This window comes from Cricetulus griseus, chromosome 2, assembly GCF_003668045.3.
Source record: "Cricetulus griseus strain 17A/GY chromosome 2, alternate assembly CriGri-PICRH-1.0, whole genome shotgun sequence".
In the NCBI taxonomy this organism is placed as follows: domain Eukaryota; kingdom Metazoa; phylum Chordata; class Mammalia; order Rodentia; family Cricetidae; genus Cricetulus; species Cricetulus griseus.
In genome coordinates, this window is record NC_048595.1 from 445,461,480 (window position 1) to 445,749,837 (window position 288,358).

The window sequence follows — 288,358 nt, forward strand, 5'->3', positions numbered from 1 at the left end:
AACAAGGAGGACTCTAAGAGAGACATACATGGTCTCCAGTGGAAGGGGAAAGGGACAAGATCTCCTGAGAAAATTGGGAGCACGGGGCGAAGGAGCTAGGAGAATGATGAGAGAAGAGGAGGGTTGAGGAGGACATAACAGGAAGTTTGTGTAGGGGGAAGAATAGAGGAGAGCAAAATAGGAGATAGCATTAGAGAGGAGCCAGTATAGGTTTAAAGAGAAATCAGGCACTAGAGAAATGTCCAGAGATCTACAAGGATGACACCAACTAACCATATAAGTGACAGTGGAGAGGCTACCTGAAATGCCTTCCCCAATAATGAGATTGATGAGTAACTTATATGCCATCCTAGAGCCTTCATCCAGCAGCTGGTGGAAGCAGAAGCAGACACTCACAGCTAAACCTTGAACTGAACTGAAATCCAGTTGCAGAGGAGGAGGAGTGATGAGCAGAGTGGCCAAGACCAGGCTGGAGAAACCCACAGAAACAGCTGACCTGAACAAGGGGGAACTCTTGGCCCCCAGACTGATCACTGGGAAACCAGCATGGGAGACCTCATGGATGTGGATGTCAGTGAGGAGGCCTCGGAAATATATGGGGACTCTTGTAGTAGATCAGTACTTATCCCTAGCATAGGAATGACTTTGGGAGCCCATCCCACATAGAGGGATACTCCCTCAGCCTAGACACATGGGGAGGGCCTAAGCACTATCCCATGTATGACAGACTCTGAAGACCCCCGTGGAAGTCCTCACTCTCCCTGGGGTGCTGAATTGATATGGCATAGGTAGGGTGTTAATGAGGGGCAGGGGAGGAGGGGAAGGAACTGGGATTGACATGTAAAACAATCTTATTTCTAATATAAATAGTGGAGAAAAAAGTAAGATATGGCTCTAACAAGCATGAGTGGAGAATCACTGGGGTGTTGTGATGATTCTTTCTCTTCCTACAATAATTTGCTAAGCTATAGAAGGTTCACAGAAACCAGTTTAGTAAGATGATTGTACTATACAAACACTGTCAGCATAGTCCTGAACAAATTAGAGTTCTAGTGGGATCTTTGAATTGAGAACTTAATAGTTGCAGAATCCAGGTGAGCATATATATATAGTGTTGCTATGCTTTTGTCTCCTGCTAGAAGGCCAGTGATTTGCAGTGATTTGGGGAATAGCAGGCTTACCTGTGTGAGTCAGGCACAGTTTGCATGGGTCTTGCTACAGCACCTCTCGTGAATAAGTTAATTACGCCTAGGAAATCACCCTAATAAAAACATTGATATTTTACAGCAGGGGTCATCACAGTGTTTCATAAAAGGTGTGATAGTTACTGTTCTGGTTTCTCTGTGGTAGAAGTCAAAGATTATGTGGATGATCTTACACCATTTACAAAGGAACCACTTAAACACATGAACACTTTTCTTAGCTGTCTATCAAAATAGGCTGCAAACATAATTGAGTTTGCAGTTCACACTTGCTCATCCCCTTCAGGGTACAAGTACTGTGTTCTACATTTCCATTGGTTTTTAATAATTTAGGCTAGGGTTCAAATATTTGTTTGGTTAGATAGATAAGCATACCACTATCAGAGCACTGAAGGTTTGAATTTTATAAAAGAGTTCAAGCTGATTTAACAGCTTACAATTTTGGTTCATCTGTTTTTCCTGCACTAATAAAGACAAATTTACATCTGGCAAACATAAAGGCAGGCCCTCAACAGTCTAGTGGCATTTACTCATACTGATACAAAAATGTCAAAACTCCCACCAGAGACAAAGAACCATACCAGCACGCAGTTCTCTAAGTTGTAACTATGCCTGGGAGATAACTGAGTTAGTTTAATAAGCAAAATAAATCAGTTAGGAAGACATAAATAATATTTATCAGGATGGAAAACTATAAATCCACTATTCAATGATACATTTGTCTCACAAGTGCAGAGGCTTTTTAATGGTTCTTCAGTCAGTATCTCGCCTTTGAGAATTTGTTCTCTCTGATATTTGGAGGAAAACTTCCAGCATATGGGCTAAAGGCTTTGCCTAGCAATTGAGAAAGTTATTAGCCTAAAGAGAATCTGGGTCACCCAATCAGGGAAGTTCATTCTCTTGAGGCTTGGCACAATTGTGCCTCTGGATGGCAGATACTCATCAGGCCATATGGGGCTTTTAGTGTTTGGCTGACCGCCAGGAAGACTCCAGTAAGTTTGGTCAGCTACATCTAGTCTAAATCTTCCACTGTTTATATGCTTTACAACTTCTAACAAATACCATTGTTATTTGGAAATAAGGCTTAGAGTCACCAGGGCAATCCATTTATATAACAGGAAAGATAAGGATTTATTTAATGACAAGTGATGAAAAATTTAGCAAGCGCTTCATCCACAACAGCAATCTGGGTGCTCTGTCTGGAGCATGGCATACAATTCTAGTGACTTTGTGAATATTATGAAAAAGCCTACTCTGATTATCATTAAATCGTAATTACCAATTGCTCAGAAAATGTTTCAATTGTGGTAATTTGATTGAACTCTGTATTTTAGTTAGTACTTAATAAGTTGTCTTAGTATAATGTTACGATAAATCTTTCCACCAAAAACCGCCTGAGCCCCACCACCGCGTGTGAGCTTTACGCCAGCCGCCTGCCCGAGTTAGGCCCAAATGAATACACAGAAACTTGTATTAGGTTCAAATGCTGCTTGGCCAATGACTAGGATTCTCATCTGTTAGCTCAATTATCATACATCTATATATTTTATAAGACTTATCTTATCGGACACCTTGTTGGCATCCCTCCTGGCTGGTGGATCACATCGTGCCTCTGGAGCAGGAGCGGAGGGGAAAAGAGGGCCCTTCCTGTTTCTCCTTTGCTTAAATATGAGTCTCCTTGCTATGGCACTTCCTGCCTGGATCAGCACTTCTCTACTACATTTCCCAGAATCCTCTTTGACTCCTAGTCCTGCCTAACTTGCCATTTCATTGGCCAAACAGTATTTTATTTAACAATAAGATAAACATACACAGAAGTACTTCTAACCCTTTCCCCATTGTTGTCACTTAGGACAGTGTACATACCTAGGTAGGAATAGCTTCTTATTGTTTATGGTTGGGATTGGAAGGAGGTGTTCAGGCTTGGACACCTCTTTCAGATGACTTTAGGGTTTAGTTAAAATAGATAGTTATACTTTACACTGTTAAGTTTTAATCCTCTTTTAGACTAAAAGGGGAATTGTAGGGGAAGCTGTAGCCACGCCTACTTAGGGGCTGGCTACAGGTGTGCCTGACCACGCTTTCGAGGGCGTGGTCAGGGTGACATAGGGTGACTGGTTTTCTCTTTCGGTTTCACTTTTGGGCTTTCGTACAGACCACTGCCACGCCGGCTGGCTAGGTTGCTCTGTAAGTAAGGCTTTTCCCTATTAAATACCCTTATATTTCTACCTGACTCTGTATTGGTAATTTCCCTCTATATCATAACTCTTAGATACCAACATAAGATGGACTTTGGGAGCCCATCCCACATGGTGGGATACTCCCTGAGCCTAGACACAAGGGGGTTGGCCTAGGCCCTATCCCAAAGAATATGACAGACTTTGAAGACCCCCTGTGGAAGGCCTCACCCCACCCCCTGGGGGGCAGAAAGGGTGTGGGATAGGTAGGGTGTTAGTTGGGAGAGCAGGGGATGGAGAGGGAACTAGGATTGACATGTAAAACATGAATAGGTCCATGGCCTATTCAGTCTCAGGCTCTTGACCTCCTGAGCAGTGTCAAGCATGGATCCATCTCATGGAGTATGCCTTAAAATCCAGTCAGATAGTTGATTACTGTATTAGTAAGTATTCTCTAGAGAAATAGAACTTTTTTTTTGAGACAGAGTTTCTCTGTATTGCTTTGGAGCCTGTCCTGGAACTCGATATGTAGACCAGGCTGACTTTGAATTTATAGAGATTCACCTGGGATTAAAGGTGTGCGCCACCAATGCCCGGTGAGGAATAGAACTTACAGAATGAATCTATCTACCTACCTACCTATCTATCTATCTACCTACCTATCTATCTATCTATCTATCTATCTATCTATCTATCTATCTATCTACCTACCTACCTTTCTATCTAATCTATCTATAGAAAGGGGGTTTATTAGAATGACTTACATGTTGTGGTCCAACTAGTCTAACAATGTCTTTCTACCAATGGAAGAATCCAGTTTGTTCAGTCCATGAGTCTAAACATCTCAGCTGGGCTTCAGTATACACTGGAATCTGAAGAAGTAGGCTCTAATGCCAGGGAAGGAATGGACTTACCAGTGAGGGTGAGAGCAAGCAGGCAAAGAGAGCAAGCTTCCTTCTTCCATGTCCTTTATATAGACTGCCAGCTGGAGGGGAGGCCCAGCTTAAAGGTGGGTCTTTCCCACTTCAGGTCATTTAATTGAGAAAAAGTCCCTCACAGGTATGCCCACTCAGCCTTAACATGTGTCTTAGTTAGGGTTTCTGTTGCAGTGAAAAGATACCATGACCATGGCAACTTTTTTTTTGCTTTATTCATAATAGCTAGAAATTGGAAACAAACTAAATGACTTGTAAATGAAGAATGGTTAAAGAAAGTGTTACAATTACACATGGAGTAATAACTGGCTGTCAAAAATGACATCAGGAAATTTATAGGCAAGTGGATGCAACTAGGAAAAAAAAACACCCTGAGTGAGGTAACACAGATCCAGATAGACAAATATGGTATGTGTTCCCTTATAAGTGGATATTAGCTGTTAGCTAGATGATGATAAAGCTATAATCCATAGATCTAGAGGGATTAGATATAAAGATGAAGAGTATGGGGGAACCTAGATCTCCCTGGGAATCTATTGGAATCTATTCTGTGGGTGGATGGGGGTGAGAGGGCACAGGAATGGGAGGGAGAAGGTGGGGGTGGGATTCAGGGAGAGACATCTGGAAATAGGGGGTATTTTGGAGCTAGTGTGGCAGCCTAGTGCAGCAGGAACTTCCTAGAACTTGTGAAGATGACCCTAGTGAGGACTCCTAGCAACGGAGGATACTGAGTATGAACTAGCCAGTTTTGCAGACAGGCAAAATTCAGTGGTGTGATTTGGTTACATATGGCTGAGGTTTTGGCTGAGGAGTTCCCATGGATATTGCTAAACTACCCAATGTGATGCTAGGATGAAAGTTTCTCTCTAAAAATGAACAGCAGGGCCCCATTGCAAACGTCATCACAGGTAGAGAGGTAGAGCAGGTGCAGCTTTGGAGCCTTTACCCCTGTGTTCCAGTCTCTTTGGCATGAGAAGGTCTTCTACAAACTACAGAAAGAAATGTGGACACCAGCACACTTAGAAAACCCTCCATCTACAATCTGTCCTGCCTGCAAGTTATGATGGGGCATAGTGGCAAAGAAGTTATAGGAGTGGCCAAGCAATGTTTGGCTTAACTTGAGGCCCAGGCATTGAGGTGTGGGGGGGACCCATGACTTGCATTGCCTGAATGGCCAGGAATGCTGTAAAGGCAAAATGGCTAGCTCTGTTCCTGTGTGAGTCTGTACTATGACCTCCCTTGTGACCACGGCCACTCTTACAAAGGAAAACATTTAACTGGGGCTAGCTCACAGTTCAGAAATTTAGTCCAGGATCATCATGGTGGGTGGCATGAAGGCAGACATGGTGCTGGAGAAGGGGCTGAGAGTTCTACATTTTGACCCACAGGCAACAGGAAGTAAACTGTCTCACTGGGCATGGCTTGAGCATATGTGAGACTTCAAAGCCCACTGCACAGTGATGATGTATTTTCTCCAACAAGGCCATAACTTCTAGTAGAGCCACTTCTTATGGGGGCTGGTTTCTTTCAAACCACCACAATATACTACTTTGTTTATCAAATTTATTTCCTCTTTTGGGTGTTTGTATGAATATGGCTATGTGTATGCATGGAGGTCAGAGTTCTCTCCTTCTACCTTTGGGTTGTCGGGCTTGGCGACAAGAACTTTATTCTGAGTAATATTTTTATTCTTTCTTTTAATTCTTTTTTTATTCTGAGGAATTTTAATGGCCCTGTTTCATGATATTATTTTGGGCTTTTCTAAAATTCCAAAGTACTTATGGAAAACTGGCTTCTTATGGTGTTAACCTCCATTCACTGCAGAAAGAAGCTTTTCTGATGAGGGCTGAGAGATGTACTAATCTACAAGCATAATGACAAGTCATAAGAAGTCAGTTTAATACTGTGTTCTTTGGTTAGATTGACAGCAGTAGGGTCTTCCTTAAAGCCCATGACCTGAATAGCCATAGGTTCTTGGCCCAATAATGATACCAGGAAGAGGTTTTATACTGTGGAGCAAATCTCAAGTCCAGGCATAAAAGTGGTTGGTTATTTTTTGACATTCATGTCATGATTACACCAGTGTGCATGTCTTATGAGACTTGACCTTACTGTAGCTCTCAGGGTTCATAGCTTGGAAAGAGTGCTGACAACTTCTCTCCTCTGGTAGTAGTGTGCATTGCATTTTTTAACACCATGAAAGGCAGCCAGTGGGGATGAAGCTTCCAGGTCAGTATCATCTTCATTTCTGTATGTTCTATGATTCAAGCAGATGGTGTCTCTTGACATAGTGTCTTACTGTCAACTTTTGGAGGGCAACTGAGAACATTGATACGAGCCTATAACGTCTGGGTGTTTAGGAGACATTTCTTGGAAACAACTAAAAAAAGTGACCATTTTTAGCACTGGACTTTTTGTTAGCCTGTAGTGTCTAGTAGGGGCATTTTCTCCTGTCTTAGGGCATCTCAATTTTAGACCTCTTTATGTTGTATGCATATATTTTAAGATTGCTTCTTCAGGACTAGGTGTCCAAGCGACTTTCTAGAAAACATTTGAGAGTCATTTACCTCTAACAACCTAATCAAACCCGTGGAAGCGGTTAACAGTGTCCTTATGGGATTTAGCCTTTTGCTCACTGACATTCTCCCCCCCCCTTTGATTGACAATAGGCTTTTCTTTTGTATGACACACCTGATTGTGGTTTCCTCCTCGCTTCACTCCTCCCAGTTCCATCCCACCCTTTCCCCACCCAGATCCACTCCCTCTCCATCTCTCACCAGGAAACAAACGGCTTTCAAGGGATAACAAAACAAAATAAAACACAACACAACAAGACAAGACAAAACAAAAACAAACACATCAGAACTGGACAAACAGAAGGAAAAGATCCCGAGAGAAGGCACAAGAAACAGCGACACCATTCTTTTGTACACTCAGGAGTTGCATAAAAACACTAACCTGGAAGCCATAACATATACTCGAAGGACCTGTAGTATAAAAAGAAAGAAAATAATAATAATAATAAATTAAAAATAGAAGGAAAATTCCTGACAAGGGACCTCTGAAGATGCCCTTGACTTTGTTTCCTGTTGGCCATTTAATGCTGGGCATGTTGCCTGCCTTTAAGAGTAGTTTGTTTTCCCAATGAGACTCCTTAGGAGGAAACTAAATTATCACTTGCAAGTGGTTATCAGTTTGAGATTGCTTCTGGGCTAGGGGTGGGGCCGTGAAGGCTTGTATCCACTTACTTCAGCTCTAGGCTCCAATCTAGTGCAACTCCCTGTAAGCCCTGTGCTCTCTGCCCCAGTCTCTGTGAGTTCATGTGTGCTTGCATCATGTTGACTTACAGGGCCTTGTTTTCCTGGCATCCTCCGTCCCCTCTGGCTTTTCCATTCTTTCTACCTCCTCTTCAGTGGGGTTTCCTGAGCTGTGCGGGGAGGGGTTTGATGACGACACCCTGTTTGGTGCTGAGTATTCAAAGACCTGTCCCTCTCTGCATAATGTCTGGCCGAGGGTCTCTGTATTTGTTTCCATCTGCCGCAGGAGGCTGGAGTCTGAGCAAGGTACTGATTTGCTTCCCAGGCTGGAGTGCCTCACTAACGTTCTTAATAGACGTTCTATTCTGGTTGATGGGGATCAATAAAGGTGAGACCCTATCAAGTTATTTTGATTCTTGTGTTGCCTTTGTCCTTGCTGTGTCAGCTTGATTGATTTGGTAGACACCATCCCAGGAAAATGTGTGTTATAAAGGTCTGTGATAATTACATGTCAGGGTTATATCTTTGAGCATGAAAAGCACATTATGTTACTTGTATTTAATTAGCACTCCCGGATTGACATTGATGTAGGATGTCTTTGAATCCAATGGTTCCTTTCCCCCTGTCAAGTTGCTAGCATTTGAATAAAATAATTTCCCTTTAATTACTGTGGATGACAAAGACATTTTTTTCATGGCTCTCTTCTGTTCATCAAAATTTCTCCCACTAAGTTTCAAGGAAGAGAAAAGCACACTCCAATGAATTTAGCAAAATTAGGGATTTATTGGCTGCATGAAATAGAGCGTGGATTCAGAAGTACAATTCATGCTGTAAGGATTCTTCTTGCCTCTGGCCCTGGGGCCAGGCTACTTGGGCCCTGCTATTTTGTTTCTCAGTGTAGATTGACATTATTGTCCCGGTGTTAGGTCTCAAATCTGCAATAAGTGGCTATAAATGGGAGGCGCCTATTTAACATCAAGGCTGACCTTGCTACCAGGTTCTCCCAGCATCCCTCAGTCCCTACCTGTTACTGGGTATGGCTGGGATACCCTGCCCCCTACCCTAATCTTCTTCAGCGCAGGGACTGGGTTACCCTACTCCCAGCTGCCCTTCCTTATATAATCAAGCCAGTTTGGCTGCACTGGTCCTTTTTCAGTCTTGCCTTCTTGGTCTCCTGGCTCTCTCCTCTTCTCACTCCCCTTTCCTAATGCGGCTTGGCTCAGAGTCATGTTCACTCTGGACTCTCCGAGATGTCTCTGCTCTAGCTGGACTCTCTCACATCTACAATAAATCTCCTCCACCATAGCTAGAAGCAGTCAGGTCTTCCCTTTTTATTTTAGTTTTTCATTCACTCGGGAGATTGTTTAGCATTTGTATTAGACACAAATGTCTGACTTTTAATTATAGGGTCATTCTGTCTGAATGGTCTTATATAGTCTCACAGTGTGGTGGAGCTAGCTTAAGCAATGCTAGTCTTAAATTATTAGCTTGCACTAGTGTAGACCTCAAGACAGACTCTTCCTGTTATGAGGGTCATGAGCTTTCCTGAATCGATTTTCTTGGTTAGATGAGTGAAATATACCCACAAGGAGATCTCTGTTCCTGCTGAGGGTGGAGAGGGATGGGCAAGATTGAGATATAGGAAAAAGTGACTCTTAAAGTTGAATTTCTCTCTTTGTAAAAGTTACTTCTTTTATTTTTTGAGATTATAACATAATGACACCATTCCGCCCTTCCCCCTTTCCCTCCAACCTTCTCATCTACCTTTCTTTTTTTTTTCCTGTAACATCTGAGGCCTCTTTTTTCATTAATATTTGTTACATGCATATGTGCATATTCTGAAATGCCTAAATAGATCTGAAAAAGTCCTCTCCAGAGGACTTTCGGGATATAGATGGGGTAAGCGAAAGCATTGTTATTCCTTGGAAAATAAGTGGTTTTCTCTTTTGGATAGGAAGTACCAAAGACATTCTTTTGTTTTTCTTTTTTCTTTTCAGTTTTGCAGTTTTTCATAATACCTGACTCCCCTAGTTTCCAGAGGCTGTGTGTTTCCTGTGTTCTTTCTGGTACTGCATTGTTGTACTATTCCTCCTTCTTTTTCCTCAGTTCTCGGCACTTTTAAGTTGTTCACATGTTGGAACTGGTTCACAGTGATCAGACTGTGAAGGAACTGGTTTGTCAGTCAGAACTCAGCTTATTTATACAGGGGACGCCATCTCGTGTCATCTGTGATTAGCACAGCTGTCTTCCTGCACAATACTGCCTCACATCAATATATGTGGGAAGCTCCATTTGTTAGCGCTAGATGGCCTTGGCAAGTAGACAGTCAGCCAGATCAAAGAGAATTAGGTGGATTTAAGTGGCATCTCCTTTAAGTTTCAGGATAGCCTGAGAGAATTATGTTTCCCTCAGTAGGTAGAGACCTGAGCAGCAATCAGTGCCTGCCATTCATGCGTGGCATCTGTGTTCTGCAGGTTAGCTCCTGTAGGCAGTGGTAGAGTTCCTGTTCTTTCTCTTCCCAAAACTCTTGTTGGCATTAATGGATCTCATTTTTTTCATCTTTTTCCTTCTCGTACTGGTCTTAGGCAAAAACTAGGACATAGATCCAATTTTCTCAGTGTGTATTACGTATTTTTTTTGTAGTTCAATTATTTAAATTTTTTCAAGACAAACATACAATGGAAACTGTTCATAAATGTAAATCTCATTGATTTTTTAATAAACAATGTATTTGCACATAGCAAATTCTAGAAAAAGCAGTTCCCTTTCACGTCACTATTATATAGTTCCTTCATTCCTACTTTTTAAATTTTAGAACAAGTCCATAAAACAATATTAGTGCTCGGTTCAGGCTGGTAAATTGCTGGAATTGTAATGTCATGCTTGTTGTAGAGAATAAAAAAGGGCAGATTTGTCCACATTTTCCTTTGCATAAACTATGGGAGCTATGCAGGACATAAAGTGTAACAAGACTGGAGAAAACTTCACATGAAGGTGGAGACAGAATTTTTGCTTAAGACTGTAATCCTCTCATTTGAAATCAAGAATAGGAAGAGAGTGAGTGAAGAAGGGGGGCTAACACAAGATGCATAGTACGGAATATAAAGGACTATAAAGGGGAATGGCACCATAGGTTATAATGATAGTTTGGGGAGAGCTGCAATCAGGTTTGGGATGTGGGTCATTGTAGCATGATAAATAAAAGACTGAGACTGATATTGGGTTTCAAGCTTCAAGCTGAAGATCAGAGAAGCAAAGCAGCTAAGCCACCAGATCTTACCTCTACTCAGATGAAATGGCAATCCTGTCCCCAGGAATCCTCAGAGGCAAAAGGCTCTGAATTCCTGTCTCCTCCTCCTTATATTCCTTCCTTCGCCCAGACATATCCTCCTGTCTCCACCTCCCTAGGGCTGGGACTAAAGGCCTGTGATCCCAGGTGGTGAGATCACCTTAGTGTGGGCTGTTTCTTTTAGGACTAGATTAAATTCGTGTAGTCAATGTGGCCTTGAACTAATAGAGATCCATCTGCCTTTTGATCCTGAGTCCTGGTATTGAAGGTGTGTGCTGGCTTCTATGATTAACTAGTATGACTGCTTTGCTATTTTGATCTCCAGTGACTTTAATAAATCATAAGCCATATATCACCACAGGCCATATTATAGTAAGAAGTAAGGTTTCAAAGTACAGAGTCCCATGAAAGGAAGATAGTGAACAAATCAGGGAGCCAGGATGGTGTCCCCACTTTTAATGAGAATCACAGTGACACCTGCTTGACAATTGTGTGTTGAAGGTTGTTGAGAGAAAAGGCTGGCCATTGTGATAAATAATTTATCCAAAGCATGAATTGATTTTCATTTGAAATACAGGAATGGAGGAAAAAATACAATATAGATTCTGTGAAACTTAGAAAACGCCTTCTGTCCTGCTCAATTCCAAGAAATGCTGAGTTGTGATACTGACATTTGAGGGTTCAAAACTCAGTGAGAAGCTACCAAGCAGCAGTGTCTACAGTTAAACCAGTTGATTGCTTTACATGAAAGAGCCAAGATCAAGCCTATAATGAAGTTTGAAAGGACTTCCCTTAAAACTAATGAACAAAAAGGATATGGACAAAAACACAAGTGTAAGCCAACAACATGAATTGGTTTTTCCTTCTTTCCTTCCTCCCACACTAGTGATGCTAATACTTTATTTTGCCATAGGTTTTGGAAATGTTGAAAGTTTATTTGGTGAGAAATGTTACAACTTTGCTAGACTATAACGTAGTGCTGTTGGGATGAACGGCTTCTGTGCTTCCTTCTTTCACATCTTTCCTGGACAGATACCTGTAGACATTTCTATACCCACACATGTTTGCATCAGAATCTCTGTATCCTTAATATGACTAATAAAAAGACCCATCCTGCTTTATATTAAGCTATGACACTCTATTTGGGTTCCTATATTTTCTTCTCTGAGACTGAAGGCATCCCACATCTCATGCTTCCTGCTACATGCTTAGAATTCTTGGCTATAATCCCTCTGATTTATCTTCATAATGACCAATATTTTTTAATAGGAAGGTGGCAGAAGGCAAATGCTCACATCAGAAGTCCTAAGCAGGTCTTCCAAGTTGACTCAGCCCGAGCCCACTGATCTCTAGCTGATCTCCTGTTTCTGAAACACATCCCACTTAATTACAGCTGGAGACAGGCACTCAGCAGCTCACAGTCAACGATGGATAACTTGATTAGGTTTTATAATTTTCTTGACTTGACAAGTGTTGGCAAAGGCAATACATTAGTCTCCCAGGCCAGGGCATCAAATGTCATAGTGATAATGGGGTTTGGGATGGTGCTGCTTCCTTTGGTGACAGGCTGCCACATGCTGTTCTGTGCCTTTAGAGAGCTTGGAAGAGTTAAGAGAAAGTTTCGAGGAGGTGAGAAGTGTATGAATCAGTCCCTGGGTGTCCCGAGGCTCTGAAGATAATGACTTGAAACAATTCCAGCTCTCAGTTTGTCCCTTCAATCAATTCCCAGCTGGGGTGTGACAGAAGGTAGATAATAGGAAAGAGAAAGGGAGCAATACAGTGCAGCGTAAAAAAAAAGATTCCAGAGGGAAGGGAGTGGAAGAGGAGAGTGGGAGCAGTGCTTTCTGGGAGTGGGGAGATTACAGCAAAAACTTTAGCTGTTCTAAACATCTGCTGGGGAAGCTGTCAAGGAGCTGGGACAGGTAAAACACAGGCTGGTGGAAAAGGGCTCTACTACAAGCCACATATTTGTGCTAGATTTTCTGTCATTTTTTTTATTTGTTAATTAAAATTTGCTCTGGTGAGTTGAGTTGAAAATGAAGATATAGGAACTGATGGATAGGTGTGTGTGTGTGTGTGTGTGTGTGTGTGTGTGTGTATGTGTGTGTGTATGTGAACTTGTCGAAGTAAAGTCACCTGGGAAGAGGAAACCACAATTGAGAGGGTGTCCCTATCAAATTGGCCTGTAAGCAAGTCTATGGAGATTTAAACTGTTTTATTTGTGCTTAATGATTGATGGGAGAGAGGCCAGCTCATTGTAGGCAACACTACCCCTGGGAAATAGACCTTGGGCTGCATAAAACTGGCAGCTGAGTAAGCTGGGTGGAGCAAGCCAGTAAGCAGCCCTCCTCCCAATCTCTGCTTCAGTTCCTGCCTTGAGTTCCTGCCGTGATTTCCCCATGATGGGTTGTGACATGGAAGGTAAGCCAGACAAATCCTTTCTTCCTCAAATTGCTGTTGGCCACACTGTTTTAGCATAGAAATAGAAAGCAATGTAGGACCCAAGCCACACGAAGACACAACTAAGAAAGAGAACTACAGACCAATATCCCTCATGAACATTGATGCAAAAATTCTCAATAAAATACTGGCAAATCGAATCCAAGAACACATCAGAGAAATCATCCACCCCCATCAAGTAGGCTTCATCCCAGGGATGCAAGGATGGTTCAACATACTAAAATCCATCAATGTAATTCACCATATAAACAGACCGAGGAAAAAAAACATATGATCACCTTTGACAAAATCCACCACCCCTTCATAATAAAGGTCTTGGAGAAATCAGGGATAACAGGAACATACGTCAACACAATAAAAGCAATATACAGAAAGCCGACAGCCAACATCAAATTAAATGGAGAGAAGCTCAATGCAATTCCTCTAAAATCAGGAACAAGACAAAGCTGTCCACTCTCTCTTTAACTCTTCAGTATTGTCCTTGAAGTTCTAGCTAGAGCAATAAGACAACAAAAGGAGACCAAGGGGATACAAATCGGAAAGGAAGAAGTCAAACTCTTACTATTTTTAGATGGTCTGCATAAGTGACCTGAAAAACTCTACCAGGGAATTCCTACAGCTGATAAACACCTTCAGCAAGGTAGCAGGATACAAGATTAAGTCAAAAAAATCTGTAGCCCTACTATATACAGATGACACATTGGTAGAGAAAGAAATCAGAGAAACATCACCCTTTACAATTGCCACAAACGACATAAAATACCTTGGGGTAACACTAACCAAAAAACGTGAAAGACCTATACCATAAGAATTTTGACTCTCTAAAAAAAATTAAAGAATGGATACCAGGAATGGAAAGATCTCCCATGCTCTTGGATAGGTAGGATCAACATTGTAAAAATGGCAATCTTGCCAAAAGCAATCTACAGATTCAATGCAATCCTCGTCAAAATCCCAACAAAATTCTTCACAGACTTTGAAAGAACAATTCTCAACTTTATATGGAGAAACAAAAGACCAAGGATAGCCAAAACAACCATGTACAATAGAAGAACTTCTGGAGGCATCACCATCCTTGACTTCAAGCTCTATTACAGAGCTATAGTCCTGAAAACAGCTTGGTATTGGCACAAAAATATACAGGTAGACCAATGGAATAGAGTTGAAAACCCTGATATTAATCCACACACCTACGAACATCTGTTTTTTGACAAACAATCCAAATTTATATGCTGGAACAAAGAGAACATCTTCAACAAATGGTGCTGGCATAACTGGATGTGGCATGTAGAAGACTACAGATAGACCCAAGCCTATTGCCATGCACAAAACTTAAGTCAAAATGGATCAAAGAACTTAACATAAACCCAGCCACACTAACCCTATTAGAAGACAAAGTGGGAAATACCCTTGAATTAATTGGTACAGAAGACTGCTTCCTGAACATTACACCAGTAGCACAGACACTGAGATCAACAATTGATAAATGGGACTTCTTGAAACTGAGAAGCGTCTGTAAGGCAAAGGAGACAGTAAGCAAGACAAAATGGCAGCCCACAGACTGGGAAAAGATATTCACCAACCCCACATCTGACAGAGGTGATCTCCAAAATATACAAGAACTTAAGAAGCTAGTCTCCAAAACACCAAAGAATCCAATTAAAAAGTGGGGTACAGAACTAAATAGACAGTTCTCAATAGAGGAATCTAAAATGGCTGAAAGACACATGAGAAAGTGTTCAACATCCTTAGCCATCAGGGAAATGCAAATCAAAACAACTCTGAGATACCATCTTACTCTTGTCAGAATGGCTAAAATCAAAAACACCAATGATGGTTTATGCTGGAGAGGATGTGGAGAAAGGGGAACACTCTTCCACTGCTGGTGGGAGTGCCAACTTGTACAGCCACTTTGGAAATCAATATGGTGACTCCTTAAGAAAATGGGAATGAGTCTACCACAAGATCCAGCAATTCCACTCCTAGGCATATACCCAAAAGAAGCACATTCATACAACAAGGACATATGTTCAACTATGTTCATAGAAGCATTATTTGTAATAGCCAGAAACTGGAAGCAGCCTAGATTCCCCTCAACTGAAGAATGGATAGAGAAAACGTGGTACATTTACACAATGGAGTACTACTCAGCAGAAAAAAACCAATGGAATGTTGAAATATGCAGGAAAATGGATAGAACTAGAAGAAACCATTCTGAGTGAGGTAACCCAATCACAAAAAGACAAACATGATATGTACTCACTCATATGTGGATTTTAGACATAAAGGATTACCAGCCTACAATCCACACTGCCAGAGAAACTAGTAAACAAGGAGGACCCTAAGAGAGTCATACATGGTCCCCTGGAGAAGGGGAAAGGATCAGGATCCCCTGAGCAAATTGAGGACACAGGAGAGTGGGGAGGGAGCTACGAGAATGAGAAGGGAAGAAGAGAAGGATGCAGAGGTCATGAGGGAATAGAAAGGTTGAGTCAGGGGAAGAATAGAATAAAGGATATGTGATAGGTAGGGTTTTGGTTGGGGGGGTGGTAGGGGAGGAAGGGAGGGAGAAGGGAACTGGGATTGTCATGTAAAACAATCTTGTTTCTGATTCAAATAAAAAACCTGGATAAAAAGAAAGCAATGTAGGGCAGAAATGAACTTGATGCGCATATTAGAAAAACTGGTGTGGTTTCCACATAAAGCAAACCAGAAAGTAGTCTAGACACCACCAGACATTCCTCAGTCTTTGTTACAATTTAGTAGCACAGGTTAGTTTAATTTAATTCCTAGCATAATTGTAATTTTTGGATTATATCCTCACAGATATAGGGTATCTTGCCCAAAGTAGCTTCTGTGATTTGAAGGGAGAAGGCTTTGCTGGACGCAGTTGAAACTGATAAAGTACATTTGAAACAAGGCCGAAGTGTAGACGTTCAGGAAATTGTGAGAGCACAGACAAGTCATTTGAATTTTGGTCATTTTCTTTGGCTTATAAACAAAAGCAGGTTGAGCAGATACGAGGTTCCCCCCCATAGAATATTGGAAATATAGATTCTGTATTAAAGCTTAAATAAATATACAAGCAGCAGCAGCAACAGCAACAACATCTAATTAAAAGAAACCTAACAGGAGTTATAGAAATATTTGGAGGATATCTTTGCAGTGGGCTATTCAGGGAAGTAGGAATGCTTAATTTGTAAAGGAAATGTTTTTTTTTTTAACAGCTTGATTTAGGTTTTAAAAATTCCATTGGTGTCTGTCTATTGTACAAGGTACTGGGTTGCATAATGATCTTTTTATTCTTTTGATAGTTTCATACATGTATATAAAGTATTATGACTATCATCTGGGTGGACATTTTTTTCTGAACAGAATACTGATAGTTTAAGCACTAAGATTAACAGCTCATAAATGGGACCTCATGAAACTTAAAACCTTCTGTAAAGCAAAGGATGCCATCAATAGGACAAAGTGGCAACCTACAGAATGGGAAAAGATTTTTTTTACCAACTCCACATCCAATAAAAGACTAATATCCAAAATATAAAAATAACTCAAGAAAGAAGATAATCAAAAACTAAACAATCCAATTATAAAATGGGGTATAGACCTAAATACAGAATTATCAATAGAGTAAACTCAAATGGCCCAAAGAAACAAAGAAATGTTCAGCATCTTTAGCCATCAGGGACATGCAAATCAAAGCTACTTTGAGATTCCATCTTACAACTGTCAGAATGACTAAGATCAAATACACGTGACGGATGGTGAGGATGTGGAGCGAGGGTAACATTTCTTGCTGATGGGAGTGTAAACTTGTACAGCCACTGTGGAAATCAGTGTGGTAGTACTTCAGAAAGATGAAAATTGATCTGCCTCAAGATCCAGCTGTATCACTCTTGGGCATAAACCTAAAGGATGCCCTTGCTCAACTATGTTCATTGTGGCTCTACTTACAATTGTTTCCAGAAACTGGAAACAATCTAGATGTCCCACAACAGAAGAATGGATAAAAAAAATAAGGCACATTTACACAATAGAGTATTAGCTTTTAAAAACAATGACATCATGAAATTTGCAAGCAAATGGATGGAGCTAGAAAAAATAATTCTGAGATACTCCAGACCCAGAAAGAGAAATGATATGTATTCAATTTTAAGTGGATATTAGCCATTAAGTAAATGATAACCAAGCTACAAATTGTAGACCCAAAGAAATGAGGTAAAGAGGAGGGATCTAGAAGGGATGCATGGGTCTTCCTGGGTCTTCCTGGGAGGTAGTGGGGGAGGTGAGGGGGAAGGAAGGAGTGCGGTGAGAGATGGCTGGAATTGGGGGTCTCTGGGGCACCTCTGCACTAGGGGAACCTTCTCAGAATCTATGAAGTGATCCTAATGAGGACTTCTGGTATGGGGTAATATGGAGTCTAAACTGTCTATCTCTTGTTGCCAGGAGTCTAAACTGTCTATCTCTTGTCGCCAGGAGTCTAAACTGTCTATCTCTTGTTGCCAGGAGTCTTCCAGTGGTGAAACTGGGTTGCATTAAATTGAGTTGTTGCCAAGAGGTTCCACTGGAAATCCCCAAACAACCCAGGCTGTTGCTAAGACAAAGGGCTGCTCTCTGCAAAATGATAGTGGGGCCCCATTGCTGAGGACATAACTCACTGAACACGGAGTAGTGGAGCTGGTGCCTACATGGAGCCTTCACTCCTGTGTTCTAGTGTCTTTGGTGCTGGAAGGTACTTCGTAGGCTACCAGAAGAGAATCAGGGACACCGACCCAGGCACAAAGCCTTTACCCTATAATCTGTCCTGCCTGCAAAGTATATAGGGCAATGGTGGCACAGAACTTGTGGGAGTAGACAATCAATGTCTGATTTGACCTAAGGCCCGCTCCATGAGAAGGAGCCAATACATGACGCTGCTATGGTAACTAAGAACCAGAGGCTGGATAGCCCAGAGACCTATGGTAAAGCTGAACAAGACCGGTCTAAAAAAGAAGTATCAATAAAATGACTCCTAATGACATTCTGCTATACTCATATATCAGTTGATCTATCAACAGAGAAGATCCCTCCTGCAGCAGACCGGAACAGATTCAGAGACCCACGGCCAGACATTACCCGTAGAGAATTTAAATAGGAGGTCTTTATTAAATCCCTCCCCATCAGAGTCCACGGAACCTGGAGGATATTGTTAAGAGCCTGAAGGGATGGCGGATACCAAGAGAGCATGGCACTCCGTCTAAATGGAAAAGAGCTCATCGAGACGGATACAGTGGGCATAGGGCTACACAGGTCTGCACCAGGCCCTCTGTGTATACGTTACAGATTTTACCTTTGTGTTTTTAATGGGACTCCCGACTGTGAGAATGAGTAGGTCTCTGATTGTGTGTCTTCTCTTGAAACTCTTTTCCTTCCATGGGCTGCCATGCCCAACTTTGATATGCCAGGTTTTGTTTCATCTTATTGTATTTTATTTTGCCATGTTTGGCTATTTCCTCTTAAAAGCCTGTTATTTTCTAACGAGAGACAGAAAGAGAGTGGATCTGGAGGGGATGGGAGGAACTGGGAGAAGTAGAGGGAGGGTAAACTATAATTATGATATATTGCATGAGAGAGAAGAATCCATTTTAAATAAAAGGAAAAAAAGAATAAAAATCAAATGAGGGGAAACGTGGACTATCTGTATTTCTGTGACTGACTTAATTTGTGCAATACTATATTCTATTGTCTACATTTTCCTGAAATGACATTTTATCATTCTTTATGGCAGAGAAATATTATACTGTGTCTATGTAGCACATTTTCTTTTCTCTGTTGATAATCACAGGCGAATCCTGTAATTTAGTTATTGTGAATAGTGCTGCAATAAACATTGATGTACAAGTATCTCTGATATATCTTTTTTGGAGTCTTTTAGGTAAATACCAGGAGTGGCATAGCTGGGTCCTAAGTAGGTATATTTTTAGTTTCCTGAGAAACCTCAATGCTGATTTTCACAGTGGCTGGATTCCCATCAGCAGTATCTAAATGTTCGCTCATGTCTACATCTGTGCCAGCATTTCTTTTTTCTTTTTTTTTCTTACATAGGAGATTTATTTTAGTTTTTCCGTTCTAAAACCGTTACTTAAAAGATTTAGAATAATTTTAAAGTAATTTTTGGAAGGGGTACTCAATATGTTTCCAAGATGGGTGTTTTATGCCACTCCTCTATTTAATTCAAGTTTTTCAGTCCATCTTCCCAACTGTGCCTTGTAATTGCTTCCCTCTTGTGGCTCAGAGTGACAATTGTATCTGTGCCAGCATTTCTCGTTACCTGTTTCCGAATGACTGCCCTTCTGACTAGAGTGAGATGACATCTCTAGGTAATTCTAATTTACATTTTAAAAACTATCTATTGTGTACAGTAGAGGAACAGTTCTGGTCAATGGGTAAAGGAAATACTCATTTATTTTAGCAACAGAATACTATTCAGCCATAGAAGAAAATCCTATCAGCTACAACATAGGTAGAACTGGAGGTCAGCACTTGAAGTGAAGCGAGGAAGACACGGAAACAAAACTAAAACTTGAAAAAAATAATCTCTGTAAGCCCCTGAGATAATATTGCAGAGAAGTGGAGTGGGATGTGGGATGGATACCAGTGAGGCCACGGAGAGGGCGGAACTCAAGCAAGTGCCGCGAGGGGCATCAGAGCACAGTGTGGGGGAAGCGTTTCTGGATCGTCGTCAACACAGCAGGGTAACTGTTGGTTAGAACAGCTAGTGCTGCATTTACAAACGACAAGGCCTTGAAACTCCCAACACAAAAGTGACAATGCCTGAAGAGAAGGAAACACTTGTCACCCTGGCTGGATGACTACATTGTGTATGTATAACCAAACTATCACAATGCACCTAAAAAGATGTAAGTTTTGAATGACTATTAAATGTGCTTCAAGGATGAAAAAAGTTCATCTTCTTAAAGGTTAAGGTGGTTCTCAGTGTGTATTCTAAATCAGAAGGACAAAGGCATTTATGATATTTTTCAGTCTAGTTTTACAATTCCGGAGAATTGGAAATAGAAGTAATTGGAAAAGTTAAATTGTGTTTTGAAAGCTAACATATTTTTTTTTCCTACTGAAGATTTTAACTTACACCAGGAAATTATTATGGTATTAAGAAAAAAATTGAAATGAAACATTGTCCCTGTTGATTTTCATCTCTTTCTTGATTTTATCTTCCCATGCCTTTCATTTTTTATTAACCTGCAGAAAGATTTTCTAGTGGGTTAGACTTAAGATCTGCAAATATGATAGAGAGGTAGAGTTAATAAATGCAAATCCCATATGACCCAATGATGATAGATAAATGTCACTTTGTGTGAAGATATAAAATGTTCTTAGTAAGACCAATGCCGGCGAGTTTCTTTTCACAGGGTTGAATCCAATTTTGTACATTAATTTTCTATATAATAGTATATTGAAATGTGTTTGTGAACAAAACAGGGCTTAAAAGCATTTCTTGGCTCCACATAGAACTTTTTTTTAACCTTGAATCCTCTTATCTTTTTTGGAAACCCCATTTACTTATTCCATTACACAGATAGTTCTCTTGTGTGTTTTTTTTAAGCTGAGATTGAATTATGACCCTATAAAATATCCCAGTAAATGGCTATAAGAGAACAAAGCACAGAAAAGTTTCACAACTAAATGACATGATGGAGCAGACTGGCTTATAGCATATACCTCGATGCACTTTTGGGAAGAAATAAATTGCAGTACTCATAATATTTGAGTACCGCAAACCATGACGAGCCACTGGGGTGGAGAAGATGCCGTGGTCTATTATGCATGGATCAATACTCTTACACTGTGTCAGGAGGACGTACTTCACAGCAGGGGACTGGTGGGAAGGCAATTTTATAGTTTTTTTTGTGACTTTAGAGTAAATCAGATGCCAAATGTGCTGTTCTCCTAGAGAAATTCCCCTAATTCTCCTAACACAGCACTTGAGGCCTGGCTCTTTTAAACCAATGGACAGGAGAGTTTTCCTAGAACTGTTATGGCCTCTCAAGAAAAAGTCAGGTTTATTCTCAGGTCTCTGGAGGCAGCTTTCAGCCATGATGACAAGGTTCACTGGGAATAATTTTCTGTTACGTCTATTTAGAAAAACCAACTGGTGCTGGGTGTTGGTGGCACACACCTTTAAACCCAGCACTCGGGAAGCAGAGGCAGGCAGATCTCTGTGAGTTCGAGGCCAGCCTGGTCTCCAGAGCAAGTGCCAGGATAGGCTCCAAAGCTACACAGAGAAACCCTGTCTTGAAAAACCAAAAACCAACCAAACAAAAAACCCCACAACTGGCTATAATGGTTTACTATAAGTAGAAACTGTCTTCTTTGAAAACCCAGTGGATTTTCTCAGATTGAACTATTTCTCCAAGCCCTATCTGCACAGCTTCCTTACCAGTTTGCTTGGTAGTAGGGGTCCCTATGGCAGGCTTAAATGCAGCATCTGCCTGCCTTTTCTACCAGAGTCTTACTCACAGGAATCTTCAGTTTCTTACAATACTTAGAATGACTTGCCTTGCACAAGGGGTACATATTCTGGATAGCATGCCACACTACTTTGCACAAATCACTGTTAACTTTAGAAATAGTCCAAGTAACCAAACAAAAGATACTCAATAAATATGTAAAGATTGAAATAGAAAAAAATAACGTAGGAAACTTGAAAGAATTGTTGAAGCCAACGGAGGAAGTATATCCTATTATCCTGATTTTGTCATCATGAATCAGCTCCATATGGATGTGGCATGAAAACCTGAGACAGAATTTAAACCCATTACTTACCCAGAAAATAACATTTTTACCAAAAGACCTTTGAATCGGCGAAAGTCTGTGCAGTACATTGTTGTGGATCTCTATACACAGGCTGCCAGTAGATTTGATCAGGGCTGTAAGTGCCAGCAACCAAAACCATGGTCTCACTGTGGATCCTCGTTTAGTAAATGTGATAAATATTTCTCATATAACCTTCTGATGTTCCCAACACTCTTACCGGCTTGTTTGTTTAACTTACTTTCATTTTTGGTTTATTCAGATATTTGAAGAACCACAGTAATTAAGCCATTAAAACAGCTCACCAAGTCGTTCCAAGCTGCTTGTAGTGAGATAGTATGGTGAGTCCTCTGTCATTCCCTCAGGCAATCCATCAAATAATTAGCTTAGCCTGTCAAGGTGCAAAGCCTGAAATAATTAGGACTGAGGTCAGCTTTGATTGGAAGGACATGTTTAAGGCCGCTCTTCATTTCCTCAGAGAATGGAGCAAGAGGTTGAGATTGTGGCCTCAGCACTGAGATATGAAGGAGAACATTTTAGATCCACAGGTATGGCTAAGACAGTAGGGGAATTTCTTCCTTGAGGCTTAGAGAAGAGTGGAGGGTGATGGTTATCCTGCACTACTGTGATGCTCTAATTCTCCAGGTTACTGTTTTTGGCACACCCAGTTGGCTTCTTCCATGTGCTCTGTTTTACTTGGAAGGATGTACAAGTTTTGCCAGAAATAATGGCACATGCCATGCCAGTAGTCCCTGCATGAGAAACACTAATGGGTGAGGATTATGTATTTTAGGGCAGCCTTGGTCACCTAAAGATAAGTAAGTATAAAAGAAACAATACCAGACAACACAGTCAGAATTTTGTAAAAACAGCAGTGATTGATCACTTATGTTGTTAGTACTCTGTTAACAAAAAAATTGTAAAAGAAAACAGTTTGTGAGGATACTGAGAAAAGGGAAACTTTGTATACCACAGGTCAAATGTAAATTAGTATAGCCACCTTAGGAAAAAAAAAGCCATGGAATTTAGTCAGAGAATTAAAAGTCTAATTTCTCTATGACCTAGCCACCCCACTTCTGGCTACATGTATAGGTACAGATCCAAGGAAAAGGAAATACATTCGCTGAAGATCTATTTGCGTTACCATGTTTGTTGTAATGTTGCTTATAGTTTGCAAAAATAGGAAATTGCCCTAAATGTCTAAAGATTGAAAACTAGACGAAAATGTTATATGTATGCATATATGTGGCATGTACACATTGTTATATATACTTAAATCTCAAATGGGATACCATTCCACAATGATAATGAAATCTTGTCATTTTGACAACATAAATGGATAAGTCTCTAGAAAATTATGCTAAATCAAATAAGCCAGGCACAGAATACTAATACTATATATTCAATATGAGGAATCTAAAACATTTAACATGATAAAAATAGAGTTGAATGGTGTTGCCAAGTACCAGGGTGTGTGAAGTGCTGGGGGGACTTTGATCAAAAGGTACCCAATTCCTGTTAGGAAAGATAGGCTCTATGTATTAATTCTGAAATATAGTGGATGGTCTTTCATTTCTGTTGCTATGGTAAACTGGATCTGGGAGGAGTTGGGAGAGGGAAAATCTTGAGCACAATATATTATATAAGTTTTTTTTTCAATAAAGAAGGCAAAAAAATCTTAGGGAGGAGGTTTATTCCATTATATAATTCCAGGTTACAGTTTGTTATTGTGTGACAGTCAAGGCAGAAATCACAAACAGCCAGTCACATCTTTCCACAGTCAGGAGTGGAAAGGAACAAATGCGTACACACCCACTTGATTGCTGTGTTCAGCTCGGTTTCTCTACTATTATGTAGTTGAAACTCTCGCCTAGGGAATGGTCCCTCTCACAGTGGTGGGTTTTCCTACATCAATAAACTTAAGATAACACACCACACACATGTCTACCACAACCTGTACAACTTGGTTCTTGAATCCTAACTAGGGGCAGTGAGGGAGTAAAGAAAAGACAGTGACACTAAAGAAATGACAGCCACATGGACACAAAAGAGCTTGGATCACAGGTGGGCTGTGTGCACTCTGATGGAGCCACACCTACTGTCTTTCAGCCTAGAACCTCAGGCTCTTTGTTGTTCACAGCATAGGGGAAGAGATTAGCTAGTCCTGGCGGGAGTTCTCTGTAGACCACCTTCTCGAGCTGTGTGCATTCTTCACATCGATAGAAACTTAACTAAGACACTGTTCCTATCTCCAAATCTTCAGATGCTCATATATAACCTGGAGAAACTGAGGAGATCAGGATAATAAGAAGGGAGCATGGGAAATGGGGAGTAATAGAGAGGGGAATAGCGGGGGGAATAGCTACAAGTTATCTAAAAGAGCAAAACATGGCTGAGGTTTAATTAGAGAGGGAGGAGGGAGGTAAAGGAAGAAGGAAGAAGGGTGAAACTATTAGCTATCTAAATTCTCTCTCTCTCTCTGTATACATATATAGTTTAAATCCAATTTCCCATCTTGGCTGACAGTACTATAAGGGCCATAGATTATATAACAAAAGTCCCAATGATTTTTGGGTTTTTGATCAGAATTATGCAAGAGTTTCCCCAAACATAGGCTATTGCTGTTGCCCTTGGTTGCCCCCTAGACAGTGAGGGTAAGTCCCTATTGCTGAAGGACACCATGTGCTTCAGACTTAGGACCTGGAAGATCTCGGCCTTCTTCTGACATGAAATTGTCTTCCTTGAGGACTAACTCTCATGGTACCACGAGGTAGCATGCAAGCTTCCAAGGGAGGTGAACTAAAACAATGCCCAGTGTGGTACCATAGTGTCATGCATACTTTGGTAGTAAGCAGAAGCTCTCTCATTGGGTTTAAGGCCTCCTCCACAAGAGTGATACCAAAGCTGCCTGGTACTAGAACCCTTGGCAGCTTCCCAGAGCTAGTGAAGCCATGACTCTGAGGAGAACCCACAACTGCCACTTTACTAAAGCAGTATAGTTCCTAGTTTAGTGTTTTTAAAATCATGTGGGTTTGTTCACAGACATACAAGGGGGCCCTCACCTCTGTAATTTATATTGGTTTTTAGGGATGGGAATTAAAGTTTTCAGATGAGGCTCATTCAGCTGGTCCGAAACACTGCTGTGAGACAGGATATTGTCACTTGGTTTGTGTTAGTTCTAACGAACTCACATTGCAAATGGCAGAAGTGGTGCTGTGGATCAGAGGCAGTGATTGTACTGACTTTGGGACTTCAGGAAAGTTGTTTAATCATTTGGAGAATCAATTTTCTTATCTCTGAAATGGGAATGAAAGGAGATAGGAAGGATAAAAATCAGATAATGCAGGTAACAAAGCTGACTCAGGGCCCTGATACAGAGTAGGTTCTCTATACATACACAGTATCTACTGATGCTTTTCTCTTTGGATTTCATTGCATTTGAAGCTACTGGACACGGTCATCTGTCTTTGATTTCCTTTTCCTATAGTCTTCAGCTATAGTCACTGAATCATAACGTATGTCCCAGCCTTAAGACTGTTGGAGGACTTGCATATGCATTCCGTATTTGTCTTGTTGGTAGCCTGGGCACGAGAACAGCCTTATTCTGTCTTAGTTCTCTTCATTAACCTTTCTGTCAAATCTGCAATGATTGGTCCCACAGTCTGCTCATAGTTCCTACTCTCTTCTTGGTAAATTTTATATACCATCTTCTATAATAACGGTGTTTTTTGCACAGTATTGTATTGCTGAACTTACTCCATTGCTTTTAATTAGTTGCTTAATTTATTTATCGTTTTCCTTAGAATGTGTTTCTCATTTTATTTTTAAAATAGCACAGTCACACCTTAATTATTTTTATACACTGCATGGAATACATTGCATATCAAGGGATTGGCAGGGACAGAAAGAGCCTATAGAGTATTGTAACATTTTTGTTTGGGATTCTCTCGCAGTAACTCAAGGGCAGGGTAAGTCCCAGGTAGAGACTGCAATGAATTTATGTAAATGCATTTGTGTGCCTTTCCAGTGAGCTAGGTCACTGTCTTCAAAGAATTCTGTAGATGAATGTGGTTTTGAACATCATAACCAAAGCATACATAATAGCTGACAGAAAATCATTGAGACATCAAACTTAAAATTTATTAATCAGCCCATACAAAGACTCTCTAAAAGAGCAATGTGTGGAGTTATTTTTGAGATGCTTATTGTAAATTCGTAATGACTCACACACTTCTATATTGATTTTTTTCAACAGGTGACATATCCCTGACCCGTAGATAAGATGAGGCTACAGAGATTTCAGAAATTTTGATGACATTTTCAGTGTTGAAATGGAATGCATAATGTTAACAGACTCCCTGAACTCCCAAATCTCCGGACTTAAAAGATGATGTAAATTCGGGAAACATATGCTTAGAAATGGCAGAGTAAGCACTTTCCACACTGCACGAGTTATGGTGGCTATAAAATGCCTGGACAGAAACAGCAGCAGAATGGCATTGCACATTTTAGTAGTGGTCTGTCAGATTCAAGGCCAATTAAAAGACATTATTTTAAAAAAGTTGATGAAATTGCCCAGAATTCTTGACTTGAAAGGGAGTAAGTAAAAGAATTGCCTCAGGAAGAAGTAATTCTCCTTTTATTATTTGTGAACTTGGTAAGCTTCATATTTCTATAAGTACCTATGTAACTGATAAAAACCCTGATGATCTTTTAAGAAATACATTGGAATTTCAGATTACTATTTCTTCATAGGTGTGTAGAGGAAAACAACCGTACGTGGAATATGGATATAGATGGGTAATTTATTAAGGGGAAATCACTTACATGAGGAACTGATGACCCAGGTTAGTCTCAGTAGCTCTCCAAGACCTGACTGGAACCCAGTGAGAGAGTGAAGTGCCCCTTTCCTCCAATCTTTATCACATAGGCCCCTTAGGCACCTGTGGCCACGCCCAAGTAGGCATGGTCAGTGCCACAGGAGTGTAGAGGTCTCTCCCTACATAGGTATTTCTTTAGAAAGACTATGTACCAGCAAACTATAAACAATATTGTTTTCGTACTGATTTTTCTCTTATGAAGTTATGATTTAGTCTATATTCTTGCTTGCTTGACGTTTTGCATTTGTTTTTGAAGAGCTACAAAGGAAGGCCTATGCTGATTCTTCTTTAAATATGGAATTTGAAATAAGTCTTAGGGGAAAAAGTTCTCCAGTGAGATGAAGTGAAAGCTCTTCACAGGGAGGCCATAAATTGAGACACAAACATATCAATTAATGAGTATATTAGTCTTTTTAGCACTTGCATACATTTTGAAGTAATTTCCTTCCTTGTTCAGCACTTAAACTCTTCAAGAAAAAAAAATCTGTTTTGAAGTGTTTGAAAGAAACTGTTTCTTTTGCTTGAATTATGCAGAGGAAATTCCATACTGTGTGTCATGAATGCCCACCAGTGTTAGACACTAAGGTACAGTTTATTGCATCAAGAAACTATACATTTCTGTCTGTCTACTGCTGAACACCAGAGTGACATAGTAGTTCTAAGGAATCAACACTTTTCTTTTTATTCTATAAAATGTTTTTAAATTTAGCCCAGACTAGAAATAGATACAAATCCCAAAAGCTGGTGCAATTACTGACACTTTGTAACTACAGTTGTAGCAACATTTAGTGCTTAGAGTTAAAAACAAGGGTCATTTTCTTGAAGAATGTGTTGCAGTGGCGGGTCTTATGGGTGCATGTACATTAGTACATTCTTTTCATCCTTTTTTTTTTTTTTTTTAACAGCCTTTGCACTTTCTAGATCACTGCCTGTGACCTTAGCAAACTACTTTGGAAATGACATTTCCACCTTTTGCCCTGCCCAAATTGATGGTATTGCATTTTAAATTAGGGATCACAGCACCTCTTGCCAGAGAAGTGGTGCCCGGTATGAATGCTTAAGGAGAAAGAATTTTCCTTCGGAATGAATGGTTTTCATATGGTAATCAGTCCAGTTCTAAACAATCAAAAAGCAGTGGTTATACTTGTAATTACCTGATTTCATGAATATTTATGCCGAGCCATTATACTCATTTACTACTTTGTTCTTTAGGTAATATAGAATAACATTTACCATGTCCCTCTGGTAAAAGAAATACTTTGTTAATCAAGGACAACTTGATATTCAGGATAGAAAGTCATCCAGCAATATCCCCTTCCTGTTTTTCAAGCTTCCTGTAATTCTTTCTTCAAAATGAAGATTGCATGGACTTGCTGTGCAATCAGCACCCAGCCTTGCTTCCCTTTCTTTTCCCTTGAAAAAAAAATACTCCTCATTACAATCTCATAGAAGTCCGACATCTTTTAACCTAATTCTCCCCCTTTCTTCTAGCGAGCGACAGATGGAAAATGCAATTAAACAAGAGTGAGGCGCTGGGTAACCAATCATCTCCCTGCGCTCCCCTTTCATCTCTTCCTAAGATGTCCCTTTAAGCTTCCTGGGGGAGATACTGAACATTATGAACACAAATTAAAGGTGGTTTTCTTCTAATCTCTTTCTCAAGACAAAAAAAAAAGAAAAATATTTTTGAAGTTGTAGAAGCAAAAGACTCAAACATTAAGCTCATGAATGACAGATGTTGATAAAGTATGCCTTAGTCATGTAACTTTAATTCAGTTTCAAAGTAAAGACAAATGGGTTCATAACATTGGCAGTCTAAAAATTATTGTGAATGGCAAAAGATCAAGTAAAAGATTTATCACAAGTAAATGTCAGATATTATATGCATATGTGTCCCACAGTACTTAGGTACACATAACAAATATTCAATTTTTTTTTTGCATGTGAATGTGATGCTTTTCCTTCTAGACCAGTCATTTGTAGGCATTTTATATTTTTGGTTGTGAGCCTAGCCTTTAATGGCTGAGCCATGCTTCCAACCTAGTTTTTAGGCATTTTAAGCTAACAAAATTTTAACAATGTTGTAAACTGTTTCTAAACTCATTTTGTAGTAGTGGTACTGCCATAGTTAGTTTTTTATTAAATTTTTTTTAGTTTTTTCATTTTACATATCAACCCCAGGTCCCCCCCTCTCCCCTTTTTCTGCTCCCCCTACTTCCCCATTCCATCCCCCATCCCATCCCCCATCCACTCCACTCCTCAGAGTGTAAGGAAGGTAAGGGAGGGTAAGGCCTCCCTTGGGGAGTTAACAAAGTCTGCCATAACAAGTTGAGGCAGGAACAAGCCTTCCCCCCTGTATCAAAGCCGAGCAAGATATCCCGCCAAAGTGAGTGGGTTCCAAAAAGCCAGTTCATGCACCCGGGATGTATTTACACGTCAACTTGACACAGCCTAGAGTCAACTACAAGGAAAGCCACAAATGAAGAATTGCCTAGGGCTGGAGAAATAGCTCAGCAGTTAAGAGCACTGGCTGCTCTTCCAGTGGTCCTGAGTTCAATTCCCAGCAACCACATGGTGGCTCACACCCATCTGCAGTGTGATCTGGTGCCCTCTTCTGGCCTGCAGATATACATACAGATGGAACACTGTCTACATAATAAATAAATAATTAAAAAAAAAGAATTGCCTAGATCAGATTGGCTTGTGGATGCTTTTTTTTTCTATTTTGCTTGTGGATGCTTTTTTTAATGGGGATTATCTTGATTATTAATTGATGTGGGAGGGCCCATTTCATAGCAGGTGACACCATCCCCAGTAAGGTGCTCCTGGACAAGGTAAGCATGTGACTGTGAGCTAGTCAGCAAGCGGCCTTCCTCCATGAACCTTTCATGATCTTGCTTGAGTTCTTACCCTGACTTCCTTCAATGAAGGGCTGTGACCTGGAAGCTCAAGTCCAAGTAAACCCTCCCTCCCCTAGATTTCTTTTTGTCAGAGTATTTTATCATAACAGCAGAAGTCAAACTAGAACAGACATTTTTAATATCCATGAGCTAAAGGACAGCATGCAAATATGAAAAATTATGTCATTTATATGATGTCAACTAAATAGCCAGTCTATATAACATTTGGATAGTCTCAATCTCCATAATGGTTAGCTCAATTTTAGTATTATAGTCATTTTTTTAAATATGGTCATAATGAGGTATAGACGGATTTGTCATTTTCTCCAAGCCATACAAAAAGGACTGGAGTTGGAATCCAAACCCCAGTTATTTAAAATTTACCTCCACATCACACTATACCATAATGATTTTAGTAGTGCTTTTAAAAATGAATTTGTTTTATTCATTATACCATATATGTTTTTAAATTTTAAATTTATTTATTTGTGTGTGTGTATGTTGGTGTATAATGTGAGAATTACCAATATGGAGTCAGGTAAAAATATAAGGGTATTTATTAGGGAGAAGCCTTACTTACAGAGTGACCTAGCCAGCCGGCAAGGCAGGAGTAACTACAGCAAGCCGAAGATGAAAAGGAAGAAGGGAGAAGGTCCATGTGTGCACCCCTCACTCTTAAACCTTCCCTGGTCACCCTGACCTCGAAGGCATGGTCCGGCATCCCTGTAACCAGCCCCTAGCAGGTGTGGTTATGGTGTCCCCTACAGTAACTCCAGGTAAACCTTTGTATGAATATGTTTGTATACATACATATTTATAAAGTTTATTATACAATTTGTTCTGCCCAATTTGACCTCCTAGGGACCACACACGTAAATAAAACCTATTCTCCCTCTCCTAGCAGCTACAGATTGCCAATAGCTCCACTGCTAGCAATGGGGCTTTATGGGACTTCCCTGCCACACAGGGATTTTCTCTGGCTTGTATTTGTGTGGGACTTATGCATGCTGTCACAGCCCTAGTCAGCTCATATGTATGACTTCCCTGCTGTGTCCTGAAAACACGACATCCTTGTCATACTCCAGTGCCTCTGGATCTTACTATACCCCCACCCCTCTTCCACAGTGATCCCTGAGCCCTGCAGGAGGGGTACACAGTTATTTTCCCATTGCAGTTATAAAACACCATGCCCAAGGCAACTTCTAGAATGAAAGGTTTATTTGGGGTCTACTGTCCCCGAGGGGTTAGAGTCCACTCAACAACTGCTGGGGAATTTGGGCATCAAGCACAGGGCATGCAGCAGGACTAGCTCAGAATTTACAACTTGAACAGCATGCAGGGAACACACACGCAAATGTGCACACACGCGTGCACAGATGCACACACAGACGCACACAGACACACACACACAAACACAAATATCCCTCCACATGCTCACGTGCACAGACACACACACACACACACACACACACAGACAGACACACACACACACAGACAGACACACACACAGACACACACAAACACACACACACACACACAGACACACACATACACACACAAACACACAACACACCCCACATACACACAAACACATAGAACTTGAAATGGTGCAAGACTTTAAACTCTTAGTGGCATACTTTTTCCAGAAAGGCCACACTTCCTAAGTCTCCCCCCCCCAAATAAGGCCACTAACTGAGGACCAAACATTAAAATGCCAGAGATGATGGGAGACATTTACTTTTCAAAATACTACAACAGGTAAGGCTGCTTTCAGCTCCGCCCATGCTGCCACAATATTATATGAAAATGAAATCACGATGCATCTGCCTTTCTCAGTTCAATTCCAATTCCTTCAATCTTTGTTGGTTCCTTATTTTGTGGCTCAACCCCAGTAGGACCTCAATGTAGTGATTCTGACTGTTCCCTTTTGTCTGAGAGACTCCTGCCCTGAAAGGGATTGCAAAGTCCGAGAGCAACGCACCCTTCAGAGGAAGGAATCCCCTTGTAGCACATCCCTTTTATCTGGTTTTCCTTGTTTGCTATCCTTATACTAAATCCTTCAAAGAAGAACTCTCAATCCAAAGTACCAGATAGCTTTTTGAAAATTAATTCAATAAATGATGTGTAGTGATGCTATGCAATAAACTTATATAAAAGCAAATTCTACCAGTACTCAGAAGCCAGAGGCAGGCAGATCTCTGTGAGTTTGAGGCCAGCCTGGTCTCCAGAGCAAGTTCCAGAACAGGTTCCAAAGCAATACAGAGAAACCCTGTCTCAAAAAACCAATCAACCAACCAACCAACCAACCAACCAACCAACCAAAAAAAAAAAAAAAAAAACCCAGAAAACAAATTCTAATTTTTCTTTTAGAAAGATGTAAAGTACATTCTCTATAGTATTTGTGACAAGGAGGAAGATAGCTAATGAATGACAGTGGCCTTGTCTAAAGCTTGATTTTAGATGCATGGAGTCAGACCATTTTCAGAAATACCTAAATTTTTGGGTCTTAAAATACTGTTGGCTTTAAAAATGACTTTGATTAGCATGCAGTTATTGTTTTCATGCTATACATGAAGTAAATTTCACCCAAATTAGGGTTTAACATAGTTCTTTGAAATCAAACCAGTAACAATGAAGTTCCTTTTGGTAATGTTTATTAGAAAGTACTTCCAAGAACCCCTAGAAATGTGTTTCTTGGATCCTTACCAGTTCAGCTCTACAGACAGAGGACAGCCAGACAGAAGGTCTCCAGTGGATTAACCTGTAAAATGCTCCTGGAAGTTAACAGTGACAGGGTGTTGGCCAAGAACATGGCTGGGGCCATAATGGGATTTTCGGGTACCATGAAGGCCTGAGGTACAGAATGAGTCACATCAAACTGACATGAGTGGCAAGATCAGGTCTGATTGCATTTTGTTCCTTATTTCTCATGAACTGAGAAGCGGGGATGGTTCTGAACCTGCAGTCAAGACAAGGTTGTCCCCTTTGCTATGTGCCCACAGGCTTCCTTTTTGCTTAAAGTAGGGGAAGATATAAGCAAAACTTTCTTCTATGCTCTGTCCTGGCCTTGTGCTATAAATCACATTCCACTTAGTTGCTTCTGTTTGTAGGAAGAATTATGGAAATTTGGGGTTGTTGTTAGATTTGGGATTTATTCACCTTGAAAGCTAATAGAATTTATATGCATAATTTTACCTGCGCTGTAGTTCTAGTTGAGGGGTTATAATAAGAAATTCATGGCAGGTCCTGGGAATTAATTGTTATACATATCTCCATCCAGGGACCTGTCTAAGGAATGATGTGGACAGAAGTTTCTGTCCTGCTTGGTCCTTTAGCCATTTAGTCCCAAATAAACACACAGAGGCTGATATTAATTATAAACTGTTTGGCGACAGCTCAGGCTTCTTATTGGCTACCTCTCTATCAATTATTATCCCATTTCTATTAATCTGTGCATCTCCATGCAGTCTTGGCTTACTGGTGATGCCTAGGCTCTTGCTTCTTTGGCAGATACATGGCATCTCTCCCACAACTCACTCTCTGCCTTCTTCTTCTCAGAATTCTTCTACTCTGATAGCCCTGCCTATACTTCCTGCCTGGCTACATCCTGCCTGTCCATTGGCCGAAACAGCTTTATTCATCAACCAATAAGAGAAACATATATTCACAGCATTCAGAAGGGCACCCCCATCCCATGATGGTTGTTATAGAGCCTTGTGTACTAGAGACTTGAGAAATAGGAAGAAAGGAGAGATCTTTGTGTCTACAGGGGAGTGCACACTTCTCTAGTGGCAACCTGTTAACTGGATCCTGGCACTGTTACTGAGTCTTTGTTCTTGGACAATTATGTTTCAATTGTGCATTTATGAAAAGGACAGACATGTTACTGTCCACTTCATATATGAGTAAAACCTGTAACTAGGAGAATAAAGCCATGCTCAGGTGTGAAGTAATGCGAATTAACTCTTTGCTGACATTCTAATGTTGCAGTAGATTTGGGAAGAACACAGGAAAAGACAGACAGAGACAGAGAGACAGAGAGAATGAATTTGAGCAACATGGCTCAAAATTTATCATGAATTAATTGGTTAAAAGTGAAATATGTGCTAGTTTTAGTTTCTATGTCATTAAAGACAACTTTGTTTCAGGGACTCTGAAACATATGATCCATAAATATTTTGTAGTTTAGAAAGTTTTCTTTTCCTTATTCTTTTAGCTCATGATTTTTTTTATTGAAACCATTCCATATTCATACATTCTCCAGAACTATTTCTTCTGTTCTGTAAGGCCCCACATGCATAAGGAGTAATTGTGAGGAGCTGACAGTGAGGAAGGGTGTCTGTCCCTCACAGAGCATGAGGGCCATCTGTCTCTTTGAGTCTTAATTCCTTTCTCCACAGTGATTGTTATTGTCTGGAACTATTGCTTTAAACAGATAAGAACTAGTTATATGTGGTGTTTGCACCCACACAATATGTTTTAGTGGTAAAAAGAAGCCCATGTTGCTGGACACTCCACACCACAACCCATCAGCCTCAGCTATGGTTCTTAGGCATCTACACAGCCATTGTCAACAAACTGCAAAATAGCTCTTACTGAAGCCATTTGATTTGTACTCTGCTAGAGCTCATTAGTCCTGGATTCCAGCACTTCATTCTCTGTAAGGTTCCAAGAGACAACTTATTCTTTTCTCTGACTTCTTAGTTTGAGGGAAGAGAAACATCTTTAAGGACGCTTACCTTTTCTTGTTGTAACAGTGAAACAACCCAATTATTTTTAGAATATATTTCTTGTTTTTCTTTACTGTTATAACTTGCTTTAGGGAAGAAATTAAAAAAAAAACATTTTACACATGTGTGTGTGTGTGTGTGTGTGTGTGCGCACGCGCATGTGTGTGTATGTGTGTATACACACCTCTTATGGTCAGGTGCCTGCAGAGGCCACAAGAGGGTGTTAAATTTCTTTGGAACTGGAGCTACAGTTGTGTGCTGGACCTGGACTCTTAAGTATTGAGCCATCTCTCTAGCTTCTTAGGGAAATATTTTAATATCCTCTGGGTTAGAAAACTGCTTTTACATTCTATATGTCCCTTATTCTGTGATCAATATTTATAGTTCACCCTTTAGACCAGGGGTTGGGCAAACAACATTTTGTGGGTAAATCTGACCCATTCCTTTGTTTTGTAAGGTTTTACTGGAACATAGCCATATTCATTCATTTGTGCTTATTAATTGTTAATGGCTCTTTTTGAGCTATAGTGATGAGTTATAGATTGTACTCATGTTGTAGAATCTCTTAAAATATTCAGTAGTCGGCACATAACACAGTTTGCTGCCTCTATTCAAGACCTCCAGGTTGTGATATCATCTTTCAGTATAAGATACTTTGAAGATGATAACAAATATATTCATATCTTAAGTGCTTTAATCTTGCAAATTTAAAAAACAACTTGTTTTTAGCCTAGTATACTATTGCATGATTTAAAGACTCTTTTGTTGCGTTCTTTGTCTTAGACCATTTAGGTTTCCCTTTAAGGCAAATGGATTTGCCACAAATTTAATGGATGTACAACAATAGACTGTGAAGAATACTTGTTTTTCATTGTAAGATCAAAGAATTGAATCTTAAAGTAGTGTTTTATCCTTACTTATTTTGTCACAGTTATCAACCATTCATAAAAAATTCAGTACTAAGCTGCCTAGAGTACAAATAAAAATATTGAATATATTTTTCCTTGTATTAAGGGATAAGGAATAGTAGAACCCAGGGACTATGAAAATAGACAAGGGTCAGAGGTGTCAGATAAGTTCCTGTTGCTGAGGGCACCAAATACTTCAGAAACAGGGCCTAAAGGTCCCTGAACTGGAAGTGACCTGAATGCTCCCTCCATGAGCACTGGCTTTCATTGTACCACAAGGTGCTATACAAGCTTCCAAAGAAGGAAAGCAACCAACAGTCCAACCCAGCTACAATGCCTATGAACCACATTAATGACTGGCATGGTACAATAATCCTATTGGTGCAGTAGTGACATGTATACCTTGGTGACAAACAACCACTTGCTAATTGGACTTAAGACCCACTCAGCAAGACGGATACATTTGCTTAGTATCAGAATTGGTAAATCTAGCTAACTACTAAGTGCTACTGAGATGATGGCTTACGAAGGATAATCTACAACCACTAATTACTAAACCAGCATAATCCCTAACAAAAATCTATAAATGACTGCCCTTATACCCATAGATAAATGTACTCTTCACCCCTCATCAAGGAAACCTTTCTTTGCAACAGAGATCATTATAGAAAACCACAACCAATCAATATGCAGAGTTGTAGAACCCAATCTCAATGGATACATCTTTGCTGTGAATTTGTGTCTCCTAGTAACATTGGAAGCTATACCTGTAAAGTCTCGCCATCATGACTGCCTAAATGAAAACAAGGAGAACACCAAAGAATATGTCAAACTGCATAGGCAAAAGCCTACAAGGCCCCAGTGCTACACAAAGAACTACAGGCAACTGAATAAAGCTGAGGACTGGGAGAGGTGGTTCTCTCCAGAATAAAGCACACCAATTGTTGGTCCAGTGCCAAATGGTCAGCCCTGAAAACATACATACAAACTCTAGATGGAAGTTTCTGTTTGCCTGGTCACACAGTCAATTAGCCCCAAATAAACACACAAATACTTATATTAATTTATAAACTGTTGGCTGATGGCTAGGGCTTATTACTAGATAGCTCTCTCTTAATTATTAACCTATAACTACTAATCTATGAATTTCTACATGGCCTTATCTTACCAGAGAACGTCTGGCATGTCCTACATGGTATCTCTCCTGTGGATTCCCTCTCTCTCCTTGGTCCTTCCTCTTGCAGCCCCATGTCTCGATAAATCTTTCTGCCAAAAGCTATCTGAGCCCCACCGCCACATGTGTGTTTTACGCCAGCCACCTGCCCGAGTTAGGCCCAAATGAATACACAGAAACTTGTATTAGGTTTAATGTTGCTTGGCCAATGACTAGGATTCCTCATCTGTTAGCTCAGTCTTAATTATCATAAATCTATATTTTTTATAAGACTTATCTTATCGGATGCCTTGTTGGCATCCTTCCTGGCTGGTGGATCACATCGTGCTGCTGGAGCAGGAGCAGAGGGGAAAAGAGGGCCCTTCCTGTTTCTCCTTAGCTCAAATATGAGTCTCCTTGCTATGTCACTTCCTGCCTGGATAATCACTTCTCTACTACATTTCCCAGAATCCTCTTTGACTCATAGTCCCGTCTACTTGCTGTCTCATTGGCCAAACAATATTTTAGCCTGGCTACTAGCCAACCAATGTTTTATTCATCAACCAATAAGAGAAACACACACACACACACACACACACACACACACACACACACACACACACACACACACATATATATGTCCCCAATCAACAAACAGCATTTTAAGGACTCAACAGGTCACATTTGGGAGTATGTATGCATATAGAAACATCACTACGCATGCACTAACAATTGATAAAAAATGGGGCCCCAAATTTTGAGGAGAGTGGGTAGGAGTATATAGAAGTATTTGGAGGAAAGGGAAGGGGGAAATGTATTAGAAATACAATTTCCAAAACAAACAAACAAACAAACAAGAAATAGAGGGGAATATTGGGTGTGGAAAGGTTTAAACAGGAAGGAGGTAGAGGAATAGGAGAGACCAGTGGGAAGGAAAGGAGGTTATTAGCAACAACAAAGTAAAAAAAATTCCTAATGAATATGGGCAGGATTTAAATATATATATTAATTGTATAAGTTGTTTGGTGTTCTTCCAGTTTTCATGGAGATAACTGAGGTCTTCTGTATTGGCACACATTCAAGCAATGTATTGGCACATATTCAAGGTATGAAACTATATACTCTAAAGCTAATAATGTTATTAATGTTTTATAAAATTACAAGTCATTTGAAAAGATAGTACAGCCTAATGCTATGCTTGATGAACATTGATAGAAAAATCCTTAAAGAGTTCTACAAAGTTGAATTCGGCAGCACATTAAAATACTGCACACTGTGCTCACATGGGACTTAATACAAGGGTGGTTCAGCCTATGTTAATCCATGTGATACACCACATTAACCGAATGAAGGATAAAAACCAGTCATTTCAATAGATGCAGAAAAACATTTGACAAAATTCAACATCCTTTCATGTGTAAGAAAAATCCATTTAACTATGTATAGATGGAATTTGCAAGTAGGTTATAAATATCATGTGTGAAAAGTCCACAGTTAAAACACATATTTAATGTGGCAAAACGGAAAGCAATTCTTACAATCAGCAATGGGGTGTGAATGTTTACTTTCCCATTTATTCCAGAGAGTACTAGAGTTCCCAGCTGGAACACAAAGAAACAGTATCCAGGTAGAAAAAGAAGTCTTGAAAGAAAATGTAGACACTATGAATTCATATGTGGGAAATCCTAATGACTCCATTTCCCCACTTTCTGGTACAAATTCAGCAAACACATAAGTCACTTGATTTTTCTACACACTAGTAGTAAACTCCCAGAAAATGAATTTAAGTAAACATTCCCATTTCCAATAGCATCAAAAATAGCAACAAAATCTCCATACTGATTTCCATAGTAGCAATGGTAGTTTACATTCCCACCCTTGGTGTATAACTGTTCCTTTTGTCCACTGTTTGCCCACATTTGTTTTCTTTCTTTTTAAAAAATTATTTTTTATTTTTAAAACCATCTTATTTTACACACCGATCCCAGTTCCCTCTCCCTCCTGGCCTCCGGCTACCCCAACTTCTCCTCTCCCAACCCCTCATCCACTAGTCAGAGACGGTGAGGCCTCCCATGTTTTCTTGATGATTTCTATTCTGACTGGGGTGAGATAGAGTCTCAGTGTGGTTTGTATTTTCATTTCTCCAATGGCGTGAGAAGTTGAACTTAATTTTTTAATGTGCTCATTGGCCATCTATGTTCTATCTTTTGAGAACCTTCTGTTTATTTCATTAGTCTGCTTGTTGCCTGAGTTGGTTGGTTTCTTGCTGTTGACATTTTTGACTTCTTTGTATATTCTGGATATTAATCCTCTGCCAAATTTATAGCTGGCAAGACATTCTCCACTCTTTAGTTAGGCTGTCTCTTCAAGGAAGATCTTTTAAAAATAAAAATAGGATAACTCAATTATAAACTTTCATATATGTATATGCGTGTGTTTTAGGTAGACTCTACAGTTGTGGGTTTCCCTATGGCAGTTTACAATGTCTTTAGGGCTAATCATCCCTCTTCAAATTCCCTCTACCCAACCTCACATTTCTCATGTTTATCTTTTCATATTCCATTATTCCTCCTTTCCTCTTCATCCTACTTGTTTTTTATGTTATTTTTTATTAGAAACAATCTTATTTTACTTATGAATCCCAGTTCCTTCTCCTTCCCATACTCCCATGCCCACAGCCCACCCCTCAACCCATTCCCTTTCTTACTACTTGTGTTTTATTCTCCTCCCCTTGAAACACACTCCCACGGCACCTGACTAGTTTCCTGTTTCTATAGGCACTCCAGTTTAAACACACATATGTAAAGATTTTAGTATAACACTCATATCAGAGAGAGAACATGTGGTGCTTTTCTTTCTGGGTGTAGGTTATATCCCTCTAAATGATTATTTCCAGCTCACCCATTTACATGGAAATGTCATTATTTTAGTCTTATTAGCAGTTGAATAATATTCCGTTGTGCATGTGAAATGGCTATTGTCATTTCTTGGCTCTCGAAAACAGAGCAGTGACAAAAACATATGGGTAAGTAGCCCTGGAGTAGGATATTGACTCCTTTGGCAATATGCCCAGAAGTGGTATAGCTGTGAATACTTCTACTTTTTCAGGAACCTCCACACTGATTTCCATGGTGACGACACCACCCGAACTTGCACCAACAGTAAGTTTTCCCTACCTCCATGCCATCATTAGCTGTTGTTTAAATTTTTTCTTTCAGTTTTTGATATTATAGCAAAAATAGATATTTCTCCTTTCCCTATCTTCCTCCCAACCCTCCTGGCTCCTTTTCAAACTAATGGTCTTGTTTTTCATGAATTGTTACATGAAAAACCAGATATAACCTGCTCTGTCTGTATAATGTTACTTATGTATATTTTCAGGGTGACCATTTGGTATTGAATAACCAGTTAGTGTGATTTTCCCAGGGAAGGAATATTTCTCTCACTCTCACCAAGCTTAAAACACCCTAGAAGCTTCATCTCTACTGGCTAGCTTTTATAGTACTGGAAGATGTTATGCACATTACAAGGAGAGAAAAATAGTCATTAGTTTCATCCAACTATTAATCTAGTGACTTACAATATTGACAGGCCTGGCAAGATATGCTCACTAGAGTAATAGTTTCACTAATATTATGTTAGTAACCATCCAACCAACCAACCAACCAACCGACCAACCACCTTTTCATTGGGTTTTAAAACATGCTCCACAAGACAGAACTCATGCCTGGTTTTATTAATTGGGACAAAAACCCATGTCTGGCAAGGCCATAGGCCCTAGTGGAGACTCTAGTACTGTTACTATTCTGCTAAATGGACATAGTAATAAATTGCATCGTAAGTTCTTATCTTTATACCTGTATATCAATGCATCTCTCAGCTCTTATCATAAAGTCTTTTTGTAGTATATGGTGACTAAAATAGAGACCCACAATTGGGCAACATACAGAGAATAAGAGGCTGTAGAGTATTCAGCTTTACATGGACCGTCTATACACACCTCCCTCAAGGCTCAGGGATTATCATGGAAGAGGGTGCAGTAAGATTGTAAGAGCCAGAGGGAGTAGATGATTTCAGTAAAATAGTATTTGTTGGACATGGCAATAGAACGGCACAGTTGAAGTCATAGCAGCAGACACTGCTTAAGACATGTACAAGATCAAGCCAGCAGAAATCTCCGCATGGGTGGTGGTGAGGGCAATAAAATCCCATCCCTATATAAAGGGCTATTAAGTACTGGCAGCTACTTGAGTGATAATGACTTTTCTTCAAGGATGTGGGCCATGAGCGGCTCCTCACCCTTCAGTAGATGGTTCCAGTATCATTTTACTAAATGAATCCAATGTGCTGAAGTGAAAAAGCACATGAAGTTGGGAGGGAAAGTAGGGGTGGGGAAGGAGCTGGAGGGGAGGGAATGGGGTGTGAGATTTGAAAAAAATGCATTATACACATGTTTAGAATTCCAACAATAAAAATATGATGTAATCTAGGTATATTAGTCTTGGGTACATGTCCAAAGAAATTAATTTAAATCAGGATCTTATAGTCCAGCATTCTTTTTTTTTGACTGCTTTTTAAAAATAAATTTTATTTAAATTAGAAACTATCTTATTTTACATATCAATCCCAGTTCCCTCTCCCTCCCATCCTCCCGTGCCCCCCCACCAGCCCACTATCCCATCCCTTTTCTGCTCCCCAGGGAGGGTGAGACCTTCCATGAGGGATCATCAAAAATTTGTTAAGTCATCTGGGGCAGGGCGTAGGCCCTTCCCTGTGTATCTAGGCTAAGGGAGTAACCCTTCATGACATGGGCTCCTGAAGTCTTTTTGTGCACTAGGGATACATCCTGGTTCCACTGCCAGAGGCCCATAGACTGCCCAGTGCTCCTAGCTGACACCCACATTCAGGGGTCCTGGTTTGGTCCTATGCTGGTTTACCAGCTGTCAGACTGGGGTCCATGAGTGCCCCCGTGTTCAGGTCAGCTGTTTCTGTGCATTTTCCCAGCCTGATCTTGACCCCTTTGCCCATCCCTCCTCCATGTCTGAAACTGAATTCCAGGAGCTCGGCTCAGTGCTTACCTGTGGGTGTCTGCTTCTGCTTCCATCAGCTACTGGGTGAAGGCTCTAGGATGGCATTTAAGGTAGTCATCATTCTCATTATAGGGGAAGGGCATTTAAGGAAGCCTCTCCACTATTGCTTACATTCTTAGTTGGGGTCATCCTTGTGGATGTCTGTACAATTCCCTAGTGGCAGATTTCTCTTTAAATCTATAGTGGCTCCCTCTATTGGATACTAGCATTCTTGTCTATTATAAACAATATTTAAATAAAGATAATACATAATCTAGATGTTCACTGGTGGATAAATACAGAAAGAAAATGTGATGGGGTTGGAGAGATATCTCAGCAGTTTAAGAGCATTGTCTCCTCTTTTTATAGGCTCTCAGTTTGAAATTCCCAGGGGGTGGCTCACAAATGTTTTTCTGTAACTACAGTTCCAGAGAACTGTTTAGAGATCCACAGATGCCAGATACACTCATGGCACAAAGACACATGCAGGCAAAACACTTCTACACGTGAAATAAAAATAAATAAATCTTAAAATATACATACGGTTTTACATTCTGTCTTCTGATGAGTGAATATCAGGCATTTTGTTAAGTCAAGTAAATTAGTCATAAGGGATCAAAGATATGTCACTGCATTATTCCGCTTACATGGGATATAAAAATGCTCATAAAACTTATGGAAATGGATAGTAGAGTTGTGTCTGCAGGGGACTGGGAAAGGAGTAGATATTCAGCTGAGTTTAAGCTCTAGAAATCTGCTGGACAACACTATTCTTGCAGCTACCAACACTGTGCTGCCGTCAAACACACTTTATTTCATGTTAAATGTTTTCGAGAGGTTTGAAAAGAATGTGTCCTGGGAGGGAAGGGGAGAAAGGGGCCTGTTTAAATGTGGAGGAAGAGAGGCACAGTGGTCAACTGCAAGTGGGCGTGTCTGCAGAGGGAAGCTCTGGAGTCCCAGGGGACCTGAAAGCAAGCCATCTGTGGCAGTGCTTTCCAAAAGTGACATCGTGGTAAGGGACTTAGCTGTGTGGTTCTTCATGACAGAAAAATGCAGATATCAGTCTCCCAAACTTAACAGATGACTGAACTTCCTGCAGCCAAGGAGAGAAAGCTTAGAGCTCCCTACGTCATTCGAGTGGCAGAAGCTTGAGAAATGAAAGGAGAAATGTGCATAACGACAATTAAAGACCCTTCCCCTCTTGTTTTTCTAGCACTGCATATGCTTCCAGGAGTTTGCTGTCAACCTAGGGGGTGCAAGGAGAGGTCAACCATGCTGTATTTCTTGCTACTCTAGCTGCACGGGGGCTAAGATTCAAATTTAGTTTTGTTGACTAAGAGGGAATAATGATTAATTTTAAAACACCTGACCTATGGTCCAAGATTTATACTCAGTTAAAAAATAATTCAATTCCCCTATTAATAATCCTGTTAGTCAATACCTGCCATGGATCTCACACTTCATAAAATGTGGTTGGTTTAGATCAAGAGGTTAGGGATATAGCTAGTGCCTCATAGTAAATAAATGAGGGTCGACTGTAAATCCAGTCTGGGTATTTGCAGAGGTCGGGTGTTTGCTCACATGACCTCCTGAAGCCTTATGGTCCTGGGTCTGAGTAGGCAAGTGGAGGGACGTTTTACTGGGGAGAATAACCAAATTGCAGCAACTACTGCCCCTAGAGATTGCACCCTGAAGTAGATGTTGATTGCTCCTCCCTGGAATGTCCCAGTCCTTTCTTCTATCTTCAAATACATGTACTGTTGAGTTTCTTAGTATCAGCTGTGGAAGAAGACAATGAGAGAAGACACTAAGAGTAGAATGTTATCTCCTCAGGATATTTGAAGAGTTGGAGTTCTGACCTCCAGATTTGTGGGTAAACCGATTATAGAAAGCAATAACCTGTGACTTCACTGCTGTCTGAATGACATGGCTGTGGGGAAGGGTTCTAATTAGATTCAGTAAATCATGTCTAAGTTTGTACAGCTCTGGGCCATGTTAACAAATAGTTTCATGGATTCTGCTGTAAGTTATGATTATGAATGCATACAGTGGAAGAGTGCTTCCAAATGGCTGCAGCCTAGCATTACCAGCTGAGCCAGTGACATTTTGCCTGAGGACAGGTATTGCCAAGAGCACTGGGGGGGCATTTTGGCAGTCTATTACTTTTTTTTAAAATGAGTGTTTCCTTAGGGAAAAAGTCTACCAAGTTTATGTACATCAACATACAATGCAGCAACTCTTCATTTACTTTTATGGTTGAGACAGTTTATGGGGGTTTGAGAGAATGACCCCTATAGGCTTATATATTTGAATGCTTAGTCACCAGGGAGTGGCAGTTCTTGATAGGATTAGAAGGATTAACAAGTGTGGCCTTGTTGGAGGAAGTGTGTCATGGGAGGTGGGCTTTGAGGCTTCAAAAGCCAATGCTGGGCCCAGTCTCTCTTTCCTCTTGAGGATCAGAAAGTAGCTCTCAGTTATTGTTCCAACATCTGCCTGCTTGCCACTATGCTTGCTGCTATGATGATAGTGGACTAAACCCCTGGAGCTGTAAGCAAGCTCCCAATGAAATGCTTTGTCTTATAATAGTTGCCTTGGTCATGGTGTCTCTTCACAGCAACAGAACAGTGACTAAGACAACACTTGATTTTGTAAGTTTATAAAAGGTTGATCCAGATATACCAAGTAAAGGTGCTCTCTAGCAAACGAAAGCCCTGCTTTTGAGACTACATCTTTTTTTGGATGACTAAGTTTTAAGGTATTTTATATAATGGACTTATCATGGAGATAGAGTCATTTCTTCATCTGTTCACACGTGTCTGCACTAACGATAGGATAAAGTAGATGAGCATTCAATATGAAAAGTGAAGGCAGAAATGGAATGAGGAGGACAGAATCCTATGGAAGCGCTGGGTATAATACATCATCCATGCTGATGGCTTGCTAATGTTTCTTAAATGCAAATAGATTCTAGAGACTTAATACATTGTGCCTTGGGATGAAATACAATTGGGGGCTGAGAGAGTCCACAGGGAGGAGGAGGGCTGGATCCTCTCCAAGGTTTGGTGGGGTCCCCAGAGAATGGAGGCAGGGTGGGAGGACAGGTCCCTGCAGTTGGCCTGCTACAGGGATAGGGACAGGACTAGGGAAATTGCAGTGGAGGACAGGAAGAAGAGTAAAGATGGCCTACCAGGCCAGTGTGGCCAATGGGTTCCCAGGTGGAGAATATTCCAGGCATTAGAGACTGATACAAAGAGATGGTGTGTGTGTGTGTGTGTGTGTGTGTGAGAGAGAGAGAGAGAGAGAGAGAGAGAGAGAGAGAGAGAGAGAGAGAGAGAGAGAGAGAGAGAGAGAGAGAGAGAGAGAGAGAGAGAGAGAGAGAGAGAGAGAGAGAGAGAAAATTGGGTCTGCAGCAAGAGAAATTCTTCTGCATGCCAGAGAATGGAGGCAGACAGGGAGAACCAGCCCTGAAAGCAATCTGCTACAGGCCTGGGATCAGCTATTGTCTTGAAAGAAGTGGAAAGTTTGATGAAAAATGAATTTGGTTATGAGACTATATTCAGATCTGCATAAATTAATACATTGTAAAGGCAGCGATTACTCTCACATTACTAAAATTCTTATTCCCATAGGATAAAAAATATGTTGATATAAGCATTTTGCTATTCATTGATATCATGGTATTCTATTTGTGGGGTGAATGCTAACCAGATGGTTCTTGGCAACCCAGCAGGAAGGCAGCTGGCCTTTACTTTGTGTGTGTGTGTGTGTGTGTGTGTGTGTGTGTGTGTGTGTGTGTGTGTGTTTATGCCAGGTAAAAGGCATTTATTTTCTTTGTACTTTGAAACATGTCACAAAAATTAATCTAATGTGTAACTCACACATTGTAAGTGAACACTGAGCTGAGAAATTAATTATATAAACAGTACCAAACATATTTATCTGTTTGCTCATGTTGTGTTTTAGCTACATTACATTCACAATAACTGAAATTAGAAACCCCCTTGGTGATGCTTAATGCAGTTCAGTTTAAAAATATTTCACAAACTGAATTATTGCTTTTCATAAGAAAACTTTTAGGACTTCACTTAAGGCATGCTTCTATATGTTAACATGTTTACTCCATGTATTATCGGTTATTAGCGATCACACAATAGTTAAGAAACTAAATGTAGTCAAGAAATGCTACTTTAGATAGTGGACTCCTCAACTGCAGTGCATGAATAATTTTTTTTTTACAAATAATTCATTATTTATATTAAGGTCTTCATTACCTTTTATATTTCATGAAAACAGTTTAAGACTAACATCAATTTTTTTTCTGTAGATTCCTAGAGTTGGTTTTTTCTTTTTTTAGACAAGGGAATAGAATTGAACACTGGATGTTCAGAAAAAAAGTTTTATTCTTTAAGTTAAATTGAACTTGAATCAAAATCATCCCATTTTACTCAAGCAAATGTCTTTCTGATGCTAAGGATTCTCAGTCTTGATGTCCAGTACTCTGGAATGAACATGGTTCCATTGTTCAAGAGGTCTCATTGCTTCTCTTCTCAGGGCTGTGCTGTGGAGTGGAAGATGCTTTTGTCTGTCCCATGAGTCCCACTGACCACCGTCTTGCTTATAACCATGGAAACTTCTGTCCATATGTGCTACCCTTAAGCACAACTTTCTCTTTCCTATTTTCTTTTGAAATAGTAAGCCTTTCATACAAATAAACTTTTATTTTTGCCATATTTATATACAATTGAGTCCAAAGGTGAAGCAAGGCATTCTTATTATCCATGATAACTCTTAGACACTATTAAAATTATTTTAATCTAGAGTGTCAGTTGTTGTCTTTAAATGAATGGAATTTTGATAAGAAATTGATTTGGGGATGTAATGCATTCAGACTTGCATATGTTGATATTTTTTAAAAGGATGAATTAGGTCCAATTTCCACAGATGGAAAATTTACCTGATTTTTGCCCTGTAAGGACAGGAAAAAAAGTAAAAAAATACATATAAAATAGAGACTACTAAAAACACTAACACAAGTGAGTGAATTATCTTATCAAATATACTTAAAGGATCTTGGAATGATTTGAGATGAAAAGAGTATTCCTGGAGTAAGAAGGTATGGGATCAAGAATTCTGGTTGAGAGGATAATTGTATGAGAGAAAAAAAAAAAAACCACTGCATTTGAGAGATGGGGAGAAGATGAGAAGCTAAATAGTGGCAAAGAGAGAAACTGATAATTCATGTTTGATCGTCCCACCTATATTTGTTGAAGAATTTAGGTATGTGGTGGTTGAAAGATTTGTTTTGAAAGTTTGAAAGATGTGTCTGAGGTTCCTAGAAAGCCATTTCACCAGTTAGTGTGTTCTTGAACTCCCAATGCAGGTGGTTACACTGGAAATTATGGTTCAAATAACCAAGTCTCTTAGCTGTCTGTCAGAACTAGTAAGGCCATGCTCTGGAAGATACCACACATCCTGGTTGTAAGAAGCAAACTAGAAGTGGGGTTGGAACCTTCATCCTTCTGCTAGCATTCGCACCATGGAAGTGTTAAGCAGGCAGCAGGGGGAAAAGGAATTGTGCATCTTTCCCAGCTACGGACCTTTTGAAACAGGTCAATATGTTAGGCCAGATTAGAAAACTAATCAAAATTTTGAGAAGGAAGTAAAGGCTGGAAATGTAGGACAAGTCATGATGAGTGTCATGGGCCATGTTTACTATGGTTCTATTCTAGGCTCCTTTGTCATTCAGGAAGGGCAGCTTTGGGGACTGAGTCCTTGGCAAGCAACAGGATGCCATTAACTTATGCTTTTGAGTCTCTGTGTCTTAGAGACAAAGAAAAACCCCCAATACATATAGGCCTTGATATAGCTTTCTATAAATATATATTCATATATAATTATATAAATCATCTATATGTATACATATATACATATATTTCCTAGACACACACATATACATATGACTAAGAAAATATGCCTTTTAGTTACCTCTAGTTTTCAATATTATTCCTTCACATTTATTTTACATGTCTCAAGATTAAGATTTAAGGACATTTGGTCATAGATCAGAAAATTGCAGAGAAAAAGTACAGTTCGCACAGGAAAACTGTAGTGACATCTCTAGAGATTTCGCATTATGTAGGTGCTGTAGTAATTTTAGAGAGTTGTTGCAAATATTGCACCCTTTCATATTTTATTAGAATTATCACTTTATAATTGCTTTTATACAGTGAATATTTATTTGCTTATCTGCATTTTATGTTCTTTTGCTACCAAGACTTACTAAAATCTAGTTTGAGGAGTAACAATTATTCTAACTTGCCCACTGACACTTATTTTTTTAAATTTTTTGTCCTATTAATAAAAACAGATTTATCACCATTGTATAGTTAACCTAGGAATGAAGTAGTTTCTGTAAATGTTATGGCAAATGCAGAGCTTGAGACTTAATGATAGGAAGTGACCTATGCAAGGACACACACCTGGTCACACAGTCAGGATCCAGAAGTATTTTTTTTAGATATAGTTGCAATAAATATATTTCGGAGTTGAATCCAAGGACTAAAGTAGGGTAAAGGTCAAGAGCTTCAGCAGGCTCAGTTTCAGGATACAGTTTCATCTTTTCACAATGACAGCTGATGCCTCCACTGCAGAGTCTGTGTCTCAGAACAAAAGAACTCATGTTTGATTAGTGAAAACAAGACAGTTGAAAGAATTAGATATAAGAATGAAACATGTCTTACAAACCTTATGCAGTAACAATTACATTAAGATGCACTGGTAAAGTATGTTTTTGTTGTTATTCTTCTAGTAAGAATACACAAGGCATCTAGAAGGAAAAAGATCTAGTAATCTAGTGCTATGAGACCATTATTAACTACACAAACAAGTGCATAGTAAAAAACCCAATGATTTTAAGTGAGTCCTTTGAGAACATGTAATGTTATATGAGCTGGAAATCACATGTGGCTTTTTGCTTGGGAACTTCTCTCTCCATTTGTGTCTCTGTCTTTCATTTTTCTTTGTTGGGACAGGAAGTTACAAGCCTGAAGGAGAAACCTTGTTTCTTTTCTATCAAAGGAATGGCTTTGACCGCTGTCTTCCCATTTCTCCTTTGATCTTTTGCAGAATTTGGGAAAGCTGTCTAAATCATTCCTGGCTTTACTGCTAATTGGTATCTTTTTGGTTGCCTTAGTGTCAAGGGAAAAGATTAAATGGCTGTGGGCACCACACTTTGTTACTTGATTTTGTCCTGAGCATGGCTCTTTAGGTTTAGATTGGATTGACTGGATATTGTGGAGACACCTCAAATTTACAAACTCTGTCAACAAAATCCTAACAGTATCACATAGCCATACAGTGATGTGGCCAATGGTGAACAAAAATAAAAATTCTGATCATGGAATTTTTGCAAATGTGCTCTGGGAAATTCTCAAGAGTGATTTTGATTTACATATGTGAAAGAGGAGGGTTCCTTGATTAAGTCAAGACAGGTTGATGGTCATTCAAGGGAAAAATGCTTTCAGTGTTTGGTTTGTTTTTTGGAGTCTAGAGGATAAAAGTCACTCAGTGAACCTTCAAAAGTAGCCATAAGGCTTCAAGGAAAAGTCATAAAGACAAGCTTAACTAGGTGAAGATGAGATACTGGGGCACAGGTTATTTCTTCTGGACTAAAATGTTCTCATTGGGGCTAGAGAAAAGGTTCAGTGGTTAAAAGTGCAAGCTTCTCTTTTCGAGGACCCTGCTTGCACTCCCAGCAACCATGACAGGTGGCTTATAATCACCAGTGACTCCAATTCCCAAGTGACCTGGTAAAGTGAAATATCAATACGGATTCAGGTATAAAGATATTTATTTAGGAGAATCCTACTTACTCAGAACAGCCTAGCCAGCCGGCAGGGAGCAAGGTAAGTAGAAGGGGCTCCACGTGATGCGTGTCCCTCACTCTTGAACCTTCCTCATCACCCTGGCCACGCCCATCTGTAACCAGCCCCAAGCAGGCATGGTAAGGGTGTCTCCTACAATCTGGCTTGGGCAGCTGTACTCATGTGCTTCCTCTGACACAGAGGAATTATATACACATAATTATATACACATAATTAAAAATAAATCTTAAAAATCCCTCTTAGATACCTTGCTCATCCTAGATATAGAGGGGAGGGCCTAGGTCCTGCCTCCAAGTGATGTGCCAGACTTGGTTGACTCCCCCATGGGAAACCTTACCCTCTCTGAGGAGTGGATGGGGAGTGGGAATGTGGGGGAAGCAGGAGGAGAGGAGGGAGTGGGAACTGGGATTGGTATGTGTAATGAGAAAAGATTGTTTTAAAATAAAAACGTCTAAAAAATCCCTCTAGAGGGGGGATCATGGATCCAGGAAGAGCATGAAGATGTTAATACTCAGAAAACAGGAAATTGTAAGACTCACAAAGCTCCTTCCCAAGGTTACAGAAGTGTGGACAATTGCTAAGGGAGAGGTGACTCCAGTTTAGCAGCCTGCAAGTTAGGCAAAGAACCCCAGGGATAATGCTTCCAAAAGTTATGGCTCATTCTGGAATGATCTTTCCAGTTACACAGTTCGACATCGGGTCACTATGCTCCTTTTAGTAACACCTGACCTACATTCCTGTAGTAACCTCAACAAAATCACTCATTCTTCAAGATATATTTGGTTAGAATAGTTTCTTTGGCCTGCTGTCAGTGCCCTATCTAGGGTGAGTAGACGGCTGTTGGTGTCTCGTCGGAAGAGGCTCCACAGTACAATTGGCACATAAATAGGAAATGACAGAACCAAAGATGAATTGGGTAGTTCCGGTAATGGTGAGATGATATGGAACTGAGCCTGAGGCAATCTTGATTTGTCTCCCTGTCCCTTTATGGTTTGGGACAGTGTGCTTCTGTGCTGTAGTGGAAGGGGAATACTCTCTGTTATGGTGATAAGGCTTGGAACCCAAAGTTGTTGCAGGACGTTCGATCACAGTGTGTGAAGATATGTCTCTGTTCTTCCTTGCCTGCCCAAGGCATCTTCCAATTGGTTTAATAAAAAAAGCTCAACAGCCAATAGCTAGGCAGGAAGAGTTTAGGTGGGACTTCCAAGCAGAGGTAGGAACTCTGGGGAGAATTTGAGGTTTGGGGGATTCTCCAGCCACAATACGGTACTGAGGAGAGGTAATGAACCACAATGCAAAATATATTTTAGTATAAATGGGTTCATTTAAGGTTTAAGAGCTATCTGGGAACAAGCCTAAGTTAAGACCAAGCTTTCATACTTAATAAGAAGTCTCTCTGTCATGTGGGAGCTGGTGGTCCAAAGAAACAAGGTGAGTCAATTGATGATGGAGAGTCTTTGAGGGAAGCCCCAGGATGACTCTCTTCCTGTGTGTGAGTGTGATGGATGATCTTGATTGTCACCTTGACACAATTTGGTATCCTATGGAAATAAATCTCTAGTTTGTGAGGAAGTTTCTAATTATGTTAATTGAGACAGGCAGACTGACCTTTAATGTGAGTGGCACTATATAATGTGGGCTTGTGTACCAGATTGAATATACAAGAAAAAGGGAGCCAAGCATTACAGTCATCTCGCTCTTCTTCCTGACTACATGTATAGTGTGACCACCCATTTAAGCTCCTACCATCATGACTTGCCCACCATGGTGAATGGTACTCTCCAACTGTAAGGCAGAGCAAACCTTTACCTCATTAAGCTACGTTTGTCAGGTATTTGGTCCCAGAGTATAAAGTAACTAAAAAATGTGGGATGGGATAGTATCTTAGTTAAGGTTTCATTTTGCTGCAATAAAACCCCTGACCACAGGGGTCCTTAGAAGGAGAGTATTTATTTCATCTTACAGTTTGTGATCTCTCATTCAGCAAAGTCATGGCAGGAAGGTGGAGGCAGGAAGTGAAACAGAAGCTGCCGAGGGGTGCTGCTTACCGGCTTGCTCCTCCTGGCTTTCTCAGCCTGCTTTCTTAGAGCGCTCAGGACCATCAACTCAAGCTAGCACCCACCTGCAGTGTGATTTGCTCCCCACATTAATAATCAACTAAGAAAACCATAGAGTTGCCCACAAGCCCATTTGTTAAGGACATTTTCTCAGTCGAGGTTTCTCCCTCCCAAATGACTCTAGCTTGTGTCAAGTTGACATAAAACTAGCCAGCACAGGCATGTACCTCCTTGATAAGTAGAGTCTACCATGTGAGTTCTGGGATTCCTTTCAAATGGGTAATGGAGTGGAGAACACATTTCTGTCCCACAAAGTAGTACAGCTGCTATAGAACTATTATCAGGCTGTAGATACCTGTTGTTGTAACTAAGACCCAGTTACCTGTTCAGAGAAGATGAGTGGATATCCAAATGGTGCCATTGCATCTTTGAGAGGCCTTAAAGCCAGAACAAAAAGCCACTTAAGGGTAAAAATGGAATGGAGAACAGGGGAGTGCAGTCCCCACTATACTCACTGCTATAGAAGAAGAAAATCCAACTAGCAACCAACCATGTTGCTTCTTGGACATGATAACTGAAGCTGCCTGTGAATGGAGAACATTCATGTGATCAGAGGCTCCATAGGAATCATAGGTTTATTGTTGCCTTCTAATGTGCAAAACACTGGGGCTTCTGTGTATTCTACGGCTGAATGGGCCTTGCTTCACTGTAATTCCCCTAGATACTGGGGCCAATGGGCAGCAGAAAATGGATATGGTGACATGAAAATCTGGGGTCTATGTGTAGAAGAAAAAAGTTTATTCTAAGTTAAGTCAATCATCTCCCTACCACCCTTCCCAGTTGCGCTGTCCACATTTGTGCCCTGAAAGAGAGCATTCTGGCGGTACAGGTACGGCTGGGGCATACCCTGAAAACCACCGGTGGAAAGTTTTGCCTGAAATTGTGAACTATAAAGTAAATAATATGTGGTTGGGTGAGAGGGGAGGCTATAAAGTTGTGTACCCTGAGTAGAGCTGTCAACATCAACAGCATTGATTGTCTGGGGGCTATTACAAAATTACAGAAAACTAAAAGATCGGAAATATTACTTATGCAGGCCAAAGCCCTTTCCATGATCTGGCATGGCTTATGAGGAAGCCAGATGACTTCTGGGCCGTTAGGAATAGAGAGATGAAGAAAGCATGTTCTATCACTGTCTCTGCACCTAACAATGGTGTTTTGAAAAATCAACTGTTCAAGCGATAGGCCCTTCTCATGCTGTATTTTACACCATTAGCATCTTTTCTTTATGCTTTTAGCTGTGCTATCCCAGACCAATTTTAGGTCACCTGGAACTGTCAGCAGCAGACCTATGGAATTTTCAAAGTTACCTTCATTCCTTGTGCTATTTGTCATGGGATGATGGCTTGGACTTTGCTTTGTTACCCTGCCCATCCTCTGTTAAAAGTTTTGATTGCAAAGATGATATAATGCTAACCTCTAAGCATTTTACAGATTTAGAAAAAAATCTAAAAAGATTTAGACAAACAAGTCTACTTAAAGGACTAAGGATGAAAAATCAACCCTGACAAGGTGCAAGGGCTAGGCAGGACTATAAATTTTCTGGAAATATATGGTTGCATAGGATGAATACAATATCTGAAAAGTTGATTGAGGAAATCTTACAACAGCCTATGCTTGGAAGTGTAAAAAAAGGTAGATTTTCCTTTCAGTTTCTGGAGCATGAGAATTTTCATACCCATTTTGCCAAATCCATTGTCCTTTGTATCAGTTGGCAAATGGGTGCCATGTGGAGCTGATGATTGGAACGGAATGTGTCAAGAGGATTTTGATCAGGCTAAATCCTTATAGGATAGCTGTGTGTTTTAGCACCCCAGTGTCCCTTCTTATTAGAAGTGACTACATATAGGCTTACAGGGCCACAGTTGGGGACTGTGATGAAAATTATCAGGGTAAACAGTTCCAATATGGTTTTCTTCCCAGCCATGGATATGGGATGAAGCTTGACATTCAGTGTTAGAACAGCAATGGCTTACACAACATTGTAACATGGCATCCAACATCATTAATGGGGAAAACAGCTTATCTGCTAAAGGACTGGATTAAGTGCCCTTGGCTTAGGCTTTTTCTGGGGTAGTACCTAATCAACTCTGCAAGGGTGATATGCCTATTCACAGAAATGTGGTGTGGAGCCTGCAGCCTTCTCACCAATGTCACGAGGTTGTACTGCCTTTTAAGCCATAAAATCTCATCCATCAACTGAACCATCATCACTCTCTGGCTTTAAGAATTGGCAAAATAGGACTGTGTCTGAGCTGGAGTTTCTTCTGTGATGGCTGACTTTTATTATGCAAGAAGGTGCTCTGAAGGTTGTTAGAGAAGAATTTTTGTGAACAGTCCTGGTTGCTTAGACCCTTTGTACTACATTACCAACCTGCCAGGCAAGGTGTGCCCACTGGTATAGCAGTGGCTCAATTATTATGGAACTAGTTTCTGATAGGATTTAGGACCCAGTCCACAGGAAAGGATTAATTTGTGATCTTGAAATCCAGACAAAAGTTTGGGAGGTCATAGGCCTTTACATTATCTGTTTATTTTTGTTAAACAGATATAGTGTGACAATCCCATTACTTTCTAGACATTTATGCCTATGCCCAAATATTACTATTTTTTCCCCAGCCTTGGCTAGGGAAGAAATATTGTTTGCAGTGGGCAGTGTTTACAGTAGAGACTTATAAATAGCCAAGCTGTGGAGACTAAATGTTGATTGCTGTAGTTATTTCCTGTTGAAAAGGGGAGTGGCTTATAAGCCTCAGGAAGCTAGAAAACATGCAAAGTTCAGGAAGTTCACAAATTTACAAGACTCAGGAAGCTTATAAAGTTACAAGGCCCCTCTTCAAGGTTATCTAGGTATCGAACAATTGCTGGGGAAAGGAGTCCTTTCAGTATAGCAGCCTTCAAGCTGGGTAGGGAGCCCCAGGGGTGTAGCGCTGGGGGGCTGTTACCCAGGCTGGGTGGGCTTTTCAGTGATGTTCCTACCTCTGAAAGACCATGTTCCTACACTATGAATAATTCCACACTCATACTCCTGTACTTACATAATCCCAATAAATTTACTGATTCATCAAACTAGACTTGATTGGAATAATTTCTTTGGTCATATTTAGTGCTCAACCAGAGGAAAATAGACATCTGTTCATATCTCTGGCAGAAAAGCTATACAATAGGTATAAAGAGGCTTAAAATATATGGTTGATAGCAGGATATGATGTAGGCACACATATTTTAGGAAACATTTGTGTAGGTGCTCTGAAGTCGAATGGGGAAATAAAATATCAGAAACAGAGCTTTACTAAGGTAGGTGGTGATGCTAATGTACCATGAGCTGAGAAATATGACAACCAAATGCTTAGCACCATGTTTCATAGAAGAGGAGAGGTGTGGAGATGGGAGAGGGAGAGGGAGAGAGAGAGGGAGAGAGAGGTAATGTTGCAATATGAAATGTTGTGAGCATGGCTGGGAATTGCAATACTTGTGTTATCAGATTCAGGCAAAACATTTAACTGTCCTGTAGCTTACTCACAGTCCACAGTGCTTACCATGGCATGATGGAACCAACATTTTCTTGATTTCAAGGTATATAACTAATTTAGTTTCAAGGTGTATAACTAGTATTTCAATGGGTATAACTTGTTATATATATTTATAGTTTTTATATTTGTTTTGCATTTATTTATCAAAATTGATTATATAGTCAATGCATTTGTTTTTAAATTTTAACAGACAGTATCAAATTGCCTATTGTCATCAGCTTCTTTTAAAAAAAATTTTTGTTTTTAAAATTTCATATATGAGTACTGTATTAACTTCATCTGTTCTTCATCACTCTCCAACTCTTTCCATGTCCTTATCTACTACTTTTTCTCAAATTCATGACCTCTTCCCCCTTAATTAGTGTGTGTGTGTGTGTGTGTGTGTGTGTGTGTGTGTGTGTGTGTGTATGCAAACTGATGATTCATTTAGTATTGCTTGTATTCATTTGATTTTAGGGCTGACCATTTGGTATTAGACAGCAAAATATCAGGTTAGACTGATTCTCCTTCCTTCAGTAGTTATTAATTTCTGCTTTTTATGTAAGAGTAGGATCTTGTAAAATTTACCCTGTACACATTGGCATGTATGCCATGTTTACTCAATAAAATGGGTGATATTTCACAGGGACAGTTTCACTGTCATGTCTAGAAGACACTGTCTCACAGCAGGTGTCCTAAACCTCTGGCCCTTACAGTTTTCTGCTCCCTCCCTGACTATGTTCCCTGGTCCTTATGTGTAGGGTTGTATTATAGATGAAGCTTTTGGGGGTGTGTACCCCACAATTATCTATTCTCTGTATTTTGACGGGTTGTAGATATCCGAAACAGCCTCCATCTGTACAAAAGGAAAGTTCCTTGATGAGGAATGAGAGCTATACTTATCTGTAAGAATAAGAGTAAGTATTTAAAACACACGTAGAAATTATATTAGAAAATGGCAGTAATAGATTCTTCTGTATGATTTATGATCTATCCAGTCATGGGTAGGTTTACAGTACCAGGCATGAATTCCCTCTTGTTGAGCAAGCCTTACATCTGATTAGACAGCTGTTCGTTACCCCCAAGCAAAAAAAGCCACTATTGCACCATTTGGGGTATCCTCCTTGTAGTTACGGCTGGGTGGAACTAGTGTTGTTTTTCTATTTTGGTGGCTTGCATAGAATCGTCCTTAAATGTTGGAATGATTTTTAGAGTTTTAGAAGAGTTGTAAACAAAATTTAGAGTATTCTCCTGAACCCTACTTCCAGTTTCCCCCAGTATTACCATATTCTACCACTATTGTTATGATAAATCTTTCCGCCAAAAGCTGCCTGAGCCCTACCGCCACATGGGCGGTCTTCGCCAGCCGCCCGAGTTCTGCCCGCCCAGTGGATGGACAAAATAATACACAGACTTCTATTAGGAACAAATGCTGCTTGGCCAATGACTAGGATTCTCATCTGTTAGCTCAGTCTTAATTATCATAAATCTATATATTTTATAAGACTTATAGAGTATGCCTTCCACTGGCACCCTCTCTTGCCAGTGGATCACATTGCGCCACTGGAGGATGGGAAGGGGAAAAGGGGGGTACTTCCTGGTGTCCTTCCTTAAATATGAGTCTCCCTGCTATGTCACTTCCTCCCTGGATCACCACTTCTTTACTACATTTCCCAGAATCCTCTTTGATTCCTAGTCCTGCCTAACTTGTTGCCTCATTGGCCAAACAGTACTTTATTTATCATCCAGTAAGATAAATACATACACAGAAGCACTTCTCCCTCACACTATGGCAGGAGAATAATACTGATGTAAATTATCATCTAATCTTCAGATATCCCACCTTTCCCCATTGCCTACTAACACACGTTTCTCTGTTCAGAAGTCGCATCCAGATCACCATATTGTATGTGTATGTCCATTTATTTTGGTCTGTACCAATTTCCTGGTCTATATTTCTTTTCCATGACCCCAAGTCTGTTGATGGTTAGGTCTAGCGTTAGTTTGTCTATGTGTTTAGTTCATGATTACATTGGGATTATAGATTTGGGGAAACATGATAAAAGAGTTTGTTTTTCGTTCACATCATATTAAAGCTGGTATAGACAGCATGATATGGCAGGTTACCAGTGACAGTTGTCGTGGTAAATTTTTAGATGGTAATATTTTTTAATTTTGCACAGAGTCATGGAAGCCATGATGACTTCCAGCTCGATGTATAGCTAAGAATGACTTCCTGACTTTACTATTTCCACTTCTCGAGTGCTGAGATTACAGGTATGAACTACGGTGCCTGGTTTATGTGCTACTGGGGATTTGAACCCATGTCCTTATGTATGGTAGGCAATAACTCTAATAACTGGGCTACATGCCTAGCTCAAACAAAGGCAATTTAAAAAAAGATTTCTCTTTTTCAAGTTTAAGATTTTTGTACTATTTTGATGAATCTTTTCCTGCAAGGATATTTTAGGTATAAAAGGAGTAAGATGAATATGACTGGGCTACTCAATAGCTGACATGTCAATCCTAGTATTAGAAAAAGCATTTCTTAAATTTACATACCTAAATTATTGTGTTAATAACTGAATTTGAGTAATTCATGCAATTTGTTATTCTTATAGCTGTGAGAAAGAATCTCTTTATGTTTTCGTTTAAGGGTTAGCTGGAGTCAGAAGGGCATTATGCAGGGACTCAGCAAAAAGGATTGGTAAAGTTGCACTTTACCAATCCTGGAGAGCAACAGGACAAAAAGGACCAGAAGATCAGAGAGTGTACTGTTACCTCTCTGTGACAAAAAACACCCAGCAGAAGCAACTTAAAGGAGGAGAGATGTTTTACAGTTTCAGTGGTACAGTCCACGATGGTATAGAAGGTAGGGTGGTTGTAGAGAGCAAGCCCAAGCTGGCGATTTTCTCATGGTGCCAACCAGGAAGCTGAGAACTTGGGCCAGAACTGGAAGAAGTTATTGCCATTAGCGCCCATCCATAGCAGCCTACTTCTAGGTAGGCCACATGTGTCAAAGGTTCTGCTGCCAGTCCATCAACGCTACCAGCTCCAGACCATGTGTCACAATCCATGAGCCTGTGGGAGACATTTCAGATCCAAACTAGAAGGCAACAATCTTATCCTGGTTTTAGCTGGTGAATTTTCAGTATGTTGTTGTCATAGTGACTGGAAATCACACTGAAGTTATGTGCGATTCAATCTTTCCAGTGATACCAAACTTCTTCCGTTTATCTAGGGAAAAGTGTTTTGCAACAGGAAGCAAACAGACTCTTCTTGTAGCGTTGGGTCTTGAGGATGCGGACGGGAGATCCTTCCTTGGCATCTGACACCTGTGCCCCCAAGGATCTCAGAAAAATGAAATATTATTCTTAGATATTACCACAGCTTACTAATTCAAGAAATAAGAGTTCTGCTTTTGTTTCAAGGTCCTATATGCTATTTCCTCCCTCCCTCTCTATAATTTAATATTTTACTTACCTTAAAGAAAATAGAATTCAGTAATTAAATGCTAGCCATTGATCTGATAATGTATTATAATAATTGCTAATAAAACTATTTGAAATAAGCAAAGACAATGAATTTAAGTAAAGCTTTTATAATGGGAAGTTCTACATGCGCACAGCAAGCCACCTTGAGTCTTTTATCCTTCTTACATTCGTTTTGTCTTCTAGAAAGAGGGGAATAAAATGACCTCCCAGATTCGGTATAACTTTGAAGACCATTAATTTACATGATAGTCACTGCTCAGAGGAAAAGAAGCATAGGGGAAATTATAATATAAATACCTCTTTGCTCCATTGAAGTCTGTGGCACTGAGAAGACACTGACAGAAGCCTGGGAAGCTATTCAGTGATCCAAATATCCTCTCTACTCTATATAGGGTTTTCACACTTGATCTAACAAATTTATTCTGAGTCTTTCTCACTATCCACTATAGAATTGTTGGTTGAAGGAAGCACACTCGACATCTCAGGGCTTTAGCATGAGATGATGCCACTCAGGGTTGTGGTTATGATCTTATTGACAAAGGCTGTGAAAGCAAATGTCACAGCTATAAGGGAACTGAGGTGCTCACAGTTATTATTAAATGATGCTGTCATCCATATTTCCCTTTGATTCTTTATACATGATAACAGAATTCTCAAATCTAACTAGAATGACAACAATGCAGCATGGTCAGTCTACAGTTGTCCAAATTTCTCCGTATATAATATCTAATTTGACATAACACAAATTGCTGTAATATAAATTGAACAGCGGCAAATATCCTACAAACTACCATTTCCTTCCACACTGAGGAACATAAGTGGTTTTAGTGAACATTGAAGAAAGTGATATTGCAGCAATCAAGGGCTATAAAAATCAAGTATTAACGGATGCCTAAGGCTCTGTATGGTTTAACAAAGGAAATGCAGTCAGAAGGCTGAAGATTTATGACTGATTAAAATTTTTCAGAGCATCTGTAAATTGTCGGCCACACTGATAGTGTTTTCTGGTGAGGATTTGTTACTAAACTTAGAGATAAAGACTTATGGAGAGTGACTATTAAGATGAAGAACAATACACAATTGATATGACATATTTAGGATTTACTTGGGTACAGGTATATATGAAGGAGACAACTTATAAAATCTTAGATGACTACTAGTGTTCACATACAATACTTGATCAATTTGTCAGTATAGAATTAGGTTAAAATGAAATCTGACACTGCTAATGGTTTACGTCCAATGTATTATTATGTGTAGAAGGTCACAAGCTCATTTATCTGATTTTAATGCTGTATATAACCAACTTCACACTTTTTCTGTCACCTTACAGGTTTAAGGTCATATTCTAGACAACTTCATATGTATAGTCAAAGGCTTAACACAAAGATCCTTTGTCATTGTCAGTAACATGATAAATACACAAAAGTGAAGGGGCCATGGTGGTGCATATCTGTAATCCCAGTATTCAGACTGCTGAGGCAGGAGGATTCACGTATTCAAAGTCAACTTGGACTATATAGCAAGACTCTGTCTCACTCCATAATGAAAGGTCATCAGCAATATCATCCTGCAGCCTACAACAGTGACCTGTCTGCAAGATATACTGGAGCAAAAGGCTGACTTCTGGACATGAAATTTTGGTTACATGCATTAGTTTCAGCAGCTGTTGTTACCTGCCCAAAACCCATACATGATTAAACCAGTTAAAATTCCAGCATCAATGGAGCACACCCTTGTTTGGGCTGCTATTGACAATTGATGGCTACAGACAAAAGGAGAATCACACTCTTTGGGAATGTGATCACTGGTAAGTTGTTCATGCACTGATGGATGGCTACACACACGTGTATATTAGCAGAAATAATTGGATTTAGAGGATTATTAATAACAAAAAATTTAAAAGATAGGCATGAAGCTAAGGAGGCAGAGGCAATAGAGCTGGAGGAAGATAGTGGTGCGTAGGTATGATCAACATATATTGTCTAAGTGTATGGAACATCTGGAGATGTTATAAAACCATGAGGTGGAGATAAGGGAGGCTAGGGAAATACATGGTATGTGAAAGGAGAAGGGAGCTCTGTCTTTCTGTTGACAGAAAGGGATCAGCAAGAGGGGGCAGTTTTGGAAAGAGCAGTTGGAGAGGGAGATGAATAGTGACCTACAGTAGCATATATGTATGAATATGCCACAAAGAAACCTGTACATATTAATGTACACATTTATAAAAGTGCTTAGAGAATATGAAAAAACACAAGTATGGGAAATTAAAGAACCATGTCAACCCTGTCATTCAGATACAATTACTATAAATATTTGCAGACAGTAAACTCTGATTCTTTCAACACATAAATTTGCATGCATTTGTATATGTATACATGCACACACATAACTACATGTTTATAAAATTAAGATTATATATATGACACTACTCTAGTTTCCTGCTATTGCATCATAAACATTTCTGCCCTATGATTATTTTAAGCAATGCTTTTGTGGTGGCATATTCTATTACACTGATGTTCTGTAGTCTAATGAAGCTGCCATTTTAGCAGATAAGTTGTTTTCAATTTGTGATCTTCACAAATAATTCTGCCACTAACATGGGAATAGGTAAACATTCATGTACATTTAAGTAAATGTGATCCTAACATTCTGTAAAGTACCAGCTGAATGTGTGCAGAAAGTCCACTGATCACCAGGGTATATCAGTGTATAGGTATAAATCCCACCAGCTACTTTGTAATATACTTGGCCCTCATAGATAAAGAATATTGATTGTTCTTTGGCTATGGATTTAGCAATATTTTTCTGGCACTGGTAATTTCCAAATACAGCTTCTTAATGGACCAACCTTGGGTGTTTGTAGATTTATTCTAGTTAAATTTGGACTATTTCCATGAAAACAATAGAAAGAAACAAAGGAGAAGTTGTGTGACTTCTAACGTTAGAGCATAAGAAGCTGCGTGGTTTATTTTGTATTCTTGCACACGCACCCTTGAGAAGTCAATAAAAACATTGAAAAATCCAACTAAATTGAGACTGTCTCATTGCATGATCTCATTGCAACTGGAAACCAATGGATACAGAGAGCATAAACAAACCTGCTTTGGATACTGCTTTGTTTTCTCCTATTTTTGGAATGAGAGAGATGCCTGGTCATCCTTGAGCATCTGTAGCAACTGTAGCAGCCCCACACACCGAAGCTGAAATGTCGGATCAGTGAATGAAGCTCTCCTGCACAATAGTTTGATGGACTCTGCAGATGGTTCCAAGAATGGCTAAAATCAAAAACACCAATGATAGTTTATGCTGGAGAGGATGTGGAGAAAGGGGAACATTGCTGGTGGGAGTGCAAACTACTAAGACCACTTTGGAAATCAGTATGGTGGTTTCTCAGGAAAATGGGAATCAGTCTACCTCAAGATCCAGCAATCCCTCTCTTGGGCATATAACCAAAAGAAGCACATTCATACAACAAGGACATTTGTTCAACGATGTTCATAGCAGTACCATTTGTAATAGCCAGAAACTGGAAGCAGCCTAGATGCCCCTCAACTGAAGAATAGATAGAGAAAATGTGGTACATTTACACAATGGAGTACTACTCAGCAGAAAAAAACAATGGAATCTTGAAATTTGCAGGAAAATGGAACTAGAAGAAACCATTCTGAGTGAGGTAACCCAATCACAAAAAGACAAACATGATATGTACTCACTCATATGTGGATTTTAGACATAGAGTAAGGATTACCAGCCTACAATCCACACTGCCAGAGAAGCTAGGAAACAAGGAGGACCCTAAGAGAGACATACTTGGACCCCTGGAGAAGGAAAAAGGGACAAGATCTCCTGAGAAAATTTGGGAGCAAGGGAGGAGGGGCGAGGGAGCTAGGAGAATGAGAAGGGGAGAAGAGAGGTGAGGAGGACATGAGGGAGCAGAAAGGTTGAGTTGGGGGGAAGAATAGAAGAAAATAAGAAAGGAGATACCATACTAGAGGGAGACATTTTAGGTTTACAGAAAAATCAGACACTAGGGAAAGGTCTGGAGATCTACAAAGATGACACCAACTAACAATCTAAACAACAGAGGAGAGGCTACCTTAAATGCCCTCCCCTGGTAATGAGGTTGATGACTGACTTATATGCCATCCTATAGTCTTCATCCAGCAGCTGGTGGAAGTAGAAGCAGACACCCACAACTAATCACTGAACTGAACTGGAATCCAGTTGCAGAGAAGAACGAGTGATGAGCAAAGGGGTCCAAACCAGGCTGGAAACCCACAGAAATAGCTGACCTGAACAAGGGGGAGTTCTTGGTCCCCAGACTGATAGCTGGGAAACCAGCATGGGACTGATCCAGACCCTATGAACATGGGTGTCAGTGAGGATGCCTTGGAAATCTATGGGGCCTCTTGTAGTAGATCAGTATTTATCCCTAGCATAGGAATGGACTTTGGGAGCCCATTCCACATAGAGGGAAGACACACGGGGGGGGCAGGCCCTATCCCAAAGGATATGATAGACTCTGTGACCCCCTATGGAAGGCCTCACCCTCCCTGGGGAGCAGAAAGGATATGTGATAGGTAGGGTTTTAGTTGGGGGCGGGTGGTGGGGAGGGGGGAGGGAGAGGGAACTGGGATTGACCTGTAAAACAATCTTGTTTATAATTAAAAACAAAACAAAACATGAGAGAATCTAAGACTAGACCATCCAGCCAGGCCCAGTAAGACTTCTGAATTACAGGATAGTAAATTTTGTTTTCCTTCCCTAAATTTTACGAATATTTATTATGCATTATTTGATGAAAAACAAAACAATAGGCATGTATCTGATAAGCAAGTTTGAAATAGTTTTATATACTCACCTAGTTAGCATTCTTCTGTTTGTATTGGTTGCAGAGCAGATGGAAACAACATTGAAATTCATGAAAAAGATGTTCTTGAGAACAGCTCATAGGAATGGCTGGCAATGGCAGTATTAACACTTACAGAAATCATTGATGGGCTAGAGTAATGGCTCAGTGGTTAAGAGCACTGACTACTTCCGGAGGACCAGGGTTCAATCCTCAGCAACCACCTGGCAGCTGATACCTGCCTGTAACTCTAAGATCTGACACCCCCACACAGATATAGACATGCAGGCAAAAACAGCAATGCACATAAACTGAAGATCAATAACTTATTTTTTATATAAGTTTTATTTAAATTAGAAACAATCTTTTGCATATCAATCCCAGTTCCCTCTCCCATCCTCCCATGCCCCCTCAACGACACCCTCCATCCCATCCCCCATCCACTCCTCAGGGAGGGTGAGACCTTCCATGAGGGACCATCAAAATCTGTCAAGTCATTTGGGGCAGGGCCTAGACCCTCCCCTGTGTATCTGGGCTAAGAGAGGATTGCTCCATGTGGGCTCCCGAAGTCCATTTGTGCAATAGGGATACATCCTGGTTCCACTGCTAAAGGCCCATAGACTGCTCAGTGCACGTAGGTGACACCCACGTTCAAGGGGCCTGGTTTGGTCCTATGTTGGTTCCCCAGCTGTCAGATTGGTGTCCATGAGTTTCCACTTGTTCAGGTCAGCTGTTTCTGTGCATTTTCCCAGCCTGATCTTGACCCCTTTGCTCATTACTCCTCCCTTCTTTGAAACTGGATTCCAGGAGTTTGGCTCAGTGCTTAGCTATGGATCTCTGCTTCTGCTCCTATCAGCTACTGGATGAAGGCTCTAGGATGGCATTTAAGGTAGTCATCATTCTCATTATAGGGGAAGGGCATTTAAGGTAGCCTCTCTACTATTCCTTAGGTTCCTAGTTGGTGTCATCCTTGTGGATGTCTGTACAATTCCCTAGTGGCAGATTTCTCTTTAAACCTATAGTGGCTCCCTCTGTTGAGGAACCAGGAAGATTGAGTGGGGAGAGGAATAGAGGAGAGCAAGAAAAGAGACACATCAATAGAGGGAGTTAATAAATTATTTTTTAAAAAGTCTTTGAAATCCTGATAAACTTTTTTTGAGTGGAAGATGCCTTTAAATTTTTTAAAGCAAGCTTTTTTATTCATACACACAGGCTGTCCCCCCCAAAAAAAGAGGGTTTGGGAGGTCAGCATTGGATGTAAGGAAGACAAGGCTTTTATTGCTCAAGGGAAGGGGGTTTCTCAATGAGGGATTTAGAAGGCAAACTAGGAGGGATTACAGGAGCAGAGAAAAACAAGTTACTCATCATGACCTTTCTGAAACATAGATGTGATTGCAAGGTGGTCACAACAACAGGCATTGATAGCAAGGTAGCCATAACAACTCTTGTGAAGTAAAGGTAAGGTTTCAAGATGGCTAGTAACTTTTTTTGTTAAATTTATTTATTTTATTTTATTAGTTCAAATTAGTTCAAGCTTGCTTCAGATGTCAATCCCTTCTCCCTCTCCCTCCCCTTCCTCCAACATCCCACCTGCCCCTAGCCATCCCCTCTCTACTCCACAGGCAGGAAAAGGCCCTCAAAAGGGGCTCCCCAAAGTCTACCACATCATCCTGGGCCAGGCCTAGGCCCTACCCCATGTGTCCAGGTCAAGAGAGCATCCCTTCACAAGGCATGGGCTATCAAAACCCCTTATTTTTTTAAGACCTTACATATTTATTACAGTGTGTTACCTCTGTACAAATGGAAAAAAATTAAGTTCAACATTTCTAGACCAATATGGCTGTTAAATTTGTACAATGCCAACTCAACACAGTAATCTGGAATACTTTTTTCCAAAGTTGACAGCACAGTTCAAGTTTCCAAAAATTCAAATTTTATATATATATATATATATATATATTATATATATATATACCATTAATGGCAGTATGTTATGCATCAATAGCAGCAACAGCTTTTCCAGGTTCTGCAGTCATTTGAACAAAATTGTAGAGACATCCAGCACTCTCCATTTTTAAAAAATAAAGTAAAAAACAAAATCCCAGAAAAACAGCACAGTTCTGTTACTCTTGTGGTACCTGGCACCATTTTTTTTTTTAAAATAGCTTCTCAATCATCATCTGGACGGAAACCATTCTGAGCAACATCATTAAAAACAGCTCTGACAAAGCATGGTCACTACTATGTATCATAAAGCAGGTCCACATATGAGTGAGTAGATATCATGTTTGTCTTTTTGTGATTGGGTTACCTCACTCAGAATGGTTTCTTCGAGTTCCATCCAGTTTCCTGCAAATTTCAAGATTCCATTTTTTTTTTCCCGCTGAGTAGTACTCCATTGTGTAAATGTACCACATTTTCTGTATCCATTCTTCAGTTGAGGGGCATCTAGGCTGCTTCCAGTTTCTGGCTATTACAAATAATGCTGCTATGAACATGGTTGAACATATGTCCTTGTTGTATGAATGTGCTTCTTTTGGATATATGCCTAGGAGTGGAATTGCTGGATCTTGTGGTAGACTCATTCCCATTTTCTTGAGGAATCACCATACTGATTTCCAAAGTGGCTGTACAAGTTGGCACTCCCACCAGCAGTGGAGGAGTGTTCCTCTTTCTCCACATCCTCTCCAGCATAAACTATCATTGGTATTTTTGATTTTAGCCATTCTGACAGGAGTAAGATGGTATCTCAGAGTTGTTTTGATTTGCATTTCCCTGATGGCTAAGGATGTTGAACACTTTCTTATGTGTCTTTCAGCTATTTTAGATTCCTCTATTGAGAATTGTCTATCGAATTGTCTATTTCTGTTCCCCATTTTATAATTGGATTGTTTGGTGTTTTCAAGAATAGCTTCCTGAGTTCTTTGTATATTTTGGAGATCAGCCCTCTGTCAGATGTGGGGTTGGTGAATATCTTTTCCCAGTCTGTGGGCTGTCGTTTTGTCTTGCTGACTATGTCCTTTGCCTTACAGAAGCTTCTCAGTTTCAGGAGGTCCCATTTATTAATTGTTGATCTCAGTGTCTGTGCTACTGGTGTTATGTTCAGGAATCAGTCTCCTGTACCGATTAATTCAAGGGTATTTCCCACTTTATCTTCTAGTAGGTTCAGTGTGGCTGGGTTTATGTTGAGGTCTTTGATCCATTTTGACTTAAGTTTTGTACAGGGCGAAAGGCTTGGGTCTATCTGTAGTCTTCTACATGTTTGCATCCAGTTATGCCAGCACCATTTGTTGAAAATGCTCTCTTTGTTCCAGCGTATATATTTGGATTGTTTGTCATAAATCAGTTGTTTGTAGGTGTGTGGGTTAATATCAGGGTTTTCAACTCCATTGGTCTACCTGTCTATTTTTGTGCCAATACCAAGCTGTTTTCAGGACTATAGCTCTGTAGTAGAGCTTAAAGTTAGGGATGGTGATGCCTCCAGAAGTTTCTCTATTTTACAGCGTTGTTTTGGCTATCCTGAGTCTTTTGTTTTTCCATATAAAGTTGAGAATTCTTCTTTCAAGGTCAGTGAAGAAATGTGTTGGGATTTTGATGGGGATTGCATTGAATCTGTAGATTGCTTTTGGCAAGATTGCCATTTTTACTATGTTGATCCTGCCTATCCAAGAGCATGGGAGATCTTTCCATTTTCGGGTATCTTCTTTAATTTCTTTCTTTAGAGACTCAAAATTCCTACAGTACAGGTCTTTCACTTTTTTGGTTAGTGTTACTCCAAGGTATTTTATGTTGTTTGTGGCAATTGTAAAGGGTGATGCTTCTTTGATTTCTTTCTCCACCAATGTGTCATCCATATATAGTAGAGCTACAGATTTTTTTTGAGTTAATCTTGTATCTTGCCACTTTGCTGAAGGTGTTTATCAGCTTTAGGAGTTCCCTAGTTGAGTTTTTTGGGTCACTTATGTAGACCTATCATATCATCTGCAAATAGAGTTTGACTTCTTCCTTTCTGATTTGTATTCCCTTAATCTCCTTTTGCTGTCTTATTGCTCTAGCTAGAACTTCAAGGACAATATTGAAGAGGTATGGAGAGAGTGGACAGCCTTGTCTTGTACCTGATATTAGAGGAATTGCATTGAGTTTCTCTCCATTTAATTTGATGTTGGCTGTTGGCTTGCTGTATATTGCTTTTATTATGTTGAGGTATGTTCCTGTTATCCCTGATTTCTCCAGGACGTTTATCATGAAGGGATGTTAGATTTTGTCAAAGGCTTTTTCGGCATCTAGTGAGATGATCATGTGATTTTTTTCCCTCAGTCTGTTTATATGGTGGATTACATTGATGGAGTTTAGTATGTTGAATCATCCTTGCATCCCTGGGATGAAGCCTACTTGATCAGGATGGATGATTTCTCTGATGTGTTCTTGGATTCGATTTGCCAATATTTTATTGAGAATTTTTGCATCAATGTTCATTAGGGATATTGGTCTGTAGTTCTCTTTCTTAGTTGTGACTTTGTGTGGCTTGGGTATCAGGGTCATTGTGGCCTCATAAAAAGAGTTTGGTAATGACCCTTCTGCTTCTATTGTGTGGAATACTTTGGGGAGAATTGGTATTAGCTGTACTTTGAATTTCTGGTAGAATTCTGCACTGAAGCCATCTGGCCCTGGGATTTTTTTGGTTGGGAGCCTTGTAACGACTGCTTCAATTTCATTAGAGGTTATAGGTCTATTTAAGTTGCTTATGTGTTCTTGATTTAATTTTGGAAAGTGAAATCTGTCCAGAAAATTGTCCATTTCCTTTAGATTTTCAAATTTTGAGGAATATAGGTTTTCAAAGTAGGACCTGATGATTCTCTGGATTTCCTCTGTATCTGTTGTTATGACCCCCTTTTCATTCCTGATTTTATTAATTTGCATGTTCACTCTTTTTTGTTTGGTAAATTTGGATAAAGGTTTGTCTATCTTGTTGATTTTCTCGAAGAACCAACTTTTTGTTATATTGATTCTTTGTATTGTTCTCCTAGTTTCCATTTTACTGATTTCAGCCCTCAATTTGATTATTTCCAGGCATCTACTCCTCCGGGATGTATTGGCTTCTTTGTTTTCTAAAGCTTTGTGCTGTTAATTCTCTAGTGTGATTATTCTCCTGTTTTTTCATGTGGGCATTTAGCGCTATGAACTTTCCTCTTAGCACTGCTTTCAGAGTATCCCATAGGTTTGGCTATGTTGTGTCCTCATTCTCATTGAATTCTAGGAAATCTTTAATTTCTTTTTTTATTTCTTCCTGGACCCATGAATTGTGCAATTGGGTGTTACGTAATTTCCATGAGTTTGTAGTTTTTCTGTAGTTCTTGTTGTTGAATTCTAACTTTAAAGCATGGTGGTCTGATAAGACACGGGGGGGGTTTCAATTTTTTTGTACTTGTTGAGGTTTGCTATGTTGCCAAGAATGTGGTCGATTTTAGAGAAGGTTCCATGTGGTGCTGAGAAGAAGGTAAATTGTTTTGTATTTGGGAGGAATGTTCTATAGATATCTGTTAAGTCCAATTGCACCATAACTTCTATTAGTTCTTTAATGCATGGTGATCTGATAAGATACAGGGGGTTATTTCAATTCTTTTGTAACTATGGAGGTTTGCTTTGTTCCTACTGTGTGGTCAATTTTAGAGAAGGTGCCATGTGGTGCTGTGAAGAAGGTATATTCTTTTGAGTTTGGATGGAATGCTCTATAGATATCCGTTAACCCCAGTTGGGTCATAACTTCTTTCAGGTCCTTTATTTCTTTGTTAAGTTTCTGTCTGGTGGTCCTGTCTAGTGGCATACGGGGGGTGTTGAGGTCTCCTACTATAAGTGTGTGTGGTTTTATGTGTGGTTTGAGCTTTAGTAATGTTTCTTTCACAAATGTGGGTGCCTTTGTATTTGGAGCATAGATGTTCAGGATTGAGATTTCATCTTGATGGACTTTTCCTGTGATGAGTATGAAATGCCCTTCTTCATCTCTTTTGATTGATTTTAGTTTAAAGTCCAATTTGTTAGATATTAGGATTGCTACACCGGCTTGTTTCTTGAGGCCATTTGATTGGAAAATCTTTTCCCATCCTTTTACTCTGAGGTATCGCCTGTCTTTGAAGTTGAGGTGTGTTTCTTGTAAACAGCAGAAGGATGGATTCTGTCTTCGTATCCATTCTGTTAGCCTATATCTTTTTATGGGTAAGTTAAGACCATTGACATTTAGGGATATTAATGTCCATTGTTCATTGGTTCTTGTTTGTTTTGGATTTATTGTTGGTGGTGTCATTGTGTGTGGATTTTGCCCTCCTGTTTCTTTTTGTGTTTGGCAAAATTAGATTATCTATTGCCTGTGTTTTTGTGCATGTAGTTATGTTCCTTGGGTTGGAGTTTTCCTTCCAGAACCTTCTGTAGTGCTGGATTTGTGGATATGTATTGTTTAAATCTGTTTTTGTCATGGAATATCTTGTTTTCTCCATCTATAATGATTGAAAGTTTTGCTGGGTACAGTAGTCTGGGTTGACATCCATGCTCCCTTAGTGCTTGTAGGGTATCTATCCAAGACCTTCTGGCTTTCAGAGTTTCCATTGAGAAGTCGGGTGTGATTCTAATTGGTTTGCCTTTATATGTTACTTGGCCTTTTTCCTTTGCAGCTCTTAATATTTTCTCTTTATTCTGTAGATTTGGAGTTTTGATTATTATGTGTCGGGGGGACTTCTTTTTGTGGTCCAGTCTGTTTGGTGTCCTATAAGCTTCTTGTACTTTCATAGGCATATCTTTCTGTAGGTTGGGGAAGTTTTCTTCTATGATTTTGTTGAATATGTTTTCTGTACCTTTGAGCAGTGTTTCTTCACCTTCTTCTACACCTATTATTCTTAGGTTTGGTCTTTTCACGGTGTCCCATATTTCCTGGATATTTTGTGTTAGGGATTTGTTGGACTTGAGGTTTTCTTTGGTAGATGAATGTATATCCTCTAGCGAGTCTTCAATAGCTGAGATTCTCTCTTCTGTCTCTTGGATTCTATTAGTTATACTCACGTCTTTAGATCCTGATCGTTTATCCAGTCTTTCCATTTCCAGCATTGCCTCATTCTGTGTTTTCTTTATTGTGTCTAATTCAGCTTTCATGCTTTGAACTGTTTCAAGAGCTTCCTTCACTTGTTTGGTTGTTTTATCTTGGGTTTCTTTAGATTCTTTAAGAGATTTGTTTATTTCTTGAATTTTTTGGTTTGTCTTTTCCTCTATTTCATGTAATTTTTTGCTTGCTTTTTCTTCTATTTCTTTAAGGGATCTTCTTGTTTCCTCTTTGAAGGTCTCTATCATCTTTCTGAGATAGTTTTTGAGGTCCATCTCTTCTTCATGCACTATGTTGGGCTTTTCAGGTCTTGCTGGAGTGGAGTCCCTAGATTCTGGTGGTGTCATATTGGTCTTTCTGTTGTTGAACGAGTTCTTATTCTGTCTTCTTCCCATATCTTTTTCCAGTGAGTACAGGTAGAATCTCTCTATCTCCTCTTGTTACACTGTAGTGTGTGTGGGCCAGGAATTCAATGTCGGAAGCTCTGGATGGTCTTGCCTCTCCTTGTAGTCTCCTCACTCTGAAGGAGTTAGGCCTCCATAGGGATCGGGTGTGTGGGGGTGGGACAGGAAGTAAGAGTGGGGTGTTTCCAGGCTCTGGGGGTTCCTCACTGCCTGGGAAGGTCTACCCCAAGCAGGAGCAGGCCCAGGGAGATCAGGATGGATGGGGCTTTGATAGGGAGTTGGGTAAGAGCAGTGGATCACTCACCTCCGGGCGGATCGGTCGCCGGGAACGGAAGGAAGAGTGGCCTGTACCCAGATTCAGGGAACTCCTCCCTGCCTGGGCGTGTCTGTTTCAAGCAGGGACAAGCCTGGAGTGATCTGGGTGAATGGTGCTTAGGACAGGAGTTGGGTAAAAGCAGGGGGTCACTCACCTGGTCTGTGATGAGTCGGTGGAAAGGGAAGGAAGAGTGGCCTGTACCCAGATTCAGGGAGCTCCTCCCTGCCTGGGCGTGTCTGTTTCAAGCAGGGACAAGCCTGGGGGATCTGTGTGAATGGAGCTTTGGACAGGAGTTGGGTAAAAGCAGGGGGTTTCTTACCTGGTCTGTGATGAGTCGGCGGAAAGGGAAGGAAGAGTGGCCTGTACCCAGATTCAGGGAGCTCCTCCCTGCCTGGGTGTGTCTGTTTCAAGCAGGGACAAGCCTGGAGGGATCTGGGTGAATGGCGTGTAGGACAGGAGTTGGGTTAAAGCAGGGGGTTGCTCACCTGGTCTGTGATAAGTTGGCGGAAAGGGCTTTCTTCAATTTCTTTATGGGATTTTCTCATGTCCTCTTTGAGGTCCTCTTTGAGGTACTCTATCATTTTCCTGAAGATGTTTTTAAGGTCATTCTCTTCTGGTTCATCTGCATCATGATGTTCAGGTCTTACTGGTGTATGGTTCCTAGTCTCCGGTGGTGTCATATTGGGTTTTCTGTTGTTGGATGTGCTTTTACCTTGTCCTCTTCTCATCCTTTCTTCTGGTGGGTGTAGCAAGTGTTTCTTGTTCTCCTGGTGGGTGTGGGACTCTGGTTCCCTTCTGGTAGATGCAGACAGATCCTATACTCTGATGTTGGTCCTTTTCTCGTGGATGGAGGTGTTACGATAAATCTTTCTGCCAAAAGCTGCCTGAGCCCTACTGCCACATGTGAGTTTTACGCCAGCTGCCCACCCGAGTTAGGCCCAAATGAATACACAGAAACTTGTATTAGGTACAATGTTGCTTGCCCAATGACTAGGATTCCTCGTCTGCTAGCTTAGTCTTAATTATTATAAACCTATATATATATATTTTATAAGACTCATCTTATCAGACACCTTGTTGGCATCCTCCTTAAGTGATTCTTAATTACATACTGCAGGTTAAAATAGGCTGGCTTTTGAAGCAATTTGGAATGTCTTCTCAAAATACAAACATTCTATCTTGTTGTCCTATTTTTGTGATAAATCATAGACTAAAGCAGTATAAAAGAGAAAAGGGCTTTTTCTGGGCCCTTTTAATCTTTGTGCTTCCTTATATGTTTGAACAAACAACTGGACTTTGTAACTTTCACCTTTTGACTTATGGTGGATTAAACAAGCCAGATGGACACATACATTTTGTCAGTGGTAGATACTCTGTGGGCTATGTATTTAATCCAAAATTGTTATAAATGAACAATTGTTTTATAGCAAAAGGAAAATATATGAACCCAAATATTTATTAGGCTTATCAGAATAATTGTCAAACATTTACTTAAATGATTGGCCAAGTCTGTACTCTAGGTATATGTTAGTACCAGTGGGTACATTAATTATACAATGTCTGAAAGTAGCTGTCTTTTCAATTGTCACATTGAATATCTTCAGTTTTTCTTTATATGATGAATCATCATGATGCTGAGGTTGTGACCTTGGGAGTCTCTGTTTCAGGCACCACAGGAGCATCCTGTAAGGAGGAAACATCATTATTGTCCATGTGTAGATGAACACATGTAAGAAAGTACCAAGTAATTCTTTTTTTAACAAGGATTACACTTTTCGAGTTCTAAGAAATGGTGAAGATTGCCTTCAGTATCATACTAGGCAAAAGTGGAAATCACTCTTTCAGGAGATAACAACAAATGTGTATAACAAATGGGTAACTTCCAGATATGCCTGATGAGGAACTCCAGGACAAAATGGAAGGAGAAAGAACACTTTGATTGGTTTAGAAGTTAGCAGACTGACTTAGATGATGGAGAGTTGTTGGGGTTGAATAAATGATAAAGATGTTGATCCCACAAAAGCCTGCCAACAGCTTTTCAGCTGCAAGAAAAATAGTTATGCTACTTGCAGGAAAATGGGTGTAACTGGGGATAATCTTATTATGTGAGCTGACCCAGTTGGGAAGATGAAGTTTGTATGCTTTCTCTCATATGTGATTTCCAGATTTTATATAAATTTGTAAAATTATGTATGTATGACATAAAAATAGAACAGAACATTCTGGAGGAAGAAAGGTAAGGAGAGGAGCAGGAGGAGGGGTGAGGAGGGAAATGGGCCCAGAGGGGATTTTTTTCAACACTCATTAATGCTTAAATGAAAATGTCTTAAATATAACACATTAACATGTTCAATGAACAATTAAAATTCTAAAGTACATTTCATAGTGTAATCTAAGGGATCAGACTTTTGATGGATGAAGGAGAGGATGGGGGAGGGACTGGAGGAGAGGAGGAAAGAGAAACTGATCAGTCTGGGAAAAATTTAATAAAAAATATCAGAGCAAAAATATGAAACCGAATTCTTTTTCTTTCTCTCTGCCTACAAAGGGAGCATGCTGTGTATCTGTAACTGTTGTTCTGGGTTACTATCTATTGGCTCTTCTATTTTTCTTTATAAACCTGTTTTCATGAAATTGCCCCACCCCATGAATAATCATGATAAAACAACAATTTTCAATAACACATTTTTGCTGTCTCCTGAAAAATCTGGATTTGAAGAACTAGGCTAATGGGTTATGCAAATCAAAGTCATACTAAGGCAATTTTTTTGCAATTCTAATAAAATTCGTTAGTGCCAGATGCGGAGTACAGCTTCTTAAAGCAGAAAAAAAAAACCTGAAGAAAATGATAGGGTACAAGAACCCCTGAAGAATGTCACTGTGACTGACTGGGACACACCTGCTGGCATTCAAGTCTGCTGACATGATGGGTATTTCTAGTGCATTACTACTTTTAGTTATGTCTCTTGGTTGTAAGTGTACATGAATAGAAGTCTTGGCTACATGTCTCTTACAAGCTGCTTTGATTCATGATACAGACTTAAAGGCATTGTCATATCCATGACTGAATGTGATGGACTATTGGGTATATGGATGCATTTTATATGACATGTCATGTTAATTTAAAATAGAAAAACTTTCTTAAAACTTGTTAGTTACTTTGGATGACCTAAGTTGACCTGTTGTCTAATTGGTAGAACTTTGACTTATTGAATATGTGACTATTTTCTTACATGTAAGGCATGGTCAGCTAAATCTTTAGATATCACCTTGCAACCTTAAAGTGAAACTTAAATCACAACTAAAAAAAAAATCAGTACATTTTGTTAAAGCTCTTATCAAGTTGTTTGTAATTGTTTTTAATACTGAACACAGAGACAGGTGGATCTCTGGAGAGTTCAAGGCCAGCCTGGTCTAGAGAGCAAGAAACCATATCTAAAAAAAACAAAAACAATTTCTTACAATAATAAAAATATGTCTTACAAGTAATTCTTTTCTGAAATCTTTTAAACAAACCTCGGGCTTCTAACATATGTCAGATGAGGCAACATCTTTCTATAGAACTCAACATATGTAGCTTTAGATATGTCTCAAGGATATTTAACTTCTTAAGAATCATGGCACTCAAATTCATTGATCCCAAAGAATAACATCAAGGAATTCTTTCTTTGTGTACATGCCATTTGAAAATTAGGTATTTCAACAGTCTTGTTAAAACTCCATTCCTCCATAGCACACATGGCTTCCTCATATACTCCACAACCAACCCCAGCATTCAGTATCTTACACTTCTCTATTTTCTAGCTAAGGGGCCATATAATTCTCATAATTATTTGCCCTATCCATTGATAAACACTTGCTACTTAGAACTTCCCTGGTATATAGTAAGTACTCCATGGACAGCTGCAAGATAAATAGAACTGGTGTGTCACTTGTGTAGGTAACTGCATAATTTGAGAAGTGAAACAGTTAATGTCCAAGAATTTTAAGTTTTATATTTATAATTGCAGTAGTGCCTGCATATACAAAGGTGCATTCATTTTTATTACACAGGCATTTTTTATTCCTCCCATGTCTCTGTCCTCAGTAAAATGATTCTTGCTGTCTAGGAGTTTGCAAATTACTAAGAAGGTATAATAGTTTGGTAAGTACTATAATACTTTACACTTAAGATGTTAGACTACATGTTTATGGATCTAAGATAGAGCCCAAGTGTAGGTTCTCTGATAGGCTTTGTTTTAGTTTTTTATTCTTGTTTACTTTGAAGAATGTTACATGACATTCTGTGCACATGTATACACACACACACACACACACACACACACACACACACACACACACACCCTAATTTGTTTCCATAGATGTTAGAAGAAAGTTAGGAAAAAAGAGACAATAGTGAATATATTATTATTTTGATGAACAATCTGGAATTACGTTTTACTAGAAAATCATTAAAGTAGCATCTACAGTTAATTTTTTGTCTCTGTTTCTTGTTCATGTGACTGTATATGGTACTTGAAAATGCAAGTAATTAGGAGATGGTGATAGATGATGAATCAATAAGCATTTGCCATAACTCACAAATTTATATAATTAGTAGGTGCGATTAGAAATGACCTTTAATTCTTTTTAATATAGCCTCTTCACTAGAAAGTTTGCTTAATCTAAAATATGGAATTCAGAGCTGGGAGAAATCTATAAAAGTATCAGATGAGGTCACTGAAGTCTAGAGAAGAGCGAACTTGGCAAAATGTCTTAGAGTAAGTGTTGGCAAAGGAGGAAACTATGTTGATTTACATTCTAAAATTTCTAGGATACCTTCTTATGACTGATTCATTTTGCTAATCTACTTATTATGCCCTTGGTACCCCAAAAGGTGTTTCTGTGTTGAGGTGTTTTGTGTTAATGGGATCTGACAACTCAGGGTGAGTACTGTTTGAACACAGTATAATTCTGTTGAGCAAAATTTTCTACAAAACATTTCATAGAGGAATTCATTGTTTATGTTATGTTCTAAATCAGGTAGTAAATTTACCTCCACAATTACATACTCCTGTGTAAGTTTTACATTTATTAAAATAATAAAAGAGCTGAAACGTGTGAAAAGTACTGATTTGGTCACAAAGCCACTTAATATAATTTTCTAAGGAAATAAAACATTATAGTCACTAGTTAGTCTTTATACGTTTTTAATATATTTCTTGTTTACAGACAACAAGAAAGGGTACAAGGAATACTTGCTGGATTCAGAAGCTCTTGGGAGGGCTGCAAGCACGGTGAAAATACTTTTCACTGGGTGCAGTCAACATTACATACAGTCTTGTGGTGAAGCAGAAGGACCCCAGTTCCTTCTTCTGTCGGGTGGTTATGATAGTGATGAATACCACGTCTGTTAGCTTTTGAAAAGGTGTTTGATCATATCTTAAAACAGTGGGAAGGAAGAAAAATATTCCTATTACATGGTGTTTCAAATTGGTAAATGTAGCAGAAACACGACCTGACCCTGAGGTTAGCTTGGGAGGCACCTGACACCTTCCCCTCACATGTTAGGTGTCTGTGAGTGCAAGGCACTGTGCTGCAACTATTCATTTGTTGCCAGTGGTGTATTTTTTCACATAAGCGTGGACGGATCCCTGACACCACATATTCCTGTTTGTTTCTTTTCCTGTCAAGTGTCTGACAATCGCTTGCCTGAACATTGTTAGCCTTATGCTTTTCCTTCTGGAAGAAATAAAGGTCAAATATCCCACTAGACTAGTGAAGTATTTTCAAATCAAGAAAGCAAAATTTGAATAGCTTAGAAAAAAGGTTCAGTGTTTCATCTGCCAAATAACCCAGTTCACCATCACTGTGGGTACACACAAGCACACAAGTTTATTTGCCTTTTGTTGATTTTTAAAAAAATGAAATGGGGGAACGAATAGTACAGCAATGGATATAGTCAGACCTGACAAAGTGGTGTACTGATTGTAGATGGTGATCCTGTAAAAATCATGATGTTGAAGTTTTCTAATACCATTTAAGAAAGCAAGATTCAATGCAACAACAAAATAACATTGCTTTTTTTTTCCCTTTAGAAGTTGGCTGTTGAAATGTTTACTCATTCTTTAGTTGGGCTGTACTTGCTTTTGGTCGCTGTCGAAATTTAAAGTTCTTGATGTACTCTTCATTACTACCTTAGCACACAGATAATTTGCAGGTAGTTTCCTTATTCTGGAATTTGCCTTTTTACTTTGCTGCACATGCCCTTTGTTATACAAAATGTTTTAATTTAGATTAAATCCAATTTATCATATTTTGTTTCCTACAGTTGTGTTATCATATCTAAGAAGTCATTGCCCAAGCCAGCACAATGGAGCATTTAAAAAGTTTTAGATGTATTTTATTTTATCCTATGTGTGTGTGTCTTGCATACATGTGTGTGTGTAGACCATGTTAGTACCTGGTGCCAACACAGGTCAGATCTCTTGGAATTTGAGTCCAGAAGCAGAGGGTGTTGGGTGTGTCTCCTCAGCAAAGTTTCTCCTGTCATTTCAGTCTAGGTTCCCAGTGCATGGGATGGTGCTGCTCACAGTTAAGGTGCACCCTCCCACCTTATTTTACCCAATCTAGACAATCACTCACCAGCATTCCCAGAGCTTGTATCCTAGGAGAGTCTGTTGTCAGACACGTTACCATTGGCGGAGGAGGTCACTGTATCCTGGGAGAGTCTAAATCCTGTCAATCAGAACCAAACCATCATAGCTTAAAAATTTAGATTTCATTCATCTTGCATTAATTTTTACATACAATAGAAGGCAAGGCAGTAGCGTTTTATTAATAGCAAAACAGACCCTGAGACTTGAAATAATGCACCCTAAATTTATAAAATGTCTCATCATGTAACACATCAATATAAAGATGTTTTTTTTTTTTTTTAAAAACTCTCCTTCCTCTCTCTTTCTTCTTATGTATTCCTAAGTATAAAAATACATTTTACTCAGTCCTTATAATGTCATTTGTGTGTGTGTTTTCCGGGCCGTTTAGTGTTGGGTGATCATTTGGTGTACTCTTCCCTGTGGAAGACTATGCATCCCATCTCAGCCTTCCTTAGCTGCCTGTAGTTCTTTCTTTAGGGTTGAGACATGCTGGGCTTTCCCCCTTTCACGTGAGTATTATCTATTGGTGCCATCTTTCTTCAGGTCCTCTTTAGGCAGACAGGTTGGTGAGATTTCATGGGTGGAGCTTCTGTGACATTTCTAAGAGACACAACCTTACAGAACACTTCAACCTTTCTAGCCTCTATTGCCAACAATCCCTGAGTTTAGGGACAGGAGCCTCGTGACACAGATACGAGTCGGGACTATGTGCTGCAACTCTGCATGCATCTCAGACACAGAGGTCAGAGTGTCCGTGCTGGGCCTCATGTCAAAGCCTCCCCCTACCCTGAGGACTAGCTTTTGTGGTACCAGGACATACCAGGCAAGCTTCCATAGAAGGGGGTGGGGGGACCAACAACCCTACCAGCTATGATGCCTATGCACTACGGGAGCAAGCAGCCCGGCACGATGACCCTAAGGGTGCAGTAGTGGCACATATTCCTTGGCAGTAACCGAGCTCTCCAATTGTACATAAGGCCTGCTCAACAAGAAGGAACTCATGCTTGGTATCAGAAACTTTCCCAGCTCCCAGGCCAAGTAAAAGCATGGATCTTATAGGAGAGAACCTACTACCATCGCGTTACCAAACCAGCACGATCCCTAAACTGCCTTCTAAATATTTATCCCTATTCCCACAGTTGAGTGTAGTCCTCACCCCCCATCAAGCAATCTTCTCTTTGCAACAATAGAATCTTCTCTATTACAACCGATCAAAAGAAAAAAAAATGCAGGGCTGCTTTTGAAATGCGGTTCCATCTGGGAACTTGATCTGAGATTCACATGTTCAGATCATACGAACACCCTCCCAGCAGAGTATTGGCTGTTTGCAAGATGAGCAGTGCTCTGTGAGTGATGAGTGGGCGGGGCAATGCGTAAGGCAGCTAGAGCTGTAATGTTGGCTCTGCCATCTGCTACCTTTACGACCTTGGAGAGGTGTGTTACCTAACGGCTTTGGTTATATGAAAAATGTACACCTTGCAGCCTTATTAGGAGTAATAAGGTAAGTTCTGAGATGTCCTAGCTGTAGAGTGAATGATCACTATGTGTCAAAAAGGTTTGTAGTAATATAACTACAGTCTCGATTCCTTCCTAAGTTGAAAATTTTCTGCTGTTTTCCCTTTGTCTTTAAGGGAGGAAAAAATCATTTCTGTTTTTCTCTTCCCCACTTAAAATGTAAACAGTTCTGTCCCCTAGAGTTCATCTACTTTGTGGCTTGCCTTGACATTTAATCCAAATGGTTAAAACAGCTATTTTTTGATACCTCTGAGTTTTGTTACTGTGTATGTGGATATTGGCTAGAGAGAGGTCTTAGTGAGTTTGGCTGCTCAAATGCAGTGGAGCAATCTGTTCAGCTCAGCGTCCGAGCCTTGACGTTAGGGAGTATGCCTTGTATGAACATTCTCATTTGCTTTTCTAGAAAGACACACGACAGCTAATTTGTCATTTTTTTCCTCCTTGGAGGAGTAAATGTTCCTGGTTTGTAATGAATTGATCCATGCGAGGGCCAGAAGTGGATGCCTTCAGTTTAGAGATTTGCTGTTTGAAGTTTCATGAGAAAAGGATCGACAGTACAGTAATTCTTTTTTTCCTAAATCATAAAAATACAGTTTTTCATTTTCTTTTTCTGAGAAATGAAGAGAACGGTTGCCAGGAGACAAAAATGAATTTTAGGTACTAGATAAAAGCAAAATACCCATTGTCTACTAACAGAATACCTGCAGAAAGTAAGTATTTACAGTAGGATTCCCCATGGCTGGAGCGTCTCACTTGCTCAGATACACCGTAAAGCTTGATATTTCTTGCCTGTAAATACTTGGGGAGTAAGATACATTGAGACCTCATTCAATACCATTTTAAACTCACAAAAACCCTTCACATTATTGCAGTTGCCAACTTCCCTACCTTGATTTTTTTTCAGCCTCCGGGAAGGTTTTTGTTACCCTCCCTGCCTGTGTTTATGTCTCTTTATTTGCACCTTTTCATTTGTTTTTAATGCTGGTAATCTCAGTCTCAGGACCCAGGGCTGATTTCATGACAGCTGTCCACAGCCAGCACCCACCATTTTCCTGTGCAGAATAATTCCAGTTATTCTTTGTTTCTGTTGACCTGCAGCCTGTTCATACAGTGAGGGAAATGCTGTTTTAACCATCCTGGGTTCTACTTTTACCAGAGCTCATTAACTTCTGATAGATGCTTCTGGACTTTCATAACATATGAAAAATCCAGTCCTTTTAAAAATACATATTGATTTTCCATGAACTGTGTGGCAGAGGGGACTAATATGTACTGAATAATTTGAGGGGGGTCTGGCTCAGAGGCCTTCATGGACCAGGCAAGAAACAGATATTCGAGGTGGAAAGGCAAAGATACAGGAGAAGATAAAGAATCGTGGGGTTTGAGTAACAGTTATGCTGATTTCCATAAATATAAGCAGGTTATTGCTGCTTTTCTTTTCTGTTCTATTGGGACAGGGTTTTGATTAGTTAGCTCAGGCTGACCTTGAACTCTGGAACTCTGGATCATCCTTTGTTTCCCCCCAAGTATGGAGAGTATATTACTGGGCCCAGCAGTTTCTTTTATAAAACACTGTTTCTAGCTGGTTGATTATAAAACACTGTTTCTCACTGGTTGATCATTCTGTGTCAATCTGATCAACTTATTGGTGACATTTAATGTTTCATTTCCTTCCCTCCCTTCCATCCATCCTTCTTTCCATTTTATGTTTAAAGAAGGAAGGTTTTTGTTATTGTAACTTGAGGACATGTCTTATGGAGGAGGCTGCAATACCAAACCTGGCAACTAAGTAATTCCTGGAAAATCTTAACATTTTAACAACTATAATACTCCACTTTATTTAAGACACTTATGATCGATTCACAAAAATCACTTCATAATACTTTCTATTAAATCTGATTCTCTACCAGCATAAAAGACTGGACATTTATAATCCTTACAGGTTTGACCATGAATTTTAAGAACCCCAGTTATATTAATTGCAACATAAATCTGCTAAACTGCAACAAGCACAGTTATTCCCTGCTTGTAACTTTCCTTTAGTTTTTTTTCTTAAAATTTAAAATTTTAAGTTCTTTCAAACGATGCACAGAGACAAATATCGAATGTTTCCTAGGATATGATGTGATGCTTTTGTATACCTACCCACTGTACGTTTACATCAGGGTAAACACACCTGCATCTTCCAACGTGTCTCAGTCTTCTACAGTGAAAGCATTCAACCTTTTCAGTGCATTGCCATCTCAGTCACCCTACTGTGCAACAGCACACCGGAACACCTTACTAATTCTCATGGTATCTGACTGGGGAAACATTTGATTTTTCTCATTTTACAGATGAGAACACTTAAGCTCTGGAAATGTAGAATCAGAGACTTTAAAAGCATATCCTCTGGAGACAAATTTGAAGTTATCCCTCTTTTTGAGCTGATCCCACGGATTCGAAAGCAGTTAGAAACAACTCATTCTTTTATGGTTTTTTTTTTTCCAAGAAATTACTATTTTTGTTAGTTCAAATTAGAAACAAGCCTGCTTCACATGTCAATCCCTTCTCCATCTCCTCCCCTTCTCCACCCCCCTCACCAACCCCCTACCCTATCCCCCTCTGTTCCCCAGGGAGGGTAAGACCCTCCATGGGGGATCCCCAAAGTCTGTCATATCATCCTGGACAGGGCCTAGACTCTCCCCCATGTGTCCAGGCTGAGAGAGCATCCCTCCACATGGAATGGGCTCCCAATGTCCTTTCTTGCACCAGGGCTAAATACTGATTCACTACCAGAAGCCCCATAGAGTGCCAAGGCCGCTTCACTGACATCAGGTTCAGGGATCTGGATCAGTCCCGTGCTGGCCTCCTCGACATCAGTCTGGGGTCCATGTGCTCCCCCTTGTTCAGCTCATCTGTTTCTGTGGGTTTCACCAGCCAGGTCTTGACCTCTTTTCTCAGCACCCCCCTCTCTGCAACTGGATTCCAGCAGTTCAGTTCAGTGTTTGTCTGTGGGTGTCTGCTTCTGCTTCCACCTGCCACTGGATGAAGGCTCTAGGATGGCATATAAGGTAGTCATCAGTCTCATTACAGGGGAAGGGCACGTAGGGTAGCCTCTCCACTATTGCTTAGATTGCCAGATGGTGTCATCCTTGTCGATCTCTGGAAATCTCTCTAGTGCTAGATCTCTCCTCGGACCTACAATGGCTCCCTCTGACATGGTATCTCTCATCCTGCTCTCCTCTATTCTTCCCCCAACTCAACATTTCTGCTCCTCCATTTCCTCTTCTTCCCTCCTCTTCTCCTCCTCTCATTCTGCCAGCTCCCTCTCCCCTACCCTCATGCTCCTAATTAGCACAGGAGATCCTGGCCCTTCCCATTCTCTGGGGTCCATGCATTTTTCTCTAAGAGTCCTTCTTGTTTCCTTGTTTCTTTGGTGAAGAGGATTGTAAGCTGGTAATCCTTTGCTCTATGTCTAAAATTCATATATGAGTGAGTACATACCATGTTTGTCTTTTTGTGTCTGGGTTACCTCACTCAGGATGGTTTCTTCTAGTTCCATCCATTTGCCTGTGAAATTCAAGATCCCATTGCCTTTTTTTCCTGCTGAGTAGTACTCCATTGTGTAAATATACCACATTTTCGCTCTACATTTTTCAGTTGAGGGGCATCTAGGTTGCTTCCAGGTTCTGGCTATTACAAACAATGCTACTATGAACATAGTTGAACATATGTCCTTGTTGTCTGAACATGCATTATTTGGTTATATGCCCAAGAGAGGGATTGCTGGATCTTGAGGTAGACTGATTCTCATTTTCCTGATAAACCGCCATACTGATTTCCAAAGTGGTCTTAACAGTTTGCACTCCCACCAGCAATGGAGGAGTGTTCCTCTTTCTCTACATCCTCTCCAGCATATATTGTCATTGGTGTTATTTATTTTAGCTATTCTGGCAGGTGTAAGATGGTATCTCAGAGTTGTTTTATTTGCATTTCCCTGATGGCTAAGGATATTGAACACTTTAAATATCTTTCAGCCATTTTTGATTCCTCTGTTGAGAATTTTATATTTAGTTCTGAATCCCACTTTTTAATTTCATGGTTTGGTGTTTTGGTGGCTAGCTTCTTGAGTTCATTGTATATTTTGGATATCAGCCCTCTGTCAGATGTGGGGTTGGTGAATATCTTTTTCCATTCTGTGGGCTTTTGTTTTTTTCTTGCCAACTGTGCCCTTTGCCTTACAGAAGCTTGTCAGTTTCAGGAGGTCCCATTTATTAATTGTAGATCTCAATGTCTGTGCTACTGGTGTTATGTTCATGAAGCAGTATCCTATACCAGTTCGTTCAAGGGTACCTCACGCTTTGTCTTCTAGGAGGTTCAGTGTGGCTGAATTTATGTTGATCCATTTAGACTTAAGTTTTGTGCATGACGATAGATATGGATCTATCTGCAATCTTCTACATGTCTGAATCCAGTTATGCCAGCACCATTTGTTGAAGATGCTTTCTTTTTTGCATTGTATAAATTTGGCTTCTTTGTCAAAAATCAGGTGTTCATAGCTGTGTGGGTTAATATCAGGGCTTTCAATTTGATTCCATTGGTCTATATGTCTACTTTTGTTCCAGTACCAAGCTGTTTTCAGGACTATGGCTCTATAATAGAGCTTGAAGTCAGGGAGAAACAATCATTCTTATGGAAGTTATTTTCATGTCCTAGGGAGTATTCTTCTTTATTCTCTCTCTCTTTTTTTTTTAGAAAAAGATTTTATTTTGTATACAGTTATCTGCATGCATGCTTTTACACCAGAAGAGGGCGCCAGATGTCATTACAATGGTTGTGAGCCACCATGTGGTTGCTGGGAATTGAACTCAGGACCTCTGGAAGAACAGTCTGTGCTCTTAACCTCTGAGCCATCTCTCCAGCCCTGACAAAGTAGAGACTAGCCCAGACAAAGCTACTTTTATTCTGGTCAATTCTCCACTTTCACATTGGTGCTAGATCATTTATTTCATGGATTTCAAGGCCCAGGTTCCTAGGTTCTTGGACTTACTGTAACTAAAGGCTCCCTGAGTTTATGTGAATAAATTGTTTGGTTGTGTCCATTTCCATGTTTCTTCAGAGCTGGATGTGAATAGAAGGTTCATAAGATTTTTGAGTATCACCAGTCCCAAAGTCCTAAGAAAATGAAGTCCAAGAATACCTGGTCTAATTAGCTTTCTTCTCCTCTGTGTGATGGCAGAGAAGATGCTGCTGATAAACTACTTAAGAAGACTTCAATTATGAACTGCAAACTCAAAGAATTTTGGCATTTAGAAATTCTTCAAAATATATGCTATGATAAATTTGATTAGTTTTTGAAGAACTTTGTACAATGAGCTTTGATAATATCCACTCCCTCCCACAACTGCTGCCCGATCTGCCCTCTTCCCCTAACCACCTAACTTGTGTTCTCTGTTGTCACCCATCAAGTTCACTTTGTGCTACCCATTATTCATGGATTTGTGGCCTTCCACTGGAGTGTGGTCAAAAGGTAAGATTCTTCTTATCATTTGCCCTGTTTTGGCTCTTTTTAATTTTTTTAAACATAGAGTTATACTCTATCCTCAGCAACTAAACTGACACAGTAGGTTATCTGTGTCTGATAAAGTTGCTGTCTGACTCTTCTCAGTTGAGTCATGTCCTGCCCTTCTTTTGTTTGACCTGTTATTTTTCTCTTACAACCTGCAGAATTCCTAGTAAATGGTTTTAATTTCTTGTGCTTTACTGTATCTTAGCTTACACAGATGGATTCAGCTCATAACTCTAAAATGCTACTTGCATCATGGCCATAACCTATCCTAAGCTCATTTTTGTCCAGGAGTAAAAATGAAGCAAAATTTCAATCACTCATTTTTGCTAATTGTCAGATTCCCAGTTATGTTAGAGGCAGGATGAATATATTGTGTAACACAAGGCTTGGGAATTATCCACAGATTTCTATTTCTATTCATTCCGTACCTTTCATTCCTGGGAAAAATTTCTCATTGGCAATAGTAGTTCTCATGACTCATTTGAAAATAAAAGATTCAATAGCAGTAGAATGAAATTAAATTATTTCTCTCTATCAAATGATACATTTTTGTTATATTTAAATTTAGCTTAACCTCAAAAAGGTTTCTTGAAGGAATTTGTAGAAATTCTACTACAGTTAAAGGGATTGGGGACAGTGAGCTAGACCTCTCTAGGCAAGTAAGAAAAGCCATTTAAAAATTAGCAACAAGGTATATGGATAAAATTAAAAACCATAAACAAACCATTTATTAGTATTTTAGAAGGCTCAACAAATTGATCACTGATAATGAAAGCATCATGCTAAGTCATTATTGCTGGGCATTTGTAACTAGCTCTCGGTATCAGGAGCAAAGATTTAGAACCTAACCAAATGGGTTCCTTTTCCTTAGAACTGTAAGATAGAACTGGAGCAGTACACGGCTTCATAGAGTGTTTTATTTCTCACTGGGTCTGGTAGTTAAAGATATGGTTAAATCTATTTTATTCCCCAGGACATGAGCTTAAGGAAGTGCCTATTTGAGAAGTCAGTGTTGGGGCTTGGCACATAGGCAGTCACCTGTTGAAACTCATGATTGCATAAAGTTTCAGTACAAGGACTTTAAATGATGTTTTTTCCTGAGAAACTGTAACTTTCGTACAGACAGATCTTTGAAACAAACTTGTATGCAACTTACCTTTTGCTTTGATACGTAGGCTTTTACTTAAGTAGTGGAGAAAATGTCTTCCTCTGAAGTTTGGAAGAATTTCCTATGTAAAAACTCTTTACATGTTTGTTTGTTGCTGTGCCTAAGGATGAGCTCTATGGGTCCACAGAACCGCCCCCGTCCCACTGTGCTCCAGTAGGTCACAGATGGCATGGATGTTTGGGTAGTCAACACATAACCCTGGTTCTAGCATGCCACAGTGCAGTAATAGAATGTCCAGCAAGAGTTCCAGTAAGAGTCCAGCATCGACGGTGTACCACATACCAGGGACCACAAACCAGTGATTTTTTGCCATGAACGTTTGCATGTAAAAAGGATTGGATAAAGGAGTTTACTGTGTGACTCACTGTGCCACACTGCAGCTTCCACAGTGAGATTTTCCCTTTCTCCTTTCCCCTTTTTTTTTTCTTAAATTTTATTTTGTTTTATTCTGGGCAATGGTGGAGGGAGATGGGTGGGATTGGGAGGCATGATGTGAAACACAAAAAGTTAAAAAACAAAAAGAAATGTTTACTAGATCAGCAGAAGACTGATTCACTTTCCTTCCTTTTGGTTATGGCAATGCATATGTATATTTCAACATTTTTTGGATAATACTCTTTTTTTGAAGGAAGAAAACAGCTTTCTTAAATTTATTACTTTATTATTTTAAAAACTGATATCTCATATTCTTGTGAAAGACAGTGTTGCTTATCTTTTTGACAAATGCAGCCACATGGTGTTAGAATAGATATTCAGGCTGATGGAAGATAAGAAAATGGAAAGAGTGAAGAATGACTTAATTGGGTATTCCTGGGTGCCTGAAAATTCCCAGTGCAGGACTCTGGCTAACAGTGTCTGGAGACAGCAGTGAAGCTGCATTTTGTCCTTGATTTCACCAGTCTTTCTCTGCTAGATTTCCCCAGGAATGAAGTCTTTAGACTTTCATCTGTTTCTTTTCAAATGAGAGCAGTAGGTGTGCAACATTTGAGCATACAGTGCATTAATTTCTGCTTAGAGGGTGAGAGGAGACGTGGTTTTCTGTTAAACTCTGGTGGTGAGTTGCACAGTAACACAAAGAACTATCATTAAATTATTACTCATAGTGGGATGAGGAAAATTCCTTCCCACTGTAGGAGAGGCACATTCTGATGATATTGATGAGACTGTCACAAAAGCAAAGGTCATGGAGGCTGTGAATTTCCATTGTGTCCAAGCCTGTACACAGCAGGAGCTCTTATAACATTTTTTTCAGAATGAAGAATAAATGAAATGATATCGATGATATAACAATTGTATTTTAATATATTAAACTGATTTTTTCCTTATAAAAGTCACATTTCAAAAAGAGTTAAGCCTTTTTAAGTAAACAAAATATCAAATTGTAGTTAAGCTTATTTTTTTAATCAGATTTGCAGATCTAATCTTTAGGCAGTCAGAAATCAGAACAATTAAATTCATACAGATGAAGGACATTATTTCTTAGATTCTCAGATGTGCAGAGATACATATACTTTCTTTAGGTAGTACGTTATCCTAAAAGCAGCCTTATATAAAGTCACTATCCAATTCAATCAGAGACAATATGCTGACTAGCTCTATCCATGCAATCATGCCATTCTTGTTTTCCCTACAGTGACTAATCTCTATTAGTTATGAACAAAATGGTTTTGATTATCATGAAGAATACTAAAACAAATTAAGAGCATTATGGAATCACTGTGTGTGCCAGAGCTTTCATTCTGCTCACCCAGGTTTGGTTCACCTTTCAGGGAATCAGTGATGAAGGAATTTGACTGAAGTTGACTCTGCCTTAGACATTCCATAGAGTATTTGGATAGGTTATTCAGTACTTTCCCAGCACTAGGAAGCCATGTCGGCTTACTTTGATTGATTTGTATTCACCTAAGCACACAAAGGGCACTGACTTTGGCTTCTGATTCAAGACAGACTCAATTCTGTTGTTTGGGATGGATTACTTCCCTCTTAGCTTTTGTTCTGTGATATGTACATCTATAATGATTCAAGCATTAGAATACAAACTCAAAGTAAACTTGATAATAGACAAAGTAATACATGTGACTGATGGCAAGCTGGGGATAGTCTTCCTTTTCCTTTAATTGCCTTTTACTTCAAACATTCATATACATATTTTTATTATAAACACTTTCAAAAAGCAATATCAGATCTATTTGGTAGAGTTATAATTTCTTGAGCTAAAATGTTTTTTTGGTAAACTTTCTAGATATATACAAGTGTAATAATTCATTTGTGCTATGTTCCTTTTCAGATATTGTACAAACCAAATAAAGAACTCTGTGTTTAGTGGCAATATATTTCAGGACCTACACTTTGAGAGTCAGAGGACACAACAAACTCCTCAGGGGTCCAGTTTTCTTCTTTAGGAAAAAATAGTAAGGGTTAAAAGCTTCTCCCTATGTAATATAAATAATATTGAAGACTGAAAGTACATGTGAAATTTAACATTAACCCTAAGTCACAAAGTTATAATAATTAAGTGACAATAAGATATGCTATCAGCTTCCTCAAAATCAAAACTGTAATATTATGCACCATTTCCAAGAAATCCTTTTTTAAAATAAAAATAATCTTTAGGTGTAATGAACAACTCCCCCACACCATTCCCCCATAGTCCTTTGTTTACTCTTCTCATTCCCATTAACTTCTTTTGTTCTAGAAAATTTCAATTCCTTTTTCACCTAGTTTATCCATATAGAATATTATGTGACTATATAAACTTTAGGAGACACATGAGAGAAAACATTTATCTTATTCAGACTGGCCTTAGTGACTTAACATAACGGTCTCACTTGCATCAATTTTCTCCCAAATGATGCAGATTCATTCTTTATGGCTTAATGAATTCTATTTTATGTGTAAATCATATTTTATTAATTTCTCAGTTGTTGGAGACCTATATTGGCTTTATAACTTAGTTATTATGAAGAGTGTTGCAATAGTCATGATCTCTATCATGTGTTGACTTGGTGTTCTTTGAGTAAATACTCAGGAGTGGTGTAGATATTTCATAGTTTATGTTTTGTTCCTTTTCAAATACTGTGTAAATCAAATAAAGAGCTCTGGATTTGGAGGTAGTACATTTTAGGACCTATGTGTTGAGAGACAAAGGACACATCTGCATACTGAGATGGGGAAATAGTTTTCTAATAAGTTTTGGTGATATTGATGAGGTAATCACAAGACTTGAATATGTAACTTAACAAAGAAAAAGAATCAGTAAAGAAAACCCAAACTGAAATAAAATAAATGAAAAACTCAGATGTCAAACAGAAACTCAGGGCTAAGCCTAAACATACTAAAGGACATGGAAGACAGAACTTCAGGTTTGATGACAAGGTAGGAAAATAGATCAGTAAAAGAAAATGTTAGATCTAAAAAAATAAAGGCACAAAACATTCTGAAAACTTGGGATATTATAAAAAGTTTAAACTTATGAGTAATAGGGGTAGAGGAAGTAGAAGATACTTAGGTCAAATGCACAAATTTTTTTTTCTGACAAAGTCATAGAAGAAAATTTTCCATATATAATATATATATATATATATATATATATATGTGTGAGAGAGAGAGAGAGAGAGAGAGAGAGAGAGAGAGAGAGAGAGAGAAGCCTATCTAGATATAAGCGGCACAGAGAATATGAAGCAGAAGGAGTAGCAGATAAATTCTCCATGTCACAAAATCAAAACATTGAATGTACAGAATAGAGAAAGGGAAAAAGACCAAAGTCACATAAAATGGCCCATTAGAATAATACCTTACTTTTCAATGTGGACTGTAATAGCCAGAAGGGCCTGGACAGATGTTCTACAGGTTCTGAGAGATCACAAACATGACCATACTATTATACCCTGAAAAATATCAATCACAATTAATGAGTAAGGAAAAACATTTCACAATAAAAACAAATGTAGGCAATTTGTGTCCACTAATTCAGCTCTACAGAAGGCAGTAGAAGAAACACTTTAGACTCCAGAGGAGGCTAACTACATTCAAGAAGAATAAAAAATATCAAAGAATATAATCCACATCAAAATTCCAACATGGCTCTTCACATAAATTGAAAAACCATCTGTAATTTCTAACAGAAATGTAAAAGCCCAGGATAGTTAAAACAATTCTGAATAATACAAGAACTTCTAGAGGTACCACCATCTAAGATTTCAAATTGTATTGCAGGACTGTGGTAATAAATACGACACATGATAAATAGAATGGAATTGAAGACCTAGACATAATTCCATACACCTTCAGACACCTAATTTTTTCCAACTTTTTTATTTGAATTAGAAACAGGATTGTTTTACATGACAATTCCAGTTCCCTTCTCCCACCCATCCTTCCTACCCCCCCCCCAACTAAAACCTTATCTGTCACATATCTTTTCTGCTCCCCCTGGATGGTGAGGCCTTCCATAGGGTGTCATCAGTGTCTATTGTATCCTTTGGGATAGGGCCTAGGCCCACCCCCGTGTGTCTTGGCTCAGGGAGTATTCCTCTTTATGGAATGGGCTCCCAAAGTCCACACCTATGCTAGGGATAAATACTGGGCTTCTACAGGAGTTCCCATAGATTTCTGAGGTTTCCTCACAGAAACCCATGTTCTTGGGGTCTGGATCAGTCCCATGCTGGTATTCCAGCTATCAGACTGGGGAGCAAGTGTTCCTGGATGTTCAGGTCAGCTGTTTCTGTGGGTTTCACCAGCCTGGTCTGGACCTCTGTACTCTTCACTGGTCCTTCTCTGCATCTGGGTTCCAGTTCAGTTCGGTGATTAGTTATGGGTGTCTGCTTCTACTTCCACCAGCTGCTGGATGAAGGCTATAGGATGGCATATAAGTCAGTCATCAATCTCATAATCAGGGGAGGGCATTTAAGGTAGCCTCTCCTCCGTTGCTGAGATAGTTAGCTGGCAGACACCTGACTTTTGACAACGAATTCATAAGGTGTCTAGTTAAGGCACTGTCCTCTGCCCCCTTATATGGTGACTCAATAGTTCACACTGTATACATTTGAGGAAGCTTCTGCAGTAGTAGGTTTCCATAGGGCTTCCCCAAAGGCCTTTAAGGTTAGTTATCACTTCCCATACCTTAACCCCACTTTCTCATTATCCCCCCACTTTACCTTCAACTATAGCTTCCACTCTTTTATTTATAGCACTATACTCTATTTTCCCTTCCTTGGAAGTTTCCTTCCTCCCTCAGGTAACCTGGCCTCTGTGGATATGAAACAAACATATCTAAAGCTTAAAAGCTAGCGTCCTCATTTAAGAGAAAACAGGCAATGCTTGTATTTTTGGGTCTGGGTTACCTCATTCGGGATGATTGTTTCTAGCTCGTTCTATTTACTTGTATATTTTATAATTTCATGTCTATTAACAACTGAATAATGTGTAAATTCACCATATTTTCACTATTCATTTATCAGTCAATGGACGTCTAGGCTCTTCTCAATATATGGCTATTATATATAGACAAGAATTGAACATGCATGGACAAGTATCTCTAAAGAAAGGTATGGAGTCCTTTGGTTATGTGTTCAAACTTGACCTTAAGGTAGATTTATTCCAGCTTCCTGAGGAGCATAGTGACTGTACAAGTTTGCACTCCCACCCAGGAAGGCTGCTGAGTTTTGCATCCCACTGCTTTTTTGATAGTGTTTATTGGCTGCAGCAGTCTCCTGCTAGAGACTTTCACGTCTTTTATCTATCAAATCATACCACCTACAAATATGGATGGTTTGAATTCTTCCTTTCTTATTTTTATGCCCCTCATCTCCTCAGTGTGTTATCGCTCTAGGTAAGACTTCAAGAACCATTTTGGATATATTACATAGGTAGGTAGAATGGACATATTTGTTTCAGATTTTAGTGAAAATGCTTTGAATGTCTGTTCATTTATGATGATATTGGCTGTGGGCTTGCCTTTATTATGTTGAGGTATGTCCCTTTCCTCCTAGTCTTCCCTGGCTTTTCATCATGATGGAATGGTGGATTTTGCCAAAGGCTTTTTTTGCATCTAATGAGTTGATCATGTGGTTTTTGTCTTTTAGTCTGCTTATGTGATTGATTGCAGTTATTGATTTATGTATCTCAGTTATCCTTGAATCTCCAGGATAAAGCTAACTTGATCATGGTGGATGATCTTTTTGATGTATTCTTAATTTTGATTTGCAAGTATTTTATTTAGACTTTTGTAGAAAAGTATTGGTTTTTATAATTTTCTCCCTCCTCCCTCCCTCCCTCCCCCTCCCTCCATCCCTCTCTCCCTCCTTCTCTCCCTCCCTCCTTCCCTGCTTACCTGCTTTCTGTCTACACCCCTTATTGATAAATCTCACTGTGTATCCCTGGTTTCCCTGGAACTAGCTATGTAGACCAAGCTGGTCTCAAACTCATAGATAGCCACCTGCCTCTGCCTCATGAGTTCTGTGATTAAAGGCTGAAAAGGAACACAACTGTACACAGAGATATGGTTATTGATGGCACATTATAAATGATAACAATGAGAACAACTCACACATGTAGCTGATAACCAGATTGGCCCTCCGAGAAGCTCAGCCTCAGATGCGTCTGAGACCTGGCCTGAACCCCAAGAGAGGAGGAGTGCCTCCTCTCCTCCCTCTTTATCCTACCCCTCTGTGTACCTGTGTCCATGCCCAAACCGGTATGGTTAGTGGTACAGGTATCCAGGGTCTCTCCCTACAGGCTTGCATCATGATGCCTGGTTATACTTACCTCTTCAAAGATGCCACTTGCATCGATGTGCCATGTGCTTTAATATACACCCCAAACATGTGTCTCCCCGTACCAACCAATAAGCTTCACACTGTGTATCTTAACTTAAATTCCAGAGACACCTTAAATTCCAGAGACACCTGCAATTATGTCAAACACCAAAACGATTTATTTTATACATAACGTCATATTATCAGGTGACTCCTTCTAAGGGTCACCTTTAAGGGTGTCTGTTCTTTGTCCTTCTCATGTACTTCAAATTTCAAAAGAAGTCGGATTTGTGCACATTTCCTGATGGAAATCTGGCACTATGGCTTTCCTTTTGGACTGCTGTGGTGACCTTCAGCTGGTCTCTCTGGGTTCCACTCTACTGTGCAACAATTGGTGTGATCTCTTGAGAGCTGAACCAGATGCTGCACCTCTGTGAGGAAAAGAAGTTAACACAAATGTGAATGTCTCAATGTCTGTATGTGTTTCCTGTGTTTCTTCTTTGGTTCTTTTTTCCCCTATTTGTTTGGCTCTTGTTTTTATTATCAATTTTTTTTTTAGACAGCTACTTGTTTTCTAACAAGAGAGAGAAAGGAAGGGTGTGGGTTTGGGTAGGCAGGAAAGTGGGGGGGAGTTCTTGCAGGACTGGGGGAGGGAAACTAATCAGATACATTGTCTGAAGCAAAATTCACTTTCAATAAAACCAAACAAACACTAATGGAAGCCAGCAATCCCGTTTCCTCATCTAGTAGTATTAAAATAGTATTTTTTCCCGCCAGGTAAACTAGTTGTATGTGATTTGTTCTTTGGTTATCTTCTAAGTCATCCTGTTTTCCATCCTGCCTATTGCCCAACTACTCATTTGCAGCTCTGCAATGGCTCCTTATATGCCTAGACTGGGTTTTGTACCATGATGGGGTGTGTAGCTGTGGGTAGTACCTGGATGCATCTTGGTTTTCTTTTCAATATTGTAGAAATAATAATGGCATATTTCCAGCACTTTGAACAGTGCTGGTGAACATAAATAGTCAGCAACTGGTCTTGGGTGTCAATGTTCACCCTGACATACAGATGCAAAGGTAGATCTACATTAGCCGACTTATTATAAAATGTTGGTGTACATGGTTGTGAGGCTGGGCTGACAAATGTGAAACCTGAGACATAGCTGTCAGAAAAGACAAGTGAGAACTTACATATGTCTATAGCTGCCGTGTACAGAAGGAAGTTCTTTGGGAAAAACATCAGTTAGACTCTTAAGACCTTTCAAGGGATGGGATCACTTTCTTCATTTTCCAGCAAATTATGTGGATATTGTTTATTACATCCACTTGAATGATTATTATCATTAATCATATCTATAAATAGTTGTTTAGCAATGCCTAAATTAGTGTTTGACTGAAATAACTTGGGATTCCACTTTACCAAGATCTACAAAGAAAAACAATTGCAGGGGGTGAGCACTTGCTGGTTCCTGTCTCTGGGAATGACCCATGTACCAGAACTTCCAAAGATAATTTCTCTCTACCCTTGAATTCTCAGTTTGATGTAGATTACCAAGCTTCCCCAAGAATATACAAATGTATCAATAATTCTGCCTTTCAACCTTTGGACATTCTATTCATAAAACTTCTGCTATTCTGCTTTGTTTCTTCTATTACTAGAAAGGGTTAAGAAGCCAGATACTATAATATTCCTTAATTTATGTACCCAACATGAGAACTAAGATATTGTACTTCCTGAATATATATATATATATATATATATATATATACACATATATATATGTATATATATTAAATGAGTTATAGAAACATGTGAAAATAAGAGTTATTATGGTTGTGTATAAGCACAGCTTAGGAGACACATGGAAATGCACACTTAAATGTGAGGCAGGAGAGATGGTGGCTCAACCCTTAAGAAAGTGTGCAGTCTTTGCAGGGCTTCCTTAGCACCCACAATGACATGTAAATCTAATTCCAGGGACTCTGGTGCCCTCTTCTTGTCTCTGAGGGCACACTCATGCAATATTTTTAAGAATAAACCTTAAAAATATTGGAGTGTTTTGTAGATGTAGTCCATTGGGACTGGGCTCCAAAACCCTGCATTCTGATTGGTTGTGTGTGTGTGTGTGTGTTTGTAGTGGTCTCTGTCTTTTGCAGGAGAAGTTTCCTTGATGAGGCATGAGGGCTACACTTCTGTTGGTATAAGGGTGAATAAGGATTGTTTTTAGGCATAGACTGGTTTAGTAAATTAGTGGTTGTACATTTTCCATGTAGATAACCATATCATTAACATGTAGTAGTTAGGGAGGGTTCGAGTACCAGGCATGATTTCCCTTTTGAGTGTGTCTTAAATCCAATTAGAGAGCTGTTGGTCACCACAAAGATATGTGTGCCACTATGTTCCCATTAGTTGTTTCCTTCCTTTGGAAGCTTGTAATAGTGCCTTTTAATACCACAAAAGCTGCTCCTTAGGGAGGGGGCACTGAGGTAAGTTCCAGGGTTCTCAAGGCCTTGTGTCTGCAATGCATGGTGTCTTCAGTTCTAAGAACTTACCTCCCATTTCTGGGTGGTGGGTAACCAAGGGCAGCATCAATAGGCTGTATGGTTTGCAAAGTCTCTTAGATATTCCTGAACAACTTAAAGGAGAGCTTTTCATGTCTAGTATAGGGGTTAGGTGGTCTTTGGATCAGAAGAGATGAGAAAAATTCATTAAAAATATATGTGTATTTATACAATGAACTACATGCATTATGAGTTATTTTAGTAAATTATAGTATGGTTCCTTGTGGCTTTTTCAGATGTCCATATTGTTATTTTACCCCCCTCACTCATTCTCCTGTATTCTTCTTGGAGTAGGTGAGATGGTTCTCCCAAGGGAAGAGAAAATCAATTGGTTGTCCAAAGCAGTCAGCCCTGAAACATACGAATAAGTAATGTTATAGGGACTCAACAGGTTATATTTAGAAATACACATGTATATACATATCCCACATATGTATATAAAAGAAAATGGGGAGAGGTTTATGGGAGATATTGGAGGAAGGAAAGGGAAGGAAGAAAATAATTAAATTATAATCTTAAAAGTACAAACAAAATTAGCTTTGGAATGAAACAAAAATAATGCAAATCAAACCAACCAAACAAACAAGAGTATGGGTTTCATCTTGTTTTTCATTGATTTGAATTTTATGTTTTCTACAATGGCTATAGAATTTTTTAGAAATATAATACTGTAAAAGTACTGACAGTAGCAAGCACTATTCAGGAGAGACCATTCCTCTTTATTTATGCTATAGCCATTAAATGATTCAAGGGAGATTTTGGTTATGAATTTCATTAACTGCAAGCTTTTATGGATAAAGAAACACAAAGAAAAATGAGTGGATGATTATGATATTTAGAGCCATTTATATGTAACATTTAGCAGGTGGCAGTGCGTTATTTTTTTCAAGGTAAAATTTGCAATGGAGAATTTCTTTTAAGATTATAATACAGTTATATAACTTTCTTTTTCCCTTTCTTCACTCCAAACTCTCTCATATATCCCTTTTTGTTTTCTGTCAAATTCATGGTCTCTTTTTAATTAATTGTTGTTGCACAAATGTCTGTATGTGTACACATATATAATTGTTTGGTCTCCATCTGTTACAGAGATGGTTCCTTGATAAAGGGTAAGACCTATACTTATTTTGGGTACAAGGCAGATATCTTGACTGTAGTTAGGGATTATGTTGGATTAGCAAAGTGGTTGCTATGTGTTCCCCTCCAAGATCCATGACTACAATAGGCCCAATTATTGACTTGGCTTCCCATACCAAGCATGATTTCTCTTGAATCCAATTAGAGAGCTGTTGGTTACTAGCAAGGCATGAAACCTCAAGGTTCAGGGACGTTCTTGTCAAGAGTCCACTTAGGGATTTGGATGCAGTTCAGTAGTAGAATGCTTGCTTATGCATAGGCGTGGGTTTGACTCCCAGGAACTGCTAGAAAATAATTTGTAAAAACAGTAGTGTGAAAACTTGCTTTACATGACAATCCCAGTTCCCTTCTCCCTTCTGTTGTCCCCTACCACCCCATTCTGTTTCTAATTCAAATAAAAAAATAAAAAAAGATGATGAAGTTAATAAACCATTACATTATAGTCTGAGAAGTCTGCTATATGAATGAATACCATGCAGAGAAAATGAAACACCTACAGTCTACATTAACCAATAAGAAAGCCCATTTCTTCTCCATGACAAACCCAAGTATACATAGAACTAACGGTAAGGCCACTGTTGAACAAATTACTAAATTTTACATCATCTGCTATACCACCAGACCTCTTACCAGCTGACTCCCACTTATTCAAACAGGCTGGACCTGATAACATTTTTTAAAGGAAAATGCTTCCATAACACACACACACACACACACACACACACACACACACACACACACACCACAGAGAGAGAGAGAGAGAGAGAGAGAGAGAGAGAGAGAGAGAGAGAGAGAGAGAGAGAGAGAATGGATTTTTATGCTACAGAAATGAACAAGCTTATATCTCATTGGCAAAAAAAAAAATGTGTTGGTTCCAATGGTTCCTGTTTTGGTTAATAAAGACGCGTTTGAGCCTAAAAGAAAAGTTGCCAAAGAAGAGCAGTGTGTTTCAATGCCATCCAGCTGTCAGTTGAGCTCTTCCAGGCTTTAGTCAGACATAAGAGTAATATAAGGTATTCTACTGAAAGACAAATACAGTGAATACCAGTAATCAACATGGTAAAGTAACAATAGGGAAAGAAGACTAAACAGAAAATGAGGAGAAAGAAAGGACAAAGAACAGAATAGTCAGATGCATAGGATGAAAACTAAATGAAAATTCTTTTCTGTGAATAAGATTGCCCAAGTCTGTCCCCTAGCAACACTGTGATGTACAATTTTTGAAACTATAATTTCAACACACAACACATATTTGCACACACACACACACACACACACACACACACACACACACACACACACACTTGTTCATGCATGAGTATGTTCAATTTGTTCTGAGCAAGAATTAACATTCTCTATCAGCCCAAGTTGCTGTGTTTCTTCTCCTCTAGATGGCTTGAGTTCTGAGTGTGGTAACACAAATAACTGCACTGGGGAGCTCCTTCCCGGAGCCCCTTCCCTCCTTGTAAAGACAGACAGACATCTTAGGCAACTTCTTTGCTCCCTTAGCCTGGACCCTGGGATCACTGTGTGATCTCATGGCTTTGTGGTAGGCCGGGTCTCCTGCCTATGTGCTCTATCTACCCACTGGGTCCATGAAGTCTGACCATTTTTATGGAACCCAGAAGATCTCCAGCTACTCTATCCTTTCTTTCACAGGAAGTTTGTTTTGGAGTTGTTGCTCCATCAGTGTTTGAGGAGGGAAAGAATCAAAATCTTCCAACTCTACCTGGTTACCGGGTTCAGTCTTGGTCTAGTTTTGTTCAAAGAGGCTTCTGTAAATAAATCCATTTACTTCATTTTTGTTTATTTTTTATGCAGTGAATATTTTCTTTTAATGATTAAGTATGAAAGTTAACTAGGGCCTTTTATTTTACCCCGTGAGATGTTTGAAATTAGGCAAAGCAATTCAGGTGATAGTTGACTATGTTAGTAAGTACATCGACTTGACAAATAAATACAGACAACTTATGTAATTCTGTGAGAAATACAGCAGTGTGAGTTAATGCAAAGTATAGATAAATAACACAAATAATCTTATCAACACATATCCTGATGATTTGTAGTATACAGTCAAAATCATATAAAATATTTATTCTATTGAATCTATTCTTTTAATGAGGTAGTTGTCCTTGAAAATACACAAGTAACAAGGTCCATATTTTAATCACACTCTTTAGCTTTTCTGTACAAATCTCATCCATATGTGCCTGCACTCTCTACTCCCAAATGAATGTTGAATAATTATAGGCCAATGCCACACTTGTACTACAAACAACTCTACAAGTGGCAGAATCTGTGTCTAATTTCCAAGCACTGACAATTCTGCAAGTCACAACCAAATGTTGTTGTCTGCCTCCATTCTTTCTGGTTTAATATTTGTTGACTCCTTGGACACTGTGCTAACAACTTCCCATGGTGTATTTAAGAAAACTAGCGTTGGAGATTATACTTGTTTTGCATGTTCCTATTCACACAGCTGGCAGCCACAAGAAGACAAATTTTAGGGAACATTCCTTCTTTATTTAATTCCTTCTGCAGGTGTCATTTCTGTGTTTTAGCCATCTGGTGCTCTGCAGAGTAGAATTTCAATAACAACTATTTAGTCAGTCATACATGCTAAGTAAAAATCCCCTCCAGATAACGGTATTAAAATGCTCAACAAGACAAGTACATTTTATATTTATTTGTTTTTACCTTGAGAGAGAGGTGTGATTTGAAAGCACTATGCCTGTTTAGTAGGCCTTGTTGGAAAGGATACATAAGAAATAGTACTAATATTTAGCTTTCTTCCCCATAACATAACCTCAGTGAAAAACTGCCTGTTCTATAGGAGTAGCAGACTTCAGATTCAATATATTGCTACTTCCTCTGCCCTTTTCTTGAAAAGGCTTAGTGGGTGGAAACAACATATATAAAAAAGAATTTTTAATCTTTTCCTATCATAAGATCCTAGAGTATGACTTGAGGTGAGAAGATAGATAGCTTTTTCCCTCTTTAGTGAGACAGGGCCTTAGTATGTATTCTACACTAGTCACAAACTCATGACACTTACTATCCAGCCTTCAAAGATAGGCTCTTTTTTTCTTTAAAGAGTTTATTTTGGCTTTATGCTCTCAGAGGGTTAGAGTCCACAATGGTAGAGTAGAGGTAATAGGTGTCAGGTAGTCAGATAAGTATCTGAGAGCTCATATCTTGGACTATAAATGGGAAGTAGAGAACTAACACAAAATGACATGAGTCTTTTGAAACTTCCAACCCTACCATGTGAAATACCTCCTCCAGCAACAGCACACCTCCTACTCCTCCCCAGACAACTACCAATTGGGGTCCAAGTATTCAAATGTCCAAGACTTATAGGGGACATTTTACTCAAACAGACACACTTTCTGAATTTAAAATTTTGAATTTAAACCTATAATGTAAAATAGGTCCATTTCAAAACATAATAAGGGAGGTATCAAAGCTTCTATCTGATCTTCTTTTTTTGTAAAAAAAAGGGATTTCTTTACATATGGTTAATAGATGGGAACATCTGGGTTCAGATATTGGGTTCACCCCACTGCTCTTTCTTCTACACAATTGTGCAAGATATTAGCTCCAGAAAAATCTGGAGGAAGAAGTATGAACTTGTTATTATAAAAATTCAATATGGCAAATATGAACATGCAGTTGGAGTTACTTTAACCTACTTCTGTCCGTGTTTCACCATCTGCACACAGCCCATCAGCTAATATAACATCTGATAAGCTATGACATGGAAAGTACTTTTTTCTGATCCTCTTTGAGTGTATTTTAACATTATTTGTAACATTCACTGAAATAATTCTCTGTGAAAAATTTAAAGATGTTAATTTTTACATGTCTGTGTGTCTGTATACAAATGTTCACATGGTTGCCTGTGGAGACCAGAAGGTGTCAGAGTCCCTGCTCTGTCCTGATTCATGTGAAGTATAACAGAGGTCGTTGTTATACAACCCCTAAAGGAGGTTGCAGCCTTTAACTTCATTAGTGAACACTTGGTACATCAAGTATGTCTTTCCTGTGGTTCCTCAGAAGTCCCAGTTAGAATTGCAGAAATAAGTAGTGGTAAGTGAGGACTTCCAGTAGGATGTGCAGGCCCTCAGATTGTAGCATTGCTGTTCCCAGCAGGAAGTATAAGTGAGGACTATCTGTAGAGTAAAAAGGCACAGGTGTTCGGGCCCCAGAGATGGTGGGTGGTGTTAGGGCCCCAGAGATGGTGGGTGGTGTTAGGGCCCCAGAGATGGTGGGCGTATGTGTGAGCAAGCAAGGGACTTCCCACAGGCTCTCAGATGGCAGTTTTCTTCTTAGGAATTCTGAGAGGCGGAAAGATATTATTTCTGGTATTGAAAAATTACAGTTGTCCTCTGTATTTAGAGGCTCTACAATTTGCTTAAAAAGTCTTTTAACTTAAAAATTTGTTGAGAATTTCAAACATACATACTGGTTTACTTCTTTTATCTAATCTTGGATGTTTTATTCACACCTTTCCCATAAATATAAAAGTAATTTGTAGCTTAGCCTAGTCTACAATGAAGGGGGTCATGTGCCTTCATGGGCTTTTAGAGATCTTCCTCGTAGAAACAATATGAGGTTTAAAAAACCTTCTATTCAACATACTACAGGCAGTAAGCAATTAGAAAATGATGCCCAAACAACTCTTCTTTCGGGAGACCAGAAGTGAATTTGCTGTATGAAAGTACTTAGAAGGGTCAAGAATTCTTGGGACCAATTCCTACTCTTACATTTAATTAGTTATTTGGGTATTCTCATTGGTAATTTGAAAAATAGTCTTAACAAATTCCATGTTCTGTACTGGATTCTCCTTTTCTAGGTTTCACTCTGTGACTTGCTTTAGGTGATAGGTTATCAAATGTTCAAGCTGAGTCCCATGAAGTATAACTCATTGGGACGTTTATTCTTGATCTTCTTGAGAACTTGTAGCCATCACAATTAGTAAAGTTTGGGTTATGCTGCCTGTGGTGGTTTGAAAGACCACCCGCCCCCGGAGGCTCATAGGGAGCCATTGGGAGTGGCACTGTTAAGAGATGTGGTCTTCAAAGGACAATCCAGGCAATGGTGGAGAGGATAACCTAAACACCCTTCCCCTAAAATGAGATTGATGACTACTTTTTATGCCATCCTAGAGCCCTCATCCAGTGGCTGATGGAAGCAGAGGCAGACACCCACAGATATACACTGATCTGAACTCTGGAACTTAGTTGCAGAGAGGGAGGAATGAAGAGTGAAGGGGTCGGTACTAGGCTGGTGAAACCCACAGAAACAGCTGGCCTGAACAAGGCTGAGCACATCGACCCCAGATGCTGTCTGGGGCCAGTACAGGACTGATCCAGGCCCCTGAACATGTATGTCAATGAGGAGGTCTCTGCACTCTAGGGGGCCCCTGGTAGTGGATTAGTATTTTTCCCTGGTGTAAGAAGGGACTTTGAGAGCCCATCCCACTCTTGCCCTGGACACATGGGGAAGGGCCTAGGCCCAGTCCAGGAAGATGTGGTGGACTGTGCAGAGCCCCTGTTGAGGGCCCTACCCTGCCTGGGGAGAGGAGGGTGGATGGGGTGGGGAGTAGGTTGGGGGTGGGGGAGGAGGGCTGAGGGTGAGGAGAGGGAGAGGGAGAGGCAGAAGGGATTGACATGTGAAACAAGCTTGTTCCTAATTTGAACTAATAAAAAAAGAAAAAAGAAGAAAATTATTTTAACCAAAAAAAAAAAAAAAAAGATGTGGCCTTATTGGAGTAGGTGTACCACTAGGAATGGCTTTAAGGTTTTAAATGCTCAAGCCAGGCCCAGGGCCTTTCTCTTCTTGCTGCCTGCAGATCTGGCTGTAGAACCTACAAGCTCCTTCTCCAGCACCATGTCTGCCTGCATGCTACCATGCTTCCTGCCATCATGACTAAATGGACTAAACCTCTTACCTGTAAGTCAGCCCCAATGAAATGTTTTCCTTTATGAGTTGCCATGGTCATGGTGCCTCTTCACAGCAATGAAACCTTAACTAAGACAAATTTCCCGAGTCATCCAGTCAGCACCAGGTAATACTTAGAGGTAAGTTACACACTTACCAGTGAGGCCATGTGCTGTATTTTCTGGTCTCAGCCAAGACAATCTAGAAGAACCACCCAACTGATCACAATACCATAAAAAATCACTTTTCTGTTCTAAAACCCTTAGTTTGAGAGTGCTTCTTTTGCAGCAAATACTAGGTGCTACTACAAAATTTATTTATTTTTGGTGAGTCTCAAAATCTTAAGCATATTGATCTTAATTTTTTTCTGCAGTGGATGAGATATTTCTCTAAGTTTAAGTTCTCCTGAAACCTCAGAATGGGAACTTTATTTGTACATAAGGCTTTTGAAGGTGCAATTACAGCAAGGGCCAACCTGACATTGTACTGCGTTTGAATGAGTCTTAAACATATTGACAGTTTTTGTTCAGAGACAGAAAAGGACACAGAATATACAGGACGGAAGAGAAGGTAGGAAGCAGGAAAGGGAGGAATGTTGGAGCTTGCTGACTGTCAGTGTGGGTCTAGGTGCAGCAAATAAACCCTATTTCCAGGGTATAGCGAGAAACCCTATTTTCAGGGAATAATGTGAAGTGTGATAGAGCAGAACACCCAAGATCCTCTTCTGGCTTATCTACATGTGTATGCATTGGTACACCTGCACATACATCACACACACACACACACACACACACACACACACACACACACACACCTAGATTGGTGATACCTTTAATCCCAGCATTGGGGAAGCAGAGATAGGAAGATCCCTGGAGTCTGCTGGTCATACAGTCTAGAAGAATCAGGAATCTCAGGGTTCAGTGTCTCAAAAAGTAAGATGGAGACCTGTGATGGTTAGTGTTGACTGTCAGTCTAATAGGATTGGGAAGGACTTCAGAGGCAAATGTCCAAGTACAACCTGGATGGATTTCCTTGGTTATGTTATCCTCTGGAATGTGTGTCAGGCATCATCTTGATTAAAATATGAAGACTCACTCTAAAGGCTGGAGCATCATTCCCTGGCTTGTGCACTGGGCTGCAAAAAAAGGAGAAAGCTAGTCAAACACAGACATTCATCTCTCTCCACTTCTGGACTGGGGGCATAATGTGAATTGCTGCCTCACACTTCCACAACCAAAACTTCCTTCCACAATTGACTGTTTCTGGAACTATGAGACCAAACAAGCCCTTCTTTCCTTGATTTGCTATTGTCAGATTTTGTTACAGTATGGAGAAAAGTAACTAAGACAGGAGTCATTAAAGAAGAAGTCCATGCTAATGGTTGGCCTCCATGTACCCCTCCCTGGGCAATTGCACACACATTAGAAAATATTATATGATGTTTTAAGTATTTATAGAACAAAAAGAGCATAGCTGCTCTGGCACTAGAAGCCCCTTCCAGAGCCCTTTGCACCAACTCACTGGTGATGCCCCTCTACTTTTCTGCATTCTTGATTTCTGTCAAGGGCAGCTCAGGGCAAGGCAGAAGGAGAGCAATGGAGAAAAAGTAGAAAAGTGAACACAGGCTGCAACAACTAAGAACACTACTTTTCAAACCGGCTCCCTTTGACCTTTAGAACAGAGCAATTCAGAGTTGTGTACATAGATGCCTCTACAACTTTCCAAGGTTCACTCTGTCTGTTCCCAGGAGTTCTGCCTTTTTGAGCAGCTTCTCTGAAGACACACATTGCACTTGCATGTGAAATCACATCTTGGTAAGTAACTGAACACACAGAATAAGGCATCTTGTTTCTTTCTTTTTTCTCCATTTTTTTATTTAAATTAGAAACAAGATTGTTTTACATGTCAATCCCCATTCCCTCTCTCTCCCCACCTCCCCTGCCCCCCCCCACTAACACTCTACCTATTCCATACCCTTTCTGCTCCCCAGGGAATGTGAGGTCTTCCATGGGGAATCTTCATAGTCTGTCATATACTTTGGGATAGGGCCTAGACCGTCCCCTGTGTGTCTAGGCTGAGGAAATATCCTTCTGTGTGGAATGGGCTCCCAAAGTCCATTCCTATGCTAGGGATAAGTACTGATCAACTACAAGAGGCACCATAGATTTCAGAGGCCTTCTCACTGACTCCCACGTTCATGGTGTCTGGATCAGTCCCATGCTGGTGTCTCCCCCCCCCCCCCGCCCCCCGTTGCTCAGATCAGCTGTTTCTGTGGGTTTTGCCAGAATGGTTTGGACCTCTTTGCTCAGTTCAGTTCAGTTCACTTCAGTGTTTAGTTGTGGTGTCTGCTTCTACTTATTCACCAAGGCATCTCGTTTTTACACGCAGGAAAACAAGTGTCCCCAAGATACAGTGATAGAGATTTCACAATTGCTTCGTGATAGCTTATGGAAATTCATGGTTATTTTAGGCACTGGTCAAAAGTGTCAAATAGGATGTGGGTAATTCACTAGAGAACACTGTATTTTATCCTATTGTCTTCCTCAAACTTTGTAACCAGGTATATTTTTATTTTCAGCACCTTTATGTCTATAGCATTACTAACACTGTGAGAAGATGGAAGGATATATTTGGATTAGCATGTATATAATATTTTTCTTTTTATGGATCACTTTAGAAAAGTTTATATTTGTTTTATTTTTCCTGGTCATGTATAATAGCTTGTATTCTGATATTTGTATTTTGTAACTACATTACTGAAATGCAGGTAGTGACCAAATAACTGGTGTATAATTAGTAGAAAATTAGTAGAGAAGCTGTGATTAATCTTATGTGTATTTTAGGATTACTGTACTGAGCATGGGATCTTGTTCAAGTCTACCAGACTGAATAATCAGTAATAATAACAAGTATTGTAATAATTATAATCAGATAGGCTGGTTACATTTCTGGCCAGTTTAGAAGTGAATTTTTATATCAGCAGTCAGCAAGGCTAAGATTAACAAGCCTTGACCACATTTCAGAATGGTCAGGTCAGATATACTCTGAGTGACAATATACACCCAGTATATAGTGTAGAATATTATAATACCTTTTTTTTTCCTGGGCTTCAGACTTACTATTCGATGGTCTAATATATTGTGCATCTGATAGATTTCCTAAAAATCAACCTGTTCACACTGTCACTTAGATGGGTGGTGGTGGCACACAGCTTTAATCTTGGTGCTCAGGAGGCAGAGACAGGTGGATCTCTGTGAGAACCAAAAAAATTCACTCTACTTGTGAACTTCATCTTTCTTCTATATTCCTTGTATATATGAGCTGCTTTGAAATATTTTGAATTGTACTAGATGCTGTACCTCCCACCAGTTCCTTCTTTCTCTTAATTGTAAAAGATACTTGGTGATCAGGAATGGATAGTTCTCTCTCATTAATTATGCTTACTCCCCTCTTACTAACTTTACTTGTGCTTGTTTAATTTAATTTGTTTCTGTACCTTTCTAGCATTCTTCTAACTAAACCTGCCTCCAGGTTCAAGAATTCACTCTTCACAGTGCTGCATAATTTTATTAAAATTATATTGTTACTGCTTTATTTAACCACTTCAAAGAACACCCTAAAGAGGAGGCATACACATGCTGCTTAGCATGTTACAAATGAGCTACTTCAACTTCAATGACCTTTCTCAACTTCCCAGGGCACCATATTCTGCGATTCTATGTGCCCGGGAACCTGGTGCTCTCCTCATTTTGTCTATGTAGTTATATATTTAAAACTGAACACAAGGTATACTTCATCTGGGAAAATATGAACTTCCAATAAGGATTGATGTTTATCTCTTCCTAGGATGCTTCCTGCATATAAGTCATATAAGTCTATAGTAGCATCAGAAACACACACACACACACACACACACACACACACACACACACACACACACACACACCATCATTATCATCATCATCATCCTTCTCTTTGTACTAGATATAGAGTTTAGCAAAGGTAGAAACTGCATGTTTTTAATTTCTGTATTTCTAGGATGCAGTATAGATATTAGTTTGAGTTCTCAGCCTCCATAATGTTACCTGAATAAATAGAACTAGTACTAACAAATAAAATATAATCCCAAAACTATACTGGAAGTTCTAGAAATTAATCTTGCACCTAATCTCAAGAGATAAGTAGGTTTAAAATTAAAAAATACATAAAGAAATTTGGAAACTTCTTTCTACCTCTTCGTAGGTAAACACCAGGTTATGTAAACTTTATGAGCCTTTTTATATTCAGTATAAAATAATAATGACTATTTTATAGGAATGCTATACAAAAGGGCAGATGTTAAATAATGAACATAAAATATACACACACAGAATAAGGTGCCTAGAGAATTATGTAGCTTGAGTTTTCTTTTGGGAGAATGAGTGTTACTTAAGAAACCTCATCTTTGTCTTGAACCAGCCAGCTTCAAAGAGGTAGGTGATGCTCCTTATTGCCTTTTGTTCTTCCAAAAGCACTATTCACTCAATGTTCTCCTTACAAGGGTGTGGCCAGCTAACTGATACCTCCAAAGAGAATGGAGATAAATGGCTTCATAACAATGATTCTCTTGAGCTTCTCTTGCTCAATATGAACTTATTAACCTTAGCAAAAAGATCTTCCAAAAATTGTTTGCATGGAATCCAGGCTTGGTGGCTCGGATTACTAGGATTTGTGGCTAACTTGGGCTACCTAGTAAATTCTAGGCTTGTCTGAATCATGTTGTGACTCTGTCTGAAAAGAAGTTACAAAGAAAACATTTACTTGTAGGTTGTCATTTCTCTATCAGTAAATATAGAAAAACTTTATATAATTAAATGTAAGAAGTGCATTGGTTTGTCGCACTCGCATCAGCACCCACGTAATCTGCTAGATCCCCTATCTCTCTGGGTTTAATTTCACTATTCTTATGTCCAATAAAGGACATAAGGACTGAGTATTTTTTTCAAGTAAAATTCCAGTTGAACAAATGGAATTAAAAATCAAATATCTGGGTAACCACTGACTAGAGGTGAATATAAAAAATCCTTTGCCGTAGGAGCAGCCCTGTTCTACCAAAGGTTCTCAGGTCATCAGAATGCAAGTGCTAAGCACAGTTACTTAGTTCTTTGTTTGATGGTGAAATAATTTATTTTCTTTCAGAAACATTTTTTTTTCTTATGAAAGAGAAAACATGTCACATATTTGCATCTCTCAAAATTAAAGAAATAGTTTTAGGAGACTCATTATCTTAAAGAAATAGGAAATGACATACTACTGTAGATATGCCTCCATCTGTTGGCTGATTTTCATCTTTAGGGAAAATGGCTGCCACATTGTGTTGATCTGGCATGCACATCTTTTCTGGCTTCCTAGTATCATCACTGTGAAGCTCATGTGGCAAAGGACCAATGGAGGCATCTATCCAGTAGATGGCAAGTGTCCAAATCCTGCCAGTGAACCCTTGAGTGAACTTGGGGGAAGACCATCTCCTCATGGGTCTTCAATAATTACAAGTTGGCCAGCACCCTGATTGCAAATTTCAACTTAGATCCAGGATGAGAAGATTAGCTACATTTGGATTCTAAATCCCAGCTTCTGTGAGATAATGAATTTTTGTTTTAGACAGAGTATTGTGTCATTTGTTATGACTAATAGATATTTAATTCAACAGTGTTACATCAACATTCCTATACAGACACTTGGCTTTCCTTTGTGTGTGTTGGTTTGGAATCTATCACTTAGCTGAAATCTCATACTGAATTCTAATTATTCATCTGTAAATTATCTTGTTTTATAAAAATAGGCAATCATATACAAAAATGTTAACATTTCCAAATGCCCATGCATTCAATTTTTTTATTTGTTTTTTTAGGTTATCTTTTGTAATGTTGAATAAAAATAAGTGCTTGCTACTCCTTAAAATTAAATGCTAATGATATTTCTCATGTAAGGGGGAGTTTACTGTAAGATTTTGGGACTTTGATTTTTTAAGTTTACTACTACTATTATGAAAGAGAGAGAGAGGGGAGAGAGTAAGTGTGTATGACTTGAATGTGAAGATTAGAGAACAACTCTCATGAGCCAGAGCTCTCCTTTCACTGTGGGTTCCTCAGACTGAAGTCAAGGTGTCAGATATGTGTAGCAAATGACTTTTGCCCACGGAGCTATTTTGCCAGCATAGGATGTACATCTTAATGGATTAGGGAATTAGATTCTGTTGTCTGTCTTCTATGATAATAAACTGGATCACATTAATTTGATCATACATCTTTTTTTTTGTATTAGTTCAAATTAGGAACAAGCTTGTTTCACATGTCAATCCCTTCTCCCTCTCCCTCCCCTCACCCCATCCCTCCTCTCCAACCCACGACCTACCCCCCACCCCATCCACCCTCCACTCCCCAGGCAGGGTAGGGCCCTTAACGGGGGCTCCACAAAGTCCACAACATCATCATTGGCTGGGCCTGCACCCTTCCCCATGTGTCCAGGGCAAGAGTGCATCCCTTCACGTGGGATGGGCTCTCAAAGTCCCTTCTTACACCAGGGAAAAATACTAATCCACTACCAGGGGCCCCCTGGAGTGCAGAGGCCTCCTCATTGACATCCATGTTCAGGGGTCTGGATCAGTCTTGTACTGGCCTCCCAGACAGCATCTGGGGTCGATGTGATCCCCCTTGTTCAGGCCAGCTGTTTCTGTGGGTTTCTCCAACCTGGTACTGACCCCTTCGCTCTTCATTCGTCCCTCTTGTCAACTAAGTTCCAGAGTTCAGTTCAGAGTATATCTGTGGATATCTGTCTCTGCTTCCATCAGCCACTGGATGAGGGCTCTAGGATGGCATAAAAAGTAGTCATCAATCTCATTTTAGGGGAAGGGTGTTTAGGTTATCCTCCCCACCATTGCCTGGATTGTAAGTTCGTGTCATCCTTGTAGGTCTCTGGAAATCTCCCTAGTGCCAGATCTCTCCTCAGACCTATAATGGCTCCCTCTAATACGGTATCTCTCATCCTGTTCTTTCTCCTCTATTCATCCCCCAACTCAATATTTCTGTTCCTCTATTTCCTCTCCTCTACTCCTCTTCTCCTGCTCTCATTCTGGCAGCTCCTTCTCCCCCACCCTCATGCTCCCAATTAGCTCAGGAGTTCCTGCCTCTTCCCATTCCTTTATCCCTTAGAGTCCTTCATGTTTGCTAGTTTCTTTGGTGAAGAGGATTATAGGCTGGTAATCCTTTGCTCTATGTCTAAAATTCATATATGAGTGAGTATATGTCTTTGTATTTGTCTTTTTGTAACTGGGTTACCTCACTCGGATGGTTTCTTCTAGTTCTATCCATTTGTCTGCGAATTTCAAGATCCTATTGCTTTTTTCTGCTGAGTAGTACTCCATTGTATAAATGTACCACATTTTCTCAATCCATTCTTCAGTTGAGGGGCATCTAGGTTGCTTCCATGTTCTAGCTGTTACAAACAATGCTGCTATGAACATGGTTGAACATATGTCCTTGTTGTATGAACATACATTATTTGGGTATATACCCAAGAGAGGAATGGCTGGATCTTGAGGTAGACTGATTCCCATTTTTCTGAGCAACCGCCATACTGATTTCCAGAGTGGTCTTACAAGTTTGCACTCCCACCAGCAATGGAGGAGTGTTCCTTTTTCTCCACATCCTCTCCAGCATAGATTGTCATTGGTATTTTTGATTTTAGCCATTCTGACAGGTATGAGGTGGTATCTCAGAGTTGTTTTGAGTTGCATTTCTCTGATGGCCAAGGATTTTGAGCACTTTTTAAGTGTCTTTCAGCCATTTCAGATTCCTCTGTTGAGAATTCTCTATTTAGTTCTGCACCCCACTTTTTAATTTCATTGTTTGGTGTTTTGGTGGCTAGCTTCTTGAGCTCCTTGTATATTTTGGAAATCAGCCCTCTGTCAGATGTGGGGTCGGGGTATAGTGGGAAATTACCAATACGAGTCAGGTAGAAATATAAGGGTATTTAATAGGGAAAAGCCTTACTTACAGAGCGACCTAGACAGCCGGTGTGGCAGCAGTCTGTCCAGCAAGTACAAAAGAGAAACCAAAAGCGAAAACACAGTCACCCTATGTCCCCTGACCACGCCCTCGCAAGCTTTCCAGGGCATGGGCAGGCACACCTGTAGCCAATCCCTAAGTAGGCCTGGCTACAGCTTCCCCTACATCGGGGATGATCTTTTCCCATTCTGTGGGCAGTCGTTTTGTCTTACTGACTGGGTCCTTTGCCTTGCAGAAGCTTCTCAGTTTCAGGAGGTCCCATTTATTAATTGCAGACCTCAGTGTCTGTGCCACTGGTGTAATGTTCAGGAAACATTCTCCTGTGCCAATTTATTCAAGGGTATCTCCCACTTTCTCTTCTAGAAGATTTAGTGTGGCTGTATTTATGTTGAGATCTTTGATCCATTTGCACTTAAATTTTGTGCATGGTGACAGGTATGGATCTATCTGGAATCTTCTGCATGTCTGAATCCAGCTGTGCCAGCACCATTTGTTGAAGATGCTATCTTTTTTTCCATTGTATAGCATCTTTGTCAAAAATAAGGTGTTCGTAGGTGTGTGGGTTAATATCAGGGTTTTCAATTCGATTCCATTTGTCTATCTGTCTATTTTTGTGCCACTCCCAAGCTGTTTTCAGAACTATGGCTCTATAATAGAGCTTGAAGTCAGGGATGGTGATGCCTCCAGAAGATCCTTTATTGTGCAGAGTTGTTTTGGCTATCCTGGGTTTTTGTTTTTCCATATAAAGTTGAGTATTGTTCTTTCAAGGTCTGTGAAGAACTGAGTTGGGACTTTGATGGGGATTGCGTTGAATCTGTAGATTAATTTTGGTAAGATTGCCATTTTTGCTATGTTGATTCTATCTATCCAAGAGCATGGGAGATCTTTCCATTTTCTGGTATCTTCTTTAAAGTCTCAAAGTTCTTATTGTACAGGTCTTTCAATTTTGGTTAGTGTTACCCCAAGATATTTTATGTTGTTTGTGGATATTGTGAAGGCTGATGTTTCCCTGATTTCTTTCTCATTGGATTTATCATCTGTATATATTAGGGCTACTGATTTTTTTGAGTTAATTTTGTATCCTGCTACCTTGCTGAAGGTGTTTATCAGCTGTAGGAGTTCCCTGGCGGAGATTTTTGGGTCACTAATATAGACTATCATATCGCCTGCAAATAGTGAAAGTTTGACTTCTTCCTTTCCAATTTGTATCCCTTTGATCCCCCTTTCTTGTCTTATTGCTTTAGCTAGATTTTCAAGTACAATATTGAAGAGATATGGAGAGAGTGTACAGCCTTGTCTTGTTCCTGATTTTAGAGGAAATGCTTTGAGTTTCTCTCTATTTAGTTTGATGTTGGCTATTGGTTTGGTGTATATTGCATTTATCGTGTTTAGATATGTTCCTGTTATTCCTGTTCTCTCCAAGATCTTTATTATGAAGGGGTATTGGATTTTGTCAAAGGCATTTTCAACATCTAGTGAGATGACCATGTGGTTTTTCTTTTTCAGTTTGTTTATATGGTGGATTACATTGATGGATTTTCATATGTTGAACCATCCTTGCATCCCTGGGATGAAACCTACTTGATCATGGTGGATGATTTTTCTGATGTGTTCTTGGATTTGATTTGCCAATATTTTATTGAGTATTTTTGCATCGATGTTCATGAGGGATATTGGTTTGTAGTGGTCTTTTTTAGTTGTATCTTTGTGTGGCTTGGGTATCAAAGTGATTGTAGCTTCATAAAAAGAAATATGAGACACTGTGAAAAGACCAAACCTAAGAATAATAGGTATAGAAGAAGGTGAAGAAACAATGATCAAAGGTACAGAAAACATATTCAACAAAATCATAGAAGAAAACTTCCCCAACCTACAGAAAGATATGCCTATGAAAGTACAAGAAGCTTATAGGACACCAAACAGACTGGACCACAAAAAGAAGTCCCCCCGACACATAATAATCAAAACTCCAAATCTACAGAATAAAGAGAAAATATTAAGAGCTGCAAAGGAAAAAGGCCAAGTAACATATAAAGGCAAACCAATTAGAATCACACCTGACTTCTCAATGGAAACTCTGAAAGCCAGAAGGTCTTGGATAGATACCCTACAAGCACTAAGGGAGCATGGATGTCAACCCAGACTACTGTGGCCAGCAAAACTTTCAATCATTATAGATGGAGAAAACAAGACATTCAATGACAAAAACAGATTTAAACAATACATATCCACAAATCCACTACTACAGAAGGTTCTGGAAGGAAAACTCCAACCCAAGGAACATAACTACATGCACAAGAACACAGGCAATAGATAATCTAATTTTGCCAAACACAAAAAGAAGCAGGAGGGCAAAATCCACACACAATGACACCACCAACAATAAATCCAAAACAAACAAGAACCAACGAACAATGGACATTAATATCCCTAAATGTCAATGGTCTTAACTTACCCATAAAAAGATATAGGCTAACAGAATGGATACGAAGACAGAATCCATCCTTCTGCTGTTTACAAGAAACACACCTCAACTTCAAAGACAGGTGATACCTCAGAGTAAAAGGATGGGAAAAGATTTTCCAATCAAATGGCCTCAAGAAACAAGCCAGTGTAGCAATCCTAATATCTAACAAATTGGACTTTAAACTAAAATCAATCAAAAGAGATGAAGAAGGGCATTTCTTACTCATCACAGGAAAAGTCCATCAAGATGAAATCTCAATCCTGAACATCTATGCTCCAAATACGAAGGCACCCACATTTGTGAAAGAAACATTACATGAGTGTAGGGGAGTGGGTGCTGCCACAATAAGAGCACAAGAAGAAGAGGAGAGGAGAAGAAATGGAGGAGCAGATATATTGAGTTGGGGGAAGAATAGAGGAGAGAGAGCAGGATGAAAGATACCATATCAGAGGGAGCCACTATAGGTCCGAGAAGAGATCTGGAACTAGAAAGATCTCCAGAGACCTACAAGGATGACACGATCTGACAGTCCGGGCAGTGGAGGAGAGGATGGCCTAGAAGCCCCTCCCCTAGAATGAGAGTGATGACTACTCTCTATGCTATCCTAGAGTCCTCATCCAGTGGCTGATGGAAGCAGAGACAGACATCCACAGAAATACACTGAGCTGAATTCCGGAACCTAGTTGAAGAGAGGGATGAATGAAGAACGAAGGGGTCTTTACCAGGTTGGAGAAACCCACATAAACAGTTGGCCTGAAAAAGGGCAAGCATATCGACCCCAGACGCTCTTTGGGAGGCCAGTACGGGACTAATCCAGCCCCCTGATCATGGATGCCATCGGGGAGGCCCCTGCACTCCTGGGAGCCCCCGGAGGTGGACTGGCTTTTTGCCCTGGTGTATGTGGGGGACTTCGAGAGCCCATCCCACTTGAAGGGATGCACTCTGTCTCTGAACACATGGGGAGGGACCCAGGCCCAGCACAGGAAGATTTGGTGGACTTGGTGGAGCCCCGGTTGGGGGCCCTACCCTGCCTGGGGAGTGGTGGGTGGATGGGGTGGGGGGTAGGTTGGAGGTGGGGGAGAAGGAATGGGGGTAAGGGGAGGGAGAGGGAGAGGGAGAGGGAGAGGGGAAGAACATGTGAAACAAGCCTGTTCCCTAACTTGAATTAATAATAATAAAAAGAGAGAAAAAAATTAAAAAAAAAGACCATTGACATTGAGGGATATTAATGACCATTGATTGTTGGTTCTTGTTTGTTTTGGATTTATTGTTGTTGGTGTCATTGTGTGTGGATTTCGTTCTCCTATTTCTTTTTGTGTTTGGTAAAATTGGATTATGTATTGCCTATGTTTTTGTGAGTGTAGTTATGTTCGTTGGGTTAGAGTTTTCCTTCCAGAATCTTCTGTAGTAGTGGATTTGTGGATATGTATTGTTTAAATATGTTTTTGTCATGGAATATCTTGTTTTCTCCATCTATAGTGATTGAAAGTTTTGCTGGGTACAGTAGTCTGAGTTCGCATCCATGCTCTCTTAGTGCTTGTAGGGTATCTATCCAAGACCTTCTGGCTTTCAAAGTTTTCATTGAGAAGTTGGGTGTGATTCTGATTGGTTTGCCTTTATATGTTACTTGGCCTTTTTCCTTTGCTGCTCTTAATATTTTCTCTTTATTCTGTAGATTTGGTGTTTTGATTATTATGTGTCGAGGGGGGGGACTTCTTTTTGTGGTCCAGTCTGTTTGGTGTTGTGTAAGCTTCTTGTACTTTCATAGGCATATCCTTCTGTATGTTCAGGAAGTTTTCTTCTATGATTTTGTTGAATATGTTTTCTGTACCTTTGAGCATTGTTTCTTCACCTTCTTCTATACCTATTATTCTTAGGTTTGGTCTTTTCACGGTGTCCCATATTTCCTGGATATTTTGTGTTAGGGATTTGTTGGACTTGAGATTATCTTTGGTTGATGAATGTATATACTCTAGCGAGTCTTCAATAACTGAGATTCTCTCTTCCATCTCTTGAATTCTATTAGTTATACTCACATCTTTAGTTCCTGATGGTTCATCCAGCCTTTCCATTTCCAGCATCGCCTCATTCTGTGTTTTCTTTATTGTGTCTATTTCAGCTTTCATGCCTTGAACTGTTTCATGTGCTTCCTTCACTTGTTTGGTTGTTTTATCTTGGGTTTCTTTAGCTTCTTTAAGAGATTTGTTTATTTCTTGAATTTTTTGGTTTATCTTTTCCTCCATTTCATGTAATTTTTTGCTTGCTTTTTCTTCTATTTCTTTAAGGCATTTTCTTGTTTCCTCTTTAAAGGTCTCTATCATCTTGCTGAGATAATTTTTGAGGTCCATCTCTTCTCATCCTTGGTTTCAAGCTTTTCAGATCTTGCTGGTGTGGAGTCCCTAGATTCTGGTGGTATCATATTGGTCTTTCTGTTGTTGAGTGAGTTCTTATTCTGTCTTCTTCCCATATCTTCTTCTAGTGGGTGCAGGTAGGGTCTCTCTATGTCCTCTTGTGACCTGGTGCTGTGTGTGGGCCAGAACTTCAATGTCTGCAACTCTGGATGGACTTGCCTCTCCTGGTAGTCTCCTCACTCTGAAGGGGTTATGCCTTGGTAGGGGTCAGGTCAGTGGAGCAGGAAGGAAGAGTGAGGTGTTCCCAGACTCAGAGACCTCCTCCCTGGCCAGTCGTGTCTCCTCCAAGCTGGAGCAGGCCCAGAGATATTGGGGTGAATGGGGCTTTGGGCAGGAGTTGGGCAAGGGCAGAGGGTCACTCACCTCATTATGGGACAGGTCTGTGGAGCGGGAAGGAAGAGTGAGGTATTTCCAGACTCAGGGAGCTCCTCCCTGGCCGGGTGTGTCTACTCCAAGCAGGAGCAGGCCCAGAGAGATCAGGGTGAATGGGGCTTTGGACAGGAGTTGGGCAAGAACAGAGGGTCACTCACCTTGGTATGGGGCTCATAGTGTGATGGGATGAATAAATGTCTTCATCCTCATTAGAATTTTTTTTTACAAAAACCTTATCACTGCTACAGATAAAACCTGACCTAGGCCATGTTATACTTTCATTTGTTAACACTTGCTTGCTTTAGATGAGGGAAATGAATGCAGCCAAAGGCACTAATTCAGTTAATCCACTTAATAAAAGACAGTTCTTCAAGTTTGTAATAAGCTTAGAGTCAACTTTTTAATTTCATTAGCAGAAAACACTACCATTTCATAGCACGTATTATTAAAAAGTTGAATCTAAGCTCCAGGATTTTTCTAAATAGTTGACTTAACACCTTTGGCAATAGTAATCTGCAACTTACAATGCTGGTCCATGAGCTTTGAGTTTCCCCTTTGATTTTGCATCTTTCTGATTCTTTAACCATTTTGTACAATGTTGATTTTCTACTGTAAACTTATATCAAGGTGCATATGGCAATAACCATAAAGGTTTATTCTTGTATTATAAAGTTGAATATTTCCCAGTGAAATTTTAGCAAATAAATATTATAACATAGAAAAGCAATTATAGAATAAAATTATTTGTAAACTTCCTTGGCTTTTTATAAAGTCTCTAAAGTGCATAGAAGGTCGAAATGAACTTATGGTTATTTGATAACCAATTTTAATTAAATCAATTAAATAAAGCTTTGGGAAGGCTAAAAATGTTTGTTCTTCTTATTAGCGTGATTAAATCCCACAGTTTCATATAGCAAAACATGAATCTCACTTTTTATTAGGAAAGAAGTCAATTTCATGCCCTTCATTCAGAGTATTGTTAACTACTCATGTTCCTTTATTTTCAAATAGATTCATACAACTATTAAATTGAACAAATATGTACCAATGTATGACTTTTTGTATGCAGTCATATGCTAGTAATTTTTATACCCCTAGGAGTTGTCTCAAATAATTGTGAATTTGTGAATATAAGCAGTCTTAAGTAGCTGACTGATTGTTAAATATATTGACTATACACATAGTTATTGTGTTCTATATGTAAATATATATTGTATATCCATATCTTGAGGTATATTTCTTTCCCTGTGAGGGCTTAAAAGAAAATAGAGGATACTAATCTACTTGCTTTTTTGCTGTTAAGTTCAGGAAATCATTTTAAAGTACAGATTTAATCTTCAGTGTCTTATGCATCCCCTTTGCCGTCTATACTATATTCTTTAAATGTTCTACACAATCCACAATTCCTTATGAGAATTCATCCAGGTCATAGTTACATGACAAATGTGCCCTTCCTCTTATTCTCTTTCTTCCCTTTATCTGTTTATGAGAGGGAATCTGACTATAGCTCAAACTGGCCTTCAGTGTGTCATCTGCTTCCTGGGAAGGATGGGCCATTAAGTCTGGTGAGTGTTATATCTTTTAATTTTTTTCTTTCATTTTTTGAGATGATAATATTATTACATGATTTCTACCTTTCCTTTCATCCCTCAAAACCTTCCCATATACACTACCTTGCTCTCTTTCAAATCTATAGCATCTTTTTTTCATTAATTGTTCTCTCTCTCTCTTTCTCTCTCTCTCTCTCTTCTCTCTCTCTCTCTCTCTCTCTCTCTCTCTCTCTCTCTCGCACACACACACACACACACACACACACACACACACACACACACACACACACTTCTAAATACATAAACGAGGCCTGTATAATGTTAGTTGGTATGGTTCCACTGCTGACATTTGGAACTGGGTAACCAACTGGTGTGCTTTTCCCTGGGAAGACTATTGCTTCTACTCTTAGCATTTCTGAGTTGCCTGTAATTCTTTGTGCAAGCGTGAAGCCTCATGGAATTCCTCTGTCCATGTTACTAAGTCTGTTATTGTCTTTGTTCAGCTCGTGGTAATCATGTTGGTGAGAATTTATGGCTGTTGCTTCTGACATGACTGGGAAATGCATATCACAGCAAACACCCTGACCCTCTAGCTTTCACAGTCTTTCTGCTTCCTCTTCTGCATTGCTCCCTGAGCAGTAGTGACAAACTAGCCTGCCTCCCTCATTCTTGTTTATGATAGAATCTTTTGTTTCTCCAAGATTGGGCTGTGCCCCACCTGTAACTTTAACTACAGATGGTTCTGTACTGCCTATTCTAGAAATGACAACCTGCCTTTGTTTCAAAAGGTGTTACGACTACTTTGATATGACTACCTTGTTATGACCAACCTATTATATTCTGTTTCAATAATCCTACCTATTTACCTGTCAAATCCCACATTTGGAACCCCCCTCAGGACAATATAGTTTTCATTACTGCTCATTCTTCAGCTCTCTTTTATCTTATTTATATTCTGAAAGCATGAGATTACTGCTATTTTAGTAACTTATTTTTCACTTGCATTGGTTAATACGCAATAGAATTTGCTTTATGATATGTTGCACTTTAAAATGTAAGACACTTAATGTTGCTTGTCAACACAGTTGGAAATGCAAACCCTCATGTTTGAGGATAATATTTTAAGGTAGTCAGTGCATTGGGTGCCAAAATCCACCCTGAGAAAAATTACATAGTACTTTTGTACTGATAGAATTTGGTATCCCAGGGTGAGAAAAATTGAAAATATTTTAAACTCTTAAGCGAGATGAACTAGTGCATATATAAAGTTCCTACAGCTCTCTCAGCCCTTTCACCCTGGTTTAATTAAGTTGAATCATCAGAAGCAATGCATGTTAATTTTGCAAAGTTTACTTACAAACTTTTATAATCATATTACAGTTCAGCTCTCCCAGTCCCACAATGTGTGAAGGTGCTATTGACAGTATATGCTTATTAAAGGATAGGGAATAATTTTTTGGCAACTGGTAGTGTCTTATGCTCTAGTGGATGGCCACCTACCCATACATATGTAGGCGGCAGTAACTAGATTTAGTGAAGTTATATATGAGAAGAGGGCCAGGCAGTGGTGGCACACACCTTAAATCCCAGCACTTGGGAGGCAGAAACAGGTGGATCTCTGTGAGTTTGAGGTCAGTCTGGTCTATGGAGAGAGCTCCAGAATAGCCAAGGCTACACAGAGAAACCTTGTCTCAAAAAAAAAAAGCATATATAAAAAAGGGAAAAATTGAGTTGGGAGGGAGTCTTGATGGAGGAATATGTAGGAGCTAGAGAGATAAACGGGACAATAGCTATGGTATTATTTCATTATATCCATGTATAAAATTCTGAAAAATAAAGAAACATAGTCAAATTTCTGTCACATTTACAATTAGGAGAGGGTAGTTTTTACTTAGGAGAACTGGTGAGAATGATGATAGGTGCTACAGGAACTGAACTCCCATGTGGATGACATGTCTGCTGTGCTTTTGCCTACTCAGTATACAGAAGATGCTTTTCAGGAGGGAATGGATCTATTTAAGCAGTGATTTAGGAAGCCTATCCTCTCCATCTCACATCTGCATGGAGTCCCATGGCTGCTGTCTCTTCTGTGTCTCAAGGAGGGCTATCATTGCAAACAGAGAGAGTCCTTTTGTCTCCAAAGAAATCAGAATGACTGCTTGTTATAAGTTCCAACAGGAATACATCGTAGTACTATGTATGTTTCATGTTTGATTAATCTGGAGATCATTCATTAATTCCCTAGTTATTTTTCTTTAGCAAGATTGTTGCATATTTTCATACCTCTAACAAAATGTAGTTAAAACCCCAAAGTTCAGTGTCATGTTGAAGCCACATAAACATCTGACTTGAGGCTGAATTCTTATCAAATGACCCACGGGATGTAATGGAGTTTCAGATTGCTCCTTTTGTTAAAGTTAATTGGCAGGAGTATTAAAAAATGACTAGCTTGTTGAAAGGTTTCAGTTGAAATTGAAATCGTCTAAACTTCTGGTTTGGAAGTGTGTGCTCCTTTATGTTTACTAGGCCTTGAAGAAATTTAAGACAGCATTTGAAATACATTAGGCCCAGACATCTTTAACTGAAAGGAAAATGCCCACAAGTGGAGAAGCATACTTTGCAATAAAGTGAAATAAAGATATTTCCTCATAGTATTATGACTAAATAATTTGTTTTTGCCATAATTGTGGAAAAATAAAAAAATATATCCTGACAGTGAGGAAATGTGTTTATAGTACTAGAGAGGCCTCAGAGACACATGGAAGGAATAAGACATGTATAAATAATTTTAAGGCATACTTTTCTATTGTCCATTAGCAGGGAATATATTAAAATTTAAAATTGTTAATAAATAGTATACTTATGTTGCATATTTATTAAAAATAATTTCTAATTAAAGATAATTCTTTTGTTTTTGTATAATATTGTGTTAATTGCCTTGGGACCATATCACATACCTAAATTGTGTTTGCTTAATCCTTGTCAACTTGGTAGAATTCACTCTTTCTTTACTCTTCCACATGAAGATTCTTAACTTTATGTTTTATTTTATATGCCAGGAAGAAAATGTTTACTATAAGGGTTGGACTTAATGCAATTTGATTGATCATGGGATAGTGAATTTATAGCCTGATGGATTAGTTTGGAAATACTCTCCCAAATAGTTAGTGAACATTCTAAGATTTCTGACATCAGTAAAAAGAACTTCAGTATATGAATTATGCAGTGTTTCTTCTGTCTTCAAATAAGATGCTCCATCTGGTAATAGACCTCATTCCTCAATATTATATTTAAGAAAATGGTTTTTATCAGAAAATTTTCATATTTTGATTTATGGTAAATTGAAGAGTTGAACTGCTGCCATATGGTATCTTAAACAAATTCTCACCCTTTCTGCCGACCGACCCAGGAACGAGGTGAGTGAGCCTCTGCACTTACCTAACCCCCCGTCCAAACCATCATTCACTCTGACCTCCCGGGGCCTGCACTTGCCTGCTTGGGGTAGACACAGAGAGACAAGGAGGAGCTCCCTGAATCTGGAAACTCCCTACTCTTCCATCTCTTTCCGACAACCGATCCACAACGAGTGAGGAGACTACCAGGAGAGGCAAGACCATCCAGAGTTGTGGACATTGAATTCCTGGCCCCAACACACCACTGGGTCACAAGAGGAGATAGAGAGACCCGTCCTGCACCCACTAAAAGAAGATATGGGAAGAAGACAGAATAAGATTTCACTGATTCAGACCCCTGAACATGGATGTCAATTAGGAGGCCTCTGCACTCCAGGGAGCCTCTGGTGGTGGATTAATATTTTTCCCTGGTGCCAGAAGGGACTTTGAGAGCCCATCCCACGTGAAGGGTTACACTCTGGCCCTGGACACATGGGGAAGGGCCCAGGACCAGCACAGGAAGATTTGGTGGACTTTGCAGAGCCCCCATTGAGGGCCCTACCCTGCCTGGGGAGTGGTGGGTGGATGGGGTGGGGTAGGTTGGGGGTGGGGGAGGAGAGATGGGGGTGAGGGAGGGAGAGGGAGAAGGGACTTACATGTGAAACAAGCTTGTTCCCTAACTAGAACTAATAAATAAATTAAAAAATTCTCTTCATTATTTTGCTTGCTTTTCTTTAAAATGAACATAGATTATGACGAATATCTAATGTTACATCTTTCAATCTGTTGTATGGAATAAAAATCATAATGTCAGTCACCAATTTTGTCCAAGACATTTTCTAGATGCTATGAAAACACTGATTAGAGACAAGACAGAGAGTGCTATTTCACCATCTTCTTTTATGCTATGCATGACTAGTCCAGTAAGGCTAGATCTCTATTCGATTACAGTAGACATGTGAGCAGCTTGCCTCTCAGCGTTAAACACAAAGCTTTCATAATATTTCACATATGAACATAACCAACACTCACTACAATCTGTTACTCTCTTTTTATAAATGATTATAATATCAACACACCTTTATGTATCAACTATCATGTTGAGCAGAGAAAGCTGAATTCTGGGCTTGCAAAACTATGCTTTATCATTTTGCTCCTATAAATATGGTCATTTATTTTATAACTAGGTTATTTCTAGTTAATGTTTCTTTCATAGAAAACTGTCTCAAACAGAAAGGATACATTTTAAAATGTCAACAAGTAACTTTGCCCTTAGAATAAAAGAAAAGACACTTGGTAGATGTTAGGGAAATACTGCAACCATGAATAGAAAATTTTTATATCTTTAGTCCAAATGATTGCTCTGTGTCATGAAAAGCAAGGAGTTTCGTCACATGCTAGGAAGGTCTGAGGTCAGCTGCATTGTAGAAATGGTTTGAGTATCAATCACAATAGGTGAATGGATAGGAGGTGCATATTTCAGAACTTTTTTCCAGACACAAAGAAAAACAAAACTATTATTTGCAGACAAGTGGATGAAACAGGATCGGCATATTAGATAAGAGAATCCAGGAGGCAAACATGGCAAACTTTCTCTTATATATTGAATCCAGTTTAAAGGATATGACGGTGGATACAGGACATATGAGATAAAAGCACACTGCACACATGTTCGTGTGCAATTTAGTCATACTGCAAACCTGGTGAAGACTTTTTACATCTCCTGGAACAGTGAACTAAGAAAAGTTTTAAAATGACATGCCCTGTGGGACTTTAGAATTTGTTATAGAATGTAAACTAAATTGATAATTTTGAGGCCATAATTATTGACAAATCACTGACAAAAAGAGAACATTTTGAGGTTTAGCACTTTTCAAATCATATTTCAACACATTATATAGACAATGTTAATATGTTATGTGTATCTGAGATAATGGTCTCTTTTTAGGGATAGGTTTAAATATCGGGCCACACATTCTACATTTCGTTAGATGATCTTTCGAGAATGATTGCAACAACTCTAGCAAGAACATTTATGAAATAAATTTTTCTACAAAGGCTGATCTATGCTGGTCATTATCAGTTTTGTTCATGTGACCATATTTTGGAATGTTTCAAGCATGTTTGTTTCTGTATGAATATTTTCCTATATATTGTTGCTCAAATTTCTATGTTTTTTCATATCTTTATTCCCTAAATTACTTCTAATAAGTATTTTTCATTACTATAGTTGTCCCAACCTGTAGGACAGCAACCTAGAGCAAGAAGTCCAGGGAGGGAAGGGAGACAAGACTCGAGAGAGTGACCACAAGACAGGATTCTGATCAAGTGGCAAATTTTATTTTTTCCAGGCAAGCTTATATAGTAAGTAGTATGGAGTAAACGGGAGGGGGAGAAGAGGCCAAGAGCCAGGTGTTAGTTCAAGCAGGATATTAGAAAACCATAGAAGGAGGATGTTGGCAGGGTAAAAAGTTCATGGGTGGTGGGGAGAGGAGGGAGGGTTACCTAGGTAAGTGATGGGACTCAGGAGGGTTGCGTAGGTAAGTGATGGGACTCAGGAGGGTTGTGTAGGTAAGTGGGCCTGTGGTTGGAACAAAGGATTGATGTCTGGGTCATGTTGTTCCTTTTGGGTGCTCATGCTTCTAGAAGTCATTTATAATCAAAAGACAGTTCTATAATCATGTGGCTTGCCAAGTTTGGCCTAAAGGTTCATGCCAAGCTGTATGGCTCCCAACACATATATTTTGTTTCATTCTTTCAAATATTGTTCCAGTTTCATAGTTTCTGAAATCTATTCCCAGTATACAAAATAACAAACAGGGATTTCACAATCCTCAGAAAGACAGCTCATATTAAAATGATGATAAAAGACAGGTTCTGGGAGAGTGCAGAGAAAATGGAATGCTTGCCCACTATTGGTAAATCTTAAGTTATTTTAGCTGTTGGAAATGTAAATATCACAAAAACAAAAGTACGTGGTTATAGAGTCCAGTAACCTACCTCCGGAGCACTTCCTCCTAAGATTTGAAGTCAGTTTGTAGAAGAGATGCCTTTACTTCTATGCTCACTGCAGCACAATTCACAATAGTAAAAGTAGGACTCAAACTTCATCCATGAATAGGCGAATGGGTAAAGAAAATGTGTGTGTATAGTATACGTGTATATGTACATATATGTGTGTGATTATATTTATATGTTTGTGTGTTTATATCTGCTTAAAGTGAAAAGAAGAACCTTCGCTTATTTCTAAAACTGTTGAGAAACATATTGCTAATTTATGCTAATTGACAAAAGCTAGGTTAAGGAAGACTCCAGAGACTCCAGGGTGTGGCCTCTCTTGTGTGTGGAGTTTGAAGCCTTCATGCACCTAGACACAGGACAGGATGGTGTTTTTCAGAGGCAGGAGAGTGGGAAGGATTATGAGATGATGGGATAAGGTACAAATATCAGATTGGAAGAATGCTGTTTCTTTTCAGAGTTATTGCCCAGCATGGTGAATATATTTTAGTAACAGTGTATTATATCTTTCAAAATTGCTAAGAGAGTTAATTTCAAGTGTTCTCATCACAAAATGATGTTTTGTGGTACATTAATCAGCTCAATTTATTCCTTCCATATGTACTCAGAAATCAGAGTGTTGGCTTGTACCCTACAAACATAATGTGATTATTAGTTGTCAATCAACAATAAGATATAACAGAAAAGAATTAACTGTGCCCACTTCTTTATACAACGCAGTAATTCTATCATCGCAACATTGAAAAAAGAAACAAGCCTGTGTGTCTTCCACTAAGCTTAATTAGCTTGAATGATGTGTAACCCATTATCCTTGTAAATATTTTACATTTCAAAGTGTTAAGATCCACTTCATTCTGCAAACACAGAAACTGGCCAATTTATCTTAGTAAGACAGATACTTTATTTCAACCACAAATATTTTTATGTAGTCTTCTAAAAGTGTTGAGTGATTCTTAAACTTCTTCTTCTTCTTTTTTTTTTTCAGTGAAATGTGAAAGTGATACCAACCATGACAAAGGCTGGCACGATCACAGGTTGATTAGATAAAATGTCTGCTATTCTCAACTTACCAAAACTGTTATTTTGATTTTTTGACTTTTTTAAAAATTAGAAACAAGCTTCTTTTACATGTCAATCCCAATTCCCTCTGCCCCCCTTTTCCCCTTTCCCCTCCAATCCCAACCCTTTTCTGTTCCCCAGGGAGGGCGAGGCCTTCCATGGGGGATCATCAAAGTCTGTCATTTGGAACAGGGCCTAGAGCATCCCCCATGAGTCTAGGCTGAGAGAGTATCCCCCTATGTGGAGAGGGCTCCCAAAGTTCCTTTGTGTACTCGGGATAAATACTGATTCACTACCAGTGGCCCCATAGATTATCCAGACCTCCAAACTGACTTCCTCCTTCAGGGGGTCTGGAACAGTCCTCTACTCGTTTCCCACCTATGAGTCTGGGGTCCATGAGCAACCCCTTGTTCAGGTCAGCTGTCCTAGTGGATTTCTCCAGTCTTGTTCTTACCCCTTTGCTCATCACTCCTCCCTCTCTGTGACTGGATTCCAGAGTTAAGCTTAGTGTTTAGCTGTGGGTGTCTGCCTCTGCTTCCATCAGCTACTGGATGAAGGCACTAGGATGGCCTATAAGGTAATCATCAATCTCATTATTGGAGAAGGGCATTTAAGGTAGCATCTCAACCACTGATTAGATTGTTAGTTGGGGTCAAACTTGTAGATCTCTGGACATTTCCCTAGTGCCAGAATTCTCTTTAAAACTGTAATGGCTCCCTCTATTGTGGTATCTCTTTTCTTGTTCTCAATTCTTCCACTGACTAAATCTTCCTGCTTTCTCATGTCTTCCTCTCCCCTCCTCTGAAGAGATCACTCCGCAGTCTGTAAGGCTAAGATTTCTTTATTTAGATGAACACCAGCCAAGTGCAAGCCAGAGCGTGCCAGGGGCAGTAAGGCAGCCAGGCCAGAGAGAGAAGGGAGAAGGGACTCTCCACGTGTGCACAGGTCCCTTAAGAACCGTTCCTGAGTCACCTTAGACTTCCCCTCACACCTGTCTGGGCTACTAGGAGGCGGGGCTACAGTGTCTCCCTACAATTCCCCTTTTAATCTAAAAGAGGATTAAAACTTAATAGTGTAAAACATCCAAAATTAACAATCATAAAGGTGAAATATAAGAAGATACAATAATCTGTAGTTGCACATCCTAACTATGTCTATTCCGGCTAAGCCCTCAAGACATGTGGAAAGGGTGTCTAACTTGAACACCTCCTTCCAATCCCAACTCTAAACAATAAGAAAGTTATTCCTAACTAGCCTTACACTACTCTAATAAACAACAATGGGGAACGGGGGCATAGCATCTTCTAAGTTACTTCCTGTTGAAATGGGACGATGGTAGCCTTGTGGGGTCCTGTGGAAAAAATGTTAGCACAGGGAAAGTCTCTATTGGGTTATCTCCAGTCCATGTTAGATGGGATTTGCTTGATTGAAGATCTAGGTTGAAATCCTCAACTTGATTGAAGTCAGTACTCAAGGTGCTGGCGGGGTGTCAGTTGAAATGGAGTGAGTTGAATCCAGTATATTCAGAGAGGTATGGTCCAATTCTTTTTCTGGAGCATGCAGGGATTGTCGTCAGGCAGGTCTTCATTGGCTGTATGGGACTCAAACATAAGTGTCGGCAGAGAAATGTTTGCTTGCACATGTATGTGTACTGGGAAAGGCAACCATTGAAAAACGACAATTATGAGAGGGCGTAGGCCGTGAAAGAAAGAGCCAAGAAAAGACAAAGATAGTCCTCCAATTCTTCATTTATTCTGTGTTACATCAATTGGCTTCTTGATATAACACAGAAACTTTAAAATTTTGTTAAATAACATGCTTGGATTTTAGGGGAGGAAAGCCAAATCCAACTTTAAATCCAGCATTGATTTAATTGAATAGGGACTAGGAAATGAAGAGAAATAGTTATTTGAGAGACAGCTGTAAAGTTTACCGTATGGCACGTTCCTTTTGTTCGATGGTTATAGCTACATTCTTTCCTTAAGTATCTACACATGTAGTGTCCTTTGACTTCCGGAGGTGGGTTTTCCTGTGAGGATAAAAACAAAGCACTTCCCATTCCTTTGGGAAGCTTTTATTTAGGTCATGAGATATACCTCAGTAAATACCTGTCAGTTGTCCTTGTTGAGGGGGTTGTCTTTTCAACTCGAATCTTGATCGATTTTGATGGTATCCAAAGATTTTCTTCTCCTGTGGAAACAAATGCAAAACCCCCACCCCAACGTATCACATGTCCGGGTTTCCATACCGAGGTCAGTACATCTTTGAAGTACACTGGTTGATTCAGTTCAGCAGTTGTACAGGGTTCTTTTGGCTATCCTGGGTCTTTTGTTTTTCCATATAAAGTTGAGAATTGTTATTTTGATTTTTATGTGCTCCTTAAAATCATTTTGTTTAGTACATAGTTGATTTGAGATGCACCAGCTATTTTGCCAATATTTTGTTTCAGACAGGTAGACTGTGATCTGTGTTTTAAAGAAGATAAAAGTAAGGCTTAAAACAGCTAGATAATTTGCCTCATTCTAAGAGCTGCTTACATTGAGCTTTGTGCTGTGAGCTAGTGTTTTATGGAGAAGCCTCATCACTCCGTCCAATGATGAAGTCAGTTGTCCACAGAGGCAAAGGACTCTTACCTAAATATACCATTGTTTCTCTTTCTGTTTTATTAATGGAACAATTTTTAGTATTTATTTTGTTGTTAGGGATGAATTTTGACTGTGATTGGACATTCTGTGAATCAGTGGTTGTAGGAGGTGGAGCTGTTTACAACTCATAGTGAAAACTTGCCAGCTGTTTTTCAGATGGGAGACAGACTCAAAAACCCATCCTTTATCCATGTCTGGATGTTTTAGTTCACTGGCTTCTGTGAAGGCTGATCCTCACAAGAAAACCTTTGTCTCATAGGTAACACATGATAGAGCATGTAGCTGATGGAGTTAATTTAACCTTCAAACATGAAAGCACTTTAATTATATCAAGAGAGAGAGAGAGAGAGAGAGAGAGAGAGAGAGAGAGAGAGAGAGAGAGAGAGAGAGGATCAAAGTAACACAATTTCTTTCTTTTTTTGTCAGGTATGTGCCAGTTTTGGAGAAGCCAGAGGCAATACACATGTACCAAAAAGACTGAATTTTCTGCACAAAACTGTTATTACTAGTCTTTACTTGTCCTGTCCATAGGAAGTTCATGTCATGGTAAAGGTGCTATAATTAATAAAATCTAGTTTACATTAAGGAAAAATAATAGCAAAAGGGAGGTTGACAATCAGCCTATCAGCTCCTTAGCTTCATGGTGGAAATGCACCAAATCAGGGTGGAATTTGAGCTTTGTATCATGGTAAAGGATGATGTATGCCATGACAGGCAAGGGTGTGAATAGTGGGGAAGGTGAACTTGCTTTCTCTGGAGCCTGGGGACTTGTTGCTACTCTTGACTTGGGCCATACCAATGTAAGCCACAGTTTCATCTTAAGATCAGCTAATCATCAATATCTCTGGTGTGCCAATATCAATATTGGCACACTGGTCACCTCCACTGCCTAGAGAGAAACCCAGGTCTCCATGGACTAGAAAAGGCTGATTTTTCCATACCTGTGTAAATACTGAAGACAATGCCACTGCCTGCTGTTTTATTATCCCAGAAGATGACCCATGATGTGTAAGACACCTCTTTAGTGGCTTCTGTCTTTCATCAATCACAGACTGTACCCTTTGCATTATATTTGTTGTGCAATTTGTATCACAAGAAGGTCAAATTGGACAGTCCTTTTAGGGGACCAGAACAGTGATCAAATATGTGATAAAATTAGGAAGTAAATTAAATTTCCACTAAGGGACTTAGATGATAAATGATGTGGCCCCACTCAGGGTCACTACATGGCTTCTATTACACCTAAGTTTCCATTGGCATGCTTGTCCTTCAGTCTTGTCCCTTGGTTGGACAGGAAGTAGATGCATTGCAGTTTTTTTTTTTTTTATTGTGAGTATGGCTGCCAGCCACAGTATCCTTGTGCTCATAGCAGGCAGCACTTTTCAGAGGACATTAATTTCTCTCATTGTAGAACAAGATGGTCTAAAAATAGGCATTTTATTTATAAAGCAAATTGCAATTCTTTGATACTGCAGAGTAAAAGGCAAGCCTGTAAAAATTGTAGCTGATTAGAGTCTGTGTGTCTTTTGACCTGCACACTCTTGCAAAGTCCAACACTGAACAAATAAGTGCTTAATTTTAGTTCCCCTCTAATTCGTGAAATCATGGTGCTTTGTGGGAAGGGTGCCCATCTCCTGTTGCTCTTTTAATTGTTAGGTAAAAGAAATGGCTCCTTACTCATCTCTGTTTTTGCAACAATCTTATTTCCCTTTGCAAACAGCAGGATGCTTTTTTTTTTTTTTGTTCATGCTGGTAATCAAAGTATAAAAACTCTGTTTTGATGCAGAGGGAGAGAGAAACAAGGAGAGACAGAGACAAAGATTGAATGTGTCAGCCAAATGAATAAGATATGCCTCACTGGGTGGTAAGTTGAAATAGAAGCAAATAAATTCAGGTGCACCTAGCGAGAGACTCCATTTTCTGCTGCCTTGTACACTTGTAGTAATTGCAGAAGTCCACAGAAGATGGAAAAGATAAAAGTCAATGTCTGCCAGAAAGTTTAGGTCCTTTGTATTGAGGATGAAAAATGGCCTTTGGGGAGTACATAGAGTTCTTCAAAGGCTGCGACGTCCTGAATACCAAGCAGCCTCACTGGACAGATTCCCTTCAGAAATGCTGAGCAGAGGAATTGATGGCAGCTGCCAACATAGATGGCTAGGAAGGTGCTCACTGATGAATGATTCATCTTAGCTAATGCCATGCAGAATACACTCTTTCCTTTAGCTAGGATTAGGGAAGGTAAAGATGCCACAGTTCAACACACACATTTCACAGTTTTAGTTTTGCCTGGCTGTGTTGCAACCCACGGTGTTCAGAGCCTTTGCCTGGTTTTTATCTTTATTGACCAGCTCTTTGGCCTTTTACTTTACTATGAAATGCTCCAGGGACAGCATGGCATCACAGGTTTTGTCACTGCCAACCTAGAGAATGGATGGGGTTTCCTAGGTCATAGGAACTAAAGCCACTAGGGATGGAAAATAATAGCTATTAGCACTTATTTCTCCCCCATGCTATATTTTCTTACTTGTCATATTATGTCTTTATATTTTACTACAAGTATACATTTGTAATGATGCTATGCCCTATGAGGGTGGTTCTGAGGACATACACTAGTTACTATTTAACCATATTTTTGGACTAATATTATTTGAATATTATTAGCGATATTAGTATTTTAATATTATCTTAATTCTCTAGGTTGTGAAAGAGACAGATCAACTAAACTGTTTAATAGATTCATGCGAAATGAATGCAATTGGGTTATTTCTAGCTTCTGTTTTTTTTTTTTTTTTTTTTGAGACAGGGTTTCTCTGTGGCTTTGGAGGCTATCCTGGAACTAGCTGTTGTAGACCAAGCAGGTCTCAAACTCACAGAGATCTGCCTGCCTCTGCCTCAGCTTCTGTTTTTTTAATGTTATACCTAAAACTTTATCTAAAATAATGATCAGTAACATAGTCTCTCTTTTAATGACTGTTTTGAGAATTGGAAATGTTTTTGGTGTTTTAATTGTAAATTTTGTGAACAAAAATAAGTACCTGCATAAAATCCCACAGTATCCAGAATCACTAAGTGCGGATAGACTTGGGCAGAAATGTTTTTCAGGACTGCAAAAAGAAAAGATAACATCACATTTATTACAGAGGTATGAGGCTTTAAAAATATAGGAGGGTTAGCAATATTTAATTGAATCACTGAGAAAATGTGTTTCATGATATTGTGACCTTGTTCAGTCACTAAACTCTTCCTGGAGGAAGATTCCAATTTTCTCTTCCACATGTAGACTATAAAATACCGGGAACTTTTCTAAACACTGGTCTTAAACCTTGAGAATCACCCCAAAGATATAATAAATACGAGTGCTTCTTTAAATGAACTGTTAAAGAAACAGTTATCACTGAGTGATTTTATGAAATGTTAAGAGAAGTAGTACTTGCTTATCTAGAACTCTGCACACATACTACAAAATGGGAGCATTTAGAAATAATCCCAAAATAAAATGGAATATTCTTTGGCTAACTATGTGTTCTGAGCTGCCAGAAGATATCCTTCTAGGAAGAAAAATGTCCAAAAGAATTTGCCTGTGTAGTAGAGGTATGCTTCTCAAAGACTCTTACTGTCTCTGGAAATATTTAAAGAATGTTGAATAAATATGCCAGTTTCAGAAGGGAAGATAGTTCAATTATTTCTGATTTTGCAGTAATTATTGAAGACCTTAAATTATTTGAAAACTAAATATGTGTTACTCTTTTATATCAGATAACACATTAAGTAGGTTGCCATTGAATAATGTATTTCATAGCATTTATGTGTTGGTATTGTTTTGTTTGTTAATGTGTTGTTATAGTATTGTGGTAATGCTATCACTGTGATTGATAAACATATCAAAAAGAATCATTGAAGCACAAATAAACAGATGGCTATAGCGGCCTAAATGCAATCCTGAATGACCTCCGTAGTATGAATAATGAACAGATCTCATTGCCAAAACTCCAGAGATGAATTTGTTAGGAGAATCAGACAAAGGAGAATATGGACACTTGATTTTTGACAAAGAAACCAAAATTATACAATGGAAAAAAGAAAGCATTTTCAACAAATGGTGCTGGCATAACTGGATGTCAGCATGTAGAAAGATGCAGATAGATCCATATCTATCACTCTGCACAAAACTCAAGCCCAAGTGAATAAAAGACTTCAACACAAATCCAGATACACTGAACTTGATAGAAGTGAAAGTGAGAAATAGCCTTGAATGCATTGTCACAGAAGACAACTTCCTGAACAGGAAGGACACCAATAATGGAGACACTAAAATCAACAATAAATGGGACCCCACAAAACCAAAAAGCTTCTGTAAGGCAAAGGACACTGCTAATAGGACAAAATGTCAGCCTAAAGAGTGGGAAAAGATCTTTGCCAATTCCACGACTGACAGAGGGCTGATTCCCAAACTATATAAAGAACTCAAGAAACTAGACATCAATAACCAAACAACCCAATTAAAAAATGGGGTACAGATCTAAACAGAGAATTCTCAACAGAAGAATCTCAAAAGGCCTAGAAACAAAGAGATGTTAAACATGCTTAGTCATCTGGGAAATGAAAATCAAAATGACTCTTGAGATTCTGTCTTATGCCTGTCAGAATGACTAAGAGTAAAGCACAAATGACAGCTCATGCTGGGGACATTGGATTTTTGTTTTTTAAATTGATAATCTATTTGACTCATATCTGTTTGTAAATTCAGTTAACTTGTATTTTAAGTTTCATTCCACATAAAATGCACTCACATGCAGTGCTATATTCAAAAAGCTTATATATATATACACTTAGTAATAAGTAAAATGACAAATATTTTACTCTAAGAAAACGCAGCATGAATAATTTTCCAATTAATAAGAAAACAGGTATGTTTTCTCATCTTTTAACTTCATAACTTGGTTGCAAAAATAATCAGTTATACAGAATATAATTTAATCCTTGCCACATAAAGGAAAGGAGTTTATGACCAGAGAGTGTTCCTTTTATGTTTCAGGAAAAGAGAATACTAAATTGTAATTTAAGACTTTAAAGATTGCTATTGGGCTTCTTATTGAGCAATCACTACAAATTGAGGAGGGAAAGCCTTCCTGCAAGAAGCTGATGATTACCCTTTTCTGGTTTCTTGTTTTTAGGTGATATGTATAAACATAAAAATTGTATATGTTGATAGAATATCACATGTTTTTCAATCCATGTATAAATTTCATGTTTGGGTTCAAAATCTGTGTCTCTTCATGCATTTATCATATTCAAAATTATCTTCTCTAGCATCTTAAGATATACAGTAATGTACTACAACCTACCTTTTGAGGAATATTCCAGATATCAATGGACAAATGGACAAGGTCCTAGAATTAAAACACCAGGAACATGAAAAGACAATACAACCTATCTCTCCCTCAAACTTCCAATCTCATGGTAATGGCCTCTAATGAAAATAGCCAGTACAAAATTCTAGGAATACAAAAGAATGATAATAAATGTGGTCAAATAACTCAAAGAAGTCATGAATATATTCCATACTACAAACAGCTGTATGGAATAAAGAAACCAAATCAAGATAAGAAAATTGAATGTAATAAAGAGATAGAAATACTCAAGAAAAAAAAAACCAAATGATGGAGGTAAGGTGATGGCTTATAAAAGGAAAGAGGTAGTAGATTACAGATAAAGTGAAAGGAGAGAGTTGGCAGACTAGGGGTAGAAAGACTTAAATAGGGAGGGACTAAGGACTGTGGAGGAAATAGGAAAGGAAGGCAACGCAAACAAAAGGTATGGAGGCCTACTTATCTCACAAATCAATTAAAGTATAATTAGAGAATAGGATAAATGAAATAAGAAGGAAAACGGGGAAAATCCTGGAGGCTAAAAGAGTAAGTGGAGATGGTGGTTGAGAGATGTCGGAGAGGAAAGAAGTGTGGGTGGTATAACCAAAGCAAAGAATATGTGAAAATGCCTTGTCCAGATTCACTAGTTAGTAAGCTAGTTAGTTCAAAACACATCAACACAACAAAAGCAACAATGAAAGTTTTTGAATGAAATTACCCCATTTCCTTGCAAATCAAAACAACTCTGAGATACTATCTTACTCCTGTCAGAATAGCTAAAATAAAAAACACTAATGACAGTTTATGCTGGAGAGGATGTGGAGAAAGGGGAACACTCCTCCACTGCTGGTGGGAGTGCCAACTTGTACAGCCACTTTGGAAATCAGTATGGCGACTCCTCAAGAAAATGGGAATGAGTCTACCACAAGATCCAGCAATTCCACTCTTAGGCATATACCCAAAAGAAGCACATTCATACAACAAAGACATCTGTTCAACCATGTTCATAGCAGCACTATTTGTAATAGCCAGAAACTGGAAGCAGCCTAGATGCCCCTCAACTGAAGAATGGATAGAGAAATTGTGGTACATTTACACAATGGAATACTACTCAGCAGAGAAAAAACAATGGAACTTGAAATTTGCAGGAAAATGGATGGGACTCGAAGAAACCATTCTGAGCAAGGTAACCCAATCACAGAAAGACAAACTTGATATGTACTCACTCATATGTGGATTTTAGACATAGAGTAAGGGATTACCAGCCTACAATCCACACTGCCAGAGAAACTAGTAAACAAGGAGGACCCTAAAAGAGACAAACTTTGTTCCCTGGAGAAGGGGAAAGGGTCACCATCCCCTGAGCAAATTGAGAACATGGGAAGAGGAGGGAGGGAGCTAGGAGAATGAGAAGGGAAGAAAAGGAAGAATGCAGAAGTCATGAGGGAGCAGAAAGGTTGTCAGGGGAAGAATAGAAGAAAGGGTATGTGATAGGTAGGGTTTTAGTTGGGGGTGGCGGTAGGGGAGGAAGGGAAGGAGAAGGGAACTGGGATTGTCATGTAATTCAATCTTGTTTGTAATTCAAATAAAAAAAAGTCAAAAAAATTAAAAAAAGCAAGAAAAAAATAAAAGAAATTACCCCATTTCCGAAGTGAAACCTTAGAGGTCTTAAAAAACACTTACAGATTATTGCCACAACCTTTTGTTACTCATTATATTATAAAATAAGAACATATTTCTGGAGATACCACACACTTGGCTGTAGGACACAGAAACGTCATTCTTGAACTGGCCAAAATTTCTGCCCTATTGGTTAGCTTTTTTTTTTTTTTTTTTTTTTTTTGACAAAGAAGAAAGTTAATTGTCTTACCCATCACTGGATCCTGTGTACTGCAACAATGACCTATCAGGTCAAATGTCCCCACTCATGCAATAATGGCACAGTTGTTCTAGGGCAAGGGTCTGCTTTCTGGTTGGGCTTGAGGCTTGAACCACAGGAGGGGATTTCATTCCTATTGGTGTAATTTTGGTTAAAAGCCCATTGTTGGGGAGATCAGAAGCCCAATGGTAGAACCTACTATTACCATTGTTCTGAATGGTCATGTTTTCAATTTGTCTTCAAAATATCTATGTTTATACCCATATACCGAGGCTACTTTCAACTTTGCCAGAAAACTCCCCCACCCTTTTTTAGTAAGCAGTAGTTAATGCTGCGATGCATAACTGGTCAAAGTGCTGAGAAGAGACACTGAATATTTATCTCTAAATAAGATAACTTTCTCATTCCATAACCCCCGAAGTCCAGAGGACATCATAAAAGAGAATATGGGAATAATGTAAGGGCTCGAGGATGTGGAAGAGTGCCTTAAAAGCCAACTTCTAGATTTCACATGTGTGCCATGTTCACAAACTTATATGGGCTACCTGTTTGAGAATTATGGAAGCTCAGCACTGCCAAAATTCTGGCACAGATATGGAAGATACTCTTTAAGTCCTATCTTTTACTGAGGTATTATCAGCAGTTGATAGCTGCTGGGTGAGGGGGAATAATTTTTTTAAAAATATGTAGCCAGTAGTGTATTTCTCATGCTCTGTGGATGACTATATACATATACAGATGGATAGCATTAATTGGGCTTAGTAGACTATAAAAAGAAAAAGAGGCCATAATGTTGAGAAGAGCCATTTTGGCAATTATTTTTGGGAGGACTGGAAGAGGAAAAATGGGATGGATATAAGTTCTTAAAAACAAAGAATAAAATTTTTCTTATTTCTGAGAATTTCATAGCTTTAAATGTTTACATTAAAAAACAAAGATCTCAAATAAATAACCAAGTGATTGACTTGAAGGCATTTGCAAAATAAGAACCAACCAAATCCAAATTAATAGATGGGAAGAAGAAAAGAACAGGGTATAAATTAATGAAATAGAAACAGAACAAAGGATCAATGAAATGTAAAGTTTGAAAAGACATAATTTCTTTCAAAAGATAAGAAAGATTGGCTGACCCTTAAGCTAACTAACCAAAAGGGAGAGAATACTCAAATTAATAAAATTAGAGATAAAAAGGGATACATTACAACACATAATAATGAAATCTGGATAAATCAGGACATAATTTAAGAGATTGATATTCCTCTAACCTTTAAAAAATGGATGAAGTGTTTAGTGTAAGAGGCCTACCATCTGAAGTGATTCTGTGACTTTGTCTAATATTATTTGTTTTGTGAAAGTGAAGCCAAGATCACATAAATAATTTAAAGACATTCACAACAATGAGATTATAGCAGTTACTTGAAATACCAACTAAAAAAAATGTTGAGGTCCAAATGGATTCAGTGCAGAATTCAATTAGGCCTTCAAATAATAACCAATACCAACACTTTTAAAATTATTTTGTAAACTATAAGAAGAGAAAGGAATACACCCAAATCTTTTGACAAAACCAGTAATATCTGGATTCCCAAATAAGGCAAAGATAGAACAAAAATATAGATAGAGCAATATGATATTCGCAAACTGAATTCAAGAGCATATAAAAAGATAATTTACAGTGATCAAGTTGGCTTCACTTCAGACATGCAGGGATAGTTCAACATGTATAAATCAGTAGGCACAGCTGATCACACAAATAATCTCAAGGACAGGGATCAGACGACCACATCAGAAGAAGCAGTTAAGACCTTTAACAAAATCTAAATACTCTCATAGTAGAAACCCTGAAGAGACTATGGATGGACAGAACATCTCTCAATAGAGACTATAATAAAGCAACAGTTATTTTCATACTAAATGAATATTCAAACAGCCCAGCTGAGATCAGGAACAACATAATGGTACCCATTTCCCCCCCACTAATTCACTACAGTGCTTGAAGTATTGGTTAAAGCAATTCATATATGAGAAGGACATAAAAGGAAAATGGAAAAAGACAAGTGTCTCTGTAGATGACCTGATTATACACATGAGGGGGCCTCACTTACTCTATTAGGAAACTCCTGGAGTGAACAGTTTTAGTGAAGAGGTCAGTATATAGAAGAAGTAAACACACAGAAGTAAATAGATCTCCTATTCTAAACTTGTGGGTCATGACCCTTTCACGGGGGTCATCTAAGACCATCATAAAACATGGATATTTACATTATGATTCATAACTGTAGAAAATTACAGTTATGAATTAGTAATGAAAGTAATTTTGTATTTGGGGGTTACTACAACATGGGCAACTGTACTAAGGGGTCACAGCATTAGGAAAGTTGAGAGACATTGCTATATACCAAAGACAAACATTGAGAAGAAACCAGGGGACATGTCCATTCACAATAAGCTCAAAAAAAAAAAAAGGTACTTTGGAATAAACTTAACCACAGAAGAAAAAGACCTCTAAAATGAAAACTTTAAAACATCAAAAAAAGTTTAGAACATACAAAAAGCTTTAAAAAATTAAGTTTCAAGAAAACAACTCAATTAAAAATGGTTTGTGGAGAGCCTATTCCACATAGAGGAATACTCCCTGAGCCTAGACACAAGGGGGTGGACCTAGGCCCTATCCTAAAGGATATGGCAGACTCTGAAGAACCCCCATGAGAGGCCTCACCCTCCTTGGGGAGCAGAAAGGGTATGGGATAGGTAGGGTGTAAATTGGGAGGGCAGGGGAGGAGAGGAGGGAGAGGGAACTGGGATTGACGTGTAAAACAATCTTGTTTCTAATTCAAATAAAAAAATGGAGAAAAAAGAGAAATGGTACTGAACAGAGAGAATTCTCAAAAGAAAAACCACTAGGGAACCAGTATTTAAATAAGATTGTTTTAAAAATAAAAAAAGAAAAAAAAGAGGAAAAAATAACAAAAAAAGAGAAACCACAAATGACTACTTGGAATGGTTATTGTTGATTGACTTCTTGACTACATCTGGAACTAACTAAAACCCAATCAGCCAGGTATAACAGAGGGATTTAAAAAACGTTTTCTAAACCATTTGAAGTTCAGAAGAACAATCTAAAGTGCAGATCATTTGAAGTCTGAAGAGCCACCCTAAATCCAGGCCACACCTCCTGGTGGCAGCCTACATAAAGGATATGGAAGAGCCTTCCACTGCTGGCCTGACCCTTAAAGAGGTGAGTGCACCCTCTGCTCCTGCCCTACTCCTGCCCAAAGTCCCCTTCACCCTGGATCTCTCTGGGCCTGAACCTGCATAGCGTGGACCCACCTAGGTAGGGAGGAGCTCCCTGAATCTGGAAACACCCCACTCTTCCTTCCCCCTCTGCCGCTGGCCTGACCCAGAGCCCAGTGAGCATACCACCAGGAGAGGCAAGACCATCCAGAGCTGCAGATATTAAAGTCTTGGCCCACAAACACCAGCGGGTGACAGGAGGAGATAGAGAGACTGCATTGCACCCACTGGAAGAAGAGATCGGAAGAAGACAGAATAAGAACACACTCAACAACAGAATGAGGTGATGCTGGAAATGGAAAGGCTGGATAAACGAACAGGAACTAAAGATGTAAGTATAATGAATAGAAGTCAAGAGATGGAAGAGAGAATCTCAGCTACTGAAGACTCGCTAGAGGATATACATTCATCAACCAAAGAAAACCTCAAGTCCAACAAATCCCTAACACAAAATATCCAGGAAATATGGGACACCGTGAAAAGGCCGAAACCTAAGAATAATAGGTATAGAAGAAGGTGAAGAAACACTGCTCAAAGATACAGAAAACATATTCAACAGAATCATAGAAGAAAACTTCCCCAACTTACAGAAGGATATGCCTATGAAAGTACAAGAAGCTTACAGGACACCAAACAGACCTGACCACAAAAAGAAATCCCCTCAACACATAATAATCTAAACACCAAATCTACAGAATAAAGAGAAAATATTAAGAGCAGCAAAGGAAAAAGGCCAAGTAACATATAAAGGCAGACCTATCAGAATCACACCTGACTTCTCAATGGAAACTTTGAAAGCCAGAAGGTCTTGGATAGATATCCTACAAACACTAAGGGAGCATGGATGCAAACCCAGACTCCTGTACCCAGCAAAACTTTTAATCACTATAGATGGAGAAAACAAGATATTCCATGACAAACCAGATTTAAACAATGCATATCCACAAATCCAGCACTACCGAAAGTTCTGGAAGGAAAATTCCAACAGGCAATAGATAATCCAATTTTACCAAACACGAAAAGAAACAGGAGGGAAAATTCCACACACAGTGGCACCACCAACAATAAATCCAAAACAAACAAGAACCAACAATCAATGGTCATTAATATCCCTAAATGTCAATGGTCTTAACCTGCCTATAAAAAGATACAGGCTAACAGAATGGATACAAAGACAGAATCCATTCTTCTGCTGTATATAAGAAAAACACCTCAACTTCAAAGACAGGCATTACCTCAGAGTAAAGGGTTGGGAAAAGATTTTCTAATCAAATGGGCCCTAGAAACAAGCTGGTGTAGCAATCCTAATATCTAACAAATTAGACTTCAAAGTAAAATCAATCAAAAGAGATGAAGAAGGGCATTTCATACTCATCACAGGAAAAGTCCATCAAGATGAAGTCTCAATCCTGAATATCTATGTCCCAAATACAAAGGCACCCACATTTGTAAAAGAAACATTACTAAAGCTCAATCCACACATAAAACCTCACACACTTATAGTAGGAGACTTCAACACCCCACTTGCACCACTAAATAGGACCACCAAACATAAACTTAACAAAGAAACAAAGGATCTAACAGAAGTTATGACCCAACTGGTTTTAACAGATATCTATAGAACATTCCATCCAAAAACAAAAGAATATGCCTTCTTCTCAGCGCCACAGGGCACCTTATCTAAAATTGACCACATAGTTGGCAGCAAAGCAAACCTCCACAGATACAAAAGAATTGAAATAACCCCCTGTATCTTATCAGATCACCATGCTTTAAAGCTAGAATTCAACAGCAATACAAATTGCAGAAAACCTACATATTCCTGGAAATTGAATAACACCCAATTGCACCATTCCTGGGTTGAGGAAGAAATAAAAAGTGAAATTAAAGACTTCCTAGAATTTAATGAGAATGTAGACACAACATACCCAAACTTATGGGATACTCTGAAAGCAGTATTAAGAGGAAAGTTCATAGCACTAAGTGCCCACATGAAGAAACTGGAGAATAGTCACACTAGAGAATTGACAGAACAACTGAAAGCTTTAGAACAAAAAGAAGCAAACTCACCACAGAGGAGTAGACACCAGGAAATAATCAAACTGAAAGCTGAAATCAATAAAGTAGAAACTAGGAAAACATTACAAAGAATCAATGAAACAAAGAGTTGGTTCTTTGAGAAGATCAACAAGATAGATAAACCTCTATCCAAACTAACCAAAAGGCAGAGAGAGAGAGCACACTGATTAACAAAATCAGAAACAAAAAAGGAAATGTAACAACAGACACTGAGGAAATCCAGAGAATCATCAGGTCATACTTTGAAAACCTGTACTCCACAAAACTCGAAAATCTAAAGGAAATGAACAATTGTTTGGATAGATATCACTTACCAAAATTAAACCAAGAACTGATAAGCAGTTTAAATCGACCTATAACCCCTAATGAAATAGAAGGAGTCATAAAAAGCCTCCCAACCAAAAAAAAAAAAAACCCAGGCCAGATGGTTTCACTGCAGAATTCTACCAGAAATTCAAACAAGAGCTAACCAGTACTCCTCAAATTGTTCCACACAATAGAAGCAGAAGGGACATTGCCAAACTCTTTTTATGAGGCTACAATCACTTTGATACCCAAGCCACACAGAGATACAAGTGAAAAAGAGAACTACAAACCAATATCCCTCATGAACATCTATGCAAAATACTCAACAAAATATTGGCAAATCGAATCCAAGAACACATCAGAAAAATCATCCACTATGATCAAGTAGGCTTCATTCCAGGGATGCAAGGATGGTTCAACATATGGAAATCCATCAATGTAATCCACCATATAAACAAACTGAAAAAGAAAAACCACATGATCATCTCACTAGATACTGAAAAAGCCTTTGACAAAATCCAACATCTCTTCATGATAAAGATCTTGGAGAGAACAGGAATAAAAGAAACATATCTAAACATGATAAAAGCAATATACACCAAACCAACAGCCAACATCAAACTAAACTGAGAGAAACTCAAAGCATTTTCTCTAAAATCAGGAACAAGACAAGGCTGTCCACTTTCTCCATACCTCTTCAATATTGTACTTGAAGTTCTAGATAGAGCAATAAGACAAGAAAAGGAGATCAAAGTGATAGAAATTGCAAAGGAAGAAGTCAAATTTCACTATTTACAGATGACATGATAGTCTACATTAGTGACCTGAAAAACTCTACCGGGGAACTCCTGCTGATAAACACCTTCAGCAAAGTAGCAGGATACAAAATTAACTCAAAAAATCAGTAGCCCTACTATATACAGATAATAAATGCAATGAGAAAGAAATCAGAGAAATGCCACCCTTCATAATATCCACAAGCAACATAAAATATCTTGGGGTAACACTAACCAAAAAAGTGAAAGACCTGTACAGTAACTTTGAGTCTTTAAAGAAAGAAATTAAAGAAGATACTAGAAAATGGAAAGATCTCCAATGGTCTTTGATAGGTAGAATCAACATAGTAGAAATGGCAATCTGGCCAAAAGTAATCTACAGATTCAAAGCAATCCCCATAAAAATCCCAACTGAGTTCTTCACAGACCTTGAAAGAACAATACTCAACTTTATAAGGAAAAACAAAAACCCAGGCCAGCCAAAACAACTCTGTATAATAAAGGATCTTCTGGAGGCATCACCATCCCTTACTTCAAGTTCTATTTTAGAGCCAAAGTTCTGAAAACAGCTTGGAAATGGCACAAAACAGACAGATTGACCAATGGAATTGAATTGAAAACCCTGATATTAACCCACTTATGTATGAACACCTGATTTTTGACAAAGAAGCTAAATCCATACAATGGAAAAAAAGAAAGCATCTTCAAGAAATGGTGCTGGCACAACTGGATTCAGACATGCAGACAATTGCATAGATCCATACCTGTCACCATGCACAAAACTTAAGTCCAAATGGATCAAAGATCTCTACATAAATCCAGCCACACTAAAGAGAAAGTGGGAGATACCCTTGAACAAATTGGCACAGGAGACCGCTTCCTGAACACTACACCAGTAGCACAGACAATTAGATCTACAATTAATAAAGGGGACCTCCTGAAACTGAGAAGCTTCTTCAAGGCAAAGGACACAGTAAGACAAAACGACAAAATGACCACCCACAGAATGGGAAAAGATCTTCACCAACCCCACATCTGACAGAGGGCTGATTTCCAAAATATGCAATGAACTCAAGAAGCTAGCCACCAAAACACCAAACAATGAAATTAAATAGAACTAAATAGAGAATTCTCAACAGAGGAATCTGAAATGGCTGAAAGACACTTAAGAAAGTGTTCAAAATCCTTGGCCATCAGAATAATGCAACTCAAAACAACTCTGAGATACCATCTTACTCCTGTCAGAATGGCTAAAATAAAAAACACCAATGACAATCTATACTGGAGAGCATGTGGAGAAAATGAACACTCCTCCATTGCTGGTGGGAGTGCAAACTTGTAAAGACCACTTTGGAAATCAGTATTGCAGTTGCCTAGAAAAATGGGAATCAGTCTGTCTCAAGATCCAGCCATTCCTCTCTTGGGCATATACCCAAATAATGCACATTCATACAACAAGGACATATGTTCAACCATGTTCATAGCAGCGTTGTTTGTAATAGCCAGAACCTGGAAGCAACCTAGATGCCCCTCACCTGAAGAATGGATAGAAAAAATGTGGTGCATTTACACAATGGAGTACTACTCAGCAGAAAAACAGCAATGGAATCTTGAATGGAACTAGAATAAACCACCCTAAGTGAGGTAACCCAGTCACAAAAAGACAAACATGGTATGTACTCACTCATATATGAATTTTAGACATAGAGCAAAGGATTACCAACCTACAGTCCTCTTCACCAAAGCAACTAGGAAACAAGAAGGACTCTTAGAGAAAAATGCATGGACCCCAGAGAATGGGAAGGGCCAGGATCTCCTGAGCTAATTGGGAGCATGAGGGTAGGGGAGAGGGAGCATCCAGAATGAGAGGAGGAGAAGAGGAGGGAAGAAGAGGAAATGGAGGAGCAGAAATGTTGAATTGGGGGAAGAATAGAGGAGAACAGGATGAGAGATACCATATCAGAGGAAGCCATTATAAGTCCAAGGAGAGATCTGGCACTAGGGAGATTTCCAGAGATCTACAAGGATGACACAAACTTTTAATCTGGGCAATGGTGGAGAGGATACCCTAAATGCCCTTCCCCTATAATGAGACTGAGGACTACTTTATATGCCATCCTAGAACCCTCATCCAGTGGCTGATGGAAGCAGAGGCAGACATCCACAGAGACACACTGAATTGAACTCTGGAAACTAGTTGCATAGAGGGAGGAATGAAGATCAAAAGGGCCAGTACCAGGCTGGTGAATCCCACAGAAACAGCTGGCCTGAACAAGGGGGAACACATCAACCCCAGACTGATTGAGAGCATGGAACTGATCCAGATCCCTGAACATGGATGTCAATGAGGAGGCCTCCACACTCTAGGGGGCCCCTGGATGTGGTTCAGTATTTTTCCCTGGTGTAAGAAGGGACTTTGAGAGCCCATCCCACGTGAAGGGATGCTTTCTCGGCCTGGACACATGGGGGAGGGCCTAGGCCAGGCCCATGATGATGTGGTGGCCTTGGGGAAACCCCCGTTAAGGGCCCTGCTCTGCCTGGGGAGTGGAGGGGGGATGGAGTGGAAAACAGGTGGGAGTTGGAGGAGAATTTCAGGGGAGGAGAGAGAGAGAGGGTGAAGATATTGTCCTGTGAAGCAAGCTTGTTCCTAATTTGAACTAATAAAAAAAATCAAAATAAAAAAAGGACATGGAAGAAGGAACATTTGCTCTCTGCCTGCTTGTCCTCACTCCCATTGGAAAGCTTTACTAGTATTAGTGCCTACTTCTTCAGGATTCTGGTGAACAATGAAGACTGCAGGAGACAACCAGCCTCTTGTACCAAACAGCTATTGGATTCTTGGGTTTTCTCAGTGGGAGACAGCTATTATTGGAACAGTTGGATCCCTGCTGTAAGCAATTCTAATAAATCCCATATATTATGTGTATTAGTTATACATTCATTCTATCAGTTCTCCTGTTCTAAAGAAATATTAGTAAATATTCTAAAAATGTTCAACATTCTTAGCCATTGGGGAACTACAAGTTAAAATGACTTTGAGATTTCATCTTATTTCTGCCCAAATAGTTATCATTGATGAAACAAATGACTGCAAATGCAGGAGGGCCTATGGGGAAAGAGGACCCATTGACCTGAGTGTAAACTGGCACAGTCTCAATGGAAACCAGTGTGGAGATCTCTCAAAGGCTAAAAATAGAGCTTCTACATGATTCATACGTACCGTTATTTTACCAGAGGCTCCATTCATATGCTGCAACAGAGATACTTGCAATTCCATGTTCATTTTGCCTATATTCATAATACAAGGCAAACAATTAGGGTTCCATTAGGATTGGGGGAGAGAGAGGGGAAAGAATAGTTGGGGATGAAAATGACTGATATATACTGGATTACAGTACGAAGCTATCAATTGAAAAAAAGTTGTGTAGGCATACTGGGCATATTGTTTACTTCTGTAGGTTACTCTAGTAGTTCAGCAATTTGCTCATAAACTTAAATGCATACAATTTTGATTTTAGTGTCATAGTTAAAAGTTTACTCCTGTTATAACCAGGCTTGTTCCATACAATGCATTCACAGTACCAACAAGTGTTTTGTATTTCCCATTTTTTCTTGTCTTTTCATCTGTTTACAATGAGACTGAACGTTTTGAAACAATTCTCATTTATATGATTTTTGTCTAGTCCAGTGGTTCTTAACCTGTAGGTCATGACCCCCCCATTGTGGGGTTGGATGACCCTTTCATGGGATGGTATATCAGATGCCCTGCATGTTAGATATTTACATTACAATTCATAACAGTAGCAAAATTACACTTATGAAGTAGCAACAAAAATAATTTTATGGTTGGGGGATCACCACAGCACGAGGAACTGTATTAAAGGGTCTCAACATTAGGAAGGCCGAGAACCACTGCTCTAGTCTGTTAAATACAGGTCATTTAGGTTGCAGTTTTGCTTTGCAGACATCCCAATGACACCACAATCACTAACAACTTAAAAAAATCTGTCTTGGAATCTAGGAGGAAGAGAAGTTAGAATAACCCTGCCCATTTCTTTTGTTGTGATTAGAAACTGCCATTCATAGATATTGCCTAGCCCAATTGTCATTACAGACTTCTTCCAGCAGCTGATGGGAGCAGATGCAAAGACCTACAGCCACCAATTAGGTGGAGCTCAGGGGACTCTGCAGAAAAGAGGGAGAGGGGGGATTGTAGGAGCCATGGGTTGGAGGACATCAGGAGAACATGGCCCACAGAATCAACTGAACTGGAGTTATAGGGCTTCATAGAAACTGAAGTGGCAATCACAGAGCAATGGATATGGGGGGCAGTTGAGGGGAGGGGCTGGGAGGGTTGGAGGCATGGGAGGATTCGGTAGGGATGTGTTGTATGAGAGAAGAATAAATAAGAAAAGGGGGAGAAACTGTCACTTCCGTAAGTCCTGAATAACATTTTGAGGCTGAGAAAAAGAGATGTTTCTGTACTGTTTACAGGCTATTACAACACTTTAAATGCTACATTACGTCCCCAGGATGAGATGCAGAATTTGTATTTAAAGGTGTATCTGGCAAGTTAAAAGGATAAATAGAATGTTACATGCTAAAATAACATTAAAAATGAAATTCATTTTGCTGAAACTATCTGATGTAAACACTATATTAGGTTCATAGACTTCTTATTTGGTTAAAAATGTAAGCGGTTTTTATTTTAGCCTCATCTCTGTCAAAATTATCTCCACTGATCGTCATGTACCACAAGGCATGCCCTGGTCATTTATATTCTCTGCAATGTTTAAATGATCAATTTTAGAAATATTGTCAAAGATTGCTTCAAGCTTGCTGGTTTGTTTTAGTGACTGAGTGTTCAGAAATGTGGAGATTTTTATTCATAGACTGACCTCTCCATGCATTTCTGAGGTTCTTTGAGCTCTGTACAGCTTCATCATTGGTGGTTGAAACACTTTGGAATCAATGAAGCGTTCCTTCCATCTCTGTTCCATTCCCTTACTATTCATGACACCTTCAATCTCTAATGATCCCAAAATGGTTCGCGGTGGACCATGTGAAATAAGTCTTTTTCGTTGCTGAGCACCTTTACATTAATGACTGAATGTTTCCAGTCTAAGCGCGTGCATAAAAATCTTGGTTCTATCTGCTGTTTACCGTATGGCACTGGGCATTTGATTTTACCTCTTTACTGCTCTGTCCATAGCCATGACCATGGTTAGAGTATCAGGCGTTGTGAGGATTAAATAAATAGTGATATGTGAAGGTCTCACAATTGTTCCTGACTGCCCCAGTAATGTCACCCAAGGTTACGCTCTGGCCTCCACACTCATTGCACAATATCCATAAACACACACACACACACACATACACACACACACACACACACACACACACACACACACACACACACACGGTTCTCAATGACAAATAATATACTGTGCACTTGCTTTGAAAAATAACTTCATTTAACATATCCAACATTTATGAATCACCCAATGTGTTGGAATGGTTTAATGTTGAGAATACAACTGAAAAGCAATACCTATAGTTCTTACAGCACCATGACTTAAGATCTAATCATAGGACATTGATAACACAGCACTCATCCAAAATAATGGTAAATATTCATTTGGGAGGGAGTATAGGATACTAATTAGGATAATTATGTATAATTTAGGCATTAAAAAGATTTCCTGGACAAAATTGGGCATACTGTAAACTAATCAATATTTTTGTTAAAAATGGTTCGGTAGTAACATTTTGGAGTAATTTTTATTTTACACAGAAAAATTCTTTATGACACTTTTTAGGCAGTGAAAATCATCCATTTTCCTGAAAAACCAATTTTTATTCTTGTGCTATTAATGATATTGTCTCCTATCTGCTATTCTAACAGTTATCTACCATCAAATGTCTTATTTCTAAATGTTCTTCAAGATTTATATTCTTAACTCACACTTCTATATTTCATAATTTGTTATGCATTATTTTAACAACCATACACCCTGGGGTATGCACACTGAGATATTTTTGTGGGGCCACCATTCTCCATCATTTACTTATACACCAGTTTCCACGGTTGTATTGTAGAAGTTGTCAACAACGCAGCCCTCCAATAAACTCATTCTCAAGCTTTCTGTTTGCCACCACCACAGTCTATTTCCAGTTTTCTTTAATCCAAGTCCATCTCCCCTCCAGTAAGTATTATCTATTAACCTTTTCTCTTACTTTCTCTTCTCACAGTCTCAACAATCTCCTTGCTCAAGGTAAACCCCACAATTAAGGACCATGCCCATTCCTTTCTAATGTTTCAACTTCTTTACTTTCGTTTTATCATGCTTGTCTGCAAAATCCCCAAACTTAAAATCACCTCTATGTATGTGGCAATAAACACTTCTTCCCTGAGTTTTATTTAAACATTCTCACCATTGTATGTGATTCCAATTATAGCTTATTTCCTGGATGACTATTCCATACCATTTGTGTTAGTAATCCATGGCCATGTAATGCATAACTACAATATTTAATAGCTTAATGGTATAAATAGTATTTGTCACACAGGTTCAGATGGTCAGAAATGTGAATCCAAATTAAAAAATATTCCAGGATCTCAGTTTTCTGAGGCTTTCGTGGGGAGTATCTATTTCCTTTTCTCTGTTTAGTTTTTTAAAAAACTTTTTTGCAATGATAGTATAATTGTAACATTTTCCTCCTTCCAAACACTGCCACATACCTCTTCTAGGCGCTTTCTAAAATTCACGGTCTCTTCCTTTAATTGTTGTTTTATACACACACACCTCTCTAAATATCTGAATACAACAACTCAGTCATATAAGATTTTTATGTACATATTTTCAAGCCTGACCATTTGGTATTGGGCAAACAATTGGTGTCTTCTTCCCTGGGGAAGAAACTTTCTCCTGTTTTCAGCATTTCTGAGTTGCTGGTAGTTCATTCTAAGGTGGGGACCCTATGGACTCCCTTCAATGTTAACGTGTCTATTGGTGTCATCCTTATTAAGCCATATTGGTGAGACTTCATGGGTGCAGCTATTCATTCCTCTGGTTCTTATAATCTTTCTGTCTCTGTTTTGCAGTGGTTCCCTAGTCTTAGGTTCAGGACTTGTGTTGTGGGACTGGGCCCCACAACTCTGCATTTTGATCAGTTGTGGTTTTGGGTGATAATCTCCATATATTGCAAAGAGAAGTTTTCTTTCCTTTTTTTGTTTGTTTTTTTGAGATAGGGTTTCTCTGTGGCTTTGGAGGCTGTCTTGTAGCTCTTGTAGACCAGGCTGGCCTTGAACTCACAGAGATCCGCCTGCCTCTGCCTCCTGAGTGCTGGGACTAAAGGTTTGTGCCACCACCGCCTAGCTAAGAGTAGTTTTCTTGATAAGGGGTGAGAACTACACTTATATTTTGGTATAAAGATAAATATTTAAGATGTAGTTAAAGATTATGTTTAGTTTAGTAAAATGGTAGTTACATGTTCTCCTTCAAGATCCATAACTGCAATAGCCTCATGTAGTTGGCTAGGTTTCCATCCAGCCATAATATCCCTTTTGTTGAATGAGTCTTAGGTCCAATTTGAGAGCAGTTGGTTACTACCAAGGTATGAACACCACTGTTGCATCTTTAGTGTTATCCTGTCATATTGATGGTTATGGTTCATGGTTATCAGAGCTGGGTAGGACTATTGGTTGCTTCCCTCATTGGAGAGCTTGTAAAGTGACTTCTGGTACCATGAAATCTAATTCTCAAGGGTCTGGCATTCAGAACAGTTACAGTTCAGTGGCTTTTGGACTGTGTCTGAAGTTCATGGTGTCTTCAGTAATATGAATTTATCTCCCACTTCTTGGGGCAACCAAGGGAAGCATCCATACCGTACAATGTTTTGGGAGTAACTTCGCTAACCCTGATCAAGTCAAAAGAGGGCTTCTGATGACTGGTACTGTGATTATTGGTAGGTGGTATTTGGCTCTTAGAGGGAGCATTGTTAGGTCAAATGGGAAAATTTCATTTAAACTATGTACATATATTTATACACCAATTTACATATATTATAGGTATTTTAGGCATAGTGTGATTCTTTATGACCTTTTCAGACACTGTTACAGTTATTTTACTCCCCTCACTCCTTCTGTATCTGTCTCTGTTCCCTGTTCCTAATTAAAGGCCCCATTTCCCCCATCCATCTCATCATATCACTTGTAGACTGCTATTCCCTTCTCTATTTCAGGGCGGATCTATTTCTAAGCTCACAATTGGTCACAAACTTTAATTCTTTACTGGATCCTCATTAAATGTGTTATTTCCTCAAATATGGACCTTCCCAAAGAGAAGTTTAACATGGCTAAGAGAAAGTGAAGTCGTAGTCATTTTGTAACATAATTTTAGGGCTGGTGACCCTTGACTGCCATTTCATGGGTATTCGAAGTGAATCAGTCGGTGCACCTACGTTTAGATAGAGCTAACACAGACACATAGGGCAGAAATCACTGTCAGAAATCTTAGAAGCTCTCTCTTCTACCTTTATTTTTCCTTTTTGGTTTTCTAAATCATCCCTTTCCCCATTCTCACTTTCGTCTGGAGATGTATATTTCCGTTGTTGAAAACTTGGAATAACCGTGAAAACTATTCACAGTGTTCTGCCAACACTTTCCTCTTTGTGATCTTTGGATAAGTTATATTTCTGAACCTACCTGAGGACCCACTTGCCACTTAGGCAACACACCACATACTCTCTTGGCTTAAGGCTGTCACTTCAATAATGCCCTCCTTCATTATGCCTTCAACCTTCTTTCACATCGCCATGGGTTAGGGCGTTGTTCTCAGGTAGGATTTATGACCTCTTGGAATATATATGTCCTGAATGTCTTTATAAGTTGTCATTTAAGTAAGGTTCCAAGGCAACAAAGGCAAATCCCCACTACTGTCTGGGTTGTTAAATCTGGATAACAACAACATAAGTCAAGATTTATTATCTCCTGTAAAATTGCAGCGTTCTTACTGCTTAGCTTGCCAAAAAATGTGTTTGTTTCTCTAGGGAACAACCTATCCCTGAAAGAGAGAAATGGGTATCTAAAGGAGATGCTACCAATTTGTCATTTACAATGGTTCTCATTTTATGGTATCTTCTTCACCAGGGCATCTCTCTTTGGAATTCGAATTTCTCACTGCTGTCTTCTAGCCTTGACTCCTATGCTATGGTTTGCTATGGTTTGTGTTGAATAACAGCTCATGACTGCTGAGATTTTAGCATTTAGAATTAAATCATTTTTAAAGGCCTAGGAGGATCTGTTCCTCACTGAGAGAAAAATACACGAGAAGGAAAATCAGAATGCAGAAAACATGACAAATGTTGGTACTCACCACTTTTGAGAGTATGCCTGTGATTAACTCTTGGGAACTACTAACACTGTCCGAAGATTTAGGGAATAGTTTTAGTTTTCAACAGAGCACCCCCAAACACAAGGAAGACTTGTTTCATGTGTAGCAAAGGACTGCAGAGAAATTGTTCTTGTGAATACTAATTTACTCTGACATGGCATCTATCATAAATCGACCCCAGTATATCCACTACTTCCTAATTTACAGTCATTTCCAATATTTGTCAATGGAAACATTAATTAAAGCAATAACAACAGAAAAGGGCAGAGACCTGCTAAGTTAAAATCTCATGTAATTAGTATTCTAATTAATATTTTAATCTGGCATTCAAATAAATTAAAAATCTTAGAAGGGCTTATTTCAGTTTTGAAGAAAAGGAATTAAACAGTTTTTCTGTTGTTTATGGGCTATATATTATGAAAGCTACAATATATTTCATGATTATGATGGTAAGAAGAAATTCATTGCTTCTTTTGTCTGAGGATTAATGTAGGACTAGTTTGTTGATGATGTAAAGTTGAAAACTGCTACTTAAAAAACATATATTTTTGCAATATATTAAACATAGAAGCCCATATAAGTAAGTTAATTACAATTGTGGAAATTTTCTTCAAATACTTGTGAGGACAAAAGCATAACTTTAAAAAAATAAATTTGTTATGAATTGATGTGTCATTGATTGCAAAGAAAGGAATGTAACTGAAAACAGTACATAATGAATTCTGTGAAAACAGGGTAATAATTTACAGCAGGGTCTTCAAATATATCATTTTATTTGAACACATTGTTATTAGACAAGGAGGTGATGAAAGATATTTAATGCTCTGATAAATATTAGAGAAAACAATCACATAAAATGGTAAGGCATCAAAAGACTTGCCTCAAAATTTACTGAACTAATTTATAAAGTGGCAGAAGTGGATTCATGCAAGGAAGTTTCCAAAAGATAGGTTGAAGTAACATTTTACCTAGCTTTAATTTCTAGACCATACAGTTTCAACAGTGAAAACTATAGCACATTTGAATCATCATTTGGCTCTTGATTTTACCAGCATCCTAGCTCTGCTTCAGACTCCACCCTAGAAAGCAGAGTCTCCATCTGATGCAGAACCTTACTGTGTTGACAACCAGATCTGTATCTGCCTGATGTGTGCATTGGGCTGACTGGGAAGTCCTATCAGAACCCATCTTTCCATTTTGCTTTAACAAGTTATGATGTTAGACCTGATTCAGATGAGTATCTCACCTTCCAATTAAGGCTTAAAATTCTGGTTTACAATTTAATTTTCTAACATCTTTCAACACTCTTAAATTCTGATAAAACTCCTATTAGGCAGAGGCAAATTGCTATATCCCAATCTCATATAGTAGGTTGGAGTCTCACTATAAAAATAAAAGATTGTTAGAAACTCCACTCTGAGTTTTCATCATATAATCTGTCCCCTGGGTCACATGTGCCTAATTCCTGCTTGAGATTGCTGCAGTCTGGAAGAACACACCAGAATGTCCCTAATCCATTACTGAGGAATCCTAACGATCAATGGGGAATTTTTATAAAATTATTATAGGTCAGTGTTAAATCCAAAAGCTGCAAAAATACTCACAAAGGAATCAGCTACAAATCAGGGTAAAATACCATGGAAATGTAAATGCAGAGAATCATAAGGAAGATAAACTATTGGTTTTCATAATATGGATGTATTGCATGGCAGATTTCCTAACATAAGTAAGTCTACTCTATCTCTCAGATTTCATAAAATATTCTGTAATGAATTCACAATACTATTTTTTTATCAAGGTGGAATACTTCACTTTGTGGCAAACATAATTCTCCATACACTTGTCGTGTAATTTATGTATATATATCGTTTGATTGATCAGTCTGGGTAAAATTTTCATGTGAAGATTATCTTCAAATGAGTCTCAGTCACAGGATATTAAAATTGCCAGCATATGCTTTACCTTTCTTATCTAAATCTTTATGGGAATATTTAAATGTTCAGATAATCTTCTGTCTATCATACCCTTAAAAAAACCCAGGTATTTTCTCGTTGTTTGTCCTGCTGAATATGTAAGGACAATACACATGGCATTTGTATAGCTTTATCAAAAATTGGATGGAATCAAGCTGGGAATTAGTTTATGTATTATCATATAGGCTTTATTGCTACCTGCAATGAAACAAGTCATTATGGTGCTGCTATGTTGCTAGAGATTCATGTCAACTTTATTTGATTCCAAATCACTCAGCTCCTCGTTATTAATCAGATTGTGATACAGCCCTGGGAAAATAATGCTTTTTGTCAAAACAACTTTAGAGCAGTGGCTTTCTCAGAACATTCTAGTATACACCAAACTGCTGTCATTTTCAAAAACATTGCTTTCTCAGTAGCACAACAGCTATACACTGGAGGAAAAACTGTTCACTGCTGCAATGCTGCATGAGTGCCTCTCTACCATGGCACTCTGGCAAAACAGAGCACTCATAAGAATTACAGGAACTCCAATTTGAGCAGCTTTAAAGGAACAATGATTTCTTTTAAAAAGAAAAATATTACCTTGATTTTCTGATCCTCCTGTATCCGTTTCCCTAATGTTGAAATTACAGGCATGGGGCACTACACCTGGCTCCAGTTTTTGATGCTTTTGATGACATATGTACCCTAAGAAAGAAGTATAAACCTAAACATGTCACGTGAAAGTTACTTTTCAAATATAGCCAGGCCACGGATTATATATCAGTGTCATGCCATAAATACTTCTATAGCCAAACGACGACACTGGTTTGTGTGTTTTATCTTTAAATAATGATCTGAAACAGCAATTTGTTAATTATAATCCTAATGTGATTGCTTTAGTCAGCCAGCCAATATAATTTGCAACCCATTGAGAATCATTGGCATAATATGCTTGCATTGTCCATTCTCAGGACATGCTCAATATTTATTTTGATCACTAAGCTAACGCATGGAGGAATTTCGAATTTGTGTAAAATGAACAATGTTTGCCTCAGTGCTTTTTCACTGCTTTGGAAATAAAGTGTAGGTAATAAAAATTTTGAATTGTACAGTGCAAACTGATGATAGCTTGAGTGTTTCATCTTGCATCTTGGAATTGAGCTGTGTGTCTTTTAGAGCTATCGTAGATGAGCGTGAAAATAGGTCTACATCTTTTCTTAAAATAATACTTAGAAACTGCTCTCTCATGTGCTTTGTATCTTGGAAAAATTTCCAGATTAACATAACACTTCCATTTCCTTCATTTTCTGTATCAGATGTACATGGTCTCCCCTTTCTTTAGATATTCATATTGTATTCAACAAGCTGCCTGTGAAGAAACATAAAAATTGTTTGCAGGTTTGTTTCTCCATTTTGATATCAATGTAGCTGTAAAAAAAGTCCTTTAACACCTATGTCTACGTTATACACAAATGTGTTTGTAAATACTTCAGAGTAGATTTTGTGAGTTAAATATACACAAATTTTACATTTTGATAAATTTCCTTCACAGCGATGGTACTAGTGAATGTCCCCACAAATCATGTATATAAACATACATTTCTTTAGATTCCTTTTACTTGTTTGTTTTAGAGACAGGGTCTCATGTCACCCAGGCCAGTTTGGAATGTGTAGATAGGAATGCTATTAAACTTCTGATGCTCCTATTTTCATATCTTGTGTAGTGGGGTTGTAACTGTCTGTGAAGGTCTTTCACTATTTTGATAATATTATGTAATCCAGTATAGTACATTTATTCAATATGTAGTTGTCATCATTATTCTCTTATTGCTTACTATGGTTTCCTAGCACTTATCACCGGACATTACACTTCTGTTATTAAACTTATGCTTCTTCTCAGTGATGAATAAGCCTCACTGTAAGGAATTTTGTTGGATTTGTTCACTGATTTATTTCTCCCCTTCTCTTTCTTCAGCCCACAATCCACACTGCCAGAGAAGTTAGGAAACAAGGAGGACCCTAAGAGAGACATACATGGTCCCTCGGAGAAGGGGAAATGGGACAAGGTCTCCTGAGATAATTGGGAGCATGGGGGGAGGGGAGAGGGAGTTAGCAGTTGTAATATCTTTTAACTGACACTTTTATTAGCAATTTTCCTTTTTTAATTCTAGTGATTAAAACCAGGACCTCCCACATACCAGGCAAGTGCTATCCTACTAACTGATGTATGTCACAGGCCTCTGACTTCATGTATTTGGAATTTGAGTCCCTTCTATTTTGTCATTTACTTAAAAGTTTGACAATTTATCTTTTAAAATAGCTAATTCTGTCTTATTGATCACCTGTATTTTCCTTTTAAAAACCTACTTTATTTATTGCTACTCTGATATCATGCTTTTCCTTCTATTATTGTTGGGTTTGGCTTTTTCTTGCTTTTCTGTCTTCAGAAGAATCACAGGGATTTATTATTGACATTTTCATGTCTTGTAAACTTAATAAGTCATTCATCAACATGCAGTCAGTTTCTTTTTCTCTTATCATTGTTTTTTCCTAAAGTATACTCAGTTTGATATAAGTACAGCTTTTTATGTTTGTTTATAGACTCAGTTTTCTTGAAGTATTTTCTACCATTTTACTTTCATTCTGGATGTAATTGTATTAGTAATTAAATTTCTTATAGGCAACATATTTCTGGGTCTTGGTTTTTTTCCTCTAGATTTTTAAATTTAAGCTAGAAACAATCTTATTTTACATATCAATCCCAGTTCCCCTCACTAACCCCCCATTCTATCCTCCTACTCGACAGGGAGGGCGAGGCCTTCCATGGGGGGAATCATCAAAGTCTGTCACATCATTTGGGGCAGGGCCTAGACCCTCCCTGGAGTGTCTTGTTTTTTTTACCCTTTCAGAAGTCCAGTTACGTGTTAATTTGTGATAGAACTGAATACAACTATCATTAAATAGCTCCTACTACCTCTTTCCCGATAGCCACATAGATACCTGTCAGCCACATGCTGAAGGAGGACCTCTGTTATTCCAGTGCTCTCTCCAATAGAGAGTTTACTTCAGTTGGGCATGAAAGACCACTACCACTATGAATTATTTAATAATGGCTTTTCATTTTGTTGCTTTTCTTCTAGTTGTTTTGAATATTGTTTGTTCATTTATTCTCTCATCTTTGTAGCTTGAATATTATTCCATTGATACTGACATATTCTTTTCTATTTCCCATGTGTGCATCAATTCCACCTAAGAGCAGGATATCAGAACATTAGTATTGCATGCTGGGCTATGGGGAAGTATATGGAGGCTTTTATCCTAGCTCTTTCTATTATTATTATTATTTTTACATTTTTTTCTTTTTTTTCTTTTTGCTCTTTCTATTATAATCCTGACTTTGGAATAGGCAAGAGCAAATCACAGCTAGATTTTGTTTTGTTTTGTTTTTTTCTTGTCCTTTTTTCTTCCTTCCTTCCTTCTTTTCTTTCTTCCTTCCTTTCTTTCTTTTTTGAGACAGAGTTTCCCTGTGTAGTTTTGAAGCCTGTCCTGGAACTAGCTCTTATAGATCAGGCTGGTCTTGAATTCACAGAGATCTGCTTACTTCTGCCTCCATATACTTCCCCATAGCCCAAAAAAATGCTGCCACGTGCAAGGAACTGATGAACACATGCAAGTTCTTTCCCTGCCTTGCTTGTGGTGGACAATCATGTAGGCGGGCAAGATCTAGAGGTGTAGCCTGCTTAAGGTCATTAAAACATGCCTCTCTGTTGGAGAGAGCACTGGAATAACAAAGGTCCTCCTTCAGCACGTGGCTGACAGGTATCTATGTGGCTATCAGGAAAGAGGTAGTAGGAGCTATTTACATGATAGTTGTATTCAGTTCTGTCACTCATAAAAATTAACACGTAACTAGCTACATTTTTGGAACTGAAAGGCAGGTTCTATCATCCCCTATTTCTGGAAGCTACCTCCCTTGCCACCTATGTCACACCACCTATTTCCTGAAATATAGTGCTCTTTGTGGGCTAGTTTCAGAGGTTCTTTATTGAGTCTAATTTGATTTGTAAGGCAATTAGCTTCTGAACAAGTACAGAGGGATATCTCTGGAGTCCCAGAGATGGGAATGCACAAGGATTTTGATTCTCTAGAGCAGAACAAATTTAGGCAATTGGTCCCTTCCCAATGTCTCCAGGCAACAGCACCTGGGTACTCTTTCCCCAAAGCTGGTTCACTGCATAATTTCTTATTTATTTAGAATCTTGGTCTACAGGAGTTGTGCAGCTTTCTAATAGCTAGTATTGTCAAATATACACACTGGTAAGATTTGGTTTGCCGGGAATCGATTTTATCTTTATCCTTGGTCTTGGACCAGATGGCAGGTGATAGAATATTTTGTTTTCTTTGCTACAGTTCTAGTTCAGGGTCTCTGTATTTGAATTAAGTTTACACTTTTCCACACATTGGGTGACATGCTGGAATGCGATAGTAGAATGTCTGCCAGTGGAGCAAAGCAACAAGCTCTAGTCAAGATGATGTTAATAATGGAATCTCTTACAGGGTATTGAAGTCTTTAAAGAGTTTGTCCTTTTATCATTTTATCATATAAGCCACACTTTGATTTCATTTGTTCAAATTTCAGCTGAAGCCAGATGCATTCCTCAGTGGCTACAGTGAGTCAAACATTGTTAGGTGGATTGTAGAATCTTAGGGTAATAGTTGGCTGAAAAGGAGAGTTATTTAGTCCTTGTTAAACTCATGTGTGAAAGTATTTCTTTTGTTCTCATGCAAATGAATTCTACACTGCCTAGAGTATGTACTTCCAAATGGACTTTAGGCAGTTAAAAATCATTCTGTACTGCAAACACAAGATTTATTAAAATGATGCTTTGTGATAGAATTAAGAGGGCTTAGTGTTCAACCAGATAACCTATGCAAACAGAATTTCAGATAACTTAAATGTTCATGTCAAGGGACATTATGTTCATTTCATTCTCTGTACTGACTTTGAGGTATACATTGCCCCATATCTTTGATAGCTAAAGATTAATTTTTTTCTATTAAAAGAAATACTAGGCTAGGAATGAAACTTAGCTGGAAAGTTGATAGAATACTTGCCTGGCATGTTCAAAGTCCTAGGTTCAATTCCTTGAAGAGGGACATGTCTGTATGGTGGGGCATAACTGTAATTTTATCACTTGTGAGGTGGAGGCAGGAAAACCAGAAAGTTCAGTGCTGTCCTTAGCTTTATAGGGAGTTTCCAGACAGCCTGTGCTATATAACCCCCTGACTGAAAGAGAAGTACCTGTTATGTAATGACTAATAGATCACCCATGCTTTAGATACCTGTCAATATAGCACTGAAAAAATGCTGAATTTGAGAAACAAACTTCCCTTTCTCATTTCTTAGAAGGTTTAGCTTTTGGATTAAAATTAGAACTTCACATATTTTTTATAATTTTATTAATTAATTAATTGTGTTTGCATCTCTCTCTCTCTCTCTCTCTCTCTCTCTCTCTCTCTCTCTTTCTCTTTGTGTGTGTTGTGATGCATTATATGGTGGTCAAAGGACAGCTTGCTGTAGGCAGTTGTCTCCTTCCACTATGTGGGTCATGGAGGGAGCTTGAGATTGGGTTGTCAACTTGGTAACAAATGCCTTTACAATCTGAGCTTTCCAGCTTAGTGGAATGCCCCCAAAGCAGAAACTTAGAATAGCTTCTTGCCTTTGTTTTGTTGGAACTTAATAATTATATTAATTAGAACAACTTTATCAGACTAACTCATGCTCCACTAATCAGAAACAATAACGACTAGTAGACATCATCAAGTATAGTTCTTGTTACTATACAATTTCTAGGCTTTGTCCAAGCTTTAAACATACAATCAATAATTATACAAAGCATAATAACATTATGATTTTTTCTGCTCATATAAAATATAACCTTTTAAGATTTTAAGCTAATTTAGGTTTTCTTTTTAGTAGGAGCATAATAAATATGTAACATCTCTTCAACAAAACAGTTCTTAAATGTAAAAACTAGCACACAGCAAAAGGACCTTGCAATTCTTCATTGTATATGTTTGATGGTTTTAGATGATTCTGGAAGCTTGGATTTTATTTCTGGTTTTCTATGTTGCACAAAGGCAAGCATGAAATGTGTCTATTTACTCTTGTATGTTCCTGGCTACCATGCAAAGCAAGCATTGTTGTGGTGACAGATGTCGGTGTCAACTGCCTGAAGTGTGATCATTCTACAGAGACAAGGAAATCGTTAATCACATAATTGGAACAAAGTAAGTTGCCTAACTCTCCTGAAAGATTTTGAATTATTGACATGTTCTCATATGTAGTCCTCAAAAATATTTCAGTAAAAATGTAAGACAGATTATTATAGAATTCAGTTCCTTAGAGTAAGTAGAACTTCCCCCAAAGTGAGCAGAAGTTATTATTTAAGACAGAGAGTGAAAAGATGGAGAAAGATGCCCTGAAGACTAAAAATTTATGGCTTCTTTTCATCTTGGATTTCATTATATGACTTGGAACTATTTTACAAGGCTGTCTGATCTAAAACATTCCTGTAAATTCTGTCTGATTCTAGCCATCCAAGAATGGCCAATAAATCCCAGCAATTTACTAGTTACCTTGCACCAGGTTCTGGACTGTTCTTTACATGTTTTATCACTCAATTGCAGCAACACACCAATGCTTTTGTCCCCACTTTTAAATCAGAAGAGTTCCCTAAAACTGAGAATATATTGCACAAGGTCATTAGGCAAGTAAGTGACAAACAGACAGTTTAATCCACATGTGTCTGACCTTACTTATCATAGTTGCATTCAGAATTCATTTTGCAAATAGTTACTCTAACCCAACCTTCCCCAAAGGTTTCCTATTATACTGTGTCACCCACCATTGTGCCTGGGATTGTTACTTACCCGGTGTCTTCATTTGGTTTCTTAAGGTATAATTGTTAATTACAGAAAACATAGTTTCCAAAATATACTTTCTTTCCTAAATTACTGTGTTACACTTCTCATAAATCATTCAAAATGGAATATACATCATACTTCAACCCAAAGTTATCACTCAACAATTTGAACTGCAGAGTCAGCCTCCAGTACAACTATAACTTCTTCCCTGTGAATTTCGGGCATCTAGTAATTAGAAGCTTTTCTACTGTCAAAAGCCTCCATGCTTTCTTTTGCAATATGCCAAGGTCAGTTTCTCAATTATTTTTTTTCTCCCTGAGTCATTATTCAAACAGAACTACTCATATCACATGCAACCAAAGCAATAGGAGGCCTAAATCCCATATGATCTAATTATAAAAAAATTGGCTAGCTATTATGGTAAATTTACACTCTGACCCGAGGAAAATATTTTGAAAGATGTTGTGTTCACAGTGGATGAAAAATGAGATACATCAAAATTTCTTAGCTAATTGAGAATGCAGAAATGCTTGAATGATCTTGTCAACTGACTGATCCCTATTGGGCTACATTTTACTATGTGAAAGGAACTTAATAATCTAGTGAGGAATGTAGAGAATTTTAAGTAAGGGATGCAAAATTAAAGAACAATATCATTCAAATGACTTTTGAGAACAGAGGTATACCAAAATACAAGACAAAGGTTTAAACAAAAATATATATTAAGGCAAATATAATTCATTTCATAGGACCGTGTTACAGAAGGACAGCCTTCTCTCTGAGTCTAGGCTACTCTACTACTTGTGTCTAAAAATGAAAACATAAACACTGAGAGTGATAGGTGTATTTCTGTCTCATGGGTTAGGGTAAAAGATTTGATTAATAAACTGTGTCATAAACCAGACACTTAAAAGTCGTCTTTAGCAAAGATTCATGTTGTCACTTTCTTCCAGTGGTCAGTGGTATGTGAAAGACCTGGGTTTTGTGAACGTGGTGTCACCTAGGAGGCTGGGGCAGTCTATGGGACCTCTGTCAGTGGAACCAGTATTTATCCCCAGTGCACAAATGGACTTTGGGAGCCCATTCCCCATAAATGAATACTCTCTCAGCCTAGATACACTGGGTAGGGCCTAGGCCCTGCCCCAAATGACTTGACAGACTTTGATGATTCCCCATGGAAGGCCTCACCCTCCCTGGGGAGAGGATGGGGGATGGGATGGGGGTGTGGTGGGGGGCATGGGAGGAAGGGAGGGAGAGGGAACTGGGATTGATAAGCAAAATGAGATTGTTCCTAATTTAAATAAAATTATAAAAAGAACTGGGTTTTGTATGCCAGCTTATATTAATGGTTGTGCTATATTCTTTTATTCTATTTTATTGAAAGTATTATTTCATATAAAATATTCTGATCACTATTTCCCTTCCCTCACCTCTCAAATTCTCCTTTTTATCAACCCATTCAACTCAATACATTCTTCTGTTTAGAAAACAAACAGGCAAAACAAAACAGTAAACCAAAGGAAACAGAAAACAAAACAAAGAGGAAGCATGAAACACACACACACACACACACACACACACACACACTTGCAGAGGTATGCATACATACATACATACTAACCCACCAAAATCACAAAATTGAAAACCATAATATATAAGCAAAAGAACCAGCTCAGCTACTGCTCAGACCCACATCCTGCGCCTTGGGTTGGCCCACCCCATCGTTTACCCTCATCTATCTCCTGCTGAAGTGCATGAAGGGACCGGTCCTGTGTAGATAACTGAAGGATCTCCATGACTCAGGGCAACAGAAAAATATCAGGAGTTTTGATGCGGGTCCAGTGATGATGGTGTGCCAGAGGACTTGAACCAGACCCACGACTCATTGCAATGAACATTTTCTGAGTGAGCTGATGGAACAAAAGGGTATACCACGTCACACACTGCAGCACCAATGCCGCTAGGATGAATGAAAAGGTGTTGGAGAGATGGAGGAGTGAGGTGGTTTAGTGTGTATGTTTTGCTTTGTTTTTAATTGATATTTTTTGGGGGACTTCTTTGGGGGCATGATGCAGGTGTGAGGGGAGGATACAGAGGGACTGGGAGGTGCATGGTATGAAATTCCCAAAGAATCAATAATTAATTGTGTTAAAAAGAAAGTGCAAATGACACTACCATACTATCAAAATGTACCGCTCTTGCATATACACCTAAAGAACTCACACACATCACAGAGATATTTGCACACCTTTGTACATCCCTACACTATTCACAGTGCCTAGAAAACGAATCCAGCCTAGATTAATTTTGAGAATGGATGAAAATGTGACACATAGTGATAAAATACACATGGTAATTTTGTTAAGCCATAAGGAGAAATAAAATAATGACATTTGCAGGTATTATGAGACAAAAATGTCTCTGAGTTTGTCATGTGTTGGCTATCTACTGCTGGGCATGGAGCCCATACATAAGTGTAGTTTTTATACCCAGTGAGACACCATTGAAAAATTAATTTTCCTTTGTGAGCAGTTGTCAATTGGAGATAGTTTCTGAATTAATGGAGTGTACTCATGTCCACTTCCCCTGGCAGTGCTGGGAGCCCACCTGGCTTGGGCATGTGCAGGCCCTGTGCATGCTGCCTTGGTCTCTGTGAGTTCATATGTGCATCGGTCCTGTTGTGTCTGGATGGCACTGTTGCCTTGGTGTCTTCTATCCCAATGGCTCTTAAAATCTTCCCACCCCTTCTTCATAGTTCCCTGAATCCTAAGGAAAGGGGTTTGATGAAGACACTCCATTAAGGGATGAGTGTTCCAAGGTCCTTGATTCTCTGCAGATTGTCCAGTTGTCAGTCTCTCTGTTAGTTCCCATCTAATGTAGGAAGAGGCTCCTCTGATGACGGCAGAGCAAGACAGTGATCTATGGGTATGGCAGGATGACATTAGGAAGCATTTTGTTGTTATATTCTTATGGTAGAACAATATTTTTTCCTTAGGTCCATGGCCTAATAAATCTCAGATTCTTGGCACCTAAGCACCATCACAAATATGGTCCATCTCATGGAGTGGGCTTTAATTGCCATCAGATAGTGGTCAGTTACTCCCATAACTTTTGAGGCACTACTGCAACAGCTTATCATCCAGGCAGAAAACCATTGTAGGTCCCAGGGCTTGGAGCAGGGTTAGTGTTTACCTTATTCCTCTGGTAGTGTGCAGAACTCTGGTCAGTAAAGGGGAAAGCTGTAGTTAGCCACCAGTAGGATTTCCTCATGTTCAATTAGATATGTAGGCATTATCAGCAAATAGGGCATTGCTCTCAGTTTGTAGAGAGCAAACAATAGCCTCCGCAACAGCCTGAGTTGTTTGGGGGTTTCCATGGGACCCGTTTGGTCAACTACTCAATTAGATGTAATCCTCTCCTGGATCTATAGGTTTCATTTGGTGGCAAGGGATGTCTAGAGAGGGCATTATATTCCCTGTTATTTGGTGATTACATTTGGATTTTTATCATGTGTGTATATGTATAGGGAGTTTCTATAGCAGATTTTCTTAGCACCCCTCAAGTGGTCCTTAGCGTTACCGTCCCTTCTTGTATTGTCTTCATTATATCTCTCTTTCCTCACCCTCTTTATTAACCCCCTTTACCAATTTCCCCACGTCACTCCCTAGTTGTATATTCTTCCTTATTCATTGAGAGATCTTTCTCCCCCACTAGTCTCTTTCTCCACAACTAATATCTGTGGTTATATGGATTGTAGTATGTCTACAAAGGCTCAAAACATAACTCCACATAGAAGAGAATACATATCGTATTTGACTCCTACAGCTGGATTATATCACTCAGAATGGGCTTGTTTACATGCCATTTTGTGATTTCATTGTTTCTTAAAACAATGGAATAATACTTTGATGTATAAATGCACCATATTTTCATTATCCATTCATCTGCTGATATACATCCATGATGTTTCCAGTTTCTGGGCATCTTGAATAAAGCAACGATGAACATGGATGAGCAGGCATCTCTTTAGTAGGATGTAGTGTCCTTTGGGTATATGCCTAAGAGTGGTGCAGCTGGGTCTCGAGGTAGGTATATTCCCAGTTTCCTGAGGAACTGCCACAATGATTTCCAGAGTGGCTGTACTACTCCCACCAGCAGTGGATGGGTGCGTCCCTTAGTCCACATCCTCACCAACATGAGCAGGCCTTTGTTTTATTGATCTTGGCCATTCTGACTGCTGTAAGGTAAAATCTCAAAGTTTTTATATTTGAATTTACCTGATGACTAAGGATGTTGAACATTTCTGTAAGAGTTTTTTAACCATTTGTATTCTATCTTTGAGAAGTCAGGTATCTATAGTCCTGTGAACTTATTTGTGTGTCTTCAACTCTATCTTTTATCAACATGTCAGGAATAATTCTAATAAGTCTGCCTTTATATGGTACTTGTTTTTTTCTTTGCAGCTTTTAGTGTTCTTTATTGGTTCTGTATATTTGGTGTTTTGATTATTATGTGTTGTGGGCATTTTCCCCCTGGATCCTTTCTATTTGGTATATTCTGCGCTTTTGTACCTTGACAGGCACACCCTTTTTTTTAGGTTACAGAAATACTTTTCCCCCTTTCACTTGGGTTTCTTCTGCTTCCTCTATTCCTACTATTCATAGATTATGTCTTTTTGTAGTGTTCCAGATACTGGATGTTTTGTGCATGGATTTTTTTATTTTACATCTTCTTTGACTGATGATTTCATTTCTTCTACTTTGTCTTTAATGCATGAAAATCTTTCTTCTGTCTCTTGTGCTCTGCTGCTGAAGTTTATTCCTTGGCTTTATGTTTGACTTTTTTAATATTTTTCATTGCCAGTTATAGCTTAGTTGGGATTTTTCTTTAAAAATTCCATTTCTTTGTTAAATTCTGCTTTCATGTCTTGAAATGTTTTCTTTGTTTCATTCCACTGTGTGTGCTTTTTGCAGACTTCATTAAGGGACTCACCCATATCCTCTTTCAGGTTCTTGAACATATTCATAACTGCTAATTTGAAGCCCTTATCTTGTGCTTCAGCTGTACTATATTTCTCAGGGCCTATTGCTATCATGCTACTGGGTTCTGTGGAGACTTTCTGTCTTCACCCTTGAAGATTGTGTCTTTGCTCTCCTATGCCTAGGCATGGGAGGTTGGTATGTCTGTGATTTAAGGGTTGCTGTCTGGTCTTGACTTGGTTGGGGTGCTTTCGCACTCACTGGCTTCTGTTTCCCTTTCTAGATCTTAGGGCATTTTGTGTATGTGTGCTTTCTTGGAGGGAGTGCTTCTGAGGGTTAGTGGGTGGCAGAGAAGAATAGAGTTGGGCTGGGAGAAAAGATTGAGTAAGGCTTCAGGAGAAAGGGTAGGGAATCCTGTTCAAATCAAGAGGGAACTCGAAGTATGATGGGAAGAGGGGACCTTACAAGTAAGTTGCAGTCAGGTCGTAAATTATCTGGAGAGAGATGGATGGAATGGCTAAGGGAATTCTTGGTCTGACCAAGGGTTTTAGTCTCCAGTGAATGAAATGGAGCTGGGAGGAGGGTCATCTGTAAGCAGGTCTGACTTTCTGAAGTGGAGAAGTGAGACATTGTAATGGAGGAGAGGAAAGACAGCGCGAACCCATCTACCTGAGTCCACGCCTGGTGTGGCCACGCAGAGTCCCTGGTATCAGAAGCTGACAGGAAGGAATCAGGATGAACAAGAAGTGGGGGAGGGATGAGAGAGTCACAGGAAGAGGAAAGCTGGATCCTCTCCAGGGATTGGTAGAGTCTCTCAGGAATGGAGTAACGTGGAAGGATATGCCCTACAAGTAGGCTCCACAGAGCTGGGGATAAGACTGGAAAGATTCTAATGGAAGACAGGAAGGAAGTGAAAAATCACTTACATGAGTTCCAGCCCAATGTGGACAGCCGGGGTCCCAAATACACAGTGTTTCCAGGCACCTTCAGCGGACATAATGAAAGTAAGGAAAAAAAAAAAAAAAACAGCTGGAGTTGCCAGGAAGTTCAGCAGAATCTACTGGCCTGAGCTGGGGTGGGAGGAGATGTTCCTACAAGCAGTATGCTATAGGGCCGGGCGTGAGGGAACGCATTGGAGGACAGGTGACTGAAAATCACCTACCCGAGTCCAGGTTCTGTGTGGCTCCTGTGGATCGCAGGCGGAAAGGATTTCTAGGTATTGGCAGCTGACACAATGGGATAGAAATGGGCTGGAAAGGGCAGCTGAGAGGGTCCACAGAAAGGAGGGGATTCGGGTCTGCTGTAAGGTTTTTACCGGATTTCCAGGGATTGGAGGTAGTCAGCAGACTGGCCTCTACAAGTGGTCTGCTGCAGAGCTGGGGATGAGAGTGGAAACGTTGTAATGAGGAGTGGAAGGAGAGTCTAGATCGCCTACCTGATTTCCAGCCTGGTGGCGAGACCAGATCCCCTGGAGAGTGTTTCTAGGTATAAGTTGCTGACAGGGAGGGCTGGGAGAGGAAAGCTTGTTCTCTGAAACGTTCATCAGAACCCACAGGGAACCGAGGTAGAGTGAGGATAGGTCAAAGCAAGCTCCACTACAGGGCTGAGGACCTGATTCGGTACTATATTCCTTTTTAAGTGTAATTTATTGATTCTTTTAAATTTTATTTTACATTCCAACCACAATTCTCCCTCTCACCCCTCCTGCTGTCCCCCTTTGCTTCCCCACCAGCACACTCCCAGTCTAATCCTCCTCTTGGGTAAGGGCTCTCATGAGGAGTCAACAAAGTCTGACACAATAGATTGAGGCAGGGCCAAGCCCCTCTCCCATGCATTAAGACGGAGCATGGCACCCCACCATAGGGAATGGGTTCCAACAAGCTAGCTCATGTACCAGGTTTGTATTGTGGTCCTGCTGCCAGGGGCCAGCTATATTCTTAATGATAGCAAGGGGCATTTAGTTTTAGACAGAAAATGCTGAACAACCAGAAAAAAATGCATTTCTGATTTTGTCTGACTATCTTTATAATGACTATAAATCAAGATTTTTTGTTGAAGTTTTAATTCATATGAACTGGTTACTAAACCAATAAAGCCATGTCCCCAAAAGAAGCTGCTAACCGTTGTTTGTATTATTATGGTTTTGTTGTTGTTGTTTTGAGACAGTTTTATTCTTCACCTAAGCTGGTTTGGAACTTATTCTGTAGGCCAGGCTAGCCTTGAACACATGCTAATCCTCTTGCCTTAGCCCTTCCAGTGATGGGATTGCAGGCCATCATGCCTGGCTCTCATTTGTGTTGTTGTTTTGACTTTTGCATATGAGGGTAGTATAAAAATTGGAGCAAAGACTTGAAGATGAAATAGCTTCATATATTTCAGTTATATATTTTAATAACTTATTTACAAAATGATGTGTGCATGGAATTATGATGCAACAGATAATTTAAATGGTAGTCTTCAAATAATTTCATGTGCAAATCTTCAAAAGTCATATGGGTAATCAGAGAAGACAATCTGTATTTTTACAAACTAAAGACACATAGCATAACTGGAATTTATCATTTGTTCTATGAGATGCTGGACTCACACAGAGTGTGGCCAGGAGAGAAGTCCCTCTGAAGAACATGAATTGTACGTCTGTGATTTGGGAAGCATGAATGAGCATGTGATAGCTAAATTTAGAGAGCTGATAGATTATCTGAAAGGGAAGAAAAGAAATCATAACTCCACCAGGGTAAATAAGGAGTGCTTCAGGAAAATCACTAGAGGGAATTAGGGATGCATTCAGGGAAGAGAGACTGGCATTAGTTTATGTGGTATCATTTCACGAAGCTGGTTTCTGATACATTCTTTTCTTCTTAAATAAGGACAATGGTAATGCAGGGTGATATCTGGGTAGAAACAGGAGAATTACTGAAGACTGTAAAATGCATATCTGAATACAGGCCACTTATTAAGGCATCTTTACAGGGTGAGCCTCAGAGACAGGAAGAAAGTAGGGATGAGCAGAGAGAAAGGACAGATGACGTCATGAACTGAACAACAACCTAATCTCCGGGGATGAAATTGCTCAGTAGGTCTGCCCTGGATTGAGAAGGGACTCACACTACACACACACACACACACACACACACACACACACACACAGAGAGAGAGAGAGAGAGAGAGAGAGAGAGAGAGAGAGAGAGAGAGAGAGAGAGAGACCAACCTTTGAGCAGGTTGCCCCAGGTTAACCACCCTACTGCAGTAAGAGGTATCTCTGATGATGGGGTAGAAACATTGAAGGCTTGAAGGCTGGGGACATTTTTCTTTTAAATCCATGTCTTGTAATTCAGGCTTTTATTTCTCTCACTATGAATTAAATAATACCAAATACTCACCTAAACTAAAATAACTATGTAATTAAAATAGATATTGACAAGTTTTTAATTTTAAATGTAAAACTATAGAAACACCAGTGATTTAACTAGTATTCTGGAAATTTTTACATAATACTACTTTTGCAGTGACAAACGTAGGTAAAAAAAACTTTCATGATGTTGGAAGTAAATCAAGGAGAGTTTGTTTCTTTAAGTCAAACTGTAGAAAATTAAGATACACTAACATGTGAGAACATGATACAGCCTTGAGTTATACTATAACATGCTCCCAGGTTTAACAGCTGAAACATGATGGAACCCAGCATAAGCAGCAACACCTGCCCAAAGAAAACAAAGACCTAACCTATCCAAGTCTACAGTTCTGGGAAAGCCCCTAGAAGTACTAACCTTGCTTTTTGGCTTCTGTGGTTCCACTTCTGGCTAACAGTTCTCGATAACTGAGGTGTGTCAACCCAGGATGTGGTTTTTGTGCTTAAAAACCCACTCTGAGAAAGGCTTGGGACTTCACTCAGTCCTGAATACCTAGTGTGGCCGCCAGTCGACTAATAAAGACTTTCTCTTGGCTTGAACCTGAGCCTGAGTAATCTCTAGTGGGTACCTCTCAACAACACAAGTTCTAACCCTGGGAAGATACAACACAGATAGCAAAACACAGGGGTGCTAGTGAGTCTGAGGGGATGTCCTCTGCTGCATTGGTATATGACGTGCTGTTCCCTGGCTTGCCCTCCACACTGTTGTTATGTTTCCCTTTCCACTTTTGAGATAAAAAGAGTTGAGCTGTACTCATTTTTTGATTACACTTGTGGCCATGTGATAAGTAATTGACTCTGGGATGCAATGACCTAGATATTAACAAGCAGGGATATTAAGCCAATCCTCAGTTATGTATGCTGTAGAAAGAATTATCCCTCTTCCAATTCTAACATGCATTATTATTTTAATCCTGAAAGCAGTATATCAAAGGCCCCATGGAAAATCTTTTGTTTCTTGATGTTTCACCCTTATCCTAAAAAGGTAGGTAGAAAACATATAGAATCTTAAGACCGATATTGATGAAAGCCCTTCCTTCTATTTTTTGAAATATAATAAACACCAGTATGGCAAAATTTCAATTTTCAAGTTGTACTGGTTAGTTGCTGGTCCCACCACACTCCCAACCCACAAGCTTGTCATCTGGGCAGAGAGAGCCTCAGCTTCAAATTAATGGTTGTTGTTGGAGGGCTCTGTCTACTGTGAACAGTGCTACCCTGCTGCAGGTGGCTATGGGGTCTTTAAAAATGTATGCTGAGCAAGCCATGGCATGCAAGCCATGGTTTCTGCTTCAGTTCCTGCCTCAAGATTCCTGTCTTGTGTTCCCTCAATGAAGGATTGTGACCTAGGCATTCTAAGATGAAATTCTTCCTTCCCAAGTATTTTTTTTGTCAGTGTTTTATCACAACAGTACAAAACAAAATAAGACACAAGTGTTTTTTCTCCCTAATGTATTCATTTAGATCTAAAATTTCTTTTTGATTTATATTAGAGGCTTACATAATATAGTAAGTATTCTAGACTATTATACAGGTTACATTCCATGAAAAGAAAAATAAATAATGTATATTTTTTCTGGTTAAAACATGTAGCGATTGGGATTTCAGTTGAAAATTTGAGGTCTTGGTTGGGGAAGGCATTGGGATACTGAAGGAAACAAGCACTCTTTGGAAAAATGTTTTGCTAAGAAAAAGATTTTTTTGTGTGTGTGTGTGTGTGTGTGTGTGTGTGTGTGTGTGTGTGTGTGTGTGTCCATGTGTAAAGAGGTGTGTGTAGGCATGCAGAGCCCGAGGAGAGCATTGAATACCCCCAGAGCTGGAGTTACAGGTATTTGCAGAAGTCCAGGTTGTTATGTGGATGCTAGAGTGTGAATTCTGATCTTCATCTGTTGCAAAGAGAAGTTTCCTTAATTAGGGGTGAGAACTACACTTATCAGTAGGCAAAATGACAAATATCTAGAATGTAGTTATGGGTTATCATCGTTTGGTAAAGTGGGAGTTGGTTATTCTTTTCCAAGATCTGTCACTTCACTAACCCTATGTAGTTGGCTGTGTTTCTAGCACTGGGCACGATTTCTTGTTGTGTAGGTCTTTAGTTCAGTTAGAGCTGATGGCTCTGTATGTGTGCCACTACTGTATCCTTATGGTGACTGTGCCATGATTGTTGTTGGTGTGTCTCATGGGCCTCATAGCTGGGTAGGACTGCTGGTTGCTTCCCTCCTTTGGAAATTTGTATGGTGCCTTCTGTTGCCTTAAAGCTTGCCCACAGAGAAGATGCTTCCAGATTAAGTCAGCTCAGGAACCTGTTGGACCTATGCCTTCAGCAATAAGGACTATTCTTCGACCTCTGGGAACAATAGCAATAGTCTGTAATGTGTTGCAGTCTCTTGGACAATCCTTCTCCTTCCACCTCTGGGAACCACCAGAGGGCAATAGCAATAGACTGTATTGTGTTGGAGTTTCTTGGACAATCCTTACCAACAACTTAAAAGAGGGCCTTCAGGAAGGATGGTGAGTTTTTGTTTATAGTCTTTGGCTCTTGGAGGAAGCATTGACATCCCATATTGGAAAATTTCATTTCAACTATATATGTGCATTTTACACTGATTTGCATGTATTGTGGGTACTTTAGGTAGATATCTAATAGTATGATTCTTTATAACTTTCCCATAATTCTCATTGTTATTTTAACCTCCTCTCTCCTGTATTTATTTCCCCCTCCTATTTAGAGCCCTGCTTTTCATTTTCCCCATCTTATCACTGGTACCCTACTATTTTACCCTCTATTCCCCCCACCATTTTAGCCCAGCAATGGTCCCCTTTCTTCACCTGGTTTCTGTGGTTATGTACTCACAGGGTATGTACTCATATTGGGAGATTTGGAGCTAGGAACCTTAGATGAGAGAGAGCATGTGACATTTGAAACCTGTTCAGTCATGCTCATTGCTGCTTTATTCTCAATAGTTAGGAAATGGAAACAGACCAGATGTACTGAAACTGATGAATGAATAGGAAAATGTGGTACATATACACTATAGAAAAAGAAAAATGAACTCATAAAATTTGCAGGTAGGCATAAGGAGCTAGAAAAATGTCATAGTGAGTGACATAGTCAAAATGCAGAGAGGGATGAATATTTTTAGCCTATTGTGATTGGGATTTTCCCATGATTTCTTCCTCAATATGTTTGTCTTTGATATGCCAGGGAGGCTACTGAATATTGTCAGTTAATTTTCTATCCTGGTGTCTTGTTGAATAAGCTTATCAGCTGTAAAATTATTTTTTTAGAAAACGGAATTTATCTTTTAAGTCCTAAAACTCTCCAATGTATCATCATAAAATGCACATACAAAACCCAGTAGTTAATTTGCTTTAAAGTGGAATGGATTTGGGGCAGTTTGAATTTTCTCTTAAAGCCCATCTTATCTGATGCAAAGAGAGACAGGTTTATTTAGGGATTTCTGTCTATGAACAGTTCTCATAGTGTATTTCTAGTGACAAAGGGCTAAAGCTTACATTTATTTTTATGTTTTAATTTTTGAAATTTAAATATTCATAGAAATTCTAACAAAGAAATGGTTGGAATAACTGCAAATATTTTATTAAAGGCTTTGCCTCTGAATTCTACCCATCACTATTCAACTGATGACTAACATGCATAGGAATTTATGGCTTAGAAAAATGTTCTAGTTGAATGATTCTGTAAAAGAAGCTGACCTTAAATTCTTTTCTGATTTCGCTCCATGTAATCTGAGACAGCATTACACTGAGGGATACCTGTTTTTAGAATGCTGTAGCTTTCCCACAAGCAGATGCTCTGCAAATACAGCCTGTCTATTATCAGACAAAGGTTATTAGCAGAATTATTATACAAAGAAAATTCAGCCTCACTGTCATCAAGAAAATGCTGTGGGTGGGAGTCTGGGGATATTTCATGAGTCCAATGCATAACTCATGAGGACCTGAGTTCTTATCACAAGGAAACATGTAAAAGCAAGTTGAGGTAGTACTTCATGCTTCCCTAGTACTGGGTGGGCCAAAGACAGGTAGATCTAGGGCTCTTAGTGTCCAGCTAATGGTAGACATGGTAAGCTCCAGGTTCAGTAAAAGACCTTCTCTTAAAGGTCTTAAAATAATGTGAAGAAGTGATTCAGGAAATCATTCCAATATCAACTTCTGATTTCTAAGATCTCAGAGATAAACACCTGCACACTCAGACTCACACCACACAAGCACATGTACACATGTACACACACACACACACACACACACACACACACACACACACACACACACACACGCACAGAGAGAGACAGAGACAGAGAGAGACAGAGAGACAGACAGACACAGAGAGAGAGACAGAGAGAGACAGACAGGCGCACGCGCGCGCGCGCGCGCGTACACACACACACACACACACATCACAGCACAGAGAGAGACAGAGAGACAGACAGACACAGAGAGAGAGACAGAGAGAGACAGACAGGCGCACGCGCGCGCGCGCGTACAACACACACACACACACACACACACAGAGAGAGAGAGAGAGAGAGAGAGAGAGAGAGAGAGAGAGAGAGAGAGAGAGACGCAGGAAGTATTGTGGCCAGCTAAGTAAGGGATGAGGAATGCTTTCCAGAGAGAAACACATAGCCAGCATCATGAAGGATAAATAACACTTCTCCAGCTGAAGAAGGCTGCCCATTCCCAGACAACTATAATGAACAATTAATTACTAACGTGATATGAACAGGAGTGAGCCAAAACTTTAGCGTGCTGTGTAGGAGAAATGTATTACATAGACGTGAGACAAAAATTTTCAAACTCAAAATTTGAAAGTAACTCAACATTGGCAAACTTTACTTTTCTCAAACTATATTAGGTACTTTGGTAAATAATTTGAACTTAAAATAATGCTTTATTTCAATAAAAGTAGATGCATTTTGCTTTTTTGGGTTCCTGTTGAGGACACTATAGTCCAATTCAAAGTTTGGGGGTTTGAAGTTTTTGCTTTTAATTCTGCTGCTAGTGAGACAGATATCTGGCAGAACTATCTGAAGCTTAGCTATACATTCTTGCAAGTTATATAACTTTAGTGCCTGTATTTATGTCTGAACTAATTGAGTTGAGTTAATTGAGCACCTTGGACATACAGGTTAATTAAACCATTCTGGAAATGTTTCCTTCATTGCTGAAGACATTGTTCTGCCCACTCTCCCCTCTTCAGAGTTTCATAGTCCCAGAAGAAACACCCTGGTGTTCTGGAAGGTGTACCTCTAATCTCTCAGCTTTTGATTGCTTTTCTTTCTTAATCTCCCTTTCTCTTTTTTCTTACACATTTAGTCTAAATTGACACACATTTCAGTTCCTTAGTATCTTATTTTTAGCCAACCTTAATTATTGCACATGCTCATAGGTATAGTGTGATATTTCGGCATGTGTGTTGCAGTGTGTAATAGTGAAGCCACAGTCATAGATGTTTGCATTTCTTATAGTTTGTACTTGAGTTGGTGGTTACTGTTCTGCTCTGGAAACATGCTGAGTACCTTCCAGTAGTGTGATCACTAGTCTGTTGTGGTAAAGGCTCTAGCTCGACTTCTCTGTGTTCATTAAGTTAAGCAGTTGTTGTCTTCAGCAATAGGTCTTACTATCACTTTGTGGAGAGCAATCAATAGCTTTGTCAATAATTATTTGGGGATTTCCCTGGTGCCCTTTTACCAACAACTCAATTAGATGTATACTATTCCTGCCACTGGAGGTATTACTTGGTGGCAAGAGAAGTCTAGCTGGGGCTCTGTCTCCCCACTATTTGATAATTCTGTTTATATTTCTTTCATGTATGCACATATTCTAAGAAGCTTCTACTACAGTAGGGGGAAGAGTGGAAGGAGAGGCCCCTGAAAGCAGGCTGATACAGGGTTGGGGTTGAGGTTGAAAAAACTTAATGGAAGACAGAAAAAAAAAAATGAGGATTGCCTAATTAATCCCCAGCCTGGCATGGCCCCTGGATTTCCAATTTCAGTTCAAGTTATTATTGGGGGGCATTTACATTCCTGTTAGATTTTTTTTCTTCTTGGTTGATTCAAGCTTCATGCTTCTTTCTTGATTTCTTCATCTGAGAGGTGTGATAGCTTAGTGCACTGCTATTTGGTTCTTTCCTAGTACCAATTTGTTCATCGATTCTTTGCAAATGTATTCTGAGCTGTTGAGACTGTAACTTTCTTCACCATCTGTTTCAGGGTTCCTTTATGTGACTTACTCATGGATGGGTCACTGGGCATGACTTGCTTTAATTTGAACTTATTTTGCAAAGTCTTTAGTTTTCTATTTTTTTTAAGGAGTAAGTTTGCTGGTTATAGTAATCTTCATTGGCAGTTATTTACCCTCATATTTTGAAATGTGTCTTTTTTCTTTTGCAATTTCCTGGCTTTTAGGGTTTCTCCTGAGAAGGCTGATATAATTCTGATGAATTCATATTTGTGATTTTGCATATTTCTCTTGAAGCTGTCTCTATTTGGTCTTTGATTCGTGCTCTTGGAGTTCTAAGTGCATGAGGTGAAGAGGTTCCTTTCTGGTCATGTCCATTTGTGGTAATGAATGTTTCCTGTACTCAGATGTTCATATTTCTCCCTGAATTTGAGGCAACGAACATCTAGGAAAGGGGACATAATGACCTCCATTCTAAAGTTGTTTATGCCCTTTGTCCCCATCAGTGAATTTCCATTTCTGTGGCTTTTTGTTCCAAGCGGTAAGTTTCCATTTCCCTAAAAGCTACCTTATTTCCCCTTCCTCTGTGTTGTGTCTCTCTGTCCTTGGTACATCTTTTCTCCCTGTTAATCCACAAAGGGTAACAGGAGGTTAGAGGCCCAATCATACTGAAGTCAACCAACAATCACTTCCTAACTGGTGCATCAATGCCAAGGTCCCCATTAAAGATGCTTTATTTATTTATTTTGGCTTGTGCATGAAGCAAGGTATCCAACCACAGTCATTTTCATGCTTGTGGACAGAGGCAGACACTCAATCCTTATATTAGAGGAAACACATGGTTAGGTCCAATAGGAAAATAAGGGGAGCCACCAGTGAGGGGAGATACTTGGACACCAATAAATCCCCTTATAGTCATTGGCGTTCCAGCTCTGGGACTGCTCTTCATGTATTTGAAGAGTATGTAAGGCCTCCCAGTAATCTTTACTTTCACTTAGCTCTGAGCTATTTTCCAGTCTTTTAATTTTTTAGTCAACAGAGCAAAGGAACCTGCCTGTCAGCTGGTATCACATTTTGGAAATCTTCTGATATATTTCTTTTATTGAGATCTTCATTGTCAAGATTTCATTTTTTTTGATAATATCTATTAGCTGCGTTTTCACCCACATTGTAGAATTTCTCATCTAAGTGTTGCACTGACTACTTCATTAACCTGCTCACTCAATGATCTTTAGTGTAGTGAGAGATCTAACTATGCACCTGTGGTGCTGACCACGCCCACTTGGGTACATGAGCATGTGGTATTTGGTCTGGGGTTTCAGACAGGCTTTCTCTCTCTTGGTTCCAGTTGGATCATGGAGAGCAACTGGGTGTTGATCCTCAGAGCTGGAGCTTATGGGTTTTCGGTTTCTCATGTAAGTGACTTTTCCCTAAATAAAATTAACCTATATTATCCTAGTCCCGTGTATCTTAATCTCTTCATCAATACTTTAGTCTATTAATCATTTTACAAATGTAATTTTGAAATCTTTCCCCAACATTCCAATCATCTCAAAATGGATTTGGCTGAGTTTTTTACTTTTCGCAGTGTGCTGTATTTTTTATTGTTGTTGTTTATGCATTGTGATTGGTCCATTTGTTCAGATTAATATCACTTCCAGTTTTACACTGGGTCTTTTTAATGGACAGTTTTCTTTAGAAGCCTCTTTCTCCACTACCATTAAGAGGAGAGAAAGTCAGCCACCATCACCGCTACCACAACCAGCAACAATTCAACAGCAAACTAGCTGTTCAAATGTAGTCAAAACCTACCGAGTTTTCTCTGACATTTTAATGCAAATACATATACCAGTATACTTACTTAGAGCTGCCATTGATGAAAGTTGTGGACCACAATAAACAATAAATACATTCTAAAACAGAGGAGGCTGTAGACCGTTAGTGAAGGAAAACAACAGGGCCTCCATAACCAGCTGCTTCCCAGGCCCACTTGTTCTGCCAGAACTGGCTAGTACCAGGGTCTTGTTGATAGCCTCCTCTGGTGAAAACTGTAAGATATCATTTAATGCAGACAGCAAATGCATCCTATGTCTGGGTAATAGTAATAACATCTTTCGATGTAACAGCAAACACCCCCAGGGTCTGGGTAATGTCGATAGCACGGTTTTATATAAATAATATAAGACCACCTGCCTTGAGGATCACATCTTGCTTTGCAACCCGAGGAAAAATGTTCTGTAGCAAAAACTGGCAAGGAAAATGATATGACTGAGGACTTGACAAGAAAAAAGAAAGAATAAACTGTCTCCTGAATGATCTGTGTCCTTATAAACACTAGAGGTCCAACTCTGATAAGCCTGCTCTCTCTCACCCCTCAAGAAGGTGTATGCCCAGCTGTCTCCTCAGAACACTGCTTGTGTAGCACCCTCACAAGTCTGCTTCCATATTCTCTATGATCAGATAAACTCTCCTAGAGCTTCCCTGCCTTGTCAGGTACCGAATTATTTTTTAGTGATATCAAGGACTGACTTGACCCCCTAAGATCACTTTGGTATCACCAGGAAGAATAGAAAAGACGTATGATCCTTAGAGGATACATTAGGAATTTTTAAATGATGAAGGTAAAATTAGCAAGTGACCAAAGGAGAGTGGCTGGGGAAAGGCAAGCCAGGAGAGAGGATGTCTGACGTGTGGTGGTGTGGGCGGGGGAGACGTAAGGGAGAGATGTCCCATCCCCACCTCCAGCCTTGCCACCCGTGGCAGTGGAAGAGCTGGCCCAGGGCTTGTAAGAGCAGCAGAGCTCTTCCTTTTCCTCACCAGCTGCGTCACTCAGAGAGTGGACCCTGTACTATACCTGGGCAACACAGTAGAGCTGAGCCTGAAGGTGTAGGTGTCCAAGAGCCGACCCTGAGGATAGGAGAACGGGCCCCGCCCCCTGCTCATCGCTGCAAGAGGTGAACTCCCAGGGCCAATGCCGGAGAGTTCATCGTGGTCATGAGAATAGGGGAGAGCTGGCAGGCTGACCAACCCTGCTGCTACCCAGGTCCAGAGCTAGGGTTATGAGTTGGCTCACCCCAACATCCACCCCATCTGTGATCTGCTGGAGCACGTGAAGGGGCCAGTCTTGCAGACCCAAAGCTGCAGGATCTTCACGACACAAGGCAACAAGGATATCCAAGAGGAGTCCCAGTGAGGGCCCAATATTGATGATGTAGCAGAAGCCAGAGGCCTTGAACCAGACCAGTGACCCATTGCATGAAAGCAAAGATACATGGCTCAAAGGGTAAGCTGTGACTCACTGCGCCTCACTACAGCTTCCATGATGAGATCTTCCTTCCTTCTTTCCTTTCTTTCTACCTTCCTTCCTTCCTTCCTTCCTTCCGTTCTTCCTTCCTTTTTTTCTTAAGTTTTATTTTGATTTGGGGTGGAAGTTGCAAGGGCAGAGGGCAGATAGATATAAAGGGACAGGAAGATGAATTGGGTCGAGATGCATGATGTGAAAGACACAAAGAATAAATAAAAAGGAAGTAAAAAATAAATAAAAAAGACAGCTGAGAGGAGTAACCATACATGGATGAAGTTAGGAAAAGTAGTGAGGTACCACAGGAACACATTTCTTTACTGACTTTGTTGTTGTTGTTGTTGTTTGGATGACACATCAATTGATGAAAGGTGTGTGCCTAAGTCCTTATTGTTATGCTGAAGTTTGTCTCTCCTTCCACGATAATCATGTTTTCTTTCTGTGATTGGCTGCCCTTGTGTGTGACACATTAATACTTAAAATAGTTGTTTCCTCCTCTTGATTTGGTCCCATTATCTTTATACAGAGGCTTTTTATTGCCTCACCATACAGTTTTTAACTTCGAGTTAGAGCAGGTCATTCTTATTGGACTTTCTTTGGACAGTCAGCCCCCAAATAATGACACAGAGACTTATTATTAATTATGAAAGCTTAGCCTTAGCTTAGGCTTATTCCCAACTAGCTCTTATAACTTAAATAAACCCATTTGTATTAATCTATGTTCTTCCACATGGATCCTCTATTCTGCACATCTGACTCCTTCTGTGTCTGGCTGGTGAAATCCGAGTCTCTTCTTCCCAGACTTCCTCTCTCTCTCCAGAAGTCCTGCCTATCTTCTCCTGCCCAGCCACTGGCCATTCAGCTCTTTATTAAACCAATTAGGTGCCTTAGGCAGGTGAGGCAAAATATAGACACATCTTCATGCAGTGTAAACAACATCGAGTATCTTCCAACATCGAGTCTCACAGTTGAAAGATGTAAGCAACCCCTGCTTTCCTTCTGTTTTCATTTGCAGTGGTGCCTTTTTCTTGGCTGTACTTTCTCTCACCTTGATCTTGCACTTTTTCTGTGGGATTCAGTGCTCTTGGCATTTGCAACCCTGTCTCAATAATCAACTGTGACTCCCACAGAGCCCCAGTGTTCATCAATGATCCAGCACAATAGCCTAGTATTGACATTGTGCATTTATATCCTGGCACGGGCTCTGACTGTCACATTCACATGGCTTCTTATGTGAGTTCAGAGGCCACAAAACTCTGAACATTTTTAAAGTTTCAATATCTAATTTCTTTGATCTTCCTTTAAAAATTTGAGGCCATCCTCCTGCTTGCTTCAGTTAAAAGTGTTGCCATAGGTAGCTGTGAGGCCAAACAATGGGCAGTGTTTTTCTTCTCTAACTCTTCTGGAGGCAGTGGCTTCCTGTCTGAGCAAAACATGAGTTGGTCCCACTAATGACAAATCCTGTGGATGGTATTTCTCATCAAGTCTCCAGATGGCCAAATAGTAATAATTTTCTAGGGGGCACAATACTTTTGGAGGCCATGCGGCTGGTGCTCCCAAATGATTGCTGTTACTCTATTTCCCACAACTGTCACATGCTGCTGCTATTTGAGTTGTGTTGAGTTAGTAAGAGCTAGCCAGAAGTGATGGGTGTAGTGCAATTTCAAACTCTACAAATCTTATACTATGGAGATTAATGCACTTGCCTTGAATAAGCACTCCTGGGATTGTCATGAGCCCTTGGTTAGCTTAGACACTTCAGAGAGAAGGAGATTTTAATATATAATTAAAAAAAGTGTTCTTGTTTTTATGATGGAGCCCACCTTTTAAACCAGATTTTAAAAATCAACATGCGTGATTTCTCTGTGGCATATCCACAATACTTTGTTTTTGTTGTTCCTCCTTCTGACTCTCCTCCCTACTGACTGTTCCTCCTCCCAATAACCATCCTTCTGGTTCCATATTACCTGCTTTGTGTGTGTGTGTGTGTGTGTGTGTGTGTGTGTGTGTGTGTGTGTGTTGCATAGGTGGATGTATGTATTGAAACTAGGAAGGGGACCAGGAGAGGGGGAAAGGAAATCTCAAGGGGGTGGGTAAGAAAAAACAGAGCTGTCATTCTGGATGCACTTCTTTTAACATAGTTTTATTTTTTTTTAAACAACTGTATATTCAGTTCTGTATAGAGTCTCTGAATACTTATTTTCTATTAAATTAAATTGTCTTGTGCTATAAAACTTCATAATGAAAATACAAATTGATCCTATCATATCAAAGAAAGTGATGTAGTCTGAAGAGAATAAGTCGAGGTCTATTTTGATTTTTCTAGATTTGTTATTTTGTAAATAATTGTGTGCTTCCCATACTCTGTGAGAACAGTGAAATTGTGCAATATTTTTCCACTATCCGTTTGATGTCTGAAATGTGTCTGCTGAGTTTATAACTTTTTCTGATATCTAGACAGTGTCAAGCACAAAGGATGAGGTGAAGAGGAGTTCACCAAATGCATATGAAAGCTATACATGTTAAATGGATGAAAGACAGGGAAAGAGAAGAGCTGTGGAAGACAGGGAAGAGAAGAGCTGTGGAAGACAGGGAAGAGAACTGTGGAAGACAGGGAAGAGAAGAGCTGTGGGTCTGACACCCGAGTCCTAAAACAGCAGCAGAAAGATGCTCAGCCAGTCATGTGCTTAATTAAGTCTGTATCTACATAATGAATTTTGAAGTGCATGTTGTCATGTTAGCCAAGGCAATTATTTGGCCTGTGAGATTTCTTCGGTGGTAGCAGGTGCAGCGCAACTGAGGAGACACAATGTTACCTTTTAACCTCTCTGGCTTGACTGCAAAGTTATTTTTAGGCTAAAAATGAATTATATAATTTCTATTTGGCCACAAATGAGGGGGCCACCAACAATGGACAGAAGATAATTCTGTTTGGTTTTATGTCACAGAGAGGAGTTGTGCAGTCTATGCTGGCAAATCCTGAGGACATCAGATGAGTCACCATGTCTTTATTTCACTTTATTTAATCCAATGAGAAGTCTCAAGTCACTGTAGCCACCAACATCTGGAGACTATCTCTTCCTGCAATACCGATGGCCTTCTTGCTGGCCTGTGAGTCAGCTAGGCAATCTTCACTATCCTTTCTATCTGCCTTTACGAATCCCACAGTCTCCTCCCCAGCACTGTAGCGCACCACTGGAAAAAGACAGCATCTTCAAACAATGGTGCTGGAAAAACCGGATGTCTGCATGTAGAAGAACCAAAATAGGACCAATACTTATTTTCCTGTACAAAATCCAACTCCAGATGGATCAAGGACCCCACCATAAGACCAGATACACTGAATCTGCTAAAAGAGAAAGTGGAAAAAATCCTTGAATATATTGGTACCTATGAACTCATAGATCAGCGCCTTGCTCGGCCATCTCAGAGAAGATTCCCCCTGCAGCGACTCAGTACTGGACAATGTGTAGAGAGTGAGAGACTTTGGAACACTCAGTCCTAAGTGGGTGTCTCCATTAAACTTCTCCCCTCATGTCACAGATAACTTTGCTGAAGAGGAGGCAAAATGATTTTAAGAGTTAGTGGTGATGGAAGGTAACAGGGAAACAATGCCTTCTAGACACAACGAGATTGATGCACAGATGAATTCCCAGAGACTGTGGTAGCATGTATGGGGCCTTCACAGGTCTAAGTCATCTGGGATCCAAGTGTTGCGAGGGCAAGTAAACACAAGTTCCAATCCCTAACCTGGAAGCTATCTCCTATCGACAAGTACTCACAAATGAAAAATCAGCTTTCTCTAGTGGCATCTCACTAGGCCTACAAACCACACTTAAGGGCAGGCCCCACGCCAGCAGTAGATGACCAACCAACACAGAGTGAACTCAATGGTATTTTTGGAGGGTTGTTTTTGTCATAATGTTTTGTTTTTTCCTTATAAATATCTTGGTTTCTTTTGTGTTTTTATGGGTTTTCAGTGTGTGTCTCAGTATCTGTAGTTGTTTATTGTGTATTTTTTGGTCTGTTTTCTTCTATTTATTTGTTTTGTTCTATCTTGCTTCGTTTTATTTGATCTTATTTTATTATGGTTGTTGTTTTAGTCTTTTTGTATTCCAATGAGAGAGAGAGAGAGAGTAAGAGTGTGAATTGCAGTGGGTGAGGAAGTGGGGAGGATCTGGATGAGTTGCGGGTGGGAAGCCATAATTGGAGTATACTGTATGGAAAAGAAAATCTATTTTCAGTGAAAAAAAAGTCTTAAGTCTTTTTGTGTTTCCATGTGCTTTTCAGAGGAATGAGGAATACTTTTTTATAATGGCATCTTTAATACTATTCAATGCCAGTTTTGCACACAGTTATCATTTTGTAGCTGTTTCTGAATTAGTCGGGAATGTGTGAGCATAAACACACTGATTACACTTCATTAAGGCATCATTGCTGAGTTATTTTCTCCCATCGTTTATAAGGATTGTGAATGTACCTATTTCCCTTCCTCTTTTTCACGCTGGTTTTTAAAGGTAGCATCTTTTATAACTGCTATCCTTAAAAACTACCTGCCTCTTGGGACTTGTAATCTATTGTAAATAAAGGTAATACCCAGAGATGAAAGCAGTTATGCCATTCAAGAAGGAGGTATGTATTTAGGCCATCCATTGACATGGGAGAAGAATCCAAGTGTAGTCTTCCTTTCTTCCTTTCTTTCTTTCTTTCTTTCTTTCTTTCTTTCTTTCTTTCTTTCTTTCTCTCTTTTTTTCTTCCTTTCTTTCTTTTCTCTCTCTCTCTCTCTTTCTCTCTCTCTTTTTCTTCCTTTCTTTCCCTTTCTTACAGGGGTCTCGTACAGTCCCAGGTGCCCTTAAAATCAATATGCAGCTGTTTATAATAGCCAATATATGGATATACCCTAATGTCCATTGAGAGGAAAATGGATAAAGAAAACATGACATTACTACATAGTAGAATATTATTCAACTTGGTCAATAATGGTAGTCTACCCTCTGCAATGACATACATGAGCCTGTGATATAATTCATTTAAAAAAGCAAAAGCCACTTTTTGAAGACATGCAAAACTCCATTTGTGTGGAGCAATGGAATTCACAGAAGCAGAGAATAGATGATAGTTTTCAAGGACCACAAAGGTAGGAAAATGGGGAGTTGATGTTCTATGTTTCAATATTCACTTATACAAGACAGATGAATTTTAGAGATCTGCTATACAATGAGGCAGTGATAATTAGGAAGAGATATGAATTTAAAATTTCAAAGGAGTTGTCTTAGTTAGGGTTTCTATTTCTATGAAGAGACACCATGACCACAGCAACTCATATAAAGGGAAACATTTAATCAGGGTGGCTCTACATTTCAGAGGTTCAGTTCATTATCATCAGAATAGGACATGGTGGTGTGCAGGCAGACATGGTAGCTGAGAGTCCTACATTTTGCAGGCAACAGGAAGCAGTCTGTCTCACTGAGTGTGGCTGGAGCATACATGAGACTTCAAAGCCTGCCTTCACAACGACACACTTCCTCCAACAAGGTCACACCTATTCCAACAAGGCCATGCCTCCTAAGAGCCACTCCCTTTAGGGGTCATTTTCTTTCAAACCACCACAGGAGTGTATGTCATTTAAGGGTTTTAATACCCACTACACAAATAAAAAAATGTAAATATTGGGAAATGACAGATGTTGTTGTAGTTTGAATCTGAAATGATCCCAGATAGGCACATATGTTTAAACATTTGGTATTAGCTGGCGGTGCTCCGTGAAGGGCTTGTGGGGACCCTAAGAAGAGGCCTCACTAGCAGAAGTGAGTTGCTGGGGCGAGGAGGTAATGTCTGTAGGTAATATCTTCTTATTCTGGAGCAAGCTCTCTGTTTCCTGATCCACCAAGAAGTAAAAGAGCTTCTTGCCATTATTAGTGGAGCCACTCCAGTATCAAGCATTTTCTATACACGCTAAGCTGTGTCTAGGGGAAGCCTTTCCTCCCTTACACTTCCGTCCAGTGTTTTATCATGATGAGAAAATTACTTGAGACTGGTGTGCTTGTTCCCCTGAATGTAGACGTGGTATCATGGTGACTCCATAAGTCCAGATACATCAGATAACATACATTAAACGTGTGTGTCTAAAGCATAACCACATCTAAGTGAAGCTGATAAAAATTGGGCAGTCGAGCTGGCTCAGGAGATAAAGAGTTGTCCCCTGACTTCCATATGTGTGTCAGAATATAGGTGCACGCACACTATATATGAAGCTATAAAATTGTCTATAAGACATATTTTAAAATACATGGAAGCATACACATGTAGCATTTAGACGTGTGCTTATTTGTGGTAAGAAAAGAAGTGGAAGATAAAGCAGAAATTGGGGTGGCGGTTACTACTGGGAGACGAGGGGTCAAAAAGAATTAGGAAGAGAGCACATGTGATTCAAAGACACTGTCATGCTCTACTTCCTAAACTGAGCTGTAAATATACAGTGATGACAGTTGCTAGTGCTATTGACATCTTATTTTTTTTTACATTACATCCAAATATAGAAAAGCTCTTCCATAAACAATGAACACCAGACAGTCATATAGGAAGCAGGCTTTGTATTCCATTCAAGCATGTTTATAATCCGGCAATTGCCATGTTTGTTTCACTGAACACGGAGATTAAAGCAAGGCACACACATGTTGAATACCAGTAGCTCAAGTGACACCTTGTAGCTTGTCATGTGGGATTCTAACTCGTCTATGCCACTGCATCTGCTGTCATAAAATACTGAAGTGATTTTTCTCTGAAAGGCGTTATTACTCGTGAAAAATGAACATTTTATGAAGTAATAGTCGAGACACCTTTATTTCTCAATGGTATCGAAAACAACCCAGGGAAGTTGCTAGACTTATGTAATGGCAATTGATACAAGCTTGTGCTTTTGTTTCTGTTAAGGACATGTGTTCAGGAAAGCTTGAAAGAGAATACTGCTTCCTCCGCCTCACACACTCACCCTATTCCCATGTCAGAGACAGATCCTGTGTTCCCAGGCAAGTTTAAATTAAACACATCAATCATCCTAAGGCTCAAGAATTACCTAATGCTGTGATAAACGACTCTTGGATTTAGCCTCTTAGGGCTTGCTGTTTGGAGATTTGGTACCCATGTGCATTTATGTATTGGATTTAGGAGGTCTGATGCAGAAAGGGAACAGATACGCATCGCATCTATGCTTTATCAAACCATCTCCAGAGGGGCCTGGCATGGTGTTTGGTATTGTCATTCTCAGGATTATTTCCAAAATGCTTAATGGCATTTTCTTGGAAGAAGGTTAAGTTAAACATCACCAAAATAAAACACAAAAACAAAACAAAACAAACAAACAAACAAACAAAAAACAAAAGAACACAAACCTGAGTACTAAGATCCACTCATAAAGCAAAGGTCAGAAGGTTTAAAGCCAAAGTAGTGAGTTGGTAGAATCGCCCTGAAATAGAGCTCATGGGTGATTTTCTGATCTGCAAACATCCTAAAAAACAGAAAAGATAACAGTGGATATCATTAAGAATTTAAGGAAATAAAAGGATGTATTTATTTAGATGTAGAGAGAATTCAGGTATAGACATCCTAGGCTGGTCCACTGCTAAACCATCAAGCCATAGCTTTTTGTTTGTTTTGTTTCTAAATAAGGAATAGGGGATTATCTATCTATCTACCAAGCTATCCATCATTAGCATCTTCATTTATATTTAAATGAGTATACTAAAGACTGAGTAAAGCACAAAGGTGCCATTTGAAGTCATGCAGAAAGGAATCAAAGTGATTTTTAGAATTACAGTGAATGTGGTAATTATATGTCTTCTGCAATCATACTGGTTCAGCTTGCATACACAGCTAAACAAAGGGTGCTGGGAATTCACTGAAATGAATAGCTTGGAATTCATACCCCAATCTCTACGAAGGCATGGGACATCTGAACATGTCTTTTTCATCTATTTGCTGTTTGTGGGGAAGAATTAATATATAATTTTCTTTATCACTGTCAGTCATGCTTTGTCTAGAACAGAAAACAAAAGTACGCCAGACAGCCACCTAGGAAAATGGTGGGCTGCTTTAATGAGGAGAGAAAGGGGAGAGAAAGCCCACGAAAGAAGCTTTGGACGTAGGTGTTGAATACAATTATTTTGTAAACGTTTGGAATAGTTCCCAGTTTGGTTAATGAGGTAGCCATTTGCTTGACTGAATGGTCTTTGAAAAACCTTCTGTTCTGTAAAAGATATTTCCTCGTCGCTGCCAGCTTATTTCTATCACTGAGGCTATTTGGCGACAATGAACCTGGTCTGGATGGCTGGAAGGATACTGCTTCTTTAATCATCTAAATTGATTTTCTTAACTTTCTCATCAATCTTTATAAAAGACAGACACAACAGAGGACTGGAGGCTGTTCCTCGCAAGAATTCTCTTTTTATTGTACTGTAAACATTTTCCAATCAGCATTTTAATAATATTTAGACTTTTATCAGTCATCCTTTTAACCAAACACATGAGCTGCCAAGACTCAGAGCCAGCATCTTCCACCTGGCCTGATTTAAAATCTTTTCACTTGCAGACTGTTGTCTTGCCTGCCTCCAGTAATTTTTCAAAACTGCCGTTAAATCATCATGTTGACCCATGCTTTAACCTTGCCACCTGCTTCCTTCACACTGTATCATCGCTTTCCAAATGCTCTACGAATTTGGACCATGATTCTACTTTAAATCTCTCCATTGTAAAGTAAAAAAAAAAAAAAAGTGTGTCCATGGTTCTTTCTAGCTCCTTGTTATTTGTGTTCAGTTACCTCACCAAATGTCCAGCTTTGCTCTTGGACTGTTACTTCTCCAGACTGCCGAGATAGTTTGCTTCCTTTCATTTTTACACCCTATCTTAATACTTGTAGATGCTTCCCCCATCTTCCTAAAATTAAGTTACTTTCTGGAATACAACTTTTATGGACTTTTGAAACAAGTATCATTATTAGTAAGTGTGCATAGCAACATTATTTTATTTATATTTATCTATCAAGAATAGATTTCTTTGTCCATGAATTGCCTTACTAAGTTTACAGTTCAATCTAATCATTACTTTGCCTCCCATACTGATACTGCCCTATAATTCTGAGGTTCTAAAGCCTAAAATGAGTGCTTATTTGAAAATGATGAGACAGATGAAAATGTTTTATAAATTGATTGAAAATATAAATGTTAGAATGTAGGAGATGATTTGAATTATTTTCCACAGAGAAATGTAAATTGGTACACTTATTCTCCAAACCTTTGACATTTCTTCAGTAAATGGTGTCTTATATCTCAGTAATTTGATTTCCAGTTACATCCTTAGGTAAAATAAAAACATATCTACTGTAAAACTTACACATGAATGTTCATACAATATTGTTAATAGTAGAGCTAACTCAAATATTCATTAACTGGTGAGTAAATAAAAATGTTGTGTTCATAAACACAATACTGTACTGATTCTTTTTTCCATTTTAAATTAGTTGACTTATTTCTGTTTATGTTACTCAGTTTTTGGATTTATACATTTCAATATTCTGATTTATTATGATACTTGTAAATATTTTCTCTAGTTTCCTTGTGATTAGAATAATTCACTATATAAATGTCTCAGTGACTATTTTATTTAGATGCACTATGCCCAAGGCAACTCCTAGAAAACAAAGCATTTAATTGTGGGTTAGCTTACGGTTTCATCATGGTAGGGAGCATGACAATAGGTATGTCACTAGGAAAGCAGTTAAGAGCTATAGGCAGAGATTTATAGGCAGAGAGAGCCTGCACCTGCTGGGCGTTTGAAACCTCACAACCCATGTACAGTGAAACACTTCCTCCAATGAGGTTGTACCTCCCAATTTTTCAAACAGTTCCTCTCTCTGCTGATGAAGTATTCAAATATATGAGCTCTTGGGGGGCATTCTTATTCAAACCCATCATGATAAATGAATTAAAAGTCAAAAAACACATGACTGTTGCTGGATTTTTTGTGTTCCACCAGGTCACACTGCTTCAGCCCCGTATGAACACACAGAGACAGTATATTAATTATTAAATGTTGGTTGATGACTAGGGCTTCTTATTGGATAGCTCTCTCTTAATTATTAATCCTTACTAATCTATGTATTTCTACATGGCCTTATCTGACTGGAGAATGCCTGGTGCCTCCTATCCTCCTGGTTTCCACATGGCAACTCTTTCTTGCCTTCTCAGAATTCTCCTCGTCTCCTCGCCTCGCCTATCTTCTTGCCTCTATTGGCCAAACAGAGTTTTATTCTTCAACCAATAAGAGAAACATGTACAGACCATCACATGACCATCTTACTAAGTGCAGAAAATGTCCTTGACAAAATACAGCACCCCTTCAACATAATAAAGACAGTTTATAGCATCATCATCAACTTCAATAAAGAGAAACTCAAAGCAATTCCACTAAAATCAGTAACAAGTCAAGGTTGTCTACTCTCTTCATACCTGTTTAATATAGACTTGAAGTATTGGTTAGGGAAATTTGACAACTGAAGGAGATCAAGGGGGTACAAATTGGAAAGAGAGAAATCAAATTATCTTTATTTGCAGATGACCTGATAGTATAAATAAGAGATCCTAAAAATTCTACCAGGACACTCTTACAGCTGATAAACACTTTCAGCAGAGTAGCTAGATACAAAATTAACTCACAAAAGTCAGGAGCCTTCCTTTATACAAATGATAAACAGACTGAGAAAGAAATCAGGGAAACAACACCTTTCACAATAGCCACAAAGAGTGTAAAATATCTTGGGGTAAATCTAACCAAGTGAGTAAAAGAATTGTATGTCAAAAGTTTCAAGTCATCGAAGGAAAAAATTGAAGAAGATATTAGAAGATGTAAAGATCTCCTCCAATGCTCATGGGTTAATATAGTAATAGTCTAATATTATAGGATTAATGTAGTAAAAATGGCCATTCTTCCAAAAACAATCTACAAACTCAATGCAAGCCTATCCAAATTTCAACACGATTTTTCACAGATCTTGAAAGGGCAATTCTTAGCTTTTTATGGAAACACAAAAATCCTAGAATTCCTAAAACAATCCTGAATAACAAGACAAATCACCATACCTGACCTCAAATTGCACTACAATGCTATAGTCATAAAAGCAACTTGGTATTGGCAATACCAAGATTGCAGAAAACAGAGTGAAGATTCCTAATGAAGTTAATAAAAGAATTATGGGAACCCACAATATTTCCTCTTGAGATTCAGGCAATCTCTTAACTGTAATCCCCTGTAAAATGCAGATCACATACTTCCAACGTATAATGGTACTCGGATATATATTACCATTCCAAAACATAGGGAAGGGAGCATAGGAGGAAATGCTGGACTAAAGAAAGACCGAAAACCAGCAAACTCCAAACTCTGCACCACCAGGTCTGATGCCAAAATGCTCTTCAGATCTCCTACTCCTTTCAGCTTTGTTGTGAGAGCAATACACTTCTTTCTCATGGGCTATTTCCCTTCCCTGTTAGCAGCTTTCCTTAGCAGGCATTCCACGGCTCTGGCATCTCCAACATCTTGGGGTCTCCAAAGCAATTTCGGCTTCTCACACAATGGACTCTCTAGTCCTCCATTCAGGGATACCCCTGACACATGCCTTACCTCAGTGGCTTTCCTTAGGTTCAGAGGCAAATTCCATAACGTCTTTCTTCTATCCTTGACTCTAAAGCCAGAACCACATGGCTGAAGCTGGGAACAGGGTCCCTTTGTTCAATTACATCTTTGCCAGTTTTATGCTCTTCACTGCCCAAGTCTGGCTGTCCTGAAACAGGATCTGTAGTCCAGGCTGGCCTCAAACTCAGTGATCTGCCAGCTTCTGCCTCTGGAGGGCTGGGATTAAAGGCATGTACAACCACACCTGGGTCTAAACTTTTCTTTAATTCCTTTTGATGAGTTGGAAACTTAGCTGGGGGGGATCTTGCCCTGAGGTCACCACTCCCTTTATTCTTCCATTTCCGAATCTGTTTCTCTCCTTAGCTCTAGCCCACTTTCTGGTGCTCCTTTTTTTTCTTAATTGTACATTTTGTGCTTCTTTCTCTTGCTTAGCTTGCTCTTTTTTATTATAAATCTTCATAAGAGCGACCACTAATAACCACACAACAGAGTCAATACTAGGCTGTTTTGAGATTTCCTTTGCCAACAGAACTAACCCGAAAGTCTTCACTTTAGCTTCCGGTAGACTCTTTGGACAAGGGCAAAAAGCAGCTACTTTCTTCACAAAAATATCACAAGAATGATCTCTAAGCAACACACTATTTTTTTTTATCGGAAACCTCTTGAATCAGCCTCCCACAGTTCAAATCATTAATTTTAACACCTCTGTCTTCCATGTTCCTGCTACCATGGCCCGTTCAGCAGTACTTAAAGCATTGCACTGCTTTCCTAACCCAAAGTACCAAAGTCTAAATTCCTCCAAACAAACATTTTTCTTTATAAGAGTTGTTGTGGTCATGGTGTCTCTTCACAGCAATCAAAACATAACTAAGATAGAAGTGGTCTGTCTCACTAGGAGTAGCTTAAGCATAGGTGACCCCAAAGGCCACCTCCACAGTGACACACTTTCTCTAACAAGGCCACACCTACTCCACCAATGCCACACCTTCTAATAGTGCCACTGCCTTTGGAGAGCATTTTCTTTCAAACCACCAAGGTTTCTTTTGATGGCTGGGATAGATAAAGAAACTTATGCATTTGCATGCACACACACACACACACACACACACACACACACACACACACACACAGGGGAATATTGTCCACTAAAAAGGAATATATCTTGTGATTTGTCACAGTATAGGTAGATCTAGGAGGCACTATGCTGGGTGAAATAATGTAGAGAAAGAAATAAGATGACTTTAAGACCTTACATTTATTTGGAATCTTAAGGAAAGGCAAGAGCATATGTGTCTATAAAGAAATATCAAACAATGATTACCAGGATTGGAGTGGGCAAATAAATAAGGGTATGAAGGATGCAAATTAGTAAATATAGATGGGAAAAAGTTTAGAGATGTCATGTAAAATTGCATGGAACTACAGTTAATATAGTGCACTGTAATATCTATCGCCATGCACAAAACTTAAGTCCAAATGGATCAAAGACCTCAACATAAATCCAGCCACACTGAACCTCTTAGAAGAGAAGGTAGGTGGTACCCTCAAATGAATTGGTACAGGAGACTGCTTCCTGAACATAACAACTGTAGCAAGACACTGAGATCAACAATTAATAAATGGGACCTCCTGAAAATGAGAAGCTTCTGTAAGGTAAAGGACATAGTCAACAAGACATAACAGCAGCCCACAGACTGGGAAAAGATCTTCACCAACTCCACATCTGACAGAGGGACAGAAGGATGATTTCCAAAATATACAAAGAACTCAAAAAGCTAGTCACCAAAACACCAACTAATCAAATTAAAAAGTGGGGTACAGAACTAAATAGAGAATCTCAATAGAGGAATCTAAAATGGCTGAAAGACACATAAGAAAGTGCTCAACATCCTTAGCCATCAGGGAAATGCAAATCAAAACAACTCTGAGATACCATCTTACTCTTGTCAGAATGGCTAAAATCAAAAACACTAATGATAATTTATGCTGGAGAGGATGTGGAGAAAGGGGAACACTCCTCCACTGCTGGTGGGAGTGCCAACTTGTACAGCTGAAAGACCTCAGAAGAGGTACTTTCGTAGAAGGAGACCCGCACCCAGGAATCAGCGAGACCACGAACTTGGATGCAAAAGCAAGAGGCTTTATTGAAAACACGGGTACCCGGGCGACTTAGCTTCTGTTAGGCCAAGCGCCCCGAGCCAAGGGAGAGGGGTCCTTATATAGCAAAAAGCACAGTGCAGAAGCGAAAAGCATAGTTACAGGGATTCTATTGGACAATTTAATGAGGTACAGAGTTATTTTAGGTCAGCATATTCTCAAGGTCTGTATCTGGTACAACAGACTCAATTCCCCCCTCCGCATCCAGATGACTGACCTTGGGATGGAGGTTCCCCATCGGGCGGGGGCGCGGGGGCGGGGGGGCGCCCTCTCTCCGCCTCGAGGGCTCCCTGCTCGGCCCCAGCCCCGGGGTGCAGCCCCAGGCGGGCGGGTCTGGGTCGCCCCGCCTGGGTGAACCTGCTTGGGAGGGAGCCAGCCGCCAGGCGTGTGGGTGTGCGCGCGTACGGGAGTGTCACCGAGAGAGAGAACGAGCCAAGTGGCGGGGTCTTTCACAGCCACTGTGGAAATCAGTATGGCGACTCCTCAGGAAAATGGGAATGACTCTACCACAAGATCCAGCAATTCCACTCTTAGGCATATACCCAAAAGAAGCACATTCATACAACAAGGACATCAGTTCAACCATATTCAGGGCAGCACTATTTGTAATAGCCAGAAACTGGAAGCAGCCTAGATGCCCCTCAAGTGAAGAATATATGGAGAAAATGTGAAACATTTACACAATGGAGCATTATTAATCAGAAAAAAATGGAATCTTGAAATTTGCAGGCAAATGAATGGAACTAGAAGAAATCATCCTGAGTGAGGTAACTCAGGATGTCACAAAAGGACAAAAATGGTATGGACTCACTCATATATGGTTTTTTGATCTAGAGCAATGAAGTACCAGCCTACAATCCACAGTTCCAGAGAAGCTAAGAAACAAGGAGGACCCTAAGAGAGACATACATGGTCCCCCAAAGAAGGGGAAAGGGACAAGATCGATAAGCTAATTGGGTGCATGGGGGGGGGGGAGAGGGAGCTAGGAGAATGAGAGGGGAGAAGAGGAGGGGAAGAGAGACATGAGGGAGCATAAAGATTGAGTTGGGGAAGAATAGAGAAAAGCAAGAAAAGAGATACCATAACAGAGGGAGCCATTGTAGGTTTAAAGAGAATTCTGGCTCTAGGAAAATGTCCAGAGATCTACAAGGTTGACCCCAAGTAACAATCTAAGCAATAGTCAAGAGGCTGCCTTAATGCCCTTCTCCGATAATGAGATTGATGACTACCTTATATGCCATCCTAGAGCCTTCATCTAGTAGCTGATGGAAGCAGTAGCAGACACCCACAGCTAAACACTGAGCTGAACTCTGGAATCCAGTTGCAGAGAGGGAGGAGTGATGAGCAAAGTCAAGACCAGGCTGGTGAAACCCACAGAAACAGCTGACCTGAACAAGGGGTTGCTCATGGACCCCAGGATGATAACTAAGAAACCAGTCTAGGACTGTTCCAGACCCTCTGAATGAAGAGGTCAGTTTGGATGTCTGGGCAATCTATGGGGCCACTGGTAGTGGATCAGTATTTATCCCTAGTACACAAATAGACTTTGGGAGCCCTCTTCACATAAAGGATGCTCTCTCAGCCTAGACTCACTGGTGAGGTTCTAGGCCCTGCTCCAAATGATATGACAGACTTTGAAGTTCCTCCTGGAAGGCCTCCCCTCCTGAGGAGCAGAAAGTGGTTGGGACAGGGGGTCAGTAGGGGGCAGCAGAAGAAGGGAGGAAGAGGAAACTGAGATTGACATGTAAAAGAAGCTTGTTTCTAATTTAAATAAAAAAGAAAAATATAGTGCACTGTATTCTAGATTTCTCTGAAGGAATAGTGCTTAAAATATGCTGAAAATCAAGAGTGGGGACCTGGGAATTAATTAACATATGATGCATATGTTACATTGTTTTCACTTTATCAGTATCTTAGGGCATCATGTTGTGCCTTGAATTTCAAAAAAAAAAAAATCAAAAGCATGGAAAAGAAAGGCAGTAAGTACTTGATTTATGATAGAAACTTGACCATCAATATTTGACACAAATCATCCAGACTTATTTGTATCATGTTCCACTTAGTTGGCCATTTTCATAGGATCAGATTGGGTCATGTAACATTTCAGTGTTGTTAGACCATAGCTTTGACACATGCTAGAAGAAGGGGCCTTTTAGAAGCCAACTCATTCCTATCCCCATGTCTCTGTTAGTTTTCCAAACATGAACCTTAATCTTACTAGAAGATGATAGGTCTGAGATTGTCAGAAAAGATGATGTAGGTAGCAGCAAAAACATTTGCAAAGTGCTGATTTCCTAGTTAAAAATCCAGAGAATCTAAAATATTTGTGTCTGTTTCTCCTTGAGGAGTTTGTGAGAGGTCATCTCTTTCTTTACTTTTCTTTCTTTTTTGTTCTTAAAACAAGAACTTCAGATCAATGGAGGTGAAGAGTTCAGCAGGGGAGGGAGTTCAGCCAATCCCTGGAGCAGCACGCTGACATTTCAAGGCAAAGCAGTAAAGTCTTCCCTTTCTTGACACTACTTTGAAAGGATGCATTATTGAAATGTCACCTATTTGAAATACATGTCACTCTATGTCTGTCTATGAATCCTACAGTGCAGTGTGTAGACCGATCATTGGATTTCCATACATTCAGCAGCTTGTTGGCCTCACTAGGTCAGTTGGATTCACAATGAACTTCCGGAGACTGACTTTAATGACAAGCTCCCACTGCACCAATTTGTTTCAGCAGTTTTCACTATAGAAAATGTGACTTTTCTTTTTCCAAGTTCAGCTGATTTTGATTAAGTATGTGGTCTGAAGATTTGGGCTTTATTTGGCTACTTCTTGCCATGGACCAAATATCTAGCTTCTCTATTTTTCTTATCTTTTAAAAAAGTTTATTTTAGTTTATTCTTTTATGTGTTTGAGTGTTTTGTCTGAATGTATGTTTCCATGTCATGTGCATTCTTGCTGTCTTCAGAAGCCAAGAGATTCCATGGGATTTTCCAGAATTGTGTTTACAGACCTTGTGACCTGCCATGTGGGTGCTGGGAATTGAACTTGGGTCCTGCATAAGAACAGCCAGTGCCATTGTGCCATCTCTTCAGCCCCTATTTTTCCCCATTTCTAACATGAATGTTATAAAAATACAGGAAATCTGAAGTTTAACAAATCCTTAAAAAAAGCATCTAGTTGCATAAATATTGGTTTTTTGATGATTCTTGAATATTTCCACTGTGGAAACTCAACTGTGTCTTGAGAGAAATAAAACTTGAGCTGGTGCAAATGCGTGCTGTAGTGCTTGTCAACAGAAAGGAAACTTCTGTTATATTCCAAGTCCAATTGCCACTCATTCATTCATTCACTCACTCACTCTCATTCATCCATTCACATGGCAGCCGTTCTGTAAAGCTAGTCTTACTATGATTCACAAATTGCACGTGAAGGCTTTGATATTTTAATTTGTTAAAAATAAAGGTTCAAAGCTGAATATAATAATGCATGCCATAATCCAAAGAATTGGCTGAATGAAAAGGGTTGTTATGAGCTTACAGTCAGTGTGGGCCAAATGTCAAGTCCCTGCCCAGTCAGAACTATATATGAAAACTGTTCAAGAAAAGAAAAGAAAAAAAAGACTCAATCTTAGACAATCTCATTTTAGAATCTAGTCCACTAATATCAACTATGTCAATAATACAATTGAATGTTTTATGAACTGGCATGGACATAAATCAGCCATTTGTTTGAGCTACATTCTTTTGAGCCCTTCATGATTGCAAAAACTTTGAAAAAATTTAAAACCCATGGTTGTGGGTTTTAATGAGATGAATACCTTTCCTTTTAGAATGACTTTCTGTTTTTTTTATTCATGTAGTTTTCATCTTACTAATGGAACAAGATCTCATCATCATCCTATTGAAGATGGTGCTGAGGGTGAACAACTTACATACTAATTGGTATGTGTTAATATTTAATTACTTCTTGGTTTCCATATTATGACTTTCAGCAAAGACAGACTGAAGTCAGGAAAAAGTACAGAGAAATGAAAACAGGAATTATTTAATGTATAGGGAAATAGGGTGGTATGCAGGTCTCAATGGGTAACTTAAATATATTCTTTAAGGCAAAATAATTTTGATTTTTTTACATTTTTAAATGAATGGCCAATGTTTTGCAACAATAATTAAGATCTTTAGTACTTGGTGGTCATGTTCATTATTAAAAGTACCTCACATTGAATGCTATTGATGGCAAATTATTTTTCAATATTATGAATATTAAATTTCAAACAAAATTGCTGGTGCAACAATAGAAGAAAACCCAAGGCATCAGTAGTTCTTTAAATTGGAATTATTTTTTATTGTATTTGCCTGTGATGAAGTCCCCTGAAATTTTTTATAATTCAGGAAAGATATTAGCTTCATATAGTTATTTTATATAATAAAAATGAAAGTCTACCAGAAATTTGTGGACTGTGTAGAAATCTCAACATCACTTGATATCAACAAAATAATTCTCAATTTTATTTGTCAGTGGCGATAATGCTTGCTATTTTCCAAACACTCATGCCACTTGCCTTGTGACTATGAGTATTTCAGGATAGGTAGCAAGTTCAGGTTCCAGGTTGTGCCTCTCTACTTTTCTAAAGAACATCATTCTATTTGTACCTTTTTAAAATTCAAAATTGAATTGTATCATGAAACCCAATGAATTTTATCTAATGACACCTGTAATTAATTCTGGGTGTGGTGTCTGTGTAGCCGTTTGTGATGCAGTCACAACCTTAGAACAGCCAGCAGGAGGAGGAGGATAGTGACATCCAGGACAGAGCCATGAGGATTGCAAAGAGGCTGTGGAACTCCATGATTTTGCTCTACATGAGGAGAACATGTGCTTTGAGATTGTAACCATTCTCCTGCCAACCTGATGAATTCATTTCTCAAGTAAGAGTCTTTTTATTGGAGGCTTTAAAACTCTTATGAAAAGAATAATATCATCTACAAAGACGGATAGCATGACTTCTTTCCCTACTTGTATCCCTGTTATTTCCTTTTGTTTTATTGTTACTGCTAAAATGTCAAGCAGTTTAACAGGTTGGGAAGAGTGGACGTCCTTGGCTGTTACTGAAATTACTGGGGCTCCTGGAGTTTCTCTCCACCAAGCATGCTGTTGTCTGTAAAGCTGCAGTATCCAGACTATACTGAAGCATATTCCTTCCATTCCCAGCCTTCCAGTGACTTCAGTCATTAAAATGATGGATTTTTGTCATAGGCTTTTTTCTGTGTCAATGAGATAATCATGTGATTTCTATCTATATGATTGTAAAGTTTATTGAGTCATGTGTGTTGAACCATCATTATTTCCTTGGAATGAAACCAATGATAACTCTGATGAGTAGTTGAATTCAGTTTCCTGGTTTTTTAAAATTTTTGTGTCAAAATTAATCAGGGAGATTGGTGTGAAATTTCACTTTATTTTATTGCTCTGTCATTAGCTGATTTTGGTATCTGCATAATACTGGTTTCCCAGAAAGTATTTGGGAGCCTTTGTTCATCTTCTACTTCATGGAAAGATGTGAGTAGTATTGGTGTTAATTTTTCTCAGGATATCTGGTAGAATTATGCAGTTAATCCATCTAGTCCTGGGTGTTATTTATTTGGTGACTTTGTTTTTTTTTTATTACCACTTAAATAATACTGCTAGTTATAGCACTAATTAAAATTTTTATTTTGTATTGGTTTAGCTTTGGTATGGTGTAAGGATCTAGGAATTTGTCCCTTTCTTTTAGATTTGCCTAATTTCATGAAATATAGGTTTTTAAAGTATATTCTTATGCTTTTCTGAATTTCATTGTTATGTGTTTTAAGTGTCTCTTTTTGTTTTTTATTTTAATTTAGATGTTCTAGTTTTCTTTTGGTTAATTTGGGTAAGTGTGTGTACATCTTATTTATCTTTTCAAAGAACCAACTCTTCATTTTACTGATTCTTTGTACTTTACATTTTTTTTTTTTGCTATTGGTTCTATTTAATCTCTGATTTTGGTTATCTGTTGCAAGCTCTTGTTTTGGGGCTTGGTTCATTCTTGGTTTTCCAAGGACTTCATGTACATTATTAAATTATTAAGTGTGATCTCTTGTTTTTTAAAAGTAGACACTTAGTGCTGTTCCTCAGGACTGCCGTCATTTTATTCCATAGATTTTGATACATTGTGTTTTTATTTTCTTTCTATTTTATTAATTTTTAAATTTATTGTTTGATTTATATTAGATCAAATTATTGTTATGTAGCATGCTATATAATCATCATGGGATTATGTACTTTCTGTAGTTTTTATTGCTGTAATATCCAGTTTTCTCTCATTGTGGTCAGATAGAATACAGGCTATAATTTCAACTTTCCTATATTTGTTGAAACTTGTTTTGTATGGTAATACATGGTAGATCTTGGAAAAAATTCCACGGACTTCTACAAAGATGTGTATTCTTTAGTTTTGGTATATGGTCCTGCATGTTCTTTAGGGCATTGACTAAGAATAATAAGAAAACCAGAACTTGCTCAGACCAGTTACGTGTGGTATTCATTAACTAAACTTCCTTGAGGTCAAAATATTTCCATTTATAATAAGATATTTTGCAGGGGTCCTGCCTCAGCTGGGTTCTAGTCCCGAGACAGGGAAGGGGTTTCTGCACATAGAGTCTGAGTACCAGATGAGTTTCACACAAGTGGCAGCCCTGAATAGCTTGAGCTATTTATACTTTATTTATACTTCAAAAACAAACATGTTTTTTTCTCGCCCCCAGCACCAACCTCAGGCAATAACAATAATGTTTTCCAAACTTTTAAATCAAAACACCTTATAAATCAAAAAGAATACTCAGCATTTTGCTTTTTTAATTTCATGCAATTCTACATGTTCTGATATAATTTTCTGTGCTATTGATGTCTATTTTTCAGAAAATTCTTGATTATGCCTGTATCTTAAAATATTTTTACTATTTAATATTTTTACATTTAAATGATTCACAATTCTTCATTTTATATAAGATCTCTGGTCCAGTTGAATTTCTTTTGGTTCATGGTGTAAATTATGGATTTAACTTTAATTTTACATGTCAATATCCATATTCCCAGTGTTTTTTGTTGAAGAGACCTCTCTCCCTACCTCATGTACATTTTTGACAATTTTGTAAATATTAGATACCTGCACCTGTGTGTTTATTTCTGGATCAGTCATCCCTCCCACTTGTCTCTGGGTTTGCTTTTGTGTCAGTCTTCAGCTGTGTTTGATATTGTAGCTCTGTGGTACAGTCTGAAATAGCTATTATGGCATCTGCAACATATTTTTTTCCTGTTTAGGATTTCTATGGCTGTTTGGGATCATTTGTGTTCTCATCATAACCTTAGTATTTTTTCCTTGTTCTATGGAGAATATCATCAGAATTCAGATGAAGATTGTATTAAATCTGTAGGGTGCTTTAACAACCTATTTATAATGTTGATATTTAATCATATTATTTCTGGTTATCTAAGACTGGATTACTGTTCAATTTCTGTTTTCATGGTAGAGATCTTTTAGCTCCTTTGAAACTCATACTGTACTTTTTTTGTTAGATTCATGGAGTATTTCTTTCCTACATTTCTATTTTTCTTTTTCTAAGTTCTCAATTTCCTTGTTGACTTTTGCTCCCATGTTGGTGACTGCTCTATCATATTGTTCATTTTGTCATTCATTGTGGTAACTTCCCCTCTATGTTCCTGACTCCATCTCTAGGTTCTAGATTGAACTTGACTGCTTTTTTATATCATCTTTGAGAAAATTTTAGAGGAAAATGTCTCAAGTTTTCATGTGATATTTTACATATTTCAGTGCCTTTGAATGACCTGCGTATGTATCATATCCTTTGTGTATGAATTATGGTGTCTGGTTTGGTGGTTTGATGTGATTCATGAGTATGCAAATGAGAAGGTCTCTGTTTCCTTTGCCTTCTGTTGGGATATTTTCCTTCTGTCTGTTTGTTTTGTCCAATACTGATGTGTTAGTTTTTGCTTTATCTTATTATATTATACTTTATTATTATTCCTTCAAAACCTGTTTGTTTTCTAATGAGAGACAGAAAAGAAATGCGTCCAGTTGGGAGTGCAGGTGGGAGCAGAGGGAGGAAACACCCTAATTAGGATATATTATGTCATTAAAAGAATCTATTTTTAGTAAGAGGGAAAAATAATGGATACAATGTGTGAATGAATAACCCTTAACATTGTGCTTTACCATGTTGGTTTTCTTTAATCCTTTTGTCTATTTTACTTCTACAAGATTTTTTACTTAATATCTTTGAAGTAGCTGAAAATTATGTATTAGATAGCTTTGAAAGGTATATGTTAATGAAAATATTGTCACTGTGATGTCTTATGTGTCTTAGTCTTTAAGCAGGATCTTAGACTATGCAGCATCCACACAAGAGTCCTCAAGTTTGAAGTCCTATAGTATTCTATATTTAGTGGAAGCTATACATCTTTACTGGATAAACAAATATTTCTTCTCTGGAGATGTTAACTCTGAATAATTTGAAATTCATCAGGTTGGAATTCATTCTTAATTATAAACATAGATTACAAAGTTGTAGAGTAATTATTCATATTCTAGATAATGAATTATTATGTGTTAGATGTACAAAGTAAATGCTTACATTTAGCTATTTAATCATAAAATCTATTTTAATTTGCAAGTTAATATCTATTTGCAGTACAAAGTGATTTACTCTTTTTAAATATAGGAGACACAGTGGAAGCAATGCAATTGAAAAGTGATGTAAATGAAAAATAAAAATGTTTTATGTATCAGTGATCAGAGAACACATTTGAATAATTTTAACAATTACTACCAACCTAATTTGAGGGACAATGTTTAAAACAATCTCTGACACATTTTTTTTATCTTTTTATTGTGATTATTTTGATATATCTTTGTTGTGTATTTTTTTCTGAAATTCTTAGTTGGTTCTTAGAATCTGAATTTGCACAGTACAAGACACAGATGTCTGTTCTACAATGGCTCTGAAAGACGGTAGTTCTGTGCTGGGGTTGTTAGTAATTACCATAAGATTATTGTTAATGTGTATAAAGTAAGTTATGAATTATGATTATAAGTAAGAATACATTCAGGAAAAATCTCTAGAGCCTACATTTTTGACCCTGTGGGAAAACTAAAATGTGTGGCCAATATTGACACACTATATACATTTTGTATAGTACATATTGATTTAATGCTATATAACATGATATGTTTATAAGGAATATCGATTGTAAGATAGTTCTGTGGTTCATGTTAGTGTCTGAATTTTCATGATTGTGTTTTGACATTGGCAAGAGGTAATGGATAGAGGTAAGAATGATTCCACATGAGAGATGAAAAGACATAGATGAAAAAGTAATGTAATCATGTCAGAGTGTCAGAAAACAACTTTAAAGGTGATCTATAAAGCCAATATTTAGAAGAGTAAAGCATTAAAAATAGAAAAATAGCTATGATCTCTTTAAATATATTGAATTCAAAATACCATGAATCATGTCTAGCAGTTTTTTGGTTTTTTTTTTGTTTTTTGTTTTTGTTTTTGGTTTTTCGAGACAGGGTTTCTCTGTGTAGCTTTGGAGCCTATCCTGGCACTCGCTCTGGAGACCAGGCTGGCCTCCAACTCACAGAGATCCACCTGCCTCTGCCCCCTGAGTGCTGGGATTAAAGGTATGTGCCACCAATGCCCAGCATGTCTAGCAGTTTTAAAAGAAGTTTTAAAGGTCAACAATAAGCTTTTTTGGGCCTATTGCATTATATCAATGAATAAATTAGAAATTATAATGGTTGGAACATTTAAAAAACATTTTTTCAAATTCGTCATAAATACTAGTTCAAACATGGTATATCTACACTAGCAAACACACACGCACGCGCACAGACACACACATACACACACACACACACACACACAATCTGAACACAGATAACACTAGATATTCATTGGGTTAGAATATTATATAACCTTTATATGTTATAAAATATGAAATAGCATTATATGTTGATTTAAAAGGTTTCAGCAGCCCACAGACTGGGAAAAAATATTCACCAACCCCACATCTGACAGAGGGCTGATCTCCAAAATATACAAAGAACTCAGGAAGCTAGTCTCCAAAACACCAAACAATCCAATTAAAAAGTGGGGTACAGAACTAAACAGACAATTCTCAATAGAGGAATCTAAAATGGCTGAAAGACACATGAGAAAGTGTTCAACATCCTTAGTCATCAGGGAAATGCAAATCAAAACAACTCTGAGATACCATCTTACTCCTGTCAGAATGGCTAAAATCAAAAACACCAATGACAGTTCATGCTGGAGAGGATATGGAGAAAGGGGAACACTTCTCCACTGCTGGTGGGAGTGCCAACTTGTACAGCCACTTTGGAAATCAGTATGGCGACTCCTCAAGAAAATGGGAATGAGTCTACCACAAGATCCAGCAATTCCACTCCTAGGCATATACCCAAAAGAAGCACATTCATATAACAAGGACATCTGTTCAACCATGTTCATAGCAGCATTATTTGTAATAGCCAGAAACTGGAAGCAGCCTAGATGCCCCTCAACTGAAGAATGGATAGAGAAAATGTGGTACATTTACACAATGGAGTACTACTCAGCAGAAAAAACAATGGAATCTTGAAATTTGCAGGAAAATGGATGGAACTAGAAGAAACCATTCTGAGCAAGGTAACCCAATCACAAAAAGACAAACATGATATGTACTCACTCATATGTGGACCTGCTTTATGATACATAGTAGTGACCATGCTTTATCAGAGCTGTTTTTAATGATGTTGCTCAGAATGGTTTCCTTCCAGATGATGACTGAGAATCTAATTTAAAAAAAAAAAGGTGCCAAGTACCACAAGAGTAACAGAACTGCGCTGTTTTCTGGGATTTTGTTTTTTACTTTTTTTGTTGTTTGTTTGTTTTTTTCTGTTTTTTTTTAAATGGAGTGTGCTGGTTGTCTCTACAATTTTGTTCAAATGACTGCAGAACCTGGAAAAGCTGTTGCTGATATTGATGCATAACATATTGCCATTATTGCTCTCTCTCTCTCTCTCTCTCTCTCTCTCTCTCTCTCTCTCCATATATATGTATATATATGCAAAAAAGGTTTTTTCAGTTATATTTCTAATGATCTAGGCCTTTAAATTATCATTTTAGATTGGATTGAAATTTTACCAAATTGTTTTCAGCACTGAATCATATAAAGTCTCTTTCAATTCAAGATATCTGTCTGTTTAATATATTGCATTTATAAGTTTTTTATTATAAATAAAAATTCCCTCTTTGTGGCCTAATCCAATAATCTTTATTAATGGGAGTTATACAATGATGTTTTATAGTTATGAAGTAGTAAAAACATAATTTTATAGGGTGTTTGGGGGTCACCAGGACATGAGGAACTGTATTGATGAGTCACAGCATTAGGAAGGTTGAGAATACTGCTCCAGAGGGACATATTCTATATTTTTATGTAATCATTTATCTCTTTCTTGACAATGCTTTGAATGCCAGAAAGCTTTGCTCTTTGTAGAAGAGAAAATGCAAGTTGATACTTAAATAATGCTCACATTTATGCCCTTTTAAACTGTTAATGCTATTATGCAGTTTTGTTTCTTTCAAACAGGGTCTTAATCTATAGTCTAGCTTCTCTCAAATTCACTATGCAGCCTAGGCTAGTCTCCAACCAGCAACAGTCCTCTTGTCTTCACGTCCTGCCATCCCATTGTTGGAATTACTAGTGTCAGCTACCACACCTGGCTCCAAAAATGTACTTTAATATTCCTGGCCTAATCAGTTTATATTTTCTTTAAAATGTGTCAAATTATTTCCACAATTAATCCTTAGTAAAGAATTAATAAGAGTTGGATCGATTACTTTTCCTTTGAGGCACAGACATTCGACTAGAAAATGTCACCTGTTCTGAATGTAGCTTTTTATCATTAGACCTGCTTTGCAGATATTAATGGTGTTTATTGTCCTGTTTCATTTGATCAGGTATAGATAATTCTATTTAACCCAAATGTCTGTCTTTTGTCATTGGGTGAGGCAAATTGAGTTTCACTTTTACCTTATTTATTCTGTCAGACATTCTGAATCAGTTTACAGTTGCTCCTTGACAAGAAAAGGCTGCTATCTGTTGAGTTGATTTATTGTTTACGTGTTAGATTTTATGGTGCCTTTTCTCTGAAGAGCTGTGCTCATTCTACACATAATTCTTATACTTGCAAGCACCTTTCACAAGGAACGTCTATAAACATTTCAACATGAAAAGTGACAAAGAAGGAACCGTATGAGGAAACAGGATGAGTCCTGAGGCTGAACAATCCAACCTTGTGTTAGGGATGTGCTGACTGCCCTCGGTATTCACCTCCTAAGGCCACTAAGTATGCTTCCCATGGCTCCTTCACAGCTACAACCAGACCCTTTTGTAGACCGATCCTTGCACTATCTGCTGTGATATTCTGATATTTGCTGCAAGTGTTCTGATTATTGGAACAATCAAGAAATTCGATGTGGTAATGAGACTTTAGCTTGCCAAACAATCCACATTCTCTTCTATAGACAACTGAATTTCTTAGAAGGTAGGTTTGTGGTGGACAGAGGAAGGTTCATAAAAATCATTGAGTTCATCTATGAAATGGAATTAAAGTTAAAATATTATATAATAATGTTATTAGATGTCAAAGTAATTTCAATTATTTTTAATTTTTTTTTTTTTTTGGTTTTTCGAGACAGGATTTCTCTGTGTAGCTTTGGAGCCTATCCTGGCACTCGCTCTGGAGACCAGGTTGGCCTCGAACTCAAAGAGATCTGCCTGCCTCTGCCTCCGGAGTGCTGTGATTAAAGGCGTGCGCCACCAATGCCCGGGCAATTTCAATTATTTTAACAAGGGAAGGTTAAACTAATTTATTGAAGGTTTTATGAAGACTGCTTAAAATTATGAAACCAGATATTACCTATTTTATAGCTTTATATTTATAGTTAAAGTCTACTTAAAATTTACGATGCTAAATTTTCCAATTTCATACAAGTTACAGTTAGTCAAGAAGAATAAGTCGATGTATTGTGTGCTCTTGGCATACGGCATGGCTGAAGTTATTCATGATATATTGTTGGGTGACATTTCACTCTTTAGTCTGCTTGGCTTGTTTCTTGCCAGTTTTTCTTAAATTATCTCTAATACCTTTTGCCTCTAGGCTTTTACCCTTCTTTACGTCCATATATCTTCCTTTCACTCTTGCGCCATGGCTGGCTGGGTGGCTGGGTAGCTGGCCCCTGATGTCCAACTCCCCTTGTTCTCTCCTTGCTCCTCCTTAGAAACCCGTCTCTACCTGGCTCCTCCTTAACACTTCCTGTCAGCTAGCTGCTGACTCAGCCTCCTGACTGCAGGTGAATATTATTTAATCAAACACATCTTTGCATCATTAAACAAATGCTCTAGAGCATAAACAAAAGTAACACACCTTAAAACAACATTCTACAACAATGTATCACATATTTTAAATTATCTAGAAGAGACAGCTTTATCAAGAAGTCCTGATAAAAGTTACAGTAATATGCTAGTTTCTCTGATTAGACATTATACAATGAATTCATGTGTTGAAATATCATGTCATGCCTCAGAAAGATGTACATTTATTGTAGGTTAGCCATGAATTTAAAATAACGAAATTAAAGACATGTTCAAATTACATAATCCCATTTGACCTGGGATTTTGTGTAATGTCCAACTACCTAAAAGCATTCTCTATGTCAGACCTCCAGTGGGTGCAATGGGGTTGGACTCAGAGAGTCAGTTTTCACTATCCTTGTTTTTTATTACAACCTCTGTAGGCTCATCCCAAGTCTGTGTCTAGGTTCTCTCCTCTCGCACTACTCCATTGAGGGGGGCTCCATCAGCCCTAGGTGTGGACACAACTTTCATTCTCCATGTGGAGCCTCCCAGCTCTCTGCCAGCTCTAGCCTATTCCAATTCTTTGTGGGTGTCCCTGATACCTAGAAACATGTTCTACTCTGGAAATCCTGAGGCCACAGCTGTCAGGGACTCAGGTGATCTACATTACTCTTTCTGTCCTTCATTGTGGCCTCTCCATCTCACCTTTAGCCCCATAACAACCTGCTCACAGGTGTCCCTCCACCCACCTCAGCTCCATTCACTGCAGATTCCAAAAACTTGGTTCAGACCCAGGAGCCCCCTTGGCCATTTCATTCCTGCCTCTAGATTATTGTTTGTATTACTGCGGTCTGCTTGAAGGGTCTCCCCTCTTTCCACCACACCCACAAGTACCTGGGAATCCCACTTACTGATAAGCTCAGTATTACCTTATCTGTCTCCTGAAGCCCTCTTGGTCTTTTCTTCAGGCCACTTCTATACCTCTCTGCCACCCACTCGCAGAATCTGGACTTAATAAAAAATAATAAAAAGAAACAACGAAGAGCTAAACTAGAAAGTCAAGCATATTCTCATGGAGGATGAAAAATAAAACAAGGATGCATTTTGTCACTTTATTAAGTGACAATAAACATGCAGGTACTCTGACCTCTGGGGATTACAAGGACAGAAATCAGAGATCTTAGGGCTTTGCTGTCTATCTGTAACTCAGTATCTCCTTGTAGCCACAGTGTGCCTTATTACCCTGAGCATGTTATGTCTCTATCACATTTCTTTCCGTGAAGTGTGTGTCAGTGCAGGGACTGAAATGAGCGTGCATTATGAGATAACCATGTGTCTGAGAACCTGTTTTCATTCATGTGGGAATAGGAACCAGGAACTACACTTATTGGTTCCAGGCATCCTACAAACATTTGGTTTAAGTGCTTTCCTTTTTTAAGAGAACACAGTTAGTTGCAACAGATGTCTTGAAGCATTTCACATGACGTGTCTGCTTTTTCAGTTAAGAAAAGACCACTCACACCAATCTAGCGCTTCTCAATGTATTTTCTCAACAGCACACAGACCTTGGGTTTTTATGCAGCTAACCTAAATCATTTTGCTGTGCTTTTGTCTTTCCATCTGTTTATAAGATACAGCAAGCTCTTCTTCTCAAATCTTGAATTGCTAATGACACCTCTTATAATTTGCTTAGACTTCTTCTGGGACATATTGTTTACAAATTTAAGAACTCTCTTAGAAGTGAATGTCTAAGGGCTCTCTTGAAAGAACTGAGCACAATAGAGTTCAGAATTTTGTAGAAAACATGCAACTGGAGCATCTGGAATAAAGGGACCAAGGAGTGGGATTTGTAACAAAAATTTGAATGGAGAAAGAGGTGAGGATTAAACACTTATCTGAGTGATTGTGAGTCCGAGAATGACGCACTGAAAGTACAGATACTGTACACCAACTGGACAAGGACATGCAGCAGAATGGTACTATTTGGAATGAAAACAAAGGGGGAAATAATAGTTGTTGCAAAAGAAAGTGCAACAGTAATTAGAGCCTAAGTTGTTAGGAAAATGAACAATAGAGAAATCAATACACATGATAACTATGATTTTTGCCTAATGCTCAGTTTGAATTTAGATGTGTTTATTTGAGAAGATAAAACTTGCATGAAGAGATAAAAAATTCCTTGGGGTGAAAAAAAATGACACAAGTGAGACACTGCTCGTCTATTCCCAGATATTTTGGTCAGACGCCCTCTGCCTAGTGCAGTTTCAGCTCAGTGCCTTCCCTTCCTAGACAGTGGCAGGATGTGCCCTCCTGTCTCTATGGAATGAGGGGCATGGATTAAGGGTATTTCACACACTGCCTAGAAACCTTGGCCCAGTAACTATGTACTCTCTACCTCTTCCATGTTGACCTACTTATGAGCCCCAATGTCCTGTGAGCTTAGCTTTTCCCACTCCTCTTCTACACTGAGAAAAAAAGTTACCAGTGCTGGGTTTCTATGATAAACACCTGTGCAAATAGTGGAGAAAGAAAAACAAAAAAAAATTCATAGGATTTTAGCTAAAAACAAAAGTTGTGACTTTCTACGAACATGAAAGATGGAAAATACAAAACATCACTGTTCCTGGAGTGACATGAGGGAGGAACAGACAAACGGCCTGTGGCACTTATGTCCACACTTTATGGAATTAAGTGACCAAGCTCCTTTTACATTAATAATTAGAACAAACCCTGTGAATATGTCCCCAGATGAGCCACTGCCTACCTTACCATTGTCCTCATGCCATAATGATATTCTAACATTTCAGATCTTTCAAAGTACATTCTTTCAATTTCTCTATGGTTTGTATATCATGTTAGTTTAAAATTACACATTGTGTTTAAAAGTAGATTCATTACCATTTCCTAAATGGCAGTAAAATGTAAAAATAAACATCGTTCCTTAAATATAGCTTTGCTATTTCTGTTTGTAGCAGTTTTCAGGTAAAACCCAGAGACAGATGTGTGTGTGCTTTGAAAGCTAATGGAGCTCTGTTACAATAAATTTTTCTGCCAAAAGCCGCCTGAGCCCCATTGCCACGTGTGTGCTTTATGCCAGCTGCCCGCCTGAGTTGGGCCCAAATGAATACACAGAAACTTGTATTAGGTTCAAAACTGCTTGACCAATGATTAGGATTCCTCATCTGTTAGCTCAGTCTTTATTATAACTCTATTATTTTATAAGACTTATCTTATCGGACGCCTTATTGACGTCCCTCCTTGCCGGTGGATCACATTGTGCTGCTGGAGGAGGTGAAGGGAAAAAGGGGCCACTTCCTGTTTCCTCTCTTAGATATGAGTCTCCTTGCTATGTCACTTCCTGCCTGGATCACCACTTCTCTACTACATTTCCCAGAATCCTCTTTGACTCCTAGTCCTGTCTAACTTGCTGTTTCATTGGCCAAACAGTATTTTATCTAACAATCAATAAGATAAACATACATAGTACATTCCCCATCAGAGCTCAAGTGTGTCACAGAAGCCTGCTGCTGCCACGATGCTCATTTTCCATCTTTATTCAACTTATTGTTTTATTTCACAAGAATAAAAGAAATTCTAACAGCTGGGAAATGTAAAAGCAACTGTGACATTAATTTCCTCAAATTTTATTGCAAATGTGTTTAAATCTAGGAAGACAGTGTCGTGGGTGAGTTGGTTGGTATCAAAGCAACATGTGTTGTGGTTGCACTCCTTGCTAAGTGACCTTGAGTGACCATTTCAAGAAGCTGTGGAGTCTGAGTTGCAATGAGGATTCTAGAATTGTGGGAATCTTCTGAGGAGTGTCTCAGGTTTGGAATGGTGCAAGCACAAGAGTGGTGCTGGAGACAGAACAGGGGAGAAAAGAAGAGGAGTATCTTTGTCCCTTAGAAACTAATTGACTCCATAACAAGCCCCAGATATCAGACATGGAGATATAGAATCCAAGTTTTTATGCCAGCTTCTGTTTCACTTTGGTCTAATCCTTCTTTGCTATGCTCCCTTTCCTCCACTTTGGAATAGGGAGATTTATTGTGTGCTATCCTTTGCTGGAAGTATACTGCCGCCTCATTAATTTTATACGAGTTTCCAATTAGGTAATTGCTTTGACTCTGAGAAGAGGCCTTGGACTTTTGAATGGTGCCAGGACTGCCAAAAAGTATGAGGATTTTTAGAGATGTATTGAATGTATTTTGCATTGTGAGATAAAATGAGAGGCCAGTGACCAGCAGGGAAATGTTATGATTTAGCCACATATTTGGTGTCAGTAATGTGGTAGAATTTTGATTGCACACTTGTTGAGATTTAGAGTCAGTATGGAAACAACCTATGGATATGTCTGTGAGGGAGTCCCTGGATTAGGTTAATGGATATGGGAAGGCCTATAGTAAATTGAGTATATATTTTTTTCTATTGCCATGATAAAACACTGACTAAAAGCAACTTGGGAAGATGAAGCTTTAACTTGTCTTACATGTCCTGACCACAGTCCATCATTGAGGGTCATCAAGTCAGGAACTTAATCAGAGAAGGAGCATGGGGGCAGGGACAGAAGCAGAGGCCATAAAGGAATGTTTCTTGCTGGCTTGCTCCCTATGGTTTTCCATCCTTGTACAACCCAGGGACACCTGCCTTGTGGTGGCATCACCCACAATGTGGTCTGGGCCATAGCAATAATTCATCAAGAAAATGTCTCACAAACAGGACAATATGCTGAAAGCATTTTCTCAATTGAAGTCCCCTCTACCCAGATGAACCCAGTTTCTGTCAAGTTGACAAAAAACTAGTCAGCACAGTTGGTGACATTAGTCAAGACAGAATGGAGAGGAGAATGCTATTCTTTGCCTCTTGAGTTTAGATAGGCTGTAACCCATTGCTTGTACTACTGCCACTATGCCTTCTTCAACATGATATCCCTTCAAATTATACACAAAAGCAAAGCATTCCTTTATAAGTCGCCTTTGTCATATATTTGCTTATATCATTAACAAAAGGAACACATGAGTAGTACACACACACACACACACACACACACACGTATTAACAAACAGATTTATGTTAAGTATTATGTCAAATACACATATTAGTTAACTTTCTCATCACTGTGACCCATGAGAAGCAACTTAAGTTTATTTTAGCTCCTGGATTTGGGACTATTTTCTATCATGGAAGGGAAAGTAATGGTGGGGTTCACAGTGATAGAAACATTTTACTGTGGTTTCTAACATGTGGGTGGCTGATAAGAACCATAGTTAATACTGGAAGTGGTTCAGACTGTAGCCTTCAATGCCAGACTGCCAGCAAGTACCTAAGTCTTCTAGTTCAACAGACTTCCCTAACAGCACCATCCACTCACTCTCCCGTGTCCTGCTTTATCTATCCCTACTTCACATTTAGAAGTTTCCTTTTAGTCTCTTGTTCCTTTTCATACTAGGAATCATAAAAGAGGGCAAATATAGTATTTTTCTCTGTGGGATGGACTTATTTTACATAACATGCCCATCTCTAGTTCTAACAACTTTCTTGAAAAAACAAATTCCATTTTTTCTTTATAGCTGAGAATATTTGTCTCCCCCTCTCTCTGTCTCTGTCTCTGTCTTTCTCTCTTCTCTCTCTCTCTCTCTCTCTCTCTCTCTCTCTCTCTCTCTCTCTCACACACACACACACACACACATATACACACACACACACCAATAATTTTCTGGTTTCTGTGGTTACTCCGTGCCATATCCTCATATCTGAGGAAACATTGCATGTTCTCTCCCATATCTCATCTCTGACTCCATGTATTCACATGTGATTTGAATGGTCCTGGTGGCTAAAATACATATTCTTAGAAGAACCTAAATAGTACAGTAGAAAACTATTAGGCATGATTTATGCTTTCAACAAAGTGGTAAAATATCAACATATCAACATATAGAAGTGAGTAATTTTTCCATACACCAACAATGAACTCAGTAGGAAAGAAGTAAGGAAGGAAATTCCATTTCCAACAGCTTAAACTTAAGTAAATATATTAAGATGACCTACAGTAGAGACTATTGCACATTGGAGGAAGAAATGATATAAGACACTGGAAGACAGAAAGCTTTCTTATGTTCATTAATTGGTAGAATAAATGTTAAAACAAATGTCTTCCCAAGAGCAGTATATAAATATAATGTAATCCCCATTAAACTTCTGATGACATTATTAATAGACATTGTGTAGAAAGAATGCTAAAATTCACATGGGAATAAAAGAGATGCCACATAGCCAAAGAAAATCTGAGCAAGAAGTGTGATGCAGGAGGCATCATAATACTGGGCTGCAAACTGTGCTTAAGGTTACAGAACCAAAAGCAAAAGAGCACTAGCCTAAGATAAAAAGAAGACCTATAACCCAACTGAATACAACTAAATATCCAAAAATAAAGCCAAGTAGCTGTTGTCATCTGATCCTGGTACCAAGGAAAACTGGTTATCAATAAAACCAGATCACTTATCCTCAGCTCCTACATTGTACAAAAATAACCTCAAAATGGCTCAAGCACTTTAATGCACACTCTAAAACTTTGGAACTCTTTGGGGGATAACATTGACAAAAGAGTTCAAGAAGTAGTTGTGGGTAATAACTTGCTGAATAGGACTCTGATAGCTTGAAAAACAAAAGCAAGTTTTGACAAATGGCCTTGCACTAAATTCAAAGTTTCTTCACAGAAAAAGAAGAAACCAGTCAACAAAGTGAAAAGAGACAGACTACAGAATGGAAGTCAAAAAGTCCTATCAATATGTAGGTTATAGAAATGAGCAGAAATTTTAAATGAAGTACAAATGGCCAGTAAACACAAACAAGGTTTTCCAATCTTATTTTATCTTCTTTTATTCCCACTTTCCCTCTTCTGTTTTATTTTCAAACAAATTTTTACACGTCAGAGAAAAAGTTTGTTAAAAATTACCAATAATTTTATACTTCTATGACTTCTGTGATGACATTTAAAAATTATGTATAAGGAGGTCTCTCTTTCTCTGTCTCTGTCTCTGTCTCTTTCTCTGTCTCTCTCTCTCTTTCTCTCTCTGTATGTCTTTCTCTCAATCTTACCTGCAGAATCAATTATTTCATGGTCAACTGTTCCTGAGCATGAGAGCTGTCCTGGAGTAGTTGATACTAATCAATATCATTCCAGGAGAAAACTGGATTTTCCCTTTCCTAACAAGTATAAATGACAATTCTGTTGTTAATGTTTACTCTGGTGTCTAGGTTTATATTAATTAATTTTTCTTTAAAAATGTAACAAAATAATTTGTAATAAATTACAGCAAAAGCTATCACATTGAAGTCAGTAGGACAGACTGATGAAGGAAAAGAGACCAAGAGAGGCTACAAGAGTCAGGGACACACTCCTTCACAGGATTTCCATAAAAACACTTTCGTAGGACCTGGTGCAGACCTGCGTAGACCCCACGTTTGCTGCTTCAGTCTCTGTGAGTTATATGGGCTTTGCTCATGTCGATTTAGATGGCCTTGTTTGCTTGGTGTCCTCCACCCTCTCTGGCTCTTATATTCTTACTTCCTACTCTTCCTCAGGGATCGCTGAGCTCAGAGGATGGGGATTTGATGGAGACATCCCACTTAGGACTGAGTGTTCCAAGATCTCTCACTCTCTGCTTACTGTCTGGTTGGATATGGCTGTCTATATTTGTTCCCATCTGTTGCACAATGAAACTTCTCTGATGATGGTTGAACACGGCACTGACTGATCTATGAGTTTAGCAGTCATTAGGAGTCATTTTATTGCTACGTATCTTTCATTTTTATTTCTTGTTTTTTAAAGACCAGAATTATTTGGTTTTGCCCTAGGTCTCTGGCCTATAAAGTCTCAGGTTCTTCGTCACCCAAGCAGTGTCAGGTATGTGGTCCATCTTGTGGAGTGGGACATAAGTCATATCAGTTGTTGGTTGGTTACTCCCACAAGCTTTGTGCCACCATTGCTCTAGCATATCGTTCGGGTAGTACAGCATTGTAGATGAAGGCTGGCTTGGTGTTTACCTTTCTCTTTTGATAGCATGTAGAGTACTTTCCTGTAACAAAGACACTGGACCATAGGTTAAGGCTCTTTGTAAGCACTATCTTGGTATCTCCATGTTCAATGAACTGTGTAGGTGTTGTCTTCAGCAATGGGGACTTACTATCAGTTTGTGGAGAACAACCTATTGTCTTGGCAACAACCTGGGTTGTTTGGAGATTCCTGTGGGATTCCTTTGGCTAACAACTCAATTGAATGAAACCCAAACCCAGTGATGGAAGTTTTGTTTGGTGAAAAGAAATGGACAGTTGTTTTCTGTATCCTCTGTTATTTGGAGATTTCATCCAGGTTGTATTCATATATTTTAGGAAGCTTATACTGTATTAGATTTCCACACTACCCCTCAAATGCCCCTTAATTTTTAGCTGTTCCTTCATATATACCCTCCTACTGTTGTCTCTTTCTTTCTCATCCCATTCCAGAATGCCCCATCAGTCCATAAATACCTCTTCTATTTCCCTTTCCTAATGAATTTTATCTGTTCCCTCTGCTTTACACCTACCCTCTGGGGTTCTCTGGATTATATTTTGGTTATCACTGACTTAACAGATAATATCCACACATAAGCAAATACATACCATATTTGTCTTTCTGGGTCTTTGATTCCCCACTCATGAAGATTTTTTTCTCTAGTTTCATCCATTTGCCTGAATTTTTCATTTTTTAAATGTTTGAGTAATACATCATTGTATAAATATGTCACAATTTCTTTATCCATTCTTCTGATGAGTGATATCTAGGTTGTTTACAATTTCTGGCTATTATGAAGAGAGCAGCAATGAACATGGCTGAAGAAGTGTTTCTGTGGTAGGATGACGTATCCTTTGGATACATGCCTAAAAGTGGTATAGCTGGATCTTGAGGAAGATCAGCTCTCATCTTATTGAGTCAGATTTGCCACAAAGATTTTCATAACGGCTATATGAGTTAGCATGCCCATCAGCAATGTATGAGTGTTTCTCTAACTCCATATCTTCACCAGAATGAGCTGTCACTTGCTTCATTGATCTTAGCCATTCTGACAGGTATAGGATGAAATCTGAATGTAGTTTTAATTTGCATTTCCCTGATGACTAAGGGTGTTGAATATTTCTTTCAGTGTTTCTCAGCCATTTAAGTTTCATCTGTTTAGAATTCTCTGTGTATATCTGTATCCATTTTAAAATTAGATTATTTGTTTTCTTGATATCTAGTTTTTTGAGCTTTTTATGCATTTTGGTTATTAGTCTTTTTTTTGAATGTGTAGTTGGTAAAAATATTTTCCCATTCTGTAGGCTACTTTGCCTTAATGGTGGTGTCCTTTGCCATGTAGATGATTCTCAGTTTCATGAGGTCCCATTATTAATTGCTGATCTTAGTACCTGTGATAAAAGTGTTCTGTTCAGAAAGTCATCTCCTGTGTCAATGAATGCAAGTCTATTTCTCACTTTTTCTTCTGCCAGGTTCAGGGCATCTGGTTTGATGTTGAGGTCTTTGATCCACTTAGAGTTGAGTTTTGTGCTGGGCTATAGTATGGACCTATTTGCATTCTTCTACATGCACCCATCCAGTTTGACCAGCACCATTTGTTGAGGATGCTTTCTTTTTTCAATGTGTATTTCTGGCCTCTGTCAAAAATTAGGCGTCCGTAAGTGTGTGAGTTTATATCTTCAATGTCTATTGTTGTGCCATTATCATGCTGTTTTTATTACTGTAGATTTACAGTGAAACTTGAAAATAGGAATGGTGATATTATACCAGTTCTTTTATTGTTCATGATTGTTTTTAGCTATCCTTGTTTTTCTTGTGTGTTTTTCCATTTAAAGCTGAAGATATGTGAAGAATTATGTTGGAATTTTGATGGGGAGTGCACTGAATCTGTAGATTGTTTTTGGTAGGATGGTCATTTTTATTATGCTAATTTTACAGATCCATGAACATGAAGATCTTTCCAGTGTCTGATATCCTCTTCAATGTCTTTCTTCAATGACTTGAAATTTTTATCAGACAAATCTTTCATTTGCTTGACAAGAGATACCCTAAGATACTTTATATTATTTGAGGCTATTGTGGAAGGTGCTGTTTCCCTGGTTTCTTTCCCATTCCACATGACATTTGTATATAGGAGGATTACTGATTTTTATGAGTTAATTTTGTATTCATCAACTTTGCTGAGTGTATTTATCAGCAGTAGGAGTTTTCTGGTGAATTTTTGAGTCACTTATATATACTCTCATGCCATCTGCAAATAAAGATACTTTGACTTTTCATTTCCAATTTGTATCCCCTTGATCTCCTTCAGTTGTCTCAGTGTTCTAGCTACTTCTTCAAGTACTATATCGAATAGGTATAGAAAGAGTGGACAGCCTTGTTTTGTTTCTGATTTTAGTGGAATTGCTTTGAGTTCCTCTCCAGTAGAGCTGATGTTGGCTGTGGACTTGCTGTAAATTGCCTTTATTTCCTGAGGTATGAAGGAGGATAGTTTTCTTTTCCTTTTCTTTTACTCAACTCTGGGTAATTATTTACCACTTTATTTTATTTTGGTCACAACATATGATTTTATTAAGGTGTTTTTAGATACAGCTTCTTGGTATTTTAACTTTTCTTTAATTTATTCTTTGTGTATTTTACATTATGCTTCTTGATCCCATTCATTTCCCTGTCCTTTTGTATCTGCCCTCTATCCTTATAACTTCCCCAACAAAGTAAAATAAAATTTAAGAGAAGAAATACAGGAAAAATCCATCTTGTTATGGAAGCTATAGTGTGACACTATAGTGAGTCATGCAGTAAACCCTTTATCAATATATCTTTACTTGTAAGTGTTTATAGCAAAGAGTCATTGGCCTGGCTCAAGGGTTCTGGTTTCTGCTACACTATTGATGCTGGTCCCTCACTGGGACTCCTCTTGGATATCCTGTTGTTGCTCTGTGTCATGGAGATCCTGCAGCACTGGTCCCTTATGTTCAGCAGATCTTAGATGGGGTGGATGTATGGGTGGGCCAACTCATAATCCTGGTTCTGGGCCTGTGTAGTTGCAGGGTTGGTCAGCCCACCATCTCTCCCCTTTTTCACCCCCCCCCGTGAGCTCTCTAGCATTGCCCTGGCTAGTTTACCTCTTGCAGCAATGATCAAAGGGAGGAGCCAGTTCCCCTGCTTTCATGTCTTCAGAGTTGCTCTCTTATACCTACGCCTATACCATCAGGTCCAGCTCTACTGTGTTTCCTTGGCTTGGTGCAGGGACCTCTCTCTTGAGTGCTGCAGCTGGTGAGGGCCAAGGACAGCTTCCCCACTCTTATGACCTCTCAGTCAGCTTTCTTGCCTGCCACAAGGGGAGTGTCCCCCTCACATACCACCATATAGTGGATAATGGGTGGGGCCAGATCTCTCTTGCTCACATCCTTGGTATGGCTCACCCTCATCCCTGTCAACAGGGTCAGCTCCACTCTGCAGCCCAGATGAGGTATTTTTGTCACAATATCTTACCTCTGTAAAGTGTCCTTTCATCATAGTCCCCCAATTAACCTTTCTCAAAAGACTTCCCTTCCAAAGAAAGCCTATCTTCTTTCCAATTTCCCATATTATTTTCAGGTATTAAAACTTTGTATGTGAAAGTACCACATTTAATTAGATCAGCGGTTTTTAACCTTCCTAATGCTGTAACCCTTTAGTACAATTCCTCATGTTGTAGTGACCCCCAAGCATAAAATTATTTTCATTGCTACTTCTTAATAGTATTTTTGGTACTGTTACAAATTGTAATGTAAATACTTGTGTTTCCAGTGGTCTTAGGTGACCCCTGAGAAAGTGTCATTTGATCACGACCCACAGGTTGAGAATGGCTGAATTGGAGTTTCCAGCATAAGCACTGATAGGAGTTACTTTTTGAGCAAGGACCATGTGCCAATGGTATACCACTAAGAAGAATGACTTCCCCTCCTGATGGGGGAGGTCCTTCTGTATGCTGTGAATAATGTTTCTCATATTGGTTTAATAAAACAGTGATTGTCCATTAGACAGCAAGACTAGGAGAATGCTGGGAGGAAGAAGGCAGAGAGTGAGTTGCTAGGCAGACACCATGTAGCTACTGGAAAGGTGGAACTCTGTGCATTCTCCTGTAAGCCAAAACCACATGGAGATACACAGATTAGTAGAAATGGGTTAATAATTAAGAGAGTAGATGGACAAAATAATACAGAGACTTATATTATGTACAAATGCTGCTTGGCCAATTACTAGGATTCTCATCTGTTAGCTCAGTCCTAATTATAATAAATCTATATATTTTATAAGACTTATCTTATCACATGCCTTCCATTGTCTTCACCCCTTGCACTGGATCCCCCCTTGCCGGTGGGCCACATCCTTGCTGGAGGAAGAGTGGAGGGGAAAAAGGGACCACTTCCTGTTTGTCCATGCTTAAATATGAGTCTCCTTTCTATGTCACTTCCTGCCTGGATCACCACTTCTCTATTACATTTCCCAGAATCCTCTTTGACTCCTAGTCCTGTCTAATTTGCTGCCTCATTGGCCAAACATTACTTTATTCAACCACCAATAACATGAACATACACAGAAGTACATTCCCCATCAGAGGGGTCATATAGACATTTTTGAGAATGAACACTCAACAGCCACTTATTTTAGCACATTGACTTGTTAGGGGTCTAGGCATTAAATCTCTTCTGACCAAAGCTGAGGGTAACACAAATCCATGAGTATAAGCAGAAGAACTTGGATGGCAGTTTGGGGCTCAATGTTTTTTTAATCTCACTTTTAAAAATCATTTGTTTATGATTATGATTATGAGCTACTGGGATTGGTTAATGGAGTTGGTCATTAACAGAGAGCTTCTCTCTTGCTCTCCTTCCCTTTTTACTAAAACCATTGAAGTATCAGGAACTTTACAAAGAGATTGCAATCTTCTTGTATTCTTTCACACTGTGCTGCCTCTGTGTATTCCATGAAATGCCTGTTTAATTTACACTGACCAGCTAGAAATTCCATTATTTTGCAATCTTTCACAGTTAACATGGAATATGTATATCAAGAGAAACATATTGCTTAGTTTTCTTTATTTTTACAGCTATTAATGATTATCTAATCATAGGATAAGAAGTTATCCTAATATTATTAATGCTTCCTGCTTACCAGCCAGAACATCACTATGAAAGGGAAATTTTTTGTCAACTCTTTGGTTTTGCTAAAGTTCAGTTCACATAGAATCACAAAATTATTGCTTTATATTTCTCCTTTACCTACAAACTTTAAAAAAAATACCAAAGATTACATAGAATATTTTATAAGTAATATATTAGGTTTTACAAAAAATATTATGAATTTACATATTTAAAGTTATGATGAACTACTCTTCAAAAATATATTCTTCATCACTGATATTGAAATGATTGTTGTGGGAGAAGGACAGATAGAATGCAGGTAACTGACATAAGTTGTGGAACAGGATATGAAGCTAATGTTTTTCTAGTCCAGTCAAACTAAATCATGGGTATTTTGTTGTTTCTTGTGGCGGACATGTGCATGAAATACATTGATAGTGAAAGTGAAGCACTATAGCTTCCGAATGGCTAGTCTAACTGTCCAGAAGTTTATGGAGATGTATAGTCTCTGGGTCTGGTCAACTTTAGTGCATGAATTTGTATTTGTAACTTTTTAATTTTTTTATTTATTTATTTTTTTATATTTATTTATTATATATATTTATATATATATATATATATATATATATAAATATATATATATAATTATATATATATTATAAATATATATATATATATTTATTTATATGCAAATAACATATTTGCAATATGTTAATCATGAAGTTCATAAAGTTTACATTAAGAATTAAATGCACAAATTCTTAACAGTACATCACTGATAGTTTTAGATGAATGTTAACTTGCATATGTATACTCTTTATATTTAGGAATATATTGGAAATCATTCCATAACAGTACATGATTAATTACTACCTTTTAAACAGAAATATGTGTATTTCATTTTCTAGATTGAATAGTTGATATGTCATATTTTTATTAGTGGTTATTTCAATCTTTGTTATAAGTCATAATTCTCATTTGCATATATGATATGCATTTTTTAATGATATTTAAAGGATAAAGTTTTTGCACTGGATTTTTCTTATTCCAAAGTTAGCATAGGCAATCTTTCTAGATGTTGCCAAACTTCCTTCACACAATTTTCTAACCCTGCAGCAGTATGAGTGTTTCTTTGAATTCAACCTTGCAACGAACAGCTTCTAACTTCTGAATATCTGCAAGCTGCACCGCACTCACACTGTTGTAAATCCAAATAAAAAGACAATTTTTTTTCTCTTATAACTAATTTGTCATTTGTGGTAATGGAAAATTAGCTGTGACACTTTTTGTTCTGGAGTACCTGTTTCTCCATTCATTTGCAGATGTCACTACTGTCTTACTAAAAATACTGCTGATTTATCTTTTATATTTTAAAACCATACCTGAATACATAAATTAAATTCTTATGATGAAGTAATACCAAGTTAGATCAGCTTGTGTATAACTGATATATTTGTGTATTTTATTGTGTGCAACCAGTACGTTTAAATCACAAGAGCTACTGAGCTCGCATGTGGTTTATGTGTTCTGGTCAGTGTCACTGTTTTCATCTGTCTAGGTTTACCAACACCAATTCAGACAAAGAAAGCTTCGGTGAAAGCTGAGATGACTGACAACACAGGGCTGGATTTATCAACTCTTTGTTGAGTCACTAATAAAATTTGTGAGCAGATCATGTGCTGCCTTCATTTATTGTTCTGAATTCTATTTTATTTTTTGCCTAAAGCGGGGCATTTTCCTTTAAAGTAAATAATTGATTTATTCTCCCTCCAGCTGAATTACAGGGTGACACTCACCTACAGTGAAATGCTCATTGCGACTACAGGATCAATCAGGAGAAGGAGGATGTTTTGAACTGTACAGAAAATAATGACTTCTTTCTTAAAAACAAAAATAAACATATGTCCCTCTCTCCACCAAAATCAACAAACCAGACTCCCTTCAATAGAAATAAGAAAACAAACAGTTCAAAAATTGTTTGTGAGAGGTGTCTATGTGAAACATAATTTTGTTTATTTTGATTTTTTGAGAACTTCATACATGAGTACAGCATTTACATCATTTCCACCCCATCCTTCTGTGTCCCTGACTTCTCAAACTCACAACTTCTTAATTATCATTGTTACGTAGTTCTGTATATCCATCATCTACTTATCGGTCACCTGCTGAGTGTATTTAATGTTACCCATCTGTGCATATACATGTACATACATGTCATATGCATATATACATACGTATATAAATCATGTATCATCCCTGGATAAGGTTAGTTTTCCCTTTTCAGCAGCCATTAATTGCCTGTAGTTCTTTACCTAGGGGTGTGGCCCTTGAGATTGACATCTACATTGACATGTCAAGTGGTGTTGCCATCGCACTGGTTGTGTTTAAGCAATTATATAATTGAGGTTTCATTGGTGTTCTTCGACATTATTTAGAGAAGATTCTCTTGCAACAAACATCCCTGTCCTGTGGCTCTTATAATTTTTCCATCCCATTTGTGTGCTGTTGCCTGAACATTAGACGTTGTGTTATAGGTGTGTATGTATGTTATAGGTGCGTATGTATGTTATAGATGCATATGTATGTTATAGATGTATAGATGTTGTGTATATAGATGTATAAACCGTACCTGGATCCCACATAGTGAATTATTCTCTGCGTTTTGACCATCGTGGTTTTCTGTAATTTCAACTGCCGCAGAAGGAAACATCTTTGATGAAAGGTGGGAGAATACTAACACGTGTATAGATACCTAGAATGCAGCTATAAATTATACTGGAATGGGAAAGTGGCAGTAGCAAGGTCTCCTCTAGTGCATGTCCTCACTTGCCATGTGTAATCGGCTGTTTACAGTACAAGGCATGAATTTCCTCCTACTGAGCAAGCCTTAAATCCAACTAGACAGTTGTTGGTTATCCCCAGGATATAAGTGCCACTATTGTACCTTTGGGATATCTTACATGTTGGTTATCATTGCCATTTGCAGCTGGAGAAGATGATTGATTGCTTTCTCTTTTAGCAGCTTGTGTAGCACCATGCTATGAGAGCTAATCCTCCATGAGGAGGCCTCCAGGTCCTCTAGTCCGAACTATAGTCCTCCAGTTCCTAGGCTGCCTAGTGAGTTTCCTGGAATCTGACTGACTAGCATCATCTCCACATTCCTTTTGAAATTTAAGTGCATTTACTTTTAGTAGAAATGAAAATAAACTCAACTTTTTAAGACAATTCTTGTTCTGTCTTAGTGTTTCTGAGATTTTGGTATGTTAATATTATTAAAGGATAAACAGATGACTTTAATTTTATTCATTGAATATGAAGCTTAGAATGACACACCAATCCCATTGACTTTAGTTGAACAAATACTCTTTTTGTTTGTTTCTTTTGCTGTCATCATAACATGAGAAGAACTACGTAAGGTGTTGTGAAGATCACAGAAAAGACCATATGATTTCTAACTATTAGGATGGTTTTGCCCATGTTAACCTATTATCTCTCTCTTTGGCTCTTAGAATTAAAAAATCACATCCTTTTGTAATTTGAATTAAATCATGTATTTAGTAAATTAAGTTATTGCATTAAGTTGTAACCAATAATTACTATTCTCTCTGTGTATTGATGACAGGAGCTTGTTGTATAGTAACTATTTTGAAATTTATTTCTAACTCTAATCTATTCCTGTTTCTATGTGTAGTCCATAGGGAGATGAAGATGTGGCTACTAGCAGAATGGCAGTAGACGAATACTGGTTACTGTATGACATTTGTCTGTATCTTCATGGCTTAGTGTCAGGTGAAACAATTTACTTGAGCTAGTGAGTCAAGCCAATGTTAAGGAAAGGAGGGCTTAAATATAAATTATAGGATCTTTTCCATCATCACAAGCAAAAGAAAGAGGCATTGTGCTTGCAGTTTTCAGGCAATATCTAGAAAAGATGAAAATGATTTAACTAAATAATCTTGAAGTGATATAGTAGATTTTTTGTTGTTGTTTAGCTGTTTTTGAACACTAACCCAGGCTCCTGTCTTGCCATAGATCTTCCTTAGTGAAAGTATTTAAGGAAGAAAAACTAAGATGTAGATAAAATCTCAGAAAGAAAGTAAACAACTGCTTTTCCTGGCATAAAAGAACTATAGAGATGATGTCTCAGATATACAAAACCTTTCTTGAGATGCATGAAACTTAAATTCATCACCTTAAAGCAAATCTTGGAGTGTAAAGCTTGAGAAGTCATGGAAGGTTCTTCCTCCTCCTGGAACTCTTATGACACCACAGAACCCTTAGCAGTCCTTTGGGATCAGAGTACTGTGCTTTGGTAGAACTGTCCTGTTTAGTGTCATTTAGTTACCCTTGGTTCTCTTTGATCAAGAAATAGAATTTCTTTCTTGTTCTATGTGAATGAAATATTATGGGCAAGTAAATATCTGTGGGCATGCTTTGAGTGACCAAAGCAAAGGGAGAGACAGATTGATTACTGCTAGAAACATCTGGTAGACAGGGGAGAAAATAAGAACACCTAGCAAGTGAGAAAGTATCCATCATAATTTTCAGAAACCATAGCTGCAAGGTATTCCAGGAAAACCAGGTATCAGCACGTCTGTTACCATAATCTGAACAATGTCACAAATTTTACAGCCCTCACACACATATGACAACACAAAGCAAAGGGATTTCCTAACAAAGAATTGTTAAGAAGCTGGGATGTCATTTTGTAGTGAAGTGAATCCAGAGTGGAACATTAAGATACCAAAGAGGCTGAGGTTTAATATATAGACTATGTCATAAAATGCACATTTTACTATGAAAGGCAGGCTGAATATTTGTTTTCTCTGCTACTCAGCAATGCAGAAGCTACTCAGGAAGTAGTGTTGGTTGTAGATAAGAGAATATATACTTTCTGTACACATTTAACTGCAATGCAGATAAATTTACGACTCCATCAGAATTACATGATAGCTCCTTAAGCCATTAACTCTGAATATACCAGTGGGATATGAGTGACTTGGGAGTACAAAGATGTATTTTTATTCTTTAGCAGTATAATGCATGTTATGGGAAATGCTGAAAATGTCTGTGAGACTGAAATCAATTTATTGCTACTGAAAGAGTTTTCTTTGAAACCAAGTTCTCCTCCTCATTCTTGGGCAGCACAAACTTAGATGACAGTTCTGGCATCTCAGCAGACATTTTGGTTTTGAAAGAAGGTTCAAAGGGAATCAAAGCATGGATATTAACATGAGCAAATATGCAGAAATGGGAAACACAGGCTGCAATAGAGTAGCCTCCACTATTTGCCTGGTTTGTATTTATCATCAGCATTAAATTCTATAAGTAATATTATGTTAAAATTTGCCAAGTAATTTTACCAAAAGAATTTCATTGTGTTTGTAATTTGTAACCTTCATTTAATGGAAATCTATATCAGTAAGTTAATACTTTAGTCAAAATCAATCTCCAATTAGGAGATAAATTGCTTAATGATTTAAAGAAGGAAACTTAATGATAAACAAGTCCTTGTCCTTGGGTGTGTGTTGGATGAGTAAATCACTTAAGAATAGCCAGTATAGGGAGAGTCACTTACCATTATAACTGAGGCCCTGTCCATCACACACAAAAGAGAAAAACCCGGATGAAGTTTCCCTCAATTTTTTAGACCCAGATGTTATTGGGAAGGGCATAACCATATCATAACAAATGCTGTCGCTGACTGAGGTTCTCTGAAGACAAACTTCACCTTGAATCATCCTTTGGGGGTGATGGTGAGTTATCCTGAGCAAGTTCTGAGACTTGAAACTGTGTGAAAAGGTGAAGATGATAACAGCATTCATCAGGATGTGTGGGGTAAGAAGCATCGTCTTGGAGGATGATCCTGTGAATGCCAAAGGAAGCTGTGTGCTGCCAGGTGTAAGGTGTTTCTGGATGTTTCATGCCTGTGCATCTGCAGCAGTATAGAAGGAAATTCTGGCTAGAAGAGCTTGGACAGTTCTCCTACGACAGCCAGTGGCCTCTTGCACTCCTTCTACTGATAAAGTTCAATAGCTGATGAAGAAGAAGCAATGTCCAGAAGCAGGAATCCACAGTAAAAGAATAAATCTGGAGCTAAACAGAAAACAGGTTAGTAGTTTCTACTGTATATGTGATTTACTCTTAAAAGTGATTTACTCTTAAAAGGTTCCTCTTGCAACATTCCATAGGATAGAATGAAGGAGGAGTGAGGCTGAGGCATGAATATCTGGTAAGAAATTATTAGAGTGAGCCATAGCAAAGGAAACAGGAATTTCTGAAATATTCAACTACACAGGTTTTCCTTGCCTGGCTCCTGAATGTTTTCGTCCAAATTTATATGAAGTCATAAATGTTGGGAATTTCAAAGAGTGAAGAAAGTGATAGCATCAAGTGAGCATATTTGAAAATGTTGTTTTTATAGGTATGTACAGATTATCACTTGCTATGGATAACTGTGCAATGCAAAGATTAAGAACAATATGCCCTAAGAGAGACATACATAGTCCCCGGGAGAAGGGGAAAGGGACAAGATTTCCTCAGCAAATTGGGAGCATGAGGAGAGGGGGGAGGGAACTAGGAGAATGAGAAGGGGAGAAGAGGAGGGGTGAGGAAGATATGATGGGACAGGGAGGTTGAGTTGGGGGAAGAACAGAAGAGAGCAAGATAAGAGATAATATAATAGAGGGAGACATTATAAGTTTAAAGAGAATCAGGCACTAGGGAAATGTCTGGAGAGCTACAAAGATGACACCAACTAACAATCTAAGCAACAGAGGAGAGGCTATCTTAAATGCCCTGTCCTGATAATGAGATTGATGACTAATTCATAGGCCATTGTATAGCCTTCATCCAGCAGGTGGTGGAAGTAGAAGCAGACTCCCACAGCTCAACTTTGAACTGAACTGAAATCCAGATGCAGAGAAGGAGGACTGATGAACAAAGGGGTCCATACTAGGGTGGTGAAATCTACAGAAACAGCTGACCTGAACACGGGAAAACTCTCGGTCCCCAGACTGATAGCTGGGAAACCAGTATGGGACTGATCCAGACCCCCTGGATGTGGGTGTCAGTGAGGAGACCTTGGAAATCTATGAAGCCTCTTGTAGTGGATCAGTACTTATCACTACCATAGGAATGGACTTTAGGAGCCCATCCCACATGGAGGGATACTCCCTGAGCCTAGACACAAAGGGGTTGGCCTAGGCCCTATCCCAAAGAATATGGCAGACTTTAAAGACCCCCTATGGAAGGCTTCACCCTTCCTGGGGAGCAGAAAGGGTATGGGATGGGTAAGGCGTTAGTTGGGGGTCAGGGAGGAAGGGAGGAAGAGGGACCTGGGATTGACATGTAAAATAATTTTCTTTCTAATAAAAAAGTTCCCTAAAAAAAACAGAAAAAAGAACAATATGCCTTTGCAGGAACAACATCCTCCTGGTTTTCAAAGCACCCATTTCTTACAGTGAAAATGGACTAGCTGATGGGTAGAGACACCCAGTAATCTTTAAAGGTCTCTTCGGACTTCCTTTGGTAAGTAATCTAGCACATAACTAGATATTTCTAAGCATTTGGGTAAGACAAAATCTCAAGGTCCTTGAAGGAAGTCCAAAGAGACTTTCACATGAATCACTCAAAAGACTTAACTTGTAGTAAAACACTTTATATGAATAAAGAGGCAATAAACAATGCAAGTTGGTGGATGTCATTGACCTAGGGCAACTCCACATTTAATCTTGGAGTATCAAGAGCAACAGCAAACAATAAGTAAATCTTTACCATCCTGCTTCCTTTGAAAGTGATATTTCTCAAGAATTTCTGTTTACATCATTAATTTTAAGTGAAATTTTGCTATAGGTACTATCTTGGGAAAAACTATTTCGGTATCATGGGACTATTTTATTTTTAACAATGTTCAACAGGCACATTTGAATGAGGAGATGAATGAGTCTGTTCTGACTATAGAGAGGATTTTTGGTTCCTCTTCTGTTATTGTTTAGATTTCAGAACTTATCCTGAATTGGATATTTTCCATAACACTTAGGAATACTAGATCAAATTGTAACTCTTAAAATACTTCATAACTTGTTTTTTTATATGGAAACTCGGAGAGTTTCCAATATCTTAAAATTTCCTGAGAATTGTATGATAAAATGGACTCTGGAAGTAAAATGCTCTGTGGATCATATTTATGAGGTTATTTGACACTGTGTCAAATAACGAGTCAGTCAAAGCATAATCATCCCCATTAAATCCATCAGTCTTTGGTCTGTTACATGTTTCTTATCAGGATTCTTTCCAAGAATGGGTAGTAAGTGAACAACAGAGTGTTCACTGACTTCTTGTGGGTGAATTGTGTTGGTTGAAGCTGAGGATTTCCAGAGAGGCTGTCCAGCACATATGTATAGACACAAGCCCCTTTGGAACCTGTGACAAAACTGTTTTGGAAATAGCCTGTGACAGGTCTCTTATTTAGTAGGTGATGGGCAACCTTACTGGCTTTTGTAACTCTAGAGCACAATCTCTCTAAGAGTATTACAACCAACTTTGTCTTCTCTATTTAATCTGTGACACTTCATAGAATTGCCTGCTAGTCCATAAAATGCAACTACAATATTATGAATTACTTATGTGCACATATGCACACATGTGCACATATACAACTTACACATATAAGCTTATGTATTAACAGGATGTCTCTTTATTTGAGACAGGTTTTCTCTGTAACTTTGGAGGTTGTCCTGGAACTCTCTCAGAAGAACAGGCTGGCCTTCAACTCACAGAGATCCACCTGTCTCTGCTTCCCAAGTGCTGGGATTAAAGGTGTGCACCACCACCACCCAGCTAACAAGATGTCTCAGATTTTTGCCACTGTGACAAAGAAAAAAAATACCTGAGCGAAATAGCTTGGAAGAAGTATTTATTCTGGCCTATGGTTTCTGTGGGTTTAACCCTTGGTCATGTCACTTTGCTACCTATGATCCTGTGTAGTACTTTGCAGAAAATACAACTATTTTATGGTGGCCAACATTCCCATCAAAGCCATAGCCTTCTGACTTAGCTTTATTCTATCAGGCTTTACTGCCATCATTTCCCAATCCACAGTATCATAGGTTGGTGACCATTCCTGTACACTACAGAATTTGTGTGATACCTAAAATATCCAAAAGGTAACACCAAAGCTTAAAGTGATCTTTATCTTTTATAGAAATGTTTATTTATTTATCACTTACTAGTTTATTATTGCATATATGCATGAGTGTAGCATGGTGCATGTGTGGTCATTGAACAATTCTATGAAGCTGCTTCTCTTCTTCCACATTTATGTGAATTCTGGAGCTCAAAATCAGGTCATCAGGATTTCATGGTAAGCAATTGGGCCACTGATACATCTTGTTGGCCCTTTATTCTTCTGAAAACAATTATTTGTTTATCTGGGCATGGTGGTGTGTTCAGATTGTTGAGGCAGGAGTATCACAATTTGGATGCCACGGTGGACCGTACACTGAATTGAGGATAGCCTGATATACCTAGAAAGATTTTTAAAGGATGATGACGAAGCCAGACTTGTGGACATATGCATGTGATCCTAGAAGTTGCTCGGAAGAGGACAGGGCAATCAAGGGGTCAGCCTCAACTACATAGTGAGTTTGACACCATCCTGGGCTACACTATTTCTCAGTAAGATAAACTAACAGTATGATAGTTTGTGAAAAGGAGACTTTATACCTAATTTTTGGCTAAGATCCAAAACAAATGGACAAAATTCTAGACTACTTAATGAGATCTTATTAGATACAATAAAGGTAAGTTTTGTGGTTGTTAGATCAACAATTGCATCTAGCCAAATAAAGGTAGATATCATGGGAAGTGGGAAGTAAGTCATATTTTATTCTGCTCTATATTCTGCTCTATATTCTGAGATTTGGTGTCTTTAAGGTGATTCAGATATCTTGATCATATTACATTGCTTTTGTTTTCTTTTAAAAAACATCGTTCTATAGATGAGCTTTCTAGTTCGACATTTTATGCATTGTTTACATAACCTTCACCAACTGGACACTAAAAGTACCTTTTAATGATTTTCTTGGGACACTAATAGATTTTATCAATGACAATGAAATATGTAGACTATTTCTAGAAAAATTAAAAAATTTACCTTGTGCTTTATTTATTTATGGTTAATTTCTTCCTCCATACTCAGCCCCAGGTGCTGGGGATTTACGTCCCTAAATATTTGCCTTCCCCATAAACTTCAAATCAATGGACTCTCATACATGCTTTATTGTATGTCTATCTTCCTTGAAAATATAAACATTCTGAGTACTATTATATTGCACCATGTATTACTAGTTCCTTTTTTTTGTATACATTATCCCATACATTGCATGTACCAAATTTGGACTCTATTCACCAGCTGATAGATGCTAGCATGTTTGTATATCATGGTTATTTTGAGGGATGTTGCTAATTCCATGTCTAAGTATTTGAGGACATATATTCCATCTAAATCTCTAGATTCTTAGGAGTGTGATTGTGAGATGGTATCTAGTTGACTTCTTCACTAACACATATGTATTTCTAGTTGTTTCACAATTGCCACAGTAATGTTGCTAGTTGCTCTGATTATACCTGTTCTAGTTGCTAGTAACAGTATGGTACAGATTGTTTAATTTATATTTATCTAAGGAACAGTGATGTTAAGTCTTAAAATGTTATCAAATTGTTCGTATTATTAGAGGTTCTTTGAAGTTTCAATTTATTTTTGAATTGAATTGTGAATTTCTACAAAATCCTGGGATTTTAAATAGGGGATGCAATGACTCTCTAGATCCAAATAAGTTGTTTAAATTTGAAGAAAGTTTGGATTCTTTTTTGTAAAAAATGGTACACAAAGATGATTATGTTAATTCTAAGCTGAAAACGGTCTTGTTATAACTGTAACCAAGGAACATTCAATACCCGTGAGTCACCAAGCAGTAATTAGATTGTCATTGAATTTCATCTGGGAAAGAGCAAAACCTGAGTCACAAAGTGGCTTTCAAGAGGCCAGAAATGAAGAAAGAGAATGTTCCAGAATATCTGTATCTATTAGGCCTGTTTCTGAAGCTTATTAATTGAAATTTTATTAAGAGTCATGGAGTAGTCAGAAATTCTATTTGATGTCTGCATTAATACTTAAAACTAATGATCAAATAATCTGCCTGTAGAAGTGAAAGAACTGCCATGAATTCCCCTGCTTGCTTGTATATTCTTCAACCCAGTCTTTATGCAGCTACTTGTCAAATCATCAACATTCAGAAAAAACATGAACTAGAAATTTGAACTCAAATAAAATCAATTTTCTACAAATCTCAAGAAATCACAGGAATATAAAAGTGAAAGAGGAAATGAAGCTGTTCTATTTTAGTTCTAATTCTGCTATAGATTTTTTTTGTTTGTTGTGGTGGATAAATGAATTAAATACATCCAATACTGAAAGTTAAAAATATTAATGTATGGCTCTGCAGCTTCTTTCCCAAACACCCATTCTAACTGCATTGAAGTTCATTGGGTCTGGTTTATTTCAGTGTTTGATGTTTTTACTTATTTGAAAGCTTTTTAAATAATAGAGTTAATAAAATTAATAAAAGCAAAACCAAAAAAATGATAAAACAAAGAGAAAGGTGGGTAAAAGTTTTGCCATTTCATCTTATTGGAATGAACTCTGAGAACTTTACTTCCCATTGTTCACTCTCATTTTCTGAGGTATGCACATCTACTTAGTCACAAATAGATTATTAAGGAAATTAGAGGAAAATATTTAGTCTCAATAGCTATTTTTATGGTGGAATAGATCATGTCTAAACAGACTAGGGTACAGATTATTTTAACAAGCCAATCACTCAGGCAAACATAAGCTAACAAAACACAGTTAAAACCAATCAGTACTGTCTCCAAGGAGAAGTAAGGACTCAGCTATAGGAATTACTGATAAAATAATGTGCCACATTGCTCCTATTTTGGATAAAAAGGAAATTAAATAAGATAAAGAATATTATATAAGGAGATGTCATGACACTCCTGTTGAGTCTATTGATTAATTTTCTTTTAAATTAAATATTCATATTTTTCTTCCAAGGTGGTGGGACCAGTTGCAGAAAAATGTTAACAGTTCAGAGCCAATGTGTTTCCATAAATTCATCTTACAGAGAACTAGGGCTAGCAAGTAAGTGTTTTGTTCTTTTTCTTAGTGGAAGGCATGAGATCCAATAACTGACAAACATAAGCACTTTAGATGATTTACCTGGCTTGCTTCTTAGCTTCTTCCTCAAAGAAGAGGATTAAAAAAGCCAGCAAGCAAACAAGAATCCCTCCCCCACCAAGTTCTTTAGCACAGAAACTCTGAAGAGTCTTGTTTCCAAAAGCAAGTTCCTGGGTTCCCTTCTCAGTTTTCATGCAGTGCACATATGGTCATAGCACACATGGTCTAATATCATTAATTTACCACTGAACTGAAGGGGGAGTTCCTTCTGTATGCTGTGAATACATGTTTCTCTTACTGGTTGATGAATAAAGCTGTTTTGGCCAATGGACAGGCAGGATGTAGCCAGAAAGTAAGTATAGGTGTGGCTTTCAGACTAGGAGAAGGCTGGGAAGAGGAACACATAGAGTGAGTCGGGGAGGTACCATGCAGCTGCCCAGGAAGGAAGAGATCTGGGCAACACTGGTAAGGCAAACCCACAAGTAGATACACAGATTAACAGAAATGGGTTAACAATTAAGAGAGAGCTAGCCAATAAGAAGCCTGAGACAACAGCAAATCAGTTTATAATTAATATAATCCTCTGTGTGTTTATTTGGGACTAAACAGCTGCAGGACCAGGCAGGACAGAAACTTTCCTCAACACTGAGCATATTTATTCTGTCATTTTTTCTTTCTTATACCATGCTTCTTTCCATTTCCATTTTTGATGTGTTGTTCTCTGTTAATTCTTTATCTTACCTCTCTCTAGTAAGATGTCTTGCTCCCCCATATCCATACTCTCTAGGGCAACAACCTTTTCCTGATGGTATCCCTATTCAATAATGCCTTTTAGAATGACATTACTGATGGTCAAATATTCAAATTGATGATCACTTACATCTAACTGCTTAAAAAATAAGTGATGGCTTATTTAGATTTATTTTCCATTAAAAATAGCCAAGAATCATGCTTCAGACATAATTCAAGATTGCTTTTCCCAAATGAGACACGTAAGAAGGATGCAAGAAGCACTGTTAGTTCTCCATGTTCCTCTCAAGGAACCTACAACTTTCACACCTAATTTTTCTGTGTACAGGAAGTGAGCAGGAGGCTACAGGGGCCCAGAGTTCGTGTTAGTTAGTGATCTCTTTTTGGAAGAAGCACAGGAAAAACATATTTATCCTTTATATTTTAAAAGGATTTGTTTATATTTTAATGTGTATGTGTGTGTTCCTGATTGAGTTTATGTGCACCCTGTTTCAACAGGGCCTGGTGGAGGCTAGAAAAGGGTGTCAGACAGTGAGTACATATAATCTATGGAATCAAGGCAGGAAAATGCTGTTAATTTTGTTCCAAATATTCAGATTAATATATGAGTATTATATTAACTTCCAAAGATAATTCATAACCTTGAAAATAGGACTATGAACATTGTAAGCTTTATTTGATAAAGATCTGTTTATCTAAGTTATTAATAAACACTCATCTCTGCATTGTAAGGATTTGACCTCAGGTTGTCTCCTTTACCCTTTTGACACCACAGGCTTTATGCTTTGTCAAAGCAGGGTTCCTCAGATACATGTTATGTCTGACCTCACCTATTATGAAGCCAGCTAGTGTTCCAAAGATCCCCAGTCATGTAAATGTTAACAGAAATTACAAGCTGTTGTCTTAACTTCTTTTTTTATGATACAAAGGAACAACTGAAAGGAAGCTGATAGTGGAAGTCCTTCTGTGTATATGTTTCTTTATTAGTTAATGAATAAAACACTGATTGGCCAAGCAGGAAGTGACATAACTGGGCAGAATCAGAATATAAGCAGGGACAAACAGGAAGTTGCTCTCTTCTCTTCTCTTCTCTTCTCTTCTCTTCTCTTCTCTTCTCTTCTCTTCTCTTCTCTTCTCTTTTCTGTTCTCTTCTGTTCTCCTCTCCTCTCCTCTCCCCTCCCCTCCCCTCCTCTCCTCTCCTCTCCTCTCCTCTCTTCTCTTCTCTTTTGTTGTCTTCTCTTCTCTTCTTCTCTTTCACTGTGGAGACACTGAACAGTTGAGATGTAGGACATCAGAGGAGTAAGAGGTCCCTGGACCTTTCTCTGGTAAGATAAGACCATGAGGAAATACATAGATTAGTGTTTATGGGTTAAGAACAATAATACTATGTTGCCAGCCAACAGCTTTATACTAATATAGCATCCATGTGTTTTCTTTTGGGCTGAGAAGGGTGGTAGGACCCAGCCAGTCCAGAAAGTTCACATTACGGGAAGTACAAGTCATTCGTGAGAAAAAGAAATTAGAATGCTGGAAATTTTAACTAACATTAAAATATTTCTGTTAAATTTATTGATTTGTATGTGGGCAAGGTACAGCAGCATGCATACCATGGTGCATACATGATAGCCATAGAGAAACTCAAAGTAACAGCTTCTCTCCACCCACTATGTGGGTCCTGGAAAATGTAACTAGGCTGTCAGCTGGACAATAAACACTTTACCCATGCAATCATCTCCTTGATCCAGCTTATTAAAAAATTCATTCATTAACTTTCTTTAAACTTGTGTTCTGTTTTAATATATCCATTTCATTTTAACATTGCCTGACTTATCAGATGTATATGTATATGTCATCTATTTTTCTTGTTGGCCTACCTTGGTATAAACCTTATTAACATGAAAAATAAAGTTGCTGCTACTAGTGCTATGAGCAAACAGTCTCAACCAGTGCTTTTCCTTAGGTGGTTTTTCAGAATGCTGGACAAAGTGTGTGAATACATATTCATGCTGAAGATACAGTGCATGAAGTACCTATTGCATTTCTTTCTCTTCAGCATAGCAACAGTCTTGTTAATGAAACTCATAGAAAATGAAAATGCCCCCAAAGTCCTTCACTTTAGTACTAGTATGTTACGTGCCCAAAAGGAAAATGGAGAAATCTTGCATTGTAGGGCTTTTATGCTTAAAAGAAATTCTCATTTTTTATTCTATAGATAACAACGCTGAGATTTATAGAGGCTAGGTAATTTTTATCAGTGTCACAGTATGAGTCAGTTTTGTTTAAAGAACTGATTTTCAATTACATGTCTTTCATCCTTGTACATCAGCATTTATTATTTTTTTAGAGACACCAGGTGAATGTCAAACTTGGCTTTACAGTAGGCACAATATCAGGAAAATAAATATGTATTTATTTCAAATGAGTTATATAGTTATGTATTATGAAGTAAATTTAAATTATGTGGTATTTTCATCATACAATTCATTTTTTTAAAAAAGAGTATTTTGAGGAAAGGCAGTAGCTTTGAGGAATATTTATGTGTCCATACAGAATGGATCCCTGCTCAAATGGGAGTTTATAGCAAAGAGGAAGATCATGAATTCAAGGTACCCCTGGTATACATGAAGTGTTTGAGGTCAGCCTGAGCTACATAGAGAGTGAAGAGCTACCCTGGTCTATGTTGTGAGCCTCTCTCAAATGCAATCTAATGAACAAAAATAGCAATCAAATTGTAACTTACAAACTAATTTGTTAGTATTTAGAATGTGTATTTTGAATTATGTACTCAGCCTGTGTGAAGGCAATTTCTTTTCTTTGTTTCTACTGTTGGTCTTGAGATCTATTTATTATCTGTATTTCTGTCTATCTACCTACACATATGAGCCTTATCAGGAACTCACAACATAGCCCAGGCTAGCCTCTTGTGGCAATCTTCCTGTCTCACTCCACCAAATAAGTTTTATTTTCTATTAATTAATTAATTATGTTCATAAATCCCAAACAAATTTCTTTCCCCTCCCTCTTCTTTTAATTTTCCTCCCTCCTTGCCCCTCCCCATCCACTCCTCCTCCTCTGTTTCTCTTCAGATATGGATGGGTAGCCCTCCCATGGGTATCAATCAGCCATGGTATATCAAATTGTAGTGAGACTAGGAACCTTCTCTTCTATTAAGGTTGGATGAGGCAATTTGGTAGGAGAAATAGGTCCCAAAAGCAGGCAACAGAGTCAGAGGCAGCTCTTGCTCCCAGTGTTAGGAGTCTCATAAGAAGATCAAGGTACCCATTGGTGAAAGTTGGGTACTGAAGTTTCCCACTATTCATGTGTGGCATTCAGTGTGTGTTTTAAGCTTTAGTAATGCTTCTTTGACCTATGTGGGTGCTTTTACATTTGGGCCATAGATGTTCAGAATTGAGATACCAGCCTGGTGGATTTTTCCTTTAATGAGTATGAGATGTCATCTCTATCTCTTTTGATTAATTTTGGTTTGAAGTCTATTTGTTAGATATTAGGATAGCTACACCAGCTTGCTTTCTAGTTTCATTAGGTTGGAAAAGAATTTTCCAACCTCTTATTCTGAAGTAATTTCTGTATTTGATGTTGAGGTATGTTTCTTGCATGCAGTAAAAGGATGAATCTTTCTTTTGTATCCATCCTGTTAACTTGTGTCTTTTTATTGGAGAATTGAACCCATTGATATTTAGAGATATTAATGATCACTGATTCTTTATCCCGGTTATGTTGTTGTTGTTGTTGTTGTTGTTGTTTTGTGTGTGTGTGTGTGTGTGTGTGTGTGTGTGTGTGTGTGTGTGTGAGAGAGAGAGAGAGAGAGAGAGAGAGAGAGAGAGAGAGAGAGAGAGAGAGAGAAAGAGAGAGAGAGATTCTATTTCTCCTTTCCTGTCTGAACTATCTTTATTATTTCATTCCACTGTTTGTTTTGTTTCATATACTTCTTTGTATCCTCTCTAAGTCCTTTAACATATTTATTTTTTTTAATTTGTTTTTTTCTATCCTAGGTCCCTTGACCATCCAGCTTCCTGTTTCTGGCCATATAGACAGTGTTGGACATGGGATCCCTCTCTTGGTTTGGGCCTCAAATTAGACCAGTTGGCTACTCCCACAAGCCCTGAGACACCATTGCCCCAGCACATCTTGTAGGCAGGACAAGTTGTAGGTCAAAGGTTTTGTGGTTGGGTTGGTGTCCCGGTCCCACACCTGGAAGTTGAGCACGTACAGAAGATGGCCAGTTCAGGCTCCACAGCCTTCGTTACTAGGAATTCTCCCTAGCATCACCCTTGTAGAATCCTGGGAATTTCTATTGCACTAGGTTTCCACATAGACCCAGAAATGCCCTCCAATTAGAGTTGTCTTCACCTGCACTCTCTCCCTCCATCCCCCATGTAATCCCTCCTGTTCCAGTTCCCACACCTTCCAGTTCACCCACAAAATCTATTATGTTTTCCCTTTTCAGGGAGATCCACACATCCCTCTTAGAGCCCCCACTTCTCACTAAGCCTTTCTGGGTTTGTGGATTGTAGAATGATTATCACTTACTTAACAGCTAATATCTACTTGTGAGTGAGTACATAGCATGTTTGTCTTTCTGAGTCTGGGTTACTTCACTCAAGACAATTTTTTCCTAGTTCCATCAATTTGTCTGCATTTTCTGAAGTCCTTGTCTTGTGCTTCAGCTGAATGACATTTCTCAGGGCCTATTCTAGTAGAATTACTGAGTTCTGTTAAAGGCAAACTGTCTTGACCACTGTGTATTCTCACTGTTGTCTGGGCATCTGAGGTTGGGATGATTGAAATGACTCAGCTGTTGAAATCTAGTCTTGTATTTGTTGGATGTGTTCTATTCCTCACTTTCTGTTGTCATTGCTGAATCTTAGGATGTTGATTCTCCAAACAGGATAGGTTACATAAAACAACACAACACTCACATACCCCTTAATCTCAATACACACATAAATAACATAAATAAATGTCATCAAAATTTAAAAGGAAAGTGTTTGGGAAGAATGTGATATCTTAGATTTGTTCTATACAGTGTCTGAAAGATGAATTGGAGGCATTCTGAACAACTTTAAAGCCACTGTGACACTTGTTTCCCACTCAGAAGACAATGGGACACTGGCAATACAAGCTTAGAAAAGTGGCATCAACCCACTGCAGTGCCAGTAAGCACAATGGGAGCAAGAACCCTGAAGGGCCTTCATCAGTGAGTGACTGGGATGTTTCCAAATAAAGCAGATGTTGCAATGCATTGAAATTGGCTTTATATCAGTTTACTCAGTGAATAAGTATCAGCGTGCATGAGGAAAAAGCAGTTCATCTAGACACCAGAAAACGAATAAAACATGTCTTGATGCCAAATAGACTGCTGATATTGACATACTGAAGCCTGCCTGGAAATGCTATGGATACAGAGTAAGCAATATGATTTTTATGTCAAATATGACAGTTTTACACACAGTCCCAGGGAAGTTTATGATATACGGTGTACATGTGGAAGATGTCTATCCTGCTTGTTAATTTGGATTAATTTGTATTGTAAATGCATCCTTTATCACCCTGCACCCAGATTCATGAGCTTGATAACTGCTGCTATTTAGGTCTTTATTTTCCTCTTAACTTTCCTCCAGGAACACTTTCTGTGCAACCACTCTGACTAAGGACTATTCCAACTCCCAACCTTACTGACTGTGTGTGGGGACACACAATCTTTATGGCTCAAAGAATGGGGTTTTCTAGACACTCTTGTGTTGTTTCCCTTGATTTGTTTGTTCTTTAGAAGGGGGAAGTCTGATCTTGCTTTCTTATTCCACATGGCTTTGTCTGCTGCAGTAATACTCTTGAGTCTTGACAGCAGAAGTTAAGTCCTTTCCTGTGTATCTTGCTGTAGATACTATTCTTGGTCCCATTGATGGAATTTCCAGCCTTGATTGTCTTTCTTGTCTCTGACTCTTTCTTATTGTTTTAGGCTTTACAACAGTGCTGTTTTGGTATACTTAGCACATCTTTATTTTGTTGATAGAATGTTGTCATATTGTTGCTTCAGCACTATATTTTGTTGTAGGAATGTACTGTGGGAATTTTCTGAATTGTCAATGGCGATTTTTACTTGATACTTGTCTCTGTCTTCTAAGCTACTGATAACTAAAATTTCTTTTCTCAATGCCATATTTCCCTACTAACTACATATACAGTAGGTGCTCCTCCACACACTAGGTGGAACATAAGGACTGTGAAAAGTGCAAATAATAAAGAATAAAATCTTTAGGCCATGAAATGTAACCCTTTCTCCCTTCTTTTTTTTCTTTCCTTGTTCTTTATCTTGTGCCTTCCTCCCAAATGAGGTTGTTGAATTTCTGAAGGCCTAAATATTCTAGCTCTATTAAAGACCCTTTGAAGAAGGGAAAATATCCTCCCAGCCTGTTTCCCTGAAGGACAACCAATTTATATAGAATTTCTCTGTGCCTGGAACCATGCACTGAGTCTTGTACACTCATGTGGTCTAATAGGTATTTCTACCTGCTGACACTATTATTATTGGTATTAATGGGACCAACACTTGCTGTGCTATTATTACAGATAATGAAACCCAAACCATATTTCCATGGATGCTGGCTAATTAGCTGATGGATCTCTTCACAATGCACAGAAGCCAGGCAGGCTTCATGTTCTCAGAATTCTCCTCCTATTGTGCCTCTTCATTGTGCTCTTGCAACAAAGACATTCCTACTTGATTAAGAAGGCCATAGAAGCATTATTTATTAATCTCTGAAGGCAGTTTCAGTCAGGTGCTGTGCAGAGAGCAGATCCACAGCAGCTTCTTGGTCAGCTCCAAAAACTCGTTCCTTTTGTAGAGTCAGGCACAGAAAGTCAACGGAAGCTTTCATTTATTTGTAGATATAACACATCCCTATGAGTGCCTAATACTAATCCATTTTAAGTGCTTCATGCTAAGATCAAGGTTGTATGGTGGTGACTTGTGGGAACTTCATGTCCCACCTTTCCTGATGATTGAGATTCTAGTTCTTTTTTATGACTCTTTCACACTTCTGACACATCAAGTGACTCTATTTTCCCAACCCAATCCCTAATAATGGTTTGGGACTCACATAAGGAATCACACATTAAGGAAACTTGTGTGACAAAATCACATAACTTGGAGAGCACACAGGAGAGACATTAGTAGTAATATGTGCCTCATATTTTGTGCCACTAGCTACTGCCTCTGTCCCCTTACAGGCATTTCCTGACAAGGTATGTGTTTCCTGTGCTCACCTCCAATGACATTGCCTCAGTGAGTCATTTTCTGATCTGTGACTGCAGCTTCCCTGACCATCCCCAGTGAGCACTGCGGGGGGGGGGGGCAGGTGGGCAGCGGGTTGAGTCCTGAATATGGTGAATAGAAGGTAGTTCCTACAAGGGCAGGTGATAAGTTTTGGCTTTGCTGCCAGGTAGACTTCTTTTTCAGCCTAAGCAAGCCTTGGATTTTCTATTTAGTATGTAGATGATAACCTCCCCTTGGAGAAGAGGAGATTTAATCCCTTTAAAGAAGGGATTGAAACTCTGAGATTAGTTTTATATTGTATTGCTGGTATCTGTTTTCATCCATATTCTTTTACTGAGCTCAGTGATCTGAACTGATGAAATATACACTTTTTTCTTTTCCTACATCTTCATTTATGGTACAAATTGTAAACTATAAAGATGACTGTATCTGTACAAATAAATACAGTCCACATTTGGTCTAAGGCATGAATTTGTCAACTCTTCTAAATTTTACAAAATTCTTCTTGTCGAAGTTTTAAATTATGTGTCTTTTTACTGAAAATTACTTGGTAAATAAAATCATTTTTCTTTAAACACAACTGATTTATGAAAGATGTGCAATGGGGCTTTGGTATGTCTTCTTTTGTTTCATTGATATTTACCAGGAATCGCTCCCTTGTCATGCACTGTCAGGTGCATTCAATTAAACAGTCCCTTTGAAGGCTCTTGGTCTACTTTTGATCTGTGTTCTTGCTTGCTTTCAAAGGTAAATCAATTATGTATGTAATGTCTTCTGTTTATTAATATGGATTAGTTAACTCATTTAACTATGTGAAAAATATAAGGGATGTTCTGGAATGAGAAAGCATTTCTTTGTTGGATACGATCAGTGTGAACTTAGCCTCCATTGATTTCCCTCTACAGAGGAATACCACAGGTGTCGTGCATCCAGTGCCTTGGGAATTCTGTCACTACAGAAAGTCACGAATGAATTCATTCTCAGTCTTCAGATTTTAGACGTTTCATAGTTTCTCCTCATTTTTCTCTTACTCTAGACTCTTCCTGAAACTCTGCCCCAGGTGTTCAGTTTATCCATATCACTCTTCCAAACAAACACTATTTTTGACCTCAGAGACTCACAACACAGGAGCAAGGGCAAACACTCACAGTGACCAGCAATAGTACTTTTAGGAATCCCGAGAAAGCTAGGATGAACTGAGTTATCACAGAAGAGGAACTGGCAAAACGTGGTTAACTCATCAGAAAGGTTACACACCACAGCTGATGCATGAGTTGCTATCTGAGCAAAATGAGCAAGGGTTCTCCAACTTCTTCAATTCTCACAAGAAAGATCTGGAAATTTGCTCAAAGATGGGGTAAAGAGTCCCTGAAAACATGAATAAACTAGTTATTACCTTTCCATTTGATATATGAAGTCAAATTCCACTGTAAATTAGTCTTTGATTGTGTAACTTCTCTCTTATTTTAGACAGCAAGAGTTTTGTGTACCGATTCATCAAAGTATAACTGCAACATTCAATTGCCTGTGGTAATTCTAAATATGGTAACTTTAGTTAAAAATGATACATTAACTTCTTAGCGGAGTTTTGCTTAAAATTGGTTGTTTTGGAGAATAATGAACACCTTCAAAGAAAGCTGATTAATGTTGTTCTCTAATACATAACAAGAACGTAAGTAAGATTAACTTAGATTCATTCTAGAAATGTTTCTAAACATGAATAACACCTAGAGATGTTGTAAAAAGTATTAGAATTTGAAACATTTTAATTTTTATACTTTACATAATTTTATACTTCTGTAAAGCACCAGATGTTTTTTGTTTTTTAATGTTTTTGCAGATTTTTAAATTTGAATTAGAGACAAGATTGTTCTGCATGTCAATCCCAGTTACCTCTCCCTCCTCTCCTCCCCTACTATCCCCCAACTAAAACTCTACCTATCACATATCCTCGCTGCTTCCCAGGAAGGGTGAGGCCCTCCATAGGGGGTCACCAGAGTCTATCATATCCTTTGGGATGGGCCCAGGCCTACTCCTGTGTGTCTTGGCTTGGGGAGTATTCCTCTATGTGGAATGGGCTCCCAAAGTCCACACCTACGCTAGGGATAAGTACTGATCTACTACAGGAGGCCCCATAGATTTCCAAGGTCTCCTCACTGACACCAACGTTCCTGGGGTCTGGATCAGTGCCATGCTGGTTTCCCAGCTATCAGTCTGGGGTCCATGAGCAACCTCTTGTTCAGGTCAGCTGTTTCTGTGGGTTTCACCAGCCTGGTCTGGACCTCTTTGCTCATCACTTGTCCCTCTCTGCAACTGGATTCCAATTCAGTTCAGTGATTAGGTGTGGATGTCTGCTTCTATTTCCACCAGCTGCTGTATGAAGGCTAAAGGATGGCATATAAGTCAGTCATCAATCTCATTATCAGGGGAGGGCATTTAAGGTAGCCTCTCCTTTGTTGCTTAGATTGTTAGTTGGAGTCATCCTTGTAGATCTCCAGACATTTCCCTAGCGCCTGATTTCTCTGTAAACCTAAAATGTCTCCCTCTATTCTGGTATCTCCTTTCTTGTTTTCTTCTATTCTTCCCCCAACTCAAACTTTCTGCTCCCTCATTTCCTCCTCACCCCTCCTCTTCTCCCTTTCAAATTTTCCTAGCTCCCTTTCCCCTTCCCCATGCTCACAATTTGCTCAAGAGATCTTGTTCCTTTCCCCTTCTCCAGGGGATCATGTATATCTCTCTTAGGGTCCTTTAAACAAGGAGGATCCAGATGTTATTGTAAAAACAATATTTTTGTAATTTTTTAGACTTATAAAAGTGATCCAGAGAGATGGTTCAACAGTAAAGAGCAGTTATTGGTCTTGCAGAGAACAGAAGTTTGGTTCCCTAGCCCATGTTGGCCCCTCACAGGTGCCTGTAATTCCAGGTCCAGGGGATCCAAACCCTCTTCTGGCTTCTGAAGGTACCTTCATTCATGTGTGCAAACCACCCACAGACACCAAGCATACACATAATTTGAAATAAGATAAATCTTTAAAAGTAAAACCTCCAAAACTGGGCAAAGATTGACTTCATTTTGGAAGAAGACTGCATTCCTGTGGATGAGAATACACATTGGCAAGCTCTTTGGTTACCCTGCCCCACCATTGCTGTAGTCTGTCTGCCACAGAAAAGCCTCTGCAATAGCGATCATTATCATTTTCTTATCTAACACTAAACCAGAGGAGACTTAGAGGTAAAGGTGGTGCTGACACTGTCTAACAGAATTGTCTGCAGCAACTTCTTTCAGTTGGAAGATTAGCAAACTTTTTATTTTACTTGTGAAATGGAGGCTAGATTATCCTGTTGATACAAGAACATGAAATCATGCAAGAAGCTAGTCACCAAAACACCAAATAATCCAATTAAAATGTGGGGTACAGAACTAAATAGAGAATTCTCAATAGAGGAATCTAAAATGGCTGAAAGACACTTAAAAAAGTGCTCAACATCCTTAGCCATCAGGGAAATTCAAATCAAAACAACTCTGAGATACCATCTTACTCCTGTCACAATGGCTAAAATAATAAACACCAATGATAACTTATACTGGAGAGGATGTGGAGAAAGGGGAATACTCCTTCATTGCTGGTGGGAGTGTCAACTCATACAGCCACTTTGGAAATCAGTATAGTGGTTCCTCAGGAAAATGGGAATCGGTCTACCCCAAGATCCAGCAACTCCACTCTTAGGCATATACCCAAAAGACACACATTCATATAACAAGGACATCTGTTCAATGATGTTCATAGCAGCATTATTTGTAATAGCCAGAATCTGGAAGCAACCTAGATGTACCTCAACTGAAGAATGGATAAAGAAAATGTGGTACATTTATACAATGGAGTACTACTAAGCAGAATAAAACAATGGAACCTTGAAACTCACAAGAAAATGGGTAGAACTAGAAGAAACCATCCAGAGTGAGATAACTCAGTCACAAAAAAGACAAACATGGTTTGTGCTCACTCATATATGGATTTTAGACATAGAGCAAAGGATTACCAGTCTACAATTCACACCACCAGAGAGGCTAGGAACAAGGAGAATCCTAAAAGAGACACACATGGTCCCCCTGAGAAGGAGAAAAGGATAAGATCTTCTGAGCAAATTAGAGTAGAGGGAGTTAGGAGAAAGAGAAGGGGAGAAGAGGAGGGGAAGAGAGACATGAGGGAGCAGAAAGATTGAGTTGGGGAAGAATAGAGAAAAGCAAGAAAAGAGATACCATAATAGAGGGAGCCATTATAGGTTTAAAGAGAAATCTGGCACCAGGGAAATGTCCAGAGATCTACAAGGATGACTCCAACTAACAATATAAGCAATAGAGGAGAGGCTACCTTAAATGCCCTTCCCCTATAATGAGATTGATGATTACCTTATATGTCATCCTAGAGCCTTTATCCAGTAGCTGATGGAAGCAGAAGCAGACACCCACAGCTAAACACTGAGCTGAACTCCTGGAATCCAGTTGCACAGAGGGAGGAGTGATGAGCAAGGGGGTCAAGACCAGGCTGGAGAAAACCACAGAAACAGCTGACTTGAACAAGAGGTTGCTCATGGACCCCAGACTGATCGCTGGGAAACCAGTATAGGACCAACCCAGACCCCCTGAATGTGGGTGTCAGTTAGGAGGCCTGGACAATCTATGGTGCATCTGGTAGTGGATCACTATTGAGTAGATGAATGGACTTTGGGCGCCCTCTCCACATAGAGGGATACTCTCTCAGCCTAGACACATGGGGGAGGGCCTAGTCCCTGCTCCAAATGATGTGACAGATTTTGAAGATCCCCATTGAAGGCCTCACCCTCCCTGGGGAGCAGAAAGGAGATGGGATGGGGGTAGGTGAGGGGCAGAGGAGGAGGGGAGAGAGAGGGAACTGGGATTGACATGTAAAACAAGATTGTTTCTAATTTAAACAAAAAAAGAAGAAAAATCTAGTTAGAAATATGCCTAAGCATAATAATAATAAAAACAATAATAATAATTCATGCATTTAGATAGTAGATACTACTGTTCTACATGACTTGGTGGTATATACATAAAGCACCATGCAGGACAATGGAAGCATTCTTGAGGCATCAGAATAAACCAGAGTTGCCTAGAGAGGGTTATGGTTTGTATCTGGTGTTACTCAACTCAGGACTCTGTCCAGTGCAGAATGCCAGTTTCCTTTGTGAGTTTATGTTGGAGAAACAGACCCAGAAAATTGCTGTGATAACAGTTTTGCGAGTAAAAATGACCACTTAGGAAATGCATATTTGTGGTCCATCTGCTTTCATTGGGGGAGCTGTAAATGTAGAAGAAAATAAATTACTTCCCATTAATCTGTTCCTAAGAGTGCATTTCTTTTAAAATTCTTGGAAGTATTTGTCATTTCATACTTAATACTGTACTAATTCACACTAATGACTTGAGAATCTCTGGGAGATAACTCAATTGTGTAATGAGCAGTGATGAACATTAAAAAGCAGCATTATAAAATCAGGAATATGGATGCTAAGATGTACTTGCTTTATTTATTTTGACAAGGGCAGTTTACTCTCTGCAACTCGTAATAAAGTACTACTGTAAATGTACTAAAGTTGTTTTATTAAAGTAATAAAATCTAAATGGGAGGCTTCACTAAGGCCCACTACCATAATATCCTTACCAAACTAGTTAAAGATGCCAGGTTTCTATGTTTTTTATTTTCTTTATAAAATTCTGTTTAGAATTTCTCAGCATTTGAGGAACATAAGGGAATTGATGTCCTATTCTCCTTCTCCTCCTCCTTCCTCCTCCTCCTCCTTCTCCTGTTTGTGTTTAGAATGAAAACTTTTTCTGACTTCCACACAACTCCAAGCAGATTCTCTCCACAGTTGGCAAGAACATTTGACTCATAAAACCAATATCACATACAGATCATAGCTAAATCATATGCTGTGAATACACACTTGAACTTCACTAGTATCTATTTTGGAAGCTCAAAACTAAAGCAGAACACAAATTTGAATCCATGGATGGACTCAATGAGACACAGCTCTACTGTGTACACACATTTCAACGACTGAGCTCTTTCTGGGGGTTTGGCTTACCCTTAGCATTTTAGTTCTAATTCAATCAGAATCTTCATAAAGTCAAGGCACTAGCTGGGCGTGGTGTCATATGCCTTTAATGAGAGGTAGAAGCAGACTGATTTCTGTGAGCTAAATGCCAGTTGGGTCAGCATAGCAAGTTTTAGGCTACCAAGGCTACATATTGTAATCTTGTCCCCAAATAAATCAACAAACAAAAATCAAAAGTCAAAGCTGAGGCAAGTACCACTTCTGTTCTCTGAGTTGTCATATGGCACAAAAGCTTAATATTTGCTGTTGTCTGCAAGACATGACATCCTTCAATGATGACACCAGCAAAACCATCATAAATCACAAGGTGGCCATATTTTCCCTTTATAAATTTTCCTATATCTGCAAATTTAGATATAAGATTTAGCCAGTAGGTTCAATGAGAAAGAAAGCATAAATACTAGTAGCATTTGGAAGAAAATACAGTAAGTCCACACACATGTTTTTAGTAAGGCAAATGAGTGAAATTTTAGTAAAGCACATCCACCACTTGTTTATCTTCAATGCCACCCACCTCCTCATGTGTCTTTTACTCTGGATGACCTTCAGCTCTTTTCATTAACAGTTTGGTACTTGGAGATATATATGGAATGGTTTTGTGGTCTCTTTCTATAATTCTGCCTAGATTAAAATCCCAAATTCTCTTCTTATATTTCCCATTGAATAGAAGCACAGTACACACAAATAGGCCTACTGTCAATTATTCAAAACTTCCAATAAAAAACCTTCAGCCACGAAAAATAAAGATAGCAAGCCTATAATATATTTTAAGGGCAGTTATTCTTTTTTTTATTGCTCTTTAATATCATGATATATAATGAAGTTGTTAGAATAGATTAACATGTGTTTATATGTGTATAATTTTCTCTAATACTAAATTTTATTTAAGCTCTTTTGCTAAGTGTAATTTGTGATGAACAGCTAGAGAAATGTGTAATGTTTCTATCAAAGCTTCTTCATTGTCTACAGAATTAATGTTTATACTCATTCATTTTTCTCAGGTATTGTGCATATTCCTATAATTCAATTCCTATTTTATAATATTGTAATCCATTCTTTAAAAATGGAAACAATGAATTCTTTTCAAACACTGACACATTAATATAGACCAGTATATAACCAACTACTCAACAAATTGTTTAGTATTTATAGAAGCTTTACTTTTTCTTGCTGTTCTAGGGTAATAAAATGTTGACATCCTTGGAAAATATTGTAATGATATGCAAATCAGGCCCCAGCCTTAAAATCTTTGTGCTTCACTTTTTTGCTCAATTCTTGCAACCACAATTATTTAAAAAAATTGCATTGAAAATATTTTGCTGGAATATAGCAATTTCACAGAAAGGATACAATTCAGTTGAAGGACAAAGCATGATTTAACAACAAACTATTTGGAGCTATTTATCAGGGAGATGTTGCTTAATATATCCAAACATACTAGAAAAAGTAAATATCATGAAAACAGACATTTAAAAAGATTTTTAAATAATTAAATTATAAAATGGAAATTTGGTACAACAATTATGATAAGAATTTGAATTTTTGTGGACAAGCAAATTAAGAATGATCAGGTTTCTTTTGTTATAAATGAATTTAGCAGCTGGAAATACTTTTATCTGCCTATCATCTATCTATCTATCTATCTATCTATCTATCTATCTATCTATCTATCTTTCTCTATCATTGTCTCTGTACCCCCTCATTTTCTCTCTCAATTTCTTAAATATATTAAGAAAGGACTGACTATTGGCAGAAATGCAGAAATGCAGAGAAATATATGGACTGGGAAGATAGTTTAATGGGAAATTGCTTGCTTCATAAGCATGAATACTGGTGTCTACATCTCCAACCGTTGTATATAATGTAGGGAGTGGTGGTATGTATCTCTAATCCTAGTTATGTGGAGAAGGAGATAGAAGGATCTTAATCTATCTAACCAGTGAAAGACACTGACACAAGGAATAGAATGGAGAATGACAGAGGAGGAACTGAATGTCAACATGAGTGCCAACCTCCCCCACAAACATATGTGCATTCAAAACCGCATCTCATTCCCACACCCACCAAAACCTTCTAAAATGAGAAAACCTTTAAATAGTGAGAAAATTTCATATTTTTGTGTTTCATAGAATCAGCCAAATACTATATGTTGTGGAATATTATTTTAGGTAGGCAAAGATATATTACATTTGTTTATGCTGCAGAATATTACTTTAACTATGTAAAGGTGTGTTACATTTGTCTCTGCTGCCTTTGTTCATGATGCAAAGATGTGTTACATTGTTTTGCCTTGCCTGTCTAGGGCACCTGGTTGGTCTAATAAAAAGCTGAATGGCCAATACAAGGCAGGAGAGAGATAGGTGGGGTTGGTGGGCTGCTAGAATAAGTAGGAGGAGAAATCTAGGCTCAAGAGAAGAGAAAGGGGGAGGAGAGGGACATGCCCAGGCTCAGAAGCTAGGCAGCCATCAGCCAGACATGGAGACAGCAGGAAAGTGAGATATACAGAAAGAACAGTAAGAAGCCCTGAGGCAAAGCAGAGATAAAGAGAAACAGATTAAAATAAGAGCGAAGATAAGGTCAAACATTTCTTACTAGTAAAACGTTTCCATGTCATGATTTGGGAGCTGGTTAGTGATCCCAAAGAAAAAACCTGTTACAACTGTATGTTTTCAAAAGTAGCTCCTGGTATGATAATATTGAACCTGTATTTCTTAAGATCCTCTAAACTTGTGAATGTGTATAAAAGAACAATTAAAGTAGACTCCTAACATGTGTTCTACTTTGTCTCTTAGAAGGGCTTTTGCTTTCTGATGGACACCAGGGTATCAGCCAGCAAAAAAGAAACACTGAGGATTTTTTTTTATGCGTTTCAGACTGAAAATAAAACTGGTTTACTCCTTTTTTTTTTCTATCTACAACTAATAGATTTCACTTTTCTTTTTAAGAGAAAAAGATTGCTCAGCTTTCCTGGGAAAATTGCTTTAGAACTGGGATCCTGAAAGCCAGGACATGGTATTGAATGCAACAGAGCACTTCTTTAAGCTTACTTATTTTCAGTGAAATAGCCAGAGAAGTGCAGACATGGACAGTTGGCAAAAATGAATTTTAATGTGTAGTTTTAAACATTAAGGATTATAAAGAACAATGAAAAAATTCATCCAAGTGTAGTTAATTTCTTATTCACCAAGTCTGACCTTTTGAATGCTCAATTCCATTTATAATAGCAACAAAATAGGAGATTAAATAAAGTGTTCTTCAAGAAGAATAGAATTAGATCATCAAGACACTGGTAAATACTTCTTTCCCCCTGATTCAGATTCCTAGATAGGAACTGTTAGTTTATTTTTTATAGCTAACTTTGTGTAAACTTTTCACACAATGATTAATTTTACCTTCTAATAAAATGATTCATTAACAAAAATAAAAATAATTAATGTTATATGATATTGATGAATAAACTTTCTGTGGCTTTTATCAGCATCTTTTTTATCACAAAGCCAGGGATTATTTATGGATTTAGCTCTGTAATCTCAATGTTGATCTTTGCTTTTCAAGTTTCTTCAGAGGTTGTTTGAAAACATCCCCATAAGGCTCAGAGCAATCAAAACTTAATTCCTGAGAGCAGATTCTTGTTTTGAAGAATTTAATAAAATGGTAAAGCTTGAGAAGGAAGTAGATTATACTTCCCTTTTTTGCCTTTAACTGGTATAATTTACTGTAGAGTCCTGATATGTCTTAGTCTTGATAAATGCTAAAGTAAACATATTTTAACATATTGCTATTGTGAGCATTGAGAATCAGTTGGATGGAGTAGAGAAGCTAAGTCTGTTTAATTTGCTATCAAAGGATACATTCTCAGGCTTGTGCTCTGTATATCTCACCATGCTGGTTTGAAACTTACTGTGTAACCGAGGCTACCCTGGAGCTCATGGAGAGTCTACTGCTTTACCTCCCTGAGTCTCGTGACTGCGGGAATGAACCACTACCCGTGTTTTCCTTAAAAAAGTATTCTTAGTGTAGAGATTCCTCTCTACTTACATTATAGAACACAATACATACATCTAAGAGTGAGATCACGAAGTCTTCACCAGCTCTGGTTATGTGCAAAAATACTCCAGAAACACAGAAAGGAAGTAGGGATGCCACCAATGGCCTCAAATGGCACATTCTCTGATGATGTCATCTGACACTGTGTAACTCCTGCTTATGAGTCCAGGGTGTCATGGATATAGGGCTTCATTTGCCTTGCCAGTTTAGGAATTCTTTGTCCATATCCCTTTAAGTATTGCATTGCCAATTTCTCTCCTGCTCTAGGGTGCTGTATGCTGAGTCTCTTTACCATCATTTATATGCTTGTCATCCTTGTCTTGTGTATCTCAGTTCTTCAGTCTGATGTTTTGAACTATTTTAAGATCAGTAATTTATACTCCAATAGTATCTTATTTTCTTGTAAAGCTGTCTGTTAAATCCTTCATTCATCTCCCTTTTCATTTACCTTTTTAAAAATACATATTGTAGTCTCAGCCTAAATTCTATGGTCTGTTTATTTTCTTGAATGTATTAATTATAGTTACTTTGAGGCTATGTCTAATACCTCTCATTCCTAGCACTCTTGTCTATTTTACCATGTGTATGAGTATGTGCATGCATGTTGTGGTACATGTGGGTTAGTGTGCAGGTGGAGGTTAAAGGTTAACTCTGAGTATTTTCTTTAATCACTCTTGCATTTTAGTTTTTGAGACAGAGTTTCTTCCTGAACCTAGAGGTTCTCAATTGGGCTATCGGCTTGACTGATTTCCTGGTGTGTTCAATGATTCTCCTTTCAAAATTTTCCAGTGTTGTGGTTACAGATATGTAGCTTGAGAGCCTGCTTTAATTTTATTTGTTTTGCTTGTTTTTATAACATGGGCTGTGGAGTGTCAAAGTCATGTCTTCATGCTTGGACATCAGGCCTCCTACCAAGTGAGCTTTCTCCCAGCCTCTGTGAGTCTGTTTTACTGTTGTTTTTGTTGTTATGTGTGCATGTATGTATGCATGCCTGTCCTTACATGTGTGGAGGTAAAGGACAGCCTCCCGTTTTGTTTCCCAGGTACTTCTGCCATCCTTTGTCTCCTCTTTGTAAAACTGAGTCAATGTGTCTCACTGTCTTGGAACTCACTGATTCAAGAGTCTAGCTGCCCAATGAGTTCCAGAGATCCAACTGTCCCTATTTCCTGGGTCTATGAATTACAGCATGGGACAACGTAGCTGTTTTTTTTTTTTAATAGATTCTGGGAATTGAACATGAGTCTCCATACCTGCTTGATAAGGTTTTCACTAATTGACCTATCTCACTTTCCCCGTTTTATGGTCTCGGTTTTCAGTAATTTTTACTATTTTGTATAATTTAATATTTTTCTAAGTGATAGTTAAAAGTAATCTGTGCCTCTATTTCTTGTTTCAGAGACTACATCAATGGCATATGAATTCATAATTATTATAAGAATAAAGGTATCTGACGGTCATCAACCCATCTCTCGATCTGGTCTTTGCCTGAATTTCCATCTCTAAAAACTGAGTTTTGCCAATATATTTTGGTACTTTAGTAAGATTGTAATAAACATCTCATCCCTTTTATTTTTTAATAAACTGCAGTTAATAATAAATTTTCTTTAATAGGGAGTTGATAGTTCAATGGAAAATCACGAAGAAATAACTTGTTAACTGCTTTCTTCTACCCATGTTTACTTTTGCCATCCAACAATAAACATGTTGTTATAATTCTCATTCTTGCCTCATGTCAGCCTGGCTAGACTTCTCAAGTGCTGGGTTTTATTTGCACTGTGAGAATCAATTCACTCTCCACCCGAATATCCCAACAATTTCTCTCAATTTATACACTTACAAAGGAGGAACTGTCAGTATCCATTTATCAAATTTCATCTTCATTCTGAAGAGCTGTAGAGAAGCAGCATGCTCATAGTCTTGAATAGCAATGCAAAAACGTACCATTTTCTAATATGTGAATAGGTTTTAATGAAATTTCACTGATAGATACAGAAAACTACAAAATAAAAGAATTACATTTAATATTTCTTGAAATTTATCTAGTCATGTTAAATCTTCATATTTTCCTGAAACTATTCTGAAAATTAATCACTTCAAATAGTGAAAACTAAAATATTTAGCATATAAAGCAAAGTTGATTGCAACACAAACATCAGTTCATTTCTTGGATGGTAATAAAATATGTGACTATCTTAACAAGGAAGGGAATCATGAAAATATTTACAACCCAATTATTTCATGTTATAATTAGAAGATCATGTCTATGATAGGATAACAGTGATAATAATTATGACAGTAAGGTTTTCTTCTGAACAATATGCTGCTACTAGTGTATGGAATAATTGATTATTTGAACTCATTAATAAATATGTATTTAATGCATATACATGAATATTCAGTGCTCAGAAAAATTCAGCCTAGTTAAGGGCAAAGTGAAGTTGACTATGGCAAGGACAGTGTTCAAGTCAGTTTCCTGACTTAGTTTTACAGTGCTTTGTTTTTTTTTTTTAGTGATCCAAATGAGGAGTGATATGCATATGTGTAGATGAAGGAGTACATACAGAGATTGTTTTGGGAAACTGGAGAGACAGCTTAGTGGTTGAGAGTACTTGTGGCTCTTTCAGAGGACCAGAGCTCAGATCACAACACCTCAGGTGACTCACAATGTCTTCAGCTCCAGCTCCAGCCAATCCTTCACTCTCTTCTGTCCTCTTAAGTCCCTGCACTCACATGCACATACTGGCATACAGATACAAACTTAACCACAAACAAACAAACCATAAATAGTCAGATTAGATATCAGGGGTTTGGATATGAAATTTACCTATTTTTAAATTTAGGTAAGTATCTCTACAACTTACTGATGATGAATATGAACTCTTGTGCATATGTACATGGTATGTATATATATTATATTGTCATATAATGAAAAATGATAATATCCATTTCTTCTGGTCTTCCCCCTCTGCCTCCTTTCACAGGTTCCCTAATCATTTTCTTTCCATACTTCATATGTTCTCTCTGCCTCTTTCTCTGTCTCTCTCCCTCTCTCCTTCCCTCCCTCCTGACAACTCACTAATTCCAATTTGTGAGAGCCATATGTGTGTGGGTGTGTGACCCTCCACTGGAGCATGAAAAATGTGGTGTGGTCACATCTTAGAGAAGAGGGATTCTCCCTCCCTCAGCAACTATCAATTGTCAGTAGGTCCTCAGTAATGGGCAGGACTTGGAGAACATGCCTGATCTATGTTGGAATCTTGTGTAGGTCTTACGATAGCTAGTCCATGTCTGGAAGAGTTCATTCCACAGCACACCTCCCCATCTTTCGATTCTTACACTCTTCCTATCTTCTCTTGTATGATACTCCTTGAGTCTTGGTAGGTGTGAAAGTATTGTGTGGGGTGGTGATAAAGATGGGCTGTTTAGGACTAAGCACTCACAGTCTCTAATATCAGCACCTTGGCAAGTTATGAGGCTCTGTGTTGTCTGTTTCCCACTTCAAAAGGTAAAATTCTACTGAGGAAGGTTTAGATCAGCTCAGGTCTATGGGTATAAACACAAATATTTAGAAGGCAATTTAATGACCTATTCACTGAGAAAAGCAATAGCAGATTCTGCCTGGGGGCTGTGAGCTCTCTAGCCAGAGGCTTCTGATGAGTACTACAGTACCAGGCTTGTATTGTATACCATGGCCTAAGATCTAATCAGCGAGTGGTAGTTACCACATAATAGCTGTGCCACTATTGCATCACGAGCACATCTTAGCTGCAAGTAAGAATTTTGTGACATGTGGGGTCCAATGCCTGTCCAGACACCATTGGTGTCTTTTCTTCCTCAGCATCTTGAGTAGAACTTTTCAGCTCTGTAAAAGCCATCCAGTAAGGAGAAAGTTTCCTGGTTGGTTTTAGATTGATTTCTTGAGGTCCTATCATCTAAGAGTATGGTATCTTCAGCAAAGGGGTCTTCTTCTTCTTCTTCTTCTTCTTCTTCTTCTTCTTCTTCTTCTTCTTCTTCTTCTTCTTCTTCTAAATTTAAATTAGAAACAATCTTATTTTACATATTAATCCCAATTCCCTCTCCCTCCCATCCTCCCATGCCCCCCACCAATCTGTCATCACATCCCTCTTCTGCTCCCCAGGGAGTATGCGGCCTTCCACGGGAATCTCCAAAGTCTGTCACATAATTTGGAGGAGGATGTAGGCCTGTGTCTGGGCTGAGAGAGTATCCCTTCATGGGGAATGGATTCCCAAAGTCCATTTGTACACTAGGGACAAATAGCGTACCACTACCAGAGGCCCCATGGACTTCCCAGGCCTCCTAATTGACACCCAAGATCAGGGGGGCTGGTTCGGTCCAATGCTGGTTTCCCAGAGCAAAGGGGTCTTATGAAGTAGTTATAATGGGTAGTAAAGGACAATGGTTATAGATTTCCCAGTGAATGATTCATAGAGTAGTATTCCATGTTCTGTATTGCAATTTTTGTTTAATAACCCATGTCTTCTGGGGATAGCATTGGTCTAACTAACTAGTACATTCCTGTAGACTTTTCACACATCCTAAATTTTGGTTAAGTTACCGAAATTAGTATTTCTTCTTCTCCTCCATCATCCTAATCCCCTCTCCTCTTCAGCCCTAGCCCTCAGTAATGTCCTTCCTGCTTCCATATCACATGTATTCTGGCATCCATCCAGTTGTAGTTTGCATTTGGGTTGTGAGTTAGGAGGCTTCCATATAGCCTTTTCTTACTCCCTTTGGGTTAGCTCTCCTTTCAGCCTCATAATGTCTCCCACACTCCTACAACTCCCTATACTTACTCTGTTAGATGAAGAACCAGATGGTGAAAAATTATTTTGTGAGGTAAAGTTCATATAGACAAAGATATCTATTTTAAAGTGAATAATTACCAGCGTTTAGTCCCTCCCCATGTCACCTCTGTGTACTCAGGTGTTCTGTAGGGGCATAGTGAAGCTGTGGAAAGGCGCTTTCAGAGTCCTCTGCTGGCATCATGATGATATCTGCAACTTTGTGTTGTCTTCTTTTCCATCAACTCTGGGCTGGTCACTGTAATGTTTGGCCAAATTCAAAGACTTGATATGTGCTCACATACTGGGACTTGCCTTCCTGAAACCTAGCTTCAGTACTAAAAGATATTATGCTACATAATAAGAAAAAACATATAGATGAGAAGAGGCAACCTGGCTAGGAATGCTCACTGAATTCATAAACAAGGCTGGTCCATTAACTATCAATATAAGAATAGAGTCCATTATCCCAGGAGAACCTTGGCATTATAGGCAAAGAGTTTATGAATGCATTAAGTTAATGCTTTTGAGTTTATTTAATTCTACAAAAATAGATCACTAAGACGTAATTTTTCTGAGACTTCCTGCAAGAGTACTGTCCTAGTTATGGTTTGTACTGCTGTTATAAAACATCATGACCAAAGCAACTTGAGGAAGAAAGGGTTATTTCAGCTTACCACTCTCAAGCCACTCTCCATCATGGAAGGAAGTCAGGGCAGGAACTTAAGGTAGGAACCTACAAACAGGAGCTGATTCACTAGGCCATGGAGGAGTGTTGCCTACTAGCTTGCTTCTCAGGACAAGCTGAGCCTGCTTTCTTAGAAAACTCAGGACTTCCAGTCCAGGGGTAGCATCCCCCACAATGATCTGGGCACTCCCACATCAAACACCAATCAAAGAAATGCACCACAGGGCTTGTCCACGTACCATCCATGTAAATGATATATCTAAGCACTGCACACTTCTTATTTTGGGCAAGTTGTACACTGCAGAGGGTAGTACTAAAGGAGAAAGAAAAGGAAGTTGTACCTTAATGAAGTAATTCTCAAAAATCTTAGTTCAAATCCCCAATGTATATGACAGCTTCCAAAGTTGACTCTCAAAAAATCTTAGTTCAAATCCCCAATGTATATGACAGCTTCTAAAGTTGTCTGAATCCATGTTCATGCTCGGGTTCTTTAGTCATGGATCAGGACAGTATGGATTCCTTCTGTGTATGCTTATCCTGAATCAGTCTCACCCATCTCAGACCCTCCTTCTATATCAGCCTTTGCAGAAGAGTCAAAGGGGTTCCTCTTATAAAGTTATGAATACATCTCTGCCAGTCACTTGCCATTTCAGGTTATGTGTATAAGATAGAATCAAGGCACTAAGCATCCAATCTGAGTTAGTAGGAGTCTGGCTCTCCTGTGTTGGGCATCTAATTCTGCAAATACCAGTGCTGTTCTTCATCCACAAGCAGACTGAACAGCAGCAAAATGGCCTGTAGCTCCTTCATAATATAAATTGTCACTGTAATAGCCGAAGTAGCCCCAGCCTTCAAGGAAGTCCATTTATCTTTTGTTGTCACTAGATTATTTTCTTGCCTTTTGCCTCAATGTTACCCACACATTGGAAATTCCAACTCTTATGGTTGAAAAGTATTGGTCTCCTGTTTAAAATAATGTCATTGAGGCATTATGATATTTAACAGAATGGGCATTGTGGGGAATAGAAAAATTCATTAACAAATTTTCCCAACCTGATAACAAATTAGAGTCTTGTTGATAAAAATGTCTATATTCCATTTTTGGCTGGGATATTAGGAAGGTATTATGCTTTGCTGGTATATTACACCTCTTAGAATGAATGATGGAGTGATATTTTTGCTAAACACAAAAAGTCACAATGTGTATTTTTCTGACTACCTGGGTAATACACGTTCTTTTAAAACTGTGGGAAATGTTGAAAAAATGAGAAAAATTTAAAATTACATACATTTATTTACTTGTATTTTAATACATTGATGGAATTCCCAAAGGACATGAGAGTGGCATCCAAAGAAGCTTAGAGCAGAAGCAATAGTTAATCCCCACTAGCATGTAAACCTTGTTTATTGTCTTACAACATTTTAAAATTTATGTGTAAACATTTACTTTGGTTTGAATAGCCCTCATTTAAAATTTTTCAATGATTGCACCACATTTTACTTTCTGGATATAAAATATATCACCCTTAATCTATTGTTCCTCCCACTTGCCCATTTGATCACATAGTCAATGTTCTATTATATATGTCATATTTCATTTTCTTTAATGGAAAAAAATCTCTTTAGGAAATTTCTATGTTGTACTAATATGCTTCTCTTCTATCCAACACTGGTCTTTATTAACTTCTGTTGAATTTTTAATATTTGTGTGGCTAAAATCAAAGGTTCTATTGGAAGCCCACATATGTGTAAATATCTCAAACAACTACATAAATCTAACAGAAGTTACATAAAATGAGTTCTGTGTGCTTATTGGTTATCAAGAATATAACTTTGTAAGTACCAATATAAAAACAATGGAATTCCTATTACCAAACAGTAACTGGAACTAACATATAATCCTGATTTACCAACTAACATATAATCCTGATTTATATCTAAAAGAATCTTAAGTCAATACACCAGAATTTTACTTCAACATCCATTTTTATTGTTCATTATTCAAAACAGTTAAGTTATGGAATCAACATATCTATCAATCAATAGGTGCATAGGTAAAGAAAATATTTTATACACATGTACATATGCAGTGGAATGCTATCATCTATAAAAAATAACATTTGCAGGCAACTGATGCAAAGGTTATTATGTTAACCAAGAGAGGCTAAACTCAGACACGTGCCTCGTATTTCCTTTCATATGAATCACATATATGAATATATGTATATTAATAGTGTGTTTAAGACGTGAAAGTAAAAAGATACTATGAAATGGGGGTAAGACGTTAATGTAATGGTAAAAAGGACGGGGATCGGAATGCACATGACATGAAATGAGAAAGAAAAGGAATTTAGGGATGAAGAAAAGAGGCAGAGAGAAAGTACAATGATGTAGATAGGGGCAACAGGTTATGGATTTAAATAAATACATACTACTAAATATGTATGACTATGATAATTAAATCTATTACTTTGTTTTTATAATTTAAAAAGTCACTAAAAAGGAATGTAAAACTCAGGCTTTCAAGTTGTCATCTTAGTTGAGCTTATTGCATTATTTGAATTTTTTGTTTTGTGTTCATGTTTAGTTATACTACTAAATTATTTTGAAATTGTTTCTCCTAAATTCACAATTATTAACCATTATTTTAATAAATATTATGAAGATAGACTTGCCAAATACATTATGTTTCTTGAAGTGCAATAATAAAATGGTAGCTCTTTAGCAATATTGCAATGTATATTTTAATAATTGTTTTTTCTAAAATCTATTGATTTGTATTCATCATCCTTTTAAAGTATCGGTTTTGATGAAGGCACGTTTGTTTCCCAGGAGCAAGTAACTCTTTGAGTGGGTAAGTAAATATTAATAAGTAACAGAAACGTGTGTGACAATATATAACTTTTCAGGTCATAAAACCTTAATGCTCTACTCATCAATTTTATATGATCTGTTGTTGACAGAATGCTCATTTTCATTGCTTTTTGGTCTAAAGAATTGAAGCAATTTGCCTGTGCAGAACTTTTCTTTTCTTTCTTTATTTTCTTTGCCTTTTTTATTTCTTGTTTTCTAAGTTCCATTTTCTCATTGTTATTTTATTGTTATATTTAACTTAAATTTCAGAAAAAACCCATAAATTAAAATTACAGTGTAGTGTATAAACTTAAACATACTTTCCCTTAGCAGAAATCAGAATTAACTAACATTAAAACAATGACAATTATGTTTCATGTTCCAAAGTGGTATTTTCCTTTTAAAAAATAATTGTTTTTTATGATCTTTTAATGCAATTACATCATTTCCCCCTTCCCTTTCCTTCCTCCAAATTCTCCCACGCACTGCTCTCCTTGTCAGTAGTGAGGAATAAATGGATCTTTTATGGAGGATGGACAGCAAGGATGGGTAGGGACAATCTACTTATTACCCAAACATGAGGCAAAGGCACATTGTTCCTTTATTTTTCTTTTTTTAAGCTAAAGGCTAATTTTATTAGAGTTTAAAAAGGGAAAAACTCCCAGGCTGAAAAGCTTGGAAGGAGGAGAGAAGGAATAAACAGCCATTGCACTTAAGCCTGCATGGAGATAGGCATGACTTGATGGACAAGCCACCGCAAGGTGGGAGGAGGCAGTAAAGAAGCCCAAAAGTTCCAGAAGCCAAAAGTGTGAGTGAGGAATGCTTCTGGCAGAGATAGAAGAAAAGACGAAAGTTATGCTTGTCGGGGCAATTCAGAAGAATGAGAAGATGAACTCACCGGCCTGGCTTTGCTCCGTAAGGGACTACACTAGAAGGTGGGATTCCAGGATAAAGATGCATTGTTTCATTAAGGAAAACATTATTTCTCCCATCTCTTTTGCATGGCTTCATTTGAGCCCATCTTACCAGGGATGGTCCCTTGGCCCAAGCAGTCTCTAACGCAAGACAGGGATTCCATTCTCATGACCCGAAGTTTTCCTTAGCGGATCTTTATTGCCCCGCCCTCTCTCCCTCCCTCCCTCCATCCACTCTCTCTCTCTCTCTCTCTCTCTCTCTCTCTCTCTCTCTCTCTCTCTCTCTCTCTCTCTCTTCCCCCTCCATCTCTCTCCCTCTCTCCCTCTCTCTTTTTTTTCAAGACAAGGTTTCTCTGTGTGGCTTTGGAGCCTGTCCTGGCACTCGATCTAGACACCAGGCTGGCCTCGAACTCACAGAGATCTGCCTGCCTTTGCCTCCCAAGTTCTGGGATTAAAGGCATATGCCACCAATGCCTGGCTTCTTTAGTGCTTCTCTTTGGCCCTCTGAAGAGGTAATCCTAAAATCATTTAGGAAATGGATAAGGTATCCAAGTCCCCCAAACTTTTGGTGATGAGGCTGCCAAGAGGCTCAGAACATTTTTGTCCTTTAGCCAGGAAAGAAACTGGTTACTTTTCTTTTGGACCTTCTACTCTATATCGCTAGCCAATTTCTACATGTTGTTATGAGTATTCCCACCACTAAAACGGTAACACATTGCCGCGATGGAATTGGGGCAATGACCAATCTGGCTTCTTCCAAGTGAATGGAGACGTTGGGTTTGGCAATTTGGGTATCTCTTCTATGGGCTTAAAGGAAGGTCGGGGCAACTTGGGCAGATCCAGGGATACAAGCTGGCCTCTTTAAGAAGGTCTGCTCTGCTCCATAAGAGTGGGTGCCTACCCCCGTCCTCCAGGACATTGAGATTGTCACAGGATGGGGTAGGACAAAAGAGGATGCCCTGGGCGGGACCTGTCAGAGAGGAGAACAAATCCAAGGGAGAGCAGGCCCCTGTACCTACACAAAGTCTGACCCAGAGACCCCTGTTGGACTCTCCCCATCCCCTTTATGGGGGTTGTCTGTTCTAATAAGATTTATCTGTTTTGCTCCTTTTTCTCTGTGGCTGGAGCTCCTGTGTTGCCACTAATCTGTGACTGGGTGTGGGATCCGCAGGATCTCTACTTTCATCCATCCTGGGCATTGGTATCAGACATTTTGGTCTCTTTTCCTCAACTGTAACTGTTACTTCCTGTCAGGGTCTCTTGGCTTCTGGCTGCAGCGGTCACATGATTGGCTCAGATCTCTGACAAGGCTGTCAGTGGTCTCTGACTTTCCACTTGCCACAAGGCGCTCCTGTGTGTGGGGAACTTCTTTCCAGGGTGTATATAGATCTTTCTCTCCCCCAAGGAACGAGCTCCGCAGCACCCCAGACCACCACCCGTTCACATGGCCTGTAATCTGCTTATCAAAAAACCCCAGGACAACACCAGGGCTTTATTTTTATAGCTACCAGATGTATAGAGCAAGTGAAGTCCTCGACTGATTGGTTACTGGGAAAGAGATGAGAGACAGGGAGGGAAGGCAAGGGTTATAAGCATTTCCAATACCTTGCCCAGGGTCAGATATGAAATAAGGGAGATAATTGATAGGTGTCTGGCCATGATAGTGTGTTTATTTCACAAAGAAAATCGCAAACAAGTCCTACTCATTTTCTTTTCCTTTGTTTTACTCATTTTTGATGTTGTAGCTAAAGCTGAACAAAGCCTTTTATCTTGAAACTACCCTAAAATACTCTCTGAAATCAGTTTTGGTGATGCAAGTTATTAATTATTTTATCAATCCAGCTAAAGATAGCTTCTCTCTCAGAAGTTCAAGGTAGAAAAGCTATAATGGCTGAACACATTTTTCCCCCATGCTCACATGGTGTAAGTAAATAATTCTAGAACTTTTTGGAACTTGCTATTCCTGTTACCCATTTTCTCTCTGCACAACTTGAACACTTTCTTCCACTTAATTGATGGGGTTCATAAATGAATAATGACAAGGTCCCCCTAAAGAACAGTGAGTCTATACCAGCATGGTTATTTACTTTGTTGCCAGACCACCAGGCACCCCTCCCCCGTTTTCTGGTAAGCACTTCACAAATTTACTGTCACCCTTGGACATAAAACGTAGCAAAATTGATTCCTTTACTTTCAGCACCAAGGCTATTCATTTCCAGTAGTTCCCAAAGATTAGATGACAGCAGGGGTAAGAAACGTTCTTCGTTTTTAGATCTTGGTCTATTATTCTTCCAACAATTTAAAAATAGAATATCATTATTTTCAACACTAATTGATCCTTCTGAAACTGATGCTCTCTTAAGGGATCATGGTTGAATTTTGTTTCAAACATGATTGCAATTTCAGCTGCAAATGTCACTACCTCTCTGCTGTGGAATAAAGACTAACACTTCTAAAATAAAATTACCACCGGGGTAGAGTAGAAAGAGGTAGGATATCAGAAATGAGTTAGGAAACTGCAAGCAAATCATTTAACCTTGCTGTTTCAACCTTTTTATTTACAAGACTGTGTAGTATAATATTAATTTAAGATGTGTTGCATTTGTTCATTTGTTTATGCTGTAGAACATTTGTTTAATGATGCAAAGATATGTTGCATTCTTTTATGCTACATTTGTTTAACTCTGTGAAGCTGTGATACTTTGCCTGTCTAAAACACCTGATGGTCTAATAAAGAGCTGATCGGCCAATAGTGAGGCAGGAGAAAGAATAGGTGGGGCTGGTGGGCAGAGAGAATAAAGAGGAGAAATCTGGGAGGAGGAAAAGTAAAAGTAGAAGGAGCAAGATAGAACAAGGAGAGGAGGACATCGGGGGCCAGCCACTGAGCTACACAGCAAGCCACAGAGAAAGAAGTAAAGAAAGGTATACAGAAATAGAGAAAAATAAAAGCCCAGAGGCAAAAGATGCATCGGATAATTTAAGATAAGAAAAGCTGGCAAGAAACAAGTCAAGCTAAGACCAGGCATTTATAAGAAAGAATAAGACTCCATGTGTGATTTATTTGGGAACTGGGTGGCGGGCCCCTCAAAGAGTAAAAGGAGTAAAACAACCAACGACAGTACTGTGTGAACACTAGATCCTTCTAGAAGGAAGGGAGGAAAAAACCTGGTTCCTTTATTTACCTTCCGGTACTGTAAGCATTCTTTATTCATTACTTTCCTTGAGTAAGCAAAAACAAACAAAACAATTAGGTATGTGGTTTGGTTTGCCCCCACTTACTCATTATTTATCGAATAGTATTTTATTCTAATATTTTTTCATATAGGTTTTCATGCTGTTTTCGAAACTAAGTTTAATTGCTGGACAGCACTCTGTCATGTGATATAATGTTATATTGTGATAATATAATGTTATAATGTGATATAATGTTATAACCTGTGTTGTGCCCTAATTTTTTGTTGCAGCTCAGCTGTGATCTGTGATCTGTATTCCTTTTATAAGTTTCTGTGTTTTCTTAAGGTACCTAAATTGGAGCAGAGGGATTAAATTATCTAGAAATTTTAAAACTTTCATTTTGATATTATGTTTTTTAACAGAAAGTTTCTTGAGGGTTCCATTGTAAGACTGCTATTGTCTTTGGCATTGAGTATTAGCTTAAAATAATATTTTCATTTGCAACTGGTAGGTTAAAATATGCATAAAAGTCTATGATTTATAACTCATTGACTAATTTATCTGTTTTATATGTATGTACATTTAGATTTATTTTTGTTAGAGCAAGTTAATGCCAAATGATACTGAAAACATTGATGGCTTTAAATTTATCATTTTATTCATCTCTCTCTCTCTTTCTCTCTCTCTCTCTCTGTTTTCCAGCTTGTGTACATGTACCCATATGGATGCAGTTTCCCAGCGAGGTCACAAGAAGGTGTTGGATATCTTGCAGCTGTAGTTATGAGTCTTTGTTAGCTAGCATGTGGGTACTGGAAAACAAATTTCTGTCCTCTGTAGGAGAAGCAGGTGCTTTTAATTTTTAACTTATGAGCATTCACTTTAGCTCAATTTTAATATATATATTATATATATATATATATATATATATATAATCTTTTGAATTTATTAGATGTGTACAATGCATTATGATTGTCTACAACCCTGCTTCTTCACTCCAACTAATCCATAATCCATATCACCCCCAATACATGTACCTCCAGACTTTATGTCTTTTTTTGCCATTGAGTCCAGTTAATGGTATATGTGTCTGGATATGGGACTATGCACTGGAGCATAAGCAAACTACTGGGGGCTACATCTCCCCATGGTTCCTTTGTAAGGGTGGGACTTGTGCCCCTCCTCACCCATGCTGGAAAGGTCTTGTGCAGGTGACCACAGCTGCTGTGAGTCCACAAGGGCAATGGCCCAGACATAACCAGAAGGGACCGAGTCACAGCAGATTGCCCAAGTCTCTGGCTCCTAAAGATATTTTGTCCTCTTTGCCATGATGCTCTCTGAGCTTTGTGATATAGGTGTGTGTGATGTAAATTCCCATTTAGGGAAAGGGGAACTCTTATTCATTATTGTCGGGAACAAAGACTCTAGAAGTCACTACCAAATCAGTTTGGTGGTTCCTCATAAAGTCAGAAATACAAAAGTATGACCAACTGAACCACTCCTCATCATACATCTGAAGGGCCCCATGTCTTACTACAGAGCTATTTGCTCTTCCATGTTTTTGTTGCTCTATTCACAATCGCTATGAAAAGAAGTTAGACTGAAAAAATAAACCAATAATGAAAATGCTATACATATACACAATGGAACTTTATTCAGCTGTAAAGAAAAGAATAATTATGAGATTTTCAAGTAAACAGATGGAACTGGAAATACTTCCAGGGGAGCCATCCTCCACACAGACGGATGCTACGTGTTCTTTCTCATGTGAGAATCCTCACTTCAAATCCTTGTGCTTATGCTTTTAACTTGGAATATCACCAGGGGCCATGAGTGTGAGGAAGGAAGATCTTCAGGGGAGGAATAGTAGAACACGGAGGGCGGGAAGAAGGAAGGGGATTAATAGCAGTTTAAATGTTTTGGGGGGGTGGGAGAGTAATCAGAGGAGGCGTCGACTGAGGGTAACTAACAATAAGGATGTTTCTAAAGGCATATGGCCTGTATCTGCTTTACAAGTTCACTAAAATATAATAATACATTTTAATGGAAGTACTCTAAACACAGAGATGTGCCCCTTTCAGTACTGTGTGTTATTAAACAGAAATCTCATGCCAGGTATGAGGATACCTCTCTTTGAGTGGTGGGTCAGGGTGCTCCCAAAGATCACCAATCATCATAGTCTATTGATATTGCTCTTGGTTATTTACACAAACTTATTGGTGAAACCCTATTGCTGAAGATACCACACTCTTTGGTCCTAGGACACAAAGAAGTCAAACAGATATTGATGTCCAAGGTTCCTCCATGCTGGTTAGCTTTCATGGTATTGGAAACTGCTGCAGGTTTATAGGGGAGAAAAATCATCAGCAGTTGTTGGGGAATATTATTTTAAGGTGTGTGACTTTTGTTTATGGTACATTTGTTTAACTCTGTGAAGCAGTGTTAGTTGCCTGTCTAAAGCACCTGGTGATCCTAAGAAAGAGCTGAATGGCCAATAAGGAGGCAGGAGTGAGGCCAGGAGGGACTGGCAGGCAGAGAGTATAAGCAGAAGGAGAACAGAGGACTAGAGGAAGAAGCAAGGGGACAAGAGAAGGAAGGAAGGAACAAGAGGACGAGGGGAGAAGGACATCAGGGGCCAACAACCCAGCCACTTAGCTACACAGCAATCCACAGAGTAAGAGTAAGAGTAAGAGTAAGAGTAAGAGTAAGAGTAAGAGTACGGGAGAACGGGAAAAGCCCAGAGGCAAAAGGTAGATGGGATAATTTAAAGATAAGAAAAGTTGGCTACAAACAAGCCAAGATAAGGCTGGACATGTATAACTAAGAATAAGTCTTTGTGTGTGATTTACTTGGGAGCTGTGTGACAGGCCTCTCAAAAATAAAAAAAACTAAACAAAACAAGGAAACAAAAAACAAAGCAAAAACAGCCAAAAAGAGTAAAAAGTAAAAACTAAAGAGTAAAACTTTGAACAGTATAAACACTCTTACCCAGATGTATATACTTCAAGGTACAGTGATGACCAGCATGGTGTACCATCACCCTTGTATTCTTTAGTACTTAACACTAAGAGTTGATTATGATTGAAGTTCCATATTTGAAGGTTCTTTGTGATAAATATTTTTGTAGATTCTACCTAGGAAGAGATGAAAAGTAATGACTTGCCTGATCTAAGGGGGACTTGAGAAGTTCTGACTTTGGATATCAGAAGATCAGTATTCACTGGGACTCCAGACTTAATTGAGATACGTAAATCTTTGAAAACTTAAGCACACATTGCCCAAGTGTTCATGTGTATAGATGCAGCATTCAACTATGTAGGTTCTCTTGCTTACAGTCAAAATAGTAAAGATTATCTGCTTTCTCTGGATGGTTGTTCTCATTATTTAACCCATAAATTTAAGATGGAGATTCCTTGAACTCTGTTATAAGAAGTCACAGTGTCTTTTCCTCCTGTTTGGAGAGAACTACTACGTCTTACATCTGAAGATATAACAGGTTATTCTTGGGGTAATATTTCATATTTCCCCTTAAATATCACTATGAAGGAATGCAGTGACAGCAAGGGACATCTATACAAATTAGATTCTTGACTTAGGCCACAGAAAACAATTTCAGGATGAATCAATATGAGGCAAAGTCAGAATTTAATAGGACAAACTATTTTAATTTTTTGTCACGCATGTTCAGAGGGCCTATAAGACAAACTCTTAATACAGATTCAAGCATGGGTATCCTGAGAAGTGGAGAGCAGAACAACATGACAAAGAACTGTTTTGCACATCTTAGGGTAGGTGTGAACTTCTTAGGAGATGTCTCAGTAATGTCTGTTATTATGATGGTGACCATACATGGGCTATGCTCTGAAAGGAAATACATGGTTGACTCCAATTTGAAAATTTGATTTGTAAAAGAAAAAAAATCAATAAGTCCTTGCCATTATCTTCTATAACTGAATGAAAGGGAAAATTTTCTTTGGTGTCTCCTATTAATTATATAGATATAATTTAGAAATCAATTTTAGTTCTATTGGTATGCTTGCAAATTTAGAATTACCTTCTGATTTGTTTTAGTTGAGTATTTTACTGAAAACTGACATAGCCATATGGATCTACACAATTTAGTCTTTTGGTTAAATATGACTATCTCTCAATAATTAGAATTCTAGAAGGGTACTCTGTCATACCTGTAAAGAAGATAATGTTCTGATACAAACTCCAAACCCATGAAGCTAGCAGTTAGATATAATTACAATAACTTCATTTGGATGATTTAGGGACCTCATTGCTGCAGTACTCTAACAACACAGAACATGGAGAATGAAGATAATTGTAGAATCACTTAAACAGTAGACGTTTATGTTCTTACTTGGAGGGAAGGAAATTCTCTGAGGCAGGACAATAATGCACTTAAAAATAAATCATCACAGGTATGGAAGCAATGATTCTTACTCTTATAACAGATCATAGTTATCATTTACCATGTTACTATGTTACTGTGATAACTAAATATCAAACCCAGGGTCTTTCACACATTTGTCAATGTCTCTACAAATAGGTTGTATTCAAAGCTATAGATTAAAATATTGTAACAAATTACAGGCAAGGCTAGAATAACATCTGTTGATACAGTTTAGCCTCAGAGATAACACCATTAGCCAATGTTTAATGTAATATACAAACTTGTGTGTAGGAGAATAAATATGTAAAGATGTATGTATTTACACAGGTTACTACATAGACCTGTAGATTGTAGCTCTGTCTGCTTAGAAGGCCTAGAAGCAACGAATATTAATGGTGATATTTTAAAATGTCATTGTCCAGTAAGAATAACCAGTCTTCTGATGAAATGACTGACTCTGGTGTTGAAGCAAGAACATCATAAGACAAATTTGTCATACATTTTAGAACTGATAAGGAAGAGGGAAGAGCCTAAACAAATAAGCACTGAAAACTGTTAGAGAAATATAGGGGCCAAGTAAAAGAACTCACAAGAGCCATGAGAATATGAAAACTTAAGTATATAGAAATGGAGAGATAAAATTCCTCATGCAGAACCATTCTGAAATATTTATGTTGCTTTACCCATCCAGTGAAATGAGACATAATCCTCAACTACTTAAATGTATGTGCATTTAGAAACTTTCTTCCAAAGTATTGAAAGAGGGCCAATAATTGTAGCTGGGAAGCCTCAAAACCCAATGGAACTAGAAAAGAGATATTGAGTGAGGTGGCCCAGAACTAGAATGACAAAAATCACATGGTCTTTCACTTGTGGCTCTTAACTCCAAACCTCAGGTGTGAGTATGTTACCCGGAGTAAATGCGGAAACTAGGAAAGTAAAAAGGGACCATGAGCTATAGTGAAAAATACTTGGGTTCAGGAGATAATGAGTAAATGGGAAAGACGGGGATGGAGGCTCTTGTTTAGGAGGTGAGAGCCAATACAGAAGGAGTTGGAGGAAAGATGGGCAAAGAACACCAAATGATGCTTCATTAAGCCTCAAGGACTCATAGTATTTATTTACTAAGGATTAAAGAGAATGGGAGAAATAGTCTTCCCAAGGGAAGAATCGTTAACTGGATAGTTAATACCAAATGACAACATACATGTAAATGACGTTATACAAAGTTAGCAAATTGTATTAGAGGTGTGTGTGTGTGTGTGTGTGTGTGTGTGTGTGTGTGTGTGTGTGTGTGTGTACATATGTGCATTTGTGTATATGTGTATGTAATTAAGTTACAAATTCAGAAAAAAGGAGGCCATGCATTTGAAAGAGAACAATAATAGGGGGTATATGTATGGGTTTGGTGGAAGGAAAGGAAAGAGAGGAATGATATAAGTAACAAGAAGAAAAAAGTGATTATTTTTAAGAAAAAAGACTGTTTATTATAATCTAATATCAACACCCAAATGTCATCCTGCTGAAAAACCTTTCATTTCCTACTCTCATGTTAGGACAGGGAAATTTCCCTTACTCCTTTTTTGGGTTAGGAAATATGTTACACAAAGGAATGAAGGGTGGAGTTTGTTTTGTTTTGATTTGATTTAGTCAGAAAAGTTAAAAAGAAAGTCTCCCATTTGAGAGGGTATAGGAGGAATGGAAGGAGAGAACATATTGGAGGAAGACAGAAAATGGGGCAGTAATATAATTACATTTTAATTTAAAATGTTTAATAAAATTCTCCAGGCAAGCAACCATTTGTGATAAATCATGATTTTATTGTTTTTAATGTGTCTCCTTGGTATGATGTGTTAGAATCTCATTTCATATCTTTTGCTTTTAACTCCCCAATCAGTAACCTGAGTCAACTCATAAAACAAATTAACTATAATCAAAGAACATTATATAAAATATTTGTCTCAAAATTTAACATGAAATTTAAATATTAGTTATTAAGTTTTAAATCTTAGTTATTAAGATTTAATAACTAAGAGTAAATGGGGAGAGAGCTGGGGTGGAGGAGGGAGGAAGAAGCAACTGAACTCTACAGCGAGGCTCAGTGTAGTGAGAAATGGTGGACGGGAATCACGAGCAGAGTGACGACAGGGAAGAACTAAGGAGCTCTGACACATATATGTGTGCATGAATATTAAGCTATTAAATATGAATGTAAACTGAGGTGTATATATGTGTTTCTCCTTTTCTAAAATAATACTTTCTTAACTAACCAATCAACAAGTTTTGAAAAATTAAACTTGTCCATAAGCTCTACAGTATTCTAATTAATAAAGTACTTAAAAATTCAGAACTTTCAAAAGTCACTAGAGTCATACATCCCTGTATTATGTATTTATCATAATATCTAGTAGTTATCCTCTAAGTCTGGATTGAAACTATAGAAACATGTACATATATGTGCACACACACAGACACACAGACATAGACACACACAGGCAAACACATACCCATTCTCTACCTTGAGGAATTTTAAATTACAGTGATTTTATTTACTTTCGTTTTTATCCTTTGAACTTTTCTCCTTTATCTCTGACATTTCCAAGATCATTCTATATTTCTAGAACATTTTTTGTCTTATTAAACTCGGTTTGCTATGATTCTCAGTCAGGACTTTATTTTAGAGATTGTCCCTAACGTGTTGTTTTCCATCTTTCCACTTCTCACTGCTAACTTTGCCCTTAGCAGGTACATTGTTGTCATTAACTAAAAGTAAACAAGGTGTCACTCACCAGTGTTTCCTATAATTATTCTTGCCTAACTGGAGCTTGTTTTTGCATTCTGTTATGCCCAGAGAGGCAGCTTTGTGTTACCTTTAAATTTTTCTGTCAAATATAATTTGCAACCTGTCAACTTGTTCAGATGGTTGATATTTATCCAAATGAAATATCCTTCTATGTATTCTTTCATCAAATATTTCAAGAGGCATATATGGCAAGCACAAATAAGATAAATTCCCAGTGACCACAAGATTGATGTTTGATAAAATGGACAATAAATGGATGTTTGAGAAAATGGACAATAAATAGTAATTATACTTTTTGGAAACTCTTAGGATAAAAGGCTGGGCAAGTGTTTATTAAAGCCCATCAAAAGAGCTTGCTATGAAGACATACTTAAGAGTGATTGCCTAAACAAATCTCCTATAAGGCATGCCACAGAAAATGAGTCCTAAAAAAAAATGAAAAGGTGATGGACACAGATATAGAAACAAGAGACAAGTGAGCTGAAACCAGGGTGAACTCAGTGATCAGTACCTGAAATGCATCTTTCTGGGTATAATTAGTTCAGATGAAAGATTTGATGTGATTGAAGTCAGAATAAGAGCAAAAATAATGATGGTGTATTTCTATGTTATCCTACAGAGTTTGACTATGCCAGGGATTTAATATTATCAGGTTTGTGTTTTCAAACAGATTCTTGTAGGAATAATCAGGAGACAAAATTGAAAAGGGCATAATTAGAGTCAGGCAGAACACAGCTGTTACTGCTAAGATTTAGTTGGCAATTTATGAGATAATGAATTTAGACCACAGAAATATGAAAGAATGGGTGTGTGTGTTAACTTCAGGGCTACTCCTGTTGTCCATCAATGTTCTTAAAAATTTTTTAAATAAATAAATTGACAAATAAGATTAAGAACTTCAGTCTAGGAATTTAGAGATATCCTGTCTAGAGGATAAATGGATAAATGTATTGACCAGAGCTGTAAGAAAACTTATATTTCACATCAGTTATCAACATTATAGTCAATAATACATCCAGAAATAATTTTGAAGATGAAATAGTGCTGACATCTAGTTAGTCAATTCATAATGTACCTCCAGAAAAATTTATATCTTCTATTATGTTTAACAAAGTGCTTTTATCTTAATGTTTGCAAATTTGCAGGTAATGATCATATTCCAGCTTAAGTGAGCTATCTTTACCTTTTCTGTGTGGTCTCTCTTTTTTCTTCTTTGCTCTTTTCACCTACACACACATTTATTATGTGCTACATAGTTTGTCTTGAACACACTTGGCCAGGCTTGAGCCCCTTCCTCTAGCTTTCAATCTGTCTAAACAATGGAGAAAGAAGAACCAGGCAATTTGTTCAAATCTTTTTCACTTGTTGAGTTACCTTGCCAGTTATAGCATTATCAGTATCTGAAAATTTAAAGCAGCAGAGCCTATCAAAGCCTGAGTGCATGTGTGCTACCATACACTAATACTCAATGCACATCCAACAAAATGCTAAATTCACAGGGAGATCCCCAAAGAATACTGTTCTACATAGGAGGGGCAAGAGTATACAATATAGCCTCTACATAAGAGTATACAATATAGCCTCTGCTAATTCGACAGACACATTCAGAGTCTTATGAAGGTAAGTCCGTGGGCTTGCCAGGATCTTCATTAATGAAGATCTCTACTTCCACAAGACATGCTTCAGGCTTTAGAGGATCCTATTATCTTTGTGCCTTAGTTACCCGACTTACTCTGTGGTTTTCTGTTTCACAGATGGCCTTCACTATCCTTCTTAATTGTATCTGAGTTATAGTTAATTCATGGTGAGTATGATATCTAGATCGAGCTAATTGAAGAGGGACTGACTGCTCAGATACAATTAAGGAGGGTAGTGAAGACCATCTGTGAAACAGAAAAACCACAAACAAAGAATGAGACAAAAGTTCTACAAAATCACTATTGGATTTGGATTGTGTTGCCCATAGAGCCCAGTGTTAAGTATGGTTCATATACTCAGTGAAACTCCATTAGATACAACTGATTTCCATTTACAGATATTTGTCAATTAAAAATACTTCTTGGCTAGGGTTGGGGATCATGTCCACTTTCCCCTTATCAGTGCTGGGATCCTGTTGGGCTTGAAAATGTGCAGGACTTTGCATGCTGCCACAGTCTCTGTGAGTTCATATGTGCATCAGTCCTGTTGGGTCTGGAAGACATTTTTTTTTCTTGGTGTCATATATTTCCTCTGGCTCTGGCAATCATTCTGACTCATCTGTATATCTCCCTGGCTCCTGAGAGGAGGGTTTGATGAGGACATCCCATTTAGAACAGAGGGTTCCAAAATCTACCACTCTCTGCACATTGACCAGTTGGGGGATCTCTATATGATTTCCCATCTACTGGGAACTACTGGGCTTAGAGGGTTCCCAGGATGGCAGAGATCTGGGTTTGCAGCCAGGTTCTGTGAAGTTCCCAGAAAATGAAGTTAAGGTGGGAGGATGTGATCTCTTTTTCTTTAAATGTTGTTGTTGTTGTTGTGTGTGAGTGTGTGTATGTGTGTGTGTCTGTGAGTGTGTGTATATATGTGTGTGTGTCTGTGAGTGTGTGTATATATGTGTATGTGTCTGTGAGTGTGTGTGTGTGTGTCTGTGAGTATGTGTATGTGGTGTGTGTGTGTGTGTGTGTGTGTGTGTCTGTGAGTGTGTGTGTGTGTCTGTGAGTGTGTGTGGTTAGTTTAAAATTATATAAAGAAGTTTTTTTTCTAGCTTTTAACAAGAATAGGTAAAAGTGAAAAATATTTGCTTGTAAAATTATTTTGTCAGCATTTATTTTTTAACCTATGACTGAACCCAAGGGCCTTTTTATCTAAAGAAAAGTATGATTGCAAACAGTTAAAACTTATCACACACACACACACACACACACACACACACACACACACACACACAAATATTTGAATTCGACCTGCTCAGTTTTTGCATTATGTTACTTGTATGTTTTCCAGGTTGGCCATTTAGATAACCATTTGGTGTGTTATTCCCCAGAGAGAACTATTTCCCGAACTCTCAGAATTCCTTAGTTGCCTGTAGGTTTTATCTAGGTTTGAGACCCCATGAACTTTATTTCTTCCAGTATAACACACCTATTGTTGTCATCCTGTTTAGACAGCCATGTTAGTGTGACTTGATGGGTGTAGATCTCTGTTATTTCTAAGAGACATGATCTCATAGCAAACTTCCTGTTTTTCTAGCTCTTCTACAACCATTCCTGAGACTTGTGTGCAGGAGTTTTATTGCAGATTTATCAGTTGGGGCTAGGTTCCACAATTCCACATTTGGATCTGTTTTAGTTTTCTATAATTGTCTCTTTCTGTGGAATATAGTGTTTACTTAATGAGGGCTAAGAACTGATGGGAGATTTCATAATGTAAATATGTTTATCTTATTGATTGATGAATAAAGCACTGTGGCCAATAGGGCAGTACAATAGGTGGAACTAGGAGATGAGTAGGATTCTGGGAAATGTAAGCAGAGTTAGTCAAGATACAGGACACCAGAGGAGTAAGAGTTCTCTGGCTGGTGGTTGGTGGTGCACACCTTTAATCCCAGCACTCCGAAGGCAGAGGCAGATGGATCTCTGTGAGTTCGAGGCCAGCCTGGTCTACAGAGCGAATGCCAGGATAGGCTCCAAAGCTACACAGAAAAAACCCTGTCTCAAAAAACCAAAAGAAAAAAAAGAGTTCTCTGGTAAGCTAAGACCACATGGAAATACACAGATTAGTAGTTACAGGTTAATAATTAAGACAGAGCTAGCCAATAAGAAGCCCAAGCCAATGGCCAACAATATTATAATTAATATAGCATTTGAATGTTCATTTGGGACTGACGCAGCAATGGGCCCACGCTAGTGGGAAGAATGCTCATAACAAAGAACTACACTTATCTCTGGGTATAATGATAAGCCTTTAGACTATTTTAAGGATTATTCTGGTTTAGTAAAGTGGTAGTTGTAAGTTCTCTGCCAAGTTCCATGAATTCTCTAGTGCTGTGTAGTTGGCTATGCTTTCAGTGCCAGGCATGATTTTCCTCTTGTTGAGTGTATCACAAGTCAAATTGGAGGGCTGTTGTTTATCTCCAAGTTATCCATGTGACTATTGCACCCTTAGGGTTATCATGCCAGGCTCATCATTATTTGGGTTCATAGGCATCATAGCTGGGTGGACTGTCGGTTCCAACTCCGTTGGAAGCTTGCATTGGGCTTTCTGGTAACATGAAAATTAGACTTTAGTAAGGAGGCTTTCAGGCAGAATCTGGGTCAATTCTTTAGGTTGTCACGTTAGCTGTATGAGCATGAAAAAGTTCCTTAAGCTTTCTGTGTATTGTCATTATGGTTACTTTGCTGTAAGGTTGTTAAAATTATAGAGTTATTGAAACTGCCTAATATCAAAGAATTAACACACAGAAAATGACACTTGCATGTGGTTTTTTAAGTATTGCATGCAATTAATGATAAGATGAATCCCTATAAAGAATTCCCCTTATCTTGGAATAATAACTGCCACTACCACAGTTTTTAGAGGTAAATAAACAACACATTCTAATGAAAGTAAAATACCATTGTTATTTTCTTCACAAGGATAGCAATTAATACAATTAAAATGGTTGTGAGGCATCCAAATATTTCTTATTATTTTTGAAAAATATAAAGGATTTTGAAAGTTAGAAAAGTAAATAAAAATGTTGATGATATGTTCAGCAAAACTAAGTGGTTTGGCCACATTTTGTATAGTTTGATATATAGAGATTATTACTGGTGTTTTTCAGTTTCTTATATTCTGCCTTATCAACAAATAGTCTGAGTTCTGAAGGTCAAAATGGAAAATAAAAATATTTTCCATCAGCTAGTTCAGTCTCTTTTAAATGGCAAAGTGTCTGGCAATTGCTTTACTGAAAATTTAATTTTCTTTTCATATCTTTCATGCTCCATGGTTATATAAATGACTGTGTCTGCAATCATACTTTTCCCCAGATAAAAACCTTTGAGTTCAGTCATTGGTTGAATGTTTAAAATAAATACTGATAAAGAATTTTTATAAACAATATTCCCCCCATTTACTCATTCTTGTTATAGAAAAATTCTTTATACTTTCTTAGAACTAATTTTATCACATCCTTTCATATTGCCATTATTCAAAATTTGTTTCCTCAATCTCATTGTGTTGATTTCTTTTTCATATAACGGAAGAACTAAGTAGCATAGAAATATAAGATAAGCTAGCTGTTCTATAGGTATCAGATAGTTTTCATAGTCATTTACTAATTGAACTGGACATTTCTTCACTTAAATGTAAATTCTGTGTTGTATAGCAATTAAAACACACATATTCATGTTTTTTTCCTCTGAAATGATCACTTAGAAATAAAGTATACTTATACATAAATCTGACAAGTGCTCATGTTCTATGTCAATATTATAAAGATCAATGTTATTTTACCTTTCCATTTGTTTTTGTATAATTAGCAGTGATATTTGTATATTTCTTTAAAGAAACATCTCATTGTTTTCCTGGTGACATGGGATTGACACAAGGTTTCATGTAGTCCTGGGTAGTCTCAACTTCACTATGTTGGCAAGGTTGGCTTTGACCTCCTGCTACCCCTCTCCACCTCATGAATGGTGGAGACAGTAGAGATGGGCCACCTGTTTGAATGCATAATCTCATTGGTAAAACGTGGAACTTTCTGTACCACAGCCTTTTGTTTCTTTTACTGCCAATCACCCAGAGTTCATTTGGCCATTTTTCTGTCTGAAGTGATACAGTAGCATGTGATTTTCTGAAGCAAGTTTCCTTCCCATTGGTGCTGTTACGTCTATTTCCCAATCTCAAGCAGTATTTAATCAGCAGTTTAGTTTAGTTAATAGACTGAGAGGTGGACATGGGGAGAAAGGGAGATGGAGAAAGGGGAGAGAGGAGAAAACGCTGGATCCACATTCAGGATTTGGCCATTCACAATGACCTTGAAAAGCTATGCGACCCTAGAAAGTGAGTCTATTAGGACCTGGGGAGCACAGGCCAGCAGTGGAAGGAACCTCACTAATTTAAGCCATCACTCTGAAAACTGGGATGAGTTTCTTATGCTAAACAGAACAGGGATGTGCTGGGGTTAGTCAATAATTGACGGAAACCGTAATGCAGCTCTCTTCCTGCAAAACCTTAATGCAGTTCTCTTCCTGCACCTGAAAGTCTTCCGGGCTGGAGGCTCTGAGGCAATGGTTTGGGAAACAAGGAATCCATTCAATTTGATGTGTTACATTTTTGTTTCAAACATTTGTCCCAATCATGCCCTCATTTTAGTATATTGGTACAAAATTTGAGTTAGAATATTAGAAAGTATTATTGTTTTAAAGTAAATGTCTGCAAATAGGGTCATCAATCATTTTGAGTTTTATGGAAAAGCCCCGTTCCCACACATAAAATTCAAATAACTTAGTGAGTGCTGTGCAAACCAAGAGTCTTGGTCATCCTAAATAATTGCTTGGAAATAAGACCTTTTCTAGCTCTGCGTGTTTTTTATTTTCCACATAAAACTTTTTTTTTCTTTTGGTTTTTTGAAACAGGGTTTCTCTGTGTAGCTTTGGAGCCTATCCTGGCACTCGCTCTGGAGACCAGGCTGGCCTCGAACTCACAGAGATCCATCTGCCTCTGCCTCCCGAGTGCTGGGATAAAAGGTGTGCGCCACCAACACATGGCTAAATGGTTTTTTTGTTTGTTTGTTTTTGTTTTTGTTTTTTTTCGGTTTTTCGAGAAAGGGTTTCTCTGTGTCTTTGGAGGCTGTCCTGGAACTAGCTCTTGTAGACCAGGCTGGTCTCGAACTCACAGAGATCTGCCTGCCTCTGCCTCCCGAGTACTGGGATTAAAGGCGTGCGCCACAAACGCCCGGCTACATAAAACTTTTTATCCAAGGTTGCTGCTATCATAGGTAATGATTTCTAAATTTTGAGACAGCACTGTAGCCCAATCTGTTTATACAGGCTTTGTTCTGTTGGTAGGGGGATAAACTACTGTTATTTCTTTTGTACAATTATGAAGCTCTTTTCTCTGTATACATAAAATGCTTTCTAAATAACTCGTTAATCCTCACAACATCCGTGTTGGTAGGGGATACCATTATTACTTCAGGTAATAAAGGCTCTTGTCACTCTAATAATGACATTATATTACTTTATTTAATGTGCTTTTATGGTAGCAGTTTGAAGCTGGGTAGGATTTGCAAAGGGAATAGTCAATAAACAAAAAACACTGTATTGAATCGAAATACATCAGTACAAATGTAAAATACTGGCCATGATTCTTGAGCTAGAACAGTACACAGTGCTTTCTCTCCCATTTTTATTTGCAGCACAGTTTCAAATGCTCCCTTCTGTTTAGTGTTGGAATTATTATGTGTTGTGGGGAATTTCCTTTTTGGTTCCATCTATTTGGTGTTCTCTATGCTTCTTTTACCTTAATAGGCAACCTCTCTTTTATATTATGGTTATTTTCTTCTATTATTTTGTTGAAAATAATTTCTATGTCTCTAACCTGGGTTTCTTTTTCATCCTCTATTTCTATTATTCATAGATTCTGTCTTTTCATAGTGTCCTAGATTTCCTGGATGTCTCATGCCTAGAAGTTTAGACTTAATATTTTCTTTGATTAAGCCATCCATTTCTTCATTGTCTTCAATGCCTGAGATTCTCTCTTCCATGACTTCTACTGTTGAAGAGTCTTACCTTTGGGGTTTTTGTTTGACTTCCTAAATTTTTCATTACCAGTTTTTTTCAGTTTGGGTTTTCTTTAGTGATTCTATTTCTATTTTCATGCCTTGATTGGTATTCCCTATTTCATTTCCCCATTTGTTTTCATTCCTCAGAGTCATTAAGGGATTTATCCATAGCCTCTTTAAGGCCTTGGACATGGTATAATCGCTGTTTTGAAGTTGTTGTCTTGGGCTTCAGTCATATGACATTTCTCAGGGCCTACTACAATAGGGTTACTGAGTTCTGTTGGAGACATATTATCCTGCTTGCCAATAATTGTGGTTTTTTGTGCTGTTCTCTAGGCATCTGAGGTTGAGATGATTGGGATGATGCTAGGTGATGACATCTGACATTGTCTTGGTTGGGTGGGTATAATCATTCTTGGTTTCTCTTGCCTTCTCAGTCTTAGCAAAGTGTGATGGTTGTGGGTTGCTTGGTAGGATGTGCTTTGTAGGTCCATGGGTAACAGGAAAGGAGTGTAGAGGTTGGCTAGAAGAATAGCTGAGAAGAGCTTCAGGAAAGAGCTGAGGAGAGTCTCTTCCTACCTAGAAGAGAGAAATCCCCAGGGAGTTGTTGGTGTGGCTGGAAGAGGGGATACTGTCAGTAAGTTGCAGTAGGGCCTTGAGAGACAAATGAAAGGGCTATGGAGTCCGTGGGTCTGAACCAAGAGGTGGAATCTCCAGTAACTGGAGTTGAGGTGGCATGAGAGGCACCTGTGAGAAGCTTGTTACCTAGCTGAGGGCAGGAATGGAAAGGTTCTAGAGCAGGACAGGAAGGATGGTGTGATTCACTTACCTGAGTCCAGTACAGAGAGTGTTTCCAGGTATTGGAAAGGGATGGGGGAGTGGCTGGGAGCTGGGTTTGCAGTAAGGTTTGATGTTTTGGAGGGAAGGAGGGTTGAGATCCTGCAACAGTCTGCCTTAGAGCTGGGGGTGGGGATGAGAATGGACAGAAGGTAGTGGAGGACAGGAAGAAGAGTGGAGATCACCTCTCTTCCCAGATCCCCCTGGGGATCCCAGGTAGGCAGTGTTTCTAGTACTGGCAGCTGACAAAGGAGATGGGGGAGGTGGAAAGCTGGGTTTTCTGCAAGGACTGGTACAGTCCTCAGAGAACAAAGGTAGCAAGGCTCCTGCAAGCATCTACTACAGGGCTGGGGACGACACTGGAGAGACTGATGTGGAGGACAGGATAGAGAATGGAAATTGCCTACTTGATCAAGTACAGTGTGACCACTCTACAAGTATTCTTAACTGGCAGAAAATATCACTCATCACAGCATGAATAGTCCTAATTCAAATTGCTGTTTGTCCTACCAACTAATTGTGATATATTTATCATGCCATTTTTTTCTTGTAAGTAGAAAACATTGCTATAGGTTTCAATCATTTTGTTGATTATTATTTCATAGACATTGAAAATATAGCCATTTCCATTTTATATCTAAGAGAGTTGGCTGTGTGAGGCAATGATGGGGATGATCAGACAGAAATAGTATCTGGATTCCCAACCTGGGGCTTTGTCACTGAGTAAGCTTCTCACTGTACTATGTCATTGCCCCATGTGTCAGGTTTTCCAGCAAGCCTTCTGTCCTGGGTAGTGGAACCATTTCATTCTGCTACATAATTAAGATAGAATGCACATACAAGTGATTTGTAGTAGCTCCAGAAATGGTAATTAAGGTTGCTACTTTCACACTGTCAGGTATTTATCTTTTCCTCCAACATTAAATGAAACAAACTGTTTAATTACCTGAGAAGCTAGACCTGTCTCTTAGGAATTAAAGTTTGCATCCAAGTGAAGGTGAAAGTAGTCATTTCCAATGAGTTAATGGTCAAGCAAGGAGCTAGCTGAATGAGGAACCTGCTGTTTATCATGTGTGTAACACATATTAAAGAAACATTTTATAGATGCTATAAGGATTCCTTTTTCTGAATATGCCAGCTTAGTTATGTTTATGGAGTGTGTGGGATTTAACTCATATCACCAGGTTTGGCAGCAAATGCCATTTCTCACAGAACCATCTTTTCGGATGTTATAAAGATTTCTTAACTTTTCTGAATACCATATTAATTTCTTCCTTGTTCACAAATTCCAAGATAAATTAGGAATTTCATACTAGATGTTATTATTAGTCTTATCAAATCTTAATGATTTTAAGACATTGCATTTAGTGAGTTACCAAGAAGGTGAAAAAAGAGTTTTCCAAGCATTCCGGAGATTCCAGATTGTACAAAAACACATCCCATAACTAATGGAATGTGGTTGCGTTTGAAGGTTTATTATCTATTTTCTTTTTTATTGCTCATAAAACTTTTTAGTTGAAGGAATGAGAATTCTAATGTTCTCTATTGGGGGCTTTTATGGCACAACCAAAACCACTCCAACAATCTCTGTACACATTAGTTCATGTTACAGCTTGGTGTATCTACTCTTTTTTTCTTTATTTTTTTAATTTGAATTAGAAACAAGATTGTTTTACATGTCAATCCCAGTTCCCACTCCCTCTCCACCTCCCCTACCACTCCCCCCAACTGATATCCTATCTATCACATAACCTTTCTGCTCCCAAGGGAGGGTGAGGCCTTCCATAGGGTGTCATCTGAGTCTATCATATCCTTTGGGATAGGGCCTAGGCCCACGCCCATGTGTCTTGGCTCAGGGAGTATCCCTGCATGTGGATTGGACTCCCAAAGTCCACACCTATGCTAGGGATAAGTACTGAACTACTACAGGAGGTCCCATAGATTTCCAAGGTCTCCTCACTGAAACCCACATTCCTGGGGTCGGGATCAGTCCCATGCTGGTTTCCCAGCTATCAGTCTGGGGACCAAGATCTCCCCATTGTTCAGGTCAGTTGTTTCTGTGGGTTTCACCAGCCTGGTCTGGACCCCTTTGTCCATCACTCATTCTTCTCTGCAACTGGATTCCAGTTCGCTTCATTGATCAGTTGTGGGTGTCTGCTTCTACTTCTGCCAGCTCCTGGATGAAGGCTATAGGATGGCATAGAAGACAGTCATCAATCTCATTATCAGGGGAGGGCATTTAAGGTAGCCTCTCTTCTGTTGCTTAGATTGTTAGCTGGTGTCATCTTTGTAGATCTCCAGACATTTCCCTAGTGCCTGATTTCTCTGTAAACCAGAAATGTCTCCCTCTATTATGGTGTCTCCATTCTTGTTATCATTTATTCTTCCCCTGACTCAACCTTTCTGCTCCCTCATGTCCTCCTCACCCCTCCTCTTCTCCTCCTCTCATTCTCCTAGCTCTTTTCCCCCACCTCCCATGCTCTCAATTTGCTCAGGAGATCTTGTCACATTTCCCATCTCCAGGGGACCATGTATATATCTCTTCGGGTCCTCCTTGTTTAATAGCTTCTCTGGCAGTGAGGATTGTAGGCTAGTAATCCTGTACTCTATGTCTAAAATTCACATATGAGTGAGTACATACCATGTTTGTCTTTTTGTGATTGGGTTACCTCATTCAGAATGGTTTCTTCGAGTTCCATCCATTTTTCTGCAAATTTCAAGATTCCATTGGTTTTTTTTTTCTGCTGAGTAGTACTCCATTGTGTAAATGTACCACATTTTGTCCATCCATTCTTCAGTAGAGGGGCATCTAGGTTGTTTCCAGGTTCTGGCTATTACAAATAGTGCTGCTATGAACATCATTGAACAGATGTCCTTGTTGTATGAATGTGCTTCTTTTGGGTATATGCCTAAGAGTGGAATTGATGGATCTTGTGGTAGACTGATTCCCATTTTCCTGAGGAGTAGCCATACTGATTTCTAAAGTGGCTGTACAAGTTGGCACTCCCACCAGCAGTGGAGGAGTGTTCCCCTTTTTCCATATCCTCTCCAGAATAAACTATCATTGGTGTTTGTTTGTTTGTTTTTTTTTTATTTTAGCCATCCTAACAGGAGTAAGATAGTATCTCAAAGTTGTTTTGATTTGCATTTCCCTGATGGCTAAGGATGCTGAACACTTTCTTATGTGCCTTTCAGCCATTTTAGATTCCTCTATAGAAAACTGTCTATTTATTTCCTTACCCCACTTTTTAATTGGATTATTTGGTGTTTTGGAGACTAATTTTTTTGAGTTCTTTGTATATTTTGGATATCAGCCCTCTGTCAGATATGTGGTTGGTGAATATCTTTTCCCAGTCTGTGGGCTGCCATTTTGTCTTACTCACTGTGTCCTTACCTTTACAGAAACTTCTCAGTTTCAGGAGGTCCCATTTATCACTGTTGATCCAGTGTCTGTACTACTGGCGTAATGTTCAGAAAGGGGTCTCCTGTATCAATTCAAGGGTATTTCCCACTTTGTCTTCTAATAGGTTTAGTATGTTGAGGTATTTGATCCATTTGGACTTAAGTTTTGTGCATGGCAATAGGCTTGGGTCTATCTGCAGTCTTCTACATTCCAGCATCCACTTATGCCAGCACCATTTGTTGAAGATGTTTTCTTTATTCCACAGTATAAATTTAGCTTCTTTGTCAAAAATCAAGTAATTGTTGGTGAGTGGGTTAATATTGGGGTTTTTAATTCCATTCCATTGGTCTACCTGTCTATTTTTGTGCCAATACCAGGCTGTTTTCAGGACTATAGCTCTGTAATAGAGCTTGAAGTCAGGGATGGTGATGCCTCCAGAAGTTTCTTTATTGTACAGGGTTATTTTGGCTATCCTGGGTCTTTTGTTTTTCCATATAAAGTTGAGAATTGTTCTTTCAAGTTCTGTGAAGAATTGTGTTGGGATTTTGATGGGGATTGCATTGAATCTGTAGCTTGCTTTTGGCAAGATTGTCATTTTTACTATGTTGATCTTACCTATCCAATACTATGGGAGATCCTTCCATTTTCTAGTATCTTCTTTAATTTCTTTCTTTAGAGACTCAAATTCTTATGATACAGGTCTTTCAATATTTTGGTTAGTGTTACCCCAAGGTATTTTATGTTGTTTGTGGCAATTGTAAAGGGTGATGTTTCTCTGATTTCTTTCTCCACAAATGTGTCATCTGTATAAAGTAGGGCTACAAAATTTTTTGAGTTAATCTTGTATCCTGCCACTTTGCTGAAGGTGTTTATCATCTTTAGGTGTTCCCTGGTAGAGTTTTTGGGTCACTTATGTAGACTATCATATCATCTGCAGATAGTGAAAGTTTTACTTCTTCCTTTCTGATTTGTATCCCCTTGATCTCCTTTTGTTGTCTTATTGCTCTAGCTAGAACTTCAAGGGCAATATTCAAGAAGTATGGAGAGAGTGGACAGCCTTATCTTATCCACTATTTTAGAGGAATTAATTTGATGTTGGCTTGCTGTATATTGTTTTATTATGTTAAGGTATGTTCCTGTTATCCATGATCACTTTATGATGAAGGGGTGTTGAATTTTGTCAAAGTCTTTTTTGGCATCTAGTGAGATGATCATGTGTTGATGGGGGGAGTACTTCTGTGTATGTTCATCTTATTGATTGTTTAATAAAGTTCTGTTTGGCCAATGAAACAGCAAGTTAGACAGGACTAGGAGTCAAAGAGGATTCTGGGAAATATAGTAGAGAAGTGATGATCCAGGCTGGAAGTGACATAGCAAGGAGACTCATATTTGAGCAAGGAGAAATAGGAAGTGTCTCTTTTTTCCCCTTCCTCCTCCAGCAGCGGGATGTGAGCCACCAGCAAGGAGGGACGCCAATAAGGCATCTGATAAGATAAGTCTTATAAAATATATAGATTTATGATAATTAAGACTGAGCTAGCAGATGAGAATCCTAGTCATTGGCCAAGCAGCATTTTACCTAATACAAATCTCTCTGTGCATTAATTTGGGCCCTAACTCGGGCAGGGGCCTGGCGTAAAGTGCACATGTGGCAGTGGGGCTCAGGTGGCTTTTGGCAGAAAGATTTATCATAACTATGTGTTTTTTCTCAGTCTGTTTATATGGTGGATTACATTGATGAATTTTTGTATGTTGAACCAGCCTTGCATCCCTGCAATGAAGCCTACTTGATCATGGTGGATCATTTCTTTGATATGTTCTTGGATTCTATTTGCCATTATTTTATTGAGTATTTTTGCATCAATGTTCATTAGGGATATTGTTCTGTAGTTCTCTTTCTTAGTTGTGTCTTTGTGTGGCTTGGGTATCAAGCTTATTGAAGCCTCTTAAAAAGAGTTTGGCAATGACTCTTCTGCTTCTATTGTGTGGAATACTTTGAGGAGAATTGGTGTTAGCTCTTCCTTGAATTTCTGGTAGAATTGTCCACTGAAGCCATCTGATTATGGGCTTTTTTGGCTGGGAGACTTTTGATAACTGCTTCTATTTCATTAGGGGTTATAGGTCTATTTAAGTTGCTTATCTGTTCTTGATTTAATTTTGGAAAGTGAAATCTGTCCAGAAAATTGTCCATTTCCTTTCGATTTTTGAACTTTGAGGAATACAGGTTTTTGAAATATGACCTGATAATTCTCTGGGTTTCCTCTGTGTCTGTTGTTATGTCCCCCTTTTCATTCCTGATTTTATAATTTGCCTGTTCAGTCTCTGCCATTTGGTAAGTTTGGATAAAGGTTTGTCTATATTGTTGATCTTCTCAAATAACCAACTCTTTGTTTCATTGATTTTTTTGTATTGTTCTCCTAGTTTCCACTTTATTGATTTCAGCCCTCAGTTTGATTATTTCCTGGCATCTAATCCTCCAGGGTATATTGGCTTCTTTGTGTTCTAGAGCTTTCAATTGTGCTGTTAATTCTGTAGTGTGATTATTCTCCTGTTTCTTCATGTGGGCACTTAGTGCTATGAACTTTCCTCTTCGCACTGCTTTCAAAGTGTCTGGTAAGTTTGGGCATGTTGTGTCCACATTCTCATTGAATCCTAGGTAGTCTTTAATTTCTTTTTTTTTTTATTTCTTCCTCTACCCAGGAATTGTGCAAATGGGTGTTACTTAATTTCCATGAGTTTGTAGGTTTTCTGCAATTTGTGTTGTTGTTGAATTCTAGCTTTAAAGCCTGGTGGTCTGATAAGCTACAGGAGATTATTTTAGCTTTTTGTACTTGTTGACATTTGCTATGTTGCCAACTATGTGGTCGATTTTAGAGAAAGTTCCATTGGGCGCTGAGAAGATATTGTTCTGTGTTAGAATGTAATGCTCTATAGATGTCTGTTAAGCCCAATTGGGCCATAACTTCTATTAGTTCCTTTGTTTCTTTGTTAAGTTTCTATCTGGTATTCCTGTCCAGTGGTGAGAGTGGGGTGTTGAAGTCTCCCACTATAAGTGTGTGCAGTTTTATGTGTGATTTGAGTTTTAGTAATGTTTCTTTTACAAATGTGGATGCCTTTGCATTTGGGGCATAGATATTCAGAAGTGAGACTTCATCTTGATGGATTTCTCCTGTGATGAGTAGGAAGTGACCTCCTTCATATCTTTTGATTGATTTTAGTTTAAAGTCCAATTTGTTGGACATTAGGATTACTACCCCTGCTTGTTTCTTGGGTCCATTTGATTGGCAAATCTTTTCCCAAACTTTAATTCTTAGGTAACGAAGTTGAGGTGTGTTTCTTGTATGCAGTGGAAGAATGGATTCTATCTTCTTACCCATTCTGCTAACCTTTGTGTTTTTATGGGCAAGTTAAGACCATTAGTATTGAGGAATATTAATGACCATTGATTGTTCATTCTTGTTTGTTTTAGATTTAGTGGTGGTGGTGAAATTATGTGTGGGCTTCCATCCATTTTTTCTTTTAGCTGTTGGTAAAGTGGGATTATTTATTGCCTATATTTTTCTGGTTGTAGTTAACTTCCTTGGGTTGCAGTATTCCTTCCAGAACTTTCTGTACGGCTGGATTGGTGGATATGCATTGTTTGAATCTGGTTTTGTCATGGAATATCTTGTTTTCTCTATCAATATTCATTGAAAGCTTTGATGGGTATAGTAGTCTGAGCTGGCATCCGTGGTCTCTTAGTGTAGGTAAAATATCTATCCAGGACCTTCTGGGTTTCAGAATTTCCATGGAAAAGTCAGGTGTAATTCTGATAGGTTTGTCTTTATATGTTACTTAACATTTTTCCTTTGCTGCTCTTAAAATTTTCTCTTTATTTATTATGTTTGGGGTTTTGATTATTATGTAGTGAGGAGACCCCTTTTCTTTGGTCCAGTCTATTTGGTGTTCTGTAGGATTCTTGTACTTTCATTGGCATGTCTGTCTTTCTTTAGGTTGGGAAAGTTTTCTTTTATGATTTTACTGAATATATTTTCTGGGCCTTTGAGTTGGATTTCTTTTCTTTTCTTTTTTTTTTTTGGTTTTTTGAGACAGGGTTTCTCTGTGTAGCTTTGGAGCCTATCCTGGCACTCTCTCTAGAGACCAGGCTGGCCTTGAACTCACAGAGATCTGCCTGCCTCTGCCTCCCGAGTGCTGGGATTAAAGGCGTGTGCCACCAACGCCTGGTTTGAGTTGGATTTCTTCACCTTATTCTATACGTTTTATTCTTAGATTTGGTCTATTCACAGTATCCCATATTTCCTGGGTATTTTGTGTTCATCATTTGTTGGACTTAAGATTTTCTTTGGTTGATGAGTCTATTTCTCCTAGTGTATCTTCAGCTCCTCAGATGCTCTCTTCCATCTCTTGTATTCTGTTGGTTACGCTTGCATCTGTAGTTCCTGACCATTTATCCAGCTTTTCTATTTCCAGCATTCCTTCAGATTGTGCTTTCTTTATTGTCTCTATTTCATTTTTTAGGCCTTGAAGTGTTTCCTTGAAAGATTTGTTGATATCTTGTATTTTTGGTTTGTTTTTTCTTCCATTTCTTTAAGGGATTTTCTCATATCCTCTTTGAGGCCCTCTATCATTTTTAAGAAGATATTTTTAAGGTCATTCTCTTCTACTTCATCTGAATTGTGATGTTCTGGTCTTGCTGGTGTATGGTCCCTAGTCTCCGGTGGTGTCATATTGGTGTTTCTGTTGTTGAATGTGCTTTTATATTGTCTTCTTCCCATCCTTTCTTCTGGTGGGTGTAGCAGGAGTCTCTTCCTCTCTTGGTGGGTATGGGACCAAGGTTCCCTCTGGTAGATGCTAACAGTTCCAACACTCTGATGTCTGTCCTCTTCTCCTGGATGGAGGCAGGACTATTACTGGGGACTTGGCAGTCTCTGGGTTTGCTGGAGACTGCTGGCTGAGTTCGGATCCCGTGAGCAGACTTCTGGAGTCAGGTGTCCCCGATTAGGGCCGGGGAACCCGACTGTCTATTTTTTATACTGCTGTCAAAACTACAGGGTTTATAGATAGTAAGTAAAGGTATGATGTTTTAGTTTTGACAAAGTTCAATATGAAAGCTACTATAAGAAACATTTTATATAGGAAAAGCATAATTATTCATTATTAGAGACGGTAACTTTTTAATCTCTGATACTGTAGACTAACAATAGCTATTTTCTACAGAGATGATTCAAGTAGCTCTCAAGAGATATACTTTATTTAGAAGGACTCATTCTAAATGTAAATGTATAATTCCCAAGGGCAGAAAAGCTTTGTTGTATAAGCAAGTGGGAAACAATGCCTAGAATATAGTGCAATATATTTATTTACCAGTTCCCATAATCCATGTGTAAGAAGTATACAAATCTAGGAGCAAGTAATGCTATATTTGCTGTTGATATTTATATGTGAATAACAGCATTATTTAGTATTTTCTCCAACCATTAACCAAATGACATTATACTGTAATCAGGGGTTCTAAATGACTGAGGAGGTGAATTTCAGGCTCAGTTTAATGTTTCATTTTACTCATTGAGATATACTCATTCTGAAAAATTCACTTCTATGCCCATGAATCTTCATATATGCAAATTCTTTTGACTTAACATCCAATTTTCTAGTGAGTTTGAAAGGTTTAAAACTATACTTGAAATTGCCTTCTCTTTTGTTACTCAACAATAAGTATTTGCCATGCAGTCTATGATGTTAGAATTAAGACCCAGTGAAACCATAATTCAATGTATGAAGGTTAAAGTGTAGTTTCCATTCAGTTAGCAATGTCTTCATCTCTTTAGTGTGTCAAATACAAAAGTTTTGATATCATTTTTACTGCCTATCACATTATGGGACCTACTACATGTGCTTTGAATTGAACTTCTCATCAACCAATAAATCACTAATTCCTTTTGTCAAGAAACATCTGTAAGGATGGATGGACAACTCCATGGGTAAGAGCACTGGGGGCTATACCAGAGCAGTCCCCAACACCCACATGGCATCCCACAATGGTCTATAACTGTAGTCCCATGGGAGCTGATTCCCTCTTCTGGTATGCAGATGTACATGCAAACAAAACATTTATCTACATAAAATACATAAATTAATAATTTTAAAAAGAATCTTAAGCCTGTAACTTAAAAAAAAAACCTGTAGATCCCTTACATTGTGTCCTGTTTTCCAAGGAAGTATTATAGTTATTTCCCTCTTTGAGTTCAAATTCTTGTACTTTCTTTTATCCCCCTCACTGTAAAATAGACATGATTATTCTCCAGCTTGGCTGCTACTTTCTCATTTCCCCCTGATTTCCCATTTACAGGATGCAGTACTCTCCTTGTGTCTAGCTATTATTGTGAGAGCTGGCATCTTCATCTGTCATGCTGACCCATCTTTCTCCACCTGAAGCCCTGTATCAATTTTCCATTGCATTGAACATGAAGTCTGCAATATTCTCATTATTTCCTAAAGCCTTTTCACCAGGAAGAGGAAAATATTTCCCCCTCTGCATTGTCCCAATTCCAGTTCCTTCTGTTTGTTTCAAATTCACTGTTACAGATGCACATGATTTAAATTATTAACATCTTAAATATATTTGCTTTCTATTGTTGTGCCCAATAAACTGTCAACATTTTCATTTTTCCAGAAAAGCATGTTTTTGTCTTTTTCATTTTCCGATCTAGTACATGATCAGCATTTAGGTAATAAAGGCATCTTCTGAAATTCACTTTTTGGTGAGTTTAAAATTAGTACTCCCTTACTATCATCTTGACAGGACAAAATGAGATTTTCTTTCGTTATGGTTCCATTTCCCCTGTAGCAATGCAGTGATGTAGAATAATGAATGACTTCGAGAAATCTATACAAGTCCATCACCACAAAATGAAATACAGAAAATATTTTATCACCCGTTTAATTCTTGGTGTATGTATTAGCCAATTGTTGATATATCATATAGAAAAATTAGATATCCATGCTTCATTCTGAAGTCTGAAACTACCAGAACAATTTTCCTTGGAAATAAAAGGTGGTAAATTCTGATTGTTATTGTCAATCATACTATTCTTAAAAGCAAGAAATGGGCAAACCAGATACTAAAAATTTTTCAAAAAGAGTTCAAAATATATCAATGTCACTTTTATTCTTTATTTTTCAAATTATAACATTTCCTCCTTCCCCTTTCTTCTACACTCTCCCATATAACCCTCCTTACTCTTTTTTCAAATTCATGACCTTCTTTGCAATAATTATTGTTATATATAAATAATGGGTCTCTCTCTGTCTCTCTCTCTCTCTCTCTCTGTGTGTGTGTGTGTGTTTCTGAATATATAAACAACCTTATTGATCTGTATAACATTGCTTGCATGCATGTGTTTTCTAGGCTGGTAATATTTTATTAAGACACATAAATCTCACCTTTTAAAGACGGCAGAGAACCTATAATTATACATAAGCAAGAAATTATTTTTTGTACTTTATATTCTTAGGTTTTCCTTTTCATTAAAATTACAAATTTAAGACTCTGACAGTAAAAATCATCATTTATTTATCTTAAAATGAATCTAAATATTCTATAATTTTAGGAGTGAAATCTTAGCTTCTTACTGTGTTTTCTAATGGCTGATTTATCCCATAATTTTCCCAAACAAGACTCCCTCAAACCAGAATTATTTTATGTTCCACTACATTACTATTATCAACGAAGGAGTAAATTTGTATCATATCATTTTACATTTTTTATTGGGACTCAGGTTGAAAGCAGGAGCCATTCAGATTTCCTCAAGTGTTTTATATGCTTCAGAAGGAAAACACAAGGATAAACAATAAGAGTAGACCTAAAATTACTCTTAGTATTTTCACAATGGTAAGCTATGCTTAATTATATGTAAGTGCATAAATATTTTAGTAGAATTCTGTTAAAATGTTCAGTTTTTCCATAATAGACACTGGTGAGACACAGGCAAGTGATCAAGTGCTTACTTTAAGGTAGTCTAGTCTAGATTCACCCTTCCATTTGGAGTGGAAAATTCAGCTGATTGTCCTGTCTTTTGTAGGTAAGTTATACACTGAAGGGGAAGGTTAATCTTAGAGACAACTTCTGAGCAATATTTATTCATAGGTAAATGATATACTATAAATTTACAGAATGGTGATATTACAAAAATGATTAACACATAAACAAAATCACTGCTACAATGCCT

At 38.6% G+C, this 288,358-nt stretch overlaps 2 long non-coding RNA genes across 23 annotated transcripts; both read right to left on the reverse strand.

Moving 5' to 3' along the window:
* Positions 1 to 23,813: 23,813 nt before the first annotated feature.
* On the reverse strand, positions 23,814 to 36,934 carry LOC113833606. The gene is made up of 2 exons (XR_004768750.1): positions 32,624 to 36,934; positions 23,814 to 28,430 (listed from the first exon to the last, which is right to left on the reverse strand). It is a non-coding gene; the product is annotated as an uncharacterized LOC113833606 (long non-coding RNA).
* Positions 36,935 to 93,228: 56,294 nt separating this feature from the next.
* LOC103161041 lies at positions 93,229 to 208,141 on the reverse strand. 22 transcript variants are annotated; one of them, XR_004768754.1, is made up of 15 exons: positions 205,782 to 208,019; positions 184,941 to 185,056; positions 165,951 to 166,011; positions 165,798 to 165,861; positions 165,562 to 165,619; positions 161,386 to 161,566; positions 159,369 to 159,471; positions 153,330 to 153,434; positions 144,597 to 144,664; positions 130,709 to 130,777; positions 127,137 to 127,218; positions 103,544 to 103,849; positions 96,888 to 97,055; positions 95,626 to 95,985; positions 93,229 to 93,503 (listed from the first exon to the last, which is right to left on the reverse strand). It is a non-coding gene; the product is annotated as an uncharacterized LOC103161041 (long non-coding RNA). The 22 variants fall into 22 exon arrangements; XR_004768752.1 differs by having other exon boundaries at positions 165,798 to 166,011; XR_003481639.2 differs by lacking the exons at positions 165,562 to 165,619; positions 165,798 to 165,861; positions 165,951 to 166,011 and adding an exon at positions 133,019 to 133,063.
* Between the last annotated feature and the right edge of the window lie 80,217 nt (positions 208,142 to 288,358).